Source organism: Anomalospiza imberbis, chromosome 19 (genome assembly GCF_031753505.1).
Source record: "Anomalospiza imberbis isolate Cuckoo-Finch-1a 21T00152 chromosome 19, ASM3175350v1, whole genome shotgun sequence".
Taxonomy (NCBI): domain Eukaryota; kingdom Metazoa; phylum Chordata; class Aves; order Passeriformes; family Viduidae; genus Anomalospiza; species Anomalospiza imberbis.
Window position 1 is genome coordinate 9,256,969 of NC_089699.1, and position 236,183 is coordinate 9,493,151.

A 236,183-nucleotide genomic window follows, 5' to 3' on the forward strand; every position below is an offset into this window, starting at 1 on the left:
TCCCACAGTACCTTGGTATAAACATACACACACACCACACACCTTTGTCAAAAACTCCAATAAAAGAAAATATGGGGATTGTTTTTGGCTCAAGTTAAAACCCCAAAGAGAATTTCAATTAACTGTGGGCTTTTCTGCACTGCATCACTAAGAACAAAATTTAGCATAGCTGTCACTAAAGATTAGAGGAATCAAAGTTAAAGGATTTTGACATTAACAATGTGACTACACAGCTTTTTTATTTCTTGCTTCAAATAATCTCCTTTTAAAGTCTGGAACCCTATTTCCAAGCCACTCGCGTTCTCCCCAACATGGTATGGGAATAGTTTGAAAGGCTACGTGTATGATAAGGCGACCTTTAAACGTTTGCTGGATCAGCACCGGGTGGGGATAAGGAAAAGATCAAGGGCAAACAGAAGATATTTACAAAAGGGGCACAATCAGTACCGAAAAGCTGATTGGGTGGTTAAACGGGACATTTTAAAATGATTTATTAATCCATCTGCGCTCTTTCCCTTCCCCCATGTCCTTTAAGAAAGGAATGTTCCTTTCAGAGTGCACCAGGCTGACGCTGTACATTTCTCAATGCGAAGCGGATCCACAGTACAAAAGCAGCTGATCAAACATACGGGCTTGATCATTTCGAACTTGTTCTTTCCATGTATTTATGGGAAGACGGCAGTATTTCTGGGGGATCCGAGCCCATACGTGGCCCAGCAGCAGCGCCCTGGCAGGAGCCTTAAGCAGGGGGAGTTACATAACCAGGCAGTCGGGTCTCATTAGATTTCTGCTCACAGCCCTGGAGCTCCGGCGGCAGCGGGAGGCGGAAGAGCATTTTCTGAGCCCGTAAGAAAGCGAAGGAGGAAGAGGAAGGGGGATATCTGGAGGGCAGGTGGGGGTTGCAGGGCCCCTCTCTCCGCGCCAAGTCGGGCAGGTCCCGCAGGGCGCTGCCGGCGCTCCTGGAGCGGCCCAGCGCCCATTCCTCAGCCGGCAGCGCTCCCTCCTCCCCGCCCGAGAGCGGCCAGGGCGGCCCAGGGGGAGCGACCCCTCACTGCCCAGCCGTGCTCTCTCTCCCAGCCCCGAGGAGCCCCTGCACCCACCGGGTGGCCCCCGGCACCGCGGGGTCGTGGCCGGCCCAGCACACCCCGCCCAGGGGCCGGGGCCGGGCTGTGCTGCCCCAAGCCCCCGCCCGCGCTGCCCTGCGCCTCACGGCCGGTACTCACCCAGGGGCGCGGGGGTAGTGCAAACAGTCCCGGCGGGGGTGTGAGGGCGGGGGGTGGCGGCTCAGCACCCGATCCCCATCTCCGAGCGCCGGCTCTCTCGGCGAGGATGGGAGGGGAGAGGATAGGAGGAGAGAAAAAAAAAATTAAAAAAAAAAAAAAAAAAAAAAAGGGGAGGGGGAAGGGTCGGAAAAAAAAAAAAGGGGGGAGGGAAAGGGGGGAGGGCAGCGCTGCTCACACCCCCACAACGGGCGCGCTCGGCCGCCGCAGCTGCAATGCCTCTGCTTCTGCACCGCCGCCCGCCGCGCCCTTACTTATACCCTCCCTTGCCCCGCCCACGGCCGCGCCCCCCGCCCACGTCGCGCGCGGCCACGCCGCCCTAGCCCCACCCTCCCCTGAACAGCGCCCGCCCGGCCCCGCCCCCGGCTGCCGAGGCCCCGCCCCCCGCCTGGGGCGCCCCGCTGCCGTCTCCCCTCCCCGGTGCGGCGCGCGGGGCCGCTCTGACGTCAGCGCGCTGCTCGCTTCGCAGCCCCGTTGCGTCACTGCCGACGTCAAACCCTGCCCTTGCGCCCCTCAGCCCCCCGCGGTTGGAACGGGGGGAGCGCTGAACTACATCTCCCGTGACCACCGTGGCCCGGGGGGGGGCCTCGGCCGCGGCGGGGCTGGCGGGGGCCGCCTGCACGGCGGGCACCCCTCAGGCTCTGCGGTGATCCGGGCGGGCTCCTTCGTGAGGGGGGCGCGGGCCGGCTCCTCACGCCGCCGCCGACAGCCCCGCCCCGCCGCGCCCGCCGGCTAAAAATACTCTCCGCAGGTAGCAACGGCCGCCGATTGGCTGTCTGCCCGAGCGGCCGCCGCTGATTGGCCAGCGGGACGCGGAGGGGCGGAGCCGGGCGGAGCGGGGCCTGCTGTGGCTGCTGGGGTCGCTGTGAGGTTTGGCCTGCCCGGGGCTCGCTCCGCCAGCAGGACGCGCTTCTGGAGGGCAAATGGACAAACTGCGAAGGTTGTTTGGTTTGCTTTTCTTGGTTAGTTTTTTTTTTTTCCCGCCTCTTGCTCTGTTTGTATAATAAAAAAAGCATTTTGCCGTAAGCGCTACATGGGCCCCAGGAGAATTTTGGAAGTGCCAGTCGAAGAAATGCCAGGACTTTTAACCCATTGTAGCTGAGAGTATAGATGAGAATTGGAGGCAGTGACCCAAAAGCTGAAATATTAAAGGAAAGAAGAGGGTAATATTTAGGATTTTCCACAGCTTAACATTTCTGATGGAAGGCTTAATTCATTGTAAAACATAGTTTTTATTCAGATGTATCAATATTGATGCTGCTGGGATTGCAGTATGGCAAACAACTTGAAAATCTTGATTAAAGCTCAAAATATTTACAATTTCCCTGTGTGTTTCTCACCCATTTTTAAATCTAGAGGGTTGAACATGCTTTCAGTGAAAACTGGGTCACTTGTCACTATGCTCCCCAAATGGAAAATAAAATGTGAAGATTGTAACATTACAAGCACTGGCAACTGGGAGACTACTGGGAGCTAATGTAGCATCTCTGGGAATCTGAAAGAGAGTCCGGAGTATTTGTTTTGATTAAAAAGAGACAAAGTGAAACAACTCCCTTATGGGTGTTGGGATCCCTGACTCAGGAAGAATGATGTTTGAACTTTAATGATTTTAGAAGGTTAATTAATTGCTTTTAATAAATTATATTATAATTATATTACACTGTATTGTACTAACAAGAACTATTACTAACTACTAACTAGAAAACTCATGACTCTCTCCCGAGAGTCCCGACGCAGCCCTGGATCCAATTGGTCAATGAATTTAAAACACTATTACTAGAATATAATTCAGCAATCACCTTGGGTAAACAATCTCTATACCACATTCCACATGGGCGCAAGCAGGGAACAGCGAATGCGATAAGAATTGTTTTGATTCTCTTATCTGTGTTTCTCTCACAGCTTCTCTCAGGAGAAGTCCTGAGAAAGCTAAGTCTCTCTGTGTTGAGAGGGCATGTGAATACCACCCTCCCTAAACGGAGAAGGTGAAAAGACAAATAGAGGGGGTTGTTTCGTTTGATTTTTGGTTTGATATTAGAGCTTGGGAATCTCCGTGGAACAGCAAACACACATTGACAGGTGACATCAACCGCCAGTGACACTTCAGCTCTTGCTCTGCTCAGTTCTGGGTGGCGGCAGCAGATTTCCCTTTGAAGTGGGAAAAACTGCACCGTGCTGCAGATCAGTGTTTTCAGGTGAGATTTCATAAGGAGCTTTACAAACCCAGTAACTGCTGCTGAGCTGCTAAAAAAAGCCAGGTTTTAGAAGCAGAGACTTTCTTTTAAATGGCTTTGGTGCAACATGAGAAGCATTAGGAACTGAATTAAATGTACAGAGCTAAGACGCTGGTAATCAAGGCAGCCATGGGATCCCTTAAAGCTGTAAAAATCGGGATGTGCTTTTCTGGGGCTTATGGAAAGGAAGCTTCTCATGCAGTCCATGCTGTAGAAAAATCTGGTGTTAAATGCAACTAGACCAATTTTTAGGTCCCTCCCACCCCAAACCACTCTATGATTCTAAATGTTAATGAGGGGTCATTGGCCCAGGAATAACCTCTTCGAGGATCAGCCCCACATCTAGAGTTCCAGTGAAAGTTTTAATTTATCCTTTTTGTCTGAAAAAATAAACTTTTAAACTGCAGTGATCACAGTGTGGTCCACATAAGGCATGTCAGAGGTAGGTGGCCAAACTCTAGTAGTGTTAAATAATTAACACCAAAACCCAAAGTTTAATCCAGGATCATTTTTATTCTTAAAGCCTCGACTGGCTTTTTGATCCACAAGGGTCAGAGTAGGGCCTGCAGTGTTTTTCAGTCCTTTTGATTAATACACAGTAGTAACAAAATGTCTGCCTCCCTGCTAGAAAATCTTTTAAAATGCAATCAATACAAAATAACTCCAGCAGCAAAATATTACTCATGTTGCCAATTCTATTCAGCTGGAAGATTAATGTTAAAAGAAAAGAAAAACTATATATTTTAATCTCTCCTGACAGACCTTGACAAGTCTTCTCCCCAGCAGAGCAAATCCACACAAGTATTTCAGAGGAGGGCAGGAGGCAGGAGTGAGATTAGAAGTGAGAAGACTTTCTTAATCTATACTAAATAAGAAGGGTTTGATCTCATGCCCTGTTTGTAGCCAGATCCTGTAATGCTCGCCAGCAGACAGCCATCGGCAACTGAACTACAATTTCCACAGTCTGCATCTTTGCAGAATAGTCTCCAAATCTAAGATCTCTGCATTGTAAAACAACTACATTTACCACAAAACCTTGTAGAGACTGCACAGACTTGACAGAGACCTTCTTTTCTGCTAAAGAAATCTAAATTTGATTTCTGAAATAATAGCTAGCACTCTTTAAAAATCTCAATTAGTATTGTTTATTGATCAACACATCCAAATCCAAAATACAGTTTGTTAATCTTAAAAGTTGTTCAAAGCAATTATATATAACCAAGAAAAATTTTACTAATTATGTCGACGAGGACAAGAATTTGAAAGCTGCAGGAAGACAGGCTCAGAATTTCCACCACCCCTCCTTTTCGTAGAATCCTCTTCTCTGCTAAATGAATGTTGATGTACAGAATATATAAGATTTGTCCTGATGGTGGTCATGAGGGTTTGTATCATACATTCCCAAATACAGTGCAGTCTCTTTTTTAACATTTTCCTATTTGGAATCAAAATCTCCTTTTAGCGTGGGAGCCAGGGCTTTGATCTTGAAAAATTGGAAACCTTTCCCCATTGTATTCATCCCTCTCTAGCCCAATTTTATCCATTTGCTGATTTTAACATGTGTTCCTTTTCCCCCACCATCTATCAGTGTGAGCAACCAGGCCTGGCTGCTCTCCAGCAGATATCTTAGCACCGAGTTTGAAATGGAATGTAGATTCTCTTACATTTCACTTTACCAGCAGTGATTTTTTCCATAAATACTGATTAGAAAGGGGATCTGGACCTATCAGGTGTTGCCCAGTACCAAAAGCTCTCTGACCACAAAGGTTTTTTGAGGTGGGAAACCACAAAATCACCTTGTAAGTGACGTTGGTTGTTTCAATGGAGTAAAAAATAAGCAGGAGCAGAATTCAGGCAAAACAGCCCGGTCACCTTCTCGGAGAGCCCCAAGCTTGTCTCTAATCCTGTGAATATAGAATTTTTCTGGGCCAACATCAGTAGAAGGAACTGATCTGTACGAGATTAGAGCTCAGAGCTCACAAGGATATCACCCTCTGCTAAGTGGAATGCTACCAAAGCTTACCTAGGATAAGTTGATAGAGTCCTGAGCAAGACACAGAAAGCAGCTTTTGAGTAAGAAGGAGAAATAACACCAGGAGAAATAAAGATTTTGCACCAAAGCTTTTTTCTTCTCAAAGTTTCATCCAGCTTACAGGATGAAACTTCAAGTAAAAATGTGGGTTGTTTGTTTTGCCTGAAGATATAATAAGGTAGGGTCTGTTCTTGAAGAGGAGCCTGACAAGCAACATTTTCAGAATGGGGTACAGATTCTGAGAAGGCCAGTAAAAAAGAGTGAAGTGAGGAGTAAGTAATCTAAAACTGCTATGAAAAGTAATGGTCACAAGTAGAGAGAAATTGTAATAAGAGGGAGAGGGAATGGGAAATATTTTATGAGCATCAGAATTTCCTATAGCTGTGAATAAATGGGCTGAAGAAGAAGGAAAGAAGATTGATTTCATACATTAGAGAGGTTGACCTTTGAAGAAAGTTTTATTAAAATCCAATATGATTTTTTACTCAAGTTCACCTTTGCGCTGGGAACCTGCCAGTTTAATGTCAGTTAGTTGTGCAGTATCTGTTAATAGATAAAATTATGAGGTGAGGACTGTCCTAGTTGATAGCCATGGAACTTCTAAGTTAATCAACTTCAAGTGCTTTACTATTCTCATTCCAAACAATGATTCATAAACAGTTTTAAAGAGACAGAAAGCTTCTTTTTAAACTGTCAGTACTTTCATGGGGATCAAAAATAAACACTGAAGATGAAGGGCTGGCCTTTTGCCCTTTCAATCTCTGAATAGATGAAGGTAGCTTAAAAACATCTCACTAGGAATTTACCTAAGAATTTTGTGTACTTAGCATTTTCCTGGAAGGCAAGTAAATATTTGTTTTCCTGAAAAGGGAATTCCAGGAAAACCATTCAGTCTTATTCAAGAGAGATACTGAATGTGAAAAAAATAGATAGTAAATGGGGAAAAAAAGGTCAGTACAAAGAAATAGCTTTCATTCAGTCGATTTCAACTGAAAGAAAGAGCAATAGAGTGGTGATTGTTTACCAAAATGGTCCAATAAATACAAAAATTCTGCTACTTTTTTGATGTTCTGATTATCATCAGCTAAGGTAAAAAGAATATCATCTGAGAACTACCAGGGGTCTCTTTTTGAAATAAATGGAAACTCAACTTTATTTAGGCAAAAATCCAGCCAATACCACCTTTCCTGACTAACCACAGTGTCCTCTAAACCAAATCTGCACCCTTTGGCTCTCCCAGCAATGCTTTTTGTTTATTTAGGAAGGATCAGTGAAGCCTTCACTGTTTTCTAGGTCTTCAACAAAGTGATCTAGACACACCTTGAATGAGAAGGGGAGGAAGGATGCTTCCATGCATTGTCAATTTATTATCGAGATTGGAAGGTGCCTCAATTTTTTGCAATAAAATCCAGAACAAAATATAATTTTAATATCCCCAGAAGATCTCCCTTGGTTCTTGCCTAAGAATTTAAGACGACCAAGAACAGTGCAGCTCAGTAAGAAGCCATCCATATTTTAAGCTTTCAGGCAGTCCCTTTTCTCTGGAGCATGTGACTGTTGACTGGGTTTCTTATGCCTTTCTGCATGCTATTCCTATCAATAACAGTGTTTTATTCTGAGCACAGGACTTGGAGAGTTTAATTAGTGACTACGAGGTGACAGGCAGAATATCACCTTTAGGAAAGGCACTGGTTAGAGGTGTTGATACTGGGTCTGAAGGCGGTCTGATTTGAGAAGTGCTGAGTTAACCTGCTGTGCTGTCATGCTGCGACAGTGTGAGTGATGGTGACTTCAAAGTAAATGATTTCAAATGTCTGTGTCTTGATAAATACAGTCTGAAAATCGTCCTCAGGAGAAGATCATGAAAATTGTCTGCATTAAAAAAAAAACCAAACAAAAACCAACAAGGGTGTTTCTTTTCAGCTGAACAGGAACCCAGTACTTGTGCAGACACGAAGAGCTAGTTGAGTGGAAAGATGTCAGGATATGACAGTTGAAGGTTTGACCCTGAATCTTTAAGGCTATTATCCGTGGGGGGAAAAAAAGTCAATGGAAATTTCTCTTTGAGCTTGCTGTGCTACAGATCTGGTCCTTACTCAGCTCCTATTAAAGTCCATTGAGTCGCAGAGACAGGAATAATGGAAGGGGATGAAGATTCAAGCTGTGTGTTTGCTCCTGAGACATACATAGTAGATTTTACACAGTTTGTGCATCCTGTTCATGGAAGACTCAGTCTGTCACTGGCATTGAAATGATTACTCAGTTCAAATAGTAAATCACTAATTTCCTCTCCAACTTCCAATTCCTAAAGGTGTCATTCCCAACATAATATAATAAGTGCTTTAAAAGATTAAGCAAAAGGTCATGTTAGCATAACGTCTTTCCAGAACTGATGTCAAAAGGCTGCATAAAGCCACACCTTGAAATCCTCCAGGATAGTTCTCATGGGACTTGCCAATAACACAATTTCACAGAGATTCTTGTGTTTCACAGGTCACAGCTCTTTACCCTGTGATGGAACCACCCTCGTGTACCTACATATATATGACCCACTTCATTAGAACAGAATGTTTTCTCTAGAACACACAACCCAGTAGGAGCCATTATCTCATGTGCTATTATTAATGCAAAGACTTCAGACAGCCCCTGCACACAGCGGTGGATCTGTGCAGTCTCAAGAGTAGCTGTAACTAAGATCTTCAGAAGCAGGGATAAAACAGCCATGTCACACAATTACATTGAGTTTGGCAACGGGAAAGAGATTTCTTCTTGATCCCACATGACGATTTTCTTCCATGCTGGGAAATAGCACTTGGAGTGACATACTTTTTATTGTAGCTAATGGAACTCAGATTTGTAAAGAAAGTGATTCTGCTATGTGACCATATTATCTAAATTGCTTTGTCGCCAACACATAAAAAACTGAATATAAAATTGCCTGCGTATAATTGAGTGCTGACTCACCCCCTGATTAGGGTAAATGGTGCAGTGTTCCAGGGTGCCTTGGAGCTTTCTATAGTCTCAGAATCCTGTGTGAAATCTCCTGATTGATTTTTTCCTCCTCCAAGCAAACTTATGTTTCATGCTCCTATTTGAGGCTAGATGCTACAAATCCAGCTGCTGTCACGAGACATCTTCCCCCTGCTTCGTTATCTTGATCAATTTTCTGCTGAAACTCATCTTTCATCCTGGCTGGTTCAGTTGCCTCCCTTGAGATTATTCCAACTCCTGGCTCTCCATATTCATAGCTCTCTGAGCTCCAACTCTAACTCCCTAGTTTCTAAGGCTATTTAGGTGAGGGTGTTTTCTCACAAAAAGCTTTTCCATAAATTCTAACAATTTAATTTCAGTCTAATCCAAGGCTGCATACACACATGACACTTCTCAGAACAGACTTCTAATAAAACTACCTGCATACATAAGCAAGAAAATACAGACCCAAGTATTTTAAATTGATTTTTTTAAATCTTGAAAATAGCCTCATACTCATTTGGAGGTAAAACAGTGTGATTATGCTTAAAACTAGAAGAATTCTCAGGTGTTGAAATTTAAGTATAAGAAGGGCAATTGTAAGAAGCAATGCCAGAGACCCGAGGTGAACTGAGCCACGGATACTGGGCAGAGAGCTCAGATTTAGCTGACTGTGGCAGTAAGTTAAACCAACACTTGTGCCTTGGATGATCTCTGTTTCAGCTCTCCCTCAGGTAGTGAAAAGAAAGAGAAGAAGAAGGGCTATGACCTAAATGAATTACAGCAATTATTAACCAGCAATCCTACCTATGAGGATTTGCAAAAGATGCCAGCCCTGAGCTGGAGGATCTGGGAGTGAAACCAGTCATGGAAGTGGCAGAAATTGGTTTTGTTTCCAGTTATCTATGAACATCTCCTTCTGGCTGGCTGACCTATTGAGCAACTGTTGAAAACCAAGTAAGGAAGAGGCTGAAATTTGCTTCCTTTATATGTGGGACTGGTTTCATGTCAGAAAATAAAGAGTAACTTCAGCACACGGATCGGGCTTAGATTCTCCAGAAGCACTTGTTGCTGCACAGCCCAGCCTTGTTCCTTTCCAGGAATTGTAACTTTTGTTGTCTGATAAATGCTTTACCTCAAAGAGAATAAAGCCCATTTATCTCCAGCTCCAGAGAGATAGTAATGCAATTGTTCCTTCACGAGGAGATCTGCTCCCTGGAAATTCTCTTCTGAGTTGGATGATATTTTCTCCAAGAGTTTCCTTCCGTAGAATAAAAAGGATTTTAGTTGAAATGCATTTCCAGAGACAATCCCTTAAGAATAAAACTAATTGTAAAAAAACACCTTAAATTGGTAAGGAGGAGTAAATCTAAAATTCAGACTTGATCTAAATCTGGGTCAGAATCCAGCCAGAATTAAGGATCTGGTCTCTTCTGGCTCATCAGCACAAAAGCTGTACCTTTGCAAAATAAAGACACATTTAAAAGATGTAATGGAAAAAAAAAAAAAAAAAAAGGAATCTCCAATGGTGAAAAAGCAACACATTCTAAGATTTTAAAAAATGCTGTCAGAACCCTTCAAAGATAGGAATGAAATACATAAAATCATCATGGCTTCCCCAGACAGGTTAGTGTTGGTTGTTACTCCCAGCCCAGGCTGCATTTGACAGCTCTCACTTCTATTGCCAGAAGTGTGTTTTGAAAGCCCAGTATTCCTATCCAGATTGTTCTTTCTAAATGTTTGACAGCAGCCTGCCCAAGTGACATCCAAATGGGCACAATTAATTGTTAATGTCCCCAATTCAGCTGAATCAGGGAAGTGCCTAGATGACAAGGAAGAACATCACTGGGAAGACTAAAGGGAGGCACCAGGGGATTTGCCAAGGGGAATGATGGATTCAATGTCTGCAGCCACTCCAACATTTAACCTCTTCATCTATGACAACTGGTGGGTTACTCAGCTGCCATTTACTGTTACCCTGCCAGGAGGAGTGTGGGCAGAGCACGGAGCAGAGCACCCTTGGCTGGAAGTCCCAACTCATTCTGCAGCAAAGATAAGCCCTTGGATGGAAATTCTTCAAAGGGATGAGGCCGGGCAGACTGTTATCATGGGCATCCTGGAGCAGGCAATCAGTCCTCCCGTTAATAAATAGAGATATGAGATGGTCAGGGAAGAGCGTGCTTCTCAAATGTGTTGGAAAAATGAGGCTGGGACATCTGTCATCTCTGATCTACAAAGTGATGTAGGTTCCTGAAGAAGCATCAACACCTGCACAATCAAACTGGAGCAGCTCTGCTGGTCCCGCCCTGCAGCTTGTGCTCTAAACTGTAACTAATGAGTGTAAAGGCCCTGACAAAAAAATGCTTCCACAGAATCCCTTTTCTAAGGCCTTTGATTTTACTGGAATATGTACAGCAGTAAAATTCATATAGCCAATGGAAAGCCATGTCCTGGCCTGACCCTGCCACAGAAAAAAACAAAATGAAATGGCAGGGATGTGGGGTCACGTTTGGGGAGGATCCATGATTCAGCATGTCTAAATCTCCTCTAATTTGTCACGTAATGAAGGAGTGGGGCAAACACCTGCAGCTCCGGGCTGCTGCTTCATTATGAAAAGGTACAACCTGGACAGTGATGAGCATCTGAGGAATAAATGAGTTTCAATTAGGACAGTAGGTCAGAAAGAGCAAGATGATTCATGTCCAGGATGTACTCCAACCTTCCACAATAACACTCAGCAATTCTGTTCAGCTTTGCTCCTTCAGAGCACCTGCAAACACCCCATCCTTTCCATGGCACTGGCAGGTAACAGGCAGAGAGGCTTGGGTGTGCACTGAGACCTGCTGATTCCTGGAATAATTGAACTAAGCTGGGAAAAAATGCCTTCCACAGCAACAGGAAGGAGCGAGACAGCTCTGTCCTAGTCACAGCATGCCACTGTGTGTTTTCTCCAAGAGTGTGTTATTGTGTGTTTAGAAATCAGGGGACATAAAGATTGACATCCCAAAATTAATAAATAAGGTACCCAGAATTAATAGCCTCTTTTAGGGAGCCATCTGCATGAAGTTTTCCCAGGAGTAAGGAACAGGTCATGACAGAAGGGGTTTAGGAGTGTGTGGCTCCTAGGTTAGCACCCTGACAATGCCTCTGCTCAGCTGTGCAAATCATATTTTACTTGCTTGACTGTGAGTTGCTGGGCAATGGGATGTAATTTTCCATGCTTGCTGTTGGCACTGGTTTTTACCTTGACTTGCATCTGATAGTGCAAGCTTTGTCAACATTGTTTCACCTCTTGGAAAATAGTAATTAAGAAGCCTGGATGATAGGCACGTATTAGTACCCAAGAATTCATGGCCAGCTCCACTTTAACCTAGTCACCATAGTTTACTACTCTGCCACAAAACGTCTTTTCCAGGTTTACTTGAAGATGTAAGAAAACTTTAGGGGTGCCAGACATTAGGTTGACTTTGATCTCTCTGAAAACAAATCCTTTTAAGTTTAGATCAAGGAATCTTTTAATGAAACAAAGAAATCTTGTTCCAGATATAAATAAGTCTGCTAGAAATAAACAGAAGCAAGGCAGAAAGGAGACAGCCATGCTCTGCAATGTCAATCAAAAGTGACTGTCTGATGGATGATGACATGGCTGGCTGGGAAAAAAATCAGTCTGAAAGTCTTGCTACCAGCCATCTGGCAAATTTCCAAAGGATATTGCTGTACAATGGCACTGAATTCGTACCTGCTTTGCATCTCCTTCTATCAAGAAAGGCTATTTACTCCTTTAACAAAGTGAAGATTTTGAAATCTCTACTATGGCTCTCATCTTAGGGACTCATTGTAACCCTCCCCACCACCAGTTGTCTGTTCCCTCTCCCCACCAGTCTGCCACAGATGCAGAATCTTATCCCAGGATCCTTTAGGATGGAAAAGATCTGTAATATCAAGTCGAGCTGTAACCCAGCCCTGCCAAGCTCTCCACTAAACCATGTCCCCAAGTGCCACACCTGCAAGTCTTTTAGCTACTTCTAGGGATGGTGACTCCACCACGGCCCTGGGCAACCTGTTCCAATTCTTGGCAGACCTTTAGGTGAAGAAATTTTTCCTAATATCATCACAGGATCATGGAATGGTTGGGGTTGGAAGGGACCTCTGGAGATGTCTGATCCAACCCTCTGCTAGTGCTGGCTTACCCAGAGCAGGTTGCACAAAAGAAAGATGATTTTTAAAAATATCTTTCCACAGTAAAGATGGTCTTGGACATTTAGTGCATCACTGTGACACAGAGCACACCTGACTCCATCCAGGCTGTTCCAACTCAGGATTCTCTTCCCTTGTTCTGCAGGGGAGACAGAAGTTCACAGCACTGGGGTTTGTAGCACATCCATCCTCTTGCTCCTGAATCATCATTACTTCCTTCTTGAAACTGAAGGGCCACATTTCATACTTCTGAACAGTGTAAGGCTTTTTTTTCATAACTGAATAATTTGGATTCTGTACCCCAGAAGGCAACAGTAAATATCACCACTGGACATTTCCTAATGAACATAAAGTGGTAACAATTTAATGTCACTTCAAAAACACAAAAAACTTGCCATGAAAACAAAAAAATCTCTGAAGGACAGGCTGTCTGGATGAATATTAATGACTTTTTTTTTCCTGCTTCTTCATCTCCTCTCATGTGGTCCATAATCAGCTGTAACTGAGTTCACAACCCTCCTGAATTGCGATGAACTGCAATGGCTTGAGACCAGGGAACTGGGAGTACCAGCACATGGATAACCCTGACTGAGGAGCAGCTGCATATCTGGTGACCAGACACTTCTGGATTTTAACATGGGCCCAGTAAAAGATATTTTCAGCCTAAGTGATCTTTGATACTGAAACTAGAGTTCACCTGGATGGTGAGCCGAGATCATCTGCTTTGAGAAATAAACCAAGGGAGAGGGAGGTGGGAGAAGAGTGGGAAGGTAACAAAGGAGAGGGACTCTTTAGGGAGAGGAATTAATTTGGAAACATGCAGTGATGGAAAAAGGAACACAAGAAAAACTGCTGTTGCATCTCCCTATCACTCCCTCTCAGGTCCCTGTCCCTGCTCAACTGCCAGCCACATTTGTCATTTGTAATTCTCAGCCTTCTTAAATAGATGGGGCTAAGAAGCAAAAACTGACTTGAAGCAGCTCTTCTCACCTTTGCTATTGCCAATGTTAGTAATTTTTAGTCAGTTTGGTTTGGTTGTTAATAAGGACTTGATTCTAATTTCACTATGTGCAGCAGTAACTTGCTAACAAGCTGCTCCCGGAGATCTTTGTAGACAGTGGAAACCAGGGAGAGTAAATAATTACAGTGTTTCCACCAATGGTAGTCTACTTCAGGGCAGGTGCAAATAGATCCATAAGTGTTTGTTCACTTAAAAGTTCAGCCCAACTGCTTTCTCAATTGCCAGCAGCAGAATTAATGGATAGGCTTTCTTCCTTAAAAAATGCGGGCAAAAATTATCTACTAAATATCACCCTCCCTCCCCACTAGACTGCAAGTAGTATTTAAAAAGTTACAGAATTTTTACCAAAACCAGATGTTGGGTGTATGAAAGTACAGGCAATTTTTCAAAGCATTCTATTTGTTTGGAAAGGGGACAACTAGATCAGAAAACTCAATTCAGCTTCAGAACGGAGGAACTTAATGCGGACAAAAAAGAAGGAAATTACATTTCATTCACTTGGTGCATCCAGAAAGCTCTGGACTGGTGCATGCTTAGAGTATCTCCCTTTGGAGCAGCACCACAAGCTTTGAGAAAGCAGTTGCTAAAGTGTCTGAAAGGACCCTGTTTCTTGTCCTCTGCTCTCTGAAGAGCAGAGGGAGCACAACACAACGCCCAGATGGGATGGAATGGGAGTCCCCAGATTATGGGGACACTGATCTGTGAGCTGTGCAGTGCGCCACTTGCAACCAGTTTGAGTATCCCAGAAATAACTTACCTGACCCAAAGAAGGTTTGGAAACCTCTCCTCAGGGTTCAGCACACCTTGATGTGGGAGGAAGAAGAGCCCAGTGTGGGTGTCCTGGACCTCTCTCTGGGAGCAACACTCCCACAGCTCCATCTACTCGTGGCTGGAACCCAAAGCCCTGCCAACATCCCTTTTTTCCCCCCACCAAATAGTTTAAATAAACTTCCCCAGTGTGGGCTCAAAGAAATGCAATAAACATCATTTGTGTGGCTCCTTGGGAGCTCAGCTAATGGACTGCCTGGAAGGACTTGCTGGGCAAATGTGCTGCCTCTGGCTTCCCACACTGAAACTTCACCTTGCACTCCATAACAGCCCATCAGTGCCTATACCCTGCTTCTGCCTATAGTTCAAGCTGCAGGTACCACATTTAACCAAGCAATAGCTAAAAAACTAAAGACATTTTAAGTGACTTGTGATGTCTGCTGAGCACCAGCTGCCCACATTACAACAGTAGTGTTCTACTGTGTCTTCAATCCCGATGCTCCATGCCTTGGTCTCCTGGGTCCCATTCAGCTGAAAAAGCCCAAAGCTACAGCAAGAGGAACAATCTAATCTGCTAGGGAAATAAAACAGCTGATGACTCATAAAAGCAAAAGGGACAGATATTTGAAAAGGAAAATAGCAGAACAGATTCAGATGTAATTGTGAGTCCTATCACAGGAGTGCCTAGAGAAGTAGCGAGTTCTGCGGCGTTTTTCCACTTGAGCCCTCAGCCAGCTTCAGTGGAGCCAGAACTCAAACCTGTGGTTCCAGGTAGCCTTAATAAAGCTTGGATCTGAATTAAACCACTCTTCTGCATGCCTGGGGATATGGTGGCATGTGGCAGCCTTGGCTGCTTCAAGCTGCCCTGGAGCATGTGAAGGAGCATGTTCATGAGTGACAGCCCAAAGCAGTGGGACAGACCCGTGTGCAGCCACAGGAGCTGGGGCTCGACTGGAGTCTGAGATAGCCTGAGGGAAAAGGAGCTCTTCACAGGTTTCCCACGGGGAGCTGACGCCAAAATCAACTCTTTTGAAAGTGGCAACAAAGAGTTGATTTTGTGACCCTGGGCAACACAGGGATGCATGTGTGGCTCTAGGAGAGGAGGATGGGAGGCTGAGCCCACTCACCTGAACGTCCACCTTCCCCCCTGGAGGGGCAGCAGGGGTTGTCAGTAGCTGCTCTTCAGGGGAAGAAGGACCCCAGACTGGTTCAGACACCCCTGTGATGCAGAGGGGTGGGGTATCATCCCTGGGACTAATGGGACCCCCTCATAGCCCAGCTGCAGCACTTGGGGCTGTCTCCTCTGTGCCCCCTTCTCTCTTCCCCATGGCAGCGTAACGAGGCCAGTGGAAATCTGAAGATGAGAGATTTCCTTTACTCAAGGATTCCTATTCAAAGCTACAGCTATTGACATATTTTTTCTATTCCTATGCTTGGCAGAAATTGTTAGTATTTATTAAGCTGATCTTAGGCACCAGAGCTGGATCCTGACTCTTGATACACAGGCAATCATCAGAGCCTGTTGTGTTTGCATGAATGTACTAATCCTGCCTCTGCTTCCTGAATGCATAAAGCAATGTTTAGGACCACTCATCTCTGAGAGACTTGGAGATGGCTGCAGAGGGCAAGACAATATTTTTAATGTGGAGACCTCCAAGGCAAAGTATTTTGGTACCTCAGGATTATTAACATTTTTGAAAGTCTGAGAAGCCGCTAACATTTATTAGACATTACAATCAAGATTCATTCTCCCAAATGAAGAAAGAGCTCCCATTGTTCACATACACTCTAGATATTGATAATTTTCTCATTTTCTGATATGACAGGGCTTGGGGATTTTTTCCCCACTGAGACAAGATGACTGACAGATGGAGATAAGAATTTCTCATAAAGAGAAGCAATGCATTTGTACACAGCTGAGGCTGGAAGAAAGCAATAATTCTCCTAATGCATAGGCACAGCCCTCCAGAATGGCTGATTATTTACTTCCAGAGTCAGTTATCCCTGACCAGAATGCCAGGCATGTCTTCCCAAGCCAAGATGTGAGCTGAGATCAGTGCAAACAAACCCTCACCCCTCTGCCCACCTGCTGTGCTGCTGGTGGGTGGTGAAGGCTGGTCCTGGGTGGTGATGCTAGCCTGGGATACCTTGACCATGGTGGGTCAGACCAGCAGAGATTCACCAACACCTCTGTCATGGTGAATCCAAGCCACTGTCACAGAGGTGGCACTTGGTACAGGCTTAGTTCAGTTCTAGGGTCATTCTCAGCAAGCACTGGGGTGCTTGGAGAGCCCAGGGGCAGCAACTTGAGGCAGGAGTTAGAGCTGCTACTGCAGAACCCATCTGGAATCTGCCTTAAAAAAAAAAAAAAAAAAAACAATAAAAAACACCAAAATCCCCTCAAAAGAACAACAATAATAAAAAGAATATCAAAACAAACAAACAAAAAACCTCCCACCAAACCCCCCAAAAGAAAGCCAGAGAAACTGCCTCCCACTCTTGGGCCAGGACAAAGCCTTGGAGCAGCAGGAGAGCAGGAGTGCCCATTCTCAGTGTCACCACCACTTCTGTCCCCCTAGAGCAGCTGAGCAGCTCTGCTTCCTGCAGGGATCCTCTGTTACTGTCTGGCTTTTCCCATGCTACACTACATCTTGCAGGGTTGTAGCTGTAGTACTGGTACACACAAGCCAAAATTTACACCCCTTTACCCGCTTTCCTCCCAAGCCTCCTCTTTCAGCTGTTCTCTCCTCTCACTATCTGCACATTCTATTCTTCACTACTGTTCCTAATAGCTTCTATCTATACCAAGTACCATCCTACTCAGCTCTCATTAAACCTCAGACCTTGGGCAGAGCTCTTCTTCATTGGTCTCCCAGCCAGCTTTTGTCTCTTTGACTTCTAGGTTCTCTTTGTTTGTGCTTTTCTCTCTGGATCTGGGAATTATTCTGCTTCGGTAGATGCATGGATCCAGGCCCTGATAATTTGTTGAATTCTGTGCGATCTCTTCTGTTTGGCGGCTGCAGTGGTGGGTACACCTGCTCCCAGCACCAGCAGCACCCACAGTGTTGCAAAGGCCTTGAGAGGCTGATGTGTATTTCAAGCAGTAGGAAACTTATCCTGTACTAGACATTGGCTTGAGAGAGACATTATCCCTGGAAGATACCAGCTCTAGAGAGACATTTTCCATGGCATACCTGCCCACAAATAGATCCTGACTTCATCTAACAGAGGAATTGATTGTACAGGACTGTGCTGCTCACTGGAGGATGGCACAGACAGAGAGAATGGCATGGGGTCACCACTGCATGTTTTGTTCTTCTGATACCTCCGATCAGTATCTCAATAAAAAGCTTCGGATCTGAGCAGCCCCTGCCGGTAGCAAGTGCTCCCCCTGGAGCACGACAGGTCCCGAAATACATGTGCCAAGTGGATTTTTTATTTGGAAAACAAATGGTATTGACTATCTACAAAGCTTGGCTTAGAGCAAGGCAAAACTAGCAGGAAAAAATGCCACCATGGGTGAGTGAAGGTGCTTAGTGTGGAGTAGGGCAGCCCTGAATTATAGAGCAACAATGAGCAAGTGACTTAGCCTTTTCTTTTTTGCCTCCTACTGATTTAGTCTGGAAGCATTTCTGCAGGCACTTTGTCCTGTTACGTGGTGAAAAAACCCTGGACTCAATAACTGAGATGCTGTCTGCCATCACAGCAATACAAATAACAATAAAAGAAACAAAATAGAAGTGAGTCAGGCTGGTTTTCACTAGGAAAAACATCAGTTATCTTTATTGCTCACCAGCTCTCCTCCAGGGTAGTCTGCTGGCCACCACTAAGGCTGCAGTTGTGGGGAGGCTGTATTTTGCTCAGGTCCTCCTAAAAAAAGTTCTCCCTGGGGTTTTGGAGAGTTGGTGGTTGCACATCCACATCAACAGGACCATGAGTATAAGCAGCCTTTTTGCAGAGCAAAACCTTTTAGCAGCTGAGCCCAGTGAAGACACAAGGCTGAAGAAACAACAGAGCATGGAGAGCGCATGGTAGGACGGACAATCCTTGAGGCCCTGGTCTTCATCTGGGGAGAAAAACAGAAGAGAGAGGCTGGAGGGGGGCCACCCTGGCCCTGAGGCTGGCTGAGGCCACCCATAGGCTCCTGAGCTGTGCCTTTGTCATGCCCCGCAGAGCATCATCACAACAGCCCTGATGCGTCCAAAACACAGACAAGCTGCCAACTCCAGCTGGAAGTTGATTCCTGCTATTGAGATTTGTATTTATTAATTTGTAGCCCACTTGCTTTCTTTTGGCATAATTTTTCTCTGCAAGTGAAAAATTTCCCCTGAATCACTGCATGTTATTTCCACTTGTCAAGATAAAGGTTAATGAAATACCAGTAACTGCATCACAAATCCAGCTCCATATCTATCCAGGATTTTATATGGCAAGTTGTATTGCACAGCCTGTTCTTAGAAAAGGCTGTGATTAAAAAAACTAAAACTGTCAGAGGTCAAGAAATTCATAGTTAGAGCAGCATAGCCTCTGCCCTTCACTCCTCACATCTCGCCTGCAGGACAAGGAATAAAAAATCTCCTGGAGCTGGCACAGACAAATGTGGGATGAGATTTCCTCCAACACACAAGATTCTGCAGGACTGTGGTATTTAAACAGCATTTTCATTTGCAAATGTTGCCTGCATCTGGATAGTGGTCACTTGGATAATTATACACTACATAAATAATATATAAATACACAAATACCATAGAATCATAGAGTATCTTGAGTTGGAAAGGACCATAGAGTCCTATAAATATATATAGAACTTAGAAGCAACATGATGCTATAATTGACATATATCTGTCTTCAAAGAGATTTGCACCAGAGTCAGAAGGAGAATTTGACATACTTGCTGCAAAGAGGTTTTCATGCCCCCAACGTGAAACCACCAGGACTGGCTGAAGGACACTCTGTGCCCAGGGACTGCAGAGCTGAGACCAATTTTAATGCTGCAAACACCTTTTCAAGATCCACTGGCACAGCCTCACTCCACAAATTAAACACTTGAAAACACAGAAGATGCCCCTGTCCAGCAGCCGTTGGGGCATGTGAGATTTCAGGAAGGAAGGGAGGAGCTGCTTTGTTTTCTTCCTAGGGAAGGCCAGCAATGGGATGAGTGTCAGGAACTGCCATTTGGGGTGAGTCAGGAGATTAGCATGGGGTGTTTTGCATTAATACCAGCTTGAACATATGCCAGAGAGGACTTCCAAAATTCACAGCCAGTTATTTCTTGTCACAGAGTTCAGAGATCCTATAGCCTATTCTTCCACTTTGAGGCATGCGATCAAAAGCCTGCGGAAATTATTCTGAGAAGGTTTGTTTGTTCTGTAAATATGTATTTAAAATCTTGAATACAGATGACTAAGTTTGAAGAAAATAAAAACCAAAACAAAAACTTCTAACAGAGCAAACCGTCTCACAGAGGATCTTATCCCTTCTTGGAGGTGGATTAAAAAGTATTGCTATGAAATCCCAGTGCAGATTTTATTATGGGCTAAATCAAAATGCTTTGGAGCTTTTGGAATTCAGATCTGAAGTTCAGTGTTTCAGCCCACATGCTCCATATAAAAGTAAGATAAATGAAAGAATGTGCTTTTCTTCCTTTTGATATGCAAAGATTCAGATGAAATGCTTACTTTCCAATTTGCTTTTTCAGTAGAAATTGACTAGAGATCCTATCAACATGAAATACCCTATGAAACATGAGGAGTTCCTGAAATGATGGATGACATCAAGAGCCAAAAGAACATGTACAAAGTGTCTGCAGAAAGAGATCCTTAATCTCTCTGTGAAGCCTGTTGATTTGTTGCCAGCTACTTAACTTAAAGCTTGTGTTGTCATATATCTAACTTTCAAGTTTAATGAACCAGTTGGAGAAAGGAAATCTCTTAAAAAATTCAGTCCTGTCCCTTCAGCTGCAGTGTGAGCAATAACACACTCGTTGGATGCTCTCAGCAAGCCCCTCACTAAAACAGTAGCACCAGATGAGATCTAATTTCCCTAGTATTTGTAGAGTACAATGCAAGAAGGAAAATATTTGAGATTTTCTGTATTCCTGAAGAATAGGTTAAAGAAAGGACAACAACAAAACAGTGAAAACTGCTCCCCAGTTTACATGCTAGACCTCTTTAATTTACAAGTATTTTACTAGTGTAATTGAATATCAATGTTATTTAAATTTTTTAAAAATTGCCCACTAGATGGCTGTAATTGTTATGGCCGTGCTTAATTTTTGGTATCAAACTCCCATCTTTAAAAAAATCTGTTCTTGTTTTTGTTGTTCTTCAGCACGTGCTCTCACTCTCCAAGGCAGTGTTTACAACGATGGGATCCTCACCTTGGAAATTTCAGCTGTTTATAGGAAGTTTAGTTGTTCAAAATGACCACTGCAATGGGCTTATATAACATCTAAGGCACAGAAATCCACCACCATTTTGAAGGATAAAGTGGAAATTAATTTTTCATTATTGAAAGAAATACTTTGTTTTCTGCTATTACAAGGAATGATCAAAGACTGTGAGCATTTTGGAAAGCGTTTCCAATAGTGTGGCATTTAATACAAGCAGCTTGTGATTACTGTTGGAGCACAAAAACATTGTAAATCTGATGAAGGAGAGCCCAGAAGGCAGGACTGAGCATCTTCCGTGTCCTAGATTCAGCAGAGGAGCTGATGTGAAAAAGAAGCAGGATCTGCTGGAAGGATAGCTCAAACTATGTATCACAGGAAATAAAATTTCCCTGCTGTTTGCACGGGCTCTAGTCCAGGAGCAGCAGTGCGTCTGGGTAGAGGATTTGCAAAGTGTTTGCTGGCTGTGGTTCCTCTTGCAGTTTTCCAGAAGATCCACCCAAAGAGAATAGGCTCAGGTGCAGAGGGAGACTTTCCCCATTCAGCCAGTGAGCAGGGCACCAAAATGCTTCCTCTGAACAGAAATGCCTGAATATAAACATCTACATATCTTTGGCAGCTCTTGACTACAAGATATGAAAAGGGAACTGCCTGTCTACTGTTTTAAGGCAAACAGAAATTTTAAGCAGCGTGCAGAGATATTTGTAGGAATTCTCCACCAAGCATGAGCCAGTACAGAATCCCCAAGGCATTGCTGCAGACCCTCGGGCATGGTGCATGGTCCTGCCAGCAGCACATAAATTTGCCCTTAATGGGAATTACCTCAGTTCCTTTGAGGAGTTTGCCCACCAGTTCAGTACTGCACCAAAGGGGTTATCAGGCGATATCAGGTTTCAGAAGACTTAAGTGCAACTTCATTAAGTGTCTTTGAAAAAAGGTTTGTTCATCTGGAGCAAGAACAGCTCAGTCGGGGAGCCTGTGGCTCACCTAAAAACACCCCCCAGCACAGCACTGAGCTCTGTGGATCATCGAGAAGAGAAGAGAAGAGAAGAGAAGAGAAGAGAAGAGAAGAGAAGAGAAGAGAAGAGAAGAGAAGAGAAGAGAAGAGAAGAGAAGAGAAGAGAAGAAGGAGCACCTGTGGCAAAGGAAGTGCTGTGATAAGATCTGATTCAGAGAAATTCAGGACTGCTGTAGTGCACTGGTTTAATACCAGTCAAGTAGATAATTTCACTTATTGCTCGCTCTTCCAGAAGTACCATGCCGAGGTGCTCAGAGGGCCCAGCTGCAGTCAGATCAGAGCATCTCCCTACTCTACCTGGATTTCTTCCTAATTCAGTAGAACTGAGCACTCTTTCTGTGTAGGCACAAGTAGATTCATGCCAGCATGTGAGTCCCATGTGCTGTGGGTTTGTCAGCCAGAGGCTGGGCACGGTCCCTGCCCCTCCAGATCAGCTCCAGGCATTGTCCCAGACCTACCTTGATTCAGCTGTCTTAACATGGTGGGGTCTGGTTTGCCTTCAGTCTTTTCCTGGCACATGCAAATCCAGGCTACCTGGATATATAAATCAAGTTCATTGTAATGCTAGCTGAACACCGTATAAAGGTATGTTAATTAAGAACGAATAATAAGATTTCAAATTCCCCTAAGTTGTAAATAACGACCAAGTGCTCAAGCAAAGCATCCCTCGTTCTAAATGGGTCCTTACTTCTAAGTCTTCTGCATCCACAAAACAGGGTTAAGTCAACACTGAGATAAATGGATGAAAAAAAGCTAAGTACTCCTCAGGAAGATGGACATCTGTTTTACCATCTCTTCCTATTCCCTTCACAGCAATTCATATCATCATCCTGTGAAACAATCTGAATAAGTCTCTGGAACTCAAGACATTTCTTTTGAGATCCTCTGACTCGCTGATTTTTCTGTCTTTCTGTGTCTGCAGTGAATCTTGCTGAACAGGTTGAACCAAAATGATCTTCTTGCAAACATTCTGCAAATAGATCAATGCCATATTCTGTATCAAACACCCTACCTGGAGCCCGTTTAATAAATGGATGTCTTTGCTATGAAATTACAAACCAGAACTTCATGTGGCATCATACCCATATAGATTTGAAATCATTTCACTCTCAGCAGAGTTCTCAGCATTGCAATAAGAGCAATATAAATAGCCACAGTCTCTGAGCATTGCAAAGGACAGGGATTAAGGTCAGGAGCCACACTGCAGTGGTTGGCCTTTGAAGACTGTCTGGAGCAGACTATGGAAGGTGCAGGGTACCTGGGGCTCCCATTCAACTGTAATGGGGTTGTGGATGCCTTGTACTTCTTGATAATCACTCTGGAGGGATTTCAACAAGAAACAGATGTGTGGAAACCTGCAAGATACTTTTGAATAACAGAAACTCTCTTGCACAGAGGACAAGGCTGGTTCAAGACCACAGCACCTGCTCCGTCAAGGAGCAAAGTTCCCTCCTTGCTCCATGTTGTCCCAGTGGAGCACAGCTTCCCACCAGTTCACCTGCTCAAAGGAAACCCCATACCACAGGGGTTTGCTGGGTAAACAACAAAAACAGAGAAAGAGAAAAAGCAATGAAAGAAATAGAGAAAGAGCTGCAATGAGTGCTCCTCACTTCATGTCACTCGCCCCGAGAAGGTGTTTGGGTATTTGGTATTTTTAAAGCTGACAGAGAGAGCAGGTTAAATTAGGTACAAAGAAGAAGTTCTTCCTGGTGAGGCTGGTGATGTCCTGGCATGGATTGCCCAGAGAAGCTCTGGCTGCCCCATCCCTGGAAGTATCCCAGGCCAGCTTGGAGCAACCTGGTCTGGTGGGAGGCGTCCCTGCCCATGGCAGGGGGTTGGAACCGGATGAGTGTTAAGGTCCCTCCCAGCCCTAGCCATTTTATGAGTCTGTTTGGGAGAGTGACACATGTAAGATGCTGAAATACATTCAGGTACCTCAGAGAGTCATCTGAATTGTGCTAGAGATATACAGCTCAGTCAGAGCTAGAGGAAACCATGAAGGCTGAGAGCGACCCTGTTGGGTCAGATGGCTGCTCACTTTCTCAGGCTGAGTTACGCTCACTCCAGAGCCAGAACCCGCATGGCCGGGGGAGGCTCTGGACAACAAACCTGGCATCAGATAGGCTGTGGGGTGGGTCACCCTCCTTCTGAGAAGGGACCCTGTCACCTTCATTGGTCTTATCTGGAAATTGCTCTGAAAAGAAGCAATTTGTGAGCCTGAACAAAAACACCGGGGAGCACTCAGCAGTGAATTCTTTTACATACTGCCTTTTTATTTTGTATGATTTCCGAGGTTTCTGGCAAAAACATTTCCTCTGACTGTTTTCCTTCTAGAAACAGCCTTCTTCCAGACAGGGCTACTCTGCCACTATTTAGCTGGGTAGACACAGGGCTATTTAAAACACAGAGCTGGAACATTAGCAAAGCACTTGTCTCATTCCAAGACAAGCAGGGAAGGGGAGAGTGCAACCTTACTCGTCCCTGGGAGGTTTGTGCCTGCATCATGCCGATTTGTTCTGAATTTAAGGCTTCTGGGGATGAAGTCTGTGGCAAAATCTGACAAGATTTTTTAGAAGCTGCTAGTTCACAGCCTTGAGTATTTATGATTTTTGGCTGCCAGGTCTCACATACGTTGCGGTCAGCAGTTTAATTCTTTACCAGGCTCTGTACAGTACCGTTCAAGCAGCAACCATCAAATCTGACGTTTTGATAATGCAAGGGTAATTGGGTAATTTTTTTTTTCTTTCCCTCCCACCAGCTCCAACCCCCTATTCTGCTGGGACATGCAGAGTCATAGCTCTGCTGGCTTGGCTTCCTGCCACCTCACTGCTCCTTTAAAACCCCATACCTCCCATTGAAGGAACTCAGTGTCCTGTTCACCAGGAGGACGTCAATGTTTCTATGGAAACTCTTCCCAAAGATTCTTGCTCCGCGCTGCCGCTGCTGCGTATTGTGTGACTGGCTTTGTACACTGCAATTCATTATCCAGGCTGTGACGAAAAGGGAGCAGCTTTCTGCCCAACAGGAAAAAGCATTAAAGCAAAAAAAAAAGACCCAAAACACTAACACCCCTGCTCCACAACCTTAATATTAATTAAATAAGCCACTAAAACCAAAGGTGCTTAAATTGTTTGGCATTTGAGCTATGAATGGAATCTTCTCGCCTATGCTCCTTGCAGTGAAAAATACCCTTTCCTGAATAATTAATTTAGCTGAAGAAGCTTATAAATTCTTTTAAGGTCCTTTTTCCTTCCAAATAATGAGAAGAAAATTTTCCACCCCTCGCAATTACAATCCCGATGATGGATGAGTATCACGTAGGTAACAAATGTGCCTGAGCAGGAACCCTGTGCATGAATTGTGTGGAGAGCAGGGGAGGCTCAAACCTAGGCTCAGATTTTGCATTTGAATTAACATTTGCAAAAGGGATGCAGAATTAATAGGCTGAAGGAAAACTCACATTAATTTCTCATTTGCCTCAATAACAGGAAATATCTGGGACCAGCGGAGAACGTGATGACAATGTTTACGGACATGTCCCTTACTAATGGTGTCCAAAGGTGGCCAGATTACTCACCCCTCTGCAGATGAGTTCCAGGTGTTACACACTTGACAGGTAAAGCAGTCTAGATTTTGTTCCCACCTCTATCACATATTTGCTGTTATTTTGTATTCAGACACCACTGTTAACTTTGAAAATCTGAATTTCTAGGTGGTGCTCTGAAGAAACCTTGAACCTGATTTTCTTGACTTCCGTTGTATCACTGATGGGCTCTTGGCACCTCAAGCAATCAGATTTCAGGTGTCCCAAAGCATGTACCTCAAACCCAAGGTAATCAACTTGTGACACTTGCAGAAAGACAACTCCTTAATGCAGCAGAACTTTGAGCTCTGAAGGAAAACATTACACTCATCTACTATGCTGGGAACCAGCACTGAGTAAAAACCTGAGTAAAGATGAGGATGAGAGGAGACAAGTATTTTATTTTTAAACCTTATGAATTTCTTAGTAGTTCTGCTTTGGTGCTTTCCTAGAGAGGAAGGCAGGGTTGGGAAGATCAGATTTTCAAACTTGGCTCCCTCCCTCATACCACACTAAAGACTTGTATTACCTTTAATTGATGTTTCTGAGTGCATCCTCATTGATTTACTCCAGCTGTGCTCTTTATGCAGGGAACATTCTATTCTCAGAGCATAATCTAGACCCATATGAACAATATAGATGTTTCCTGATAACATAATTTAGAAAGAGGAGATGTAATTGCTGCCTGTGCTGAATGCACAGCATCTCTCTGCCTGCCAGAGCACTGCAAACTCATGACCCCTTTTGGAATCCAACAGGGAGAAAAGTCCCAAATCCTTCAATGTGGTTCTCATTTTGTCATTTCCATCTTATTAAATATGCTGGTCCTTGTGCCTTTGATTTTAACTTCCTAAGGATAGCTTATGCTGAAATTATTTAGAAGGCTCTTAGAAGCTTTTAGATGAAATTCTGGGATCATTCCTGCAGAAATGTGTCTGTATGTGGGGCACAGGACAGCAGCAACTTGGGCATCTTCTGCGGAAAAATGGGGAGGGGACCCAGAAAGTTCTTCCTCCAGTAGCTTGTAATTATAAGAAGAGCAACAAAGCAGGTTCTTGTTAAGGACTTCCCTTAAATACTTGAAGAGGAGGTTGGAACTCATCTGACCTGCTCCAAAACCAGTTGGCTTGGCTATGCATAGTCCAATTGCTGTGATTTAAAATGAGTAGCTGGAGTGCTTTTGTCTTCTAAATCATCCCACAAGCACTGTGCTTCACTGTCTTCTCTCTGATGGAAGGATATCCAGGGTGAGACATTACAATTCAAATTTTCATCTCTAGGGTCAAATTTGTCTCAGTTCAATAACACCTGGAAAGCACTGCCATGCAGTGGGGTTTGATGTGAAATAAGCATAGGTCCCTCCACAGCACGGTCAATCGAGATCCACAGCACAGAAAAATCACCACTGTGACTGCTCTCTGTATCAGCTGCCTCAGGAAAATATAAAATAAAATTATCAATAAATAAAAATCAATGACTGAATTGGCCCTGGAGACTGAGTTACTCTCCTCCTATTTAGAGAGTGGTCCCTCCTGAACAGTTTTCCACATTGCAAAGCTACCACATAATGGAGCAATTCAGTTCCACTGACAGCCCTGGCTAAAATAGTCCTAGAGGAAGATAGGGAAGGTGTAGATCACTGCTGAGGTGCTGGGAAGGGCTGGCAGTGAGAACCATGCTAACACTAAGAGTTTTTCAAATTACTTCAGCAAGACCAGACAGTTTGCAAGCCTGATGCAACGGTTCAGAGAGAAGCTGTTTTGTATTTTGGATTCATGCTAATTGGATATCAGCTTCTCCCTGTGTTCTGCAGCAGCAGCTTCCCTGTTGACAACCATGGTTAATGGTCAGGTACAGTTTGGCTCTGGGATCCCTTGCCAGAGAAGAGGGCCCAACTCTCCAGCCTGTTTCTTTCCTGGGATCTGACAGAGCCTGAATTTAGTTTTCCCTGTGATCCTGGCTAAAGTCCCATTACACATAAAAATCAAATAATGCTTTAAACTCTTTAAGCATGGCCCTCAATAGGCCTTAAGAACAAGAAATACCCATTATACTTGCTTCTCATTATCTGAATTGGACATGAGGGGAGCAGGAGTTGAGTTCAGGAACCATTGGGATTAAGAACAAGGAGACCTTTATGGAAAATAACAGCAAAAAACCACGTTGTGAGGGAGCGGAAAACACAATCAAAGAGGGACCAGTTGACGAAAATGATGCTAAATATCACTGGTATTTAGCATTAATATTTTTGTCTTTGTCTTGCTATGCATCCTCCCAAATCTCATGTCTGGTGGGAGTGGACAACCCAGAGGGTTTGGTTTATAACCAGTTCAGGTTAATTCTGCAGAATGAACATGGGTGAGACTAAACCATATAGTTCGTGACATAACAAGATCACTCTATTTATGATAAGAAGCCAAACTGAAGTTCAATTTCTTCCAAAAAGCACCATTTCTAAAGCAGAAGAGCAGCCAAATCAATGACTGAGAGGAACTAGAGGTGAAAGTTGAGAAAAAGAGATATAAATACACTTGCTTTTAAACATTTAATTTCAAGTCACAGGAAAACCATTCAGTGTGTCCTGGGGTTTCTTCAAACAGGGAAAGAAGACCAAAATACTAATCTCTGCTGATTTCCCTGTGCAGCAGCAAAAATGAGCGTGGCTGAGAAGACTGACCTGTGAGCAAAGATTGAGAGCAGCAAAATTTGTATAGCTTGGCTAAGCAGCAACCCTGAGGGACACACTGGCAGAGTGCAAAACCAGAGAAAATGGAGTATTATTTGGAAAGACAACAATATCAGGGGATGAAAACTAAAGAAAGATCAGGCAGAATGGTAAAGTCTCTAAGATTCTGGCCTGTATTTTAAAGAATGAAAGCCAGAACACTCCAAGCATACAAGGACAAGGATGAACTAGACACTGGTGTGAGGATCTTTGGAGGTGACTAGTGACTTTAAGCACTTCTATTCCTGAGTTTCCAAAGAAAAACACCTTTAGAAATGGGACAGTTTAGCTTATACTATAAATCATTTCTTCTTAAGCTCAGCACCCAGCAGCTGCCAATCAGTTCTTAAAATCTTGAGTGAAAAATAAACCACAAGGAACAATCCTGTGCTCCAAGAAAATGGACAAGCTAATCTAATATATCTTTGTCATCTGTGGTTTCCATGACAGTTGCATAATCAGACATTTATGTAAGTAGAGGTTTCCTCCTTAAATAGCAGCCCATGATCTCATCTGCACCTACGGCATAACCCATTTGGATGGAAATGATGTGCCAGTCATGTGTACAACCAATTTTTTAATGCTTCTCTCTTATTTTTGTTTCTTTATTGTGGAAGAACATATTTTATTTTTTTTATCCTTTATTGTTGAGCCTGCAGAGTACCACTCACACATGCTAACTCTTCTTGTTGTGGTCTTCTTGTGGTCCAGAAATAACCACAATCCCCAGGTCCAATTAATGTCAGGGCTCCCACTTGCTCAGCAATTCAGTGTGAAAAGTGATGGTGTATAGACAAATCCCAGTGCAGCACCAAAGCCTTGTGATGGTGTATCCACAAACCCCAGTGCAGCCTCCTAGAAACACAGAAGGGTTTGGATTGGAATGGACCTTGAAGACCATCTAGTTCCAAACCCAAGGGTAGAGATACCTTCCATCAGACCAGGTTCCTCAGAGTCATCTCCAACCTGGCTTGGAACATTTCCAGGGATGGAGCAGCCACAGCTCCTCTGGGTAACCTGTGCCAGGGCCCCACCACCCTCAAAGGAGCAAATTTCTTTCTGGTATCTAAACCAAACCTTCCCTGTGTCAGTTTGAAGTCATTCCCCCTTGTCCTGCCACTTCAGGCCCTTGTCCATAGTCCCTCTCCAGGTCTCTGGCACTGGAAGGGGTTCTAAGGTCTCCCCAGAGCCTTCTCTTTTCCACACTGAACACCCCCAGCTCTCCCAGCCTCCAGAGGAGGGGGCTCCAGAGGAGAGGGGCTCCAGCCCTGATCATCTCTGTGGCCTCCTCTGGATCTGCTCTAGAAGGTCCACATCCTCCATATGGTGGGGACCCCAGGAACAAAGTATTTTGGGTGGGTGATTCAACACAGTCACCTTCCTTGACCTGCTGGTGAAGCTTCTTGTGATGCACCCAAGGCATGGTTGGATTTTGGGACTGCTAGTGCATATTTAGGGTCACCTCCAGCAGCCCAAGTCCTCCTCACAGCTGCTCTCACAGCAGCTCTCTTCAAGCTGCTCAAACCCAGAGGTTATGGGCTGCCATCACACCCTGTTGCAGATTTTCCGGGAAGTCATGATTTGCAAGCCATCCCTTTCCCCAAGGCGCTGGGGTGAGGACCACAGGAGAACTCCAGGGATTTGTCTTGGACAATTTGGGATTTCTCAGGGTCGGAGGAAAGCTCCCAGGACCGCTCTACTCTGCTGCAGAGACTGCCTGGAGACTCCTCTGAACTCATGCAGAGTATCATAAGGCAATGCCAAAAATACAGATCTCTTCCTATATGCCATATTAATTGAAATTAAGAAAAGCAGACCCAGTCCATGAAATCTCACTCCTACTCCCATCTAAGTTCATGTAACAAGAGTGAAGGCAAGCAAAAGTAACTGCATTTAAATCTTCATGCAGAAATTTTCAAAAACTTAAAAAAAAAAAAATCAGCTACGTGGAAGGAGTGACTTTGATCTACAGGCTGCAGACATCAGCAGACTAGGGAGCTTATTCCAGTAGGCAAATAGTTCTTAATGTGGATGTCCAGATATATCAGATACTCTTCAAAATCTGAAGTGAGAAGTCCAGAAGCTGAGAAGAGAGTTGATCCTGAAAGTAAGTGGTTCTATTTAGACCATCCTCTTAGTTCTTTTTTGCATCACTCTGCATCAACCACTGTGCACAAAAATATGCCCCAAGCAGAGGAAAACAGGCAAGAACAGAAACCTAATCCAATCTGCCAGCCTTCGCAGCCTCAAATCTGTGGGACTCTTTCCAGCCTTTGGATGTCGTAGCACCTTCTCTCAAAGGTATCACTATTAAAACAACAAGTATATTGTGCACTATTGTTTCCAACATCAAACAATCAGCAAAAATATCTCCTCTTGCTCTTCAGCCTGATCTCACTTCTCTCACTGAAGCTTATTTAGTGACAAAGATATAGAGAAATAGAGTGGATTGGGGTTTGCAAGTGATTGTCAATTGGATTTGTGAGCCCAGCGCTATCTCTGAGTAGGTTTTCATTTTCTCTGAACCCCCTGCAGCTCCTATTAGCCTCAATAACTGCTTCTAATTTTGGCCAGGACATTTGCCCAGATTTTTGAAGGAAGGGGAGGGAGGGGGGTGTCTTTCCCTGGTGCAGAGAGACTCCTGTCTCCATGCAGCAAACATGGGCTGGGTAATGGCTTAATTACAGAGAGAATTCCTGCCCTGTCCAGCCAGGCTCTGACACACGTTACGTAACTGAATTGTTAATGCTTTTTATATGTTGGTGGAACTGAAATTAAAAGAGGAAATTATTCTCCTGATGCTCAACTCTAATCCCCATCTGTCTGTGTTTTTACTTTTCTGCACTTGCAAAGCTCCCTGATCAAAAGGTCTTGAATAGATTCCAGATTTCCAATTTAGTTTGCTTATGTAACCCAAAATATTATGGCAGTCTTTCCTTGGGGGCGATTAAGCATATATTTTCAGATCCTCCAATTCTCTCTGTTCCAAAAGGGCTAAAAATGGCATAAAGCTTTAGCTCATTCCATACCATTAACACCACAAACATTTTTTTTAACTTTTTTAGGAAGATAGGAATAGCCAAGAGCTTTGCAGGGAAGGAACATATTCCGAAAAAAAAAAAAAAAAAAAAGGGTGACTTGTTAAATGTCCCCTGTGCCTTGGTGAAAGCAAGCAGAAAATCTATACTGATAGAGCTTTGCAGGGCATATAGAGGGGAACTAGACAGGAGAGGAGGGAGCTACATCTTCAACCAGGGTAGATTCCTAAATCCAGAAAAACTCAAGAGCTCTCTGGATCCAGACTTTTGCTTTGTCCCATCCAAAAGATAAGCTTCAGCCAGACAGCTGGGAATAGATCTCATCCTTCCTCTTGTATTTTGATCATCCCCATCTGAAAACTGACACCAATATTTTTATCCATTTGCTCTTCTTTCCCAGTCCTTCCCCTGGTGCTGGAACTACGTGATCAGCAGCTGGTTTTATTAGTGGGAACGAGGAGGCTCCTTATATTGGAAAATGAAACTTTTGCCCAAATCACCAGCAAGTGAACCAGAAGTGCTGCTGTAACAGTTGTGTTTCATTGATCCTTTGGTTTCTGAGTGCAGGATGGGAGGCAGCACCCACAATGCTCACCTAGACCCTGATCACTGCGATGCTGTCACACCAGAGAGAGCAGTGGGGAGAGCACTTGGGACCATTGGTGTTGGGCTCACTGTTCTTAAAGAGATTTTTTTTGTTTTGAATACAGAAAACTGAATAAGTAAAAAGTCTTTATTTACCCACTGCTGATGTGGTCACAGAATGGGGCCACCCCTTCTGGTCACTGGTCCTGTGTTTGTGGCAGCTACGGGATGATGGCATCACAGTGCAGCTATGGGCCAAAAATCTGAATGACACTTTTTCCAAATTTGGATTAGGGAAACTGTGATTTAAGGCAATTGCTGAGTCCCAGAAAATACTGTGTTCTGGCTCAGCCAAGCTTGGAGCCTTTCTGCTTTCCAGGATAATTTGACTTGAGAGTCCAAGGGGCGTCAGTCTCCCAGGTTTCAGAGAAACTCAGCACACAAACCAAACAGGTGATCCTGGTGGAAGCCCTGCTGATCCCAACCTGCCTGGTTTTGTTAAACTCAGCGGCAGATCATCTCTGCTGACTATTTTGACAAAGTGCCAAACCCTACCCTGAACATCTCCAGGATGAGCTTTCCCTTCAGCGAGGCCCAGTCTTAAATACATCAATACACTTGAAGCCTTAGAGCAGAAAGAGTGTTGGAGAACCCCAGAACACAGCCAGAACACCCAGGAAAGGCAACAGGCCTTGGAAGTACTCAGCAAAGTGCCTTCTGTCAAATCACACAAGCCATTTATTATCTGTATTTCTGCAACACCCACAGGCTTCAGGCAGGGACCTGCACTGTGCCTGTATAACAACATCCAAATATAGAGCAAGACGACAGCGCAGCCACAAAGCTTCACTCATTCCAGAGCATCACCCCCTTCCCTGCCCTGACAAAAGCCCCTCCAGCCCCAAACTGGGGAGGAGCTGTTCTTGCTTTTACCAGAAATAGCATATGATAAGGTGTTTGGTTTTTTTCAATCTTTTTAGCAGTGTGACAGATCCACCAGTTCCAGAAAAGCAGGAGGACAATCATCTGCCAGAGCTGCTCAGGTTCCAGGTTTGAGGAACATTTAAGCATATGCTCAAACTCCCTTGTCTCTGGTCAAAGCAAGCAGATGTTTAAATGCTTTGCTGAGCAGAGGTGGACTTAAGGACATACCTTGCTGTACGCATGTGCTTAGCTACTTTGTAAAATTAAACTGAAGATAATCAAGTGCTTTTGCTGAATCAGCCCCAAGTGCTCTGCAAGCCACCATCCTCTTAGGCAAGGTAGCTTTCAGCAACATTTAATTTGAGAACACGCTCAGAAAATATCATTTAAAAATGTTAAAGAGCCAAGAGCCTTTAGAGAGTGGAAATAAATAACTAAAAAGATATCTGAGGAAATCATTAAACTGCACAAACCAGGACGGGGCTTTAAAAACAGAAACTTTGCCTTGTGTCTGTTCAGCATTTGCACATAGATGAGAGATGCTTCAGCTGCAGGGATCCGAATCGTGTTGGAATTTCCCCCCAGTTCATGCCACCAACGCTGCTACCAAATCAGGCAGATTCAGTCTCACACATTTGCCCTTCAGCCCGGGCCCAAAGCGGGTTATTTTGGAGAAGGTGGGAGAAAACCTGCTGGCAACAGACACACTGTGGGCCAGGCTGTGTGTGTCCCTGGGTGCCGAGGGTTCCATCCCAGAGAGGTCCCCAGTCAAACATTGCTGCTCTCAGCCACCAGCACCCCATGCAGAAATAACCTCATATTCCATTTCTCCCTGACCTTCATGTCTCAGCCCTGCCAAACCAGTTCTGTGCAAATCCAAACTTAAGACAGTCACACCTGTGTCCCAGACAGGCATCCCTGGGGGTTTTGGGCTTCCATCCCAGCTTGGGGTGATGGTGATGTCCCCTACATAAGGAACCAGCCTCCCACCAATGACAACATGGCAGAGTCATCCCCAGGTGACCACAGCTCAATCGGATTTGGCGTCAGTGCCTGTGGGGTGGTTTGCCAGGAGATTTTGCATGGAAAAAGAAGGAGCTTCATGGAAAATGTTTGATAAAGATGTATCAGATGTCTTAATAAAAACCAGCAAAATTTGATTAGAAACTGAATGGTAGGTAGAAATTTAGGTAGAAATTAAACGTAGCTGTGCTTTGCAAACCTTTGCCTGTTTTTAAGCGTGCATTTTGAATGCAAAACTCACTGCAGATAGACTTGTTGAAGCTCATATAACACAGAGATCCTGTCCTCTCCCCCTCCCCAGACTTTCATCAAGAGGAGATTTCCTGGTTAGACTTAGACTTGGCAAGTCTTAGGCTGGATTGGCAGTGTTTCAAGTCAATTTGGGCTGATTTGGAGGTTGGGTACATAAACTCAGTGACCCGAAACAGGTGGAAACGGAGCTGTTCCTGCCTTGGTCCCAACCTAAAGCTACTGACCTGGCCATAGAGCTTTGGACCAAACTCACCCTGAATATGCACCCAGGGCATCCCAAATACAGACCCCTCCTGCCAAATACCTTCCTGAATACACACAGCCTTTTTGCCATTTATGGTTCATGCAGCATTCCTCAATGGCTCAAAAATAAAATGTCATTTCTTTAGGAGAGATGCATTTTGTATTAACTCCAGTGGCCCAAATAAACCTCAGGTGTTTGCACATCTGATCTGGGTTTTCTTCCTTGCCATAAAGTGTCTATAACCAGGTGCTTTCTTCAAAGATTGATTTTGAAATTTTATCTGCAGAGAAAAAGAACGACAAAGAATTCCTTCCTGAGTGATTTGGTATAAATATTTAAAGGGTTTAAAAAAAAAAATCAGAGTCACCACTGATAGTACTGAAGCTCACAATGCCCCAGTGCCCCACTGCTGGAGTGACATAATCTGTTTTTTGCAGGTTTTTTTTTTTTTTTTTTGCACAGGTGCTTGGAGGAATGCAAACTTTTAGGATTTGCTTGATGCCAGCATTCCCAGCATCGGCCGTAAAATTGCCAGCAGCACAAGGTTTTGCAGAAGGCAAGTGAGAGGGAGCCTTATGCTGCCACTTCCCAACACACTCTGCGATGGTGATCCCTTCTTGCTGGGACTGGTTGTCTCTATGAGCAGCAGAGCAAATGCTCGAGTGCATTTTGACATTTCCCATTACAGGAAAACCCTATTTTGGAGTCTCAGTGGTGTCTCATGGAAAACATTTTGAGAAATGTGATGGATGAAGAAAACCCTGCTTATTTTGGGATGATAGACCCATGTTTCAGTGGCTCTTTCCCTACAGGACATTGGCTTAAACATCAAGTCTTTGGTAAATCCACTGGCCACCAGCCCTTCAGCATCCAAATAAATAATAAATGTGCTGGGTAACAAACTTCTGAGTACATGGAGAAGTGAAATAGCCAAAAAATAGCCTTGAGAAGTTGACAGAGTTTTGGGTTTGTAGCTCCAGACCCATTTTTTTAATGAGCAGGTGTTCCTTGTGATAACTTGAATTATACTTTCTGAATGGTGGGAAAATACACAGTTGTGTCACACCCCTCAAACGAAACACACTATTCAGGAAACACAATTAAAATTTAAAAACAAATAATTCTTCTTCTTTGCTTCTGTACTGGAGAACTTCATTTAGGGATTATAAATCCTTTTGAAATGTTCCTTTTTAATGATGTCACTCCTATTTATGCTCCTTTTACAGCATTTTCTGAATTGTTTTCAGTGTTTTGATCTGATTACTTGACTTGAAAAATGTATTTTCCCTCTTCTAGAGTAACACTAGATCTAAAACTCTTTCTGTTCTGATGTTATGAAGTAGGTGCTCTTGAGATTGCAGTTTGTGATGCAATTAATCTTGTTTCATTTCCAAGGATAATTGCTATTTCTGCTAGAGTAAATCACTCATTTCCATTGACTGGGAAGTCTTGGGGGAGTTGCAGGTTTCTGCTCTCCAGTCCTGCCTGCACAGTCCAAGGCCTAGCACCACAAAACCGGCCTCACATCCCCTGAGCTGTGCAGGAGGAGACCAGAGCAGCGAGTCTAATCTTTCCAGTGCCTCTGCCTTTGATTTGTACCCTTCAGGCAATTTCTTTTCAACAGAACTTTTTGCTCCTTAAAATCTCAGAAACAATGCAAGGTACATATAACCTGGTAATTGGCAACGACTGGGGCTTGAATAGGGCTGTGGGAAGCAACTGAGCATCTTCTGCAGAGCTCCCTGCACAGCAGCGTCTTTGTTCAGCTTTGAATCTATTGGATTAAACTTTCCAGCAAAATTTATTTTGATGGGTTTTTTTCCTGTTGCAACAAAAAGCCATGCCAGCTTCAGGAGAAGACAGCCTGCTCTGACTGGAGGAGGAAAAAAAAAAGAAAAAAAGAAAAAAAAAAAAAAAAAGAAAACAAAACCAAGTGCAAATTGCAAAACATGGCAAGATTTCCAGGATGGAACGAGCCCAGATGGATTCTCCCATTCCCTTTGCCAGAAGCAGAAGTGACTCAGAGCTTATGTGTTTCATGGTGGAGGCTCAGCACCCTGCAACTGCCCCAGGAACAAGCCGGGGACAAGACAGTGAAGGCAGGTTCAAAAATCAAACACTTTTCAAATACAGGAGACCAAAAAACAGATCCCAAACATCCAAGCTGAAGGACATGTATAGCACTTGTTGCTCATTAGGAATGTCTGTGTTTTTCCCAGAAATTTGTCTCCTTGTTTCCTTAGTAACCCCTCTTGGCAGAAGTAAATGCACCTGAGCATAGCTTAGCAATTGGAATGTTCTGCATCCATTGCTGCATCCCTTCCCACCCCCACACGGTGTCTCCAGGATCATCCATGTCGGCACCACTGTGTACGGAGTACAGGCTGAACGCTGGGGAGGAGCTGCACTTGGAGAATGACCAGCCCACTAACCAAAAAGTCTTAGCAAAGAACAAAAATAAACCCTCACCAGTCACTTCTTGCAAATGTTGCTCCCAAGGGATGGGGGGGAAAAATGTGTACTCCAAGATGTACACGAAGGAGCTGCCTACGCTGCTGCGTGGGAAGGGGCTTAATAGGAAGCCGAGAAAGAGCCTGAGTGTAGGAGGAGAAAGTGGCAGATGTTAGCAGTACCTTTTTGTTTTCCTGGATGGCATGGCAGGCAGCAAAGATGGAAAGAAAAGCTCTCCTTCTGCAGAAATAGAAGCTGAAGATGGGTAAGCCTTTTTCCTCTTGTCCAGGCTGGGCTCAGAGGTGGTTGCAACATCCGTAAGAGGATCAAGGGCCCACTGCCAGCACCACCCACTGACCATCCCAGAGTACCATGAAAAGAGCCTTGTTGTGAGACACCAGACTTGGAAATTACTCCACTGTGCTTATGGAGGCTGGAACAGGTCCTCTTTATCCTCCCCCAGGGACTCTGGAGCTGGAGACCGTCACAGGCTGCCAGGGGCATCTCCCATCAGGAACCCGCTGACAGGCTTCTGAATGCACCAAGGATTCCAATTCCACTACAACATTTTTTGTGACTTTCCAAAGAATCATGTCTCTCCCCAAAATAGCCCTGTGGCATGCAAGTACATGTAATGTGATGTGTAACACTCCAAGTGAGGGAGGGCTGGGTAATTCACCACATCAGACATCCACGTTCCCAGGCCATGTTATTGCATTTAATATCTTGAATTTTTATGCCAGGCTGTTTGGTAATCTCCAATGCAAATTCCAGGTGAGTAACCATGCCCGGTGAGCCACTGGACACACACAAACCCTGTTCCTTGTGTGAGCAGAGAGGCTTCTTCTCAGAAGAAAGGACTTGCAGGTAAGATACAATGTGCAAAATTAAGCCAGAAGTGGAGCAAACAGTGTCTACAGGTGCACAGGACAGGAGGTTGAGAGGACCAAATGTCTGTGCTTACCACAGATACCCTCTGTTACTTGGTTTGTACTGTCATAGGTTTTAAAAGCCCTGAAGTTAACCTCTGGCACTGCACTGCACTGAAGATGCCTTCTGTTCAAAAATCTTCTTGGAAGATTTTTGACTCAAATATTTCACAGAATTTGGTTTTCTGTAACTCAGAGAAGGGCTGAGATCCTGCATAGACCCTTCAGAAGTGCCTGGGGTCTGTGTGCAGAGGCCATTTCAGTGTCCAGTTGACCACTCTGGGTGTGTTTCTTTGTAGTTTTGTTTACTGGCAGAGGCTGCACAGACTGCTCACCCCATCTCCCCACAAGTCCCCATCTGAGCAGGGCACAGAGGCGGGGGCCCTTTAAAGCCTGCATGAATGAGGGTCTCATAAATTCCATATTTGAGAAACTCTGGCTGTATCCTTTGGTCATAAAAAGAAATTAAAGCTGCATGTAACATACTGTACCCTGTAATCCTGCTGCACAGCCTTGTGCCTGCATAAATCAGCCTCTCATGAATATTGCACCGTACCTGCAACTGCCTGACCTGGGAGTTTAAAAAGGATGAATCAAAGGGAAACAAAGCGACAGTCACAGAAAGGCCTCACAAACAGCACCTGCTTTCTGAGAGCCTTAAAGGTCACCAAAAGCAATCTGAGAAGTGCAGAGATTTCAGGGACCCAATCAAAGCTGTAAAAAGAGGAGAGAGCGGATATTTTTCCTTCTCTCTTGCCACAGTGAAGCAAGCCTTGGAATACACAGCAAATCCTCTGGCAGGAGTTTTGTGGTCATGGAGAGGGACAAGCTGTGGAACACCCAGAGTGTGGAGAGGAGCAAGGAAGAAAAGCTATTTTATAAACCTTGGAGGGGGAGGAGGACTATCATTATTGCTGCTTTTAATGAAGGGATGGGACCATCATCAGGTTAAGAACAATTTATTGTTCAGATAAACATCCATCTCAGAGGCCCTGAGATCTATGAGAGCAAGCAGTCAGCCATAGCTCAAAGTAGTCACAAGTTCTTCGTTACAAGGCAAATATATAACTTTCTAATCCAATAGATAGCTGCTACAATTTTTTTTTGCTTTTCTAACCTATTACCTTTACTTAATTTTGCTGCACTGTGGATGCTTTTATCTAATGGGCTACCGTCGCATGTACACCTATATGCTTCTGTCATAACTTCTAAACTCTTAGTTTAATCTATACAATTACATTACTATATTATAAACCCTTCACCATCCTATCTAATACAGTTTCTTACTTACTTAAGGCATATTCTTACGTACAACTATAGAAACATAAGTTTATGATTTTTCTGCCTAATGTCTGTGTACTGGATTTTTATATCAATCCAAGCTTCTTCCAAGGCTGGGAATTCAACCCTCCTGTGTCTGTGGAAGTTTCTGTTTTTTCATTTCCCACACAGGACCTGAGCTTCAACAGTGCTTTTCTATCAGAAATAACTCACAAAAACTTAGGATTTCAAATTCTGTCTTGGTTAAATATAATGAACTCTCACTCACTCCATGTATTTTTTTAATTCAAAAACTTAAGAAAAAGTCTATCCTGTCCAGCTCGAAAAATAGACAGCAGCAACAGCTTTTATTAACAACTTCCTCTGAGACCTAGAAAACACATCACAGTGCTCAGGGGGAGGTTTTTATTGCTGAAATCCTCAGTAATGGGCAAGAAAAAAATTCAGCCAAGACATCCCCCTCTGTCCCCTCCACCTTTCCCAGTTTATTTGCAGCCCAGCAGCTCACCCCTCACAGAATTTGTGCACAGGAACAGCACAGTGGCAGGAAAGGGAGTCCATCTTCTCTGAATGGATTCAGAGACCATGGGCTAAGATTGTCACTCCCTGGCCATTAACTTGCTTTGCAGCCTTTGCGAAGTTAAGCACTCTGCCTCAGTTTCCCCACTTGGGAATAGTAAAGTGCTGTATTTCAAACTCCACGGTGTCCACCAAGCACCTTATGAGAAGCCACTTGAGCTTTGACCTGTATAGAATTTTACACAGAGGTTTGCACAGATCTGCTGTCTTCCACCTTTCCGCCAAACTGTGGATTTTTTTCTTTCACAGCAGCACCCCCCTTTCAGCTCCTCAGTGCTAGTCATGTCAGCCAGAAACACAGCACACCTCGTGCTCCCTGTTCCGGTATTTCAAAATCCTACATCTTAAGACATTCAGAAAAGCTTTGTATTGCAGCCAACACACACTGTTAAAGAGTATTGAAAGCTTCTTCCATTGCCATTAATTGAGTGAAGAGAAAACAGATTCCACTGCTGTCATAGCACATCAAAATAATTAATTCAGCTATAAATAGTTCAGCTTACTCACTGTTTTCTGTTCCTTTTTTATAAGGTCAAGGCTGCAGCCAAAAAGAGTAGCAGCACATTCCAGAGGAACATCCCTCTCTTCTGCTTGGATTCAGGCAAAACAGTGAGACAAGGAGTGCCTCTGTAATCAGTGATCCCAAGACTAAAAAAATAGTAATAATTAGAGAAATAATTAATCCCATTTAGGTAGGAAGAGTATTAACAAGCCCACATATAAGCAAATTTACATTAGCCTAATTAATGAGTATTTTGAAACCAGCTTTAGCTAAACTGCCTTTGTTTTTGTTGGATGATGCTTCTGTATCGACTTGGCTTTATCTTTGATCATTTCTGTGTTAAGTAGAGCTTCTACATGAGAAAAGCCAGTGGAACAAGTTGTGACACCAAGGTATTTTCTTCACCTTAATTAAGGGCTTTCAAGCCTCCCTTTGTGCAAGCCCTGCTCTTGCATTTGCTGCAGCTGACCCTGTCCCATCTACCGCTTGTTAGAGGTGATAACCTGAATATCCAGGCACTCCGATAGCACTAGATCAAGATACTATAAAGATCTGTAAGAATAAGCAGTTGTAGCAACTTGGATCCCAGTGCAGATCAGGTGAGCAGATCTACTCTGCTCCTAGATGTATATAATGGACACTGCTTTAGAAAGATGTGCATTGCTTGACACAAACAGCAGCCACAACGTGTCCCTTCACCTTTCCTGCTGGATTAGCTTTGCCATCGTTTCAGAATTGTCTCTGTGTTTCAGCAAGTAACATCTTCGGTATACAACAAACCAAATCTACACTAGATAAATATATTTCATAGTTGCATTAATTAGAAGAGATCTCTGAAATTGTATAAGAATGCTCTAACAGAGCTGTTTGCATGAGGTTGTTATCCCAGGGAATATTTCCCTAATGCTCAATGATGCACTTAGGTATTTAGCTACTTTTGGGTGATGTTTATTTTGTGCAAGTCACAGCCTCAGTTCCAGACCATGAGCTGCACAATAGTGTATTTAGATCCATCTCTAGCCACTGCATGAGACCTAAAATATTCCTTTTCTTCCTTCCTAACTTCCCAAATCTTTGCGACATCATCAATCACAGAACCCTCTGTTCCCATGCTCGCTCAGGGCTATGCAAGTGGGGACTGGAGTCTCTCTCCGCTGTTCAAAGCAAAAGAAGATTTTCTGCAATTGTTGATTTTTGTCATGGGAGGCAGTGAGAGTTAAACATTCAGCTTGAAAAATGTATTTGCACTCAGGCAGTTCTGGCAGGTCTTCAAGTGGATCCTGACCTACTCCCAGATATTTTTTCCTGCCTAGTCTCACATGCAACCACATTTTCCAGGTAGACTTACCTACTTGTCACACATAGTGATGTATAACCCTGAAGAAAGTAAAACAGGTGATTACATTTCCCCAGTCAAGTGTAGCAGAAAGGTCAGATTTAATGTGAAGCTGAGGGGCGACAAAATGACACAGAAAATGTACAAAACCAGAGCATAGCTGTGCTGGGAGGGAAGCGGGTCTGCTCGTCCCCGTGGAGCAACCAGCAGCACAGCCACACCATTCATCTCCATACAGGCTCTTTATTTCTCCCTGGTCTTTGGTTTGAGACTTGGCTCCTCTATCATGGAAGACATTTTTGGGAAAATGCGAATTAGGCAGGTGAATAATTTCCTTCTGCATGACCTTCAGCCTCCTGTGGTAGCTGCAAGGCTCTGTACAGAGCCACTGACATTCAGCATCCACCAGCTCCTTGAGCCCTTCCAAAGGAACTGGATTGTTCCAGGCTTTTATGATGGAAAAGATGTTTTTCCTCAATCCCACCCTTCCAATGGCTGGGGAGCTGCTATGTGTTGTATACACAGTCCTGCAGTTACTTATTTTAATCCTGGTAGTGTCTTTGGGCATTGCTGGACTCCTACAAAATCTGCACCTAAATGGAAATAAGTGCACAATGCTGCAGCTCCCTGCATTCAGAGGAATTCAGTGTAGCCCCTTCCCGTGTCCTAAATGCAATTGGATGTTTCACTGTAACTTCTGTACCTAAATTAGGTTTTCCCATGCACATTTTTTCCCTCTTAGTCCTGCCTAAATTCAGAGGAAATTCCAAGGAGAAATTCTCTTTGGACCACTAGGCTTGAGCCCTACATCCAAAGCACTTAGATGGAAGATCAGCTGCAGAAAACAGAAGTTTCATAGTTTCACAGTTTCACAGTTGAAAACAAGCTCCTGCTTTTACTCTCTCACATAATTTTGAGTTCAGGATTCCAAGTGCCTGTCTGCATTCAGGTCCGTGCAGACCTGTTTGGCTAGATGAATGCCTTGAAGGTTATGGATAAGACCTCAAACCTGGAAGTGGTTATTCTCAAAGCTGAGAATGGAAAATTCCTGAAGGTCTCCATGATAAGTTGATAAGAAATAATGAAGAATTGTTTCATTTAAACACAAAGAACAATTCAGCCATAGCATCACTTGTGACACTGTGAAAGCTATCAGATGAAAGTCTGCATGCTAAATTTTTTTAATGTTGAAGAGAAATGTAACAATTTACTGTCCATTATGAAACCTGGGCTTCCTAGAAGGGTACCCTACTTTTCTGCTTCTTTGTGTTCCCCATGTCTGCCTCTGATTTCAAATGAGTGCCATGAATCATAGTCTAATAGCAATGTTTTAAAGAACTACTCCTTTCCTAGGAAGTCAGATCAATCCCACTTATAAGCAAACTCTGTGAATGTGCCAAATATTTAGAGAATAAATCTCAAACCCAGGAGTGATCTGCTTCCTTTTTCTGCACACCCTGGGTGTAATGCAGATACTAGCAGTCCCAGCATCTCCTGCAGGCTGGTGGTGTGAGTTCATAAGGGGAATTAAGAAAAATTATATATAGAATCAAAAATAGATTCAGAAAACCCCACCAGCAGCTAATTCTGGCCAGCTAAAAAATCAGTATATCATCTAAACTAGTCACCTAGACCTTTGCTATTGGAGGTTAGCTTTCCTCACAGGACGCCTTTGAGCCACCCCCTCCATCTGAAAAGTAGCACCACTGACTGAAGAGCTGGTTTCAAACCTCTTTAAGACCCATATGAGAAGTCTATGCCCTGCAGCAAATTTGGCAGTCAGCACTTACAAAATGAACTCAACTCCCAGTATGATTGTTTGCATAGTGCATGGTGACTAAAATTAGCTTGCCTCGACTCCATTGCAGGAGGAAATCTGAGTTGCCACTGCAGTTTCAGGTTTCTTGACTTTCAGAGAAATTCGTATCATCTAAAGAACACAGACTTGTCTTCTGTGCAGCTCTGCTCCTCTTGGCTGCCACTGCTCTCCCAAGCTGCATCTTAAAGCTATCCTACAGCACCAGCAAAAGCCTTGTCCTTCCTCACATGGGAAACCAGAATGAGCTGAAACCTTTGAAAGCCTTTTTCTCAGTATGAAAATGTTTGGGAGGTGAATTAGTAAGGAGAGAACGCACTGCGGGTCACAAATAGTCTGTCCTGGTTGTAGGAAGGGTAAAACCTCCTTGAGAGTTAATTATCACATGAGACAGAGGTTTCTTAAAGCAGAGGTGTGCTTGAAGGTGCTCTGCAGGAGAATACACCATGTAAAGTTGGGTAAGGACTGGTAGTTTACCCTTCATTAGCTGGATGAAGGTGAGAACCCCAGCTTGATTCTCAGCCACTGCCCCATGATATCATTGTGTATCAGAGCTTGTGTTCCTCTGTCATAATTTAATATTGTGATTTGGCCAGCCAGAGAGCTCACACGCTCCCTTGGTCTCATTTTATTCTGCAAATGAACAGATGTTCATAGGAGGTCATGCTAGTCTACCATGGATGTCCCTGTTGAACTTGAATTATTCAAAAAGTCAGTCATCAGCTAAGTTCTAAGCTATTGCTTAGGTTCTTGGGGTTAGTTTTTTGTTTATTTTTCAGCTTGAGATGTGGCTATAGCTTCTCTCCCCAGGATGCATAAATAATTCATGCAGTTACGACGTGGGATCACTCAGGACCTGTGTGAAGAGCGCTCCTGGCTCAGATCCCCCTATCACCTACTGAACAAACCCAGGTCAGCTCCCTTCCTTCATCCACCCTCCACCTGGGGTCAGGCCATGCGCCCTCAGGCTGCATTTCACAGAGATTTGGTTCCTCTATCCCTGCAAGATCCCAGATACCTTTGAACCCAAGATCACAGCCACCAGAGGCTTGTTACTTAATATTTGTAGTAAATTTGTACAAAATAAACTTGCTGTAGCAACAATCCAGTTAAGTACTTGATTTTATACTTTATATGAATGCAAGCCAGCAACTAGTTTAATTTGCTGCTGTGCAGTAGAACTGAAAGGTAATGATTCACCCTTAAAAAATACATTTAAAATTATTTAGTAACTACTCTGACTATAGTATATATCTTATGGAGGGAGCCCAAAGTAAAAGCTCAGTGATGTGCAGAGTCCTGGCTGGATGCAATTAGGAAGAGAGCAGCCCCATGACATGAAATCTGATGATACATTGAACTTCTGACCTATAGGAGAAATCGGATCGTCACCACCCACCTTCTTCATTTCAGCTCTGTTCAGGAAAACAGGTGTCTTCATTCATCATTCAATTTTCTCCACCCTTCACTATTGGAATTTTTATATGAGGTGAATTAAATATTCCAGACTTTGAAAGTAAATGTCCTGAGTGGCTCAGTGATATCCACGGTGCTATTCTGTTTCTTTAGCCATTGTCATTAAGCCTCATTCTGTTCTGATGAGGCTCTACAGGAAAGTTAGGTGCTCCTGTGTCCAGTTTCACTGTGGTTTAAGCAGAATAAAATACTGGCTATAGTACTACTGGGTTACTTTATGTCTGAACTGGAGGCAATCACTAAGTTTTGCCTACTTTAGCTGCATTCTCTGCTCTGAAGTTACTAAGTATTAACCCTGAAGTCCTTATTCAGGATTCCCAACATCCAAGGCAAAGTTTGAGGCAGACACAGACTACACAGAGTTTAATGACCATGCAGAGGTGGTGAGTTGGGGTGGAAGCACCCAATAACCTCTGGTGTGTCACCACCATCAGGCTGACACATCTGCAGTGTGGTGTAGAGATAATTAGGCCTTAAAAGACATGGCACCATGGCTGGATGGAGGCCAGCTCAACAGTCCTTATCTGAGCTCCTGCTGAGCTTCAGGCACATTGCTCTTGGTCATCCACGGCTGAGCTCCCTGGGACCCGGGCATGCATGAGAGGACAAGGGCTCTACCCACCCCTGCTCTGATAAGCTAAAAACAGAATGAAGGTCTAAGTTAACTAGACTTGAGCATGTGATAAAATTCTTTGCTAAACTGGGGCCTAAGTCAGTGTGTTCTTAGGGTGGAACTCAAATAGCTGCTCTTGGAGGAGAATGAACAGGCACACAAATGGAGCCAAAGGTTCTCCTGGGGTGAGCGGCAAGAGCCAGAGCAAATGGGGAAATGGCCTGATGCAAGAGGAGGAAGGATTGTTGTGACTGGCTGTGTGGCTATGGCTTGGGAGGAGGAATTTCCTCGTGGGAATGTTGCCAGGAGGGTGAGGAAATTGCTTGCTTTTCCAAGCTGAAGCAATTAATGAAGAAGGGGTGAGAACAAAGGTTATGTGCTGTGGGCAGTGTCACTGACACACAGCAGGAGTGGTGATTTGGGTTGTGGGGTCCAAAATAGTACATTGGCTTCAGACCTTAAAAAGTCTGAAAGTGTAAAGTTATAGAGATCTTCATCCCAGATAAATATCTGTGGTAACCATTCAGGAGGCCTAGGGCAATGGCTTGTGTAGTCAAGGATAAAAATAACCCAAATCTAAGATACCAGCCCCAGACTTCATCCAAAGTTCTGGAGATCAAGTGTTAGCCGAGTCCCTGGAGCTTCTCAATACATCAAGCTGCTCCTGCTGGACTGCCTGTTCTCTCTGTTTGTGCTTTTTTTGGGGCTTTTGGGCCACCTAACAGTTCCTTGTTCTAAAACATACTGAAACTTCTTCATCATGAAATAGGGGAGAGCTTCTGTCCTTCTGAAAGAATTTGTGGAAAAGGCATGGAAGGACTAGAATGATTCAGGTTTTTGTCTCTTTTGGAAAAAAAAGTAAATTGCAATATGGGTGGAGGGGACCATAACATTCCAGGAAAACACTTCAATACATCGGGTACTACACTCTGAAATTGTTAGAGCTATGTGTGCAAGAACCCAGCTTCTCCACTCACAGAGACACTTCATCTACAGCCAAAAAATTAGTGAAAGACAGAACCAACCAACCTCCCAAAACTGCATTCCCCCTTAGGGGAGTTTTGGGCACTGTGCTGGCTGACAAGAGGCTTGGAGCTGTGCAGAAAAGCTGTTTCTGGATATATTCTTACTACACAGAGGGAAAGAAGATTTCATGCCTGAAGGATCTCCTTGATTACACCTCCATTTCGTAGGCACCATCTACAACTGGTTAGAGCCTAAAAATGGCAATTTCTTCTGCTCAGAAGAGATTGCAGCTTCTTTTCTCTTCTTATACCAGAAAAAAAAATTGGTTTGAACTGACTCTTCTAGATAAACAGCACTTAGAAGTAAGTGTAGTGCTCATGATGAATCTCATGTAGGGATTTGCAGTTGCTTTTCATGCCACAGATCATGAATTAATTAAGACAATCTTGTCTCTTGGAAACTCTTCTATTCACAGTTGCATCAAGTCACTGTAGCAGTAACTTGCATGGAAAAATAACATTAGGGATATTTTTACTTTTAGGTCTCTTAATGAAATATAGCAGATGGAAATAAAGAGGAGAAGCCCATCCTATGTGACTAGCCATCTGTCTGAGGATCAGCAACAAGTGTTTCATGGATCACAGCTAGAAAATTAGTGGGTAATTAACGTCAGTCTTCAAGCTACCCTACAGTTCTTCACACTCATTATTCTACTCTATAGAGTGGCTTTCAAATGCCACCCAGAGCTTACACAGCTGTGAGAGATGTGCTCGTACCACCAACCCTGGCTTTAGAGCACTGAACCTTGTGCTGAACACCAGCAGTTCCCTCTTGTCCTGCCCACCCTCTCACACAAAGCTGACAGCGACTACATAAAATCCACACTCCCAGCTCCCAAGATCCCAAGGACTAATCCAGTCATTTGCCTTTTCCTAAATTTGCCTTTAAGATGCTCTTATCCCACCCTCAGTTCTCCAGCACACCAAGCACTGGGATTTGCACTGGGCATGCCATGGAAATCAGGTTACCAACATGAACACGGGGTAAAGAGCTATTATACAAAACTAGTTTTTTGTGTTGGGTTTATTTCTGGCATGTGGCTTTTCCAAGTCCGTTGAGTAGCTGGTCTGGAATCTCACTCTCCAAACCCACTCTGATGACTTCCACACACTGCTCTGCTGGAGGAAGCCTGCCTTGTTTAATGACATCCTAAACACACAATCCTGAGCACTGCTAAAGGTCAGGCAGCCTGAGCTTTTGGAGATGAGATACTTGCTCAGTGTTGTCATTGTTATACCCTCTTGGTGCCCACACATGCTGCATTACATCTCTGGGTTGCTCTCCCCTTCCTTTCTTGGAAAATCAATGCCTTCTCACAAGAAAGGTTTTGTATTTCACCATTAGAGAGTAATGGTTATTCTTCTTTGGTAACCGGATATTGTTATCAGGCTGTTTTAACTTTGTTTATTACCTCCATTCCTCCAGCTGCTACAATTCACTTGATACAGGTTTGGTTATTTTTATGCTTTGATTTAAGAACAGTGTGCTCCAAGGCTGCACTTAAAGAAATGCCCAAGGAGTGGAGTCAAGGGAGTCATCAACTTATTTACTGAACTGAGCTGAGCCCAACACGATGCCTTAGGAAAAAACCTCTCTTCCTGGAAATCCATGGATAACTGTTAAACTCTACTGTATGTCCTCAACATAATTAATCTTCACAAAACCCTGGGCACACAACATCTGAACATGACATAGCAGGTGGAAATTGTGTCATTCTTCAGACAGGGAAAGTAGCCCCACTGACAGAGTTTAAATCTAGGGAATCCTCTTTGTAGACCTACTTGAGTTTTGGCTGTGTCTATTATTTTTATGGCCCTTTTTTCCCCCCCTTCTGAATGAGTAAGCAATCACAGTTTGCTGTCAAATGCCCAATATTTGCAAACATGTTTCAGTCTGCCCTTTCCAAGCTTGAAGATAGATTTATAAGTCATGCAAAGGCTCCTTCCACTCTGCATCAATGCCTTCACCATCTCCCCCCCCTCTTCTTTCCAGCCTATCTCAGAACAGATGAAGGAATCAGAGCTGGGATGGGATTGGGATGTCAGTAGAGGGATGTCATCAATCAGCCTCTCCTTTCCCACTTCCCTCTGAAAAAGGAGAAACCTTACCTGTACGGAAATCATTGATATCCATCCCAGCTGATCCCACCCGGGCTCTTCTACTGAGGTGTAAATTAGCAGAGCAGATGTGGGGGTTGAGTGCGTGCTGCCTTTCCAGGTGAGCCATTCCCCGGAGCCATGTCCCTTGTGGGATGGTGGGGCTCAGCCTCGTGTGCTCCTGGCTGGTGGGACATGTGGGTGGGGTGGTGTCCTGGGTTGACAAGGAAGTGAGTTTTCTTGGGAAGTTTTAGTCAAACCAATCAGTGGTCAGCTTTGAATACTGACACCCGGTGTGACCACTGAAGACATTGGGCACACCTCTGAGAACACAGGGGGTTAAAAGCAGAGAGCTCCCAGGAGAAGTCTCTCTCTGGTTCCGGTCAGTGAAGAGTTCAGACCTCCCCTGCCCAGCCATGGGGGAAGCCATGCGGCCTAGGAGAGGTAGGCCAGGGGGTGAAGGGACTGGAACCGGGCCGGCCCCTGCAGGACAGAAGGGTGGAGAAACACTGAAATGTCTTTTGTTCCCCCCCCTCAGAGGGAGAGAGAGAGACAGAGAGCCTGTGCCACCTGGAAATTTGATATCATATGCTGGCAGTACGCTGGTGGAGGAGAAAGAGAAGAGGGGGGGAAGGTGCCTAGCTGTGGGAGTTCTGGGCAGCTGAGATTTCAGTCGTCCTGGGAGCCCGAGACTTTTAACTCTTTCCTGGGAAAATAAAGTTTTACTAAACACTACTCCTCCTCTATTTGAAAGAGAAGAGAGATAGTCTTGGACCTGAGATGTCAGAAGAAGATGGAAGAGAAATCCTAGGTGGGAGGAGATGATGGAGTGGCCTTTGGCCGGACTTTTTCTTGTATAGCCATAGACTGAACCAATTTTCCTGTAACACAGAGACTGCATTTAGGGGGAATGCAATGACTTGAGCCAAGAGAGTGCAGGAGTGAGAATGGCCTGTTTAAGTGAGTGACGTCACGCACAGGAGTGGAGTGAACAGAGAAAAGTTGAAGACCCTCTGTCTTCAGGGAAGAAGATCTCTGTTCTCGAGATCCTTGGCGGCAGGGGAGGAGAAAGTGGGGGGGACTGTTGTCCCAAAATGAGAAACTGTTGGTTTTGGTACGTGGCGAAGCATCCTTAAAGGAACCCTGGGAGCAGTTTTGGTCCACACCGGTGGTGAGAGACTGTACATGGAATGAGGATGTCACAATGGCAGATTTTCTCCTGGTGGTGCCATGTGTGACATGGGAACATTGGAAGGTTTCAGCTGTGTTTCCTGTGGAGGACTATGGTACAAGAGAGACTCCTCTCTCCCGTGATGAACTGAGAATTGATTATCTGAGGGTGGTAACTTGATCGAGGGTCCAAGGTTTTGTCTCACTGTGTTTTGGTGGAAATTGGGTGGGGGGAGGAGGAATGTTTTGGAAGGTTTTCATTCTGAATTATGTGTGTTCCTTTTATTATAGTTGTAGGTTACTAAAGGTTTTTCTTTTATTTCTAAGCTCAAGCCTGCTCTGCTCTGTCTCTGGTTGCATCTCACAGCAGTCATTTGAGAAAAATATATTTTCATGGGTGCACTGGCATTGTGCCAGCACCAACCCATGACAGGTGGTTTGCTTTGATAGAGTTGATCTGCCTAAAAATTTGGAATTGTAGAGTTTCCCCTCTCCATAAAGACACTGAGAGGATGATCCATTTAACACACAAAGGGTTGCTAGAGAGCTGCAAAGGGAAAGCTTATGAGACGTAAAATGCCAATTGCTTTTTAATGAAAAAAGGATAAAGAGATTATCTTAAAAACAACACACATGCAGTGTCATGTGCCTTCTGGGCATCCTTTGCTGTGGCCTAGTTTCTCTTTCAGTTGCCTGTGCACATCTGGGCATGCACATCTGGAAGGGAGACGGAGATTCTTCTGCTTTTTTACTGCCTGGAAGCTGAACAGACTCAAGAGCAAGTGTGCAGAGGTACTGCTGCCCAGAGAAAGTGGGCAGATCTCCACTTTCCCTCCTTTGCTGCACTCTTAACTACACTTTGAGAAGATGTACAGCCAGAAGATTGACTTCCCTGGTACTTTATATCCAAATTAAGGTCGTAAAGACAGCAGGGTTGTTCCAGATGTCTCCCCCATTTCTTCTTCTAGAGTTTTGAGCAGCCAGAAGGTTTCCCAGAGACCAAGATGAAGAGAATTTCCTAATGAGCTCTACCTAAGCCAAATTCCCCAACAGTGAACCTGAAACTTATTTTTGGAAAAGCTTTTGGCTTTCGGAAAAGCTCTTGGCTCTTTGCTGTGGTTTCTGTTTCAACCCCAGGAACAAGGCTGAGCCTTTTGCAAGGTAGGCAGCTTCCTCTTCCCAAGAGGGCTCCAACAAGGAGGCCAAGCTCAGACCTGGCCACAAACCCTGTCCATGTGGTGGAGTCACCACACCAGGGCAAAAGCCTGAATCCTCTGGTTTGAAGCTATCTGGGGATTTGAGCAGGCACACACCTGGAGCCCTATGGTGTGCATATCCTCAATTTTTCTCCCAAGGACCATGAGAATCCTTTGCCACGTCGTACTCTACCTTCTTTATTCCACCCATTCCAGCCTGTTGTCAGAACATGTAGCAGCAGAGAACACAGAGTTCATTTCAAAATCCTCCTCTACTCTCGTGGCTGAATTAACCTCTGTTACGATCCAGTTTAAACACAGAAGAGCATAGGGAACAAAGCCTCTGTGAATAAACAGATCAAACACAGAAAGGTTCAAAATATGCCCAAAAAACGTGATTAAAACCAAACAAGGTTAGGTGTTAGTGCCAAAAATTTGATACATTTAGTTTAACAGTAGAAGAAGCAAAGAGAAAAAAAGAGAAAATAAAGAAATAGAGAAAGAAGTGTGCATGGTGTGGTGTGGCATGGAGCAGTGCGACCGTGGGGACCCTCATCACCCAGAAGAACAGATGGAGGGGAGCAATGAGATGTCGTTGGGACCCCCAGAAGGGTGATACGTTTCTACCTAATTCCTGTCACTCTCTCCCTGTCCCCCCCCCAGCTGCCACACACACTTCTTTCTTTTCTCTTTCTGTCTCTTTGCCTCTTTCAATATTAAACAAAATGTATCACATTTTGGCATCAGCATCTAACCTTGTTTGGTTTTAATCTTTTTTCTTGGGTATATTTCAATCCTTTCTCGGATTGATTTGCTTTATTCACAGATACTTCGTTTCCTGTGCTCTGCTGTGTTCAAACCGGATCGTAACAACTTCCCAGCTACCCAGGAACTGGTAACCAAGCCTGGTGTCTCCAGGGGCTTGATGACACACAGCACAACCATCCTCCCTCTCCACACTGCCATCCTACACAGAGAAACCCAAGCCTTTTCAGGATGTATTTAACCTGCAGCTCTATGTCCTGTAGGGATAGGGCTGGGATTTTTCAAGTGATACCACTGGGAATTTGTTGCTCAATTCCAATTGTGTTTCAGGGGATTTGGCAAATAACTCACAGCCTTTTTTAACACAAAACAGCAATGAAGAAGAATCTGCAGGTTGTCCACAGAGGCAGACTGTTGGTTCATTATAGCACCAGTTAAATGTTATTTGTCTCATTCATTGTCTCATTCTAGTTATTCATTTCCCCCAGAAACCCAAAGAGCTGGACACATGAGATGGCTCGACAAAGTTCTTCTTTCAACTGTCATTCTCTGTTTAGGAATAATACCTAGAAATATCTTTTCCTGCAGAGTCATAAGCCTCCAGCCAGGGCAAACAACTGCTTATTACATGAGCTCAGATCCAAAGTTTGCCACTATTCATGGGGAGCCAGATCCAATGTTTTGGTTTGGCTGATGGTAAAGAAAGGTAAAGCTGAGTAAATCCAGATCTGAACCGCTCCCAGTGTCCATTGCCGGGGACTGGGCTGCTTTCAGTTCATCTTCAAAGTCCATGGCCTGAGCTGCAAAATAAATTTGGGAGCACCAGAAGGGTTTGAGTAAAAATACATTGCTGTTACTCACACTAAATAAGTACATGAAGTAAGACCTGCTGTGGTGAAGAAAGCTGCACCTAAGTCGTGACATTTGAATTGCTGAGCTGCATCCTTGGGATTTGTATCCTGGGTTTGCCAAGGAGCTGTTCCCACGGGGAGGCAGCCAGCACCATTCCAAGCTCGTTGGAAAGCTGTGAGTGTTTCCCAGGCTGTAACATAGCCTAAAGGGCTGCAGTCCCTGCTCTAGGTGATGAACAACACAGCTGCCAGGGACGCTGAGCAAGGCTGGAGGGGTGCAGACGGCTCGTATCATGCCATTTGATCTGAGGAATCCCAGCCAAGGCACCGTCAAGCTCCAGCAGGATCACGCTGCTGGCTGTAAAGGGCAGGGAAAGGATGCAGGAGGTGACCTGGCACCTTCGGCGGGATGCTCCCGCAGTGACAGCACAGCTTACCTCCCCCTCCCAAACCAAATCCTCCCCCTGATCCCTCATCTCATTGCTCAACACAGACACAAACTGCCCTTTGCAGCTGAAGGGAAAGGGCAACCTGATTTCTTGCCTCTGTAGATCGCATCTCCTGTTCCAGCGCTGGGAGTTCAAGATCCCCGGTATGTTTTGAAGCCTGAAGGCTGCTGAAGTGCAAATGCTTCCCTGCCTTTACCTTTTAATGATAGCATTTGAGGACTGTTTTCATTGCAGTAATGGTAAGAAACTACAAAAGAAAAAAAAAAAAAAACAAAAAAAACAAAAACAGAAGGCAACCCTCAGATTTTTACTCACAAATGGAAGGAGACAGATATAGAAAAGTGACTACAAGCTCTTGCCCAAGATAAAATTTACAGAGCAGAAAACTCCATCCTACTGGTCAGCACTGAAGGTCTCTTCTCCAGTAAAGTGTACCTCCTGAGCTGGGGTGTCTCCCAGATGAAAACAAGTTTCAGAGCCATGGTTTTGGATGCCATTTCAGTGGGTACGTGCATGAATGCTCTTCTGAACCTCTGCCTCCCTAATTACCCCTCAGCTAAATACCTGGCAGCTGCTGGAGCTGACAGCACTGGGGATTCTTATGGAACAGATCCTTCATAACCCCTTGAAAATGAAAATAAAAACAAGCCAGTTCCTGCTGGTGTTGGTTTTACCTGCCCTTGCCAAATCATCTTCAGTTTCCAAAGTTGCTGCCCTCTTTCTTCGGAGCAGGATGACCACTAGGCTTATTGGGCTAGAGGATCAGGAAGTCCAGGCTCTTATCCTTCTACCTCAATATTTGGCAATTTTATTCCATTGTCTATTTTAGCTACACATTAAATAAAAAGGTGGCACATGAAAAAGGGAATAAAAGCAATATCTTTATCCAAACACCCTGTGCCTAGTGAGGCACCAGGTGTGCCATGTACTCTGCTGGCTGTTTGGGGTTTGGCTGCTGTTCTTCTGGACCTGGGGTGGTGTAGTGGGTGCCCTCGGTCACCCACCCCATCCCAGGTGACAGGCTTGAGCAGCAGTGCCTGCTGCCTGTCAGGACATGCATTTTGATTTTACTCGTGGCTCAAAAATAGTCAACCTGCTTTATTTTCACATCTGCTTCAGCAGTGTGGGGTTAGGTAGGCTTTGCTTCCATCTCAAAGGGCTGGAGACTGGCCCAAGTCTGAAAGGTTTTAGGGAAAAAACTGTATAGGGTGAGAGAAAATAATCTAGGAGAAACTTGCTGCTGCTTCCAGCTGCAGCTCAGGCATGATCCATCATGAGCATAACCCTTTCCTCCTAATTTTTTGTCCAGCCCATGAGCCCAAGTTGAAGCTGTGTTTCCAGCCCAGAGGAGACATGTGGAGTCAGTGCTCTCCACAGCAGAGCTCCAGATCATCTCACCACCTGTCTGAGCCTGGTTTTCTTATAGAGATTACGTGTTCAGGGGCATGGGAACATTGTTATTGGCAATCCTCAGAATGCCTTGAATGCTCAGAATCCTCAGAGGGCCTGATGAACCTCCTCATACTGACGGAATACACACAGAAAGACCTTGCTACTCGCACCCAAATTAGTGAGGGGGGAAGGCACTGTGTGTATTAAATAATTCTTAGCAGTACAAAGCAGTAATTGCCCTGTTCATGTAAGGGAAAGAAAAAAGAAAAAGTAGAGAAAAAGGAGCTTTCTAAAAGCTTAAATTTGGGGCTCATTACTTTGCGGAGCAGCTGGGCCTCCCACACTGTCTGGTTTGAAGTGAATCTCTCACAAAGGAACTCTGTGTGCTCAAAGCCCCCACTATCCACAGGCAGAAAAGTGTGTGTGTGTGTGAGTGCTACACACTACCAGCTCACAGGTTCCAGCTAATTAGCAGAAATACCCTGCTATTACACTTGGTCAGCCTGTCAGTCAAGGAGAATTCCATGGTCCTGCCTGATGTCCATCCCAGGACTGCAGCCATCCGCTGTTTGTTACTAAAATCTAAGTCCATAAATGCCCATGGAAGCATCCAGCTGGTAACACCTCACACAAAAGCCCTAGGCCCTGGCTGCAGCAGAGACCAGCAGCAGGAGGGAATACAGCAGAAAAACAGCACTAAATAAACCCAATCTTAGCACCAAGGTTGATACAAACAGCCATAAAAAGCTGCAGCAATAAAAAAAAGAAAAATGCGTGGCAAAAACAAAGTTCAGATGCTGAGATGAAAGAGGTTGGTTTGGAAGAGGATGCCTAAAATTCTCTCTCCTGAAGTCTGTCACATGTCCTGTCCTGGCAGGATTATGGCTTGCACACACCAGCACGCGTCAGCTTGTATTCATAGCCCTAAAGTTGTACTCTCCACAAATGACAGCAAGATCCGAGATGCTGCTTCCCCCTGCCCCTGCCCACCCCTGTGGCTGTTTCATCTGCCTGTTCCACCCATCATCATCCCATCCCCAGCTCCACCTCAGCATATGTTGCAGGACAAGAAATATAATTCAGTTCAGAAGATTCACTTTGAGGTAACCAGCTGTCCTGCACCACCTGGGACATGTTTCCCATGTCTCAATTAGCAGAGGGCGAGTGGCAGCACTGATGGTGGAGATCTGGAAGCCCCGGCTTCACTGCAAAGCAAACCGGATTCACATTGACATAGAGCAGCATCCTCTCAAGGAACACATCCTGCAAAGGCTCTTGAAGCACTGCTATGGACTTGGAGAGGAGTCAATTCCTGGTGCTCTTCACCTGCTCACATCCTGATTGCCTGTGCACAGGATTAAGCTGTGACTTTGTTTTGCTTTGGGGCTGCAGGCTTGGTTTGTTATGGTCAGATGAAAAAATACAGGTTGTGAGTCAGTGCTGTCACCTCTGGATGCTGGCTGGCAGGTATGGTGGTGGCAGTGACACCTGTACTGGGGCAATGCGGGCAAAGGAGCTGCACACACAAGTCAAGCTTAGCTGAGTGCCTACAGCACAGACATCCACCACGACTCTATGACAATGGCATTTCCAGATTGCTGCTTTGCAAGGAAATGTAAAGCATTTTAACAAGGAAATGCCTTGTTATTCCATTAAATAATAGGACAGAACACCCCAGCCTGTCAGTCAGGGCCCAGACTCACAGCCCAGCAGTTCACACAGGTCAGCAGGGCTGGTTTAGTTCTCTCCAAAACCCCTTTACTCCTCTGCTATAAGCTTAAATCCCTCTGATGGCCTTCAGGTGAACTCCTGGCCTGCAGAGAGGGAAGGGATTATGCAGAGGGAATGGAGTGATGCTGGTAAACCAGCAAGCAGCAGCTGGGAGAAGCAGCACTGATGAGAGGAAGCCAGACACTGTCTGGGTCACTGCTCCAGGGGAGGGTTTCCCTATAGATGCCCATGCTGTGTGCTCTCCAGGGAACTGTGTGGCTATTTCTGTCCCCCTGTCAGCAGCCAGGAGCCCCGGCGTGCTCCTCTCCCAGCCCTGCCGTTTCCCCCAGGGCCAGGTTTCCTCCGTCTGTCCCATCCAGCTCGCTGGGTCCCTGCCAGAGGCCCTGGTGCCAAGGGAGGGGTGACACAACTCCCGTCTCCCTGAATGGAGCTGAGAGGGACAGGGGAGGGACTCGGAGTTACCTGACTTGTGTGCCTGCCACCTGCTGCTCCCTCACCTCTGCATAATCCCCCTGTGCTGGGAGGACCACCTTGGTGTGGGATGTGCAGCAGGGATGTGGCTTACCTTGCTGAGACCTCACCAAGCTCACACCTCAGTGCTGCAAACCACAAAACTGGACTCTGAACCAACACAACACCCCATTTCTGTATATTCAGCTGTGTTTAGAAACAGCTGAGACAGACCCACCATGGGCTGGGTTTCCAGCAGGAGTAGCTGTGCCTGAAGTGCAGGTGCTGCCCTGGGATGTGGCTTTGATTTGGGGCTCAGCTGCCACGCGCTGGCTGCAGCCCTGGCTGGGTGCCAGCTGCTGGACAACCAAAACCGTGCCTGTCCCCCCACACCAGCAGGTCCTGTCACCTCAGAGCATCTCATTGTGCTGCCTGCAGACAAAAATACTTCCCCAGCTGCTGCCCACCTGGTGCTGGAGACGAGTTTAGGAAACAGCAATAAGAAACTGAAAATAAAAGGCTGAGAAGAGAGAGAGACGGGGCTCATACCAGAAGTGAGATCACTAACAATAGTGGTGATACAATCCATCTATAGGACATAATTAAGCACTTGAGTGTCTTTGGACATCAAGCAAGTGCCTCTCCTGCAACAGGAAACTCACAGAGATTTAACAGGAGAGACAGTGTGTCCTGGGCTCCCAGCCAGAGACTGCCAAAAATAGAGGATATATGGACAGTGCTGTGAGGGGCTAATGCCAGGCACTGGTGGGGCATTGCCCCTCTGCTCTGCTTTAGGCTTCACCACACTCCTTTCACCCCCAGCCATGGAGATAAGGGTTTTTCTAGGAGGTGAAACAACCACTCTTGCTGGGAGGGTAAAGGGCAGGGAGGAGCAGGAAGGCATGGCCACCCCTTGGGGCACACGCCCACTGATGTATCCCCAGTAGTTCTCAGGAGCTGCTGGGATATGGATACACCAAAAAGATGCAGGAGCAGCTTGTGTGAGCTCAGGCACATCAGCCAACATCTCCTTCATGGTAGTTTTGGAAGGAGAAGCCACAGCTCTGAGCCGTCTTCCAGTCTGGAGATGATCCATGCTTGCTGGACTGCCCCATCCCAGGTAGCTGCATCTTCCATGGGGAGTTCCCAGCCCCTGAGAGGCTGGTTTGATTGCAATCCAAGCTTCTATCCGAACTCTAGTTGGTGCTCAAGTGATGAAATTATCAAGGCAATACCCCTGGATGTGCCCTTTCCTCACTGATGAAGCCTCAGCTCCACTCCTCCCAACACAGTCATGTTGTGCAGAGCATGGCAGAGTCCCCCTGGCCAGCATGGACTGCCCATTCCTGGGGTGCCCTATTTCCCCAGGAAAAGGTGTTTTCGTGCCAGTAAACTTCACCAGGGGGTGAGCAAGAGTGGCCCATCAGGTTTGGTTCCCTGCTGCTGTGTCCATCCCAATCAATGCCTGTGGTCTAGTGCCAGTGTCTGGCTGGGTGCCCACGCCAGTGATATCATGGTCAGCTAAAAGGTGCCTCTCTAGTCAATTTATGCTGCTCTTTAGATTCTGTATAGAATGTCATGCATGAGATTGAGTGGAAAATGTCTTCTTTAACTCCTCCAGAAGCAGGATTATTTAACTAAGCTGCTGTTCCCTAGAAACTTTTGACTCAAGTATTACGACATTGCAATACAGGAGAAATTAATACCACAACAGCCCTTGGCTAATCTGTTTTCACTTTTGGGACCTGGAAAGCTCCGACTGGAATAAGGCAATTTAAAACCAGTTCACTCTAAAAATGAGTGGTAGTTAAAAACAGCATGGAATAGATGAGGATTTTGACAACAAGTATATGGCTTAATCAAACATGATCCTAAAAGAAGTTAAGGCAGGTACAAGCCCAGCGCTGCTCCTGCTCAGTGTGGACGGTGTGTGAACACGCTGAAGGATACGGCAGCCAGCAGGGGCTGAGACTTTGGAGAACTTCATGGCACAAAGTTGACCAGCAGGAGCACAGCACTATGACCAGGAAGAGGTGACTGATGTCCACTGTGTGGCCATGGCTAAGGGTGCCACCCCCAAGGGTATCCCATGCACCTGCTACTGCACCTGCAGCTAGACTGCGTTTGAGTCAGAAGAGCTAGAAAGTCATCATTTTATTTTCTCTCATTCTCCCTATTTTTGGCTTCAGATTCTTGGATGTCTCCTGCCTACTCCCCAAATATGTGACAAGGAGTAGGTTTGAGATAGTAACAATATTAAAATGAGTCAAAGCACAGATTGAGCTGAAAGTTAGCACAAATGCAGGATAAAAACCTCTCAGCAAAAAATAAGAGTCAGGTAGGCAGAAGATCCTCAGGAAAAGACTGGGGAGCAAGGGAGTACTGCAGGCTCAGCGGGGTCCCCAGTGCCACATGGCTTAGGAAATCTCACGAGGATGGTCACACTTCAGACACGCCCTCCTCAGCACTGCCCAGGCTGAAGCAAGGAGTGTGAAATGGGAGTGATCCCAAAATACAGGCTATGAGGAGAGAGAGGGAGACAGCCAGCAAATAAACAAACTCCAAGATATTAAAGGCCAATAAGATCTTCCAGCCTCCACAGCCATAAAACCTGCAGAAATAAAGATGCCAGATAGTGACACCATTTAAAGGGAGGGCACAATATTGTGTTACCATAGGGCTATGTGGCACTGGCCAAGACCCTCGATTACAGTGCACACACACCTGGCAGTCCCTCATTTTTTTGTTTATGCCCATCTTTCCTCTGGGGACATCCCCTGGCTTCCTGCAGGGTACATCCTCATGGGGAGCTTTCCGCAGCAAAGAATTTATGTAAATAAATTATTAGCTGGCTTATTCCAATCACAAAGTATCTTTACGTTTTTAACCAGAATCTATAAAAATCCAGGAAATGTGGATTTATGGCCTATAAAAGGGTTAGCTTGAGCTATGACCTGGTTTGTGTAATTTACTACAGAGTAGCACTCCAATTCTAGCACTCCAGTGAGCTCTTTTTGGAGCATTTCTTGATTTGGGCTCTTCTAAAGCACAGTTGGTCAGTCAATCAGATATGGGAGCTTGGAGGGCAGCTGGGCACTTGCCCCATGGCACAGGAGAGCCAGGAAGTGCCAACCTTCAGTTTCTCATGAAGACTGTGCCTGTGCCAAGTTGGAAAACCTTACCCCAATCTTTTGCCCTGGAAACAAGGTGTTTGCTGGTGGGACTGCTCCTTTCTCACCCCTCTCCATCTCTTTAGGTGCCAGCAAGTCAAAACTTTTGAAGAGATAAATTGAACAGAGGGGTTGTATCCATGTCTTGGCTTGCAGAAGGATCTGCCCTAGGGCTTGGCAATGTTTCTGCTGCAATGCCAGAGCTTGTGGGGGTGACTCTGGAGCATCCCTTCACCACAGCCCACTCTGATGCCATTACAACCTTGGGAGCTTCCCTGAAGATTCAGCCCCAGCACAGCCCCATGAAGGAGCAATGTGGCATCATGGAATAAGCTGAGTTGGAAGGGACCCACAAGGATCATCAAAGATCAACTCCTGGTCCTGACAGGACACCCCAGTAATCACACTATTATGCCTGAGAGCATTGTCCAAATGCTCCTGGAGCTCTGGCAGCCCTGGGACTGTGACCACTGCCTTGGAGTAACTTCATACCCTTGAGAACATGTCTGGGTGATCCATCTCTAGAGGGGAGGGAAGGTTCTGCAGCATCAGTGATTTATTTAGTTTGTGATGAGAAGTGATGAGAGCTGCCCAAGCAGAGTGTGAGATATACCTAAAAAATGGAATCTGTACAAACAAGAAAGGAAATTGCAGCAGCTGTGGAGCAAAGCTCCTGTGTCTCTTGTCCAAACACCATAGCTCCCCTGGAGGAAGGTGTGCTGCACACTGGGCCCTGAGGCCAGTATTTGTGTGTGGAGTAGCTGGAGGACCAAACACCACCAGCCCTGAAGAACCTCTCGACTTGTGCCAGTCTGATCTGCAGTTCTCCCTGAACCATGACTTTCTCAGCTGGCTTTTTTACTCTGATTTTTTTCTTTTGGGGATCAGTCTGAGAACTGACCACTTTTTATCATGGCTAAACACCAGCCCAAAGCAACACTGAACAGTAAGAAGCACAGTCTAGCTTGGTATCATGCAACCCAGGTAGCTGCTCAAGGCCCAGAGAGCCCAGCAAAGTCTGCTTGAACCATAAGAGGAACATGGAAACTGCCACTTCATCAGCAGATAAATCCCTGCCAGTGCTGCTTCCTTCTGAAAACTCTCCTTATGACCATTTTACACTTCCTTCACTTTCTTATTTTTGATTTCAGTTCACACTTTACACTGCTTTGCAAAGCTCAGCTCACAAAACAAAAACAGTTCAACATCCAAGTGCTGCTGATGTCAGCCCAGAACGCTGCTGGTGGCTCAGCAGAGCTTTGTTAAAGTCTCTTCATCCCTCCAAAAATTCTCCTCCGTGCTTCCTTTTGAAGGTTTCTGACCCGTTTGTGTGATTTCCAGGCTGAGTGAAGTGATAAACCTCCTTTATGCTGCCCCTTTATCTGCTGTCAGCCAAGAGGGACTCCTGTACCTCTAGCCTTTCTGATGGACCAGGCTATTTTGAGACCAGGACATTTCAGACCATTTTGCAGGCATTTCAAAGAGATTCTGAGTAGCAGAGCCCTGAGCTTCCTGCAAACCAGGATGGCAGCAGAGCCTGGGCTGGAAAGGTGTGAAGAGCTGTAGCTTCCCAGGATGAGCAGCTCCACAGCAACCATGGCGTAAACTCCACCTCACCCTATGCCCAGAGCTGCACACCCAGCTCTCTGCTCACAGCTTGCTGCAGTTCAGCCACAGCTTTGGCCCAGAGGTGACATTTGGGGCTTTATTGCAGATGCAGGTTGCTATGGTGAAATGACTTTCTGAGCACCCTGTAAAGTTCAGAGGACTAAAAGTGCTTGCAAAAGCCAGTCAATGACTTGCTGTGCCCAGCTGATGGCAGGTTATCACCCAAAAAGCAGCAAAGCATTTTTCTCACCACCTTTGAATGAATCCTTTATTCTGTCCTGGTGTTCTCTAGTGCTTGGTTCTGCCAGTCAGATGGTGCTAGGATGTTCCTGGTGCCTTCCTTCCCTCTGGAAATGTCCTTCCTCATTTTCTCATCCCACATGTGGAAATCTGCACAGCCCTGAGCAAGGCAAGGATGGGTACCTTGTGTCTGGTGCTGAGTTTGCAATGCCAAGGTGGGGAGCTGGTCCTGCACCCCCCGAACCTCTGAGCTTGGGCCTGGCTGAGCTTCCATCCTTCCTCCCTCCCTCCCTCCCTTCTCAGGGGGAATGAGACACAAGCACATCTGCATGGGGCAGGAGAGCTTTTTTAGCTCCTGAGCACCCACACAGTGTTTATTTGCAAGTGAGTCAGCCGGACTCTAATGGGTTTGTGGATGCTGCACAATTCACCTCTCTTATCTCAGGGATTTTCATTACCTTTTGGGCAATTTTGACAAGGATTCAATTTTCCCCACCCACACACACATCCTGCTGTTCTCTCATTGAACACATCAATTAGCAGCCAAAAAAGTTCTCAGCACCTTTTCTCCCCTGGATTCAGCCCCCCCCCATCAGCCTTTAACAACATTTCCTTGTGCAGTTACCCACCCCAAACCAGGTCTGGCCTGAAAAAACTGAAACACTTCACACCTGATGCATGTGCTGCTCATCCCACAGATATCTCTGTGCCATCCCAGGAGCAGAATCCAAATGCCCCAAGCAGGGACAGAGCCATGTGTAGCACCTGCAACCCTACAACAGCCTCTGCCAGGAGCACCCGTGCAGGGGCAGAACAAGTGTAAAATTTTCTATCATTCTCATCCAGAGTATCCAGAGTATTTCAGAAGTATTCCAGCTGCCTTTGCAAACCAGTGAGCTCTCTGATTTCCTGATTTTTAGTCCTGCTGGGATACAGACAGCTGCACCATTTTCCATCAGCCCAGTTGTTTCCACAAGGTAGAAGCTGGTTCATCCAGCCTGCACACAGCAGGATCCAGGGTGACCTGTGGGACACCTCCCCATACTCCCACTCCCTGGTCCAGGTGCTGCTTTCAGCCACCACCAGCCAGGACAGCAGGACGTGTGCTCTGACCCAGGGCAGCACCGTCAGCTCTCCTTTTTCCTTGAACTCAAAGAAAACATCAGCCGAATTTAATTTTAAAGAGAGATCCCGAGATCTGTGTCTGCAGACCAGGCTTTAGGAAAGTCTAAGGATGACACTGGGAGGAAGCCCTGCTATTGCTACCACAAAGGGCCTAGCTGGTGGCAGCTCCATCCCTGCCAGCCCTGAGCCAGGGCAGGGCCACAGGGACACCAGGATATTGATCTCATCTCAGGCCCGTGTGCCAAAAGGTGGAAGTGAAACGCAGATGTGATGTCTGGGAAAGATTCCAACATGATTTTTTGGGTTTTTTTTCCTTTTCCTCTTCATTTAAGCTCCAAATCTGAGACAGCCTAAAAGGCCCCTGGACACAGCAACATTCAGGAGCAGGAGATGGCAGCAGCACCTCCCAAACATGCCCCCAACCCCTGGGCACTGGAGGTAGGCGGGGGAAGGTCTGGAGTAGATGTAAGGAGCATCAGCCCCCTCAGCCCTGCAGCCCCACCTGCTGCTGGCTCATGAGTTCAGAACCGCTGTTCTCCGGCAGAGAATGAAGGGGTACTTTAACATCCTACCTGCAAACTGGAACAGAACTTCCCTGGAGGCTGGAGAAGCAGCAGGAAGAGGAGTGCTGGGGAGCAGCTGCTCAGCCCTTGCAGTGCCAAGAAACCTCATCTCCCCCACCCTGTCTGGCTCCATCCCAGTGCCCAGCAGGACCTTTGTCTAATAAAGGAAAAGCTTTCCCTTTCCCAAGTGTTGGGTGAATTGGACTGGAGGTCCCAGCTCCGGAGCAGACAGAGGCAAATCCCAACTGGAGCACTTACAGGGGTGAGGGCAGGGGAGCATCTCCTGAACCCTGAGTGACCAAGTGCTTGGGTTCCTCTGTCTTTCTTTAGACACAACAGCTTCACCTGGGAGAGCTGTTTCAGGGAACCTGAGGCTTGGCTGCTGTAGGAAGGCTAGGAGAAGGGAATACTCCAGCAGAATGAGTTTTCTCCCGGGCTCCACATTGTGTTTGAATTGTAAGAGCACCATCTTGTGTCACAACTCGGTCTGCTCCTGCTCCTGGCCAGAAGCTCAAGCAGAGTGTAATAAGCACCAATCCACATTTCTTCCCATCAGCTCCCTTCCCGCCATCACCTAAAGTGTTTTAAAAAGCAGGAAACTATTTGCACTCAAAATAGGTTTTTTTAAAAGAAGTATAACCACACAGACTCACAGCGAGGTCCCTGCAGGACCTGGTCCCTGGCCAGAGGACCCTCACAGCTTGTTCTACAGTAGAATTAAGGGGCACTTGTGCATCAGAGATCACCACGATGGCCAGTACCAGCTCCAGACTGCATTGCTCAGACAGGACACTGAAAATGGGAGGTGAAGACAAAAAGAATCCCAAATTTTTGGTTTACTATTTATTCCATTGTAGAAAAAGGGAAATAGTCTCCCTCAGTAAGTCTGAGGTTTAATATCCAGCAAAAAAAAAAGTTTTTCAATAAAAGCATTTGCATTGAAAAAGTTTAACAGTGTGTGTATTCTGCCCTGAACACCTCTTTGTGTAGGAGACCGATACAACTGAGAGAACTTTTTAGAAATCTGCCTCAGAAACAGTGAGTGCTTTTTCCATGATCCCTTGTCCAGTGCAGACAGGTTTGTTATTTCCAATAGCTTCAAACTTCAGTCTCCAAACACCAACTGTAACTCCTTAGCTCAGTTCAGAACTCTATTCTCTTATCTCTCTCTACACCAGGTCTGAAAAATTCACTTACGCACAGACCTGAGGGGCTCCAATGCTGCTGGAAGAGATGAAACATTTACAGAGTGAAAATTTATGATGTTTCTTCCCTTTTAATAAAGACACACTCTGCTTTAGCACAGTGCAGTGTGTGTGACCTGCCTGGGAATGGACATGGCCCCAGAACCATCACTGTAAGGAAAGGGAAATGCTTCAGGACATATGTTCTGGAGAGGAAAAAATCTTCCAGGAAAACTCCACTAACAAAGCAAAAATTATGGTGGGTTTGTTAAGCACCAGCTTTCTAAAGCTTCCAGGTGGTACAACAGTGGTAACAGGACATTTACAACAGTGGTAACAGGTGGTTCTTGTCCATGGATGATTCCAGTGTTTGCACATGCATTTGTGCAAACAAATCTGAAGCATTTCTGTTCTGGAAGTTTTAAACAACTTCACGTGGACCCTTCACCAGTGCCCAAGGGCAGCAGTAGCACCTGCAGTGACACTCATGGGGAGGGCAGGGGGCCTCTGTGTCCCCAGCCCAGCATTCTGCACCCAGTGGGGCTCCACCAGTCCCTGGGAATAGCCAGGGTTTCTTAGGGACACTCCTGACACACTGATCAGGACACACAGCTGGGACAAATGTGCTTAGAAAGGGGCAGGTGAGCTGGGAAAACATGAAACCCTGGCTCTGGACAAGTGTTTTGTTTCTGCAGTCACTATGTCCTCATTCTTCTGCCTTAAAAACTTCCTTTGCTGAGCAGGAAGTAACCAGGGAGCATTTGAGCTCTGATGAATCTCTGCTAAAACAATTTCAAAACTAAATCTCAGTGTCAGCACCTATTTCATCTGATATAATCTATTTCATCTGATATAATCTATTTCATCTGAGCTGCATTAAGCAGATCTCCTCCAGATCTGTATCTTAAAGAAAGGCACAGACATCATAGCTTTTCTTCCCAGCTTTTGTCTGGGACCACTACGAGAGTGCAGGATAACACTAGTCCTGGACTGACTCAAACACATCATTGATAATGACAATATTTGGCATTAGTGTAAAATCCCAAAAATTGTGTCTTCTGATAGCACCAAAACTCGGCAAAATTAACATGAGATTACAAAGAACACACTGACCCAATGCATGTTTCATATACATATTTATATATATTTCATGTACAAAGTTACATTCTGAACCTCATGGATTCAATAATAGAAATAAATACTGAAATAACTACACTGCTATATGAGCTCTTCTGCTCACAGAAAAGAAGCCTCAAGTTTTAACAGACAGCAAGTTTAACGCTGTAGAATCCATCTCAGATTACAGAGGCAAGTAAAATTCAGCATAAAGTGTCCAACAGACAAAACTTTCAAAAATTACAGAACATAAAATGTTTAAAATATATGTTTAAAAGATTGAGAAATGTGCATCAACAAAATTAATAAAGGAAACTTAATCTTGTTAGAGGGTGGGAGAGACATTTAGTGTATAGAAAAATGCTTTGAGGTGCAATATAGGTTTTTACAATATGGCATAACCCTGTTAGAAAAGAACATTTCATTTCCCTAAAGAAGAACTGTATTTGAGTTTACCATGTCTCGTTTTACAGAGGAGGCCTTCACAAGGACCACCCCAACAGGGCCATTTACAGAGTGCTAAGTCAGGTTTAATCCTTTGGTAACTTTTATAATACTCACATGGAAATAAATATTCAGTTACACAGCATTTTTTAAAGACATACGTTCTTTAGAACAGTTAGTATAATAAAACAGATTAAAGATTTGTTTATTACTAAGGCAGCCTATGATAAAGTGTCTACGCTCTGTCAGCTCGATCCTATCCAGCACAGGAAGACCTTCCCAAGGAATGGACAATGCAGCCTCACCTTCACCATGCAAACACCCCTACCCAGGCAAGTCATGTGCTGCATATTTTGTGCTCAAAATGTTTCCAAACTATTAACAAGCTGTAGATATCAAGAGATTAGTTCCTATTTATATGATGCTTTAATCACGAGTGTAATGCATAAACACATTCTTGAGACAGAGTTGAGGGTGTATTGCCATCACAGTGCCTGGGGTTTGCGTGCTTTACTCACCTTTCAGAGTGACCTTAAGGGGAGTTTATACAGCCCAGCACACTGTGATGGCAACAGGGACCCAGTTAATCTACTGTACCTTAGGACAGGGGATAAAGTTTTTAAATGAGAAATAGAGAGAAGTGCACATGCCTTTATCTACACCCATAGTGCTACACAGTTCAACTACTATCTGCTTTAAAACCCTTCCATTTTTGCTCAGAGGCAAGCCATCATTCTCTGAAATATTTGCAAGGGCTGGCCCACTCAAGTGACTAAAATGGCACGGTGGGCCAGCTCCATTTGGCAAAAGACCAGGTACACACTTGCCAGCTTGCACTGCTCCAGCTGGAGCAGTAACGTCACTCAGAGAACACAGCTTGTCTTTAATAACAAATGAAACCCTACAAAGAACCAAGGAACAGAATTGTGCGCTTTTTCTTCTTGAGAACATGAGAATGTGACAATCAACCAGTGAGTATAAAACTCTGGAGATCGTGTTTTCCAAAGAGAAAAAAAAAATAAATTCAAGAAAACAGCAGGAAAAGCAATGAAACTGCACCACTCACAGTGAAGATTCTACACAACAGTAAGTGTTTAGACAGCATTTTTCTTAAGACATCCTGTCCCATTAGTTAATTCAGATGTGCTTCATGTTCAGCATACATGCCTATAAGTTTTAAATAGGTCTAAGAGTGTTAACTCATGTTACTTTTGTATAACTGGTATTTGTATAATTTTTAATAAACTTCCAGACTTTATATTTAAGCCAAAGTACTTTAAGAGTGACATTCAAGATGAATATGGAAAGCAAATTATGAACAACATGCTCTCATTGCTTTTGGCATTCTGAAGAAAAAAATACTACCAAGATATTAAACATCTTTAATAAGGATTTTTACTACATAGTTCATGTCCTAAATACATATTTACGAGAGGAACAGCTGTGTACAAAATACGTTGCTTAAAAAGTATTTATACATATAAATCTAACCAATAGACCTGAATGGAGATTTTCTGGTTTATCAGCTATGATATGCATTTGAAAAAGCTGCCTAAATATATATTTACACAATAGACCTCAGCTAAATGTGTTAATTTAAAAAATTAAGAAAATATATAAACACATGTTTGCCTGATAGACCAGAACTGCTCCTATTGCATAAAAATGTTTAGGCAGTTTTAGAAAAGTGTTTCTATATTTACTCATCTGAAACTGTTCAGTTCTCTCACATAATCAAGTTACTAAATTTCTCTGCTAATCTGAACAGCTCCAGCCTTTTAGGGGTAAATGCTGGATGTTTATTAAAACCCTCAAAACTTTCACTTTCCAGAGACTAAATTAAAGAGCAAATCTGGGTTTTTAAATCTTCTGAAGTACAGAAATCATGAAGCGTTTAACTTAGGTTTGATACTAATGCAGAAATTTTAATGTAAAAGGAAGACAGTATTAAACTCACATTTATGGTTAAAAAAAAAAGATTGTGAGTAGACAGAATGTCAGCCTAATATTAGTCTCCTGACTTCCAGTAATTTTCTTTGTCGTTGTGTTACCTGATAATATTGTTGCTGAATTATTTATCTTTTTAACTAAATTGGGGTATAGAGCTACAAAACTATATATATATATATATATATATATATATATATATATATATATATAGTACCCAATTATCTGGAATTACACTTCCTTTGATGCCTGAGGCATCACCTTTACAATCTCACTTGTGCAGAACCTATTTTTTTCCTGTACACTCTCAGTCTTTTCTCATGCTCTAATTGAGGTCTCCAACCTTCACACATACAGTGCCTTATGAGTTTGACCAGTTAGGCAGAGAAGATCATTCTAAGTGCTTAGGACATAAGGAGTTAAGAAAAGAACAAAACATATCCCCTGTTTGAGAATTTTACAGTTATTTTCCAATTTATATCAACCTAAGAATACCATCTGGAAACAGAGTTGTCCCATGTCAGGGAGATGGAAAAACATTATGCTCAAAATTGCTCATTACTGAGGGCAGCAGCTCTCAAACTTTAAGGTTTAATAGTGAAAATACAATTTTATTTAAATATTTTCATTTTAATTCCTATACAGCCTCCTCTTTCCCCCCACAAATTCTGAAGAATGTAACAAATTAAACCGTGTACACTGGATGAGCAAGATTTTCCAGGTTTGAAAACAAAAGCTGAAATATACAGTTTGCTTTAGCCCAAAAACTGAGTATTTGGATGAGTCTTAATAATCCATCTTCTAATTTGTCAATTTTTTTTCATACTCTGGGAATAACTTTGCTGTTTTACCCAATTATACAGTGAAATGAAGCTCAGTTGGAACAAAGCTGAACTCAAGTGAGACTACCAAAGAAGTGAACACATGAGATTGCTGTGGTACAGTAAAACTGTATCAGCTGCTCACTGTGGTGTGCACACCAGCTGGAGAAACATCTGATTTCCTCACACTGTTCCATTTAACACAGGTGCAGTAAAACAGCACAAGCTAATTCCTGTATAGCTAAAGGTATGACAGGTTTCAATATAAAGTTAAACAGCAAAGAAATGCTTCAACATCATGTTCAAAACATCATGTTGTGAAACAGGTTCACAAAATAAAAAAAAGACATGCAGAAGCATTTTTTTTTTCTTCCCCCTCCTCCCCCCCCCAATTTTTAAGGTCTCCAACTGCATCCTGTAGTCTCACTCACTGCCACACATGACTTGCCACACTATCAAGTGACTCCTCTCAGCTTTGGCTACAGAAGGTTCAAGTGGTAGAGCTTCTCCCAGGAGTTCAGATTCTCCTCCTTCATCACCTGGAACAAAACACCTTTGGTAGAGGCAGCCAATAACCAGAACAGCATCAACACCACATGCAGCAAGACAAGAAAAACACTAAAAAGACAGCATTGCCATATGCTGATATAAAAACATATTAAGGTCTGTGAATGTAAACAGTGTGTTGCATAATTATCTCAGAGCCCAGCATTCTGCTGGTGATATTCTTTACTTCTAGCCCAAAAAATAATGGCAGTTTCATAAGTATCCATACTCTACATGTTTCATTACTTGTAACTCTTTAATGTAGAGAAACCTAATCTGCAAACTACCAGGCAGACATAGAGATGGTTTTGCTACTAGAAAGTGTTACAAACCCAAACATATAAATGCCCTGGGCCAAGAGCTGCAATTGAGCACATGTGAGACAACACAACATTCATGTCTATGGTCAACCTTTCCCACTCTTTCCTCCTGTTCCAGTTATTCCAGGTTGTCACAACTCTGCCCATGGTGGCAAAGACAGCCTTGAGCATATTCTCCATTATCGCTCTTCAAAAAGAAGAGCAGTTTTACAGCTGCACCTGAACTCGGGGTGACAGGAGCTGACTGGGACCAAAGGTGACACTGAACTACACATGAACAGCCAGGATCATCAGTCCAGGAGGTCACTTTAATCAGAGGAAACAGGAACTGACCTACACCTTCAGGAAGGTGTCAAATCAAATTTTGGCTTGTGTTCTGGTTAGACTCCTTTGGAGGGCTGAGGGAACTGAACACAGACCAAACCCCCAAAGTTTGCTGGGCTCATGTGGCATTGGCTGGGCTAAGGCAGCACTGGCACTCAGCTCATGGCTTTGCCATCATGCCAGGGGACAGCAGAACGAGCATTTGGAATGTGGCTGTTCCAGCTGCCCTGAGTGACTGCAGCACTTGAGCCCTCACAGCACTGTGGCACAGAACTGTCTCCAGTCCTGTCCCCCACAGAAATCCATCACGGTCACCCCGGGAACCTGCTTGTCACTGACTAGTGGGACGACAGGATTTGGGCTGGCCTTCCTGGGTTTTCCTTTGTCATGGTTTATGTGGGTTGTTTTGCTGTTTGGTTGGTTTTGAAAGACTACAGACAGATTTAGGCAAAAGGTCAAAAGCAGATCTAAGAGTTGTGACACCTTTTTATGCACTTTTTGTCAAGGTCTCTACAGAATCACAACAGCTCTCACTTTATTTCCCCAAAGAGTTCAATTAAAAAGAAGATAGATGTTTACACAAGAAATCTTTTATGGGCTAGATCATGCAAAAGTGCTATCCAAGAAAAGCAGTGATCAAATATGATAGGCATGCAGAGATAAGTGATCTACTTTATTTTTCCCCACTCAAAAATGAGTAAATTTTACACTGAGTATTCTTCACTTAACATGACTTGTTTTCAGTCAGTCTGCCTATTTAAGTAGCTAAGGACATGTTTTCCAGCAGTTTGAGACAGAAGATTAACCTGCCAAAGAAAGACTGAAAGCATAAACAGGAAGGTGGTACATGACTCCAAAACAGAGTTTCAAATAAACCTCCTTACACCTCCTTAGTCATCCCTGTTACAGATGAGTAATGAGATGATTGGCTCTCACAATTAAGGGGTAAATGTTATGTATATGTTAAGAGAAGTTTTGTAGATGTGTAGTTATGTTACTGTAATATGTTCCCTCTTGCATTGTTATCACAAGATGGCCTTGGTAGTTGGGGCATTTGGGGAGGGTCAGCTTGTTACTACAGTAACACCTGACCTCCAGTCAAGATTTAAGAAAGTGAACTCCACAAAGAAGGAGGAGACTGATAAGACTTTGGGAGGGGCTAGAGGTATAAAAGGCGGAGCATCCATTTTGTAGACAAGCACATGGTGGTCGAGTCCTTTGCTCCCAGTGTTGTATTTTTTTCTTATTTAGTCCTTTTGTTGTATTTTTGTTAAGGTTTAGTAAACCTTTGAAATTTTAAAAGTGAGCATCATCTCTCACATCCCAAAAGTCATGGTTTATTGGGAGGAGGAGGAGAAGCTGAAGGTGTGTGACAGAATAAAAATACTTCCACTCCTGCAGTGTATGGTAAAGACTGTATATACACAAAATGCACTCACTGCAATTACAGCAGCATTTATTATCTGGTTAATACCCTTTCAGTATGAAGTATGACTCATTTAAAGCTCAGATGTCTTACCCATTCTGAAGTCAATGTATCCTTCTCCACCGCTTATCACCAACATTGATTTTAAGGGACCCTGGTTGAAGGACTCCTGGGCTTGTTTATCAGCTGTGAGATCTGTTCCACCACTACTCTGAGGGCAAATAACCTGACCTGGGAGAAAAACAGAACACTTTTTAATGCCTTATGTCAGAGTAAAACCTCCTGTGCTTGATCATTAGATGACAATGCCTAATGCAGTTGAGTGCCTTCTTAACAGACAAGTGCTCACTTAGCAAAGCACCTTTTTCACAGAAGGAAGCAAAGTCCTTGCTTGTGATCAAGCCCTTTTCCTCCCATTAAACAAGGCTGCACTTAGCAATCAGACAAGTCTTGTAATTAAAAATACAATTCATTGTTTCTGAGAGTACTCTTGCTATCTTTGCCTAAACACTTGGTTTAACTAAGTGAATTAAGGAAAAAACAACAACAAAAACAACCCAAACAAAAAAACAAAACCACCTCTTTTGTAGGTAGTAACAAAACCTCACCTGGTACAGCAACAAAGAATTTCACAGCATCCCGGTGGCCGTGGAAGCAGAGCTGTGCGTGTGCCATGGAGCAGTAGGGGATGAATGTCCCTGGAGTCACTTTGTCACTGTGCTCATCTCCATACACACGGATCACACTCCCCGGACGGTTTCCAGAGCCTGCTGGTGATTTATTGGCTGTAAAAGAAGAGGTTGTTTGCTACTTCAAAACACAAATTGCTGAAGTGGTTATTTGTTAAGAAACCTTATGGTACCATCTAAAAGCTAAAGCCAACTTAGATAAAAATGAAACAGGAGGGCAGCAATGCCAATTCAAGACAGAGCTGGAAAGAAAAAGATTGCATGCTTCGTTATTTTAAGTACATCAGAAAATGGAGCAGGATTCTTATTAGTCTAGCATAAACACCAGATTTCAATATCCTACTTTTGGGAAAAGTAATTTGTGACAGGACTGTATCTTTCATAGAAAATAAGTACCTCTAATGTGTTTCAGTATGAGCAAATTCCATGTACTTAAACATGTAATTAAAGACCGTTTCATTCCAACTAATCATTATGTATGCACTTGCCATCAAAAATTCTCTAGAAAGAGCCACCTGTGGGCATGAAAGAGCTACCCTATTATCACTCTACATCTAGATTTTACTGAGAAGTTTTAAAATACATCAAACAAGAGAAGTACTCATGCTAGACATACAAGCCATCTCCATTCCAAAGACTATCAAAGTAGTGAAAGAAACAGTGATTTGTAACAAGACAGCAAATGATGTGGATTAATGACAAAGTTATAAGATGTGGTATCACACTGGCTGGAAGAGAAAGTCTGTATGAGAGTTCAGCTGCAACACAGGATGATATGCTAAACTGCTGAGCAGATTGGTGGCCATTTAGCAAACATAAAACTGCTGCAATGCAGTAACTGCAAGTGGAAAAACATTTAGGAACATACAAAGGGCAAATCTATAAGGAGTGGGAAACAGCCTCGAAGTGGCTATTATAAGCCTGAAAATAGGTTTTGGTTCAGGATCTGCACTTACCCCGCAGCCCCAGTAAACGTCCCTGGTGGAGGATTACAGCTAGTGAGAAAGGAGGAAAGGGGAAATGGATAGGTATGACAGTAGAGGAGAAGGATTAATGAGAACCCACCACTCATATTTTGGTTTTTGATAAGGTAGAGCTTAAAATTTTAGCTCCTAAAAAAACCAATAGATATTTAATTACAGAAGATTCAATCAAAAGTCACAAAGAACAGCATCTTACTACAGAAGTTTCAATACAAAATAGACCACAAAAGCACTGTCATGTATTTTTAAGTTTATTATTGATTAGCAATGTTTCCCCTTTCTCTCTTTCCTTGGCAGGAGGCTCCAGAATAATACAGAATGACTCATGTTTTCAAGTACCCTTTTGGAACATCATCTGCTGCCCTACTATTAAGACCCAGGGGATTGAGAGATGCCACTGCTCATGCAAAGATGTGACTGCTTTATTACTATTTCTTACCAGGGTTCTCAGACTCACTATCAGGCTATCCCCAAGGAAGGCTGTTCTGACCCACAACCAACCAAAAGAAATGAAATGCAACTGAAAAGCTTAAATAGGGATTTCTTCATGTTCACTCCTGGTTTAAAACAAACTCCTCTGGAAACATTAAATTAAGCTTGATGCAAATTAAGAGCTATAATTTTTGAAAGCATGATTTAAAGTGTCTCAAAATCCATGACAGGAAGTCTGTCCTTCCTTAGTACATTCATGCAAAAAAAAGACAGTTACTCAATGGATGGACAATGCAATGGAACAACATGAGAAACAATGCATGTGTTGGCTGTTCAACAAAGCAGATACAACATGAAGAGTTTTCACTATTAAATCACCCTAAAACTTCACCTGTCAGACTGCACTATTTTCTAAGTAACAACAGTACAATTAGGACTACCATAAGTCTACATTTTATTTTCTGAAACTTCTGTCCACCTGTTATAACATTAGTCTCAGGCACAAGTGTTGAGGATTTTTTTTTAATTGTTTAAATTCAATCAATTTACACCGATTCTTCCCAAGCTTTACCTATTTAAGATTTGGTTTGCCCTTGAGCTGTTCTTTTCTCCTGAGATTCAACTGCCCTCAATTAGTTTCAGCCTATGACAAGAGTCTGGGTTCTGTTATTAAGCAAAAACCAGGATCTACATGACTGGAATTTGACCTGGATGTTAGTGCCCTGTTTGAATGTATTTACAGTTCCTATAACCCTGAATGTGTCCTTTAAAGCAGTCTGTGCTACTTCTGTTCCAGTCCTTTATACCCACTTTGAGATGAATTCTCAAGAACTAAAGCCAATCAAATTGTATTAGCAACAACAACAACATGCTCAAATCAAAGAAAAATGTATTTTGTGATCATATGGCAATCAAAAATAACATTAGTTAGAAAACTAATGATGTCTTGTATAAGCAATAAACTTCTATCACTGCTGCTAATGCTCAGAGCACCTCTAAGGCTTCAAAGTGTCCCTTTGATTCAAGCAAACTCTGCTCAAACAGCAGTACACAAGATTCTGGAGATGTGTTGTTTTCTCAGGGTAATTGTAACCACATACACAAATATAGGTGCTAAACATCACACAGACCTGATCTGTTACAAACCTGAAAGAGTCAGACCTGGCAGTGAAGCTTTCTATCCATTAGCAAGCATCTGAAAGGTGTTTAATACTCTTTTTATGCCTACAGCATATTGCACAGTGCTATTCATTGATATTTTACTTACTTTCTGTTAATGGAATGGAGATGATGACACCATTTCCTGTTCCTACCCATAAACGATTACAAGACACCATAAGTGCTGTGATTCTCACAAATGAGAATCCCAGTTTACCAGTACCTAAAAACGAAAGATGCTTTTCATCAAAAATTATGAGCAAGAATAATTTTAGTTCTACAACAGAGAATCTTAAATCCAACTCCCAAATCACACAGACAAGTAATTCCCTCCCACTTCTGACAGAAACAAAGTAGAGGAGCACATTTAAGTTGTAAAGATAACCTAGAAGGCTACAATACAACACTGTAATTAAATTAAGAATCTATACTTCAAGAGTCTAACATTAGCTATGAGAAAGCAAAAAAGGTCCTTAATGCTGCACAGTAAAATGTTTTGGGGCTTACCAGCTTTTAAAACAAGCAAAAAAAAGAGTTTACTGACAGAAGATAGTGGTTTGTAATCCATTAAAATTAATTTCTCATTTGTTAGCATGATGAGGGGAGCAGAAGGCTCGACACCAGCTATGTGCAATACACAGCAGTGACTTGTGAAGGATTTCCCAGAGCCTAATTACCTGTATTTGTTGTGTAATGCATGTGGTCAAACTGCTCTTATACAGATATTAATGAAAAAAAATCAGAAATCTTACTAGGTTCAACAGCAATAAAATTTTCCTATCTCGAGTGGTTTTTTTGAAAAAATAGGCAAGTTTCCGGGCAGGTAATGGATTCCTCCCATTTTTAGCTATTAAAAAATGTATCAGTATATAAAAAAAGAAAGATTGTAGTGTCTTTATTGGTGCCTGCCCTACTCAACCACCATTTTCCTCATTAGTTTTGAGTTTTTAAGGACACTTTACACACCAGGTAAGGTCAACAGACTGTAACAGATGACCCATCACCCCCATCATGCTTCACAGACTGACTTAGGCTTCTACTTCCAGATTCACGTTTGCACAAACTGATTTTAACTGGCCTTTCCACCCACCTTTACCCCAAATCTGCAGTGAGAACTGCCTGATCTCTAGCAGGAAAAGAAAGCTGCAGACAGCAAGAACACACCAGTTTTTCCTGGGAACTTACCAAGCATTTTGCTTACATAGGGCTCAATGTCCACATCCTGCAGGTGCTGGTAGGTGTGGGCATGGTAGAGGCGCAGGGTGGAGTCCAGGCGGATGGACACCCACACGCCGTCCCCCACCCATGCCAGCTGCCTCACTTGGCTCTCCCTCCTTGGGTGGGCATCAAAGGATTTCTGTGAAACATTGGGGTTCAAATCAGAAGGTAAAACAAAGGGAAGAGTAAGAAAGGTTTCTCTGTTACTCTCATACAGTCTGAACTGACAATTTTCAATCAAGCACAACTCTCTGATTTGCAAGATCACAGACAGTGTTTAGCTCAGTTACAAATAGCATGTGATGCTCTAGAATCCCTGAGTGTGATCTCAAAGCTGTAATTTCCTACTCAGTCTTCATTTAAACATCTAATCCCAGCCTGCTCCAGCTTCTGTTTCCCTTGAACCTGGAGCCGTTTTGGTCTGAGATCCTGCTGCCACAGCACAAAGCACATGTGCCCAAAAACTGTCTTTCTTCCTTGTTCCATCATGACTGACTCATAAACAACCTCACCTGTGCAAAATACACACTATCCACCAGCAAAACAATCCATTTCACTTTTATATGAACTTCATTTCAGTTTTCCCATGTATATTTATAGTCTTCACAAAAGCAGGTTATTATTGGGTGACTGATATTTTCAGAAGAGCTGAGCAGTCACCCTCCAAGGCCTGGCCCATGTCTCAGGCCAATTAGCAGGAGCTGAAGCACTTATATTGCCCAAGGCTTGCAGAAACCTCAGCCACTTTCTGCTCTTAAGATGACAGACTAAACACTGCAGATAAAACACCAGCTCACACACCCTGAATAAACTATTCTCTAACTGGAAGGAGAGCACAATCCAAATTAACACTTACAAACCTCTGCACGTGGGTGGAGAACAAAATGAGGCACACAGAATAAGCTGGGAGCTGGCCTTACAAGCTCTGCACAAGGACACTTTCCAATTTCTGGCCAGCCAAAAGTGCAGAACTAAATCTCCCAAAAACTGGTTTCAGTAAGAGAGAACTGTCTCATCATAGCTTTAAGTCTTCCAAAACAACTATTTCATAAAACAAATTTGCAAGGTAGCCTGTTTCCATATTGATGAAAACAGATATTTCTGGAGTTACTCTGGAGTCTGAGCTGCAGCATTAAAACATAACACTTAATTATTTTAATCACCATTGGAACTTACCTCTATTTTCATGGCCTTTGGTTGAACAACATAGATTTTGTTCCTGTAGCCACACCAGACCTTGTCATGTACCACTGTCATGCACCGGATGGAGTGGTGTGGCCGACCCAGGTCCAGGAGGTGATAGTTTGACAAATCCCACTGACCATCTGCAAAAACAGGAAGAAAAAATGTAAAACTCACAGGAACCTGTGTTTAGTTTAAGGAAAATTTAGAAGGACAAGCAACTGTCTTAAAAGTCTTAATTTTTTAAAGCATTGTAATAATCTGGGTAAATCTGCACAAGTTTATGGCTAGGCTCCTCCTTAAAAAACAGCAACCAACATCCCAAAAGCTACCTTTTTAAAAAAATAAAGATGTACAATGATTCAGGTTAAAAATCCAGCAAAACATTTTTAAATCAGCAGGTTACCCCTGTGCTACAGGCTCTGCTTGACTAGGACCAGTACATGTGAAAACAAACAGCTTCCCACACAGCACCAGGCACCTGCTGCTTGGCTGAACATAGAAGTGTTGGCCAGTGCAGATTCTTTTTAAATATGCTGCAAGATCTTAAAAAAGGCACCTGAAATCTACTAAAAGCATACTAAATTTTGTCATTCAACACCAATTAAAATTCTTCTGTAGACTGAATTAAGGCCACAGATCATCAATGACATTCACTAGAGAGGCTTTTAAAACCACTGCAGTGAGTTTTAAAAATATAAACAAAACCACTAAAAACAACTTCATCCTAGCTGCATCTTCTCCAGTATTTGCATTAGTGTTGTGCAACCTTTTAAATTCTTTTAAATGCTGAGCACAAGGATTTAAGCATCACAAGGGAAAGATGAAAGAATAGGGTGGAAAAACAAGCTAATAGGTAAGTTCCAGTTGCTCAGAGTAAGACCTTCCCCTCCAGGTCCTATTTCTGGAGGCTGAAGAATGGAGTTGGTTCAGGAGCAGTTTGGGCAGAAATTCTGAAGGGATGCTTACAAAATTCTCATTGAAGTACTTGCCCAAAGATAATTTTTATCACTAATAAAGCAGAAGACATTACTATTGAGCATAATGAAAATGCAAGAGAGATGATGATCAAAGTGGACTTTCAGATGGCTTTTCCCTATTTAGCAGATCTAGCCCATTCTCCATTTCAGAGTAAGAAAATACTCCATGAATACACCACAACAGTGCAAAAACAGAACTTGAATCTGCAACTGAAATAACAAGAAATATTTCTCATGACAACCCAGAAAAGGGTCACTGGGGAACACATTATCAAAACATTACTTGTAAATGGCACATTTCTTTCCTGACTCCTGTTAAAAATTCCCTGGTTTCCAGATACAAGAGAATCCTTACCGACTCCCCGGTGAAAGATTGCAAGTGTCCCATCTGCCAGTGCAACCAAGACTATTCCTTTGACATGTCTGAGGAAAAAGGAGGCACAACAACACACTCTGTTAGACTGCTCTGCTCAGAAGGCAAGTTTAAAACTAGGTATAAACATTTCATATTTCAGCATATTTTTTACAGTCATTTTTTATTAGCCCCAGTGTTTTGATTTCTACAATATAACTCAAGAGAAGGGATGTAACAAGGGATCAAAATCCAGTTCAGAGAGATTGAAATATATCTGGTTGCAATGCATGAAGAAAACAGCAAAAATAGCAAACTATAACTGTTTTGCATAGCTACAGCTCATCCTTTGGCCTGTGTACTTCCAACAGGTACAAGATTCATTTTATTTTCCCTACTCCCCAGAAGTTTTCCACTGTCCCTCAAAGAGCATGCAGGCAGTTATGGCAACTGACATTCCCAATATCTGAGAAGGAAATATAAAACTACCTTGGAAAGTATTTTAACAGAAATTCATTATGATTTACATGACATTCTTTCAGGACTTACACAATACTGAGAATAGAATCTTTAAGTTTAATGGCATGAACACATTTCCTCCACTGGGCCACTGACGAATGAACATACAGGCTGCAAAGAAAAATCAGGAGGGATTAAAAGCACTACCAGACAAAAACAACCACAAGCAAAACTCTTATAAACTGAAATCCACAATCAAAGGGAAGACAAGTTTTCATCTTCCACTGGAAATTATGTATACACTGAAAGGAAGAACTACATGAGCAGCAGAATGGCTTTTTCAGAGGCCTAAAGCATTACAAACTCCCTTGTGGATCCATCTGCAGTAAAAATTACAATACATTTTTCTATCATACTAAAATATTGAAAATTATGTAAATAACAGACCATAACAATTTCATTGAATGCAAAAAAAATCCAGAACTTCTCTGCAGATGAAGCATTCTCTAACAAAAAAGGACTATCTAATCACCTACAATACTTCCTTTGAATTCTGTAATGCCTAAAAACTGCAGCAAAGCATTCAAGGTTTTGGCTCTCTTGAGATCATCCTGTGCTTAATCTTGACTTGAGATGGTTATCAGGCCTGTGGGCACAAGAAGCAAGCTTAAAGTAATTACTATAAATAAATATAACAAGATTAGCACTTCCTTACCATCCATTCTGTGCTCCAAGCCACATGGTCGGTAAAAGGCTACTCATTTTCTGTGCTTCTTCTCTCACTAGATCTTGCTCGTTTGGCAGAACTGCAACATCCTTATATAATTCTGACTCAGTACTAGAAAAAAAACACCAGTTAAAATACATTTAATGAAGTGCACAGATTACTCAGGCTATAAGCCAGGTGTTTACCTCACTACTGAGAGCTCCTACACTGGCTTTTGAAGTACATGAGATGTTTAAAAACACCGTAACCACACATGAAAGTACAATAGAGATGAAAACCTCAATAACCACGAATTTCTTCAAGTGGACATTTACAGGGAAAACTAGGTTCCATTCAAATCTCTCAGTATTATTACCTCTGGGGAATGGCAGAAGAGAGTCACAAAGAGTCTTGTACCAAGACTACTTATATAAACTTCAACACACTTAAAAAGGAAAAAAAAGTAGTCATTTTGTCTCCATGCTATGTGCCTGCAAACATTATACTTCTTTTTTAAAATACATTTTAAGAGGTCTAAGGACTGAGACTAGGTACTTAGGCTGATACACTGGAGATGCCTCCGCTGTATGCTGCACTCCCAAGGGATCTGTAAAGACATGCTCTGTGTAGACTCCAGTTTGTGCAATATCAGCTGTGTCTTCTCCTGTCCCTGCATTGACTTCTGTTGCTTCTGTTGCCTCCTCTGCCGTTGGAATGTTCTCATCTACTGAATTATTTTCAGCTGCAATATCTATGAAACAAACAAATTTGAAAAACTTTTAACAACTGCGATAGAATTTGCTATTGTTTAAAACAGCCAGAACTCGATACTTAAAACTAAAATGAATAGCTGTCATAGCCAGACAGTTACAATTTCCACATCAGAATCAAAAAACATCACATCAGAAATGCCCAAATTTTAGCAGGTTGCACTGTATAAACAAATATCAAATGAACTTTTAAGTATCAACCCAGTGACTGATGGCTCAGACTGGCCATTAAATTACTAACTAGGACAGCAGTAAACACAGCCAACCAGCACATATCCATTGACAATCCTATCACCATACAGCTCTGCAGGCCGTATGACAAAAAAAAAAAGTATAATGTCTATGAAATAATCAGTTTCACTTAAATCTCTATTAAGACTTGACAAAATCCAAGGCATTTATTTTAGTCACTCTCTTGACAAGATCTGCATTTCAAATACTACATTAAAATCTCTCTCTAGAGCAGAAACAAGAATTCTCTCAAAAGTACCTGCAAAAAGCAGCTGCCAGTTCCCATTTCATGTCACCTCCACCACTTTTTCAGCTACAATTTACAGATTTACAGAGAGTTTATGTTATCACAGCTTACACACCGTTAACCTCAGTAGTTGCACCACTTATTTCCAGCTGCATCTTGAGGTGCTTGGCCAGCCCTGCCACACCTGCAGTGTTTATCACATACCTGACTGTTTCTCTGCCACAGGTGAGGCCCCATTGGTGTCGTGGGCACCAGGAGCCCCTGTGAGACCTTCAGCAGTGCATCCCACCACAGTGATGCCCCCCAGCAGGCTGTCGGTCTCAGCAGAGCTGTTGCTGGTCATACTGCCACAAAGGGAGGATTTGTCCACTTGGCTGGAATCTGCTTCCTGGGACCCTTCTTCTCCTGCAGGGTAGTCTGTTTCCCTTGCCCCTGAAAGAGATTAAACTCAGAATTACTTAATATCCTGAGCTGGAAGGGACCCACAAAGATCCAGTCCAACTCCTGGCCAGGCACAGATACCCAGAATTCCCACCCTTTGTCTCAGAGCATTATCCAAACGTTCCTGGAGCTCTGGCAGCCTTGGTGTCATGACCACTGCCCTGGGGAGCCCTTTCAGTGCCCCACCACCCCCTGGGGGGGAATCTTTTGCCAATATCCAGCCTAAACCTCACCTGACACAACTTCAGGCCATTCCCTTGGACCCTGTCACTGGGTGTTTTTCATAGGGATAAAGGTGAATCACTCCTTTATCTAATAACTAAGCTTCAAAGTCAATGAGCTCTCCAGAGATTAAACATGCAGACAGCCCCTATCTACAAGGTTAGTTTTAAATAATCAGCAAATGTGGAAGATGCTGTCACAAAGCTCACAAAACAAAAGCAAGATTGACATATGCTTCACTACAATGTCATTCACTGTATTTTAATCTGTAGCTTTCCAAATAGTTTATTTCCATTTTAATTGTATCTTCTTCTAAAATCAGATTTCATAACAGTGCAGGTACACAAGGACACCTATCTATATCTTTATGAAGAATTTAGGTGCAATAGATCCTTGGTTCTGGAAGAAAAACCATTTTTCTCATGTCCAATCCTCTTATACTTTCAAGACTTAGAATACACTCAAATGCAACAAGGATTCCCTCTGCAGGGAGCTCCAAGACTTGCTGCTTATCTTCAAGAGGCTGAAGAAGTCAAAAAAGCAACAAACATATTATTCTTTTTGTGATGTTCACAATTCCATGAAATATCGACACTGTTGCAGAGTTTATAGTGCATCAAACAAAACAGCTCCCCTTGGCTGCTGACATCTCTCAGATTTTCGGTCCATTTAAGTCAACAGCCAACTACAGAGTGAAACAGATGGGTAGAAAGGCAATAGTAAAATGTACAACTAATCATTTCTTACTGCTCTGTTACAGTAACTTTTTATCATACTAAGTAACAAATCTGTGGGTTTTTCATTGCATGAGAAAAGCTGAGTAAGAATCAGTTTAAAAAAGCAGGAGCTGAACCAGCCCAAGTGTTTACCTGGCACACTAGCAATACAAAGCACGTGAGAATTGCAAACAATGAAACTGTCCAGAATATTCCCTGGTTGGTTTGCATCAATAATGATAACTTTTGTAGCAGAATGTGTGCTAGTACAGATCCAAACTAGACTGGATAATTCTTCCTGGTGTTTCAGTTCCTTCTGCTGATCCTGAAGGAGAACAAAGGCAGAAATGAACAACAGAAAGAGAGACAAGAATAGAATCATTACCTTTGATCTTTTATGGCCTTACGTTTTCACCTACAGAAATACACATAAATATGTGGGAAGTTAAATATCTTCAATTCCATTGTAAAACTACACGTAGTTACTTGTTCTTTATGTATCTGAAGTATAAAGCTCCCTCATATTTCATACTTGTATTAAAAATACATAAAATATTATAATTACACTGCATAATTATACAGTTAGGCCAGTATAAAATAAAAGCATTATTGACATCCCAACTGCCATACTCAGTATCACCACAGGTTAATGTGATATCCCAAAACACTTGAAAATTCAGACTGTTTTTATGCCCTTAATATGAATTCCAGTCATGGCAGTTAGAACACAAACAGGTCTGACACAAATGGTTTTTAAAGGAAGCAGCACTGGTATAAACAGTACATCATTTTGATGTAAAATTTATTTGCTCTTGAGATTTGCCAGCAAGGGAAGATTCAAAAGTATTTAATAGTTGGATTCAATAACCCAAACATCCTGGGCTAATGACTAACCAAGAAAACTCTGCTTGTTACCAAAGAACCTGATTAGAAAATACTCTGCAGTTACAGAGTAAAGGTGTATAACTATAGAATTTATTAAATGTGCCTTACCTTGAGCTCCTGGTCTAGTTTATCTAAGCTACTCTGGGATCCTGTCTGCTGCTTGTTGCCATCTGCATCCACACCAGTCACATCATTGTAGAACACACTGGCACCAACCACAGACCCTCCATCTCGTGTCTTCCCCCCTGACAGGTTCACCCCTACAGCACACCACAGCTTGGGAGAAAAAGAAATGTTTCGCTTGAATCTCAAACTAAAAAAAAGAGACACAAGCATTGTTAAATATGCTAAGTGATATCAACATTATTATATTTCCAGACTCCATTTTAAATTATTAATTATAATTAAAGTCATATGCATTTTACTGAGACAAATTCTTCTTCACTGTGTTTTAAAAAGAAACAACTAATTTGAAGAAGAATGTAATTGAGTGCAAAACAAAAATATTCAAGCTATAGTTTGCCCAAATCTCTTATCATCACTGGAAACGTTCTACCTTCATAGAGGTATCCTTCTCATCCAAAGGTCTCAGGTAAACAGGTACAGGCAAGTTCTTCATCTTATTTTCACCCTGTCCACCATTTGCCACCTAGGTAAAAAAAAAAAAAAAAAAACTGGAAAAATTTTACCTTTAAAAGAGGTTTACAATCTTTGGAATCAGTTGCTCAGAATTTCTTAAACACAATTAAGAGTTTTGCATTGTTGTCTCCTTTAGAAAGATTCTTTACTGCTAAGTTCAACAAAAAAAAAAGCTGGAATCACTCAAACACAAGCTGTGAAATCATACCCTATTCAAATGCAACAAAACACGAAGCTGTTACCATTACACTTGAAAACATCATACCTGTTTGTACTTCTGAGGTAGACTCCAGCCAAAAGCCTGCACTCTGCCATCCTCCTTCTGGACATGAGCTTTCACCTGGCGGTACTGCTCCCTCTTCTGCTCCCGGCGTGAGGCTAAACTAGCTTCAGTTCTGGGCAAGAATCAGGATTGAGGAACTTCTTACTTATGCTCTTTAGAATCTCTTGTGCAATGGGAATTGCTGTTAAACTCAATAACCAAGATCACTGGAAGCACTGGGTTACCAAGGATATCCCTAGGGTTTTTTTACCTATCAAAACACCAGGTTCCCTGTCGGCTATTTTTAAGAGATTGGGGAAAAACATGCAAGACTAGAAAGTCTATTGCCAGCATGCTTAAAAGAAATTAACTTGGGTTGTGTAGCTCTACTAGGAGCTTTAAAAGTTGTAACTCATGAGGATATATTGCCAAAACAAAGCACAGGAGAAAAAAATAATTACAGAGTCTTGTTAGCCTGACTCTTAAGTGAACCTTAAGTACCTGTACAGTTATTGCCCAGCTACAACATTTTCATATATAAGTGTACCAAGTGTTGCCTCCTGTGCCTAAATGCACTTTCTTGAAAGGCAGTGGTATTTACCAAGTAGAATATTTCAGCCAGGTGCTCAAAGTATTCACCCACTGCTGCACATTTCACTCTGCACTACCTTCAGTCCTTATGAATCAACACTCACTTCAGGAGATGATACTTTGCTTAGCAGCATGCTAGGAATCTCAGAGGACTAAAAGAGTAAACACTTGATAGAGCATATCTACTATAAAACCAAAATGTCTTACTCTTCACTGAGGAATTCAAAGGCTTTAGATTTGTCACTGGGTAATTGAGATAAGGTGCTGCTTCTTTTCTTGACTGATGGAGTAATGTGCGAGGTCGGAGCATTATATTTAACATTGACAGGAGGTTCTGGTTTCTTTGCTGTATTGCTGGATGAACTGAAGAGCCTGCTAAAACTAGCAGAAGAGAAAAAGACAAGAGTCAAGATTTGTCAGATACATCCAAATTTGACTATGCAGGCAAAACACAGCATATGCCAGCCTGCTCAAGACAGTTAAAGTAAGAAACTGGAGCCCAACATAGCAGCAGCCACCACACACTCAGCAACACTCTCAAAGCACAAAAACTGATGTCTGTAAGAAAAATTCTTAAAGGATTATTATCCCATTTATCAAATCCAATGGGAACTTTACCTGGAATTAACATCTACAGGGAAACAACAAAATTAGGATGTGAACATCCTACCTGGAAGACAGTTCTATGAAGGACATTAGGTCATGCAGAGAGCATTTTTAAAAACCCACTATTTCTATGCAACAAGATAAAATAGTTATCAGCAAATCACAACATCAAAAGGATTATTTGACAAACATCTTGCTGAGAAGAACACTGGTTTAGATTTAAAGAGCTTGAAGTCAGAAAGGAGAATGTAACAATCAGTGAGCTGTACTTCACAGAGGGAAAAGAAGCTGAAATAAATGCAACCCCCATGTGCTATTCAGGTTTCAACTTGTCATCATAAAAATGAATCTGGAAAAAATGTTCAGGACAAGAATCCTGCTATATATTCAGCTAGGAAAAAATTCCAGCACTTTAGCATTTAACTTCACAAAGTGCACCACCACTCATTACATGCTGCAGCTTACAATACATTTTGTCTTCCAGAGCAGTCTTACCGAGTTGGCATGCTGGGCAACAAGAGGAGAAGTGTTAAGACATCTTCATCTGCCAAAAAATAATTAGCTAACATACACAAATGTGCCAGCTAATTGGTTAGGGTCTTTATTTATTTCTGCCAGTAAGTTGTGTTTCTATACTTACAATTGCCAAATGCTCGATCTTTTCTTCTCTTGCATGGCTGGATTTTCTCTGGATGCTCTACAAGAAATGAATTCCAAGTTTACTGAGTAAGCAACAACTAAAAAAGGAAAAGGAATGGAACAGTGTATAACTCTTATTTTTTAAAAAAGGGTAACAAAGCCTGAAAATAACAAAGCCTGTTTCTTCACACTACTGCTTCTTTACTGATCACAGCACAATACTGAAATTCCCACTACAGGAAATAAAGTTACATAATAAACTTCATCCACATTTCTTTGCATCCTAAACAAACGGGCAACTTTTCAGACAGAGACAAGTCTGCATAACACTTTGTAATGAAAAAAGCTTGAAGAAAGCAGCAAACCATTTTAAATTATTCTGCCCCCTATTTAATATTTTAACAGTGGTTTTTGTTTCAAAGCCTATTAATCTTCAATACATCAGTAAATAATTGATAAAGTGAGTGTTCCCATAGCCACAGATAAGAGATAGGAGAGGATTTCTACAGCAGATAATAGCTACAGAAGAACAAGCCATGGCTGTTGGAAATGTACATTTTTCCTCCCAAAGGGTCACAGGCACGAGGACAATGGGAACAATTACATGTCACTGCTGTCCATGGCCAGCAGGCAGCACCACAGCCTCTGGTACCTGTGGTCAGGGACAAGGATGAGCTGGGCTGAGGTCTGAGGCAGAAGACTTAAGTTTTTAAACCATACTTTCCAAACAACTGAATATTCAGGATGCAAATGAGACCAAATCACCATCTTTACTGCTTATATTTAACACGCCTTGCACAACTTTAAACTGTTTTATCCTGAACAACCCAAGTCTTTCCAAAGGAATTATGCTCAGTCTGAAGACAATATTATCCCTATTTTGACATCACAAGGTATGTGCATGCACAGAGTAATTTTTAATGCCCACCAGATTAATGTTGTTTACAATTACCAACTTTTGTAACTGTTCCAGAATAAGCATCCCTGGAAAAAATGTGTGTATTTCACATCATATGAAGTCAATACATCTTCACTGAGGTCCTGCCAAGAACCATTCTGACAAATTATATGCCCATAACTTAAAACCAATGATCCTCATGGGCATGAAGAAAACAAGCAGAAGGCAATGAACCTGCTGACTAGATCACTCAGCACCTAAAAATCACAAGGAGCTCTGTCAAAGATTCTCTAAGAGCCTTTTCACCTTATCATCTCAGTCCATCGGACAGCCTCCTGCAGCTCCATCAGCCTCTCCTTGTACTGGTTCCTCTCCATCAGCACTCGGGCCATTTCCACACGTGTGAAGCGTTTCCGCTGGGCCGTGGGGACATCGCTCTGGGCACACAAGTTAACAAACATGGCAGGGACAAAGGAGCACCACAGGGCCCTGCAGAGCCACCCTCTGCCTCCTGATAACAGCCAGGCTAGGGCACAATTCCAGATTTCAAATAGTTTGGGGCTTTCGAAATCTGGGTTTTACCTTCCTCTCCTCCTATCCTTTGTATGCAATATAATGTGAATGAAAACAGCTCTTCAAAAAAAGAGTGTGGTAACAGTGGGCAGAGAGGAAAGCAAGCAAGCTAATCACTGTCAATTTAAGTTTACTTGTGCTCTTTAGATCTTCTGTCATTTCTATACAGGGAGGAACTTTACCACTACTTATTAAGCCGTAAGTTTTAGTAGCACTCACTAAACACACAGACTTCTAATGTCCCACTGAATTACACACACAAAACCACACATATACACCTACATCATCATCCTCTTTAGCCTTCTGTCTTGCTTCTTCTGCTTCTGCACGAGCTCTAAATAGAAAATAAAAAACAGCTGTAATAGATACCACACTAGAGTTTTTCTTCTTTTCCTTTTTTTACAACCATGGAATTAAACTTACTTTCTCAGCTCTTCTTCCAGTTCTTTATTCTTCTCTTCAAGCTTTTGTTTTGCTTGTTTTACAGCCTCTAATTCACCTTGTAGTACATCCTTTTCACAGGTCAATTCATCCACCTTGGCTATTAAATCATTCTTCACTACATTCAGTGCATTTCTACACAAACATTGAAAACATATAGGTATAAGGATAGCCATGGTCTCACAGTTCAGCTTCAGCCTGGTTTTATTTTGAAAGACTTACACATTTTTTACACAGAGATGCTGTAAAAAGATACTGCTTTCTTAGAGGTCAAACCATCTACCCCCAAATCGCCAACATTCAAACACATTCACATTCTCTCTATTACAAAAAAATTACTGATAAATCAGTTTGCTTTGAATAAATCCTCTAGTGGAATTGCCTCTGCACTTAAAGTTGTGTTTCTGACATGGAGTTGATTTCCTCAGAACACAGCACTGCATTTTTTGGAGTCTTACAAGGATAAAAGCAGACTTTTCATATTAGGTACTTAATTTCTAGAAGAAGACCAACTCAGAGAAATACAGCTAAAAATTCAAAATAATCACACCCTCATTACTCTTAGAACTGAAAGCACATTTGTATAGTTTCAATTCTGTATCAGGATATTGAAGATATAATGAAATAACAGGATGTCAGTATTTTTTACATAAACATTCTCACTTACTTTGTCTCCAGCAGCTGAGTGTTTTCCAAAATAAGGTTTTCAACCTCACGCCCCATTCCTTTCCAAAGGAAACAAACACATGAAATTAGCAAATAAAATGGATGTTTTTACAAAACTTATGTTTTGCCATTGTCTAAAGTCAAATGAATTTTATGTATGACAAACTTGTTAGAAGAACTGTGAGCTATCTGAAGTTTCAGGTCCAACCTACATTCTACAATTAGCTTTCCCTCCCACCCTCTCCCAGCCTGACTTCAATTAAAAAAGCCCAAAGACATCCCTAACTAAGCACAGGCCAGTGCTGCCACTCTGTATATTTAGATGATGTTACAGTACTAAGTCAAAAACCAAACACAGCATATGTTGCAGAAATATTAGACCACAAAATGTTCCGTTTAAAATGCTCAACTGTCTTTTACATCATTATCATTATTGCTTTTTGATCTTTTATAAATAGATTGTTATATGCCAAAGTGTATCAGTTATAGACACAAGACATGCTGAATAAAGTTCAGATTGTGAAAGCCCTGCAGATTTCCCCAGAGCAAATGATACCTTACCAAAGAAATTATGGTCTTTAAAGCCCATGCATTCCATGTAGAGCAAAAACAAGAACAAGAAACATTTCATGTGAGGTGTAGTATGAGCGAGGAGAAATAAAAGATTAAGACTTAGGAAGTAAGAGTGAATTAAAACAAAGCCACCACCAAAAATCTGAAGTGGGATGTGATGTGATTAGAAGCAGGATTTATACAGAAGACTGATGTTGAAGAATTTAAGTTTGTCACAACCATTTCCATTGGTTAAACCTCTTATAAGAATCAGTAACTTAATAAAAGTCTCTCATTTTCTATGAAATAATTTAGAAGCACAGTCCTTGGAAGAAATTCTAAGCCATTCAGAAGTTTCCAATTAATATGCTCTTATGGAGGAAAGTGGACATAACTTTTCAAGTAACTACTTCAGTGTTACTTAAATTTCTGGAAATTAATTTCTCACCCTATTTTTTGCATACCTAATATAATTTTCAGAAATTTAAAAAAGGCAGTTTCGGGAGAGAATAATTATTTTGCACCTTGCAATGCAAAATAATTATGACACAGATAACAGCAGAAACTATGTTAATTCCAGATTAACATAATGAATGAAAAAGGTATCTTAATGGTGGAGGCCTTTTAAAATACTTTAGGAATACAATCTTCTAAGCAACTTTAGCAGCAGAAGACTTTAAAGATATTTGGATAACAAAGAAGAAAAGGTATCTATAAATAGACATGCAAGTCAAAGTTCCCTCTTTTGACATTTCCCTCTCTGAGTTTTGGATTAAAAGTAAATGACATTTACTGAAGTAAATTAGATCAGCTATGGTTAATTTATCAATGTCTGGAGAAATTCCCTATACTACAGCCATCAAGAGATTTTATTCAAGTTGCTATTGCTTTTTAAAACATTTTCAATATTCACAAATAAAAGTATGTAGGATCATGTCCAACAGATTTCAGGATCTTTTACAATGCAAGAACAAAAACTAGAAAGCCAGAGTGCAATGGCAAAAAAAAAGTTACCAAGCGGGGAAAAAATGCAGAGAATGCAGAGAATGTATAGTATGAGAGCAGCAGCCAAGAATGCCTAACTGGAGAAGCAACAGATTTCAAAGATTTTTTGAAAAAAGAAGCATACACACCAGAATATTCCCCTGGGTATGCAGCCCAAGAGAAAACAGATTAGAGAATCCCAATTAACTACTTTTAAACAACTCCATACTGAAGTTTAATGCTCACTTAGAACAGGCCCAAATGCTTCAAACACACAGACTATTCTGGATGTAGGTGTGGCTTTTCAGGTTTTATGCTATGGTTGTTCTCAAAGCGAAATGATGATTCTAAAATAAAATTTTCAGACCAACACATTCTGCATAACAAATGCAGGTGTAACCCCAGGCTTATTGTGCACACACTGGTGTTTCCAGCAACAGATTTACAGAAAATGGTAATAAACCCACTGACAACCTTAAATAACTTATACTAAAAAGTGTATTATTTTTTGCCCATAAAAAACAAAGCATTAGAATCAGGACATCCTGACAATAGTTTGATTTCTTTAATCAGTTTATCACAGCTAAGGGATGGATGTTGCTCCATGTTAATACTTCTCCAGTATCTGTATTTCTGCATGCAGACTGTGTGATTAGCTGTCCCTCTGAGAATGGAATGACAGCCAAGAGTTCTAGATGGAGTGTGTTGCAGTAAGGATGTGGAGAGCCTCACTGCTCAGAGTGACAACAAAGAAAAACCATCTCAGACTGGAAATAGGCCATTACTCCTAGTGAGCAATATCTGCAGAAATGTCACTTGTTTGATATAAAATAAGTTTCTGGAGGAACACTGAACAACCAGAAATCCAGATTGCACACAGGAGTTTTAACAGCCCTAACAATCTGCAGTTTTGCAGGGTCAGAGGACAGAAGCAAACCAGCTGCTGATTTTCTGCACACAACTCATTTTAAAAGCACCTGAGATAGCATCTGCATTTTATACATTCCATAGTACCAGCTTTCATTATTTCAAAATGAGGCCTGAACAATTACAGTTAAAAATATCCTGCTATATTGTTTATAAAAAGATTATTCTTCTAATGACCTTTTTGATTATCTTCAACTCAAAACTCAAGTTTATTTCAGTCAGCATAGAAACAATAGCAAGCTGCTTAGGTGAAGGAGAAATGTGGGTTTCCCCTCCCCTATCAATTAACAGTTTGATTCTCAAATTACCACCATTTCATTTGCTGCAATTCTCTTTCAAGTTACAGTCTCTAAGGAGGTGATAAAGCCAGGCCACTACAGATCAGGCACGACCTGAATAAAACTATCTAAAACTAGTTCAAGACAAAAATCCTTCCTTGAGAAAAAAATCCTTATGCAAGAGAACATACAGGGAGAAATGGAGAATAGTGTAGGAAGTGCCCCAAAAGATTAAGATTATTATACAGAGAGAAAGAACAAATGCTTCTGGTTTTGCATTCCAATGACTACCTTAGGATGCTAACCAAACAATTTTAATGCAAATGAAGCCTAACAACAAATCCAGCAAGACTAATTAAGCACTTCCTAAAAGGAAAATTTCTGTATACAGCATCTTTCTTACCCAGTAAATCTGCACCTTCATCCACATCTCCAATTAGGCCAGAACCAGCAGATGACAGCTCTTCAAAGAGTGACTCTGTGTTACGGTCAAATGCTTTGTTCTTGATGCCTTTGGTGGGAGTGCTGGGCAGAGAATTAAACAAGACATGAAAAAGCAGGGAGATAACACTCCCACAATGAAGAAAAGCTTTCTCTGTATTTTTTGTCTAGTAGTTCATTTGTTCCCTCAAACAAACCAGACAAGCTTTCAGTTGGCTTACAAGTTCTAGATTCTATTTTCAAATACTGCTTTGCCATCAAGATCCCAAACTTAAAGCAGTTGCTGATACTGAGCTGGTCAGGATTGTAATAATTAAAGCACATCAAGTTTTTGCCTATAGAAATTCAGTTGTGTCAGGACTTAGCCCAAATGCCTGAAGAATAGACAGCTCAGCTAAACTAGAAGTCATTTAATATAACAAGAATGCAAGAGAACTGAATAGTAGGAGGTCAAAATATTCCTATGTTCAGAGAAGGGGCTCATTTCACACAAAGCTCTTCTTACACCCTTAAGATTCACCATAGAGGGTATTTTTATCCTTCTCATCACAACAATTAAACAAAGACAAAAAAAGGAAAATTCCCATACACAGCATTTAATTCCCATACACATTTATTTAATTTAAATAATCTTCTAAAATTTGTCTTCTTCCTCAAATCAGAAGACACAACTTACCTGGAACCCTTATATCCACTGAGATCTTTATCCATATCCAACTCTGGAGTTGATTCAATAATTGCCTGAACTTCAGATTTTTCTTCATTATCATTTTCCCCTGGGGCAAAGCAAGTGGTACATGCCCATAAACAAAATCATCATGGCATACTAACTACATGTAGTAGCTCTTAATCAATCACCAACTTAGGATACTTCTGTTCAAAGACTTATCAAAGTAATTAAAAGATCCACAGATTTTGATACTCTAGTGCAGACACTGGAATTTCTAGGTCTCCTGAATTTAACACAAGTCATCCAACAGCACTTATTTCTCACTACTTCTGCAATTGAAACCAAGATGTCCAACACTTCACGACCCTTTGTGCCTTTTCTACTGCCAAAGAAATGTCATAAATAATTCTGATTCTGAAGCAAAAAAGACTAAAGTCACCAATAAACAACAGACTTATCTCTGACCAATATTCTGTACTCCTTAAAATATTGAGTAAAAGCCCCATTCTCATTTGTGGCACAATAAAAGATAATTAATAAGTGATCAAATATGAGGTCCATAGTAACCCTACATAAAGAAGTTAAAGCAGCTCACCGGTGCACATATTTCTTGTCTCTTGAGCTACCTGTACTTCAATATTCTTGCTTACATCCAGTTTCTCATTCGACATCTCTGTGTCCTTTGCATGCCCTTCAACATTTTCCTTTTGAGGGGTTTCAGCAGGCAGCACAGGAGCATCTGAAGCAGCTGTGGATGCTGGCGTAGTACATTTCGAGCCTGCTTGGCTAACATCAGAGAGCTCATCCTAGAATTGCACCATTACCAGTAAAAAATGAACACAAAGTGTTACTAGAAGAGCTGGGGCATATAAACTAAGGAACAGACAAAATCACTGTATTTTACTAAAAATTAAGCAAATGCAAAGACAAATGAATAAAAATAATGTTTTCAGCCAGTACAGTCATCTTTAGCCTATGGTTGTTTCACTCCTAAAGCAATTATAGCTACATAAAAATGCCTTTATTTTTAACAACGTTTGACCTCAGCTGATAATTTTAGTTACTACTTCTCTGCGAAGGCTTCCAGAAAACAAGCAGCATTCTCATATTCTAAGAGTCCTTCTATCTGCACAATGAACTGCCTAATTTTCCCAAAGCTGTTATAAAATTAAAGGTTCAGAAAATACATGGTACCTTAAAAAGCAGCTACTGAAGAACAGATGCAAACATGGATTTAACTGATATAAAACTGTAGTAATTCGTTGAATCATAATCACAGAATGGTTTGGGTTGGGAGGGACCTTAAAGATAATTTTGTTCCAACACCCTGCTGTGGGCAGGGACACTTTCCACTAGACCAGGCTGCTCCAAGCCCTGTCCAACCTGGCCATGAACATTTCCATGTTTGCAAGCACTTCACTCACGTTTTATGCGCTTTCCCGTCTGAACTGCGAGTGCTGGCTGACACTGGGAACGGGACATGGAACTGCAATAACTACTTGTCCAGTCAGATTTCAGATCAAGCAAGGAACATCAGTAAACAGTTCCTCCTCAGAAACCGACTCCTGACAACAATTCTCAGTGACACAGGGTCAAGACCCAGAAGTATGACATTAATTATGGACTTAATCCAGCTGCTGGACTCCAGACTGGGACCATCACTCAGAGCTGCATCAAGCACTGTGGGAGGGCAGAGTGGACTGTGTGTGACACAACCACTACCTGAATATACCAACAGCCCTTTTTCAGCTCTTCTCTCATCTCCTTCATTGCCATTTTACTGCCCATTCATGCCCAGACCCACATCAGATGTCTGATCTATGACTTAAGCAGCACATGACAGTGAACAACAGCTCACTGCAAAGATGAAAACAAGCCTGCCTGTTTAGGCCAATAGTTTCTAACACACACCATTAGAGAAGTCTTGCTGGGGGAAATAAAGATGAAACTTGAGGCTGCTGTGTACAAAATGGAGGCAGGATGGTAACTTTTGATAAAAAGTTCTTGCAGAGTTTGTTTGGGAATCAGAGGTGAAACCAAGGCTCCTGGACAAGTCTGTGACATTTTTTTAAAGAGAATGTGACTGAACTTGTCAAGAACAAAACAGGTTTAGATTTTGTAAAGCACAAATTCACTGCATGCCTTTTTGAGGAAGAAATAAAACTGAATTTTAAGGTTATTTTAAAATAATCCTGCTTTTAGATGTACACTGTCTCACTTGTACTTAGCATAAGATTACTATGAATTGTAACTTACAGATTTCTCCTTTTGGAACTTACTAAGGCGAAATTTTTATTTGTGTGGGGACAGGGAGGAAAGCACACATTTATGTATATCAGCATAAAAGTAAAGCTTGCATCCTATAGTAACATCTCCACATTGAATTTGCAAGCCCTAGAAACAAAAATACAGCACTAACTGCCTATCAGTTACTGACAGTTCTCATTGTTTTATAGTAAATTGCAGAATAACCAATTATTAATATTTGGTTTTCTGTCAAAAGTATTCAGAAATAGTCACCTCTAAAGGAATGAAAGAAAAGAAAAAAAAAACCACTCTACAATTTACCCAGTTGCCTTCTGAATGGGTGAAGTTGTGACACTGGCAAATGGGTCATACTTGAGTGAGCAGATACAGAAGGGAGGAAGTGGTGCCCCTTACCAAGGGCAACCAGAGCTCACACAAATGAGGAATAAAACCTCAGCAGAGCTGCTGGCTCTGTTTAAACATTTCTACATCTTTGTATTCCAAGACCATCCACTAACTGATGCAGCACAAACCGATCACTGAATTTCACACACAAAGCTCAAGGAAAATAGCTTGATAGCACAAGAAAAAACAAGGAATAGAATGGTCCTTTCCGTAAGGAAATTTCAAATCACCCCATATATTTTATATTTCTGACTTTATTATCTATGGTATTTTTTAGCTTACTCTTGGAAACCACACAGATTAAACGATTACAAATGTATGTTCTAGAACTAAAGAAAAGCAAAAGCAATTTAATTAAATGACACTGAATTACTTGGAATATCTCAAAAACTAAACATTTGAAATTCAGTGCTGTGCTGACTTAGCAAAATTGACTTTTTTCATCATGCTGTCAAAAGACTTCTCCTGGGAAAAAAAAAAAAGAAAAAATAGTTTAAAAATTCAATCATTAAATCTGAAGGAGTAACTCATCTGCAACGCTGTGCTGGAATAAGTACAAAAGAATGACTGGTACATTACTGTGTGACATTTTACAATGATATCCAGCAATCTCACTATTGCACAAGTCGCAGAATAACAGATTTTTTTCATCTCTGCCACTCCCTCTTTGTGATACTTTTGGAGGAAACCCTGACCATTAAGGAAAGGTTCAGGCATGAATGGAAAACAGATGCTAGAAAGCAGCAGAATCTTGTTTGTGCCTTGTACTGGATGTTAAAAATATTCAGAAGTATTAGAGAAAAAAGTTTCAAATGCTGGTTTTGACTTCAATATATCATGTTATTCAACAGGTTCAATTCAGAAGTACTTTACATTCATAGCTACAAAGTAAAGATGTTGTTTTGGACTTAAGGAACTTATTCTGAATAAACAGATTTGAATAACTACAGTTTGTGCTATTTAGTGAATTCTCATTTTAGCAATGCAATATTTTTAGAAAAATTATACCAAGAAGCCTATTTTGACAATATGGATTAGCCAATTTTCTGAGGGGAAAGATGGAATCAGAAGCTTCCCTTTCTATCTCATCTCCATCTACTCTTAGTCATAAACTTTTATTTATTGTACATAAGCTATATTTTAGTCAGCTTTCCTAAAATCTGCCAATTCACTAATGTTAACTGCATAAAACAAAGGGAATTGGACATATTCAAGATCCAACCTCCTGACTACCACTCTTTTTAAGTAAAAAAATTTAGAAGAAAACTTACACTGTCACTTTAATATCCCTATAATTAACTACTACTTACTCCTCCCATTATCTCCTTACGACCTCCATGATAAATAAATGGATTCCTATTACCTCCAAATTGTTTTTGTAGTTCTGATCAGTTAATATTCCCATGCTAGGCAGGTATTAAGTTCACTTCAGAGGAAACTCCTCTCAGCTATATGCTTTTCCAGAAACAGTACATTCCAAAAAACCTCATAAAGAAATATATACTGGGAGGATTTACACATTCTGGAGTTCTTCACCCTGCAGATCCTCCTCCTGCTGTGCTGTGAGTGCACCCTAGACTGCCAGACTCATCACACTCCAACACCACTCCCCCATTCCTGCAGATTGTTTTATTCCACCCTCTCACAGTTGGAATGTAGAACAATTGCAGGAATTATAGCCAAGCTACAAGTAAGGGTAATCATGCTCACAGACTAATTTAGGAAAGTTAGGTCATTCTCAGCTCTGTGGTCTACCTGCACCATACACCTGGTAGCAAGCAGAGGCTGCATGAAGAGCACTGCCCATGTAGTAACCAAAGCTTTCCTTCTAAAGCAGCATTAATAAAGCTAATTAGACTGTTTCCCACTACCTAGTAACATATTTAGTGCAGAAAAACAAGTTGGAACCTTTGGAAAGGATCCTTAGTCAGAAAGAAAAGACCCACTACTGAGAATAAGTGGAGAACTAATCTGTATTATCACTCATTTGGAAAATGCCTCCAGAACTTTGTTTCTTGTACTAAGAAAAGTTCTCTCAAAGTTCCCTGGAGTAAGCAATGCATTTGGCTTATACAGAGATGTTTTAGGGGTCTACATCCCCTCTTTCAATTTGGTGGCTTTCTGGTTTTTTCCATCCTCCCGAAGATCTACCATCTGTTCTGGGAGTTTTTCCTGCCACACCAGGCAGCCAGGCTGCACTCACCTTGAGGCTGGTGTGGGACCGTGGCTGGCTCAGCTCATGGAATTTCCAGTGCTCTGCCGAAGGTGTTTCTGCCACCTCCCTCTGAGCCTCAGGCGTGAGGAGAGCATCTCCTGCAGGTAATGGGAAGATGCCCAGGGATACTGGACGCTCCTTCCTGTTGTAAAGACATGCAGGGTTCATCAGCCATCTCAAATGTCCCACAGTTTATTTTCCTGCAGGCCTCTGAAATCAGCAGGGAAGTGGTGAAATTCCAGGTTCAAACATCCAGACACTGCTCCATTAAATGCGCAGTGCAGCACACCCAGATTGTGCAAACACCCAATAATTCCTCATTTCCCAATTGCCAAGTCAATTCCATGGCTTTAAATAGCAGTTATTGATTTACACTACAGCTAATCTGTAGCAAACAAAAGTTTATAGAAATGAAACACCTGTTCAATAGAAGTATACGACAAAAGTGTTTCCCTACTTCAGATTGAAAATAGTTTTCAGCAGCCACTATTAAAAATACTGTTTTGCACCTTTTCCTCCAAGATATAACCACATAATTCTACAACAGCAAACGGCTACATCATCAACTGAAGCATTTGCAAAATTGTAAACAGTAAGCCTCAAGCAAATCTTCTCAAATAATTGGGTATTTTATTCCTGAAGACCATAGAAATGGATTTCTGTAAGAGAAAAGAACTGGGTCAGAGAATTACCAATGTTACAACTGGCTCAGCTAAAAATTGTATAGTTTTACCCACGATCAGTTCAACACTCTACTTCCCCCTAAAGCTGCACAAAAGCTTGTGCCAACAAAGCAAATTATTTCATCCCCAGTTTTCACTTCCTCACTCTTTCTACTTCCCTATGGCAAATAGCATTTGGAAATTCTAAAGGTTTACCTAGTAACCCTCAAAAGAAACAAAAAAATCCCCAGTCAGTAGTGCGCTCAGTGAACAAAAGGATTCATTCTTCCTGCTAGCAAGAGACAAAACCATTGTGTGCAGTGCCATTCATAGGATGCTGCGGCCAGCCCTGAAAAGGAAAAACACCAGCCAGGCCTAGAACTGAGATAAGCAAAGTGTTTGTTCAGGCAGAACAATGTAATGCAGAAAAAAATTACTAGAATCAACTAGCACAGCTTTAAGTATAGTAGACGGAGAAGATAAAAGTGTGCACAAGTGATGGCAGAGTTTTCACATTTTAGCATTATAAAAAGCCAAGACACAACCACACGTGCTTTCTTTCACAAGGTCCTTCACAAATTAAACATAACCTAGGCAGAATTAGTATCTGCATATAAAACACATGCAAATATATGGCAAGCAGTGCTGAAAAGCAAAAGTTAAGCATTTTTGGACGTATTTTTGATTTTGTTTATTTACTCTGAAGAAAGGTTAGTGGAGAAGGGATATTTTTTACCAATTAATCAGTAAACTCCCTTTGGTAAATTTTACAGCAAACAATTTGAATTGGCATGAACCTTTCCAATACAGGTGTAAAAAGATGCTCCTTGTCACAAAAACCTTTGCACCTAATTCCCACATTGGAGCTATCCTGGCCTTTCAGAAATATTATTCCAAATTAAGTCATTAATTGTGAAGTAGTTTAGCACAACAAAGTGAGTAAAGCAAAATCAGTCTGGGTTACAAAACTCAAAACATCAGCCAATGTTCCAGCATCTGCAACTGCTGGAATGAGAAGCCCCACAGTGGATTCCAAGGATTCCCACTATTGTAACAGGTCCTGCTTTGCTTTGATTTCCCACAACTCTCAGGCGTGTGGGGAACAAAAGACAGGCCACAGAAGCTGAGATTATGTCAAAAGAGGGGCTGAGACCATTTCAGCAGATGAGAAGTGGAGGAACAAAAAGGAAGAAGAAAAACTGCCTTTCAGTGGTTGAAGAGAGCGGCACTGCGAGGGGCCTGGCCTTAGGCAAGGGGTCCAGCACATTTCCGTACTGCAGGGCACCCACAAAGCTGATCTGCTTTGCAATCCTCAAAAGAAAGAATAATAAATGGGTACGGTTTAAACAGTTCACACCTGGCATCATTTTTTATTTCAAGATTAGTTTTAAAACAACTTTATAATAAGCATAGTTTATGTGTTAGAACAGAGATCAGGTGCATTGCAAGGCTGTACGGTAAATGAAGTTTGCAAAAGAGGCTAATTTTGGAAATGAAGCTTATTATGTGAATGTCTGCATTAAAAGAAATGATGCAGTTAGACTGAAGCAATTTCAACTTATTTCACTGCATGTTTAGCAGAAAGAAAAGAACCTCTTCTCCTTCCCCTGTGCCCAAAAAATAGCTGAAAATGCTACAGTGAGCAGAATGGAAACACATATTTTAAAAGCCTAAACTAATATTCTGAAGTGATGCACTGAAGCATTTGCAGGAACCTTTAGGAACTTTTAGATGCTCAGTTCTAAAATCTGACTAGTGTTTAAAAACAGAAAAAAATCCTCTACAATTATATTACTTCATCCTGTATTTGTATCTCCTTTTTTAAATTAATAAAGATTAAGAAAGTGAATTCTAATTCAGGTAATTCCTAATAACAAATTAGAATGGCAGGAAAAAACATAGCATCCCCAAACCTCTCAAATCCATTAAATACTCCAGGGGAGCAAAAGCACATTACCAAAAAAAAAAAATTATTTCTCAAACCATCTGACTTGTTTAAAACCTAAAAGTAACTTGTAAGTTACTGAATATGAAGTTCTGTTTTGGTTGTCTTTGGTTTTAGAGTTGTGACATATTTGTTCTGGGTTTGGGTTTCCCCCCCTTTTAAATAAACATAGCCTTACTAACTAGGTCAATCTACAGAGTTTCACTTGCAATTTATTTTGTTTCTTCATATTGAAATATTCATTCAAGTTTTTTATCAGCTACTGGTATAAACTGGGAATTTTTTGCCATCTATTGATTGCTTTTAACCTTTGGAACAACATTTCTGTGCTCACAGACCCAAGTTAAAAGCATACTATCATACAAAATCTACATGCACCAAGTATTAAGGAGGAAAAAGTCACTTAGCTGTTCAGAGAACACTAATTTCCAGCATTTTTCCCATTTAAAATAAAATTTACTATTAAATTTATAACCACAGGTAAAACATGTCAAGTTTTCAGGCCAGAAAGCTTCATTTTAAAACTTTTCCATCTGTAATTAAGTATTAAAACGTGCCAAGACTACTTTTGGCCACAATATTCTAAAGCATTTCTGTGTGCTACTGCTCCAGGCACACAGGACAAACAGAACATAACCTGAGGGCAGGGGGAGTTGCCAGCAGACAGCTGGCAACTTGCCATACAAGTACTGAAACAGAGGAGAGGGCAACATTTGGCTGAACAATAGTGAATAGGCTTTAAGAGCTCAAATGCTTAAATAATGGAAGATTTTTTTTTCCCCACCAACCAATAATCAGATTTCTTGAAAATAACATGATCAACTAATTACTGTGGTTTTAACATCAATTAACTGATCTTCCATAAGCCTTTTTATAAAAACAGGTGCAGTTTAATAGTACAAAGCCTCGGACTGCATACATTTATGCTACACAAGATCAGCCAAGTACCTGACAATACACGGAACGTGAGCTTTATCCCTGATATTAACATTGCAGCTTTTGCAGCAGGTTATAATAAACTGATGCTAAAGCTTTGCACAGAAAAGAGATACATAAGCTGACCTTATAAGGCAATGAAAAAAATAGATTGTATCTCCATACATAGACACATTTACAACAAAACCTGACATTTATACATAATTTACTTCTCTAATTTGTCCCTGTTTGAACAGAAAGCAGGGGAGCAGCGAGAGCACACGAAGATGGGGTTCAGTGGGTCGGAGTACCTGAGGATCCTTGGGAGGTTCTGCGTCAGAGCTGGCACCCCAGTGGAAATGGAAAAGTGCACGAGCAGCAGAACAGAGAGCGACACCAGGATGGCCGAGTTAATGACCACCGCCCCGCCAACGAAGCCAAACACAAACAGAAGCATGCAGCCCGGATTCATGGCGCTGCGCTGGCATGGTGGAATGCCGGCTCCAAGAAGGCTACGCAGGGGCCAAGGGGGGATCTTTGCAGGCAAAGTCTGTCATTCAGCCGCCACCACAAAAACAATGCCATCAGCAGCAGCAGCAGCAGCAGCGTTCCACTCTTCTGCAGCAGCTCCGAAGCAATGACATCACCACCCTCCTCCCCCTCGCCGCTCCTCGCAGCATCGATGCAGTAGTGCAGAAGCGCAGCCAGCCCGAGAGTGCTTCTCCCTCCTTCCACAAAGGGCTCACAGATTCCAAAGGTCCCAAATCTGCATCATCTATTCCCTGCAAGCCCTGAGGACAAGCAGGTACCGTGCAAGCACACATAGACGCAGCCAGACCGTGGCCATGCTGGGACAGTCGCTGACATTTTCCCTGCCTGCCCCAACACAAACACTCCAAAAAGCTCGAATTGTTTAAGCCTCATTAATCTACAAAGTATATCTCAGTGCTTAGCCGCACAACAGCAAAAGCCGCTTTCTACGGATTTCTACGCTGTCCTCTTACCGCATTCCAATCATGCAACAAATTTTCTGATTCAGACAAACTGTTGTTATAGGATTAAAGAACAAAGTCTTGCAAACACAAATGAACTGAATTTTTTTCTCATTTCAGGGTGAGAGCAATAAATAGCTTACCTAATTCTACTGTGTGTTGTGGATTCTAGCTGATCACCCCCTGTTAGCTGATGAAGTTTGGTTCTTTCCAAGTGCTCCATATAATTGTGTATCATCTGTTTAAAAGGACAGAAACAGCAAGAAATATTTAGTAACATTTACTTGTACTACAACTGCATAGTTTTTGACCAATATATTCTCCCCCCTGTAAAGCTAAATACTAAAAGCATTTAGAGCCATTAAAGAAATAGAGAGAAGAAAAATTTTACAGAGTGTAAAACCAGAAGAGAAGTCCATAATAAATTAAAAATATTGGAAAACTTCCTTGTACGTTCATGCACAGGAAACATCCTAAGGGTAAAGAATGTGCATGCAATATTTCAATCATGAGTTTGGAAAAGAATTACCACGTTCAAATCCATTTTGGAGTCTGAGACCTCTATATCCAGCAGATATTAGCATTTTTTACATGATACATAATAGGCACTATAGGCCTAATTGCAAAGTACTGTGCAGGTCAGACAATATGCTCCTCAAATATTAAAGACTCTGAATCCATAGGCTAATAATCAGATTATTTCTGTAGGTAGAAATATGAAGTCCCCACTTATCCTTTTTTCTTCTAAAACACAAATAAACTTAAGCTTTCTGTATTTTCTACAAGGGAAGTTTGGTTTTAAATTATCTAGGCTGACATCTCATTAAAAGGACAGAGTGGCTGTGGATTTTTAGCACTCAAGATGAGTTCTGCTTGCTCTCTCTTTCTCACAAGAGACAAGCACAGGCCACCATGATATTCCTACAGTCATTACTTGTTTAATGAGCCCCAACTCCCATGGCCAAAGGATGCTGCTTTCAGCATTTAACTGATCCAGGACATGCATGGGGAGAAGGACCAGGTATCACTGGAATCATCATGATTCCAAGGGCTTCATTTGGACACATCTCTGAACTTAAAACGGGGAAAGCCTGAGAAGCCTATGTACAATTTGGTATTTTTAGCAATTCAACATTCACGCTCACATTCAGGTCGCATCTTAATGGCTTCCTCTAGGGAAAAAGAAAAAAACCAAACTATTCTTTAAAACTGTTATTTCTTCTGCTATTCTACAAAGGGTGTACAAACACTTCAGAATAGTGATATTCCAGGCATTTGTACAACCAGTTTATATAATCTTTTCTTTTGGAGGCAGCTGCACACATGAGTACTGAACTCAGCAAGACCTGGAAACCTACATTTATGTGTTACTCTCAAGACAGGTTTGATGTATCGAAGTTTGACCTTCAGATCCCACCAACCTCAGCTAGTTCCAGCTTCTCCTCAAATGCCATTTGCCAGCATTAGCTATATAGGAATATATATTCTTAGTTTCTGATTAAATAAACTGGTTTAAGACATCCTGTCTGATGGATATTCTACAAATCAGTAACTTATGTTAAGTGCTGGTTACATACTGATGTTGGTTTTCCCAGCATTCACCTGAACTAATAAATATAATTCAGACCAGAACAAAATATCATGCTATTTTCAGAGAAACATTATATAATATACTTGGACTGCTGTCAAAAGCTTACAACATTTATCCTCAAAAAAAACACAGTGTTTCACCAGACCATCCCATTTGTTTTCTGGTTTTTAATGCTTGCTCACACACAGAGACAAACAAAAGGCACAAAAGGACTGAAAGCTCCACCTTCAACCATCCATACTTGTTTTTTTTTTTCCATTTTAACCAAGCAGCCAGAACTAGGTGTTCCACTTTCTCCTTTGCATAGTTTTACACAAATTTATTATAATGCAGATAGTTTAGGAATTCCGGGGAGGAGGGGAGGGGACGGGGACCCCCAAGAGTGTATAACTTTGAAGTGCACATTAGACCATTCTGTATCCTGTTCATGTATTCCCTCATCACAGGAGGAAGATGTCACTGACCTGCCTACAAACACTCCCATTTTCAGCACACCAATTGGTTTCTCAAAGTTAAATTTTAAATAGTACAACTGTTGTGTTTTCAGCCAGTGAACAGAAGATGAATGTCTAGTACCTCTCCAGGGAGCTGCTAATACATAGGAAAAAATAATAGGGTCAGTAAAACCCACACAACTTTCATGTTTTGCAAAGGACATGGTTTTAACCTACTCTCTTCCCTCCTCTCAGTCTGTTCTTTTGTTTACTGAAACGTCTCATCACATTTATTACCCACAGAGGCTGGAGGGCAAATCAATTTAAATGACTGTTCAGTTTATATTGTTCTGCAGCTGAAAATGAAGCTGATAATAAAATAAGCAAATCTGTAGATCACATACTTCAGCACAATGCATATAAGCGATAGGAACCAAAAAATAAAACGAAAAACAAAATGTGCAGTGCTGCATGGCAACTGAAGATTCACAGAATCATAAGGTTCTATGTGCATGTGCAGTGTGACACAGTAATTTCTCCACAGATCCAGGCTATATGTGCCTGTGGTGTCCAAAAAATCAGAAGAGTGGTACCACCATGTAAAGCCCACTGTCTGCCTCAACTCAGGGTCCCAAAAGCTGACAATACTGGAATAGTGTCCACAAGGAAAAGAGCTCCTAACCCTCCCTTCCCATGGGATGGGGAGCTCCACAGTTGGTGCTGTAGAATCATAAGAAATGGTGTGTGGATTTCCAACTTCCACAAACTTAATTTGAAGGTAAAGTAATAAATACTTCAGCTTCTTGAGAAGTAAGTCCACTCTAACTGCTCATTTGCAATAAAACTTTGAAGACTCACTCCAAAACCACTGGGATTTGAACCAGATGACATTCAAAAAAATCTTTTCAATCTAAATGAACCTCAGGCCTTGGCATATCCATAAAGTGCCATTCTGATCCAAAAACCTGGAATGAATTAATACACTAGAATTCTGAGGGCTCAAAATCTGATTAGAAGTTCTGCTGTTTTGAGATTATTCCACTGTTGAAATAAAAAGGTTTTAATATTACTGACAATTTTAAAATAGACTTAAATAGATTGAATTGCTCTCCACTCAGCACAATTTTTCCTGAAGTTATGCTGGAGGACAGATGATAAATAATTGATTATGTCTACCTGTCTTCAATACAAGCTGCAGTAAATATTTAGTCATCCATAACCTTTCACTATGGACAATTCACTCTGCTGCCCATGAAGTCCACAAGTATTTTGAATGCAACCAGTTGCTCCCAGGAATACACATCACAAACACAGAGCACTTCAGCATTGTTGTAATTAAACACATTGCTCAATTATGATTAGCTCAGTAGATTAAAGATAAACTCAGAACTTGGAAGAATTACCTTAGTTAACAGCATTTCACAGTTCAGGTGTTAATGATTTTAAGGCACATGTACAAACTAACTACAACACACTTTTGAACACATTACAGAGTGAACATGCATTCAAAGGGAATTGATTTCAATGTCTTTCCACCTCATAAAAATACTCAGAACTGTATCCTCATAGGGCACGTGACAAGTTTTACAACTGCAGAAGTGTTACAAGGTTTTTCTACATCTTAAACTTCAGCACTCAGTAAAAGACAATGAACATCCTGGCACTCATTTCAATTTCTACCTTTACAACTACAACCACTCCCAGTGTATACAAGCCTGGCAGTTGTCACAAACAAATGTGGATATGCCATGTTGGGGATGTTGTTACCTGCACCTTTGTCTTAACCAGGTTGAGAGCATCTCCTTTATTCCTTCCCTGCTCTTTCACTCCTCCTTCCTTTTTATGTCACTGTTTTAGCTCCCCCAGACAGGTTTTAGTAACTCTTTGGCTGTCAGACCAGGCTCAGTGCTATAGACCCTGCTGCTTATCCTGCAGATCCAATCAGGCTGGGCACAAGCAGCTCCTCCCTTTGGGAATGTGCACCCAACTGTGTGTATATAGATCTTTCTCTGTTCCACATATCTAGATTTATTGAGGTAACAGATATTTCTAGAATCTCCTTGATTCAGTATCAAAGTCCTAAACATACTTCCACATAAGTACCTTTTTTCCTTTCAGGGTTTATGGTGAGTTTCTCATCTAAGTAAAAGCATCATTCCCACTGGAGAGCTTGATGCATCGTTATGCACACACAAGATGGTGTCGCTGGCAGATACATCAGTATGTAAAGATGTTACATCCAGGTTCTACAGATCAACCTGTTAATGCTCAGCAAAAGGCTTTAGAAAAACTATTTACTTGAATTGATATCCAAAGTCTAATCTCACAGGCAATGTGACAGCTGCCCATGCTTAGCTATAATTGTAAATAGACAACTCCACTAGCCTTCTCTTCCTGTCCCCTGCCAACAAAGCCCAGGGACTTGCTAGGGATATGTTTATCCTAATGAACCTGACAAAGTCCATTCCCAATGCCAGAGCCAGGCTCACTGTCCTGTCACATTGTATCAGTGCAGAACACTGAGAAACTTCCATGGCCCAATTATGCTTCATTAAACTAAGCCCATATTCTGTGTGTCAGGGAAAGATATCGAACCAGTCTAGTGTTTCCCAAAGGAGAAAGGAGTAACTTCCTGAAATAGAGAAAAAAAAGATTTCTTTTGGAAACCTGTGCAGAGAGAGGCCACAGATCAATTCTCCAGGAGATCTCAAGTATTGCTTTGCCTCAGTTTCCCAAAGAGTAATAAATATAAAAGCCTTAGCCAAGTCTTTAAAAAGCCAGTGCCGTAGTTATGAAGTTATGCCCTTTAGCTCTGCAGAAAAAAGAAAGTAAGATCCTTTACCTCCTACTCACCAGGCAAAAACACTCTGAATGGTTTGCTGTGAAACAGACAGCAGCAGCAGTGCATCATCTCAGCAGCAAAGGCAAAAAAGCCCTCACAGCTACAAAGAGTAGACAGGCCTGATTTTATCCAGGAATGAAAACAAGTCAGATTCTGTTAAACAGAACAGATACAAGAGGCAACTGACAGAACTCCTTTCTAATTCAAAGAGCAAAGATTTGAAGACTTTAGTGTTAGACCACCGTAAACCATTCTGCTTTCCAGCACACTGCCCTTGGCTGTATGATTGCTTCCTGGATCTGGTCCTTTACAATCAGAGAAAGATGGAAACAAGACTTTGCATAGTTAAGTTCCAGAAGTTCCACCTCAGGAACTCCAGCACACGGTTTTGTCACTCATCTCATCTGAGTGTTAGAGCAGAGTATGATCAGCACAAGATCAAAACCCACTGCAAGCACAGGAAAGACAAGGAACCAGGGCACAGAAGTCACAACACGTTCAGGCTGTTCCATCCATTCTGTTCTGACTAAACATTTTATCCTCTTCACTACCTGCTACACCCCACCTTCCAATTTGTCATCTGAAGTGCTCAGATTCTTATACCCTAATCCATTTAAAATCAAGCCAGTTAGCCCAAGTACAGTCTTAGTGGGAAGGAGGCTTAATGGGATATCTTGCACTCACACCAGCCAGCCCACCACCCTCTCCAGAGAGCAGCAAGACAGACACTGATTTAACAGAAGGGTGATGGAGGGTAAAGCCTGTCCCCAGAGCTCTCCCCAGCCAGGGTAGCCCTGCTATCTCTGCAGCTGCAGACACTTCACTGCTGGGCAGGCTGGTGCTGGAACTGCAATGCAGACCCTGTCTCTGGCAGCTGAGCTCCAAGGAGAACTCCCAGCTCTCACCACAACACACACACTGTGGAGAGGAATTGATTCAGCGCTCTGCTTCACATCCCTGGTAGAACTCCCCAAGGTCCATTAGGATTGAAAACGGGTGACATTCCCTGGGGTGCTGAGCCAGCACCTTTGCTGGGCAGTGAACTTTAGCAAAGGCAGCAAACTCCAGCAAAGGCAGCCACAGACAGATAGGGAGGGTTGAAAGGTGGGTATTGTGAAGGACATGGATACAGAACCTCAGGTCAGGAGATGGAAGAGAAAGACATCCAACTCTGAAATATTCATCAGGGAAGTAAAGAATATGGGAGGGTGGGAGGTGGAAGGAAACAAATAATGAAGACAGAAGAGAGAAAAATTGCTAGAAATTCAGATTGCGCAAAATGCAGTTACATTGCATCTTTAACATGACATCTGTCAAAGTAACCATCTTAGGGCTAAATTAAAAAAAAAAAATCTTTCTAAATCCTCTGTTCATTATTTGGTCAACTGAAAGAAAAACAATTGCCATTTCAGTAAGTACCAAAGATGGATCACTTGTAAAGAAAAGAGTGAAGTGGACTCAGAAGGAAAGAAGTATCCCTTCCTAGTAAAACATGGAAGAAAAAAGTTTAAGAACCAAGTATTTGATAGAAATATTTGATCAAATAAAACAGATAAATCTAAATGCTGAAAGGAAGTTGGATATCTGCCAAAATACCTTGCTTTAAAGAAGAAAGTTACTACACAGACAAAGTTTTAGAATTTGTTGGGAGAAATTGAAGCAGGAAATCACAAAGGGAATGGGGAGTTGGGCATTATTATCAGCCAGTCCTTTCCAGTTTCCAGGGATTTCTGTCCCTGAGTCTCAAACATGCACCAGATACAACATTAAAATATTGACATGCTCCATCCTTTAAGGAGGTGCATCTTTGCAAGATTCACTCTGGTCTGGAAAACAAAGACTCAAGGAAGCAATCATATTGAAAGGGAGGAGTACAGAAAACAGATCTGATTTCAGGAGAAGAGAGCTATTGATATACCAGGGTGTACTAAAAATTATTTCTTTATGAAGCAAGGATAGTAAAAGCCCAAGCAAAAGCCCAGTAATAGTAAAGCCCAAGGAAACATCTCTCCCTACACAAAAGAAAGTGAATTTAAGATGTAAAAGTCTTTAATAAATTGAAATCAAATCAGCAGAGGCTGTTGTCAATTTTGGAGCAAAACTTATGCAGAACATGTCATTCAGACATAGCATGACATGATATTCGGAACATGACATTAGTGTTTCATTGAATTAATGGTGCCCAATACATTTAATCTTGAATTCTGTGAAACAGGATTCAATAAAAATCTGCCAGTTCTATTGTGACAGAAACCACAGGTTCAAATTACAATAACCAGAACCCTGGAAGCACCCAATACTCTGAAGTACTTCCAGATCAAAAGGATGCCAAACCTCAGGGGCAGCATTAAGGTTTGTCACTTCTCATTTTATTTAGATTCTCAGTTTTCAACAGATGTGCCATTCTAAAGCAGCTACCTAGTAACAAATGTGATTTTAAAAATGCTATAATTTCAGTAAACATACGATTATTTTTAAGAGCTCCAGAAGTCTTGTCACACAAGCACTACAGACTAGTCGTGGTTCCAAGGCACTTTTCAGCTGCTGTCAATATAAAACACTCAAGGCTGCTGAAAGCATTCAAGATAACCAAATCTGACAACTGTATCTGCTTCCCCTTTCCCCACATGGGTCTTTTGGACTGGGAGCAGTCAGTATGGCATTGCTCTCTTTGGTAGCAAGGATCTAAAACCAACTCTCTGACCTTCCAAAGGTAAAGCAAGGAAAGTAAGGAGAACTGTGCTCAAGTGGGACTCTAGATTAATCAGAATAATTCAAAGGACTTAGTGACTTCCTCACTAAAATATGTATATGACTTAGGCAGTAAAACATCCCTGCATGGGAAAGGCAACCTGCTAATGAAAACTGAAGCACTGCAAATCCTCTTTTTGTGCTTTACACCCAACTTAAACAGTGTGGCTCTTACTTACTTAAATTAACAAATTCAAACTTTTTCCATCTTCATCAGCAAATCCCATTTTCAATAGCTATCAATAAAGTATGGCAGGGAATTCTTTTAATCACAAATCCCAGTAGGCCAGGTTTTGAAAGGATTTTTTTCTTTCAATGGTACAAATAAAACCAACACAGAAGAATGACAAAGTGTATGAAAATGTAATTTCATTTCTGTTTATTTGAAGTTTATTAGTGAGTTTTGAAGAATTGCCTCTGAAATATGGAAGAACAAATTCCTTTTTAAAACTTCTCCATATCTGACAAAGCTATAAAAATGACAGATGTGTAATCAAACATTGAGACACAGTCACTCGGATGTGAATGAGAAAAACTACATCACCAAATGAAGCCTGGTTACAACTCAGTGTACAAACGAAAATATTCATTTATTTTCCCAATTGCTCACAACACAAGGTTTTCCACAGATATACATTTTTACAGCTACCCCAAAATTATCTTGATGTAACAACCTACCTCTGTATGTCTTGAATGTAGTGCATTGTATTCCTTCTTGAGTTCTGCCTCCCGCTCCTCAAGTCTGCTAACTGGAAGAAAAAAAAAAAAAAAAAAAAAGAATTAAAACTAAATTCAGAGTTCTAGTGAGACTGACTTGCCTGGGACTAAGCAAGTAGACCAGAGTATTCCTAGAAGTGAACAGCACACAGCAGGATAAAAAGTATGTCAGTGTTTTTGTTTTTAAGCTCTTATCACTGAGCTTTCTAAGTACATCAACAGCAGCACAATATTGCAATTTGCATTCCCCTAAAGAGCCCAAGTCCTATTTTCCCCTGCTGATTGCTAGGCCATTGAGAGGGGATTTTTCTGTTCAAGACCAGCTTACTGCTCACCCCAATCCAGATTGTTTCACATGGAAACTGCAGGAAGAGGCAGAAACCACATCACTCAATCCTAGATGAAGCCATGGGCTCCAGCTAAGGTCCTACATCAGTTCCCTAAAACACATCCACACAATTTCCAGACGTGTTTAACCGTGACAAACATAAGCAAGGTATCTGCTAAAACAGGTTCAAGCCCTACATGATACAGAAATTAAAGTTTCTGTTGGCATTCACTCACACTTCACTGAGCATTAAGGCAATAGATTTAAAGAGAGAAAACATTCGAATACTTCTGTAGGTATTCCAAGAAATTAAAAATACATCTAGCAGATTTGGGAGAACTTTAAACAGTAAGTTCTTATTAGAGGGAGATGAAACCAACTGAGCAGCTCAGTTCATCTGTGCTGTCCTTCAGCTCAAATGAAACTGAGCAGAAACAAACTGTGATATCCCAATGCAATTAATGTGCAGAAAAACTAACAGAATTCAGAACCTTCTAAACACAACTTATTGTGTCATTCAAACACAAAACATTTTTGCTGCTTAGATGTGAATTCCATCTTTTTATTCAAGTATTTTTGAACACAATATTTATGTGACATAAGCACACATGTCACATAAATATCATACATACACATATGATGTACACATAAGTATCAAATTGTGTAATTGAGGTTATTCTACTTTCTATGTTTAAATATCCCTGGGAAAGTTCAAATTTATAGTTCCATGTTTCCAGAGAGTCATTGCCAGACACACATTATCTGAAGACAAATGCCAAGATCTTCTCTGTTCTTTGCCTATTTTTGAGTTGCCAGCTGGGTCTCCTGAAAATTAATTCTCCATATATCATTTATTTTTGATCTATATATCTGTATTTTGGCACAGTGTTTTATCATAAGTATGTTTTAATGTAAAAAAGTCTTTGTCCAAGTCAAACGCTGGAACCAAAACACATAACTGTCTACTCACTCAAATCTGCATAAACATTCTGCACTACTGATCTAATCTTGCTCTTATAAGAACATTATGCTCCTTGACACAACCTTTTGCAGTCCACTTATAAATATCTGGCCAAAATATTACATCAAATATTATTTATACCATTGCCAGATCAAATGTTTCCATTTCTGTTGTGTTATCGAACAGAACAAAAGCTCTTTGGATCAAATAGCAGCAGGGGAGGCACAAGTATCTATAACACAATATAGAGAAAAATTTATTTTACAGCATAATGCATGCATCTAAAAAATACATATTTATGTAATGCAGAACACTACTGAATAGAAGAGTTCCATTTATTGTTTTGAGGCACAAGGTGTTTTAAGTCTCCTTGTACATTTGAAGTGCGGTTTTATGGAAGCCTTTGGTAAGACATTAGAGAAACAAGGGTCAGAACTTACAATTAACAAAGCTATGAAGTGACAGACCATATTTAATCCACTATCTTTGCCTAATTAACATCCTAGTCATGAGTTATGAGAGGTTAAACAGCAGCCCATCGGAAATACTCAGCAGCTCTCACATGAGCACACTGTGCCCAGGCTGTGTACCACAGCTCCCAGAGGATCTCCCTTGTAACCTTTGCACTGTGCTAAACCTTCTTTGGGAAAACAGGAGATGAGAAAGTGCAAACTGTATGACTGATGGACCTTGTATTTGCTGAAACCAGCTCCTTCTCCAATAAACAGTGTCCAAGGAGCCTCCCTGCTGCTTCATGCGGGGTGGTAAAGTCATGGCTCAATTCAGCCTCGCCCGGAATTCCCACACACACCAGGATGATGCACCCAACACTGTTCTGTGAGTTCATGTCTGGACAGTGTAGCCAGCTCCAAGGATGAATTCTGCAAGTGGATTCTGGGAAAGTACTCAACAGTACATTTAATGAAGATTAACACCACATCAGGTGTTACCAACGCCATTCTTTGCAGCTGCCCAAAACCAGCTTTCAGGAAATCCAGAAAAGCATTTCCCACTGTTACGGATACAACACATGCTTGCACAGGGGTTGAGGTTCCATAAAGAAGCACACCACTTTTTCCATCTGTGAAGAAAGAAAAGCTTTAAAATGTTTTAAAAGTTTAATGGCCCAGTTATAATAAATAGTTCCTTGAATGAAGTCATTGAAGACAAATGTACATAGCTAGTGATGCTGCATAGTCAAGGGGGATATCTCCATGAGATCTGACCACCATTTTCATTAAGTACAAAGGTTAAAACAATTAAGAGCCCAGAAGATGATATAACTGACATTAAGCACTTTCTTCTGGAAGTCATTTCCAGCTGTGCCATGCATTACACTGCTAGAGGTAGAAGTTTCAGCCAGAAGAGGATGTACACAAAGTAACATACCCTCAACAGACACCACATCAACAGTCCTCAGAACTGGTTTTTCCAATACCAGCAGGATGACATAGAGCACCAGAAATCTATTCTACCCAAAATATGCCTCCCATCAAGATAAGATCTTGTAAAAAAAAAAAGCCAATGGAATACACTTTCTTTTTCCAATTAAACACTGTGCAAGAGATCAGATATTCCACAAGGATCAGAAATCATCACCGATTTATCACAGAGTCAGAAGAATTTTGAGGGAGACCACCAGATTCTCACCCCAAAAACTTTGAGAAACTTAAGGCACTATTAAAGGAACATTTCCATCAGCAGTAACAGGAAACTAAATAGGAGGGCAAAATGCCTTTCCCTGGCATCCAGAAACACATTTTAAACTGAATTGTTGCCAGTTCCATTTTAATACACCAACATACAAAGGAGTGGAAGTCTGGCCCTGATAACACCCCAAGAGGAATGGAGTTGTGTGCTGGCACTGCCTGCCACATGCTGAGCCTGTCAAGTGCCAACCAGACATAGTTCCTATCAGACTTAAGTAACAATACAAAAAGTTCCTCTGATATTTCAGTCTCAGACTTTTTTCCACTAACATGTCAAATTCCTATGGTTGGATGATAAAATTAGTTTGATTATAAATACCCTAGAAGCAAAAGTATCCACTGTCTCTGTTGCAATGTATCTTTACATAGCCATTACAAAGCCTTGTTACATCAAGGAGGATCTTACATTGCAAGATTACATTGTTTAAGATAATACATGTGCAAAATATAACATGCAACAAAAAAGTTGCACTACTCATTCTTAGAAGCTTATGTGGAAAAAATACAAAGGTCTTCAAGTACCGTAAGTATGAGCATAAAATGCAAATATTCTAGTGCTTTTAGGCTGATGAGAAGGCGTCCCCCTGGAACATCACCACAAACTCAAACCCAAGGCCTAGTGCAAACTTCCTCAGCACTATCAATGTTCTAACACCTTTAATGACCTGAGATACCAATCTTGATCAAAGTTCTCTCACAGAAAACCAATGAAGCCTAAAAATGGCTTAATGTAAATGTAATAGTAAACTAGAGAAAATGGAGTTTCTGTCTCCTGACAGCATTACGAGGAACTAGGCAGCCAAGCTGCCCACCCTGCCTGTTTGAAAGTCAGAGCTTACCTCCCAAGTCTGATGGCTTTTACCAAGTTTGGAACACCCTTCATCTGTATGTGGTCCTCTGACTCAAACTCCTGATAAGCCTGAGGGGGAGAAAGAGAAACAGACCTGCTAGAATGGCAAATCCAACCAGTGTGATGCCTTCAAGAGGAATTACAAGTTCTTCCTACACAAGCCAGGACAGAGATCCAGCTCATTAACAAGCCCTTCCTGGCACCAGTATTGTGTGAAGACTCTCCTTGGACAGCTTTCATCTGGCTCTATTCTTTAATGCAGGTCCCACAGCAAAGTTAAGATACAGATCCAGAAGGACCTTATGACCTCCTAAGTAGCTGCCAAAGAGCACACACATCACTCGTGGACTGACAAGGGGACTAAGCTATCAAACAAGTGTTTAACCTGGAAGTGGTAAGACCTGCAAATCAAACCAGCACAGAAAACTAATTTGTAAAACAAGTGAAAAATTCAACCCCTTGACAAGACCAACATGTTCAAGTAGCTCTTACACTGTGAACTACAGTTCTAGATCTCAGTTTAATAAGTAGGGCACTTGAAATTATGAAGATAATTTAGCTGTCAAGAATGCTCTGTTGATAGCAAATATCAACACATGTAGCAGCAATGGTCTTATCCCTGACACTTCTGGACTGCTCAAGTTTGCACTATGTCTCAGGCACACAAAATCCCTGCAATTTGTTACCAAAAACCTGAAACAAAACTTAAAAAAAACCAAAACTCTTTAAACATTCTGCTACAACATTTAATATAAAGACAACCACACGCCAGGACATTCCTCACATAGGCTGAAATGCAAACAATCAAGAATATATACCAGAAACTTCTACACAAAATCAAGCCCAAAATCCAACTTCTTGCCCAGTCTCTGCAAAAGAGGTGTTTCACTGAGAAAATTTTCATTGACTGCTTTGCAAACAGTGGGATGCTCCATTTATACACTTAGCTATTGAAGCAACTCCCTGTCTGATAAAATCCACATCAAGTCAGTGTGGACACAGAAGGTTTAGCAGACTGGGTTTGTTTTAAAAGCCAGTGAACTCAGGAATGTAAGATTCTAAAAGACATTTAAAGTAATTTTCTTAATTTACTGCAGTATTTTGAGCAACAGAATCACTATAACAACCAAACTCCAGTACATAAACTACAATACTCCCTTAACTTAAAAACACACATGAGCAGTTAATTATACACCAGTGGATTACAAGCTCTTCTCACCACTTTTGCTCAGGTATATTAACAGCTAATCTTAAAGCAGGCCAATCATTGTTCTAATTTCCTACTCCATTTTATTTTAGCCTTGAGTCCTGTAGCTTGGTTCTGGAGCTAGCTGCTCCATCTAGTGGGCTCCATCTAGTGTGCTGCTGGCTCCCAGAACCACACAGACAGCAGGTCTTTGGGAACAGAATCGGGAAGCCAGGAAAGGCACTGTGAAATGCACAGTCAGGAGGAAAGCCTCCCTTTCCAGCACACCCTGGTACTCACACTTCTTACAGAAGGATTTTTCAGGTGTAAGGATTGATACCTGAGGTACAGTGTAGCAAAGGGCAGGGGGAATCTGCCTGTTAAACAAACCTGAGATAATGATTGACATCATCAGAGATGAAGAACACCCACTCTGAGAACACACTAGCAAACAGTTCAGTTCCACATCTGCTAATCAAGAAATACAAGAACTCAAGCCATTCTGTTCCTCCTTTGCTGGAAATTAGATTAGTTCTACTGCTTTCAGTCTGTGAAAATGAAACAGGAACAATCCAGACCCCCACTGAACAAACCTGAACTTTTCAACTTCTTTCCAGGACCTATTGAAAAGCTTTCTTGTATTCCTTGAGATAAACACCAGTTGAGCCATCCCTAGAAGCAGCATTTACTGACAGAGCTGTTTCACACCAGTTTAGTTATTCACATCACCATCTGTGCAGATACACAAATCAAATCTCAAAACAATCTTCTGGTAAGTTTCTGTTAAACTTCACAGCTGAAAGTTCACATCAGAGTCTCCCTGTTAACTACAGATGCACATGAGCTGCATGATATCCCATGTGCAGAGATAACTCAGATATTGGATGCCTTCAGATTATCCAAGAGTGGCTGTCTGCCTGGGTGTACATTGCAGCAATGCTGGTGTCCTGAGAGCTCAGAGGAAAATCAGATATCAAATAACATCTGCAGAACATTCACAACAAAACCTGGTCTTGCATCTTCTCTTGAAGCCAATGAAAGCAATAGTTCTGTTTAGCTTATGAAAAAAATAAATGTTTTTAGGTCAGCTTCCAAAGCATTTGTCTCATATCCCAAATAAAACCTTCAGCACAGTGTCACCTGACGTGGGAAATACCATCCCAAGAGATGTGTCACAACATTTACTGCTCCAAAACCCAAGAGCTGTTTCTTGGGATTATACTTATTTGGGGTTTGTTTGTTTGTTTCCTTAGGTTTCTTTCTCAATGCAGTTTCCTCCAAATGTAATCTATCTGGCACACAAAGCTCAGGTTTGATAAAGTCAGGTATGTAGATATATCTGCTTTCTTGTCAAATGCAGTTTGTTATCTTGGTTGTACTTTAGCACTAGGCAGATCCAGAAAAGGAGCCAAATCTTTCAACTCCCACAGCCTACCACCTCCATCAGAAAGCACTTCAGTCATGCAGACTTTGTGTTTTTCAGATTCTCTAATAAATATGTTACTCCAAGAATGATTCCTCCAGAAAGCTTATGCCAAAGCTGTTCTATTCCTGTAGTAAGTCAAAATATACTAGTCATTTTTTACTCCTAAAAATTTAATTAACTTATAGCCTGTAATACATAAAGTAAACTGACATTCCCAGAAAGAGGCAAGGAAGGAAACTAAAAGAAACCTCTGTAGCCCCCACTCCTCCCCACCCCGCAGAACTCAGTGGAACATCCTGTGAGCTCTGAGAAGATCTCATCCCTTCCTGTAACTGGAGACTGAGCACTATCCCAGCAGTATCATGTGCCTTCACAGAGCACTGCTGGACAAAGGAGCTGTGTATTGCTATTACAAGTTTTTAACAGCCCTCTATTTTCCAGGTCCAGGGTTGACATTTCAAATATTTTAATGCTGCAAACAAATTACAAGTAGAACAAGGGGGTCTCACAACAGCAAAGACTTGAAGTAATATGGAAGTCAGGTATTTTCAAATTCTCGTAAGAAATACTTAAGATTATATCAAAGACTGGCATTGGCCTCAGATATACCACTGCAAAACAGAAGAATGTTATTTACTGAACATGTGGCATTATCATGTTCACAGGTGCCCTCTGCTGCTGAGAAGGAAAAAATTACATGACTTCTAGGTAAGTCATAAACCTAAGAATAGACATTTGCTAACACTCAGTAAAAGTTTACTATAGACCCACAGCAAGAACTTCTAAAATCTCTGCCTTTACCAATCCCATTCCTAAACAAATCCCCAGGAACTTTGTGCTATTTAACTTGTTTGAGCTTCCACACAGTACAGACTCCAAGAGCACAGGCACTGCCTTTCCCCCCTCTCTGTCCAGGTACTGCTGAGAGCCAGGCCACACAAAGGACAGGAGCAACCCAGGGAAAGTTACAGCCAAGAGCAGCAGTGCAACACAAGATGAAAAGCTGGATCACAAGCCAAGGAGTTTCATCAGTGCTGCCCATTCCTGTGCTCAAACAGAAGCTACAAATCCTTACACCTCTGCTCTCCTTTAAGCAGTTCTAAAGTTCAGTGAATTTAACCCAGGGTGCCATATACTGCACCATTTTTTTGCAGCAGACTTGACTTAGGCAACCACCACAGCCCATCAACTACCATGACTGAGTGCTACACATCATGCAGGAGTGGTAACTCCAGTGCATCTGCTCCCACCATTCGGGATTTCATCAACTGCTGGGCTCAGAGTCCTCCCAGCAGTGTTTTGTGGTCATCTCCCCCTCTGTTCACCTCCTCCTAAGAAGGAACAGAGCTCTTCAAGGTAGATCACTCATCTGGCAGCAAATGTTTCGATTTCTGATGAGGGGAAAAGAAGTCAGTGAACCACAGGAACTTAGCAACTGGTTGACATAAAATAACCTCCTGATTTCACTTCAGGAATTTCAAACGGCAGCTTTATTCCAACCTAACTGACTGAACCCACGGCTAAGGATGGAATCCCACAGGGTAAATTTAAGCGCAAAGAAATACTTCTTTTTTCTTTTGATTTAGTATGACAATCACTTAGACTGCACAAACAAGTTCTTAAAATTCAGGACATAACCATAACTTGAGCAATTTTAACTGGCACACAGATTTAAGCACATACAATCAAGCAGAACTCAACCATGTAACTTAAAAGCTGCCCCAGCTGACAAGTCTTCACTAAATGCTCAGCACTTCGAGTATTAAAGAAAACGAGTCAAAACTTTTTAATGGACAAAACTTGTTCTCAGAGTCTTTGCTTATTAGAGGAAAAACAGAGCACAGGCAGCCTACACAAAGCAAACAGTCTTGTAGGTAAAGTAGGACACAGCACCACGTATTACCTGTTTTCCATTCTAATCTATTACTCATGTCCTCAATTGATGTTGTGATCTCACTCTGCACTCCAGACCCAGGTTTTATTTGGTTACTTGCTCTGTGCCAGACATTTGCAACTCCCATTACCAGTGATAACACTGCCACTGTTTTGAATGTCGACGTGGGTAAGACAGTTAGCAATACCAGAGCCTCATTTAGATGCACAGGCAGTACTATAGAAGTAGAAGAGAAAAAGAAATGTAGCTAAAAGACTTGGAGCTGAATTAAAGTGGCACTTCGGTGATTGAGATTGTACAACATGCCAGTTGCTTGGTCTATAAAACAAAACAAGGTAATGCAGTGAGGTTAAGGTGCTTCACAAATATGTACTTGTATGGTTTTCACATCTTAGACATTTAGATCACTAAAAAAAAAAATCAGTTAACTTGCATAATATTCATTAGGTGTTCAACAAATGTGCTTACGTCCCCTTTGATCTTGCTCTGCATCAGCAGCATGTCAAATCTTCCCAGCAGCCTTTCATGCTGTCCCAGGCAGCTTATCAAAGCCAAGCATAAGCAAACTCAGTGTTTAACCCACCCCTATTGTTTCTCCAAATATACATTTTTGCCATCACAGAAGGTTTTTCTCCAATACAAAGATTTTTTTTTCTCCAATAAATAGATTTTGGAACTGTCTAAAAATCATTGTTCTATCACTAAAGCTTTACGTAGTTATGATAACTCTTTTTAGCAACATTACTTCTTACAAAAAAAAGTAGTTCTAACAACCCTGACTGCTTCTACTGGAACTACTGAGTTTCTTGGGCAAATGCTTTCATTATTATCATCTATATACACATACATATACACACAATATATAAATAAATCTTTAAAATCATACATATACTTGAAGGCTTCAAAGCAAAAAGAGAATTTCACACCAAAAGACTCACAGAGCAACATAAAATGCTGTTATCACTACATAGTAAATGTAATTTCTATCAGAGAAACTCCAGGTATGCTGCCACATACATTGCCAGAAATCCAACTGATTTTATTTTTCGTGCAAGCACTCTGTTGCACCTTTGGATTGTACTAACAGAATAAAGCCATGGCCTACAGGACAGGATGCAATCTTGATCCACAATCTTGCTGTCAGAGAGCAGGGTCTCCCATGAACAAGCTGTTTGGTCTGTATGTTTAGAGCACAGGCCTTCTAGAAACAGTGTCTTTGTTACCAAAACAGGCAACTTAACTCCTGCTACAATGTTTTCTTTTCCCCTCCAGTGACACTCTTAAATACACACACAACTCCTTTCCGCAAGAATCGCAGGGTTTCTGGTACAAGTCTCTACAATTACCCATTTTAGCCTGACTTCATCTACAAACAGACAATTCTAGGAAATAATCACCCTGGTCTTTGCTAGGAAAGATTGCTTGAAGTGCTCCTTCATCCCTGCCTGTACAGAATCTGGGAATATTTGAACAGTGGGTAATGAAGCAGGTGATGCCTCTAAGATTTGCCAACAACATTCTGAACTGTCCAAATTTCAGTAAAATTCTGCTCTAGATGCCATCTACATTAATCTTAACATTCTCAGACTAACACTCCTGCCCTGCTATAGACTCAATCATGCCACTGAAAATTAAACTTTACAGGAAAAGTTTTAGAGTTTCAGCTGGAAAAGAGCTATAACTTACTGTGTTAGGGGCAGGAAATGTGGCTGAGCAGAAAAAAAGGAAGAAAGAAGAGTGAAAAGGGGCTACTTTGATGACTGGCACTGCTTTTAGAAACTGGTCATCTCTCAGCCTCGTCACAGTCTCACTTTACATTCCTGCAGGGTCCAGCAATAAAAGCTCGATATTAACTGATGAACACATCAGTCTCACATTAACAGAAGATAGCTTAGAAGCTTGAAATTTAAAAGTAGAAAAACTGATGATGAAGTTTCATTCAATGACTATGTGGCTGGGTAAGAAGCAGCCCAGCAGAATGTCTAAACTACAATGTATGTAACTTCAAGCCTTTCAAGAAAACTGATCAGTTCCATCTCTTTCCAAAGTTCCCAGAAGTTTGTTTTTTTTTTTTCAATTACACAGAACATCTCTAAAAAGGGAAGTGTTCTCCCTAAAACTTTTTCTATAAAAATTAAAACTCCTAGAAATAAATAATTCAGCAAAAATTATATTAAAGTTAATGAGAATCACCATCAATGCTCTTCTCCTCCCAGCTGTGCTTCTAAACCTGAAGATTACCTTTATTTTAGCACAGACAACTAATAACATATAATAGGAAGAAAATATCATCACTAACAAGGAAGTAATCAAAGCATCTCCTGAAAAAGTTGCTAAATGTGAAAAAAAGCGCTGTCTAAAAGGCAAGCAATACAAGCAGGATACCAGAATAATCAGATTACAAGTCACAAGCTGGTATCTGACTTGTTTGCCTTAATTCTAAAGAAAACAGACTTGCACAAGAGTTAAACCCAATTATCTAAGTACAGAAATCAGAGGGCACAGATACTTAGCATATGTATAATCACTTTACAGAACAAAAATTAAAATGCACTAATACCACTTACAAGGAGTACACCATATTTTACTTACTTTGATCAGCATAGTTTTTTGCTTTTAGTTCAAGTTGTCGAGTTTGTGACTCTAACGCTTCCACTCTGGTCTGTAAGTCCTTTTTCTCTTGCTCTTGAGAATCTTCAAACTCAATGAATTTCTAAACAACAGCAAAATAGTTAAGTTAGACCAAACAACTAATTACAGGCTTTACAGCAGGTAGGAAGCAACACAGCAGCCCTTCACAGCCAGGAAGGTACAAGGTGGTTTCCAAAACAACTGAATAGATCCACAGGCCACATTTAAACACAAAGAACTATTTCAGTCCAGGTCCATCAGTCAAGCACCCAGTCTAGGTTATATTGTGTAATAAGTTTCAACTAAGTGCCAGCTACTCCACATAACCTGCTCGGGATTAACATAAATATGAATTATTTCATTATTGTCTAACTTAATGTACAACAACTGCCAACAGTACATGTGAACACAGGGAGTCTTGGTATCCTTAGTCTGACTGATCATCAGTGAAGTTATTTTCACGCATAAGCCACAAAGGTACAAACACAGCAACAGGGACACACCAACAGCAGTGCCAACCAAAATGATTTGATATCTTTTCCATTTCCACCCAATTCTGCTATAAATTCTTATAGTCTTCATCAAATCCTTAATAACCACCTACAATCTGTCAATTGCACAGAAAATTGTGCTGATCACCATCACCTTCTGTTTCCTTGGTTTACCACACTTGTGACTCCCCATATTCTGGAATTCACTGATGAATGCATCAGTGTTTACATTCCCTAACATAAGAATGACCAACACATCATTACAGCAGCTTTGAAAGCACTTTTTTTTTTGCTATTTATCTTACCCAAAATGTCAAGAAATTCAGTATGTATTGCTGGCACAAAGAATACTTCTAAAAGCCAAGGATGTTTTAGGTCATGCAGTACTCTATGCTCTGCATTGCAAGGAGAAGACAAGGCCACCAACACAAGTGATGCAGAAGGCTCATAGAATGGGGAGGAGAAGCAGACCAGAAACCTCTGCAGGAAAAAAATCCCAAACACCCACGACAGTTAAAGGGGCAAAGGCAGCTGAGGACCACGTGGAAGAAAGGTGACACTGAAGGCAGCAACTTGAAAACATTAATTTCATTTGAGTACTTTTTCCTAGGTATTGTTAGGAAAATTTAGTGGGAAAAATATTTCCAATGGTCATACATCAGCTATTAATGAACTATTATTACATTGTAGCCATTGTGTTTTAGAGCTTTTACAAAAGCAGAAATTCATAACCTTATCTAAAGGGCTTCAGTTGAACAGGGTCATCAGAAGAAGTTCTGACTAAAAAATACTTCAGATGTAGAAATGCATCAAAGGCTATGAAGTGAAACAAGAGTTCCTTTCAGACAAGCTCTGCACAGCTATCACAGGACTGGGCATGGTGTTCATATGACTGTGCTTGAAACTAAACCACAACAATTGAGGAACAGCTGACATAGCCCAGGTAGTTTCTTTTTGGGTGCTGCCATCAAAAAGTCCCTCTTCAAACACAGATGTGCAGAAATCTTTCTACCCCCTCCACACAAAGTTTGGGAATATTAATTAGTCAATGTAATTTGAAAATGTCAATGTTTAAGCTTGTTTCATGTCTTCTTTGTAGTAACTGATTCAAGACTTTTGCCCTTTTAATATTCAAGTCATGCCTGGCCTATTCTTGGCAGACTCCCTTTTCAAAAAGGGCTTCAAAGTTTGACGCAAATTTGGCACTGGGGCTAAAGTTACACTAAACATGGCAAGTTTGTTACACTAAACATGGGAAAACATGAAATAAGAATTATAAAACTGTAATATCTTTGTTTAGTTGTTTCTCTGATGATTTCCCAAAAATGTGTCATAGCTTGCTAAAGGCCAGGGACAATTATACTCATGAATAACAACAGCCATTCAGAGCCATTAATGTCATTGTTACTCATGAAACTACAGATAGATATAATTTTGTATTTCCTCTCAAGTTTTTCAATTGCAAGTGGTGAAACTAGTTTTGCCTAGAACGGTTTTGTTACCTTCCACTAGTTTACTTTCATTCTGTTAAAGTTCACATCTACATTACTGTACTTTAAAGCACTTCTGTAATTACAGCTGAATATTTTTCCCTTGCCTGCTGTAAATTATACCTGATCAGATCTTGGGACTGAGACCTTTGGACTTTGAATATTTTTATTTGGTTTCATTTCTCCTTCTGGTGATAGTATAATAACAGATACAGCCTCAGCAGATTGATCATCACACCCTGACTAAGCCTGCACAACTATGACAGAAGAACTAGTGAGATAAACCACCACAGCAGCCAAGGACAGGCTGAGCACCCATATTAATTTTTGCATTTACATTGACAATACACTCAAATACTACGTATCTCCTGGATTTAATGTAAATCCAGCAGCGTATGTAGGAACATGTTAGGCACTCAATAGTCATCCTCTCATTTCAACCCCAGCTACTGGTTATTCAAAACACTGAGGCAGACAAAAATCTAGTTTTCCCCATTTTAAGTGATGTCCTGTTTGGGCCACAAAGATGTATCTTACAACTCTAATGAGAAGTGTGAGAAGTGAAAATTTTGGTACTTTTTTTTAAGAGCAAACTGAAAGTCACCAACCTGTCTTTAAAACAATCAGACCAGATTATGTAAGATTACAGAAAATACAGCTGGAATAATCCTTAAAAGGTCATCTTGTTTCCAGGTTCCGATGCTCAGCATTGGATGTCTGGATCCTAATTTTGATTAGGTTATGATGAGGTGTAACACAGGACGTGATGCACAGCTCCTCCTGCATGTGCCTGCTACTGAAACCCAACCTGTAATACCTTCATCAGGTATGTTTGGCAACTCCCATTTAATCCATCCCATTTTCTCCAGGCAGGATCACATGTGTCATTTCAGATCTTTGTCCAACCTGTTCTTAAAGACTTCATATAAAAAGTGTGAAAAAGTCCCTCACAAACTAGACTCAAAAATCTTTATGTAATCAATTTTAAACCTACTTGAAAGCTTGCAGAGTTCTCTGGAATAAATAAGAACTCAGATTACACAACAGCCCAAGACATTTGGAACCCTCTGTCCTACACACAACCACTGAAGCACTCACTGACACATTAGCCAAATGAAATACCTCTTCCTATATTTATGTCCTCTTCTGTCTCTTTATATCTTGACTGGTTTGTCTGTCACAGGACCCAGATGCAATGCCAAGCATATCTGATGTCAGGGTCTTGGCGATCACTTGGTAATCTTTACTACTCTATGACATGTCCTTCAGCAATGTGTATTGCAACAATGACAGATTCTCAGACAATGGCAAGTTCTTCTTGGAGCAGGGAGAAAAAAAATCACCTAAAAAGCCAGTTCAGATGGACTTGGGGGACAGAAAAACACATCAAATTGAAAACAACCTGATAGCCGTAAAATAGAGCGAAAGTTTTCGGTAAAACGCATCTCAGTTCTGTTCTCTCAAATTAAAAATACTTAAATTCTTACTGCACAGTGTTTACACAACATACAATCCTAACAAAGAAAGTTACCTCTGAGAACAGTAAGTAAAAGCAGATATCAAGTTCATGCTATGACTTAAACCAATTTTAGTAGAGGTAAATCCTTCTTCACAGTTGCCAAAGATTTCAAAAACAGCTTAATCCCACCAACAGCAGAAAAGCTAAAAGATATCCTAATTTGGCATAGCTAAATGGAGTAGATTTTTATCCTCTTTCCAAGTGCACACAAAACACATACCAGCTACAAGTGCAGGTCTGAAACAGCACATTGCTGCAGAAGAAAATTATCAGATTATAAAACAGCAAAAGTACAAATGCTGGTTCCTCTCCCACTTCTTTGGGGCAGGAATTGCTACCTCACAGCCACCAAGTGGAAAGGTAAGAACTGGAAAGAGAACAGCAGAGCAGATGGTTCCTCCATCCTTCAGCAAGATCAAAAAACCTACAATGTTATAAGTCAGACAAGTGATTTTGCAGCAACTACAAAGATCAAAACTGTACCCAGACAGTTGAGAAGCAGGCCCAGAATTTCTGTCAAGGTGACTTTAAAAAAATTATTCCAGAAATCCACAGGCAACAACTTTTAAGCTATTTCTTTAGTAACACTTTTTAAATACGGGAAATAAAGAAGGCAAATTACAAAAATGGGGTAAGGAGACCCCTACCCAAATAGTAAACTATTTCATGTTCATTAAGATACTGCTGCAAATAAATTTCCTACAACAAGAAGCAGAAAGCAGAAGAAGGTGTGTTAATTGCCCAGAGAAGCTGTGGCTTCCTCATCCCTGGATGTGCTCAAGGGTAGGCCGGACAGGGCTTGGAGCAACCTGGTGTTGCAGCAGTGTCCCTGCCCGTGGCAGGGGTTGGAGCGACATGAACTTTAAGGTCCCCTCCAACCCAAACCATTGTGTGATTCTATGAACAGATGACAATAAATATGGATCTCAGCAGCTCAAAATTCTCCATTTTGCTACCACGTGACACAGGCAAACTCCAAACGAAATAAATGTGCTAAGCCAGCAACTTCTTGTCCAAGGAAAATAGTGTTAAATTTCTGTTCCCTCCTTTTATTTCAATCATATTGTACCCATCAGGTTATCTCAGCATCGAAAAAATAATTCAACAACCATGCCTAACACATATGCCTCTCCTGAATACACCAGGCTGTACCTAACACTTTCACACCTGTACAGCGCAATGACCTCAGCACATCACAAAAATGACCTTTGTGCTTCCATGAAAATACAGTCTTTGGTCTAACTGCACTTTGGAAAGCATCAGCCAGGTGTCTTGCAGTATGAGCACTGGTTCTTCAATTGCATATAGCATGTCCTCTCAAGTTAATTTATCATGACACAGAGAGATGGAGACAGCAGTGAAGCACACTACCAACACAGGCACATACAGTTCCTGTAAAGCTACAACAAAAAAATTAACCCCATGATCTGTTTCATCACACTGGTACAGTTTCTGTCCTGCTGCCCAAGGCCTGTTTTTTTGATGTGGCAAATGCTGCCTGTGCATCAAGCCTGATGGATTTTCTCATGAATTAGTTCAGAAAGTATTTATCAATCTCTTCCTATTACTCTCAATATAAACATATTTTCTAAAAGACCCTTTTACATCAGCTTGTGTCAGAAATAGTGTGGCAACTCCAGTCCCCTGACTGGAGTCCAAAAGGCATCATAAAACCACCATGTGTTTGACAAGGAGGATGAATGATCTATCAGTCCAAGAGCTGGGGGGACATCATTCATACCACAGTCCTTCATAACAAACTGAGTCCTGGAATAACCTGCAGACAATATTTTGCACTCACTTATAACAGAAACAAACAAGTATTTGTGCAGTAATGTTTTTTTTAATTAAGCTTTCACCGTTAATATTGTGTTCGCCCTCAGTGCGGTTGTTCTTCTGAGTTTTGGAAAATTTAGAAGGCAAACACAACCAGAGAGATTAGCACAGGACAAGGGGTCTGGAAATACACTTGTAAGATGGCTTGTTAATGTTAAACAGATAATGCTGCCAATCCAATTTCCTTCAGGAGTTTGGCAAGACAATGAGCTGGAGGAAGTTATCTTGCACAGCTGCTTCCTATTGCATTGCTTTATAATATCACACTAGATAATGCCTCCCAAGCTTGTTTATGCTGAAGTGGTTCTTGGTACAGACACTGAAATAAAAACAGCTAACGTCCCAAATCAGAGTCGACGTCGCTGGAGAGTCCACACCACCTGTTGCTGCCTGCAGCTTTATATAGCAGCTCTGAAAGGCTTCGGCCTACACTCTGTGTATTTCCATGGTTTTTGCAATGCGCTGTCATTATTTTTGCAAAAATGGACAACCCGCCTCCCTCCGCGGGGAGCATCCCGCGTGGCCGTGACAGCGCAACCAGCGCACGGCTCCATGCTCGCCCCGCTCCCCTCCCGCGGCCCCGCCGGCAGCGCAGCGCTCAGCACGGGTTACCGGGGATCCCTCCGGGCCGAGCGGCTCAGGGGATCGCAAGCACACGGAGCCGCACGGACCGGGAGGGATTCCGCGCCCTCCTCATCCTTCTGCCGAGCCGCGCCGCCACCCCAGCTCCAGCCCCGCGCCCGGACAGGGCAGCCCCGGCAGTCGCTCCCGGCGCCGCCCGCTCTGCCCCGGGCAGGTCCAGCGCAGGAGGTGCGGCCGCCCCCCCGGAGCCGCCCCGGCCCAGCTCACCTCCTCGGCCTGCTTGCGCAGCGCCTTCTCCCGCTCGTACTGCGTGAGCAGCTGCTCGTTATCGTCCCGCAGCAGCTCCAGCTCCACGCTGGTCTCCTGGCTGTGCGCGCACACCGAGTCCAGGTTCTCCAACACAGCCACCACCAGCGGCATCAGCTCGGCCACCACCTCCTCGTCGTAGCGCCCGATGAGCCGCTCGAACTCGCGGTAGATGGAGCCCGCCAGCCCCGACACCCGCTCCGACATCATGGCGGGGCCGGGCCCGCCGGGATCCTCCTGGTACACCACGCCGTCCGCCAGCTCCATGGCGGCGGGGGGGTTGTGCGGGGCCTGGCGGGGCCCGGCAAGCCCTGCTCGGAGCGGCTCCCGACGGCGGCGGAACAGCCTCGGCAGGGCCGGGCGCGCGCCTCTGACCTCAGCGCCGCGCCGGGCGGGGCCCGCCGGGATGGCGGCGCGGGGCGGGGCTGCGGGCGTGGGGGCGGAGCGGGGGGCGCGGCCCGCGTGTGACGTCACGCGGGGCCGGGCCCGTGCGAGGCGGCGGCGGCGGCGGCGGCGGCGGCGGGGAGGCAGCGGGGAGGGCTGGGCTGTCGGAGACGCGTCAGGGGGCACCGAACCTTGACAAATCACCGAATCGTCAAGATTGGAAGGGACCTTTAAACGGGCAGCAAGGCTGGGGAAGGGTCTGGAGCGCACTGCCTGTGAGGGGCGGCTGAGGGAGCTGTGGGGAGCTCAGCCTAGAGAACAAGAGGCTCAGGGGACATCTTACCCCTCTCTGCAACTCCTCCTGTCAGGAGGGTGCGGCCAGGTGAGGGTCGGGCTCTGCTCTGTCCCAGGGAACGAGGAACAGGACACGAGGACGCAGTCCTAAGCTGTGCCAGGGGAGGTTCAGGTTGGACGTTAGGAAGAAATTCTTCACAGAATGAGTGATTGGGCATTGGAATGGGCTGCCCGGGGAGGTGTCGCCGTCCCTGCAGGTGTTGAAGAAAAGACTGGATGTGGTATGCAGTGCCGCAGTGTGGTTGACAAGGTGGTGTTGGGTCAGGTTGGACTGGATGATCTCAAAGGTCTTCTCCAACCTAGTTCATTCTGTGGTCCTGTCACCCAGTCTGACCATGCACCTGGCACTGCCACTGTAACTCCTAAACCAGTAAAACCACATATATAAAAACACATGTGCTGGGTACAGATGCCTCTTAAACAGCTCCAGTGTGGTGATTCCACCGCCCCTCGGGCAACCCCTTCCAACCCCTGACCACACAAACAGTAAAAATAAATTTTTCTAATCCTTAATCTGAATCTCCCTTATCTCAGCCTAAGGCTGTTTTCTTTGGTCTTCCCTCTGCAGGCACAGCAGAAGAGCCCCATCCCCACCTCACTACATGCTCCTGTCAGTCGTTCCAGAGAGCTGTGAGGTCACCACTGAGCCTCCTCTTCTTGAGACGAAACAAACCCAGCCTCATAAGACATGTTTTCTAGCCCCTTTACAAGCCTTGTTCCCTTCTCTGGACACGCTCCAGCCCCTCAATATCCTTTTTAAAGTGAGTGGCCCAAAACTGAACACAGCAGTGCCAAGAACAGAGGGACAATCACTTCCCTGGTGCTGCTGGCCACACTATTCCTGATACAGGCCAAGATACCCCAGGTCTAGAGTGAGTATCAAAGTGAATATCTAGAGTGAACATCAAAGCCCTGGTGCCACTGGTGGAGGCTCTGGGGGCCCTGACAGCAGAAGGTCTGGCCCCCAGTCCCTTACTGTGGGACCAGGGTGGGAGCTCTGGTTGGATTGTGGGGTTGGGGTGTCCCATCGGCAGCTTCCTCTGTGAATGGCAGATGTGAGGCAATGCAGTCTGGCAGCTCCCAGGACAGTTGTTTATCACACCCTTGGAGGCATAAATAGACCCAGTGATTCACTGAGGGATGACTGAAGGAGTTAGAATCTTAGCTCCTGGATTTTGGGACCCCACAGCTCTGTGTTTGCTGGTGTCTGGCAGCAAAAAGGCCTTTCCTTTCTAATAAGGTCTCCAGATAATATCAGAAATCCTGTTTTCTTAACAATAATACAGCTTAGAAGGCATCTTACACTTGCTGAGAGAGATTGATTTTCCTAGGATTTGGAACAGGGAGTTCCATTCTGGATCGTGCGTTCTGTCACGGGAGCTGTTACAGACATTTACATAAACTTGAAAATACCTACTGAGATTGAAAATTTTCCAAGTTGTTTCACATCCCTCATTTTATTGTAGGGTTATTTAAGTTGGGAAAACCAGTTAAGACCATTAAGACCACCAAGTCCATCCTTTAACCCAGCACTGCCAAGGATACCACTAAACCATGTCCCCAAGTGCCATGTCTGCAGATTTTTCAGATGCCTCAAGAGATGGTAACTCCATCATTGCCCTGGGCAGCCTCTGCCAGGGCTTGACAGCACTTTCAGTGAAGAAATTTTTCCTAGTATCCACTCTAAACCTCCTCTGGTGAAACTTCTATCATACAACTTGGACTTGGGGAAATCAGTATTTTTCATTAGGTAATATCACGTGTACAGCAGAGGAACCTGGTGGCCCAGCAGCAGTCCAGAAGCAAAGAAACGAAAATGTGCTTTAAAAAAAGGCAGAAAGCTTGAGAAGGGATGGAATTTTAACTGTGGTGATTGCATTCAGCTCCACTGGAGAGCAGCAGAGCCTTACACTTAATTTTCTCTCATTTGGACTGGTTCTAAGGCAGGAACTGTGCTTTAAATACATGTGCTGCCTTGTCTCTTCATGTACTGAGCCAGTGAGTCTGCGCAGGAATGACAAAGAAGAAAATACTCCAGCCCTGTATATTGGATTTATTGTGAGTCTTGTTTAGACATCGTCATCCTCCCAAGCTAATATTTAAAGTGCTATGGCCAGGGCACAGGCAGCTGAAATACTATTTATAAATATGGCAAAAGGAATGAAAAGCTGTTTGACTTTTAATTATTACCAAAAAATGACATAATTCCAGCTAAAAAATAATTTTAAAAAGACACGATGTGTACTCTCATACATATTCTCAAGTGAAATTTTCATTTAAATTATTGGAAATTATCTCTATGAAGGGATTTTTTTTCCTGTTTCTCTTTAGCAGTTGTACACTGCCCTAGTTTGAAAGACAGGTGTCCACCAAGGAAGGTGGGAACCTCCCTTGGAATGGAAACTGTGACCCCCTTCCCTCTGAATTATTATGACTTTGAAATTAAGGGGCTTTCAGGCAAAGATATGGGAAAAGGAATAGCAGTGGATATGGATATGGATATGGATATGGATATGGATATGGATATGGATAACAAAGCAAACAAACAACAGCAACGGCAGCAACACCAAACTGGCACTTTCCCCGAGGAAGAAATTTTTGTGCAAGTTTAATCCTATAGTGGTTTGTACCTTAAAGCACAACAGAAATCAAGATAAAGAGTGATGAATGATAGCAGCACTCAGCTAAATGAAGAGTAGGATATCCTGGAGCAACAAAGCATGTCAGAGTGAGGACTCTGGTTACAAGGACACAGCACAAATCATGAGTTTTGATGGGAACCCCAAATATTCTGAGTGATACAGACAGAGGCTGTGAGCTGAGACCAGTGTAAAGCTGGGGCCAGACCAGCAAAGCTGGAGCTGTGTTAAATTCTCCTGAAGTCTGGAGACATTCACAGTCAGTTCTTTGTCTCAGGCCTGTTTTAGAAATCTCTGCTGGTTTTAAGTAATGTGGTAATGGTTTGAGCTCAGCATTTACACTTAGTGCACTTACTGAGAACTTTGGAGGTGTTTACTTCTCTCCCATGATCAGTCCATTTTTTGGAATTTATTTGTCTAGACTCTCTACTTCTTCACATTTTAGATAAATATGTAATTTCCAGTGTAATTAAGTGATCTTGGTAAAATTTGCAACCAGCAAAAGCTCATTTATACAGTAACAACTTGCTCTGCTAATCATGGATTAAGCTCAAAAGTGGCAGAGTTAACCCTTATTTAATGAGGTTAAAAGACTTGGCACAGATCACAGAACAGACCTATGATAAAGCTGGAAGTTGTTCTTGCCCACCTTAGGGCAAGTCCTAAGCTTTAATCATTACATTACGTAGATTTAACAAGACTGTAAATAGATGTCCTATTGCTGCTTTAAACTTGATATTTTTGTAAACATCCTGTTTCTGGAGACCTTTCTTTTATTTTTTTATGTATTATTTTGCTATAGTGAGAATTACAGCATTAATGTTTGTTTAAGTGATATGAAACATCTCAACAAAATGTGTATCAAAGCAAGAGAATAAATTGGATTGGTATTGTCAGGAGAGTACTCAGAAACTCTAATTCCAAAATAACCTCAAGGAGGACTTGCTAGAATGTATGACACTGTGATTTTTTAAATATCATCTGTTAAATCAGAGCTCTTGGAAAGTGTGATGGAAAAAGACCCTGAATACAAGAAAGCAAGCTGGTTGAATAGATGCTTAGGTCAGATCTGGAGTCTCTCACCAGAACTAAAAGTATCACATGGATGTGTGATGGACTGTAGTGAAGAGAAGGGATCCCAAATAAGGAAATCCAAATCAATCCAAATCCAATTCAGCTTTTTGGTAACAAAACTTTTCCCTGTCAAGCAGCAAAGTCCTGCCTAGAGGGAAGCAAAATCTTCATTGTTTGCTTTCAAGAACAGCCAAGTGGAGCCCAGGAAGTTCATCTCAGTTTGGAAGCAAAACCAGGACAAGCATGGATTTCTATCCAGATGCTTTATCCTCAATTCTCTTGAAGGCAATAAAATGCTCAAGGCAAAGCAGCTCAGTGGTAAATGGTTGAAGCATCGTTTGACTCAAAGAGCTAATATGGTATAACCAGAAAAAAAACCCAAACAAAATTAATTACCTCCTTTAAAGAGGAAATACAAGCAGAACAGTACGACAACGTGATTTTTATTAAAATATGGTTATGTGCCTTTTGCTAAATAAAACCCGTGATCCAGCAGGCACGACTGAAATGCTGGAAGGGCTGAGCCCGGCACCCCCGCTCTAAGGGAAGGGGCACTGGATGGGTGCGGGTGTTTCCCGGGCGGGGGATCGGGGACAGGGATCGGGGACAGGGATCGATCCCCGATCCCCCGCGGGCACGGGGCTGGGGGCGGTGTCGGCGCTCTACGGGCGGGAGACTGCGCTGTCACACGGCAACCGCCGTGGGGGGGTGGGGCTCGGCTAAACCGGGTGGGAACCCGCGGTGACACGGCTTGACAGAGCCACCGGCGCGGGACACGGGCTGCCAGAGCCACCGGTGAAACCGCGGGGGACACGGGCTGTGAGAGACAGCCTGCGAGCAGCGGAGTATTCGGGCTGCGACACTCACCGGGGCCACCAGCGGGGGACACCGTTTGCCACAGCCACCGGGCCACCAGCGGGTAAGCCAAGTGGCGGGGCAGCGGGAAGGGTCCCCCTGATCCCGGGCAGTGTCACCGCACCCCCGCGGAGCCTCCCCGCAGCCCCTGCATCCCTCACCTGCCCATTCAGGCGTGCTCCAGCGCGGGGCTCAGAGCCCCTCTGGTCCTGCTGGTTTTCAGGTGAAAACTCTGTGTGTGTACTAATTTATTAATTTATTACACGGCACTGGAAGATGGATCCGTGGTGATCATTACCTTCCTTTCCATTCAGAGTTTTTCTGATTTCAGTATTCGCTGATTGTTCCTGCACTTGGCACCCTTCCACTGCTTCAAACTCACTCCTGCAGCACTTGGGAAAACCTGTGTGTGGTCACTGGTTTGTCCAAACATTGGAGACCATGAATTACTGACCCTCAGATGCAGCAAATCTAATTACAATTATAGCAGACGGGGCTGGGATGGGCTGGGATCATATAGTCCTGGAATAACAAATTTTATTCTCTCCCTCCTCAGGATCATGGCTGCCATTGATGAGCGCACCTTCATTGCCATCAAGCCCGACGGAGTCCAGAGGGGACTGGTGGGGGAGATCATCAAACGCTTCGAGAAGAAAGGATTCAAACTGGTAGCCATGAAATTAATACATGTAAGCTCTCCTCAATTGCTGTGTCTGCTTTCTTATATTTGAAAGCTGTAGCCTTCAAATACAGCAGCATGCTATAACAACAAATGTGGCCTCTGTAGCATTTAAAACTGAAATTTTGAGAAGTTGTACTTGGGATGTTTTTGGAAAAGTTCCAGTTCCCAGCTCTGGCTAAATGCTTTAGACGTGCTAAGCACACTAATTTTAGTAACCTGATGCCCTTAGTCTGAAGAGAATATTCTTTCAGGTGCATCCTATGCCCAATAAATATCTTTGAGTATCTTTCACAAATCCCAGCTCACATAAACTGCCTGTATAGGCAACAAAAACTTTTCTAAGTTTAGTTGTGGTTAAGCAACAGTTCAAATTCATATCAACCAAAAGTACTCCTAGGAAGGTGCTAGAAATACTGGATTTTCAAGTGCATGCAAGTTTCAGCATTACCAGTGCTCTGTGGTTTATCTCTGTGATTTCACTATGCTCTTAAGCTCTTATTGTAAGCTTTTTTTCTCTGTCTGTCTGGTTTTTAAACCAGGCCTCTGAGGACCTTCTGAGGGAACACTACATCGACCTCAAGGACCGGCCATTCTACGATGGCCTGGTGCAGTACATGCACTCGGGACCTGTTGTAGCCATGGTGAGTTCCTGGCAAGGAAAACCACACTGCTTGATTGTCTTCCCTGCAATGAGATTATGTCACCTGTTGAATTCTAGTTTATTTTTTAAAGGATTTTAAAATCTGGATTCAAATACTGTGAATAGGAAGATGTGCTGTTAAGTATTATTCTTTAATCTTTTCCTCCTTTGAGTCAGTTTTTTGAGGAAGAGGGCAGGGGCAAAAAGGAATCACAACCAGGACCTTGAGAAACAGTAAACCTGCACAAAAGCCCCACCCTGAAATGCCGTGTCGTAAGGAAGCTGAAAAAGGATGGTGGAACATTTAAACTTTAGTTCTCTTTTTCTTTCTTGATAATGCATTTGTAAAATAGTTGAGGCCTAGCTTTCCCATGAGCTCTGTGAGACTGTTTGACAAACTGAGATGGAAAATTGTTCTCTCCCCACCCTAGGTGAGGAGGGGCACTGTATAGAAGGGGACCATGTGAGCAGATGCTTCAAGAATCTGACAGATGAATTTGAGATAAATTTGTCTCACTGTGACAAATATTCAGATGGTGATTTGTGCCATGATGGACAGCCCTGTGTTTTCACGGATGGTATAAGTTATCTGCTGCTAAAATTTAATAATCTGAATGGATTTTTTTTTCTTTAAGGTGTGGGAAGGTCTTAATGTGATTAAGACTGGAAGAATGATGCTGGGGGAAACCAATCCATTCGATTCCAAGCCCGGCACTATTCGTGGGGACTTCTGTGTCCAAGTTGGAAAGTAAATTTTAAAACATTTGGTATCATCCAAAAGCACTGAATGCCAACTGTTATGTCATGATATCTACAGGAACTGTGCTCCATCCTTCTCTGTCTTACACATGGAGCTGCCATTCCCTGTGCCCATGACATATTAGTATCTAAGGATGGGGATCAAGTCATGGTCGTCCCCATTGACAAAAATGAGCAAAGCTGGCACTGCCTATGCTGTGTCTTTTCCTACTTTACTGTTACTTAAAGCTTCTGTCCATAGTAGGAATCACTTCAAAAGAAGCAGCTTACTTTACTTTAATAATTCCTTTACTCTTTTATTCACCTTTTCTTTTCCTAGGAACATCATTCATGGCAGTGATTCTGTGGAAAGTGCTGAGACAGAGATCAATTTATGGTTCACTCCTGAAGAACTGGTTGATTATAGAAGCTGTGCTCATGAGTGGATCTATGATTAACACCCAGCCTGGATCTTCTGATATTCCCATGTCCATGATCAGCTGCTAGCCTCTAGCTATTCCAAAGAATTCCCTGGTAGAAGCCTCAGAAACAGTGAGATTGCTCTGTTGTGGATGTTAAATAGAGTCAGTGCTTGCTGCTCCTTTGATTTAAAAGCTGTCAAGTTATAGATGGAATTGCACATTTAAAAAGCTGCTTCTGAGATTGAGAGATATGAGATGAAAACACAGAACAGATAACATATATTTTTCTGAAGCATTTTATAGTCATAGAGGGTATTTTGGTAAACATTAAAAAATGGGTTAAAAATTATTTGGCAAATAAATGCACAAATGGCTCAGAGTCAGAGGTTAACTTTGCTAAAACATTAGAGGACAACTGATGGTGTGTAAATGCATTGATAATATGCTCAAATGTTGAGGATTTACTTAATATCAAATCAAGTGTGTCCTCATTCCTAAAACGGCTGCAGAAAAAAGCCCATTTCTCTCCCCAGAACATGCTGTGTCCATAAAGAATTCAACTCTGGCTAAAATGACAACTGGCCTCCACACTGACACTGTTTCAACTCGCTCTTTTTTCCTTCCACGTGGGATTTATGTAGTATTTTAAGGACAGATTAACCAGCCAGGCTTGATGAAATGTCCTTTTATGTGAAAAGAAGATTAATGTGAGGATGGATGAGGGAGATTCTACCTTTAGCCACTTCAGTGCAGCAGCTCTCTGATATTGCACAGAGCAGTAAGTGGTGTTTGCTTTGGCAGCTGAACAGCTGGTAGTTTAGTTGTGTTCTCATTAGTGTTGTTTCCTCAGCGGCTGGAACTACAAAGCAAATGGTCCTTGGATAAGTTGTTTCAGAAGTGACTTTATCACTATCATTTTGTATTTTTTTAATGACATAAAGAAGTAGAGTCATAACAATGCAGAAGGTGTTTCAGTTTCAACAGCAAAAACTGGATATACTGGATGAGGAAGTTTGGATTGATATTATGTATTTTTTCCCTGCAACATTTTATTCACTAAGAGCAAGAGTTTCATGGAATCAGTTGCTCAAGCTCCATGATTTTTTCCCCCACAGCGAGTTCTTGTATCTGAACACTGAACTATGCAGTGAAAGTTGATTTGAAGGCCTATGATACCTTCTGGTGGTATTGAGCTTCTAAAAAGAGATGGCACAAAATAAAACAATATTTTCTGTTTCTTAAGTGAAATAAAATGAAATTTAAAATATCTTGTCTTATATTTAATTAATGAGTATAAGGAGGGGGAACAAATTCTCTAACTGTGAAGCTGTAGGTTGAGGCTGTGAGCTTCTCTTCTGAAAATATTCAGTGTTATAGAAGATAAATCATTAGGTAAAAAGAAGTTGGAGGAAAGGGAATATGTGACAAACCTAAGCATGAGATGAGTAGTCTCCAGTTTAATCTTTGCTTGAAAGGTTACTTGAGATGTCTCAATTCTACAAAATAGGGAAATGTGGTTTATCTGGAGGTGTTGGGGTTGTCAGGAAGCTGCTGATTAGTGTTTCTAATGTGATGTGACCGGGAAGAGGTGGAGGCCAGCATTCCTGCACGGCTGAGGTGCCTGAGCAGGTCCAGTGTAAAACCACCAACTGGCCCCTCAATAAGAGACAATGCAAGGACTGCAGAGGTCATTTCACTGATATCCCAGCTGCAGATGGTGTGTGAGTATAACTGGCTCAGGCCAAGGTGCTCTATCAGCTAGGAAAGGGCCAAGTAGGAAACATCATAAAAAGTAATAGCACTCCCTGCTTCATATTGTGACACGGGTTCAGGGACTGTGAGGTTTTGACACTTGGCGGCTTCATCTTCCCAATAAAATTACCAATAATGCTCCTGTGTTACGGATTCCACATCACTTTTCCGTGATAAATGTTCTTTCGAGGAGCCATGCTGTGCAGTGCAGCCAGGTTGGCAGGACCAGCCCTCAGGCCGCGGGGATACCTGAAAGCAGCCAACCCAGCAAAAAAATGAGTAAAAAATTATTTAGTTGTGTTAGACATCCGCCATCGTTTCAGCGCCTTAAAGGCTTAAGCTACAGTTTCTGCGTCTGTAAATAACCCTCGAGGAGGCGGAGGCGACAGGTGCGGCCGGGCCTGGCCCAGAGCCACCCCTCGGCCGCTGGGCCCGGCAGCGGCCACTCTCCCGTCGAGCTCCATCGCATCCGGGCCCGGCCCGGTCCCGCTCGGTGTGGCGATCCCCGCCCCGAAGCGCCGCCGGCTCGGTGACTCCTCCTCTGCGCGGGGCGGGGGATCCGCGGCGCTCACGCCTCCTCCTGCTCCTCTTCCTCCGGCGGCAGCGGCGCGGGAGGGAGCGGCGGCGGCAGCTCCGCAGAGGTGAGGCCGGGCCGGGCCGGGCCCCGCGCTCCAGGGGCTCAGGGGGTGCGGGCGGAGGGGCTGGCGGGGTTCGGCGGGGCCGGGCCGGGCTCGGTGGGGCCCGGGGGGACATTCCGTGGCGGTGCCGCGTGGCAGGGCGGTACCGCCATGGCCGCCGCCGACCTTGAGGCCGCGCGTCCCCTCACGCCGCGCTCCCGCCCGCAGCGCCATGGGGGGGAACGACGAGCGCACCTTCATCGCCATCAAGCCCGACGGCGTCCAGCGCGGGCTGGTCGGCGAGATCATCAAGCGGTTCGAGCAGAAAGGGTTCCGGCTCGTGGCCATGAAGTTCATACAGGTGAGTGCCCGCGCCTTGCCCTGCCCGAGAAGGGCTCCCCACAGCCACAGCCACCCCGAGAATCTCCCGCTGCGGCTTCTCCTGCGGCAGAACTGCGGTCACATGGCGGACGTGCTGGAGCGCGCTCAGATCCTCCTCCTTCCTGCCCGGCGCGCGGCTTCTACTCGCTACAAAAACAGCCAATTTTGCTTCAGAGGTTTAACGCAGCCCGATTGAGAGCTGCAATGGCCTTGGCTGAAAGGTTGTGCTGGGTAACATCACCCCGGGATCCTGTACTCTGCTTATCGCAGAGGCTTACTGCCCTGCAGAGAAATCATATGGACAATCCCCAGCGCAGCCACAAAGAACTCCTTTGATGTTACAGCAGGAGCTCCCGCTGATACCCACAATAGCACTGCAGCATTGTTGGTAACATTAATTATTAATGAATCTAATCACTAACACCATAGTCTTGCACTTGTAACACCTTTTGTTCAATGATATTCAGCAAATCGTACTTAAAGTTACATCTGTTCTTTTAAAGGCCTCTGAAGAACTTCTCAAACAACATTATATTGACCTGAAAGACCGCCCCTTCTTCCCTGGTTTGGTTAAATACATGACCTCTGGACCTGTTGTGGCCATGGTAAGTTGCTTGAGTCTCATTTAAGATTACTTTCTTGAATATATTTCTTTTGCTCTGTAAATCATTAAGACTATTCAGAGATATTCTGCAAACTACTAAATTCTGATAGTGGCAAAAGAAAAACTTAAAATTAAGACAGTGAAATTACAATATAATAAGAAAAGTGCACATATAAAATGGGTATTAAAATGCCTAATACATAAATATATAAAGCAAAATTCCTGAATGCAAATCTTCTGCACCATAAAATCTGCTTTGGGTAAAAAAAAGGTCAGTCTCTCTGACACAAAAACCCAACTTCTGTGTCATTCATTTTCACATTCCCTCAAAACAAGATACTTGCTCTAGTAGCATCTCTTGGTGTGATGATGAACGAGGAGAGAACACTCAGCAGGGTGTCCCTGTGCCACCACAACACAAAGGGCTGGCAGTTGTCTTTGTACATTAACTCTGAGGCTTGGTAAAGTATCTCTCTCACTCCAGTGATAATGCTGATAGTCCTTTTTACAATTACTTCCAGTTCTTATGTTTTTTTTTCCCTTGTCACCTTTACAAGTCCAAGAGATAATCTAGGCAAGGTTAATATCTTTAGTGGTAGAGCCTTTGTTTCTTTGCAAAGTATGGTAGAGCAAAGATGAATTGTCAGTATTTTGCATAAGCATGGCTGAACAGAATTTTTGTTTTTTTTATCTTAAGGTATGGGAAGGACTCAACGTGGTTAAAACTGGGAGAGTCATGCTTGGGGAAACCAACCCTGCAGACTCCAAGCCTGGCACCATCCGTGGTGATTTCTGCATTCAAGTGGGAAGGTTTGTACTCAGTCTGTTAATTGATACTAAAAACTCAACAACTCCTGCTCACTATTTACCGGCCAACACAAAAACTGTTGGCAGCCTTTTATTCTAGAAAGCCAAAATTGGTGGTAGAGACCTTAGTCTGATGATATTTCATTTGCAGGTCACAGTGCATACCTGCTACTTAGGAAAGTGGTACAAAGCTGCCTTTGTTTGCAGTCCAGCTCCTCCCCAGAGCAGCATGTAAGCACAGGCAGCAGCTGTTGTAGAGCAGTAGAGTGACCCTGATAGGCATAATTAGCTCTTGGAGGGGTGAGGGTATGGAACACGCTACCTGAAATAACAGCTTAGTCTCCCCACTCTAGATGCTTCATCCACGTTTTTGCAAATTGGGAACAAGGCTGCTGGAAGTGTATTTTTCTAGGGATCAGTGTTTGTCTCCTTCCACAGGAACATCATCCATGGCAGTGACTCTGTGGAGAGTGCACAGAAGGAGATCAACCTGTGGTTCAAACCCGCAGAGCTCATCGACTTCAAGCCCTGTGCATACGACTGGATCTATGAGTGATGGGTTCCCACAGAGATTTGTGCCTTCCAACACCTCCTCTCATTCCAGCTGCTGCCCTGGGAGCAACCGCAGTTATCTTAGTGCTGAAAGTGACTGTCAAATAAATGGGTGTGAACTACTTCCTTGTAGTGCATTCACTTACAACCGAGCCCTGTTCATAAAAGTCATTTTAGTCGTTCAGGAGCTACTGACGTGTGCCCTGCCACAGCTGTTGGACTCAAGCAGTGGCAGATTTGCAGAGGGACAGCTGAAGGGAGGCTGGAGCTACTTCCAACACAGCTAGAGGAAAAAAGGGATACCACTAAATTTTCCTCCTTACACAAATATTAATACTAAATGAAATAAGACAGTATAAAGCTTGCTCTCTGAAATGCTTCTTTAATTCACCTTCTCTTACCAAAACCCTTACCTTGTGCTCAGGGCCCCACACGATTTGTTGTCACACAAACATACTTAAAATTCTGTAAAATACTCATGTTTTTATGGATTGTGGGTATTTTTAATAGGGTTAAGAGTGTTTTAAACAAAACAATCACTATTCAGAAAAAGACTTTTAATCATTTTTATTTTGTGTAAAAAAGGCAAATTTAGTGAATTATTTTCATCTTGTACACAACGTTATGATTTTAATGCTTTTCACATCCATGCTGAAAATCTGCAGTCTTGTAAAAATGAAAGTAACATTAATTTTTCCAAAAGCATTTTTTCACTGAGTTATGTACATTGCATGAGAAAGCTTTAAATGCTCTCTCACTGACCACACAAATTACCAAGAAAATAAAAGATTAAATTTGTACAGATATTGATCTATATATCAAATACATACAGAAATTATGTAAAAACCCATTTGTTTATTCTTGATTCCTGCCCCAACATTTTCCCAGGGGCCAAAGCTGATGCCTTTTTTGTATAAATGGTTGTGGCTTTTCATTTTAAATATGAAAAAAAATCAAAAGGAAGAAAAATTCAGCTGAAATCACAGTTTTAAAAAATCCCTTCCCAATAAAGGATTGTTACCAAATGTATTAGCACCATCATACAAAGATCGAGGGAGGGTATTCACATCACAGAAAACAACAATAAAAAACCCAAAACAAACACTGAAACCCGTGTTAGTATCCATAGAACAAGGAATCAATAACTGCTGTAGCTTTCCTCAGATGCAGCAAGGAACAGGTTAGGGAGTTCTACTGAAAATAATGTAATAATCAAAGATCAGCAGAGAGATCTGGAACAAGAAAAGAGGGGCAGCAGCCAAGTCAGGGACAGGGCCTGGGCTGCCTCATGGTCAGAAAAACCTGCTGTGCCAAACGCCAGAATTAGTCCGACGCCACCGAAGGTTTGAGGTGTCCAACATCTGCTGCTCTCTCAGGCAGGTGCCACTGCTTGAAAGCCAAGAGAAACATCCCAGAGCCACGGGAATGCTTTGCAAAGCCAGGGAGCTGCCACAGGGACAGCCCTCAGCTTCTCTGGGGATCACATCCCTGGTAGCACCTTGCTCAGGTTTTCCCTGAGCTGCTCCTCAGCAAATGACTTCCAGCAGCTCTTTCCATGGTTTGCTTAGCACAGATGTCACTGTACTTGACAATTACACAACTGAGGCATATTATGAACTCAGAGACACAAAAGGCATTTCACCAGCTGCTGAAGTCACATGGGTACCCGAGAACATACATCACCTCACAGACTTTAGTGTTTGATGAATAACAGAATATTATAAAGACCGACAGACTTTAGAACAGATTCTTATATTTCTCCCAACACAGGAAGTATTTTAAGACTAATTTTCCCTCTTGACATTTGAAGACCAACTCTGAAATCAGGGATGAGCCTGGGCAATACTCAGGGCAATACTCAGTTTAGCGACTGGGCAATGCACCTCACTCATTAACTAGCCCGACCGTCTACATTATGACACACTAATTAATGCAACAGTTTTTCTACTGAAGTCAGAAGCTGTTGATGAGAGAAGAAAGCAAGACTCTGAGAACCTTGTTCCAGCTGATGGGACAACCTGCAAGTTGTTGCATTAAAAAAAAAAAAAATCAATAGTGCTATACTTACCAAATGAAATCAATGCTTGCAGAGCTGGATTTTACAGCAGATTAAATTGAGAACACAGGAAAACAATCAAGGCTCAAAGTGTCACTACAATGGTCTCTAATCCTAGTTCTCCACTATAGGCTGTTCAAAATAAACATCATGGGTGGGTCAGAATCTGAGATAAGCTATTGAAGACTACCAGGTCCAACAAAGTCCTTTTTATGGCTATTTCAGGGAGCTAAAATGTCTTTACCAGCTGAAGTTATAGATTCTTGTAATCAGATTAACAGATTCTGTCAATAGAAGAAGCTGTGGTTAAAAACAGGCTGTTATTTAAGAAATTTTACCAGTAAGGGAGAAGAGAATTCCAGACATTCCTACACTATACAGCACATGTTTTACTTCCTGTAGTAAATACAAAACTTTACATAATTAACCCCTCTTGCATAGAATGAGGTAAACCTGTGTATATCACTGATACTATGTACCTAAAGTTGGAGCAATATTTTAGAAAATAATCAAATTGCTGGTTTTCAACTTTCTATGCACTTTTTTTTTTTAAGCTCAAACAACAATATACAAAAAATGGTCTCCCGGGGCTCTGTGGGTTGATATCCTTAAAGCATTTCTTAGGCTGTAGGATACAGATCTTAGTAATTTTTGATCAATATTTTTTTAAGCCCTAATTTATGGTCAAGAGTCAGATGATCATTGTACTGCTCTGAAGGGGACCTGTGAAGACCCAGAAGCACTTACAGAACTTATAATTCCTGAGAGTTTAGTTAATGAACCTTACTGGTAAAAGCTAAAGCTCTTGATGCACATTCTTCCAGTCACAGCTCTGCAGGGCTGATCAACTACCTCACTCATCAACTCCATTTAAAAAATGTACAAAAGTTGAAAATATGGAAAGATAAAATTCAAATTATTAAGAGCTCCTGCAAAAATACTTTGTGTTTAAACGGTCATCATTTTCACCCTTTCATGTGACTTTTGCCTTGTAAAAATCTGGAAGTTGACCAGTTGGGGCCAATGGGATGCTTGACATGAGACAAGAATTCCAGGCAACAGGCAAATCCAATTTATGAATTATAGACTAAAACCACGTGATTTTGATACTGTTCTCAACTCCTATGTTACACTATTGCAGCAAGACATGAATATTGCAGGCTATGCAGGACTGAACTAATTTTTCATCCACAATGTAGAGCTCCTTTCAGATCACCTGAAACCATGTGGCACATCAGTTCTGAACTATCAGAGATAAATATTTAAGATGGTAAAGAAACATTTAGGGCTTTCTGAATGGAAAAAAAAAAAAAATCACAAGAATACTCACAAGTTCATTCCCACTACCAAGAGAATCCTTAGTGACTGTCCATCTAAGCTGCTTCTTCAGTCAAAATTCAGAGCTACAACTAATCTTCCAATAAGAGAATTTTCCGAAGTTCCAGTTTGGCATAGGGCTCTGTAAACATTTGCTGAAGCATTCCAAGACTACAGACATTCATATACAGACAAGAGCTTTATAGATCCAATCCAATGCCCACTGCAGTCGGCAGAGACAAGGCTACTGATATTAATGGGCACTGAATCAGACCCTAAAGAACGTTAAAAAAACAAAAACCTTATATAAAAAAGGGTATTTTAAACTAAATAAAAACATCTTGAAAAGTTAAAATCTTCCTCAGGCGATGGCTCCGTTGCACTTGGGGCTACTCACTGAGTAGAGCTTTACAGGACTGTCTTCCATATATAATTTATGCCTTTAAATCAGGGCTTTAAAGCCTTATTTTCACAATTAAAAAAAAACCAGAGGCGTGACCAGTGCAGTTCACAAGAGTCTAACAGTCTCCCAACTTGTACCAAAAAGGTTCATTTGTTATGACAGTTCGTTTGTATTTGCAACTATATCTTCCTCCAACTGCTTCCCACAATCATGCTGAATAAACTTTAATCTTACAAAAAAATTAGAATTTCAGTTCTTGTTAACAATGCACAATAAATCTGAACTTGAAAATATTACAAAATTCTTTCAAAAGCTTCAAATACAACACAAAAGTGTCCTTTGTTTTTGTTTTTAATAAATTGAAAAATCTTTTTCACTAAAATAGTTTCCCCGCCCTTCCAAAAAATTCTGAACGGAGTCTAATTCATATACATTTAGCAAAGCACCCCAGGCACAGTCACCTGAACTGCACCATCCAAGTGGGAATAGAATCAGTCAGTCTTGGAGAAAGGCTCTTTTCCTATCACCAATGCTGTGCCCCTCACTCCTGGGAGCTTCCTCAGGGTTCCTGTTTGATGTAGTAGCTGGCAGAGCCATTGCTTTCCTGGTCAGACGTTCCCTGCAGGAAGCTGTACTCCTCTCCATCCAGCAACTCCTCCTTCAGCTGCAACGAAGTCACTACAAATCAAAAATTCACATTAAACATCTATATAATTTAAATTTTCTTAATATTATAGATTTTGGGAGCATCCCAGAGCCCCCATTTTCTTATATGCTGCATTTTAGTGATGCTTTAACGCTCAGGATCCCACAGAGAACAGACACTTTGTGAGTGCAGGTGGAATTGTAAGTTATGCTCTAATATTAACAGATTTCAAATTACTTACAGTAATATATTCCCTACCAGATTTTCTCAAGAACTGAGTATTTTAAATCACTTTAACTTTTAAACCACTTTGCTTCCTATTTAGTCTTTACGCAAGCGAAAATGAGATTGGAAATGGCCAACAGTTAAACTACAATTCAAATTACTTAGCCCAGTTATTGCAAACAGTCTATGTGAGACAACAAAACATATTGACAAACATTTCTCAATCTATTAATAAAATTTTAAGATCCCAGAAGTTAAGTTTCATTAAAGCAAAACATTTTTTTGTAGTTTTAATCTTCTCTTCCTTTGTCAAAATTAAATAGAAATGAGATTAAGAGAAAGATATTATCAATAGCAATGTCAAAATTACTTTTCCAGTTTTACTAACAAATAGAGATGATTATCAAAATATGAGCACAATGAAAAGAACACTGAAAACAAAACATGTAAATGTTCATTAAAGGTGCAGTACCCACATTAAAGGGTTGATTATACAAAAATAAATTATTCTCTATGCCCAAATGAATGAGAAAATTATCTAGGTTTATAATTATTCGATATAAAGTTTATATATCTTGTCAATGTGTCTTGAAATGCAGAAATATGCAGAGAAAGGAAAACACCCCAATCCAGAACTTGCTGCTACTGATAGCCCTGCAGTAATTTATAAGCTATTTGATTATTCTTTTAAAAATATTATGTGTTGAAACAAGCTCTTGAGCTAAAAAAAAATAAAATTTGAAAATTAAGATAGTAGATGATGTCAAAAGTTGCTGCAGCATAATGCAAGCTGTCCTCATCTTTCTTTAATAGACTCCTCCTCCCACCTACAGAGCCCACAATCCCTTCCTTATTTTTTTCTCCCAAATACTTTTCCCTGCATCATGCCCAACTCTGACCAAGATTCCTGATCCCTGGGGGGCAGCAAAGTGCTGTTTAAATGGTTAGACACACAAGTGGCTGCTTCCTCAGAGTAGCTGCAATGCCTTAAGCAAAGGCTACACAGAGGTCAGGGATACAAACCAACCCACCACCCACCTTGTTTCCCTTCTCCCCTCCGAGCAGGAAACTCCTGCAGGTAGAGAAGTAACAGCAGTTGCCATGACTTGGATTATTTCTGGCTCACTTGAACCAAAGTGCTAACATTTAGATATTTAATGGTATCTTACTTCATTTGTTCCTATTATACAGCTTTTAACTACCATCTTCCATTAGAAAAGCTTAGTTACAGCTACACACCAAATTGCTTGAAAAAAGAAAAAGGAAAACTAATAGAAGTTACCCATCTGAAGGAAAAGGAATGTAGATTGGGCCAGGTACTTCCTTTTTACATCATCTCAGTGATTTGCCAGGACACAAAGACAGACTGTCTGATGCCATGACATTCAAACCTCCCAAAACCAACACAAATAGAGCAATATGCTCCAGAGTTGGGTGAATCTCTGGGAACAGTCTCCTCCTCTGCAAGGCTGGCTGTAGGTTCTTTTTAAAAATGAAGCAGTCCAACAGGTGAATTTCAGTGCTCAAGAGATCATTTCAGATGACTGAAAGATGCAAAGTACTTATGCACTCTAAAGCAGCACCAGGAATTTGCTAGAGAGCAAAACCACTTCATACAAACCAAGGTGAAGAGCTGAACCTTTCTCCTGTGCTCATGACAATACAAAAGCGGAAAGAATTGGGTTTGAACCCTTACTGAGATCTCCCATGGACAAGAAGTTTCAGAACAGACACTGTTTTTTTACTCATCTTCCACTGACTCCATTCAAAGCCATGCAAACATCCCCTGCACTGTGTCTGCATATGTCCTACAGCTACTCCAATATCAGGCAATGAATGATGTTGAGGAATATGCACGTAATTAATGAGTTCTGGCCAATCTCAAACAAGTTCTAAACTGATTAGATGGTGTCAAGGTGATGCCTCCTTCCAAGAGACTGAAAAGGTATGGTAACCACACCACAAACAAAATTAATTTTGTCTGGCCTTACCAAAACTCAGTGTTGAAAAGTTCCCCTCAATTAATCATAATCATCCCCTCAACTGATCACTGAGTAGCAGAAACCAAGGAACACAGGTGTTTCATAGGAACTGTGAGATCTAATGACACAGAAATTCAGACTGTGTATGTCTTTGCACTATAGAAATGCAATGTAGGTGCAGATTTGGCACAAAAGAATAATTGTGCAGAAATAGATGCCCCAGAACACTGTTCCATAAGCAAGGCTTTTCTTTAGCATCAAAGGCTCTGTTAAACATGGCATGTACACACCAGTAGGAACATGAAGTGAAACTAAAGGGAGGAGGGTCCTGAGAAAGGATCTTGAGAGGGGTGTGCAAAAGAGAGTAAAAGTTTTCCTCGGGGCCTAAAAGGTGGCATGTGGGTGTCTTTTTTCCCCAGTCTGTTAATGGATAACACATGGACAAGAGAAACTGTTCTGGATGTATTCCAAAGTCAAAAGAGACAGGGCAGCCTATGCAGACTAAGGCAAGCTTAAGGGAGTAATCAAGCAAATCTGAAGCTAAATATGTCAACCTGGCAACTGTCCTGCAGGGAGAGCATCATCCAGCCTGTATGACGGTTCCTATTGCCACAATATGTTTGCTAGCAATAATTTGCTTCATTTTGTTGCCAGAGATATCAGGAAAAGGGAAGAGAAAAACTACCAGATCCTTGAAGTGAACTTGTATAATTGGAGATTGATTACATTATGTAAACTATACTTAAGTTCAAAATTTTAATCTACTTCAATATTAGGAATTAATTTTTAAAAGTTTTTCTCTGCTCACTCATACAGATGCACAATTATACTGCTTCAAATATATTTTCTTAGTAATCCACAAAATTTCAAATAACACATTCCAAAGATATTTTCCCATATGACTGCCTTTTTCTGATACAAAGACAAAAATGTTTATTTACAGCATATAGTTATTTTTTCTGCAAAGGATAATACACAATAATGACCTACTTACATCCAATATTCCCAGATCTACATTGCCATTCAGTTTTACAGGGTGAATCTTTTGTATTTTAACAATCTGCAGAGCCCCTCTGGGATTCTCAGTAACCCACAACCTTCTTCCTCTGAAATTCTAAACCCATTAATTCAATGACATGGTGAATCAGTGAGAATGAAAAGCTCTCTAGCAGAAAAAATTAAACCAACTAAAATTCAAAGGAAAAAGGGAAAAAAGAAAGATTGGATGAGTCAGCACACGACACCCTGGACCATAGCTTCCCACTCTGCATTGACACACTGCTGTGAGTTACCTGTTTGGAGGCTAGGATTGAACTCCTGGCTATTCCTGGGAGGCTGGAAGGCCTCCGGGGCTGTCTGTGCTGGAAGGGCTCGGTATGGAGGAGGAATCAACTCGTCATCCCCAGAGAAGCTCCTCCGCACCTCACCTGCCATGGGTGGGCTGGACAAACTGACAGGTTTCTTCCCAACTGGTATCTTCCTCTCTAAACATCAAGTCAAACTAAAATAAACACTCGAGTTAAAGTGCATCAGGCAACTCTGACTGTTCACTGAGAAATGGCTCTGATTGATAGTCACCCAGTCTCAAAAACTAGGGCCTGAACAACGGCACCGTTTAGTTATTGTTGGGAATATTGTTCTCAACAGCCACATTGTAGTCCCTGAATTCTATAGGCTGTGGGTAGGACTTCAAAGGCATTGCTTTGTACCATGACCCACTTATTTCCTGCTCTATCAATGAAATACAAATACTGTGAATTACTTCTGCTGCAGCTACACTGCGCAGTCACATACATTCCTCTGCCTGGACACCCAAGATATCTTGGCTCAGTTTCAGGCTGCAGTTGGTTCAGTGTGTGTGCCTACGAGACAGAAGGATGCTTCTGGGGAAATAATCCTCTCCAGACAAAGTTTATCACCTCTAAAAATACATGCTCTTAATTCCCTTAGAATGGTATTTCCCATTTTTACAGTGCCTTACAAACACAAATAACTATTTTAGTACGTAGCAAAAAAACTTCTAAAATGCCCTCAAATTATTAAACACTGCATTCATAAAGTGTTATTGATACATTTCCCATACAAATTACCAAATTTCTCCTTTATCACTAAGATGCTCCCATTCTGCACTCAAGGCATGTTCTCTGTAGCATTGAGGGTACAAGATTTGTGACACAAATCAATGCTTTCAGCTACTTAAAAACTAATGCTTCAAGTCCTATCAGCACTGTCAGATGGACAAACAAAAGCCCAGCCCTGAAAAGGCAACTGATTATGCATGTTCTAAAGATACCACCTTGCTTAAATATTCTTCTTATAAGACAACTTCAGGATGAGCCTTATAGAGAGATTAATGAGGCAGAATGGTGTCTACAGAATCCCAACCTCGAAAATATAGAGGTCAGATTATAATTTCAGTAACCTTATTCTGATATACACACCCAAGAGGAAGCAGAGAATACCAGCAAGTATTGCATCCTTCATTATTAATTAATTGTCCAGGCATGCTGGCATGTTACCCTTCAAGAAGTCACCTGCACAGCCTTGTGAGAAGCAGGCACACAGCACAAAACCATACTCACTGAAACAAGCACTATCAGAAAGGGAACTGGGGGAGGTTCTCAAGTATCCACAAAAACATTCCCAAAGTGTTTATGATGCAATCAGTTCTGCTTTGAGCATGTGCACTCCCACTGCTCCCAGGAAGGAGGGGACACTGCAGCAGAAATCTGCATCTTTACACACAGCAAAATCACTCAATGGCATCCATGACATCCTGGGCTGTGCTGTGAGCACATGAGAAAAATGTGTGGAAATAACCCTGCCCTGCTAAAACTAACCTCATTTTAGACAGAGGTTTTTGTTAATAATTTGTGGTGACTTTACATGGTACCATAAAAATATCTGCTTTATATGGTTTTGTGACTGAAATCCTTTACAAAATAACTTTCTATTTTATTTGCAAGTGCTGAACAAGAAAAAGCTTCAAAAGACATTTTTAGTGTTATTTCCTGTGACTCAGCACTTCCATTGCTATGACCTACTTAGGAAAAAACCCATACAGGAGGCAGCTGGCTCTAACTGTTCATGATGTCATTCTCTCATCTTCTGGTGATTAAGAGGATTTCTTAGTATTGAACAAACAGTTCCAAACACAATCAGAAGTTTTCTTTGCTGCCACAGGCAACATTTACCTTAGGTTAGTAAGAAGTGAAGAACAAATTTCCACAGACTAAATTTTCTAAAGCTATACTAAAGATTCCCATTGCACCAAGTAAGATAAATTAATTTTCCAGGTTTGGGAAAACATGCTTACTGTAAGACAGGTAGTAGGTATTAGGAAAGGGATAAGGTAAAAAGTATGATGGTCTAGAACAGCTTGCTAAACAATACCTGCTCAGACTGTGCAGAATCATCCAAAAACAGGTCTTACACAAAGGTAATTAACCATTACCAGAGCCGTATTTCTCTAGCTTAATGCAACAGCACTCACAGCTTTCCCTGGATATTCTCAAATCAGGAGTTTTCCAGTACCTGAATTCTATTTAAAAAATATTGCTGCAAAATTCTGAAAAGGATCTGGATTTTACTGTTTATTTCCTCCAACATCAGAAAAGAAAACCAGTGCAATGTTTGAGGCACTTAACAGGAGGTTCTAAGAACTTCCAAGACATCTGTTTTATCTGTGGCACTCACCAGCCAACTCCTTTTCATCCCCAAAGATCAACACAGCATAGGTTGTATTCTCAATGACTGGGGAAGAAGGTTCCAATTGGCCTTAATAGATCCATTCACAAACTGACCAGGAAGACAAGGTTTTAATTCCTCACATTAGTTCAATACAACAGCAAAATACTATGGAAACAGGATTAAATTAAGCAAGCTGATTTTATATTTTGACAACTTGCTTCCAAGGGAATTAATTACTGTGGAAAGTACCTGAACACTGCAGATTCTTAAAAATGTCATTACTGTATTTTACTGTGACAAGAACAGCCACATACAGCAATGCTGTTTATTTCTGAAAGTAATAGCACAAAAGCTTAATTTACACAGATGCCTAAACCAAAAAATCTGGCAAATAAGTAGCTTTTTTGTTTCAAAGAGAAGCCAGTTAGATGCTAATTTAAATTTTCTACACCTCATTCTTTCTGATCCCAGTAACTTGGCTCTTATTCCTTCATCTGTGTTACAGAGAGCAGAGGGAAAACTGTGTTGATACCCGAGTATTTTGTACAGGGCAGTACAACTACCAGTACAGTACACAGCCAATATATTATTTAACTGAAATTATGTCAGAATACAAAAATATTTTAACCACTTTCCATCTACAATTCATAGATTATTATTATTATTATTATTAGCAACATCTACCCTATCATGAGTTATAAAAAATGGTTATTCTCAATGAAGAAGTTCCTTTTGTGGCATACTGCACCTTTAAGCATAACACCTGCTTAGACACAAACATTTCCAAATAGAACAGGGACTTAGGTAGAGACCACAAACTTTCAAACATCAGGTAAAGTGCAAACACTGTTTTGTCACCCACTTTTCTTATGTCCTTTATACTGCTGTGATTTAGCTTTCTTCTTCTGTTTGGATGAAGTTGACTGGCTATCTCTTGATGCTGCAAAAATGAAGAATTCAAAATTTATGCTTATTTAAAAAAAACCCTTTAAAATGTGTCAAAGCTGCTACACAGTTACAGAATTTTTCCTTAATGACTGAACAAAGACAGAAATTTACTGTGGAAAACCAATTTGCATTAAACTGCTAAACAAGAAAGTGCTCATTACTCTCTTATTAAAAAGCAGTTCTTGAAATGCATTTCATCAGTTATTATCACTTGATCTGACAGGACAAGTTGTGATGTAATAAATTAGATACAGCTTCTGCAGGGGCTGAGTTCCACCAAATTCAGGAGGTGAAACAGATACACTGGCAGTCTTAAAGCAATATAAATTCTCAGTGAGCTCCTCCAGAACTGACAAGAGGCTTTTCCCCAGCATCAAATCAGCATCTTCTGGCATTGAAAAATAGTAAAAAAACACTCAGAAGTACTTTAGAAATCAAAGTGGGAAAGATTAGAACTTCCAAGCATTAGCAAGAGTTTTTTCTATTTTTGTTATGCCTGGGGACCTAAGTGGAAAAGATCAGGAAAATGAGCCCCCATTAAATTGATTTTCATTACTGACAAAGCAGGACTCACACTGCGGCGCTGGAGGCTGAAGCTGGTATCCAGTGAGCTGACACCATCCCACAGGATACAGATCTGGAGACTCACAATCCACCCACTGATCATATTCATCTTCCCACCCATCGAAGTGTATCCTCAGAAGCCGGTGAATAATGCGCGTCACTGTGGCCACACACACCAGGCGAGGCTCCATCAGATCTACAGCCTCCAGTTTCATGCCAACATGAAACCCATGGTTTGGAACTTCCTGGGGAAGCAAAGGCAGCAAACATCAGCAAACAGACATGTTCATCAAGATAGTTTAAGCACAGTGCTGAAACAGGGATTTCTATCCACTTAATATAGAAAAAAATCAAGTATGATGGATGAAGTTTCCTGTACCTCTGCCTCTGTTTAACATTTCAGAGATACCAACCTTTGTTTACTCAAATGGTTCTTATCTCTGAAAGTTTTAGCTTTTCAAAACTGTATTTTGAAATATACCCATATATATTTCCATCCCATGCACCATGCAAAAATGTACAGAAGATACTAATTCCAGTACAAACATGTATAATTTCATTACCTTATTGAAGAGCTTTACTGGTGCTGCTATTGAGTCAGTTTCCCTGAGGTAGTCAAACCATTTAAAAGGGAGTTTTGCATAACCTGTGAATTTTAAACAACATTTTCATACATCAACTGCAAACTTAATGTGTAAGAACAACAGCAAAAATAGCACATTTGGAGTGTGTTACAGCTAAAAAAACAACAAAAGTCAAACATCAGTAGCAGAAACTTCCACTCTCTGAGCTTTGATCTAAGGGACAAAAAGCCACCTAGACACAGCCCATTTGCAACTAACAAGAAGAATGAAGAACTGGGTAACATAAAAGATTTAAGTTAAGATTAATCTCTTAAACTGGAAGTTTTTTGTCCACGCAGATTCTTATCTCTACAAATGCCCTACACAAATGACCCAGAATAGATGACATAATTGAGAACATCCAGTTTCTTCCCTGTGGGGAAATAGCTCCACTATTGAAACACTTAAATTGTCAGAAACCCAATGGTAAGAATAAACATGGATATTTTAAAAGTTTAATAAGGGTAAAAATAGCAGTAATATGTAATATGGAAAATTAGAGGATTTTTTAAAAGCTATTATAAAGGGAAGAAAATACCTCAAAAAGATATGCAGCTGCTACCGAATATGCAAAAAACACAGGAATATCTTTTCCTTTGAGCAACTATAACAACTGCTTAAACTAATAAATCTCTAATTCTAGCTGGAGCAACAATAGCCTGGAGGATTTCTCTGCAGCAGTGTGCAGTGATGGACATCCCGAAAATCTGCAGTGCAGTGGGCGTAGTGTGGGAGCTACAGGAGAGGTCTGGATCTCACCTCTGTGGGGGCAGAGGCTGCCACTCTCAGTACCCACAGCCCAAAAATTCAGTCCCATCCCTCAAAATGCCTAAGCATCTTCATCTACTGATTTCAGTATGGGATGAAGAAGTTGGGGAGGAATAAGCTTTGCAAAGTCCAATGATTTCACAGCAACTGAAGTTATCCACAATACTAAATGCAACTTGAGTAAGAGTGCTCACACTGGCTATGGAATATCTCCATGAACAGATGCAGCTGGAGAATTAATCAATAATGGCAATACTGTATTAGTTCTGCGTATTAATGTTTTTCTTCTCAATGTAACATCCCTCTGCTACACCAATATATTTGTACTCAAGTTCATCACACACAGGAAATGTGCACATGGGCCTTGTCAGACCAGGCAGAATTAAGAAGCTGTCCATTTTCCAGCCCATAATTTGGAAAGCAAAGTACCCTCCTCGTTAGAGCTAAGGAGCTTTCATCACTTTGGTCCTATTAAAATTGCTAATGTGAATTTTGCTCTGTATTTTACTGCTAGTAATTCCTCTTCCAAATAACTTTTAGATTATTGCACGTGTGATTGATAATCACCTCTCACTGATGACACAGGACTTAGGAAAAACTGCAATAAAAGGGAAAATGTACATGGAGGTAAAGGATTAGGTTGCCATGATACAAGAAACACTGTAAATATCCTAAATGTGCTAACAACAAAAGCCCCATTCTGAAAGTAGTGTTTCAAGAGTGAAACCAAAAGGCAAGTTTTTCTCCTATTCTGTCTCATCAGTTTCATATATATATTTCTAAATTGATTGATATGTGTTGCTATACAAGCATTTTCTCCCATAAAAACTTTTATAGCAAGAGTCTCTGCACCTCAGATTTTTGATGGATGCTGGTGCCCATGAATTTCTAGACAATAAATTCACTAAATGAGCTGACTGAAAAATAAACTAAATCTGTATGACTGCACTTTCCACACACTCTAGGGTGACAGAGTTGTCACTGTACCACAACAAAAATGGTATGAAATTATTTTCTTCATGTTGCATTACACTGTAGTTATCACCTAGAAAAATAATTCATTAAATACAAGTAGAAGTCTGTAAGAATTAGAATGGAGGGAAAAAGCCATAGAAAATCGTTGTCATCTGCTGTTATACAGCTATGAGCTTCTTAAAATGTGCCAGACCAAGGCAAAAAATGGGAAAAGGGAGGCAAAGTCTTCTGTAGGCACATGTGCTTATGAACAGACAGCTTTTCCTCACAGAGGGGTTTATTTAGTGTACAGTCCTAAAGCTCAAGTTTCTTTATAGCCTTCCAAAAATTGACTGGTGTAGCTGTGAATTTGCCTGAGATTCTTTACAGTGTTCATTAATTGTTTTGGTGGCCAGGACTTCCCAACCAGTGACACTTTCTGAAGAGCCCTTTTAGTGACTTCCACATTTTCCATTGACTTAGTGGAATCCTCAGTTTCTGACAGCAAATGCAAATTATTTCAGCCAATAACCAGTCTAACTTTTTCTAAATGAAGAGTTGGTGACCTCTGGTTCAGATTACTTCAAAGTAAAGCTGTTGTATTTGTTTCAGACTTGAGAGAGTCCTAAGAAGTGACCTGAATTTTGTAGGCTGAGTTAAGAAACAAAGCATATGGCACATACAGTATCACTGAGTAGTATTCACAATAAAAGGTGTCAGAATGCTACCTGTACCTCTGGGTGGAGTTAGTTCAATCATGTTAATTTCACAGAAACCAACAGGGAAAATAGAAGGGGAAGTGGCATGGTAACAAAACCAATCAGACCCATCTGCTGCTTCTGAGCCATCAATCCCAATCATAAGATAGCCATCAGCTAACACCTTGGTAAAGAGAAACAAAATTTCACATTAAATACCTTCAGCTGGGTGAGAAAGCTAGAAAGAAAGCATGCCATGTTTCAAGAGTGAAAGCAACTCAATAATAATGGAAGCACACTTAGAGGGACATTCAATTCTAACAAAAACCCTCCAAATCATACCTGTCTCTAGGACTGTGAATACAACTGTTACACGCACCTTTGATAACTGCAAAGTTATGAGATCAACATTTCCTTTTTCTGATCTCTAGTTTATTTTTCTTGTGAACATCAGCTCTACTTCTAAAGCCTTATAACTCAGTCTATTCTTCAGCTTGCAAGGATATTCAGTATACCATTACTCAAAATCATAACAATTCTCCTCACTGGAAAGGTTAAACAATTCAGCTAAGCTGGTTTTTACATTTTCTCTTTTAAAGTAGATTTCACATGGATTGGCTCCCTTTCAATCAAACTAAGAAAGAAGGACAGAATTAAAATATCTTCATAGACTTCTGCAAGTCAGCAAGATGAGGTCTAATTTTGAACAGTTGCAAAACACTTGGTATAATGAGCAGAATATTTTCCTGCAAATTCCTCTCACAAATGCATTCTAATTAAAGGTAAGGCTGAATTTCCAGAGATTAAAGTCAAATTTACATGAGCACATTTTCATAGTGGTCGTATATGAACAATTGACAGACATACCCCATTCACTGTGTGAATGAGCTCTCCTAATTTTGGTTTTGAGCTTCTTGTTTCAAGCCTGAATAAAGGTTAGGGGAAAAGGATTCCTCTTTGCCTCCCCATAATGCACATTTGATTTCTTACCTTTCTGATAGTTGCCACACAAATTGCTGAAAGGTTTAGGGGGTCTATAGCTTCCAATTTCATTCCTTCTTTAAACCACTCTCCAGCTGCATCAACCTCTTTTACCTAAAGAATCACACAACAGCAGCAAAAACAAAGAATTTAATGAGCCTGGAACAAAACATACCCCCACACTGCCAAAGCAACAGACTGAAACATCTGTTCTACCACCTCTGCTTATATCAAGGAGGTCAGATTGGATAACACAAGCAGAAACACTTGTGCTGGGCCAGGATGTAAATAGAGTTTCAGGTCTGGCTTACGCACAACAGGAACTGAAGGTCCTCAATCAACTCTGCAAAGAGTGTTCTAGCTACTCAACTCACCTTCATAAATAAGTGTGGGGGTGCATCAAAATGTCCATCCTGTTTCTTTGTAATATCTACAAGGAATAACAGTAATACTATAATATTGTTCAGAAGTTTTGTTCACAGAGCACACAATATGTTTTTCTGAATATGTGAAGCAATACCACACAATCACTGGTGTGGGAGGCCCACAGTTTATTAGTAACACTACCACAAAAATCAGGAGGACATAATCCATCCATTTTCCTTGCTGACTTCAACCTGAGCTGCCTTGATAAAACAAACATCATTTAAGGAAAAAAATAAATATCCAGTATTTACAAGACCGTTTGGTTATGTCACAAAATTGATGGAAGTATTACATTGAAGCTTTTGCAAAAAACTGGCAGTTAAACTACTTTTTACTATGCTATGACAGAAAACTACGTTTATATATATATTTATATAATTACATATAACCACTTAAAAAAAAAATATATCTCTATAGCTATCTGTTTATAAATTATTTCAGAGAAAGTTGAAGCATTAGGAAAATGGAAGGCCTTTCCCTGAAGGGAAGCCTTGTGGAATGCTTTACAGAAATTCTGTCTCTGACAAGGGATACCAGCTCAAAGGAACAGAGAAATAATAAAAAACCCAGACTTTTTTTTTGTTTGTTTAGAAGCCTTAACTATTTCAAATTGCAATTGCTTTTGTATTTTAGGTAGTAAAGGCCTTAATTGTGTCCCTTCTATCACATTGTCATTTCACTTTCCCAGCCCATTCCCTAATGCCCTCTAAATCATGTAAATACTACAATATAAAATATTAGACAGTCTTTAAAGTTGCCAGTAAATAGAAATTCTGTATCTATTAGGATACTTGTCCATGTTGTATTGTACAAAGAAGGAGTTAGATGTGAAGAAACTAGGAGTTTGTGGAGTATGGCTGTAATTCCAGGTATCAGCATGAAAAGTGAAGTCTACCATGCTTGAATTGTGCAGTTAAAGGTTTTTCTGCCTACAGTTTGCTGGCTTCTGTTTATCATTGAATCTTCTAAACACTAGAAATCAACTTAAAGGTTACTGTGGTTTTTCCACTGCTGTATAATACGTTATTTATAATTTTAACTGAAATTCCCGACTGTCATAAAATTGGCAAACCTCCTGGGCCACATTACATAACATTTTCAAGTACCATTATTCAAGGTAGTTTGATTAATTGTTATAAAGCAACAGAACTGCTTAAGCTAGACTCCTCCCAGCCAACACTACAAACACTTCTAACCCAAACCAAACTTACCAGATCTTTTGAACCTGTGTCCTATACTTCGAGACCAGCCAATATGATGAATGAGTGGGCTGTACATATGGCACCAGAAGTCATCAGTTTTGTCCTCACTCTCTTCATACACCAACCTCAGGCGGCCTCCAACAACACTATCCACCACCGCCACCCTTGTCCGGCAGAGGTGCGTCTTGTCCACTACTTCTACCCTCATGGAAGTTTTGAACGGGTACTGCATACTCTCAGACACCTTGCAACAACACAAAACATACATTCTGTAAGAATATCCTCTGGTTTTCCATTTCCTGTCTTTTAAAGCACAGTATTGATGCATTTGTCATTTATTCGAAGTACTTGCTAACCAACCTGGAGAAGTGACACAAATTATTTGTCTTCTATTTCATTGTAACAAAATGTTTCAGAAAACTAAGAACAGATCCTACAATGCTTTAATTGTTTCAAGGTCATCCCTTAATATGAGATACAATTCTCACATAAATTCGAGGAACTTTCCATTGAATGATGGAAGTTTGTTCAATTGTTAACAATGGGTGAAGTTACCTTGAGAGACCACTATAACAAGAAACATCTCAAGATTTTTTGTTCTTGCTTTGTCATCCACTCAAAATACAACATTTTAAAAACAGGACTAAAATGTTTCATTTTAAGGCATGGAAAACAAACCTTCAACATAATTAAAGCTGGCCATTTACAAAAGTATTTCTTCAAAATACACAAAAGAAAGGAAACAGATGTTAATCTGCTTTGTGAAAACAGATTGCATTTAAAAATCAGCATCTGTCACTTGCCATTTTCATTACCAACTCTCCAAAGGACTGAGATCTTGCCAATTTAATTTAGCTTCTAACTAAGCCAATTTTAAAATAAAAATTAACAACTGCAGAAAGGCATTTTGGTTGGTTTTAAAACATTCCATGCAGTGTAAAACAACAAATTAAGTCCCATATTTCTACTAAGAACTTTATACACCATCATCTCACAATATTGGCAAGTAAACTTCCAGCACACTATAGAGCAGCTGCCACACCTGAAGACATGACTAAGACAGAAAGAAACCTAGTCCAGAGCAGGAAAAAAATACTAAGATTTAAAAGTATGATTTTTGTTCCTTCTACATCCGTTATTAACTACATTAACATATTCCATTCAGTTTCTTGAAATAGTGCATGAAAAAAATAATTCCTGAATTAGAAAAATCAGTTTTCATTTTTCGTAAATATCACAGGGTAACTCATGAGCACTTCTGGGTTTTCGGCAGATTTTTTAAATGGGGTATTTAAAATTAAAATAGACCAACTAGTTTTTCCAGACAGCTATTCTTTCTAGAGCAAACAGTTCACCAAATACATACTGACAAGTGTGGACATAACTGGAGAAAGGATTCCAAAGAAAACTGTATCTAAAGGAAAAAACTACTGTACCTCCTTCACTGAAAGAGGAGCTAATGTGCCACTGTAAAATATTTCAGTTCTTCACACCGTGCTGCAGTTTTCTTTACAGAACATCACTGATACTGGATCAACCTTACCTTCTGAGAAAAGTCAGGAGGAAGTGTTTTGGCACCAGTGAGTCGTTTCACTAGAAAAGCTTTCCAGTTTGTGTATTTGTGTTGGATGGCTGTTGCAAATGAAAGGGGAAAAAAATAAGTCACTGGTTTTTAATTGTGCCTGTTAGAGACAATATTAGGGTCTGGAATATGTAATGAAGAAATCCCAGATGACTATTAAAAGGCCTAGATGACAATAATGACAAAAAGCCTCTTTAGAGAATGAATGCTATCCAAGATTAAGTTTATGGGCCAGGGTAAACAACTTAATAACAAAGTATAAGTAAAATCAGTGCATGTTCCCATCACTGATTAGCAAACTGCTGCCACCACAATCTTAAAAGCTTTGAGTCACATCAGATGGGCTACTCCAAGAAACATGGCATTAATCAAAAGTTAAAATTATTAATTCATAACTGTTGAAAAAGTTGTTATGGTAAAAGAATATTTTGATATCTGGACCATGAGGAAATTTAGTTGAATAAAGAGTCTTTGAAATCAGTCAGTAAGACTACCATTTACATACTTCGAGGAGGAACTAAGGGCTTCCCACTGGTTGCACACCAACCAACTGGATGGATGTCAGACCCACAAATGTTGCACCAGAAGTCAAGACTTGAATCATTTTCAAATCCTTCATATCTCAGCAGAGCATTGTAGCCTGAAAGAAAGCATTAAAAAAATACAATAATGAAACAAGATTATAAAATATGTATGAATATTTCTTGACCAATCATCATGTACATTACATTGGTTTTCTAAATGTAATTTTCAATAGAAAGGTTTTTGTTATAGCACATTCCTGGATGCTATTAATGCACAGAATTGATTACTTTGATAAATGTGCATGTATTATTATATAAGTAAATTTAAATAAGATTAAAATTCTTGAACTATAAACCTTTAGAAGTTGCACAAAAGAGGACAAAATTAATTATGCACAGTATCTGCTTTTTCATATCTTAGATCTGTAACCTTGAATTTCTAACTTTTTACCAAGAAAAGTGATTTGGATAATGAGGCTTCTTGACAGCTCTTATACCACGTCTCCTTTCTGCTCTGCACTGCTCTTAGTGCACTCTGAGGCAATATTAAAAAAAATCAAACCAAGGATATACATTCTCAAGCATCACAGCAGCCAGTGTAGAACAGTGACAGCACTACAATGTATAACCTACAGACACAGCTCTGCCAACCTGACCAGTGTCAGCATTCATCTCACCAGGTGAACACTGACTAAAGTACTCGATCCCTTCACACAGCTCTTTTGATTATTTTCATTGCAACTAAAACACATTTACCTGCTAATTTTACAATTCCAGCTATCCAGAAGACTTTGGTAGGTAGGCTGCAGTCAGTGTTTGGAACCTCCACTCGCACTCCTTCTGCAATATCACCCCAGCAAGTCCCCATGGGTGCCTGTCAAGGTTGGGGTTAAAAAGTCATCAGCTCACCATGTGAAAATATTAATTTTTTGTTATTTCAGTGTGCTACAAGCAACTTAAAAAGACAAAACATTCAATATACATATAACAAACATATGGTTAGAAACCACTGTTTCTATGAGAACCTATTTTGTTTTGATTTGACAACTATGCATAATACTGTAATTGTATCCAATTATTCCTGTGTATTTACTGAAAAAACCCCATAGTATTCCAAGTTTAAACAGCAGTTAAGCACAAATTGTACATTCTTAAAGGTCAGTTTTATTCTATGATGTTTCAATTAGGAAGAAACTACTGATGTTATTAAGAATGGTGGAAATCACTATGCAATTCTACTTGCAAGAAAATCATGGTACCTGTAAGCACAGACATCAAAACCTTTAAATTCTACAAGTCATGCATGCTGCTGGAAGAATACCTAAAAATTATTTCTTTAATTTATTCTGATGATTTATTATGGTGGGGTTTATCACCCACTGGTACACATCCTCTCAGAGGAACAGGCTTTCACATCACCTGCAAGTGATCACTCCATGGAGCAGACAAAAAGAACAGAAGGCTCTGAGTGGCACCTTTTTAATGAACACCAGAAGGAAAGGCACAGCAAGATCCCTTACACTGTCCCATGTGAGGAATATGTTAGGAACAAGAAGGAATATCCGCCTGATGAACTCCTAAGGGTTTGCAGAAGCTGGTGACAGAAATTGCATTTAGTTTGCTATCTCCAGAAGAACATTTTGTTGAACAGAGCATAATGAAATGTCAGTCAAAGATGGTATTGTAGGTAAGAGAAATGCACAGTGCTGAAGAACCTAAATTCTTAACAGTAACTCGACCAAAGTTATATTGGTAACAAGCTAGAAAATTTCTCAGTCTGCATTAAACTTGAGACTGGCCAGGAGAAAGAGATTCATATTTTGGGTGTTTTATAACAACAGTCACATAAATGCTGAGAAAAATAAATTCTTATCAGTTCAGAGATCACCCAGCTATCTATCACTGGGACAACTGAAGGAGGGACCCTCTGGCTCTGCACTGTGTCTCATTCACAAAGCTCTTTGTGAATCCAGAAAACTGAACCACTCAGTGGGAATAGCCTCCAACTGCAGAGAAGCTACAAGTGAAGAAATCTGGATTAATCTTGAATGACTGAAAATGACAATATTGGAATTTTCCTGGCAATCCGTAATTGCCATTAGCAGCACTAGAAGCTGAATTTATCTTAAAAAAAGGAAACCCTTCACTAGTTGAAGTATTTGAGGCTATACAAAACTTAAAACTAGTTTCAACTCTTAAAGGAAATGTAAGTATGCCAGTTTCTATTCTTGAAGCCTGGTCTCTTCATGTTCTGCTATGTCCCATCTACACCAGTCTAGACCACAGAGCTCTCTTCTGCCAACTGCAGCCAGAGAAAAATCCAACTGAAAAGATGATGGCTTATTTTCACACATAAAATAGGCAGATACAACTTAAGTCCCATTCTTAGGGTGATGACTACCATCCCTAAATTGACATGTGTAGGTTTTTGAATTGAATTGAGGAAATAAACTTTTCAAACTGAGTATTTTAGCAAATCTTGTTGCCTGTAAAGAAATACAGATGAGGCCAAACAATCAAAAATAACAGTGCTGACTAATTTCATAATCCAGCTGCACTGAAGTACATTTTATTGCCTGCTCATCTATTCAGTTGATACAGAGAGAATTGTATATCAAAACACTTCTCCTGACACCAACCTATAATAGAAATTTCATTTCCAGAGCGTGGATTGGTATAGACGGAAATAGCAGAAAGTTAAATTTGTCCTTGTCTGTGAAAACATTGGTTCTGCTAGTTCTCCTACACCAATCCATATGGCTCACCCTTTCAAGAAGGAAGCCATCCTGTGCAGCATCACTGCTGAAACGTCAGACAATACTGTCCTGAGGGATGGTTTACAGCACACCTGCTACACTGCACTATCTTAGTCTCCTTCCCTCATTAGGGATAGTCTTGAAGCAGGAAGACCTGGATAAACCAGGGCTGTGACAGCCATCTTCCTCCATCTCTCCTCTGTCTCATCTGATTAATCAGTGTTCGAAGAGTGCTTTTAAAAACTCAAAATGCACTAGAGAAGTGTTGAGTCTTGCTTATCTGCTGGCTGGAAGGTGACTGCAGTCTGGATTGGCATAGTGTGAACTAGCAGAACCATAATTTACAGGTAAGAACAAATTTACCTTTCAGACTCATGACGAAGAGATCCACTTCACATCACTCCCAAACAAGGAAGAGCTGGTTCCTGGCTTCCTGCTCCGGGACATGACCTGGGAGGGGTCTATCTGTGAGCACCAAGGGCCTTCTCTGCAAGGTAAGGTGCAGTCAGGAAGGGCCTGTTTGACAGGAGCACCTAAAGGCCAAGTATTCCACATATGCACCTTAATAAAGAGCTCACATGGCTTAAATAAGTGGCTTCTAGAGGTTTTGGATGGCATCAACACTGCCATGATTCCAGACTTTAAATTAAATCAGGATTTCAATGGCAAATCCTGATGGTGATGCTACCAATTCCTGAATTGTAGGGAATGCTGAAACCTCGTGTGTGAGCAGTGCCCCAACAACAGGTAATGCCAGAGGAGAAAACATGCAAAACAGTTTAAAGAAAAACCTTCAAAGCAGAACACTGCCACCCAGTGTAGCATCCTGGAAATGCTCCTTTAAATCACTGGATATAGTTTAAAAACAGATGAAATCAAGAGAATGAAAATATTTCAGTTCAGAATAAAATTCAGGTGGAAGGAAGAACTTCAGGAAATGTGCCTCTCATTAGCAACAGAGTGAAAAGAAATAATTGCTCTTAATTGTGCATAAAATTTTCCAGTAAGTAGCACTCAGAAATAACTCAAACCACTGTAATTTGCTTTCAGTTGTAGGAATGGTTTGAACTAATAAAAGCAACTATAGAAAAGAGTAAAAAGTGTTTAGAGGAGAAAAAGTGAATGCAGGTCAGCAATGAGCTCACTGTATGTGACTAAGCTATAACTCAATATTAAGAACATTGAGTTTTTCTCCTTGCAGCAGCTACTGCTGAGTGCCTGATTAATGCAATTTGACAAAATAAAAAAAAAGGCTGCAAGGTGCACAAATGGGAATTCTGGCATTGTCATGGGCTTCCTGTAGGACACAGACCAAAGCAGTTCCCTACTTCAGTTTACTGAACACTGAAGTCATGGGCATGGCCACTCTAGTGCTACTGAATTTCGTTAGCATTACTCAACACCTGAGTCTGGAATAAATGTAACATGCAAGCACAAAAAGCACATCAAAATACTTTGAAATTAATTCTTATCATAAATGGAAAGAACTTCCCAAGATTTAGATACTTTAATTTGAATGAAGCTGTTTTAAATTGAAGAAGAAATAACTTCCCAGGAAAAAAACAAAACCAGAAAAACTGATGTGTGAATTCTACATCAGACCTGAGATACTGAAGTATGCCAGGTTATTAAAAAAATAAGCAAAATCTCACATCTCATCATTCCTTTAAATTTTCTTTAATATTGATCCTAATGTTGCCTATCAAATATCCATGCAGATATACCCAGTATAACCAGTAAATTCAATATATTTTATTGAATAATGAATTTAAGGGTAGATACGTCATGATTTTACTGTCAACTCAAAACTTTGATCTTGAACAGAATAAACTATATATTCCATCACACACCTACAGGTGTATGAAATCCATAACATGGATGGTAAAGAAACATCAGCTAATACAAACTTTTAGAAATCAAAGCAATACAGTATACAGAAAACAGCAATAATCTTTCCAGAAAGTCAAAAAGAATACTGCTTAATTATCAATGGAGAGTGGGACAAAGAGAAGGACCTAACAAAAGAGCACTGATGTGCTTTTCAGATTCTGACTGGTCTAAATAATGTATTTTTCAAAGAAATAATTACAGCAAAGTTAAATGCAAATTATACCCTTATAACACTAACTCATATCCATCAAAGAAGTAGAAATCTCTAAAGAAAACTGCAGGATTTGCATTTTACTTGTATGAAAAAGGAAAATGAGGACAGAAAAGAAACAATTTTCAGGCTACTTGGTAGCACTGTTGCCATTATCTTGTGAAATTTTTTGAGGTACAACGTGACCATGAGTGTGATCTTGGTTCACATTACTGGGGCACTGTGCAGCTGAAGGAGTGAAGCAGTGAGAACGGAAGATACAACTGATTTTAATAAAATGTAACAACAGAGCATAATTTACAAGTGATCTGACAATTGCAGCTGTCTCTAACAGAGGATGCCACCCACCCTGAGACATTTGTAGATACAACAGCACAGCCCATGTTATCAAATGACACTTTTTGATATGGACTGTGAAATCTCTTATTACAGGTAGATAGCTGTGAAAGCAAAGTGCAAACATGCTGACTCAAGCATGTGGAATTTGATACAAATTCCCCAAGTTCTCCTGATGCAAGGCTCTGTTCTGGGCAGTAGCCGAGGCCGCTGAGCATAAAGGGTACTATTCACGGAGTGCAAACTGCCAGGAGCCCTCAACTCCCACTGGTTTATGATCTGAGAGGGCTCAGCAGGAATTCCTGAGCTGGAGAGAAACTATTTCTCTTCTCTCTCATGGACAACTTCCATGAAGCAAAATGTTTGTTTTGATTACAACTTTCAGCACATAATTTAGAGGAAGACAAAAATTTTGTAATACAGTACACTTCAACTTCTCAAATTAAAAACTATGCTGAGAAAACACCTTCTGACAACTCTTTTTACTTAAGAGACAGAAAGTACAGACAATATTTTGTCAGTTTAATGTCTAATTACTGGAATTTTATAAACACATTAAAGACAGATGGCCCTAAATCTTTTCCCCAGCCCCTAATTTCCTCAGTCATTAAATAATGCCTTTTTGTCTGAAACTTTTGAAACTCTAAAAGAAAACAAACTTTTTAAATTTCAGATTTCTAAACAGCCTTAATTTTCCCCCATACCAGACTACCTGGCAGCATGACTGACAGGGAGAATCTGATTAAAAATTAAGAAAGAAAACCCCAAATCTAAATATGCGACGAGAAGATCAGTCCAACACAATGGAACAAGCCTGACTTAATCTAAAAACTTTTGTAACTGTTTTCAGTACAGCTTGACTTGGCAGGTTTGTTACTCTGCAGTACACGGGATAATTTTGTGACTTGGACATAAGAAAAACAACTCTCAAGCATGTAAAGCCTTCCTTTTGGTTTATGAGAGTGTATATATGATGTAAGTAACTGATGGTGTTCAAAATGATTGTAAAGGACAGATAAATTATCTAAAAAGTAGTCATACTCCCAGTTATATTTCACAGATCATGAAAAATATTTGGACATCAATGTTTTGAAAAAATGAATTCAAGAACTTCCACAGACTCACTTATACACACACAGAGAAGGAAAGCACAAACTGAGAAATACTCACGTGTTTAAAGCAGGTAACAGGAGCTGCTGTAAAGCTATTACTATTGATGTAGTTACCCCAGCTGAAACCTTCCACAGGGACAGCTGCTAAGGGAAAGTTATTTCAGTTAGGAAGCTGCTCATGAAGCACAAATGTTTCAGTGTTTTTGTTTCAGCTCCATATATATGCTGTTACCTGCTTTTGTCTTTGCCTGGTTTTGTAAAGTTGCTTGGTACTGGGCATATGCTGCTAATTTAGCCACTAAGGGCTGTTTTTGTAGAACTTTAGCCTTCTTTGTTGGAGGTTTACCCTAAAAAAAAAAAAAAAAACAACCCAAGTAAATAACATCTTTCTAACCTCTCGTCAGGAAATTTCCACAGGTCTGCAGCTATCTTTGACAGATTTAAACTAAAATCAGAAGTACACAGAGACTAAATATCACACATGCATTATAAAATAAATTTAAAAACCAGTAGTAAGGAGTGTCCAAAAGATGACTTTTGTACTACTATCCCAACTTGAACAGCACTATAGATTCACTGTTGTTTACCTGAAAAAAAGGTATCTCTTAAAAGCAGGTCAAAAGGAAGAACTTTTAATCTAACTCATAGCAATGTAATTTCTTGGCATTTGTTGCAATGAATTTGAGACAGGTTATAATGATATTTCTTGACATTTCTCTATCTTTTCTTGTATACTCAAACATGCCTGGATGATTACTTGATTAATATTTTAAGTCAACGGGCATATACCTATTTTGCAACTCTATAAAGAAAACCCTCAAACCCAAGAAAACTGATCTTAAAACATGCAGCCATCTGTACAAATACCCAATTTCACCACCAGAGACGACAGAAAGGATGTAAAGAAAACGGTGTCTGTACCGCTACCTGAAGCCTGGCCAGAATGCTGGCCTTCTTGGAGTTGGAGGAATAGCTTCTGGAGCACGACACGCTGCAGAAGCGCTTGGTTTTAGAGTAAAAAGCATCCCGGACACCAACCATCCCACACATCTCACACGTAGCTAATCAGAGGAGAGAAAAAAAACCTCCAAATATTAAGAGTGTAGTTAAAATCGCAGTAAAAATTCAGAACATAGAGGACAGAATGAAAGTCCTGGAGGTGGTACCATCAAACAGTTTCTGAGGGCTTGACCCCTAAGAAAATTGCACAGGAAAAAAATGTAAAACACCACCACTAATATCAGTGAAACAGCAAGAACCTCAAGTTCACTGGTGAAACAGTGCCTCTTTCTGCTCCCTATTAATTTCACCCCCAGTGCAAGTGAATGACCCAGCTAAATCAGCTCAAGCTGATTTTTGGTTTTTCCCTGTTCTCAAAGAAGCATCTGCTTTGAATCTGGGCTTGCCAATCTTGGTTTCCTCTAAATATTGAATACTTCCAATCTGAAATAAAATCAGATGTACTGTTTGATTAATAAATTAGTATATACCAAGTACTCCAGCCCACCAGTGTTTTTTTTCTGGCTAGAATCATGTTTCAGAGATGGACAGCATCACCCACAGTGTATGTGGGTCTGTAAGACTCAGAGACTAACTAATGCCAGTGAGACAACACCCAAATTCTGCTCAGAGACAGCTCTACATTAATCACTAGGATTTCACATAAAATATTTTTCCCTGATAAATGAAATCTTCTCTTTCGATTTATTTTCCTAGTATCCTCCAGCTCACAGCTAGTGAGGAGTGAACAGGTATACACTAACAGGGTTTATACAGTAGCAGTAATGAAGTTTTCCTAGTATGGGAAGAAATGTTTAAACGTATTGTACATGTAACATAAAGGGCAGAGAGAAGGCATGCCCTGGCCTAGATAGAACACATTGACATTGACCTCAAAGCTCCAAGAATAAAACCGATGCTCATGAGAACACACATGCATGTGCAAACACAAGACATTTGACAGGAGGGCAGATGTTCCCATACTATTTCTTCCCTGTCAGGAGGATTCAAACCCTCTCTTATTTCAGTTTAGCAGAACCCAAAGAATTCCCCTTCCCAAAACCAACCAACCCCAACCCTTTAGCTGCTTTGGTCCCTTTTCAGTGGGACCAACATTTGGGATGGGACCCTCACAACCCAGCACAGGCTAAAATCCATCAATATCCAGCTCCTTGCACTCACACAGTACATACTTACCCATGCCAGATTTGCCATCTGGATAAGTATAAACTTGCCCATTGTTCTTGATAATTGGGAGACTGGACGGCAAAGGAGCAACCTCCTCCTCACTTTCATCTGAACTGGAGCTGCTGCTGGTGTCCTCACTACAACTATCATAACCGTCAAACATCCCGAACGAGTCTTGGCGTTTCCTTTCCACTCGGGAACTATGTTCTGTCTAAAAATTAAAAATAACCAAACAACAAAAAAACCAAAGAATAGCAGAATGTTCTGAATGGAAAGATTTCAAAGTCAAGCTTAAAAAGTTTCACAGGTCAGTCTTCAAAAGCAGATATTCTAAGGCACTGCTGTATCAGCACAGACATGAGCCATGTATTGCCAATTATGTGAGCATTGGTATAATCAAAATTGGCCAATTTTTGGTGTTGTGATATACAAAAGGAAAAAATCTATCTCATGATCCACTGAGAATACACAGGAGCCATTCATACATATAATTTCCTTGGTATCTTTAGAGTTCATTAAGTCTGATGAGCTGAACACTGACAGCCACACTGATCTTATATGCAAATGAGCACATTCCAGATGGCTGCAGCCAATTCCACTAAAATTCTTTCATTTGAGAAAGCTGGGCAGAGAAAAGACAGTTCAATCACAAGGGCACTTATACCACAGCAAAAGGAGTGAGAGGCTCTCTGCTCTTATTGGCTTATGGGGTTATCCATAAATCACTTAGCTCCCCTATGATTCCGTGACTCCCGTGTGAAGCAGGAACACCTCTCCAGCTCACAGGGCTGTTCAGAGGATTAATACATTAACCATTATGAAGAGCTCAGTTACTATGGCAATAGGGTCTGTACAAATGCTGAAAGAGAGAAAGGTGACTAATTTGCCACTGTCATATACAAAAAACTTGTTACATAATAGTTTTTCTATAATAAAAAAAATCTGAAGTAGGATAAAACCACACAATTTTGCAGAAGGCATGACAGTTAAGCAATTTCCAGCAAAGACAGTAAAGAAGCAAGAGATTAACTGATGTACTTTTTCTGAGGCACATCCACCACATGCATTTTGATAGAGTGACAGTTCTCACTTATTAATATCTTACACAGTTCTATTGAAACAAGACTACTCCTATGTGAGCTGCCCTCATTAAGCTAAAAAAAACATTTTATGTTTCATTATTTCCATAATCTTAGTATCTACAAAGTTTGGGAGGAAATAAAGAGAAAACACAGAAAGTCTACAATAAAAGCACAAGTAGGGGAGTGAAGTATAAACAAGAAAAAAAGAAAAATTAAGAAAGCCTTTGGCTCAACTTCCTTTTCCAAGAGATAATTTTATTTAAAAGTCAGTGTAGACAGAAAAGTAATGTGATTGATCTTTTCCTTCTTTAATTGCATTTAGATTCATAGCTTCAAGATTTCAGCACAATTCCCCAAATCCCTTTCCTAGAGCATATGCCTGAACATCTTTATTCCTAGATGTCATTCAAGTCTTTTTCTGCCATGCTGTGCCTTTATTATAATATATTCTACTCTGCAATCTAAATAAATCCTATTATGGAAGAATTTCCTAATAGGTACAAGGGAAAACTGATTTCCACACTGACCCAATGCAATTATTAGAAAAAAAAAAATGTTCTTCAGAAACCCAGTAAGCACAAAAGGTTATGCAATAAGGCAAACACTTTAAACACACTTACAGTAGTTCTGAAACAAAACAACCAAGTCAGTATAATGTTAATTATGAATATACTCCCCCAGCCAAAAAAAAAAATTAAATTGTATTAAATCAAATCAAATTTAGGATAGGGCATAACCTGACAACTTCCTCAAGGCACTGAAACCAGCCCATGGGATTGTTAGAGGAAACACTGAGTCATGGCAGACAAAACCCAGCCCTGACCCATGCTGGCAGCAGTGTCACCTGTCCCATCTGCCACCAACATGCATGACCAGTGGCTTGTTTGTGTGTGCACGTCTGCAGCTTAAGGCAGAAGATGAGCACAACATTGCCATGGATACAGCGTCCTGCCAACACTGCCAGGAATTCTCAGAGCAGAAGATGAAAAATAGTCATCTTCCTCAAGATTTCAGGAACTCCTTAATATCTCACAGTATTTAAGTCTCTTCACCAGTCTCTGCTAAGATATAAATTGAGATTCCATATGAACCATTCCCAGCAGTACTACCAAAGCACTGTGATGCTTAGAAGGTTTTCTGGACAGATACTTGTGGTGTTTCAAAGCCCAGTGAAGGATCTCCCTTTTTGTGTCCTCATCCTCTAAGACAGGTAGTCTGATTTCACCAAGAGGTCAGGGTCTCATCCTATACCAAGGGGTGATTCTCTGGCCTCTGCCCTCTTATGGAGGCTGCAGTACAAGCCTGTCTCAGGATAGCCTCTTCCCACTGCAGACTGGAGAACCCTGGACCTACAGGGTGGTAACTTTGCTCAGTGGTCTTAAGTGCTGTTGCTGCTCAGAAAGAATTGAAGTGCAGTCCATTCCCAGTCCCTCCAACTCCCCATGCCAGCTCTGCTCCTACTGCCAGGGAAGGTGGAAGAACTGGGAAGCTGGGGGCAAAGTGAAGGACCAGAAGCTGAAGCACAAGGCAAGGTGACCACAACAGTGCACCTGGCTCTTCTTGTTGCTCTTTTGCATCACTTCTATTTAGTACCTCACTATTACTGCTAAGCTCTCTGTGCTAAAATATCCACAGCTGGGAAGGAAAACAGCTTCTCCTTGTAAATGGAAAGTTGGGCACTCAATTAGGAAAAATCATTCTTCAGTTTTATACAATTTCAAAAGTAGCAATCATCATGTTTTTGAGTTTAACTACACTGTCACAACAAACCTCACCTTTCCATTTACTTAATATTCAGCCAAACTGTTCCAATTCAAAAATATTGAATATCAGATCTGCAATTCAAATCAGTTTTGCTTATCATTTTAAAATAATACTGTAGTTTTTATAAAAAAATTGTATCCCAGCTCTTGCCAGATAATTTATGCAGGACATTCTTAATGTTAATTTGTAGTTATTAACCTAGATTGCAGTTGGGGAAACTACTCAAAATGTTTTGTGAGATTTCAAAAAGATAGAGTTTGCAGGAAAAAAAACAACAAAATACTTTGTACACAAAAGTAGGTGAAAGTTAGGGAAGATGATATACAAATACCTGTGCTGGAATTTTGTTAGAACAGATCAAAACACTTCTATTTTGATAATAAACACCACAGAGGTTCTTTTTAACCCATGTTGAAACACAGCATTTGTAGGGAAAAAAGTGAACAAGAGGAAGCTTTGATAACCCTTCCTGCAGAATTCAGATGAACAAAAGTAAAGGAGCTCTAACATCTGGAAGTGAAAAAAGTAGGAGCATTGCTTGAATTCAAAGGTCAAAGACACATCCTTACAAAAAGGACAATGTATGCCTCAAACAGAATTATAACCAAGATAAAGCTGGTACAGCTTTGGTACAGCAGCAGCCTGCAATTTCTACTGAGTTCTAGCTAACTGGTTCCACCTTCTTCTTTTGAAAATAAAATACAAAATTTCCCCCTTTCTGATTTTCTAGGACCTCAATCATTTTCTAGAAGCTCTCAACCATCTCATCAACAGTTCCTGAAGTGCTGGTGGCCTCTAATTCCCTATGGTGAGCTTCATTAGAGATACCAAGAAATTGGAACCATCTACCTTATGCACACATTCTCTCTCCCTTTGTTATCCTTCCTATCTTTGGAAAAGGCAAAAGGAAAACCCAGGAAATGACAGATCCAAGAGCCTCATCTCATCCCTGGTGAGGTAACAGAACAAGCAATGTTGGAAGTCATTTCTAGGCATGTGAAGGACAAGCAATTCTTGACAAGTCCTTTTAGGCTTTACAGATGACAGCAACACCTTGTCTGTCTGAAGCAGCATCTCCCCACAGCAGCTGCAGGTCCTTGGAGTCAAAAAGAGGTGTGCAAAAAAAAAAAAAACCCAACCCTTAAATCAACATAAAGCCAGCTTCCTACTCTTCAAAGCTGGACTTAGCGCTAAAAGTCATGTTGAGGAGATTGTCTTTTCCTCAAAACACAACCCAAACAGTATTCAACTTTTAACAAAACAGGGAGCAGCCTCCTGTCTATTCACAGAAACTGCTTGGAGCAGGAGCCTGGCTTGCTATAAAACAGAACCTTGCAGCTGGTTAATGCCAAAAGAGCAGCAGCTTGAGTAACTACTCCACTAATAGAGTCTATCTGTACATTAAGCAGAAGTTATGCACAAACAAAAGAACAAGACAAACTTTCAGGCATTCTGGCTAAGGCTTACTTTCCTAATAAGATTACTCATTCCTCAACAGAGGTTTTTGGTCAGAGCACTGTGAAATGTGACATGAGCAGCACTGGCAAATTACCCCATACTGTTTGCTGGGGCAGGGGGGATTCTTGCATACTTTTCTTTATTGAAGGGATGGGTGGGGAAAGGAACCCTTAAGAACTGCTTTCTTATTCTGCCCAACTTCCCATTTTCCTATTCTTCCCCTCCTCCCTGTGAATACTTGACAACAGAATATTTTTAAGAAATACTCTTAATTAAGCATTACATAAGGCAAATGGTATGAAAAAGAACATAGTTAAGGAAACTGGTTTCCCTAAGAGCAGGAAGGCAACTCTAAACAAATAAGAAAATAACCAGTTTCTCACTCTAAATATACATTTTTATATACATATATACACACACATTTAATTTGATCAACACATTATAGCACACATTCTTTGAGTTTAGTAACTACTCTTACAACACAAAAAAATGGGCACAAAGGGTGAGCAATCCATGGCAAAACCAGAAACCATTTCATGTTATTTAGACATCAAACACGTACTTAGGAAATGGCTTTAGTGTCTTGATGAAGACTATGCTCAAGCATTGGCAAGACTTATGCAAAAGAGTTTTGAAGGTAAGAACTTGCAAGAAAAACACCCCATCTTTGTGTAACCAAACCTACTGCCCCTGGGTAAGTGCAGCTGACCTCAGGAGGAAGACCCAGAACAGCCACAGAAAGGCTTCAAACCACTCCAAATGGTTGTTGTTACTTTTTAATTCAATCTGGGGCTTGAACTCGGAATGGCAGCAATCTGGAGCTTGGAGTACAAGAGCTGTAGCTCAGCAAAGGTACACCAGCACTTTAACAGAGGCATCACTGCCTATATTCAGCTCCAACCCTCCCAAACGGGACAGAACTATGGACAGATGGGTCAACAAGGTCAACTATGAGGTCACCACAACCTTCAAGCCAAGGGTCTGTCATAAGACAGATTTACTTTAATCACATATCCTTAATGGACCCAAGGGTATTTCCAAGTGAAACTTAAATTTGATGCACAGGTTTTGTTTCCAATAGTTCATTGATGCTTTATGCTACATTTAGTTTCAGCTCTGGATGTTAAGGAAACACTACAATAGAACTACTTTATTACAACTCTTCTGAATGCAAGTTGGCCAAAATAATTTACAGTAGAATAGTAGCTTGTTCCTGTGGAACTGACTTGTGTTCTGAGGCCTAATTGTGCCTCAGACCATGACCAAAAAAGAAAATTCAAACATGGTACCAAGTTAAAGAAAACACACTTTCAGCTTTCATTAAAAACAAACAAAGACCCCCAAAACTAAACATCTTGGGATTCCTGGAAATCAGAACCAACCAAACTTACTTTTTTTATATAAGCAACTCACCTCTATCTGGAAATGTGCCTTCCACTCTTATTATAAGTAAAATCTCTGCTGGAAAATTACAGAAATGTTTTTTCCTGTCTCTTCATTTGCTATGTATGACAGCATTTTGTCTGAAGCCAGTTTCTGCTGTTTGTCAATGGTTTTGTCCATAGCCTCTTCCCCAGGGGGTTTCACACAAGAGGGGAGACTCTTTCATAAAAAAATATATCACATTAGCAGGAAATTTTGGAGGGGGGGTGTGATGATTAATCTGTGAAATATCTGAGTTTTGATAAAACTAAAAATCGGTTACAAACTCTATTATATTTCTACAAAGCCCTTATAGGAGTATCAGGAAGAGGCAAATATTTCACTTTAAACACTGTGTTACCATTAAAACAAACAAACAAACAAACCCCCAAATAAAATAACAAATTTAAATGTAAAGAACCCCAAAACCACCACCAACCCCAAACCAAAGTCTTCAACACCTGAATTCATTCCACGTGCTCAGAGCCAGGTTCAGCAAAGGATCCCACATCCCCAGAGTATACCAACTTACCTGGGAAATGAAGGAATGCAGTAGTGGTTTGCAGAAGATATGAAAAGCCTTGCAAAATTAAATCAAATTTTAGAAGGTAAGAGAAATGAAAGCCAATGAGAGGGAACTTTTGTGCATGTTACCACTGCTGCCAGAGGCACCTTGCTCTTTAGGGAACAGCGAAGAGAATTCTTACTTCCAGTTGGCGATCTTTCTGCATGTGCACAAGCCCACATATTCTCAGGAACACCTAAACTGTTCCTGGGAGACAAGATCCCTCTGCATAGCTTCCTACAGCCTACATTACACGCTTCCTCAAAATGATGCCTAGGCCAAAAATATTAGTAAAGACAATTAACCTGCCCAGTTTTATTGCCTTCTTAAGGGAATATATTATTTTAGCTCTCATTGAAGGCTCCAGATTAGACTCTCATAGGCTTAATCCATTCCGTTTAAGTCAAAGTCAAACTGTTGAATACAATTTATAGGTAAATGCAGGTCCTTAAATCTGCAAAATAAATTTAATTTAAAATACAAGAGATTGCCCTTCAGCTTTCAGTTTTGACTAAGTTTAGATTTGGAAAATCGCAACAGCTGCCAGTCACATTATTTTAAAATAAATTGCTTTTTCACACACAGAATTTTTCCCTATAATTAGCATACGCTTTGTAGTAGGACTTCTAATTTTCAAAGCCACACCGGGCAGAAATTGCTACACTTTCAAACATTTCCAGCATCAACCTGAAAGTGAAACTGGTTTCACCAGTTTACTGCTTCTCACAAAAAGAACAAAATCACAACATCAGAAGTCATAAAAATTGCACGGTGGCGGGGAAGCGGCCGCAAAGAATCCAAAACTTCTGAAGCGCTGATAATAAAGAAAACTCTGCAGCACTTAACATGACCACGCTGGAGAGCTGAACTTTAAAGGCTGGGACTACGGGAGGAAGTTGCTGAAACCCGGCACTACAGCGGAGCAGGGGGAGAAACAGATCGAGCGCGCCCGCGAAAAGCTGAAACTTTTCTCCGAGGCGGGAGAGAAGAGGGGCGAAGGACAGAAGCCGACCCCGCACAGCCGGGCCGCCACAAAGGGGTGCAGCCGTGCCGCTCCCACGTGCCCCGGCCAGCCCCCGCCGCGGCTCCCCAGCACCCTCAGCGAGCAGCAGCAGCGCCGGCCCGGCCCCCGCGGCCCCCGCACCCCGCGGGGCCGCCCCGCAGCACCCGGGGGTGTCCCCGACTTCCTCCCACACGCTGCGGCGCCGCCTCCCCCCACAGGGCACCGCGGATCGCTCAGCTCCCGCCCCCGGCTCAGCCCGCGCCGCTCTCCTCCTCCCGCCCGCGCCCAGGGGCTGGGGCTTCCGCGGGGCTGCTGGGGCTTCCGCGGGGCTGCTGCGGCCGCACCTCCCGCGGGCTCCGGTACTCACCAGCTCCTTTGTGTTTTCCATCAGGCCCTCATGGGCAGGAGCCGCCTGCTGCCTCTGCGCGCTCGCCCCAGGGGCTCGGGCGCTGCAAGTGCCCGCGGTCGGGGCCGGGCCCGGCGGGGCGGGGGCAGGCCGGGCAGTTCAGCCGCTCCGAGCGCCGGGGACCAAGCGGGACCGACGGCGGCCGCCGGTACATCAACAACACGAGCGCGCGGCTGCGCAGGCGCGGACACGCCCCCGCCGGGATCGGGCTGCGCGGAGCGGCCCCACTGCCATCTTCCTCCCCGCTCTGGGCGAAATCATTCGTTACCGGGGGTGGGCGCTCCGCGCCAAGGCAGGCACCGTGGGGCGCAAGAGCAGTCGTGTCCCCCAGCGAGTGGCGGTGCGCGCGGGAGGTCCCGGTGAGGGGCCGACGAGCAGCCGGAGAGGGACGCGTGTTGCCTCCCGGCTCGGCGGTTTCCCCCTCCCGGCTCGGCGGTTCCCCCCCCCGCGGGCTCGCAATGGCGCGGCCCGGCCGCGCTGCGTCACGTGGAGCTGGGGGTGGGCGGGGAGCCGGGGGCAAAGGGAGGCGAAGAAAGGAGTCACGTGAGCACGGCCCGGGGGCGGGGCTCGCTCCGGGCCCGGCGTCACGAGCCTATCGCGGGAGGGGGCGGGGCCGGGCGGGGTCACGTGGCCGGCGCCCGCGTTCCGCTTCCGGTTCCGGGGCGCCATGCGTGCTGTGGCGGCGGCCGCGGGGCGGGAGCGGGCAGCGGCAGAGGCCGGGAAAGCGCCCAGAATGAGGGCGGCGAAGAAAGCGTCTAAAGTGACCAGAGCGGCTAAAATGGCGAACCCGAAGCGGGCGGCGAAGCGGCTCCTGGCCGTGGCGGATCAGACCGCGGCCGCCGAGGCAGCGCGACGCGCCCGCCACCTGAAGGCGCTGAGCTGCGCGTCGGGCGCCGAGCGGGAGCTGGAGGAGCTGGTCTTCGGCGACAGCCTCCATGCGGAGGAGGACGAGCTGCTGCGGCGCCTGGCCGGGCCCCGACGGGTACGGCACATCCCGGCCCGCCCCGACAGCGGCGGCCCCGCCTGCTCGCTTCCCGGGCTGCCAGCCGTGTCCCTGGTCACACGGGCCGTTTGGTTGGTTTTAGGTTACTGCCGCAGAGGGAGAGGGCCTCCAGGAAGACTCCAGCGATTCGTTGGTGGAGAATGAAGCGAAACGTGATTTACTGCTCAAAAATCCGGCCTGGGTAGATGAGGATGATGAGGCTGAGGAAAAGTAGGTTCAGGTTGGGTGATGGGAATTGTGTATCACACTTGGGAGTGCTTGTAAGTGGCCTTGGTTTGAACGATGTTTGTGTTCTGTCTGTTTTTCCCCTCTAGTGTCGATATGACCCATAAGTACAGGAAAGACTTCATGAAAAGTGATGCCGAGACAGTGCTTACTAAGAAAAAGCTAAAGAAAAGACTGGAGGAACAGTGAGTTTCTCTAACGTTTTTGTGGCTGACTGTATTGACTATATTGGTCTCATGATCATTGCTCTCCAAGGTGGGTGCCAGAAGGATGTTGCCAGACTCTTTTCGGTGGCACCTTGAACAGGACAAGGGGCAGTGACCATGAACTAAAACACAGAAAGTTCCATCACAACATGGAGAAGAATTTCTTTCCATGGAGGTTGACAGAGCACTGGGACAGCTGCCCAGGGAGGCTGTGGAGTCTCCCTCTGGAGACATTCCAAACACACCTGGGACATGTTCCCACCTGCTCCAGGTGACCCTGCCGTAGTGAGGGGTTGGACTGGATGATCTTCCTTCCAAGCCAACAATTTTGTAAGCTAAAATATATTTATGTGACATTTAGAGTCACTTTTCTCTTTATCCGCTGTGCTCATGTGGTCTCTTTGAAGCCAAGGCTTCCTGCAGTATTTGCAGTGTTTTTAAATAACAGATTATACTAAGAATAGTAAATAAAATGTGCATTAGCATTCTCTGGACTAAGTTATTTAATACTTGTATCAAAATGCCCAAATTAATTTGTCTTCTAGGGAATTATACAAGAAATAGTGAAATCTTAAAAACTTTTCTAGGAAATTAAAAAACTTGCATTGTGTTCTAAGTACAAGTAGTCCTGCAAAATTCTGACTGTGCTTCTTCTAAGTACTTAACTCATAGAAGGAAATTACTGTCTCACAAAAGTTATGCTTTTTTTTTCTCTTTCTCCTTTTCTCACAAGGTTTCAGCATGCCATGGGAGGAGTTCCTGCCTGGGCTGATCTAGAAAACAGGAAGAAATCCAAAAGGACTTTGAGTGACAGTAAATATGCCCAATGCTGTTCTGATAAGTGTTTATGTGATTCCCTATTCAGCTTGCTAGAAGATAATTACTTTTGATGTCTTCTCAGTTTCAGTAGTGTGATAATATGCTGGCTATGTCAGCTATGTTCCTTCAGTGTGCTTTAATTGAATTCATTTCAGTGAGGAATGTGTTGATTTTGCTGTGGGTGTTTGTGCCATTAGCTGATTCCATGTGCTTTGGTTTAATGAGGTGACAGTGATGAAGATGATGATCTGCTACGCAGGACTGGCAATTTCATAACGAGCTCAGAGTCTCTGCCAAGAGGGATTTTGAAGGTAAAGACAAACCTTATCCACTTCAGTTGGACTTCAGTGCACACTTTTACTCTTGTTGTGTATAAAATTAGTGATTCTTTGAATTTGTTTCTGCAACTAGAAGCTCTAGAGGATAAGCAAATTGAACAGTTCACATGAAAGCATGAAACAGTAAACTGAGGTGTATTGTTTGACATAAGAATTTTCTGCACTCTAAATAGCGTCTTGTAGTAGGATTTTAGTTTCTGCAGGAGGATGGAATTCTCCCACAACTTTGAAGTGACTGATAGGGTCTTTAAGAAGACAGCCTTAAATGAGTATTTCTCACACTATCTCCTGCAGCTATCTCAGATGAGTCAGAATGCAGCTGGTTTTACTCTCAGTTTTAATGCAGATAGAAAGGCTGGTGAATTCAGCCTGTGTTTGTATTGGAGTGGGCTGTGTGTGCTCTGCTCACATCACACTGTCCAGAACTTCATCACAGGGCTTGAGGTCTTGGAGCATAAAGAGTAAATGGCTTTTTATTCAGCATAAGTTATTGTTGGGGTTTTTTTTTTAACTGTTTGATCTGTGTTGTAGATGAGCACCTGCCTTCCTGCAAACCAGGAACGCTTTGCCAATGGAAAACTGGTGACGGTGCAGTTTCATCCTTCAGCTCAAGTGGTGATGACAGCTGGGCACGATCGCTCTGTGTCCCTCTTCCAGGTGAAGAACTTCAGTTTGTACCCTGCTGATGCTCACTAACATAGAACCTTTTTTTTTGAGTGTACATGAAATAGCCTGGAATGGGAGACTTTGTTTTCTCTCTTCTCCACGCACCGTCAGTGGTTACACAATGTCTGTGGTTACAACGGAAATTCCTTGGTCAAAGGCATCTTGGAAGGAATTTCCACCTGTGACTTCACACCAAGCACATGCAGAATACTGGCAAACTCTTTGTCTCAGAGTTTTTAGGGGAAGATCTGTGTTTAAAAACGTTTTGTGTGAAGGTTTGCAAGTGACAAGTACTAATGAGGTTTTTTGTTCCTAAGTTGTTTGGAGAGCCTGTAGTGGGGGGAGCAGCCCACTTTGCTTTGAGACTGTAAAATTGCTGTGAAATCATGCTGGGGATGGAGAGGCTGTGCTGCAGGAAGATGATGTTCATCCTGAGACACTGCCAGGCTCCTCTGAAAACTAAAGATCCTAATTTTATTTTGGAATTCTTAGCATGGCCCAGTGTCACTGGAATGGTCAGACAAGTGGAATGTGATAGTCTCACAGAGCTGCAAGAAAACCCAAATCAAAGCAGATGTTTCCATATAGAAAAAGCATAGTAGAAGTGATTATTTGACCAAAGCATGGGCAAGAGGTGTGAGGTCTATCAGAAAGGTAGGGAGTGCCTGTTACATGAGGTAAGGAGCTAAGACCCAGATCATTTGATCATTTGTAGGAGAGAGGAAGAGATTAAGGCTTCACAGTGGTGTACCTCTTACTACTTAAGTCTCAGCTGAGAAGTTGCTATGATTTTTCTCTGTAAAAGTGATGTATTCCTCAATATGACAACCTGGTTTGTTACTTTCTTTTTTGAAGGTGGACGGTATAAGGAACCCAAAAATACAAAGCATCTATTTAGAGAGTTTTCCAATTTATAAGGCTCGTTTCAGTGTGGATGGAGAACAAGTTATAGCCACTGGTACTCACCACAACATGTTCTTTGTGTATGACATGATGGCTGGGAGTATCATCCCTATCCTAAAAGTACGAGGTATGTTTTGCATCTCTGAGTGTCTGGGCACAGTTGAAGCTGTCCCAAATAGTGATGGCACATGAATTTGCTTTAAAACGAAGTGCAGTGGCTTGTTGGAGGTTGTATTTTTAACTTATCTTCAAGGAAATAAAGTACCTTTAGTGTTAATTGTCTGGGATATTCATTATCACACATGAGCAAGGTTGAGTTCAGCTCCTCTGTGACAGCATATTGCAGAAATGAAGAGCTGGAATCAGGTCTTAGTCATATTCATCCTACCTCTAAATATTGAGGCCAAAGAATAAATTGCACCAATTTCAAGTTTCAAATCTCTTTTTAAAGGTTTGGAGGAAAAATTCCTCAGAAACTTCGAACTCTCTCCAGATGGATCATTTATGCTGCTAACTGGAACTTCAGGTTACCTTCACTTGCTGTCCATGAAGGTACTTTCTCTGCATGGTTTATGTAGCTTTGCTTCCTTGGTGCCTTTTCCCCTTTGAATCTGCTTTTATCTCATCTGCAAGGCAATCTGACTTTCAGCTGAAGCCAAGGTATGACACATACTGTATCAGCCCTCAAAAATGTGCTGTGGAATCAACCCACTGCAGCTTTAGGGAATTATTTTGGACTCTCTGAGACTTTGTTCAGCAGCTCCATGGGGCTGGTGAAGCTCAGGGCAGTTCCGTGGTGTTTTCAGCTTGAAGAAGTTGTGTGTCAGTGCTGTATTTCAGCTGCTTGCACAAGCACTGTGCTGGCAAGAGGAATGGAAACAGCATGGGAGCAGGCACCTGGGGGTGGAAGAAATATGACTGCTTTTTTGGGAGTCACGCTAGTGCCTGCTGCTGTACTCTGTTCATGAATCATGCCAAACACTGATTCATAATGCATAGAGCAATCTTTCAGCTGAATTTTAAAATGCCTTGTGATGGCAGGTGGATTTGTTTTAAACTTTCCCAGGGAAAAATACTTTTAAAGAAGAAAGTTCAGTTTTATATAACTCAGGCCCTTCAGTGAGAGAGCAAACAAGGGTTTGTTGATCCAGCTGCAGTTAGACTCAGGAGCTTGTGCTCTGCAGGCACTGAAAATGTTGGTGCTGTTCTCTGAATCTCAGGGTAGATAACTTAAGATTTTTGGGGGACAGGAAGCAACTCTTCTGTAGATTTTTGGTAGAATCTCTGTCAGCATTGTTCTTCATCCTGCAGACAAAAGAATTGATCAGCACTATGAAGGTGAATGGAAGGTGCACTGCCTCTGCTTTCACCCCAGACAGCAGTAAAATATACAGCTATTCAAGTGAGTATTGCAGCAGCTCTAGTAATAATTAAATTTAAATTGCATGAGTTCTTAGAAGTCACTTATAGTTTTAGAGAAATAATTATAAAAATGTATGCTAGTATCTCTCCTAAAAATACAACCAAGTGATCAATCATTAAAGAATGGAATTAACTATTTTAGTATGCCTTTAATCGTTGGGGTTTTTAAAATACCCAATATTTGATAGCTGTAAATTAGCTTCCAGTTGTCATCTAATTATTTTTTTTTTAGCGAAATGTACTAACAAAGTGATGTGTATGTGTGTTTTCTCTAACATCTTTCATTCTGCAACCAGAGGAGGGTGAAGTTTTCATTTGGGATGTGAGAAGCAGAAAGTGTCTACACAAATTTGAAGATGAAGGTTGTTTGGAAGGAAAGTGCATTGCTGTTTCAAAAAATAACCAGTATGTGGCATGTGGGTAAGTGACTGAACTTTGACAGCTTCTTCTGCTCTCATTTTGAAATTCTTCAGTGAACCTATGGGTAGCTGGTGAGAGTGTGGGAACGTGGTTTCATTCTAATAAGCTTAGAATAGACATAAATAGATTAATATTTCCTATTTTATGGTAATAATTAACTTTTCTCTGTGTAAATATAAAATAACATCGTACACCTAAAACAATAGGAGTGATACTAGTATTACTATTGCCACGTATGGGTTCAGCAGTTCATTTTGAAATCACACTGACTAAAATCACAAATTCTGTAACAGGAATGTTGATTCAAGGCCTTCTCCCTTTTCTAGTTCTCTTACCTATACTCTGAACTTGGCTTCTGCAAGGCAGCATGTTCGCCTTTCAAAAAGGGCCTCAACTCAAAGCCACAAGCTGAAACTGATTCTCCAAATTTACTGAGATGCAGTTTCAGCCAGTGTTTGGATTCTTTTAAATGAGAATAGCAAATAAATGGAGGAGTACAATACATATTTTCCTAGTTCACTGTAGAAGAGGATTTAAAAGGGAGCTTATGCTACAGTTATTAAAAAAAAATCACCTTGAAGTCATTTCAGAATATTTTGATACCAAGCTCTCCTTGCTTTGAATTTTTCCTGGTAAGAGATGGGCTCATCAAGGCTCTCCACAGCTGAGTCTCTTATTATATAAGAAAAAAGAAAATCCAATCCACCAAAACCCTAAACTCCTCCACTAAATACTGTTATAAACTCCAAAGGAAAATCAAGCTCCAAACAAAATATTATTGCAGACTCCAGTAAATAATTGGAAATTACATTTTCAGGTGAGTAGTGGCTATAGATAACAAGACAGTATATACTGGAATATTACTTTTCAGTATAATTTTTGTTCATTTTGTTCTTTAGTTCATCTTCTGGAGTTGTAAATTTATACACCACTGATGCCTGCCTCAAAGTAAACCGTCCTAAACCAGTTAAGGCCATAATGAACCTTGTTACTTCTGCCACCTGTGTGACTTTTAATCCCACCACAGAGATTTTGGCAGTGGCTTCCCGTGACGCTGATGAGGCTGTCAAATTGGTATGTTCAGCTTCTTTATTGTAACATTTCTTTCATATCTTGCTAAAAATACTGCTAGTGACATAAAAAAAATGATATGAAGCAGATAAGATACTGCAAAAGGTGCTGGACCAACCAGATCAGGACATGGCCAAGACATTCTGCATTTACAAGAGTATAATTTTATTTTCTTCAGTAAAGTTGCTCTGAAAAATAACATTTTGTAGTTTAGTTTACTTTTTTTACTTTTTTAAAATGCCTTCTAAAATATCTGGAGGTGTTTGAGGCCAGGTTGGACAGGGCTTGGAGCAGCCTGGTCTAGTGGAAGGTGTCCCAGCCCATGGCATTGGGTTGGAACTTCATGAAAACTCTTAGGGTTTCTTCTAAGATAACCAGTCTGTGATTCAATTTCAGAGCTGTAAATATAGCTCAGCAACAATTGTGAGTTTTCAGCAGCTGGTAACTGTAACCATCTTACTATGGGGGGATTTTTGCCAGCCTTATCAGAATTCTGCCCAACAGTGGAACTCTTGAATTAAACTGAGGATTTGTAGGCCTGAGAATTGCAATAATTGGTTCCATGATGTGTTCCCTGCTCCTTTTCTGCAATAGAATTCTATATGTAGAGTTGTGTAGGGTAGGAATATAACTGAACATTTGAACTTAACATTGAGCTTCAATTATAAATTTGTAGTTTATTTTTAGTGTTTTTTTCCGAACTTTAAATTCTGACCATTTCTCAATAGGTGCATCTTCCTTCATATACTGTATTCTCAAACTTCCCAGTGTTCAGAAGAAAACAGATTTATCTTACTCAATCTATGGACTTCTCTCCCAGAAGTGGATATTTCTCTGTAGCAAATAACAAAGGCAAAGCTTTGTTATTTAGGTAGGTATTAAGTTAGGTCTGTTAATCCCAGATAACATGTTTATGTTCTGTAAGATGGAGCAGATGGCTGTAAGTCATAAAGTGATTCCTGATCTGAATTACACCTGATGAATTACTGGAGTGTGGAGTTGACTTTCCCTGCTGGAGATCAATCCTTATTGTTTGTCTGATTATGCAATACACCCTGTTTCCATACTTTTTGATTTTCCTCTCCTGCTGGTGTGGTCAGGGGTGAGGAGCAGAGCTAACTTTAAGCAGAAATATTTTTTTTTCACCTCACAACTTCATGGTGCTTGAAAAACTCCTTAACGTTAAGATGAGATTTTAATGATTTACCAAGACAGGGAAAATTTATAGAAATATTCCTAAATATGTATAAACCTTGTTATTTGTCCTTTATTTGAAATTGAACTGCATATTATAATGGCACTTAAGTTATTCTAGCAGGTGGATGTTTGCTATCTTTTACTACATCTATGTTTCAAATTAGCTGAGGATACTCAGTGACACTGCTGAAGAGCTATTGTTTCTTTGTGTTGTCCCCTCAAAAGATTACTGAGAAGTTTTAAATCTCTCAATTTTTTTTCTTTAGGCTGAAACATTATTCATTCTTCTGAAAGAAGATACAGGAGAAAATGAACCAGTAACTGAGGTGAAAACAGCACTAGAACTGTTCACAACATTGGCTTGAGGATCTCTCTATGAGAATTTCTTCATTGTCTCATCCCTTCTTGAGCTAGTTAAAAAAAAATCTTACATCCCATAGTTTCTATTATAACATGATGTTATGACCTAAAACTATATCTACCACACTACTTAAAAAGGATTACTACAAAACAGATTTCCAACATAATACATATAGTATTCAATTTAATATTTGCGAAGAGCCAGTCATTTAATATGCATTTTTCACAACTGGCTATTTGAGCAGACTATCTTACAGAGCGTGGGCAGGAAGCAGGGGTGAAAAGTTCAAGCCCGAGAAAGATGTCTGAGCCTTCATCAAAAATGACCACCAAGAGGCTGACGACCACCTCGTGCAAAAACTGTGCATGCACTACAAGGCCTTACATTATCATGTGATTAGAAAATATGTTGCAAAATATGAAGGTTAGGAAAGTATAACGTGCACATTAAGTAAAAGAAGTGTAAAAATTAGTACTGTGCAAAGAATGGATGAGTGAGTTTGTGATGGAGCCATGCCCCTCATTCCTGGTGTCAAATAAACAAACATCTGTGATGCCTAAAGAGGCTACCTAGAACAGAAGCTAGACAGTGTTCGAGGAAAAAAAGTAGGTATTTATTAAAAAGGCCTACAAAGGATACACTTTGAGCAGTACAAGAGCCCAGCCGTGGCTCCACCCAAGATGGACTCAAGATAGACTGTGTGTCACAGGTTTTCACACTTTTATAAGTTTTGGTCTGTTTGCCTGTTGGGGTAAATTGTCCAATTACAGCTTCAGGTTATGAAGTCCCATACTCCCAGATTGCTCTCCTCAATTTGCTGTTGTTTATACTTTTTGGGCCTGGAGCTGCAATGGTGTCTTTGGTTCTCAGGCTGGAAAAGGATTGTTTTGTCCAACTAAACTGTGAGGAGAACTTGCTAACAGTTTATATGAAGTTAGGAGTTACATACCGAAGAAGTAGAGAATCTGGAAAATATGAAAGCTAAAACTCAAGGTATCACCTCCTCTATAGGCCTTATGCTATGGAATACTGTTTTCTTCCCTAGTATTTGGGCATCACCCTTTCCCACTGATGTAAATAAAAGGGCCAGGAGACCTTGTGCTCCTTTCTTGATAAGGCCTTCATTTAAAAGATAGCCTAAGGGGGCAGGGGTACGGGGTTCACAACGCCGCAGATACTCCCAGGTGAGTCGACGTCCCAGAGGAGGGGTAGATGATCCTGTCGAGTCCCAGAGGAGGGGTAGATGATCCTGTCAAGTCCCAGGTGAGTCGACGTCCCAGAGGAGGAGTAGATGATCCTGTCGATTAACGGGGTCGGAGTCTTCATCCTCGGGGGATATGTCCAGAGACTTGATTATGGCTCGTTGGTCTAAGGGGGTGACTCCGTTCGGATCTCTCTCAAGTCATGGCGACCTGCTCCAGGGGTGTTGAAGGCTGGCTCCGATTCTTTGACACTTCCCTGTCCTGTAGATGTTGATTGTTGAGCAGTGCTTGCTTTGGTTTGCGGTCTGGGTCCAGTTTTAGTCCTCTGCTGGGGTCCGGCAATTAATATGCAACATACGCTGAGCCTCCTGGGAATTAGGAAGTCGCCTCAGGGAGCAGCGGCTGAATTACCCGATGCCATGAAGGGGACGCAGAGGGTTCAACTTGTTAGGTATAAAGGGGTTCTAACAAAGGGGGTTAACCCTAGGGTATATATATATTGAAGCTAGAGGGGTACAACTGGAGTGTGAACTGGGCATAAGGGCAGATACCTCAGGCAGGGGAAATACGAACAGGGGTGAAATTAGTGAATACATTCAAGCGAACCTCTAAACTGTGGAACGAGCAGACAAATAATTTTGAACTGTGGAATAAACAGAACAATGGTTAAACATACAACCAAATGGCTAAACCCTAAATTTATTCATAACACCCACAGTCACTGCCATCCCAAGAGCAGATCTGGAAGGTTGGGGGGCAAACGGTGGGGGTCCTTTCCATAAACCCAGGACCTCAGATACTGGAGGTGCCTCTTCCTCCATTGGGGGATTTGGCAGGCACAGGAGGGACCGGTAGGGGTGGGCCAGGTGTTATAGATACATATTATAATATTGGCTTTTCGCAAATATTAAAATGGGTTTTATATGTGTGGTGTTAAAGTAACGTTGTTATAAAGATATAGTTTGTATTTCTGCTGTTAATTAAGCTTAGCCACAGTAGTGAAATAGCTATGCTTGTGTTAAAATGCTTTCTTGGATGGGATAACATCCAACGAACATAGGATGAGACACCTGCTACACATATGCCAACTATCAGCACTCACCATCTGAAGACAGTGAGGACCAAGGTCCAGACTAGAAGTGATAAAGAGAAGGAGCCAAAACCACTGCCAAGAAACACACATGCTCTAAAAAGGCAGACCTGAGGCGGGGCCATGTAAAATAGTTCCTGGGAAATGTAAACTAGCTTATGGATATGCATAAGGTTTATGAATATGCAACAGGCAGATGTAATGGAAAAGGTATTTAAGGGGTGTTGCCCTGTTCTTTTGAAAGTTTTAAAGTTCTTCTAAAAGTTTCCTACACCTTCTGAAGTTTACATATTTTTTACTGAGTTTTCCTACATTGTTCATTTAAACAATGATTGTTTTGCATTCTTCTTTGTGAGTGGAGAGAATTGATGGACTGTTGGTTTGACCAGTGTAGTTGGAGAGGCAGCAGTTTCACCCTCCAATCCACTGTCACTTTTGCTATTGTATATAAACTGGAGTCAGAAAATAAAGTTTGCTTTTTTGGGTTCTGTTGTATTGTGTTATTTGGTTTGTCCGTTTTTCCCTTGTTTATGGTTTCATCCCAAGTTGTCTCCCCTTCCCTAAATGTCAATCCCATCCCCAATCCTCCCAAATCCCAAGAAATTTCCTTGTCAATCCCCATATCCCCTCTCTGGCACCTTGTATGTCACACGACTCTCCAGCCCCTCTCTCTAGAAGCTTCCAGAAGGGCGTTGAGCCCTGCCCACCGGGGGCCTGCCAGCTCCCCTGCCAGCTGTGACCGTAACTGCACCGAAGGGGAAGGCGCCTGCGGCCAAGACAGCTGTCCCTGGCTTCCGGGCTCTGTTGGTAATCTGTAGTTGTTGTTTGTTTGCTTTATTATACATACCAGTAAAGAACTGTTGTTCCTATTCTCATATCTTTTGCTAGTGTGCCCCTTAATTTCAAAATTATAATAATTCAGAGGGAAGGGGTTTGCATTTCCCATTCCAAGGGAGGCTTCTATCTTCCTTAGCAGACACCTGTCTTTCAAACCAAGACAGTTTTCTACAACTCTGGGAGCCCTGGCAATCAGGCAGTTTTTCACTTAGGGTACCATGTACCAGCTTGTCTCAGAAGGTCAGCTTCTCCAGAAGGTTGATGTTAGGGTCACTATCAAAAGCCTCACTATAATCCAGGAAACCTTTATACAACATATTTCTGTTCTACTATTTCCATCATAGTAGGATATCAAATCAGCTAGAGAGGACTTTCCCAATATGAAATAATTTCTAGGGCAATGAGAAATACTTCTGGCACAGACTTTGGAGGCAGAAACAGCTGTGAGAAGTGATACTTAGGGGCAAGTTGAGTGGGAATTCAAGAGTACTTCAGATGTTGTCCTCTAGAAAAACAGAATTGCTCCCATTTCAAGTTGATTTCTCTAAAGGGTGACTGTGAAGTCCCAGGAAAACCCCACCTTCATTCCCTAGGTAACCTGTCAACAAAAACATCAGTCTTATAGAAGAATGATCCTTGATCTTCAAACAGAGTCACACCTCAAGTTAATCCCTGGATGTTTAGTCTTCATTTCAGTTTAATTCTTCAAAGTTACTTCCTTAAGGAGCTGATCAAAGTTCACCTTTCATCTACAGACTGAAGGCGTGGCAATCATTTTTACCTGACAACAGGTAAAATCCAGCTCTAGCTCTAAAACAGGGCATAGAGCTAGATTTCTGTTTGTCTTAAAAATCTCATTGACATTGAAGCTCCATTTGCACCTAATTGCCTACGTCACCAACACAGAGCCCTCATATAGCAGATGAGATTTGACCTTCAAGCAGCAAAGTGAGTTTTAGGCAAAGACACACCACATTTAAACTTCAGGATCTGATTCTTCTGTTCATTTTCCTTCCCTTCTGCTGCTGGAAATTTCTGTCGCAAGAGGAAAAATACCTGTCTGATATCAGTGCTCATCTTTGCTGACTAAGGCAGGTAAGGAGATCTCTGTTATTTATTTCTCTCCTGAGCAAGTGGTGAATGTGGTGCTGCTGTTGGAGTGGAAAGCAACCGGTCTTTTCCCTTCACCCCAGCTGTGCACACAGGGACCAGCAAGCTCTTCCCATCCTCCAGGTCTCCTCAGGTGCAGGTGGCAAGAACTGGGGGGCATCAGCAGCACAGCTGTTCCCAGAAGGGCTCAGAGAGGAACTAAAAGTTATGGGGAATGGTCATTTAGGGGAAAAGTTGAGGTGTGGACTGGCCCTCTGAGTCTGATGTTTGTTTCCCAACGACTGTTCTGCTGCTGCCCAGGGGGAGCAGCAGAGCAGGAGAGAATTCCCCCTCTGGAAAGGACAGGTAGGCCAGGGTACTCTCTTAGAGCAGGACCTTGAGGCAAAGTAGCACTAATGATAATGCTGGAACTTCCTTCTCAGTGAGGCTGGTTCCAAGTATGACCACTTGGAACTCTTTCCTGTTGGAAGTTGAAACAGTGTGAAACTGCCTTGATTTTTATGGTAACTCAGGATGATGATATCTCCCAGAGCACCCATGGGTCAGTTCCTCATACAGAAATGTTATTAAGCTTAAAATTTCCTGATTAATACCTTGAGTGATTGAGGTTACCAATTCATAAGCAGCAAACTTCAGGTCATCATGGCATTTTCTTTGTTTACCCATTAAAAGAATTCATTTCATAATTCCACAGTGTTCAGGGATCTTTGCGGATCTGACGGGTGTTGCAGAGTCAGTGTGAAACTCACTCCATTTTCCCCCCTTCTGCTGTAGCACTGATTCTTGTCCTTAGTTGCACTCTATCCCCATGTGTCTGTTTAGCAGGGCTAAACATGAAGCTTAGAGGGATGGAGAAATTCTGCCTTTGTGTGTTTGTTTTTAGTTGTGTTGAGTATTTTAGACCTATGTTCCCATGGCAGGGCTATGTTCATGGCAGGGCTGATTAAGAGGGCTTTAAACTAGGTTTAAAGGGGTAAGGGGATGAAGCTAGGCTCTCCAGAAAGAGGCCCAAGGGTGGTAAGGCAGAGTCGAGTGAAATCTGCAACCCAGCTGAAGTGCATGTACACTAGTGCATGCAGCATGGATAGCAAACAAGAAGAGCTGGAAGCCACTGTACAGAGGGAAAGCTATGACGTAGTCTCCATCATGGAAATGTGGTGGGACGACTCTCATGACTGGAGTATTGCAATAGATGGCTACAAGCTCTTCAGAAGAGACGGGTGATGAAGAGGTGGAGGGGTGGCTCTGTGTATTAGGGAGGCTCTCAACACCACGGCATTTGAGATTAATGATGATAAGGTCGAGTGCCTTTGGGTAAGAAGCAGGGGGAAGGCCAGCAGCCTGGTGGGAGTCTGCTACAGACCACCCAACCGGGATGAGGAGGTGGATGTATTAATCTATAAGCAGCTGAAGGATGTTTCAGGATCACCAGCCCGTGGTTCTTGTGGGAGACTTTAACCTGCAGGATGTCCACTGGGAACTTAACACAGAAGAGAAGCGGCAGTCCAGGAGGGTCTTAGAGTGTATGGAGGAGAACTTCTTGTCACAGCTGGTGAGTCCCCTACCAGGGGAGGGTCTACACTTGACCTGCTGTTTGCAAATGGAGGAGGGCTGTCTGGAGGTGTGGTGGCCAGAGGCTGTCATGGGAACAGTGACCATGAACTAATAGAATTCTCAATATTCAGTCAAACAAATTCTCAATATTCAGTCAAATATTCAGTTGATGAGGGGCATCAACAAAACTTCCACTCTGGACTTCCAGAGAGTGGACTTCAGCCTATTGAAGAGACTGATTTGGAGAGCACCTTGGGAAAAAAGACCTTAAAAAGGGCATCCAGGAAAGATGAACATACTTCAAGAAAGAGATCTTGAAGGCACAGGAGCAGCCTGTTCCTATGTGCTGAAAGATGAGATGGTGTAGAAGATGACTGGCTTGTATGAGCAGGGAGATTTTAAAGGAACTGAGGAAAAAAAAAAAAGGCATATTGTCTTTGAAAAGAGGGCCAGGTAACTCAGGAAGTGCTTAAGGATGTTGTTAGGTCACACAGAAAGAAAAATAGAGAGGCTAAAGATCAATTAGAACTTAATCTGGCCACTTCTGTAAAGGACAATAAAAAGCAAAAGGAGGAGCAAGGAAAATCTCCATTCTTTATTGGACTTGGGGGGGCGGGAATATAGTTACAAGAGATGAGGAAAAAGTTGAGGTACTTAAAATCTTCTTTGCCTCAATTTTCAACAATAAGACATATTGTCCTCGGGACAACTGGCTTCCTGAGCTAGTAGATAGGGATGGGGAGCAGAATAGCCTCTCTGTAATCTAGGAGGAAGCAGTTAGAGACCTGCTGAGCCACTTAGATGCTCACAAGTCCATGGGACCAGATGGGATTCATCCTAGGGTGATGAGGGATCTGGCAGAAGAGCTTGTGAAGCCACTTTCCATCATTTACCATCAGTCCTGGCTCAGCAGGGAGGTCCCAGAGGACTGGAGCTGCTAATATGATGCCCATCCATAAGAATGGCTGGAAGGAGGATCTGGGAAACTCCAGGCCCATCAGCTTGACCTCAGTGGTAGGAAGGTTACAGAACAGTGCCATCACCCTGAGTGCACTCACCCTGAGTGCCATCATATAACACCTATAGGGTGGCTGGGGGATCAGACCCAGCCAACATGGATTAGGAGGGGCAGGTCTTGCCTGACCAACCTGATCTCCTTTTATTAAGAGGTGGCGTGTTGTAGATGTCGGCAAACCCAATGGGAAGAATGATGATGTCTTAGGTCAGAAGGCTGAATGATTTTTTAATTATAATTATGTTATAATACATTAACATACTATATAAAAGAGGATACTAAAAACTACATGCTACTTTCTCTAGCATATCTAACTATTCACAACTCGTGACCCTCTCTCTCAAGTCCAGACACAGGTGGATTTGATTGGCCAACAGGCCCAAACAATCCACCAGGATCCAACCAAGTGTTCACTCCAGGTAAACAATTCTCCAAACACATTCCACAATAGAGAAACAAGGAGCAGAAATAGAAATTGTTTTCTCTTTCATTTCTCTCTGTGCACCTTTATAAAAAATCCTGAGAGAGACAAATGTGCTTGCCACAGTGGCGTGCCTGGTGGATGTGGGGAAGGTTGTGGCTGTATCTATCTGGACTTCAGCAAAGCCTTTGACATCATCTCCCATAGTGTTCTCCTGGAAAAGCTGCAGCCACTGTCATTCTGCAGCCTAATTGTTTCCAGAGGGTGATAACTTTGGGATAGCAAGTGCCATGCATTCCCCTTCCTCCAAAGGTAGGTATGGGAGGGCATAAACTATTTCTTTCTACTTTTCCTCCCATTTGAATGTGTGGACAGAGAAAGTCTTCCAGAAAGGCTGGACATATTTTAAAGAAGAAATCTTGAAGGTGTAGGAGCAACCCGTCCCTGTGTGCTGACAGGTGAGATAGTGGGGGAGGAGATAGGTCTATCTGAATAGGGAGATTTTGCAAGAAGTCAAAATAAAAAAGATGGTGTATGACCTTTAGAAAAAGGGGCAGACACCTCAGAAAGAATACAAGGATGTCATTAGATCATGTAGAAAGAAAATTAGAAAGGCAAAAGCTCAGTCAGAACTCAATGTGGCCACTGCTTGAAAAAGATAATAAAAAGTGTTTTTATAAATCTATCAACAACACAAGGAAGACCAAGGAAAATCTCCATTCTTTATTGGATGTGGGGGAAAGAGTATCACCAACAATGAAGAAAAGGCTGAGGTTCCTAATGCCTTCTTTGCCTCATTCTTTAACACTAAGACCTCTTATCCTCAGCACAAACCTGAGCTGGTAGACATGGACAGGGAGCCGAATGGACCCTCTGTAACCCAGGGCGAAACAGTGACCTATTGAGCCACTTAGACTCCCACAAATCTATGTGATCAGATGGGATTCATCCAGCGTTGATGAGGGAGCTGGTGGAAGACCTTACCAAGCTGCTCTGTGTCATTTATTATCACTTCTGGCTCACGGGGGAGGTCCCAGACTGTAGGTGCCCGTGTGATGCCCATCCTCAGGAAAGGCTGAAAGGAGGTTCTGGGAAACTCCAGGCCTGTCAGCCTGACCTCAGTGCCTGGCAAGATTATGGAACAGATAATCTTCACAGTGATCACAAAGCACATACAAGACAACCAGGGAATCAGACCCAGCCAGCCTGGGCTTAGAAGGACAGGTCCTTCCTGGCCAACCTGATCTCCTTTTATGACCAGGTGACTAATCTGGTGCACGAGGAAAGGCTGTGAATGTGTCTATCTGTACTTCATTAAAGCCTTCAACCCAGTCTTCCACAGCATTTCCTGGAGAAGCTGCAGCCCACAGCTAAGATTTGTGTATCTTCACTGGGTTAAGAGCTGACTGGAGGCTGGGCTCAGAGGGTGGTGGCAATGATGCTGCATCCAGTGGATGTTTGGTCATCAGTGGTTTCCCCTAGGGATAAGTCGTGTTTAAAATCTTCATTGATGAGGAGATTGAATGTACCCTCAGTAAATTCGTAGATGACACCAAACTGGGTGGGAGCATAGATCTGCTGGAGGGTGGAAAGGCTTTTCAGAGGGACTTCGGCTGGATCAGTGGGCCAAGATCAGCAGCATGAGGTTCAACAAGACCATGAGTTTTGTTCTACAATTTGGCCACGACAACTTCCTGCAGCACTACAGGCTAGGAGCAGAGTGGAAAGTGGCCAAGCAGATAAGGATCTGGTACTGGTCAACAGTGTCTGAACATGGCCCAGCACATGCCCAAGTAGGCAAGAAGACCTCTGTTGTCCTAGTTTGTATAAGGAATAGCGTGGCAGCAGGACTAGGGTAGAGATTGTCCCACTGTACTTGGCCCTACTGAGGCCACACCTCGAGTGCAGTGTCAAGTTCTAGGCCCATCAATTCACCAAAGACATTGAGGTGCTGCAGCGAGTCCAGAGAGAAGGACAGTGAATCTGGTGAGGCGTCTGGAGCACATGTCCGATGAGGAGTGGCTGAGGGAGTTGTGGTTGTTTAACCTAGTTTAGTGGGTTGACCTTAGCTGGATGCTACCAAGGTACCCATCAAAGCTGCTCCATGACTGCCCTTCTCAGTTGGACAGGGGAAAGAAAATATATTGAAGGTTCATGAGTTAAGCACCAGGAGAGATCACTCACCAAATACTGTCAAGAACAAAACAGACTTGGGGATATTAGTAGAATTAGTTACCAAAAAAAAAAAAAAAAAAAAAAAAAGCAGTTACCAAAAAAAAAAAAAAAAAAAGGGCAACGAGAAGTAAAAGAAATCTTTAAAACACCTTCCCCCCACCTTTCCCTCCTTCCCAGCTCTACCTCTTCCCCACAGTGGCACAGGGAGATGAGGAATGGAAACAATGGTCAATTCATCACACCTTGTTTGTGACTCTGCTCAGGAAGAGGAATCAAAATCCTTCCTCTGCTCCAGTGTGGGGTCTCTCTCATGGCAGACACTTTTCCACAGACTTCTTCAGTGTGTGTCTTTCCCATAGGCAACAGTTCACTGTGAACTGTTGCAATGTAGTCCGCACATTCATGGGGTCTATTCTTCAGGTACAGTCTACACCAGTGTGCGTTGCCCACAGGATCACAAACCCTGCTAGGAAACCTGCTCAGGCCTGGGCTCTTCTCTCCTTGGGTCTGCAGGTTCCCGCCAGTACTCTGCTCCAGCATGGGCTTCCCATGGGGTCACAGCCTCTCTTGGGCATCCACCTGCTCCAGTGTGGAGTTCCTCCAAGGGTTGCAGGTGGATCTCTGCACTCTGTACCCTCCATGTGCTGCAGGGGCACAGCTGCCTCACCATGGGCTTCCCCACGGACTGTCAGGGGAACCTCCACTCTTGTGCCTGGAGCACCTCCTGCCCATCTTTTTGCACTGACCTGGCTGTCTGCAGAGCTGTTCTTCTCACACATTCTCACCTCACTCTTCTCTGGCCTCAATTACATCTGTACAATAGCTTTCTTTTCCTTTTAAAATATGTTATCACAGAGGCATCACCACAATCTATGCAGAGCTGAGCATTAGCCAGCAGTAGGTCTGTCCCTGGTGCCAGCTGGTGTAGGTTTTGCTGGACATGGGGGAAGCTTCTGGAAGCTTCTCACAGAAGGCACCCTTGTAACCCCCCCTGCTACCAAAACCTGCCCACACAAACTCAACACAGTGAGAGAAGGGGTGACCTTATCACTCTCTATACCTGACAGGAAATTGTAGCAAGCTGGGAGTTGGTCTCTTCTCTCAGAAAACTAGCAAAATGACAAGAGGAAATTCAAGCCTTTAGTTGTGCTGAGGAGTTTTGGGTTGGATGTCAGGAAGAATTTCTTCACTGAAAGGGTGGTCAGACATTGGAACAGGCTACCCAGGGAGGTAGTAGAGTCAACATCTTGAAAATGTTCAAGAAAAGACTGAATGTGGTGCTAAGTGCCTGGTCTAGTTGTCAAAGATTGGACTCTATGATCTCAGAGGCCTTTTCCAACATAAATATTCTGAGATTCTGTGATTCCAACCCAAAATTTAAACTGGTGTGTTAAGGTGTCCATTAAATTTCACAGCAGGAAGTACGGACTGGGTTGCATTTTCTCTTGCATTCCCTGTCACAGTTTCCTGGGAGCATGCTAGACTGAAATTCCCAGAAGTCGCAAATGTAATTGAAAGGCACACATTTTCTTGATTTCTGATCTCAACTGTTCAAGATTTGGCACCTTCAGGAGTCACATCTGGTGACAAGTGCCAGGAGAGAGATCTGAAGGGGTTGGGACAGGATTTCCCTTCTTTTCTCACTTCCCTTCTGTGCCTGTTCCAGGTCAGCTGTGGGATCATCCCACCCCTTGGACTGCAGGGATGGAGCAGAGGAGATGGCTGCTGTTGGCTCTGGCACTGCTTCTGGCTATCCCTTTCTCAGGTAATGCTTCCATGAGCTGTTCTGCTCCTTTCTGGGGGATTCCAGACTGCAGATGATCAGAAGTCCTGGAGCTGAGGGTCATGGTCTCCTGAACATCCCTGATTTGAACTCCACAAGTGCCAGAGCTGCCCTGCCCCTCTGGTCTTGGGGATTCCAGACGTTTGAAGTCCAAGGTTCTCTCTCCTGGTGAAGCCAGGGAAGACCTAAGCCAAGACATCTGTGCCCTGTCCAGCCCTGCCTCAGTGCCAGGAGCATTTCCCTGTCCATATGGGCAGTTGGCATTGTCACAGCCGCCTTGCTGCTGGTGATGCAGGGCTGCAAAATGGCAAGGCCAGCTGGGGAGCTGCATGAAATGGCTCTGGACATGCTTTTATGCATTTATTTTTTTCCTTTTCCCCAAAATAATCCCATCCTGTACAACTTATCCTGTTTTCTCCCTATAATCTATTACTTTCAGTTGTTCCCTACTGTTACTCCTAGACCTGTTTCCTTCATACCAGTACATTTTCTGATTGATTTCAGCCAGATGCTCACTCACAGACAATTTTGAGCTCACCTCTCCTGAGAATGTAGTTGGAATTGTCGGTCAGGATACAATCCTTTTTTGTACCATCTCTTCCACAAAGCCACTAGACAATCCTGAAGTGCAGTGGAGAAAAATCACAGACAGGCACAGAGTGGACATCTACACATACAGGCAGTTTGGAGGTGAACCAATGCAGAAATACCGTGGATGGACATCAGTGCCAAGAGATGGATTTGACACTGGGAATGTGTCCCTGACACTGAAGAACGCCTAGCCAGCAGATGAAGGAATGCACAGTTGTACTGTGATATCCAGGGACCAGATTGTTGATACGGCCACCAAGCTCAGCATTGCAGGTTGGAGACTTTCTGGGCTGGGTAGGGAAGGAGGGAAGCTCTTACAGAGGGAAAAGAGCTCTCCAAAGTATCACTGTCCCCCAGTTGATGCCTCTCATATGACACAACACGTCCCCTCCCCACTCCCAGCATGGGACACCTGTCAAGATGTTCTGCAACCTCCATGCCCAGCCCGAGCCCTGTTCTGACCCACATGGGGCTGGCGAGCTGTAATAATCCCTGGTGGGGAGGCATGATGCCACCTGACAGACATCCAAGTGCTCAGCATCCCTGGCTGTGGGACTGATGGGAATGAGGACTTCCATCTTGTCACTTCTCAGCTGGGGTAAGGGCTAAGATGTTCTGTGCTGCCAGTTCCCCCAGTTGGACAGTCAGCATCATTTGTGTGCAGATATTGATAACGTCAGATGGAGCTGATCAACCTTGATTCACTGATGAAAAAGAGCATAGAATGACAGAATCAGGGAATCTTAGAATCAGGCAATGGCATGATTGGGAATGGACCTTAAAGAATTTTTCATTTGATCTTCCCAGCCATGGGCAGGAACAAATGCTGCCTAACCTGGCCTTGAACCCTTCCAGGGATGGGACATCCACAGCTGCTCTGGGCAAGCTGTGCCAGTGCCTCACTCTTAGTCAAGAATTTCTTCCTAAGATCAAATATAAATCCCCTCATCCAAAGGGCATTAAAGATGCTTTTGGGAGAGGAGAGAGGAAAAAGCTTCAAGACAGCACCCATTTCCTACTATTACACAGGACGAATTCCTATGAAATCTAGCTTTGACCAGGAGTATGACTCCGAAATGTGTGTGCTGCATCCCACCTCATGACACTGGTGAAGCTTTGGCACAATCCCTGTCAGTGACCATCTGTGCCCACCTGTAGTTCCAGCATGGAATGGGGAGGTGCCTGGGCTTTACTGTGCTAGGTCCTGCTTTAGCAGGACCTCAAAATTGGATGGGGGTCCTACAGAGTAATTCCAAAAGAAGAATACAAACCACACACTTTCTCCCTGCCTGCTCCATGAAATAGTGGGGAGCTGAGAAGCAAATCCATCCTGCACCATAGCTCTTTCTAAGCCAAAGGAAATTTGGCATTTATGGCAGACGGAGTGCGGGATGACAGAAAGACCAATGTAAAGGTTGTGTGAAGGACTGACAGAAACTGGCAGGAAACTCTGGGTTAAGAAAGAGCTGTGAATCAAAGCAAGAGCTGCTTTCAAGGAAACAAATTCTCCCACTAACAAACTCTCTTGCCTTTAAGGTACTGGTGAAGTGTTCATTGAAATTCAGGGCCCCCAAGGGCGAGGGCTCGAGCTTGGCTGCAGATCACACAAATGGTTTCCCGAACCTGTGGTCCAGTGGGTTACTGAGGATGGGCAGGGGCTCTCTGCAGACACTGAAAGTAACCAGGACAGTGAGAAGTTCTTCAGTGTGTGTAGTCAAGTCACAGTTACAGGAGAGCAAGTGAGAAAAGTCACCTGTCAAATCCTGAGCCCCCTGTGCAGGTGGAGAAGAAAACTACTGTGCACATCTCAGGTGAGTTCCATTGTCCCCAGAAGTGTTTGCTGGAGACTCACTGTCTCAGGAGCCCTGTGAGGCCCTTTCCAGTGCCAGGGAAGGCGACAGCTCGCCAATCAGGCCAGACCCATCCCAGAGTACCATGGGGCACTGCAGGCAGGACAGTTTGCAGTGTGAAATGAGCAGGATCCCTCTTGCCCCTAGGGATGTGCACATCTCGAGGAAAGGCAGGCTCTGACCACCTGTGTAGGACTGTGACTATTTTTCCATTTATCTTCACAAAATCTCTTTGGGTGGGTGCTTAAGTTTAAGGGTAAGATTGAACATTGCCAGATGACACAGAGATTTTTTTTTTCCCCAAAGGTTCTGTTTTTCCAGGTGCATCTCAGTGGGTCTCTGCCTCCTGGATACAACTCTCTTTATGCCTTCTCACATTGGCTGCTGGCTCTGTTCTGGTATTTCAAGGTAAGGCCTCTTGATTCACAGGACCTCATATTTTCAGAAGCGAGGCTCTGGGAGGTCACTGTGAGAAAGTTCTCTGCAGAACCTGTTCTGGCAGAGGCTGTTCCTCATGCTTGGTAGAGGAAGGTTCTACGCAGAGGTCAGGTGAAGTGGCTGAGGGTTTTACATGTCACTTCTGAGGTTTGGTTTCACTCTTTGACTGTAAGAGAACATTTCTCAGCTCCTTGTTAGACTGGTCTGACAAGAAGGATGAAACACCAAGGGAAGTCTTGCTCTGGCCCACAGAAGTAGCAGACCTTCCTCACCCTGAGCTCTCCTCAGGTAGAAGTTTCCCATGCGCTCATCTGTAATCCAGAGGCAGAAGGGAGATGCCTCCACATACAGCTGAGAGCATGGGTGGACTGTGGTATCTACATGCAAGAGGAGGAAGGAGGGTGGGATTTGGGTATGTTGTAGTAAGGACGGACAAGACACGTTTCTTCACCCACCATAGCTCAGTCTTCTTCACACCTCATATTTATACAGTTTTCTAAAGGAATTGTGTTGAATTCTAATTAGTTACTAACTTACTGCATCTCAGCTCATTGGTTTGTAGCTGCCAGCATACGCGTCTGTCAAAAACTTCCCTCTCTAAAGTTGTTTACATTCTTGTCTCCTGGGAAGATGTTTCACACAGGCAGAATCTTTCTTGACACAGGTGCAAATTCCTTCTCACGGGATCTTGTTTGACCAGCTGTTAGCTGTACCCAGCCAAAGCAGCAGGCCTGTGTTAGGGTGTTAACTAACCAGGTGGCTTTTGCCAGATGCTGCTCCCAATTTTTGAAAGATCCCCCACCCAATGCTTTCAAGGTGGTTTTTAACAGTCCATTGTACCTCTCCACTTTGCCTGCAGCTGGTGTATGGTAGGGAATATGGTACACCCACTCAATGCCATGTTCCCTAGCCCGGATGTTGATAAGGCTGCTCTTGAAATGAGTCCCATTGTCTGACTCAATCCTCTCAGGGGTACCGTGCCTCCAAAGGACTTGATTTTCAAGGCCCAGAATGGTGTTACGGGCTGTAGCATGAGGCACGGGGTAGGTTTCCAACCATCCTGTGGTGGCTTCCACCATTGTGAGCACGTAGCGCTTGCCTTGGTGTGTCTGGGGCAGTGTGATGTAGTCAATCTTCCAGGCCTCCCCATACCTGTACTTGGACCACTGTCCACCATACCACAGGGTCTTCACTCGCTTGACCTGCTTGATGGCAGCACACATCTCACAGTCATGGATAACCTGAGAAATACTGTCCATGGTTAGATCCACCCCTCGGTCCCTTGTCCACTTAAAAGTGGCATCCCTGCCCTGATGGCCTGAGGCATCATGGGCCCATTGTGCTAGGAGCAACTCTCCCTTGTGTTCCCAATCCAGGTCTATCTTTGACACCCCTATCTTTGCATCCTGATCTAGCTGCTGATTGTTTTGCTGCTCTTCATTAGCTCTACTCTTGGAGACATGGGCATCTACATGGCGAACCTGCACAGGTAGTTTCCCTACCCTGGTAACAATGTCTTTCCACTCATCAGCAGCCCAAATTGGTTTTCCTCTATGCTGCCAATTAGTCTTCTTCCATCTCTCCAGCCATCCCCACAGAGCATTGACTACCATCCATGAATCAGTGTAGAGGTAGAGCTTTGGCCACTTCTCCCTTTCTGCAATGTCCAGGGCCAGTTGAACGGCTTTGAGTTCAGCAAGTTAACTTGATCCACCTTCTCCTTCAGTAGCCTCTGCAACCTGCTGTGTGGGGCTCCATATGGCTGCTTTCCACTTCCGTTTCATTCCCACAATACGGCAAGAACCATCAGTGAAAAGAGTGTAGCGTTTTTTTTCTGCTGACAATTGGTTGTATGGTGGCACTTCTTCAGCACATGTCACTTCTTGTTCCTCTTCATCAGCGAGACCAAAATTTTCACCTTCAGGCCAGTTTGTCATAATCTCCAAAATCCCAGGGATCCGTTTACCAAAACAGGCTTGCTGTGTGATAGAGCAATCCACTTGCTCCATGTAGCACTGGTGGCATGGTGGGTGGAGGGAACCTTACCTCTGAACATCCACTCCAGTACCGGTAGTCGGGGTGCCAGGAGGAGTTGTACTTCAGTGCCAATCACCTCTGAGGAAGCTTGGACTCCTTCATAGGCTGCTAAAATTTCCTTCTCTGTTGGCATATAGTTGGCTTCAGACCCTCTGTAGCTTCGACTCCAAAATCCTAATGGTCAGCCTCGAGTCTCACCAGGCACCTTCTGCCAAAGGCTCTGGAAATTCCCACTTCCACAGGCCTCCAACAAGTCCTTTGTTATATTTCCCATCCCCATGCAGATGCTCAGGACTCCAGGTTCCCAGGGTGCAGAGCTGCCCCAACAGTGGGCTTTTCCCAGCACTGACCAGGACAGCCTAGACTCTTCTGGATCTCATCCTCCCTGGGATCTAAGGCCAGCTTTTCTCCAATTCCCTCTCTTTCCAGCTGAGATGCTGGCAGACGAATGTTCTTTGCTCAAGGAACACTTAGCAAGTAGCATGGCCTGGGCTCTCCTGTGGCCAGACCATTGGGGAGTGATAAGGCAATGGGGTTCCTTTCAATATTTCTCACCAACAGCACAGGAGCTGCAAGCTCATGTTTAGAAGGGCTCACAGTTGTGCTGAGACTCCTGTCAACAGGTAAAAACTGTAGTGGAAGAAAGATTCCATGACACAAAGAAGACTGCAGGTCCAGAAGAGAGGCCAAGGCTCCTTCCCAGAGCAAACTCTTGGTGGAAAAGGATCTGAAAGCCAAGGAAGAGATCCGTAATGGTGCCCACAGAATGGGGGACCATCAGAATGTGATGTCCCCATCTTTGTTTTTCAGGGCTGAGTTCTTTTCCAAGGCCACTGAATTAAAAAGGATTGTCTGAGGAAAGAGAAGTCTGAGAGTATAAATTAGAAATAGGCAGGACATGAGGAAACTGAATTGAATTTCTTGTGCCCTCCCTTCATAAAGAAAGAAAAAGGAAAAAAAAAAAAAAACCCAGATAAGCAGGGTCATTCCCACCAGGCCTTTATCTTTTGGAAGGAAACTCTGCTCCACAATCAAAGTGACTTGTGAGTTAGTCCTTGGAGTGTGTGCCTTGTGCAGAACTTCCTTGGGAGTAGCTCTTATGTCCCGCGCCAGTGGAACACCTTTGATTGCTGAGATGGCAACTGGAGGTGGTAAAGGTCCCTCTTCTCTCCCTCGTCCTTGAAGGTAGTGAAAGAACAGTGTATTCTTGGTCTTTTCTAGGAGGAATGGTCTATGTCACTAGTAGAACAAGACCATGCCTCAGGGGAGGAAAAATCATTATCTCTGTGACACCAGTCTTTTTTCACAGGAAGGAGAGTGGACTCCCTGGAAACTGTTTGGCTGAAGAAGCACCAGCACCTCTACCAAAAAATTCAGACTCTGCAGGAAGCTTTCCAGAATGAGCAGAAGTCCACACGTCGTGATATTCAGCTCCTCAGAACAGACCTGGAGAATGAACTAGGTGAGCAGGGCCATTCCCCAGCAGGTCGCCTTCTCCCTGGAGGCAAAAGCTGCTGTACAGGCAAACTGTCCTGTGTGGTCGCCCACCACAGCTCCTCAAAGCAGATGGAGAAGTGCAGTCTTATGTAGGGAATAGCTGTTTTGATAAAGAATACTCAAAGGGAAAACCTGAAGAGATACTCTGGCAGTGAATTTAAATCAAAACACTGCTCTCTCCCTCAAGAAGGTAATGGGAGTGTCCCAATTACCCTGTTCTTTCTTTATAGGATTGACAATAGAGGCAAATACTACAAACACTCTGGAATCTATGTGGAAGAAGGACCTCCATGAAGTCTCCCAACAAGTTCAAAATCTGCAGAAAGCTTTTCAAAACACCCAGCTGTACACACAGCGTGACCTTCAGATGATCAGAACAGACCTGAAGGATGAACTAGGTGAGCAGGGCCATTCCCCAGCAGGCCTTCACCTCTCTGAAGGTCAATCTGGCTCTACAGGTAAACTGACCTGTGAGTTAATCCTTTGCCTTTTGTCAGAATGGGCAGAACTTCCTCGGTAGCAGCTCTTATGTCCCAGTCACGTGGAACACCTTTGATGCTGAGGTGGCAACTGGAGATGGTCAAGGTCCCTCTTCTCTTCCTTGTTGTAGAAGGGAGTGAAAGAAATCTCCTCGGTCCTTTTTAAGAGGAAAGTTTTGTGTCATTTTGTGTCATTTGTGTGGGACAAGACCTCACCTCAAGGGAGAAAAATAATTTTCCCAGTGACACCAGTCTTTTTTTGCAGGAAAGACAGTGGAGGCAAATGTCACAGGGAATATAGCATACATGTGGCAGAAGGACCTCCTTCAGCTCTCCCAACAAATTCAAACTCTGAAGCAAACTTTCCAGAATATGAAGGTCTCCATACAGCGTGACCTTCAAATGATCAGAACAGACCTGGAGAACAAACTAGGTGAGCAGAAGCATTTCCACAACAGGCCTTCATACCTCTGAAGACAAAGGCTGCCTTACAGGCAAACTGTCCTGTGAACTTGTTCACCACCTCTCAAGTGGGATGGGGAAAGACAGCCCTTACACGGGAAACAGTTTTTGTGCTCTGTGGCACCACAAAATCCTCATGACAAAGAGTATTACCTCCCAAGAGTACTCTTTGGAGAGAGAGAGTGGGATCATTCTTGCCCTCCATGCTTCCCAGGAGGCCTTGGTCAAGCGATTAGGAAGACCCACAGGGAGTAGGAGAAGCCTAAGAGAGCCCTTAGAGATGCTTTGACAGGGATTTTATATCAGAGCTTTTGGCCATCGTCATTACAGATCAATGGTTTCTCCCTCAAGAAAACCATGAATTTGTCCCAATGAAAATGTTCTTTCTTCTCAGGAGGGACAGTGGAGGCAAAAACAAGCACCTTAGAATCCAGGCTGGAGAAGGACCACCATGAAACCTCCCAAAAAATTCAAACTCTGCAGGAAGATTTCCAGAACACATATGAGACCACACAGCGTGACCTTCAGATGCTAAGAACAGACTTGGAGCATGACCTAGGTAAACTAATCCATTCACCAGCAGGCTTTCCTTCTTCTGAATAAAAAAGAGTTCTACAGGCAAAGAGTCCTGTGAACTCATTGTCCACAGTTCCTCAAAGTGGATGAAGAAGGAGAGCCCTTACATGGCAAACCAGCTTTTGTGCTCCATGACACTGAAACACCTCCAGGTGAAAGAGCCCATGACGAGCCCCACCCCATGCTCACCTGCTCAGCTTGGGGGCATCTCCATGGCCAGTGCATGAGGTGGGGGCAGGGGAGGGCACTGGCAGCACCCGGCACTCTCTGCCAAATGTCCAGGGATCTTTCCCTGGGCAGGCACAGGGCCCATGTCCAGTCTTGGGATCCACTGACCAAGGCTGAGGCCCAGTGAACATTCCTGAGACCACAATGGAGTTGGAGGGACAGCTAGGGGATGTCCCACCACACCTTCCTCATGACAAAGAGCGTTGTTTCCCAGGGCCCACAGTTGCTGTCTGGAGAGATGGATTGGGGTCAGTGCTGCCCTCAGTGCTGCCCAGCAGGCCTTGGTCAAGTCTTTAGGGAGGTCCACAGGGAGTGGGAGAGTCCTAAGGACAGATGCTGTGGCAGGGAATTTAAATCAGAGCTTTCAGGCATTGTGATTTCAGGCAGGTTGCTGGTGTCCCCCTCAAGACAGCAATGAGTCTGCTTCAGTGAGATAGTTCTTTCTTCACAGGAAGGACCGTGGAGACAAATACAAGGACCATGGAATCCATGTGGAAGAAGGACCTTCTGCAGCTCTCCCAACAATTGCAAACTCTGCAGGAAGCATTCCAGAACATGAAGGGGTCCACACAGGCAGAGCTGCAGATGATAAGAGCAGACATGAAGAATGAACTAGGTAAGCTAGGCCATTCCTCAGCAGGCCTTCATCTCTCAAAAGGCAGGAGCTGCTTTACAGGCAAATTTTCCTGTGAGGACATCCTCCACAGCTCCTCAAAGGGGATGGGGAAGGACAGTCCTTACATGGGTAATAGATTTGTCATCCATGCCACTGGAACACCTCCATGCTGAAGTGTTCTCTGCAGGAGCTCAAGGTCTCTCTTCTCTCCCTTGTCCTTGAAGAGAGTTTGAACTCTTGAGTTCTCTCACTGTCTGATACTCGTTAAGGTTTCCCCTTGAACCCTTGTCCCTGTCTCTGTCCCTTTCCCCACTGCCCTTCTGCTACAGCCCCACTCCTGGTGCCACACTGGGCAAAGCCGAGCTGTACACATCCTGCGTGTCTGTGCCCATGACGAGCCCCACCCCATGCTCACCTGCTCAGCTTGGGGGCATCTCCATGGCGAGTGCATGAGGTGGGGGCAGGGGAGGGCACTGGCAGCACCCGGCACTCTCTGCCAAATGTCCAGGGATCTTTCCCTGGGCAGGCACAGGGCCCATGTCCAGTCTTGGGATCCACTGACCAAGGCTGAGGCCCAGTGAACATTCCTGAGACCACAATGGAGTTGGAGGGACAGCTAGGGGATGTCCCACCACACCTTCCTCATGACAAAGAGCGTTGTTTCCCAGGGCCCACAGTTGCTGTCTGGAGAGATGGACTGGGGTCAGTGCTGCCCTCAGTGCTGCCCAGCAGGCCTTGGTCAAGTCTTTAGGGAGGTCCACAGGGAGTGGGAGAGTCCTAAGGACAGATGCTGTGGCAGGGAATTTAAATCAGAGCTTTCAGGCATTGTGATTTCAGGCAGGTTGCTGGTGTCCCCCTCAAGACAGCAATGAGTCTGCTTCAGTGAGATAGTTCTTTCTTCACAGGAAGGACCGTGGAGACAAATACAAAGACCATGGAATCCATGTGGAAGAAGGACCTTCTGCAGCTCTCCCAACAATTGCAAACTCTGCAGGAAGCATTCCAGAACATGAAGGGGTCCACACAGGCAGAGCTGCAGATGATAAGAGCAGACATGAAGAATGAACTAGGTAAGCTAGGCCATTCCTCAGCAGGCCTTCATCTCTCAAAAGGCAGGAGCTGCTTTACAGACAAATTTTCCTGTGAGGACATCCTCCACAGCTCCTCAAAGGGGATGGGGAAGGACAGTCCTTACATGGGTAATAGATTTGTCATCCATGCCACCGGAACACCTCCATGCTGAAGTGTTCTCTGCAGGGGCTCAAGGTCTCTCTTCTCTCCCTTGTCCTTGAAGAGAGTTTGAACTCTTGAGTTCTCTCACTGTCTGATACTCGTTAAGGTTTCCCCTTGAACCCTTGTCCCTGTCTCTGTCCCTTTCCCCACTGCCCTTCTGCTACAGCCCCACTCCTGGTGCCACACTGGGCAAAGCCGAGCTGTACACATCCTGCGTGTCTGTGCCCATGACGAGCCCCACCCCATGCTCACCTGCTCAGCTTGGGGGCATCTCCATGGCGAGTGCATGAGGTGGGGGCAGGGGAGGGCACTGGCAGCACCCGGCACTCTCTGCCAAATGTCCAGGGATCTTTCCCTGGGCAGGCACAGGGCCCATGTCCAGTCTTGGGATCCACTGACCAAGGCTGAGGCCCAGTGAACATTCCTGAGACCACAATGGAGTTGGAGGGACAGCTAGGGGATGTCCCACCACACCTTCCTCATGACAAAGAGCGTTGTTTCCCAGGGCCCACAGTTGTTGTCTGGAGAGATGGATTGGGGTCAGTGCTGCCCTCAGTGCTGCCCAGCAGGCCTTGGTCAAGTCTTTAGGGAGGTCCACAGGGAGTGGGAGAGTCCTAAGGACAGATGCTGTGGCAGGGAATTTAAATCAGAGCTTTCAGGCATTGTGATTTCAGGCAGGTTGCTGGTGTCCCCCTCAAGACAGCAATGAGTCTGCTTCAGTGAGATAGTTCTTTCTTCACAGGAAGGACCGTGGAGACAAATACAAAGACCATGGAATCCATGTGGAAGAAGGACCTTCTGCAGCTCTCCCAACAATTGCAAACTCTGCAGGAAGCATTCCAGAACATGAAGGGGTCCACACAGGCAGAGCTGCAGATGATAAGAGCAGACATGAAGAATGAACTAGGTAAGCTAGGCCATTCCTCAGCAGGCCTTCATCTCTCAAAAGGCAGGAGCTGCTTTACAGGCAAATTTTCCTGTGAGGACATCCTCCACAGCTCCTCAAAGGGGATGGGGAAGGACAGTCCTTACATGGGTAATAGATTTGTCATCCATGCCACCGGAACACCTCCATGCTGAAGTGTTCTCTGCAGGGGCTCAAGGTCTCTCTTCTCTCCCTTGTCCTTGAAGAGAGTTTGAACTCTTGAGTTCTCTCACTGTCTGATACTCGTTAAGGTTTCCCCTTGAACCCTTGTCCCTGTCTCTGTCCCTTTCCCCACTGCCCTTCTGCTACAGCCCCACTCCTGGTGCCACACTGGGCAAAGCCGAGCTGTACACATCCTGCGTGTCTGTGCCCATGACGAGCCCCACCCCATGCTCACCTGCTCAGCTTGGGGGCATCTCCATGGCCAGTGCATGAGGTGGGGGCAGGGGAGGGCACTGGCAGCACCCGGCACTCTCTGCCAAATGTCCAGGGATCTTTCCCTGGGCAGGCACAGGGCCCATGTCCAGTCTTGGGATCCACTGACCAAGGCTGAGGCCCAGTGAACATTCCTGAGACCACAATGGAGTTGGAGGGACAGCTAGGGGATGTCCCACCACACCTTCCTCATGACAAAGAGCGTTGTTTCCCAGGGCCCACAGTTGCTGTCTGGAGAGATGGATTGGGGTCAGTGCTGCCCTCAGTGCTGCCCAGCAGGCCTTGGTCAAGTCTTTAGGGAGGTCCACAGGGAGTGGGAGAGTCCTAAGGACAGATGCTGTGGCAGGGAATTTAAATCAGAGCTTTCAGGCATTGTGATTTCAGGCAGGTTGCTGGTGTCCCCCTCAAGACAGCAATGAGTCTGCTTCAGTGAGATAGTTCTTTCTTCACAGGAAGGACCGTGGAGACAAATACAAGGACCATGGAATCCATGTGGAAGAAGGACCTTCTGCAGCTCTCCCAACAATTGCAAACTCTGCAGGAAGCATTCCAGAACATGAAGGGGTCCACACAGGCAGAGCTGCAGATGATAAGAGCAGACATGAAGAATGAACTAGGTAAGCTAGGCCATTCCTCAGCAGGCCTTCATCTCTCAAAAGGCAGGAGCTGCTCTACAAATGTCCTGTGACCAAGTTCTTTGCCTCTTCTGAGTGGGTGCATGGGGCAAAACTTCCTTGGGAGCAGCTGTTTTGTCCCATGATAGCGGAACCCCTTTGATTGTGAAATGGCACTGGAAGTCAGTAAAGGTGTGTTGTCTCCCCATCACATTTGGAGGAAGTGAAAGCACAGTGTGTTCTTGTCGTTTTTAAGAAGAAAGGTCCAGTGTAATTAGTGGTACCGTACCTCATCTCAGGTGAGGCAAAACCACTGTCCCACTGACACCAGTCTTCTCTTACAGGAAGGAGAGTGAAGGAAAATACCTCAAGGGTCTTGGAATCCATGTGCCTGATGGACATCCAGCAGCTCTCCCAAGAAATCCAAACTCTGGAAAAAACTTTGCAGACCACATTGGGGTCCACAAAATATGACTTAGGTGAGCAAAGCCTTTTCCAGCAGAACTTAATTTCTCTGAAGGCAAAAGCTGCTTTACAGGCAAATTGTTCTGTGAGCTTCTTGTACACAGCTCCTCAAAGCGGATGGATAGGGACAGATTTTCTTGGCAAGTAGCTCTTGTGTCCCCACCTGCAAAGACACCTGAACACTGAGACGATGACTGCAGGTGGTCAAGGTCCCTCTTCATTACCTTGTCTTTGAAGGGAATATGTAGTGTGGGCTCTCTATGACCCAATATGTGGTAAAGGAGCCCACCTCCATGCCTTAGTATTATCTTCTTGCTTTCCCCACTTCTCTTCCTCTTAACAAACATTGTTGTCTCCCACAACCCATAGCTGCTGTTTGGAGAGATGGAGGGGGCTGATCCCAACCTTCCATCCTTCCCATTAGGCCTTTCCCAAGCCTTTGGGAAAGCTCACAGGACCTGTGCTCTTTCCTTAGCCCTCCAGCAGTTAATCCATCCAAACCAGTTCTATTGAGCTGGGAGGGTCTTTGTTCTCCTTTTTCCAGAGCCCATGTGCCCCAGAACACTGGGAGTTGGACACTTCAGGGAGGGAAGGACCACAGGAGTGTGGGAATCCCAGATGAAACGGTGGGGCTCAGGCCTTGGGCAAGCCCTGCTCCTCTCCCCCCTGGCCCAGCAGTGTTTGATCACTTTGACAAGGGTCTCCAGGGGTAACTGGTGCAGGAAAGTCACCTTTGCTTCCTGGCAAGTCCTTCTCTGTGAAAGCCCATCTCCTTTTTAGTTTAGGGTCTGGCCATTCCTCTGGCCTCCCTTTCCCATCTGAAAATGTGAGGCTGAGCTCATCTCACAGCACATTTTAGTCCTCCTCAGTCCTCAGAGGAAGCAAATTGGAGCCACGTGCCCCGTGTTTGGAAAACAAGATTATCACACACCCTGATGTACTGTGAGTTTCTCTGTGAGTCTGATGAAATGAGAGTAGAACTGGTTAAGAGAACAGTGTGTGTGTGATGGGGGAATAGGAGAGCATGGGCGTGGCATCAGTGTCATGAAGGACAGAGAGATGGGTGTCATGTGTAAGAGATATCGTCACTCTCATTCTGCTTGATTGTGCTGTCAGCGCCCCAGCAACACTAAGAGCCTTGTGTCTGACCATACTGTCAGTGTCACAGTAGGGGAGCATGAGAGTGGCCTCATTGTCACTGATGGGGGAGAGTTGGCCAATTTTGCTTCATTGCCAGAGCAAACCTTGACAAATCCAGTTACTTCCTGCTTTTCTCCTTTCCCACAGACCTTCCAGTCCTACAGTCCTACAAAGGTAAGCATAGGTGAGATGAGGAAGTGAGTACTCAAGAGCCGGAGTGCAGCTCTGGAAAACACACCCAACCCAACCCCCTCAGACAGCTCTTTGGAGAAGAACACACTCAGGGAAGGGTGGTTGGATGACTTTTTTTGCTGTTATGTGCTGCCCAAGGCCCTGCCTGGGTTTGTCAGGAGCCCTCTCAGCTGTGGGGAGCAGGCACAGCTGGCTTGCACTGGCCACTGCAGCTCCAGCTACCACTTCTGATTTGCCTCTTGAGCCTCTCAGGAAAAGTTTCTGGAGCTGATGTTGCTCCACAGCAGGAGCAGCTCCTTCTCCTTTCAATCAGAATTGAGCTAGAGGACCTCAGTTTGTGACATTGCACCTTGCTGAATCCTACCAGGGGTTCCTCCCATCCCCTGATGCATGTGGAAAGCTGAGGCAAGAAGCATTCCCTTATCCTTGTGGCAGTGCAGTCCACTCTTCCACTCAAATCCATGTGCAAGCAGTATCATACACTGGTGCTCTCCTGTTATTGAGGAAAAAAATGCTTAAAACTTGAAAATCCCCTTCAGACTTTGGCAAGGAGTTAATCCAAACCTAATTCCAGGGGCTGCCAACTCCTGGTCCTTTTCCTCAGGCCAACCCCCCTCCAGCAATGCAGAGATGGAGGCAGAGGACATTGAGCACCACAGCCTCCTCCTTGGAGCTGCCTGCTGCAGTCCCAGGAGCACTGGAGGAGTGCCTGGCATTTGGTGTGTGCTGGCTGCCACTCTCTCTGGCAGGAAGGGGCATGGCAGGAGGAGAGGGAAAAGCTTGAGGTGTCCTAAGACAAGAGGCTGCCAAGTGCACCTGAGCATGGAGGTGGGGGAAGGGAAGGACAAATGAGAGAGGGATGAAGGCAGAGAAGGGAAAGGCTCAGAGAAACAGAGCTCGTGTTTTGTGCTCTTTATGGTCTGACTTGACTATTGCAGGAGATGTCATCCTGGATGCTGACACAGCTCATCCCAGATTGGAAATCTCTGCGGATGGGAAGAGAGTGAAAGATACCGGTGTCATCAGATTCTTGCTCAGAAATGAGAAGAGATTTGATTCTCATCTCTTTGTGTTGGCAAAGGAAGGATACACTTCCGGGAAACACTACTGGGAAGTAAATGTTGGGACAAGAAGAAACTGGGCCTTGGGTATTGCCTGTGAATCTGTGACTCGCAAAGGGACTTTGACCCTGTGTCCTGAGAATGGCTTCTGGGTTATTGCGTGTGTAGATGGGCAAGATTATTTGGCCTGCACGAATCCTTGGACCTGTCTGACTGTGACTGGCCATTTGTCAAAGATTGGGATCTTCTTGGACATCCCAGCCAAACAGGTTTCTTTTTATGATGTCTTTAAGGCAGTAGCTTTGTACACTTTAAGCATTGCTGATGGCAGCAGCCAGGAAGGCAAATTCCTTCCCTTCTTCTCTACAGGCCTTGCTGCTGCTGAGCCTGACACAGAGCCGCTAACAATATTGCCGTTGTCTGATGATGATGAGTAGTTTACTCTGCATTTCAAAGGTCAATACTGTGATTGAATCACATTGTAATCAGGCTGCTTATTTGTATCTTCTGAACAAAAGTGTTGAAGGAGAGGGCAAATCTGTCATAGTGGTCAGCTTTCTAAATTATGCATCAGAATGAAAAGTTTTTTGAGGGAAATTTTATGTTGTCAAGGGAAATAAATTTTCTTTCACGATAGTATGAAAAAAGCATTTCCTGTGGATTGTGAATTTTCCTGAAAAATTACTGTATTGGGATGGTTTTTTTGTTTGTTTTGTGTCTGAGGTGGTTGCTGACCTGCCCCCTGCCCCCCAGTCCCCCAGACTTTGGGATCATCTCATAAATGAGAGCCGAACCAGGGTTTCCAGCGAGAATTGGGGGCAGAGTGAGGGGCAGCTCCTTCTTTCTGGGCAGGCTTTTTGGCTGGTTGGGCCACTGGCTGATCTGACTAGAGATACTATTGCTCTGTGGGTTTTGCCTGTTTCTTTTTGTTTCTTTTCCTTCCTCTGTTTTTTCTGGATCAATATTAGTATATCTCCTGGAAGTTGCCCTTCGGCATTCTGCAGATGCAGTCAGAGTCTCATGAGGTTCTTATTTCACCTCATAAAGTTTAGAACAATTGATTTCTCTTGGCATTGCATGTTTAAAGCCAAATAATATCAATTTTTTATATTGTCCCAGGAAATTCTTACCTTCCCTGGTATTGGGGTCCCAATGCGGGTCCAGGGAGGGAAAGTGCTCTTCAACAGTTCCTGGTAGCCTGCCCTCTGTGTCTATACTGTTCACCACCCTCCTGGTAGTCTGGAGTACCATCTCTTTTTCTGTAGAATTGACTAGATTATCTAGCATAACCTGTATATCTAGTCAGTCTGGGTCTCGAGAACGGTTTCAAACACTTTAGGTAGTCTCTCCAGATCTTCTCTATATAGAAGAGGTGAGGCATCTCACCCATGCCTCAAGATCGATAGAAAAAGAAAGGTACTTTTACCATTACCAGGCCATGAGTGACTTTCTGTTTACCCCAGGTTCACCCCAACACTGGCCACTCCTTTTGCAGTTTCAGACGGTTTTCCAAATAAAAGAATAAATTCACATAAGGCAATTAATTCCATTTCTCTCTATCCCTCCCTTAACTAAGGTACCGTTCTCTGGCCACTTAGCCTGGTAGTTTAGCTGGTATACTGGCCACCACTGATGACCATATTGGATTAGTCTAGGTTTACTTGCTGGGTCTTGTCCTATCTGTTTCCAGTTTTTCAATATACATTTCAATGGAGAATTGAAATCTCACACTTTAGTTTTAGAAGAAACTGGCCCCATTTTCAATAATTACAAAATACAAGCTATTATATCTGAAAGTTATAATGGTATTTCCGGATTTGTAACGGAAGGGGGAGTAGGGAAGAGAAAGGAGACTGCCAAACTGATAATCACTAAAACTGACACAAGAGGGTGCTTCAAGTCCACAAATGAGATCTCAGCCACGCACACAAAACTAAAGCAACTCCAAAACACCAGCAAACACTCAATCACGCTCCAACACTCCGCAAATGAATTTTTGTATCACAGGTATCCCCGTGTTGATATGCTGGAAAACTCAAATCAACACAACACTCTCACATGAACACACTTGCAGAGTTCAAGAAAAATGCAAAGAATGTAAAGCAATTAACCAAACTTCACCACAAAAGTGGCTCCAGATGAGGCTGGGACTGGATTTCAGTTGTAAATGGCGACTGTTTTTTTTCCTTAATTCCTCTGCCCAAGTCAAGATGGTCACAGCCTGTGCTATGAGACAGTGGAACAATGATTTTTATTTAAACTACAAGTTTAGCTTGATACAACGATTCCCGATACCTCCCGGGGACAACATCTAATACCTTCTAGGGGACGTGAACTCCTAATCCTTCTTGGGGACTTGAACCCCAGACAGGGGAAACTCTGACCCCCTGAGGTCGGCAACTCAAATCTCCCCACAATAAGCTTAGCCAGGGACTCAAACCCTGTTTGCAGGGACTCAAATTCCCCTTACCTGTAACTCTGTGTGGGGATTCGTATCCCTTGTCAATAATACCAAGAGAAATAATTTAAATGATGCCTTTACTAACCACAGGGATCTTGCCTTGAGTCCCTGCTGGTCAGAAGCTGAGGTTCTCCCTGAGAATTCCTCAGCGCTGGCTGGAGATCTGTTGACCACATATTCATTGAAACTCTAGGCTGATCTTCTGGCTGGCTCTCCAATTTACTGTCACAAAATATCCAAAATACTGGAAGAAGACTCCTTAATGCTAATTTAGTTTAAAGAGGGCATAATTTATTCAGTACTGTGGTTGCACGAAGGATACCTCTAACCATTCGTGCACACATGATTTTACAAGTGAGTGCATATTACAATTTACCCATTACCACAAAATCCCACGCCAAGTTCCCAGATTCAATCTTTGTTTTGTCTATTACTACATTCTTGAGCCAGATGTCTTCTTCTTATCTTCCAACTGTCCTTGCTGGGAAAGTAATTTTGCATGCCTCGTTTCTCTGCTGAAAGTTCACAGGCACAGTAAAAATTAAATGAACCCTTTTGGTATCACATTGGATGGCAGTCTCTCTCTGGCTTCTTTCATTAAGTACTTCTGTTCCTGTGGAACCACCCTGATAAGGGACCTCTGTGTGTTGGACATGGTGGCTGTCACCTTGACATGGCCAACACTCACCTGGATGGGCTCCTGGCAGGTGTCCAGGGTGACACGGTGGCACGCAGTTGTCCCCTTGGTTGGCAGCAGAGTGCCCCTCTGGGACATGTGGGTGAAGTTGTCCTCCAACCTGCCCAGGTGAGCTTTGAGCAGGATCAGCTCCAGACCCAGCTCCATGGGAAAGATCTTGTAGTCCAGGGGGTTGGAGAAGATGGCCATGGTGAAGGTCATGGCCTCGTAGACTAGGACTCCCACACAGCCACAAAATAGGGGCCGGAGAACTGACAGGAGTTGGAGGAGGCAGTGGTATGGAAGGGCTGGGGGGGCTGTGGCCACTGTAAAAGTAGGCCCTGTGGAGGAGAAATGGAGGGGTGGGATCAGGGGAGGATGGTAAGACTGCTGGGAGATTATGGTGGAACAAGTGGTAGGTGGTGGAACTAGTAGTTTGTAATGGTTCAGTCTATGTACTCCATTTGGCTTCCCTATTGGTTCAGTCCTGAGTTGTTTACCACAGTTTTCCCCACCAAAATGTATGTCAATCCACATGTCAATCCACCTGTATACTTCCCTTGCTCCCTTGTCTTACCCCTGTCTGTCAAAGATAGCACACTCCTTTGGTTCTGGAGTGTTCCCTGTCTTTCATCCCTTCCTCGAAGCAGAATTGGATTGTAAGGTTTGCTCTCTCCCCATGTTGGCTTCTATTGGGGAGCCCTTACCCTGCACCCCTCCCCTAATGCCTTCCCATTGGCCAAAGGTTGTGTCCTCCCCGTGTTCCCTCTACCCTTTAAAAGCAGTCCTTGCATGTTCAGATTTGTCACTTGCTCTGCCCCCATTCAAGATTAAATCTTTGGAAACTCAGACAAGTGTCCTTCCCTTATTCCTTTGCCTCGGTTTCCTTGTGCTCTGTGCCTTTGCTGTGCTACCCACGCTGCAGCAATTACTGCCACCCGCAACAGTCTCGGCAGAGACTCAGGGACGGCCACTTGCCTGGCTGCCCTGCGGGATAACGAGCCGGCAAACCTCCATCCTGTGGCCGCTGCGAGCCAGGTGCACTACCCCAGAGAATGAGATGTTCTTTCAGGTTCAAATCAAAATTTCAATACTTCATATGTTCTCTTTTTCTAGTACTATGTAAAAACACACAGCTGTGATATAGGGCATTTTTTCCCTTTTCCCCTTCTCTGCTCAGGCAGAAGAATTCTAATTCTAGTAAATTTTTACCCAACAGAATAAAAATATGTTTTTTTTTTTTTAATATAGAGGAGAGGGAAGTAGTTATTATACCTGTGACAGCATTTTTTTCTTATCTGCAGCTCCTGTGGGATTGGGCTGTTGAGGTTCCCTGGTCCAGCAGCCCCACCCAGGAGTGCTGCCTCTGCCATTCCTGATTCTGACAACTGATAAAAGAACTCATTTGCAGGGCTAAAGCCTTTTCAGCATGATAAATTCTATCTCCCCCCCGCTGCCCCCTGCCACAACGTTATTTTCCAACCTCACTGTTTCCTTTTTAATATAATTAAGCCAAGTGAGATAAAGCAACGAGTAGGTTTCTGCACTCCAGGTAAAATTTACAGCTTTTGAAAAGCTCCTATGGCTCAGGATGTTAATTGTAACCTGGGACTAGAGCTAGAAGTAGTAAATCTTTAATAACCTCATGTGCTGCTGCTCGGAAAGAGGGGAATATTGAACAATCTGTTCCCCTAAACACATCACTGTGATGTCCCTTGGTGCCAGTTTTGGTGATGGCACAAAACATGGAATTAAAAAAAAAACCTAATAGAAGTCCAAGGCACACATATATGAACAAGGGCTGTCTTCAGATTTCTCCAGTGTTCAAGAAGAATGTGATTTTTCATGGAGACAAAGGTGGGAGGACAGGAGCCATGGATAATTCTAGAAAGGGGTGTGAGAGTTCAGCTGGGGAAGCTGGGGAAAGGAGCCTGCTCAAGGACTGGTTCCATGGCTGGATTTCATCCTATTCTGTTTTTCCTGGGGCTTATCTTGTTTGTATGCACAGAGACAAAAATCCGTTTTTAGTTTCTCCCTTGAATTCCTTTCCCCTGTATAAATTTACTGTGTATTTATTGGGGGCATCTGCAAATCCAGCCCTCGACCAGAACTCCTTTGCTGTAGGCAAGCACAAAGTGAAAACATGTTGTCTGTTCCAAAAAGGTTTGCAAGGTTATATTTTTGTAAAAGTAAATCCATTTTCCTCAACTTTGTTTTTCATTCTGAGGTGGAAGTTAATCTGCTCTGCTGTTTAGCCATGAGTTAGATGCTAGAGTCATTTGAAGAGTATAAAAGAGGGTTAAAAACAGTGTAACAATCTTCTAAAAACTTAAAATAAGCAAGTTTCGTGACCCAGCAGAATAATTCAGAGAGAATCAAGTGATACATGGCAGAGGTAAGACATCTGATGAATGGCTTCAGTACAGGAGGGCAGATGATGTCAACATCATTTGCAAGTAATTTTTTTGGTACATGGCTGGCATAAAATCTGCAACAATCTAGCATTTCAACATGCTCCTTGGTACAAATGGGCAGCAAAAGCAGATGCTTTAATATTCAACCAGCAGCACTTCTACTGTACCTAATTAATTTATATAAAAGATCTATCTCCTGGAGAGAGAGAGAGTGTGAAAACCACCATAAAGCTGCTATGTTGCTGAAAGCACTGATCTGCAATTTTTCTGATTTTCAAAGTGTGAGTTTATTGCTGGGCTGGACACACCAAGGTAGAGCAGGTAATTCAAAACTGGCTGAGAAGGTAAGGCAAGGTATGGTGGAGTCCAAATATTTGTCATTCTCTGAGACAGTTTCTAGTTCATGGACAGAAAATAATCACCTGATGGGTGCTTGTTCTAGTCTGCAAACTAAGCTGTTGGTCTCATTTTGTTCTTTTTAGACAGGTATGCTCATAATCCAAAAATGGCCTACCAGATTTAGCACTAATTAACTGCAATGCTGTTGCATATAGGTAAAACCTTATAAGAGCCTTGTTACCCTTGTAAAATCATGGCTCAGGCCTGGTACTTCAGCTAAGTATGGCTAACAGCTGACCTGACAAGTAACTGTGAGAAAGGAATTTGTAATGGTGAGAACCATCCTTGTACCCATGAAAAAGGAATGTAAAGATCTTTAGGGAAGAACGTTTTTGGCGAGCATACTCTAGCAACTACTAATCAATGAACTGGGTAGCAACAAATTACTAACCAATTGGAATTAAACATGTTTCTTTTAGAAAACTGTATAAATATGAGCTGTGAAAAATAAAGATGGGCTATTGCTACATAAAAAAGGTGTCTTGTCTGTCTCTACTGTGATGCAGTGCTGGCTGTCTTTGCCCAGAGATCAGAGATGTAAATGAGAGGGGAACACAGATGTTAATATATACATTTATCCTCAGATTTTGCTCCTTTTCTTTCTTTTTTTTTTTTTTGGTCCTTTATTGTACTTTCTTGTTGTAATGTGTTTTTGTTATATTATTGTTTTCAATAGTTGGTTTTGTATCCCCCCCCCTTCTCCCGAGGCATTGCTTTAATCCTAGCTATCAGTCCTCCCTCATATCTACCCCTTTTCCAAGAGATTTCCCTGTCATTTCTGTATCCTTTGATGCCTCATTGGTTTAGTTAAACTGTTCCCCTCCCCTGTAACTCCCTATTGGCTTAAACATTGTAATCCCCCCCTTGTGTTCTTCCCCAGTCCCTATGTTATTGGTTCCCAGCCCTAAACCTGGTCCTGTCCCTTAAAACCCACTGCCCTGCCTTTGTTCGTGGTCCTTGCCTCTGTTGTACATTTGAGTTATGGGCGCTTTTGTTTTCACCCTTATGGTTTAATAAACAATCCTCGGATAAATAAGCAAGGCCCTTCTCGCATTCCTATGTTGATCCACCAGCGACTGCCTAGGAGGCTCAGGGTCCCAGGGAAGGTGTCGCGCCCCTGTCAAGTGCACAACACTGAGTACACCGCGACACTTTTTCATGTACTTTGTTGTCAGTTATGTCTATGCACTGTGAAGATTAAGCAATATGGCCCTCTGTCTTTGGGAAAAGTGATTTTTTGCAAGCAGTCACTATTTTTATGAAGCCTTGATAGTAGCTGACGTCCTGTGTTGTATTGTATTTTTATATTTCTGTGAAAGTTCTGTAATGGTTTTCCCCTTCACCCCCCATTTTCTCATGGTGGTTCTACCCCAAGCTTTCCCGCCTTTCCCTCAATGCCAATCTCCCTGAAAATGCTCAGTCATTCCCCTGTCCTCTCCCTGGTACCCTGTTCATCACTTGGGTCCCCATCCCACTCTCCCAGAATCTTCCACCTTGGGCATCGAGTGAGTGGACGAGGGCAAGGGGTCCCTCCCTTAAACCTCCCCCATTGGTTTGTGTGTCTGTCTGTCCTTCTGCCTTCCACTCCCCTGAATCCCCCCATCGGTTAAAGGGCGTCCCTTCCCCCTGGTTACCACCCCGGTATTTGAGCTGTTGCGAAAGCCTGGGGGGCACTTTTGGCTGTCAGATACAATGGCATTCGGAGCTCCTTGGAGCTCAGATTAAACCTGAGACTTTTTACCCAGCCTTTAGTCGGCTCTCTTATTACCTCCTTGGGCGCCGCCTCTCCTCCATACAAGGCAGACAGCACAGCGCTCTGTTTTAGCCACTCCCCAAATCTACCACGAGAAACAGGGGAGTGTCCCCCGCTCTGACCGTGCCTCTGCCGGGCAGGTGAAGCCAGAGAGCTTCAGGGTGGGCACGGCGGCAGTCCTGTCAGTGGTTTGGCATGAGGCAGGGTGAAGCTGCAGGTGGGGATGATTGAAGCCTTGTTATGCAGAAGAACTTTGTGAAAGGGGGAAGAAGACCTTGTATCCCTCCCCAAGTTTGTTTGCTATTCTGCTGCTAGGTACAAATGCCTTCTACTGAAGAGATCTGCTGCTAGCAAATAACTGGGAATCTTGGAGTAGATTGTTGGGATTCAATGACAGACCCATATATTGGTATATCTCTAGTTCTCCTTGATCCTTATAAATCCACATTAATCACAGGCTGCCTTTTCAAGTGTCACTTTCCTTATGTTGTCCCAAGTTTTAGGGAAATGTGGGGCTCTGTGGGCTTCAGGAGTTGTATGAACTGCGATGCAGAACAGGATTTAGATGTTGGTGATATGACTTGATAATGTCTAAATGATGTGCTGTTGACTTAGTAAATGTTTGAAAGCAAGATATTTATGTAAACGTTAAAACTCTGCTGACTATTTTATTACTTGAATGAAGAGCCTGAGAGTTCAAATCTCTGTGTCTCTACATTTTTCTCTGGCTGCTAAATGATTTTTATTGTATTTCATTTTATTCAATAACCTTATCACAGACTTTAAATGAATTTATCTCGTGCTTTCCCTCCTCAGACAGAAGCTGGTGAGGTCTCAATTTTTCAAATAGGCTTCACTTACAGTTGCAGAAACCTTTGAAAACTGAGGCTGCCTTCCTTCCTCCACTTGCAGCTCCAGAGAGTAAAATGGAATGCAGTTGTATGAGGAACACAGCCCAAAGCTTTTCAATTAAAAGTTCCTCTTTCCAGAGCTGGCAGAAGTATTTTGTCAGTGGAATAAGTGCAGAGCAAAGCAATGGCTTTCCATTTTATTTGATCCAACAATCTGAGGTTCAGTCCCGAGCAATACACTTGCTCTGCTTGTATTGTGGTTCAGCATTGCACCATCTACTTCCAGCCTGCATGGAACTGGAGCCAATAACACAGAATGGGAAAAAGCACATTACTGATTACTGGGGGGATGTATCCTACTTTATAAAGCTCTTTTGAAATTATTAAAAATGAAGAAGCAGTGAGTTTTAATTTGGCACTTTTGGACAAAATGTGGACTGTCTTTGTTTTCCTTAGTCAGCTATAATTATGTATCCATGTGTTTCTTTGCTGATACTTGGAAAGAGTCATATTTTTACCAGAACATAACCCATTTTCTCTTTATTGTAATTGTTTTGAAATAAGAAGTAATCATCCAGGACTGAACAACTTGCTCTACCAAAAATTTTGTTCTCAATCCCAGTAAATTGCTTTGAGAATTGAAAAAAGCTCTGCTCAATCATGCAAGATATCCATTCCAAAGAACTCCAGGAAAGTAAACCTGCCTTAGCCCGTTGAAATAATCTTTTTTACTTCTCAAAGATAAAACTGTAAGAGCATGATTCCAAATGCACAGGAATCTGCACTCAATGAAGAAATTAGTTTAATAAAACAGCTTCATGTTCCTCATCTAAATCCCCTAACCTGACAAGTGTTTAACTTTTAATTTACTACTAATAGAGCAATTCTGCTCTGATAGAACCTTCCCTCTGTGGGTATTCGTATTTTGCAGTTAGCAATGAAGCTGTTGAGCTCTTCTGGAGGGACATGCATGGGAAGGCAGAGTGGAAGGGATGGGGTGTAAGACAGGAGCCACTCGTGCTTTTTATTGATAGTCTGTATGTAGATACTGCCTGTACCCCTGTGCTCCAGAAAAAACGCCACAGGAACAAGCTGTCCAGATAACATCATTGCCTTCCTCCTTCTCACCCCCCCCATATCTTTTTTTTTTTTTTTTGTTTGTTTGTGTGTGGCCTTTTTTGTTTGTTTTTTGTTTTTTCTTTTGCTTGTAAATACCAAGTAAATATTTGTATGGATGGAAAAATCTCATTTGAAATCTTTCCTCTAATGTGCAAGCACATTCCTTTTAAGATTAGAATTTCAATCTTTCAACTTTTTTTCTTTCTCCCTTCCCATGTCACTTGTTGGCTTTATTTGTTAGTTAAGTCAGAAATTGAGTGTACAGATTTCACACTACGTTCTTGCTCTGGTCACAGTGCAGCCACTGGCACATGTGCTTGCCCATCTTCTTAGGGAAGGAAAAAGGCAATAAAAAATTTTTATGGAATAAGAAAAGTGATATTGGTGATAGTTTTTGTTCACAGAAATGCAGTGTTTCTCAGAGTTGGGTGAAGGTATCTGGTACTTTATAATTTCTATTTGTAGCTATGGGAGTTTGGGAGTGACTGCTTGAAAGAAACCATCCACCTATTGAGTAAATAATATTTTCCAGGTTAGTTAAGAGTTCCTTTCCTATTCTCTTAAACATTATAAAATAGTGAATATGACAGGAACAAAAAGTTAGGGGTTTGAAACCATGGGGTTGTAACAACTTAATAATGATAGAGCCTTGGAAAAGGGCAGTGCACCTGGGCATTTTCAGAAGCTATGTAAATACAGGTTGGTGAAACAGCTAAATAATATTTATTTTATCACTACAAGTGTCTTCCAGCTCTGGGCAAAGTGCTGCTCTGTCTTCAGTTTCCTGCTTCACAAGGCTTCTGTTGTGAAATAGTTTCTTCATTAGCAGAGGCTGTTTGTGGTTTGGTCTTTCTAAAAACTCCCATTGAAAATGTTCACAGCAGTGTCTTAGTTTTGCATGGCACAGATAAAGTCAAATGTGGGTTTTAGAATGTTATAGAAAAGACAGGTGAAATTGCATTTAGTAAAATATCATGAAAGGTTTGTGCTTTTAAATAAGTCTTGCAAATAAAAACAACTTTAAGCCTGAGACACCCTATCAAATGCAATCTGACAAAGTTCTAAAAATGTGTTTCCATGCACTTGGAAATTGGGCTAGTTTTTCTTTATACAGTTTGCACATACAGTAGACTTGAATATTGCAAAAACAACAACAACAACAAATTTTGTGAGCAAGGACTCAGAGCTTACATCATAGTCTGGGAATCCACGTGGCCAAACAAGCAAAACCTGAAGATTTTCAGTAATCTGTATATACTAATAACATTAACATGTATAAATTGGAAGCTGTAAGAGAAGCCCATCAATTTCATTTTGGAGAATAAAAAATAGACCATAAAAATAAACAGATAAACAATATTGTAGTATTTTTAATTAACACTTTTCCTTGTTTCTTGCAGTTAAAATTAGTTGATTGTCATCTGTTCAAAAAACGGCTTGATGAGTCATTGTGCATTTATTACTGTTGATGACTTTTCCTTCATAATCTATACCCATTTTTTGTTCACATACAATGCTTTGCTTTCAATTCCTGGCTAAGGTGAGGGAAAACTGATTTTCTGTCAATATCCATGTTATTAATGTTGGGAATTTGTGCAAGGAAATAGAACTTGAGTGGATAATGAACATACACAGTTGCAGAGAAGTGCTGGTATCTCGAGATTGAGATTGAGATGGGCTGGTCCTGGGCACCCTGTGGTAAAACCCTCTCAGAAGAGTAAATAAATGCGGTGTCCAAACAGAAGGACAATGATAGTGCGAAGAAAAACATATTTATCCATGTTACTGCTTATAGACAAATTTGAAAGAAGAAATATATTTGTAATAGTTGATGTGATTAGGTTTGGAAATAAACTTCCTGTTGGAGTTGTGGAAGGCAGGTATCTTATCTTGTTTTAAGATAAAGACTGTCGTTTGATAAAAGGGGTAATTATGCTGTGGTTTCCCATCACAGGAAGGGGTACAGTAGTATTATGTGGGGGGGCCACAGGTTTTGTGAAGTTGGTGGTCAGAGACAGGGATTACACACACCCCGATGTCCATGTGGCAATAGAGAGTGTTTTGTTTTACTGTATGAACCCAGCCTTATATAGGGGGTTTTAAACATCCCAGTCTAAATTGCTCATTGGTCTGTCTTAACACTGCCCAGCTCCCTGACCAGTCAGATGTCTGCAGCTTAGGATAGGACATGACTGGTTGAGCTCCCTGTCTGTCAGCCCAGGGGCTGATTTATGGAAACAGGCTGAGTTTCTTATTTATAACTGAATTAATTTCCCAGTACAAGCAGCTTGTACAGTAACATCTCCCCCTTCCTTTCTTTATTAAAAATTGCAACCTGGTCTCTGTTACCTATCTGCAAGGGCCCTTTGCAAACAGGGTGACAGAAGACAGCATTGCTTTAATTTGAATGAGACCTTTTACTTAATTTGGCAAACCTAGCTTCTCCAGCTAGCAATGCATTCCATGTACCACTTGAGCTGCAGCATTCACATCTAGGAGCTGTTAGATGAGATCACAATCCTTCGGGCTAGCATGCCATAGGTGACCTACTTATAGTTACAAGTTACAATTTAACTCATTAAGAAACTATTTAACCCTTAGAACTGTTTGAGAAAAACCCAACTAGCAGAAAAACAATCTATAAACAGAAAGAAGAGTTTGTAAACAGGAAAAAATAATTTGTAAACAAATGGAGTTCTTATATGAACTGTCACTTCAAGAGCTCCAGATTTCCATGAGGTAGGTGATCAGCTGTTCTGGCTACCCAGCTCTGTGATGTCAGTTGAGGGGTCATCAGGAGGATGCTGCCTGTGGTCCCAAGCAGGACGTAGTGCAGGCTGGACACATCTGGCAGGTATCCAACATGTCTCACTGCCTGTTGAAACACATGCATATCCCTGTCCCCAAGTAATAAGATCCCAAAGACCCCCCCCATGTATTGGTGAGGTGGTGTCTCACTATTACCTTGGGTTTGGGTGGCTGAACATCACAGGATGATTGTAGTGCAAAGAAGCGATTTAAAATAACAGGGTTCTGGGACGTTTCTAATGCTGTTAAATGATTTAGTGTATATTAGCTCTTCTGCTCTGTGGGGTCTCACCACACATACCTCTTTTTTCTTTATTAAGTTTACCTTTTAAAGTACTGTGTGCTCTTTCCACTATCACTTGTCCAGTTGCTAAATGGGGAATACCATTTTGGCATGACACACTCCAGAGCTGTAGAAATTGTCTAGTTTTCTGTGAAATGTATGAGAGGCCTTGTCTGTTTTGATGGTCTGAGGGATGCCCAAAGCTGCAACAGCTGATTGCCAGCGTGTGATGACATCTCGACCTTTTTCTCCTGTGTGTATTGTAGCTCACATTGCTGATGAAAAAGTATCAATTGAGATGTGCATATTTTAAATGGCCCAATTCAGGGATGTGTGTGACATCAGTTTGCCAGATTTACAAAGCGTGCAACCCACTGGGGTTCACCCCCATCTGTAGTGGTGCAGTGAGGCCTTGGCCGTCAGCACAGGTGTTAACAATATTACAAGCCCCTGTGTTTGGACAGCTGAAATTGCCACTGTAAGGCTTGAACACCTTGGTGGAAAAAATCATGTGATGCTTTTGCTTGTGCTAGCGTATTTTGTTGTGGTGCTGTCCAAGCAGGGCTAGCTAGCATATCTGCTCTGGCGTTGCCCTCTGTGATAAAACCTGGTAAATTTGTATGACTCCTGATGTGTAGGATGTAATAAGGGTACCTTCTGGCTTGGATAGTAAGGCATAGAGTTTCTAGTAATTTAAATAGCTGTGAATTATCAATTTCCTTTAGTAATGCTCGGTCTAATCTTTGTGTGATGTCAGCCACATATGCAGAATCAGTTACAACATTTAGAGGAGTGTGGGGAAAATGCTGGAAAGCCATAGCTACAGCCCGTAGTTCTACTATTTGAGGTGATGCTTGTCGCTGTGCCCACCCTGAAGCTCCCTGGCTTCGCCTGCCTGGCAGAGGCATGGTCAGAGCGGGGGACACTCCCCTGTTTCTCACTGAGATTTGGGGAGTGGCTAAGACAGAGCGCTGGGCTGTCTGCCTTGTATGGAGGAGAGGCGGCGCCCGAGGAGGTAATAAGAGAGTTGACTCATGGCCAGGGTAAAAGTCTCAGGTTTATTGTAAGCTCCGGGGAGCTCTGAATTCCATGTCCCGGCAGCCAAAAGTGGCCTCGAGGCTTTCGTAATCACCTTAAATACCGGGGCAGTAACAAGGGGAAAGGGATGCCCACCGCCCAATGGGGGAATTCGGGGGAGTGGAAGGCAGAAGGACAGACAGAAACACAAGCCAATGGAGGAAGGTTAAGGGAGGGACCCGTGGCCTTTGTCCACTCACTCAGTGCCCAAGGTGGAAGATTTTGGGAGAGTGGGATTAGGAGCTGCGTGGTGGACAGGGTACCAGGGAGGGGACAGGGGGACGACTGAGCATTTTCAGGGAGATTGGTACTGGGGTAAGAGTGGGAGAGCTCAGGGTGGAACCATTGGGAGAAAATGGTGGGTGAAGGGGAAAACCATTACAGAACTGTTACAAAGATCTAAAAACACAATACAACACTGGATGCTCTCACTGCTTGCAGAGGACACTTAGAAAAAGATGGGGAAAACTGTCAGGCTGAAGCTTTGTGTTTCTCCTCTGTGATCTTGGTATTGATTGTTGCCCTCCAGAGGGGCAGTGAGCAAAGGAGGAGGGAACTTGAGGTGTCTGTGTCCACTGCTCAGCTTAGTGACAGCAGGATGGCTCGGGGATGGGAGGCTGAGGGAGAGGCAGGTCCTGAAGGGAGGAGGAAAGTGGTGTTTGTGTGTGTATATATGTGTGATTCTTTCTATTTCCAATTTGCAACAGATTTAGCTGTAGATTTTGCTCCCTCCTGTCTGTGGAGCAGGTAAAGGATTGCCTCAAGCACTAACACACTCCTGCTTTGTACTTGGTGGGTTAGTTCTGATCTCAAGAGAAAGGTCTACCTGTTGTAGTGGGGTCGGGTTTTTTTTCTTTTTTAAACAAAGAACTGGTCTCCTCCCAAAATAATTAAACCAATGAGTCTGTTCTTTGTGTGTGAGCCTTCAGTGGAATAATTAAGTTGGTTTTGTTATGAAAGCACTTACATATTGATCTGTGCTGGGAGACTGCAAATGCCATTCCTTGGTTGAAAGGGTTTGGTACCATTAGCAGATGTTTCTGCCTCTCCAGTCAGTTCTTTGGAAATGGGGAGGCTGAATATCTCAGAATGGGAATTAAATAGGGAAAAATATCCTGTGGTATTATGCTGTGGACAAGAAAGGGTTAGATGTGTGGGTGCTGTAATTTATTGCAAGAACTGGCATGCATGGAAGTTCTAGAGGACACAAGCACTGGGGTAGAACAGATCTCAGGAGAGGCAAAGAAGAAGGATAACAGGTATCTCTTATCTGCATTGGGCCCTGTTTTTATAATGAGGCCTTAGGATGATTAAAAAAACCCCTATTCTTTCTGTATAGCACCATCCAACACCTGTTAAAATAAAAATCTCTTGTGGGTGGGTAAGGTGTATGCTTTCAGAAAATCCTAGAACACATTAAAGGAATTGTGAGCAACCATGACACAGACTCAGATGGGCAGGGAATCGGAATTGTTTATTCAAAGAAATGAGCTGGTTTTACACACTTTTCCCAGGCACAGTATTTCCTTACATGGTAATTCTCATTACATGACCTATCTCACGTTGCCATGTCAGCAACACGTGTTCTAAGTGTCCTTCTGCAGGGTGATCATGTGCTGTCTGTCAGCTTCCAGCAGGCTCCTCTCCCATAGGGCTCTGCCGCATGGCACCTCCTCCTGCCAGGGCCCGGGGACACAAGCCTTTCTGTGCCACCATGTGCTCCTTTGTGCTGCCAGGTGCCTTTCTGTGCTGCCATGTGCTCCTCTGTGCTGCCATGTGCTCCTTTGTGCTGCCACGTGCCTCTCTGTGCCACCACGTGCTCCTTTGTGCTGCCATGTGCTCCTTTGTGCTGCCACGTGCCTCTCTGTGCCACCATGTGCTCCTTTGTGCTGCCATGTGCTCCTTTGTGCTGCCACGTGCCTCTCTGTGCCACCATGTGCTCCTTTGTGCTGCCATGGGCTCCTTTGTGCTGCCACGTGCCTCTCTGTGCCACCATGTGCTCCTTTGTGCTGCCATGTGCTCCTTTGTGCTGCCATGTGCCTCTCTGTGCTGCCATGTGCTCCTCTGTGCTGCCATGTGCTCCTTTGTGCTGCCACATGCCTCTCTGTGCTGCCACGCGCCTCTCTGTGCTGCCATGTGCTCCTTTGTGCTGCCACGCGCCTCTCTGTGCTGCCATGTGCTCCTTTGTGCTACCACGTGCTCCTTTGTGCTGCCATGTGCTTCTTTTGGCTGCCATGTGCTCCTTTGTGCTGCCACGTGCTCCTTTGTGCTGCCACGTGCTCCCTTGTGCTGCCACGTGCTTCTTTGTGCCACCATGTGCTCCTTTGTGCCACCATGTGCCTCTGCAGGCGCATCCCACAGCCCACAGCTCAGCTCCATCCCATCTCTTCCCACAAGGGATCAGCAAACTTCAGGATCTAGAAAGGTGCCCAATTTAGAGGGCAATTTGTAAGAGAGAAGTTGATGTTGGGCTTGTGTGAGGTTTTTTATTTGTTTGTTTAATGTTTTAACTCTTGTTTAGGAAGCCTTAAGGCTACCTTTCTGTTGAAACCTGTTTGGGAAATTTAAGACTGAATTACATTTGTCTCTTTAATGAGCATTCAAGAATTTGGGCAGTTTCTCTCCCTTACAGCCCTTGCTGGGATTCCTTCCAAGCTTCTGCCTCTGGGTTTTGTGGTTGTTGGAATTACAAGGTACTCATATTTCGTGCTGGAGTTGTGCTAAACTACACAATGAGTCTGAGAGCAAGGATCAAAATACTCCATTGGTGGCATGGATAAAATGATGTTTTGCATGCTAAATTTTAGAACCATAGCAGAAAAGTCTCATTTGCCTTCAGATTTGTGGTGACTCATTATATGAAATACCCTAAGTTCACGGCAAGACACTCTGTGGGTGGTAATTTCAATAATTTTTTTTGTGCTTATGCTTTTATGCTGTGTAGCAGTGTGTGAATCCTAGCCAATACATTCTGTAATGTATATATTTGAAAATATGTATTTTTTTAAGATACTCATCAAAAATAGTATTTGGTGTTTATTCAATCAAGACATGGTAAATTCCACTTAAACCAACATATGTGCACTTTCCCAGGTGGGTTCAAATAAGGATAAAAGATTTTATTGCCAGAATTGCTGAATTCTTTTATTGTAATGACTTGCTGTGTGACCTCAGCTGTATTTCATTAGCCATCAAATGATGATTTAATGACCTCATTAATGACAACAACCAGAGACAGTTTCCCTGTGAGTCTGGATTGTAGCAGCCATGGGAAGTAGGTTCCCCGGCTCGCTGTCCCACTTGTGGCCACAGGGCAAACGAGGGAGCGGCCGCCCCCGAATCTCTGCCGAGACTGGTACGGATGGCGGTGATTGCTGCGGCGTGGGTAGCGCAGCAGAGGCACAGGGCACGAGGAAACTGAGGCAGAGGAATAAGGGAAGGACACTTGTCTGAATCTCCAAGGATTTAACTCCCAAAGTGGGGAATTCCCAAAGGAGGGCAGAGCAAGTGACAAGTCTGAACATGCAAGGACTGCTTTTAAAGGGTAGAGGGAACACGGGGAGGACACAACCTTTGGCCAATAGGAAGGCATTAGGGGAGGGGTGCAGGGTAAGGGCTCCCCAATAGAAGCCAACATGGGGAGAGAGCAAACCTTACAATCCAATTCCGCTTCGAGGAAGGGATGAAAGACAGGGAGCACTCCAGAACCAAAGGAGTGTGCTATTTTTGACAGACAGGGGTAAGACAAGGGAACAAGGGAGGTATACAGGTGGATTGACATGTGGATTGACATACATTTTGGTGGGGAAAACTGTGGTAAACAACTCAGGACTGAACCAATAGGGAAGCCAAATCAGATACATAGAACGAACCATTACAAACTTTTAACAAGGAATATTAAAACATACTACAGAAGAACAAACTGTAAAATAGCAGACTACCTCATCCATGCTCTTGGGAAAGCAAGAGCCAGCTGCTGCTTTTGCTGTGCTGAGGCTATGGAGCACGTGGGAGCTGCTCACCTTCATCCTTTCCCACCAATATTTAGGTGCACAGGGCTGGGGGTTTGGCTGAGCTGTTAACAAGGACACCACAACCTGTCTTTTTGCCAACCAGAGCTCTAAATTATCCCTTACAGCTCAAGGAATAGCCAAAAGGTTGCCTCTTCCATGATGGACTTGTTTGGGAGCAGTAAACATGGAGCAGGACAGTTTCCGTGGCCACAAGATGGCAATCACAGAGCAAACATCCACTCTCTCTTTTTAAATTACCCCTGGGCTCCTTCGGGCTGCAAAGATCCCGGTAAAATATAAATGGTCTAGCAGGTAGAGAAAAGTGCTGTGTTATGTATATGTAAAATGTACATGTGCTTGTTTAAATGGTATTTCTTTCCTAAACCCCACAAAATGCCCAGTGCAGTGTGTAAATACACTGTTCACTGCTCCAGGCAATTGCTGGGATAACTTTTTCTGGTTTATCTTTATCACTTTAGGGCTGTGGCAAGTGGAAGGCAGCAGTATTATTTTAATATATGCATGATGATTCCAGCATACTGTAGTTACTATAAAGCTGTTTAATAGCAGCCTTTTTATTTCATCTCTTACCAGAAGCTGCAGAAATTGTCTGGTTACTTTTATATTTCAGTCCTGAGGGCAAAAAAATAACTGTAAAAATTGGTTTGGAATGTTCCCTGTTAAACTATTTTCATGGGTCAGAGGCATGACATGAACTATTTCTACAGAGAAAATAACAAGTTCTGCAGTACGTCACTGCTACAGGCTCCATTTTCACATCCTGTAAAATAGCTCCTCTCCTTTCTCCCCATTTTTCTTGCTGTGTGAATGGATATGGAAGTGTTATCAGAGTTGGCTGCAGTACTGTGTGCTGATTTTGATGGAGCTATTTCAGAAACAACAGTTAGTGTGAGCCCCTTCTGCAGGGATTTGAGCAGAGAGCCCACGCAGTGTGATCACTGCATTAAAACACCTCTCTCTCTCTCCACGTGAATCTGCTTCTCTTAATCTGCAGAGGTCAGGCACCACTTTATGTGGCTGCAGCAGTGAGGGGAAGTTGAGGATGGGTTTCAGAAGATGATATCCTCTGGAGCAGAGCATGCTGCTCTGGGGTGGGCATCCTTTTGGGAGAGCTTGGCTGGAAATCCTGCCTACAGCCATCAGACTTCACATCTGTGCAGTGTTTCTTGGTGCCTGTGCTTGTGCCCATCTATTTGGAAGGCTCTGGTCAGGCCCACAGGGTTGTTGCCCCACTAGACATGGCATTCAGTCTTTCCTAAGTGTCTTCTCCAGGGGTGAGTGGTGTGTCTGATACTCAGTGGTTGCCCTGGGCCACCTGCTAGTAGAAATGGTTGCAAAAGAAGTTTTTGAAAGCACAAAGGAATACAGGAACAACAGGCTGTGCTTTCCCCTATCATTGAGGAAAAGATAGGAGAAGATAATGTTATGAGAAAGTAATTTGGGTCCAGATTGATTTCTAGGTACAGGACTCTGGGGTCCTGATACTACTCTTGAGCGTTTGGTAGCACAACCATCTAATACACTGACAAGGGGGAGTTATTGGGTGACTTTTTCACCTTGGGGAATAGCCTGAGTAACCTAAGTTACTACTAAACCTCAAAGCACCCTGTAGGGTGTGTAGTTTGTTGTTGGGTGGGGGCTAGCAAAGTGGGATAGTGAGCTCATGATCAAGATGATGCAGTTAACTGGACTAGGCATGTTTTAGGCAACTGCACTTTCCTCTAGAATCAAAGCAGGGAGTGAAGGGTTTCTGCTCTCAAGCACCATGGTTCCAAACCATGGCTGCAAACATCCTCATCACCTTTTGAGGCTGGGAGAGCAATTAATTATACAAATAAACAGGAGGCAGTCCAACTTCTTCCTCTGGTATTTCTCCTGGCTTGAGCTTGTGCTGTGGTCTAACACCACATGAGGCTTTCTAGATCCTTTTCTTTAACTGTTGTCATGGCATTGTTATTTCTGTGGTGATGCAGGCTGCACAAGTTTAAGCTCATGCCAGACTGAAACCAGAAAGAATTACATTTTCTGCTTATATGTGGAGCCTGTGTGATATTAATAGGCTAAATAGATGCATGTTTTAATGAATAGCTGGAAAAAAATAATCAATTGATGGTGTTGCTGGATTTTATTCCCCATGCAGGTCTTTTCTTGCTCTCTGCAGCCAGGAGCTTAGTGCTGGTTTCTTTTCTTGACTCACTACTTGGATGTTCTGGTCCAGGTGTAAGTGGAGAGTGGCCAGGAAGCTCATGTAGTGGAGTAGGGAGGCAGAGGTAGTTTTGTGGCAAGGCAGGAGTGTAATGAAGAGAATTAGAGGGAGAAATCAGAACCCAAAAGATCAGATGAAGGAATGGGATGGCAAAGAAGCCCCTCTAGGCCTAGAGAAAAAGTGGAATCTAACAATAAAATAGTAATGTATAATAAAACATTAGCACCCCCAGTGTCAGCTCTTAATATTGATTTTTTTTTTCCTCAATAAAAAGCTCCTCTGAACTCTGTAAAGCTAAATATGAACAGAAGCAGTGCTAGAATCTCCATTTTGTTTTATAGGTGTCTCAAGTTTAGTCCTGGAAAACAGGAGTCAAAGCATAGCAGTCATGAAGGCCTTGAAAAAAAAAGCTTTCTCTTGGTTGGTGTATAGCAAGTATGAAAAGATTAGATTTAAATAATTAGTCTTTTGTTTCATTTCTTTGATTAAAAGGAATTACAAGAATAAGAATTACATTAAATCCTCTTGATTTTTTGGGATCCAAATTGTCACCAAAGTAGGGAAGCAAAAAGCTTGGATTCAAAGCTGAATGCAGAACACTCTTTATCTTTTGGCATAGCTGCTGCCCAGACCCCATCTCTATTCTCTTTCCTTTTGGAATTGAATGGAATGTGGTTTGGGCTCCCTAATAGAGCTGGCACAATTTCAGGCTGATATGGTTGTCCTGGCAGTGTCCAGCCTGTCTTGAGCCATCAAGGTACAGTGACTCATTACATACTCATTTTTATCACTTCCTGCCTGACACTGCTGGAAACATGAAGCAGAGGTTAAAAACATGGAGCAGAGGTTAAAAACATCCTCTGCACTGGGACTCCTCTCCAGCTGCTAGGGGCTCACTTTATCTCTGACCCTTCAAGGTACCAAAGCCAGGCTGCTTCAGCTGTCACTGGCTTGAAAGGAAACCTGTCCCTTGGCATGCTGCATCATTTATTCCTATTTCTTTTTGATCTGTGGGCTTGAAATCCACCCTACCTCCCATTAATAAAGGTTCCACCAGATGCACACAGAGGGGACCTGTTGTAAACAGCAAAATATCAGGAATCTTTTTTCACATGTGGTGACATTGATGATTTGAAATTAATCTGCAGCTTTATAATGCATATGCCTCATTTTGGGTGTTTTCAGTAACTGGGATAGTTGCTTATTAGCTCTGTTGGGCTGGCTTTTAATGGGCTGTGCTGTGATCATTCTGTATTTAGGGCTGCTGGCAGTTAGCACTGTTCTGAGTCTACTTTTTTTTTTTTTCCAAAAGTCACACATTTCTGTAATAAATTCCCTATTTGAAGCTGGTGGGTGTTGGGGAAGATGAAATAGGAAAGCCATATAAATATGATTGCCTGGCAAAAGATTTAGAAAATACAGAAACTATAAACGAGATTGAAATGAGAACAAGCTTTGAGATACCAAACCTTAGTTACTGAAGAACTAGAAAACAATAGCACTGTTACGTGGAGGTATGTGTCAAAATTTGTGGGGTCTGAATGCTTTTGAGTTTTGGAGAAAACTCAGAACTAGCAAATGTTGTGTGTTTGAAAAAGCACCCACCAGACCATGAAACAAAGCCAAACCTGCAGCAGCAATAGGCTGCACAGCCAGGCAGCACAGGGAACCTGTGGTGTGTCTTTAGCGGGGGTATTGGACACAAATCCTGTGAGGGTGACCTGTGACAAACCTCTGTTCCTCTGCACTAACAATTTCCTGCCTCATTGCAGAGATCAGGTGAGTTAACATTAGGAAAGCTGTTACAGTTTCCAGGTAGTTTTAGAGTTCCAAAACCTGAGGGATCCCATCCAAACAGACATCTGTGACACTGGAAATGCTGAGGACTCTGATGCTATTAGGCAAGTAATTGTATAGTTTGTATTTCCTTGGAGTGCCTTGCTGTGGGGATCTTTAGGTGCCTTAATCCGGCTTTACCCCCATGTGGTTCTGAAATTATGGAGGATTATGAAGTAATGGAGGCCCAAAGTGGTTCAGAGATTTGACCAGTGGGGCACAGCAAACCCCCTGAGCCATGGAAATGACTCTCCAGTTCTTGATCCCATTTTTGTCCTCTAATCCAAAGACCACATTTGGGTTGCAAAAATAGCTTCAGCAACCTGCAAGCACAGAGAGCTGCAGCTCCCTTTTATGTGTTGCAGTTGCTGCTCAGTCCTGTAGATAAAAGTGGCTGGGAAAGTTATTTGCTTCCCTGCAATAAAGGGGAATTTTATCCATGGAATTAAGGCAGCTTCTTATTTTGACCATTTGTGCAAAAAAAAATGGAAAGGGAGACTGGTACTTGAAATCTGAATGTGGTTAAGCTTTTAATTGGGAGTAGAGAGTAATTTTCCCTGAATAAACCAAATGCTGAGGAAGGCAGTGAAACTGTTCTCTCAGTCTTTCTCCTTGTGGGCCTGTTTGTTCTCCTGAGGGACTTGTGGATGAGGCTGGGGAGGTAATTTTTGTGAGAGCAATTTCTTCTGTAGCAAAGGCTTCTGATGATCTTTAGGAGCTTCTGACGAGCTTTTCTCCCTCCACCTCTTTAACCAATAAGGATTGTCCAAAGCCATGTTATTTTTATTTAGATATGTATTGAACATATTTATTATATCTAACACACACACACACACACACACACATATATATGCACATGAGCTGTAACCATTTTTTTGAAGCAGTTAGGGACTATTAGCAGTGGTGGTCTCTTTTTGCATCATTGCTCTACTGCTAATGTCCCCTGAGTGCAACAAATATCAATACGAAAACAAACAAACAAACAAACAAACAAAAAAAACCAGTTGGGAATTGTCTGCATGACTTCCCTCATGAGAGGGATTTCTCCTTCACAGTTTGGAAGAGTTGTAATGCATCCAATCCTGCTGGGCTAACCATAAAGGAAAGCTTCATAAGAGCTGAACCTTCTGTGTTTGTAATTTGTTTGCTTAATAGATTTGTTTTGATGAGTGCAGCAATAATTATAAACCCTTTTACCAGGCATAGATTTGAATCTCTCTTAAGGGACTGTTTTGGTAAGCTTTTATAAAAGGTATCATCACATGATAAAAATTGAGCATTTCACAAGCTTTTGTAATACTGGGAAATGAATTGGCTGAATTTCATTGAAAGGACTTTCATCAGAAGTCTGGAATAGAAACACAAAATTATTTCAAGGGTTCGTATAGATTGGTAAATTCCTGGGGATATGAATAGCGTCACCATTTGAAATGAGGATTACCTAGTGGCATGGCTGTTGGGAAGCCCCCAATTAAGTGGGTTTTTGCTTCCCTCTTGCCCTCCTGGGGGCAGGATCAGCAGGGCTGTGTGGTGGGAAGCTGCATAAATTTCCTGTTTGTTCCACAAACTGCATGTTCTGGCAAAGGTGAGGAATTGATGGCCCTTTGAGCCAGGGGAAGTAACTGATAATGCAGCTCTCTCTATCCTAAAATCCAATCCTTTGTTGGTCTGCTTCAAACTTATAGGCACTAATGCAAAATCCATCCATGTGATGCCTGTAGTACTGGATTTTTACTGTGACATGAGGGAACTGTGCAGGCAGAGCTGAGCTCTGTGCGATCCCCTGTGTTACCAGGGCAGAAAAGTGGATGGTGAAACACACATTGTGCTGTCCTAACCCACCACAACAGAATTCTGAGTGCACACCCAGGTCTCAAAAAGAAAAAACACTGATGTTTTCTCCATGGAGAATGTATATAATGTCTTCAATAGACTTTCCTTCTAAGTGATCAGCCCCTTCAGCCTCCCTATACTAGAAATCAAGCTATCTACTAGAAATCAAGCTGTGCTCTTAAGGGCAGTGCTTTGCATGATTCGTGACTCAAAATCACAACCTTGGCTCTCTTTAAAATAAAAGAAATAATCATACTTACAAGCTTTTAGCTGACAATTCTTCGTATAAAGAAGATACTTAGAATTTCTTCTTGCTGCCGTCCACACACCCCTATCCTTTTATGCTGGTATCAACAACCCAGACACATCTGATTTTCTGTGAACCATGCTCCTGATGTGATTTTCTTTTTCTCTTTTTAAACTTAAATTCTTTCAATTCTTATCATACTGTCAGTCTTTCTCCAGACATTACTGTGTACTGACATGTGATCCACGTTAACGTAGCTAATTCACGGTGGGTTGAATGTTTTTGTGATGTTTTACTAGTTGTTGGTTTCTGATCAAGAGTTTGCTCTGATATGAAACCAGGAAGGGTTTTTACAGTTGAACTCAGGTGCAGGAAATAAAGGATGCTTAAATAAGAGTATAGCTCTGAAAATGAGTGTACAGAACTTTCTTCTCTATTCATAACCTCCAATTGCCCTGAAGGGACTGATTAAAATTCAAAGCATGCTGATGTGAAATCGGGGACTGATTTGGTTTATATTTATATATAAATGTATATCTAAATGTATGTTTATATACAAATAAAACACTAAGTATTGCAGTGCAGATTGGTCTGTGAAGCTCCATTCTCTTACACTAAACCCACAAGAATAAGACTTGTATTGATACAGAATCATAAATCTGGAGAACATGGATCAACCTATTTTTAAACTATGAGTTTCTTTAGAGTTTTTTAGAGCTGTTAAAAAAATATACAGACTATTTTCTGTACGTGTAATAGATTGTGGTGAATGGAGCCCTCCTTCTCCTGATAGCTCCAATGTGCCATGAATTGATGGAGCATGAAAAGCTATCCTATTTCTGGAAAAACAGGCTCAGAAGATATGTCGAATAGAAATACAGACTTTCAGAATTCAAGCTTTGCCAGTGGTGCTGATAAAGTAATGTTGCCATCTATCCCTAAGTACGAGAGCAAGAATGGCTTAAAACTCTGACAAAGTCTTCTATTGCTTCTCTGCACTAAATTCTTTCAAATGCACAGAGACATGTTCCAGGAAGAGACTGAATCTGAATCTACTGTTAAATGGTATATTGAAAAAAAAAAAAAAAAAAAAGAAGTGTTTAAAAGGCCCCATGCATTGAATAAATCAGAGAACATGAAATATTAACGGGGATATTCTTTTTCTTGCTGGTGCAAAATTTGTTTATTAAATCCTGATCACATTCTAAAACTTGTGCAACCCATCTGGTGAAGATGTGGTCGAAGAGAGGTGACTGTTCCTTTCATTTATATTTGGGTCTTAATACATTTCAGTTTCCCTCTTTTTGTTATCCATTTGAAGCAGTGTATTCTAGACTAGTGACATTGAAAGAAAACCTTAATGGAATTATGCACTTAAAAAGAATTGCAAAGTAAGGAAGGCAAATTTTCTCCTGTAAGTTCAAAAGGGCTTAACTAACAAAGTTCTGTTCACTTCTTTTTATTACATGTATCTTCTTGAGCCGGTTCACCAATTCAGGAGAATTTGTGTTGCCTAAATTTTCCAGTACACAGGAGAAGTTCATAGCACACCTCATGTGACAAATGTAAAACTCATGCTCTGTGTGTATTTATATACATATATATATATATATATATATACACGCATATATATACACATACATACATATATACATACATATATATACATACATACATACTTATATTAAAGATTTAGCTGAATTTAAAGCTCTGGCTCTGAACAAGAAACTGTAAACTGGATGACAGTTATCCGACTGTAGTTGAAACAAGTCTACACTTAGAAAAGTAAAGGGAAAAAGTTGGGGTGTCCATGTATTTATGGATTTCATATTTGCCCACCCTTAACTAAAAAGATTTGGAAGGCTTTCAATTAATCTGGCCCTAATCTGCATCTGGTTTTGTTTTCTACTTTTTAAAAATTAAACTTGTGAAGAACCTTTTCAAGACAGGGGTTATGCAGCCCTCTTTTATGATAATTGAGAAATATTGGTGAAAAGTACTTTGTGCCTGAGGGATCTGCTCCTTGCAAGAGGCTGTACAGATCAAACAAGTTGTTATTAAAGACAGATTCTTGACTGATAATATCCACCATCTGGGAGCAGTGATTGCAGATACAAAATTGGATTCACGACGGGAGGTGGTTGGTGCTGCTTGATGTTGAAATAGCCTTTGATAGAATAGGAAGAAGAGCTGTTTACAGGGGATAGACTTCCACAAATTTCTTGCATAAATCCATTAAAACTCTGTTTATATCCTGGG

The 236,183-nt window shown here is 42.6% G+C and overlaps 7 protein-coding genes and 2 long non-coding RNA genes across 35 annotated transcripts in view; 6 read left to right on the forward strand and 3 right to left on the reverse strand.

The window, feature by feature from the left end:
* Window positions 1-1,515, reverse strand: part of TOB1 (transducer of ERBB2, 1) — a 4,451-nt gene extending 2,936 nt beyond the window's left edge. Inside the window, exon 1 of the mRNA XM_068209616.1 lies at window positions 1,224-1,515. The gene's annotated coding sequence lies outside the window, so the exon portion shown is untranslated. The remainder of the gene's footprint in view (window positions 1-1,223) is intronic.
* Window positions 1,516-24,435: 22,920 nt separating this feature from the next.
* LOC137485227 (uncharacterized) lies at window positions 24,436-26,984 on the forward strand. Of its 2 annotated transcripts, XR_011005225.1 has the most exons (3): window positions 24,436-25,225; window positions 25,397-25,506; window positions 25,621-26,984. It is a non-coding gene; the product is annotated as an uncharacterized lncRNA (long non-coding RNA). The 2 variants fall into 2 exon arrangements; XR_011005224.1 differs by lacking the exon at window positions 24,436-25,225 and having other exon boundaries at window positions 25,233-25,506.
* Window positions 26,985-43,668: 16,684 nt separating this feature from the next.
* On the forward strand, window positions 43,669-47,791 carry LOC137485228 (uncharacterized). 2 transcript variants are annotated; one of them, XR_011005227.1, is made up of 3 exons: window positions 43,669-43,887; window positions 43,974-44,088; window positions 44,590-47,791. It is a non-coding gene; the product is annotated as an uncharacterized lncRNA (long non-coding RNA). The 2 variants fall into 2 exon arrangements; XR_011005226.1 differs by having other exon boundaries at window positions 44,551-44,662.
* Window positions 47,792-65,400: 17,609 nt separating this feature from the next.
* Window positions 65,401-127,346, reverse strand: SPAG9 (sperm associated antigen 9). 8 transcript variants are annotated; one of them, XM_068209618.1, is made up of 30 exons: window positions 126,950-127,346; window positions 120,726-120,846; window positions 109,741-109,811; window positions 101,588-101,682; window positions 96,919-97,072; window positions 92,659-92,869; window positions 92,070-92,169; window positions 91,356-91,477; window positions 88,213-88,270; window positions 87,528-87,680; window positions 87,387-87,438; window positions 86,838-86,968; window positions 85,635-85,691; window positions 84,596-84,769; window positions 83,801-83,930; window positions 83,453-83,545; window positions 83,005-83,172; window positions 82,165-82,336; window positions 80,837-81,064; window positions 79,907-80,135; window positions 79,394-79,516; window positions 78,769-78,849; window positions 78,223-78,290; window positions 76,882-77,030; window positions 75,673-75,844; window positions 74,597-74,710; window positions 72,871-72,909; window positions 71,834-72,010; window positions 71,319-71,456; window positions 65,401-69,148 (listed from the first exon to the last, which is right to left on the reverse strand). In XM_068209618.1, the coding sequence occupies exons 1-30, from the start codon at window positions 127,253-127,255 to the stop codon at window positions 69,033-69,035; spliced, it is 4,002 nt and encodes a 1,333-aa protein (XP_068065719.1). In that variant the 5' UTR covers window positions 127,256-127,346; the 3' UTR covers window positions 65,401-69,032. The 8 variants fall into 8 exon arrangements, with proteins under 8 accessions (XP_068065719.1, XP_068065722.1, XP_068065720.1 ...); XM_068209621.1 differs by having other exon boundaries at window positions 79,952-80,135; window positions 126,950-127,345; XM_068209619.1 differs by having other exon boundaries at window positions 79,940-80,135; window positions 126,950-127,345.
* A 4,976-nt stretch (window positions 127,347-132,322) lies between these two features.
* On the forward strand, window positions 132,323-136,346 carry LOC137485234 (nucleoside diphosphate kinase-like). 2 transcript variants are annotated; one of them, XM_068209648.1, is made up of 4 exons: window positions 132,347-132,983; window positions 133,516-133,617; window positions 134,252-134,364; window positions 134,695-136,327. In XM_068209648.1, exons 1-4 carry the CDS (start codon window positions 132,855-132,857, stop codon window positions 134,810-134,812), a joined length of 462 nt encoding a protein of 153 aa, XP_068065749.1. In that variant the 5' UTR covers window positions 132,347-132,854; the 3' UTR covers window positions 134,813-136,327. The 2 variants fall into 2 exon arrangements, with proteins under 2 accessions (XP_068065750.1, XP_068065749.1); XM_068209649.1 differs by lacking the exon at window positions 134,252-134,364 and having other exon boundaries at window positions 132,323-132,983; window positions 134,695-136,346.
* A 684-nt stretch (window positions 136,347-137,030) lies between these two features.
* LOC137485235 (nucleoside diphosphate kinase B) lies at window positions 137,031-139,611 on the forward strand. The gene is made up of 5 exons (XM_068209650.1): window positions 137,031-137,169; window positions 137,374-137,506; window positions 138,030-138,131; window positions 138,828-138,940; window positions 139,376-139,611. The coding sequence occupies exons 2-5, from the start codon at window positions 137,378-137,380 to the stop codon at window positions 139,491-139,493; spliced, it is 462 nt and encodes a 153-aa protein (XP_068065751.1). The 5' UTR covers window positions 137,031-137,169; window positions 137,374-137,377; the 3' UTR covers window positions 139,494-139,611.
* Window positions 139,612-140,041: 430 nt separating this feature from the next.
* On the reverse strand, window positions 140,042-175,674 carry MBTD1 (mbt domain containing 1). 12 transcript variants are annotated; one of them, XR_011005228.1, is made up of 17 exons: window positions 175,232-175,674; window positions 167,580-167,781; window positions 166,305-166,444; window positions 165,616-165,730; window positions 165,442-165,527; window positions 159,835-159,952; window positions 159,060-159,194; window positions 158,516-158,604; window positions 156,982-157,216; window positions 155,719-155,774; window positions 155,354-155,458; window positions 154,394-154,547; window positions 151,884-151,966; window positions 151,331-151,565; window positions 150,671-150,748; window positions 142,876-143,943; window positions 140,042-141,507 (listed from the first exon to the last, which is right to left on the reverse strand). XR_011005228.1 is itself a non-coding variant. In XM_068209642.1 (17 exons), the coding sequence occupies exons 3-17, from the start codon at window positions 167,731-167,733 to the stop codon at window positions 143,825-143,827; spliced, it is 1,902 nt and encodes a 633-aa protein (XP_068065743.1). In that variant the 5' UTR covers window positions 167,734-167,781; window positions 173,288-173,476; window positions 175,232-175,672; the 3' UTR covers window positions 140,042-143,824. The 12 variants fall into 12 exon arrangements, 11 of the variants coding, with proteins under 11 accessions (XP_068065743.1, XP_068065734.1, XP_068065738.1 ...); XM_068209642.1 differs by adding an exon at window positions 173,288-173,476 and having other exon boundaries at window positions 140,042-143,943; window positions 175,232-175,672; XM_068209633.1 differs by having other exon boundaries at window positions 140,042-143,943.
* Window positions 175,675-175,919: 245 nt separating this feature from the next.
* On the forward strand, window positions 175,920-183,951 carry UTP18 (UTP18 small subunit processome component). Its single transcript, XM_068209645.1, has 13 exons — window positions 175,920-176,252; window positions 176,356-176,483; window positions 176,588-176,683; window positions 177,438-177,517; window positions 177,749-177,834; window positions 178,393-178,518; window positions 179,383-179,557; window positions 179,882-179,982; window positions 180,742-180,832; window positions 181,149-181,272; window positions 182,172-182,346; window positions 183,072-183,214; window positions 183,807-183,951. The coding sequence occupies exons 1-13, from the start codon at window positions 175,938-175,940 to the stop codon at window positions 183,829-183,831; spliced, it is 1,665 nt and encodes a 554-aa protein (XP_068065746.1). The 5' UTR covers window positions 175,920-175,937; the 3' UTR covers window positions 183,832-183,951.
* A 3,481-nt stretch (window positions 183,952-187,432) lies between these two features.
* Window positions 187,433-210,574, forward strand: LOC137485230 (E3 ubiquitin-protein ligase TRIM21-like). Of its 6 annotated transcripts, none has more exons than XM_068209630.1 (15): window positions 187,434-187,978; window positions 188,076-188,125; window positions 194,972-195,070; window positions 197,836-197,937; window positions 201,314-201,466; window positions 201,732-201,899; window positions 202,246-202,413; window positions 202,837-203,001; window positions 203,698-203,862; window positions 204,768-204,932; window positions 205,838-206,002; window positions 206,908-207,072; window positions 207,414-207,548; window positions 208,822-208,848; window positions 209,805-210,574. In XM_068209630.1, exons 3-15 carry the CDS (start codon window positions 195,010-195,012, stop codon window positions 210,362-210,364), a joined length of 2,199 nt encoding a protein of 732 aa, XP_068065731.1. In that variant the 5' UTR covers window positions 187,434-187,978; window positions 188,076-188,125; window positions 194,972-195,009; the 3' UTR covers window positions 210,365-210,574. The 6 variants fall into 6 exon arrangements, with proteins under 6 accessions (XP_068065733.1, XP_068065731.1, XP_068065730.1 ...); XM_068209629.1 differs by having other exon boundaries at window positions 187,434-187,821; window positions 187,900-188,125; XM_068209631.1 differs by having other exon boundaries at window positions 187,434-187,821.
* Window positions 210,575-236,183: the final 25,609 nt, after the last annotated feature.

Bases quoted from the DNA above. Each gene is read 5' to 3' on its own strand.
- LOC137485234 (XM_068209648.1), top strand. From the start codon at position 132,855: ATGGCTGCCATTGATGAGCGCACCTTCATTGCCATCAAGCCCGACGGA. The intron at 132,984-133,515 runs GTAAGCTCTCCT...TTTTTAAACCAG, and splicing joins TAGCCATGAAATTAATACAT to GCCTCTGAGGACCTTCTGAG. The intron at 134,365-134,694 runs GTAAATTTTAAA...TTCTTTTCCTAG, and splicing joins TTCTGTGTCCAAGTTGGAAA to GAACATCATTCATGGCAGTG.
- UTP18 (XM_068209645.1), top strand. From the start codon at position 175,938: ATGCGTGCTGTGGCGGCGGCCGCGGGGCGGGAGCGGGCAGCGGCAGAG. The intron at 181,273-182,171 runs GTAAGTGACTGA...TTTGTTCTTTAG, and splicing joins AACCAGTATGTGGCATGTGG to TTCATCTTCTGGAGTTGTAA. The intron at 182,347-183,071 runs GTATGTTCAGCT...ATTTCTCAATAG, and splicing joins CTGATGAGGCTGTCAAATTG to GTGCATCTTCCTTCATATAC.
- SPAG9 (XM_068209618.1), bottom strand. From the start codon at position 127,255: ATGGAGCTGGCGGACGGCGTGGTGTACCAGGAGGATCCCGGCGGGCCC. The intron at 109,812-120,725 runs GTAAGTAAAATA...TTTTTCTTCCAG, and splicing joins AAAAAACTATGCTGATCAAA to TTAGCAGACTTGAGGAGCGG. The intron at 88,271-91,355 runs GTAAGAAAGATG...TCCTTTGGAAAG, and splicing joins TGAAGGTGCAGATTTACTGG to GAATGGGGCGTGAGGTTGAA.
- MBTD1 (XM_068209633.1), bottom strand. From the start codon at position 175,252: ATGGAAAACACAAAGGAGCTG. The intron at 165,731-166,304 runs GTACAGACACCG...TTTTTTTTTTAG, and splicing joins TGGCCAGGCTTCAGGTAGCG to GGTAAACCTCCAACAAAGAA. The intron at 150,749-151,330 runs GTGAGTCCTGCT...TCATTTTTGCAG, and splicing joins TCAGCCTCCAGCGCCGCAGT to CATCAAGAGATAGCCAGTCA.
- LOC137485230 (XM_068209627.1), top strand. From the start codon at position 195,886: ATGCACAGTTGTACTGTGATATCCAGGGACCAGATTGTTGATACGGCC. The intron at 195,974-197,835 runs GTAGGGAAGGAG...TTTTCCCCAAAG, and splicing joins TTGGAGACTTTCTGGGCTGG to GTTCTGTTTTTCCAGGTGCA. The intron at 197,938-201,313 runs GTAAGGCCTCTT...CTTTTTTCACAG, and splicing joins CTCTGTTCTGGTATTTCAAG to GAAGGAGAGTGGACTCCCTG.
- LOC137485235 (XM_068209650.1), top strand. From the start codon at position 137,378: ATGGGGGGGAACGACGAGCGCACCTTCATCGCCATCAAGCCCGACGGC. The intron at 138,132-138,827 runs GTAAGTTGCTTG...TTTTATCTTAAG, and splicing joins CTGGACCTGTTGTGGCCATG to GTATGGGAAGGACTCAACGT. The intron at 138,941-139,375 runs GTTTGTACTCAG...CTCCTTCCACAG, and splicing joins TTCTGCATTCAAGTGGGAAG to GAACATCATCCATGGCAGTG.